Below are 269957 nucleotides of genomic sequence, written 5' to 3'. Positions count from 1 at the left end.
TAGCTTTAACTAAAGCCAAATACAAACTACTTGCCCAAATGTGTCATGAGCTAACTGTAAGTTTATCCATCCATCAGAGGGACAGTCTGACTAACCCCTCCCACTACTCCCCCTCGGAAAATAACACGGTGATCAATGCATACAAAATGACTAGTCATATAAATCAGTTAATCTGCATCTTAGATAAGGGAGAAATGTTTAACCATTTACATATGTACATGCCACACTACAACATAAACACACACACACACACACACTCGCACAGATATGTGTGGCACGCCATCAGAAACTTATAGCAACAAGGGCATTTAGGCAACTTATATCTAAACCATAAATAAAATAAACAAAATATGGGCATAAATCAATGGGTCTACATCGTTACACACTAATACATATGTATGTATGCACGTGTATATGTATGTTGGGCCAATAGAAATTTCCATAAACATTTTTATCTATGCGAGTTCCAATCTATATTTCACTGGGTCATGCATTAACTAATTAGTAGCAGTCAAATAAGAATAGACAATGGGAAAATGGCAGCAGGATAACTTTATTTGACTAGATTATGAGATTTAGTAGTTTCTTAATAAAGAATTCTTTGACTAAGCAACATATTTTTATCAGGAATATTCTATTTATATCTATTATATAAATAGAAGATATAACGAAAACTGACTGTAAAGAATCTTGAGAGACATTGCCAATTATAAAACGATTTATCCTTAAATTTTTATTAAAATTCTTACATTTATATCTGTTTTCTTCCTACTTTGAATATTACTTTTTAAATATTTAAACAATTTCTTGCCTTCTGTAGCAATTGTTTGAATACTTTTAAAAAACTATTCTTTGTTGTCTAAGTATCAGTTAAGTAGTATATATAAACAATATCTTTTTAGTTTTTCTTTAAATGTTGTGGATATTTTAATAAGAATACTTTAGTATTGAAAGTTGAGGGACTTAATAGTCATTGATTCAGCTAAAACGTTTTATAATTGCAAGTCTTTCATTATGGTAATGAAATAACTATTATTTTTTAGGGTACTTCCATTTAATTATATTTGTTATTTTAATAAGAATATGAATCAATCGACATGACAAGTACAACTAATTGAATTTGAATTAATTGCAATACTCATCAGTGTAATCGGAGACATAAATCAATGGGTTAATTTCCTGGAACATGTGTATTTCGAGCCGATACAACAAATATTGGCTCATGCATTAACTAATTAGTGGGCAACTTGGATCCTGATATCCAGGGGCAATAGGGACCACAATGCATGACCAATACTCTCAACTCCCAACTCAAATAAGAAATTTCGATACCACAAACATACACAATACACATTTATTCATTGTCCTCTGTTACTCTGGTCTCTATTTCTGTTTCGTTTGCTCCTTCTGCTCTGAAGGTCTGCCTGTGGGAGGTTTATCTGATTGGATGGCTGGGCCCCACAATGGAGAAGCAAGGACATGGACACGGGACACGCACAAACAGAAACAGAAACAGAGAAACAAACGGACAAACAAACACTTCTTTAGATGATTAGCCTTGATATGGACATGGGTAGAAACATTTCCTTTTACCAAGTTCGACCAATTTCGATATACTGTAATTTTTTCTTCTTTTCTTTCCTCTGTCAATTTAAATGAATTTTAATATAGGTTAGCCTGCCATTCCCCATTCGCCATGGATTGCAATTCAATTTAGATGGGGACAAACATTATAATCTGCCCATTTCCATTAGGTTTATTTATCATTTTGGCCAAAGCTCATCAATGCATTTGGTCAGTGATTCGCAGGCAGTGGCAGTAGCAGAGGACGAGGTAAAGCCATCTGCTAAATGTAATTGCTTCTCTTTATTCATTAATTTTACAATGGCAGCTACAATTTCAATTAAATTTCAGTTATCACACACAAAACACACACACACACATACACACCGACAGCCATGTATACAAGTTTGACCAAGTTGTGCGATGGTTCAAGTGTGATAACTAAATATAATGGCAACAACAACTCTGCTCTAATTAGAATTATTCTAATGAAATTAAATTGCACAAATTGTCAGTGTATGTGTGTGTGTGTATGTGTATGTCCAAATTAATTATAGAAATTACCACAAGCCCAGAGATATATGCAGTTTCAATATGCTATACCGGCCACAATATGTGTGCATATATGTCATAATTTGTTTTAGATTTACGCAATCAACTGATTAACTAAATGAGCTTTTGGTGGTGGGGCCAACCATCGGCATTGGCATTGGACGGCAAACGGGCAGAGGGCAAAAACATTTTCATTTCTCAGCTAATTTGATTAAATTAAACATGCAGATGCAACTGCTGCAACTGCAACTGCAACTGAAACTGGGCAAATGGGCAGTAATGTCACAGCATGTCCATAACCGACTCCAAACATGGAGCATAGCCCTGACTCTTTGGGCTTTCTAGACTCCCAGTGCTTTGGGCCTGGCCATATCAAATGTGCTTAATGGCAACGGCCCATGTCAATTCGTGGCATATTAAATAGGAAAATTGGCATTGGCAATTGCAACAGATATTAGTTACGTTGAGAAGACTCAGACTTAAAGGCTCCTGCTCCATAGACCATAACTGGAGAGCTTTAAATGAGATACAGTGGATCGAATGGAAATTATCAACCAATACCAAAACCTATTTCCAAACGAAGATCTTCTAATTTATGGCAAACTTTTCTAGAAAAACCCTCCACAACTGTAAACCAAATTGAATTTATGACACTATTTTAACCATATACAATCGCATTAACTTAGCATGATAAGTGCTTGGCCTTGATAAGAAAATAATAAGTTCTATTTTTAACCCACAGCCCCGACAAATATTCTGTATTTTTCACCCTTTTAAAATAGATGTCTGTATCAGCATGAAATGATCTCATTGGGCTAGACTTAATTATCTCTTATTTTCAGTAGAGATGATGATGATTCACTTTTAAGTAGAAACTCGCTTAGTAGGTGTCATTTTCTCCCCGATGAAGCAATACTGAAAGGTAGTTCAGTAAAACGAGTGAAAGTGGAAAGGATTATGGATTAACGAATAATTTTGTTACACTAATTTGAAATATAATTAATATATATATAATATTTTAATTTCTAAAACAGATAAAAACTAAATAAACACAAAACATTCTGAAATGTTTCTTAGAGTTGTCGTTTTGTGAGGAAAAATTTAAGCAAAAGTGTCTTGGGAAATATTTTTTTCAAGTTCTCAAACAATTTTAATTCCTCTTCTATTTAAGGTGTCTATTCTGCATTCCCCCTTCAATTCCTATGGTTGCCCACTGTAAGAAGTTGGCGCTATCTGGTAGTGCGATCAATTTGTCGCTTGATTGTGTGCGTCTCTTTGCATGGCACATGCAACAGAAAGAAGAGTTTGCCTTTTATGCAGCATTAAGGCGCATCGTAGCAATGCAGCAGCAGCTGAAGAGGTTAAACTGGACTTTGGCTTAGTAGAAGTTGTTGACAACAACAAAAGCAACAACAAAGCATTTGGCCATATTTGTGAATATGTTTGTTTGTTACTTTAACAAAAATACATGCAACAACAACGCAATGCAAATGGCCTTATGGCCCGGTCATGGCAAATATGACAAAGGCACATAAATTCGGTAGCCCCCGTTCAAGATGAGATGCCTTTTGGGCCCACAAAACACACAAAATGTTGCCCGTCTGTCTGGGCGGTGAAAAGTTGTGTCGTCATCGCCAGCAGCAGCAGCAGAAAAAAAGTGTCAAATTTCACGCAACATGATGCGCTAAATGTTGCCAGCAACTGGGCTCCAAGAGTCCCTACAAACTACCAGATCTTAGGGACTCGGAGTTTAAGCAACTTCAACTGAGATTGCCACAGTTGCATGTTTATTGCAAATATTATGAAATGTTGATACCTGCGATTTTTGTTTGCTTGTTGCTGTTGCTCCTACTCAAGCTGCTGCTGCTGCTGTTTCTGCTAGCAGAATTTATTGATGTTGCACGATAAATGCGCCTGGGGCATGTCCATGGTAGTGTTCTCTCTTGCACTGCATCCATAAGAGGCATAAATTTCAGTTTCTTGGAATAAAGCCAAAACGAATTATTGTTTTCGACATCATTTTTGGTGTAATTACCCCCCCCGGTCAGGTGATAAGCAGGCAACACTTTTAGCCTCAGCCACGATTAGGCGATGGCTAAACAATAACTGGAATACATTTTCATCATTGCCATTATCCATTAGGATATCCAGTCACTACTTTAACAACTACAACAACAACAAGATTATCGATTGCATTTGACAGGCGATAAGTGGTCCGATCTGGTCACGGATCCCGCTGCTGTGAAATGCATGGGAAACAATGGCAACACATAGATATTTTCCCCTTCCCCTTTGCCGTTTCTTGTTGTTTTGGACAACATTAACCTGTTAACCCAAACTGACGGCAACAGTCGCCAACAGTCCAGTATAGTTAAGTCCGCTCTCCAAGTCCCCAAAGCAACTTGGAATCGGACTTGGACTCTTTCAGGTCCCGGTGTCGCCTACTTTTGGGACCCCAAACCTGACTTAACTTGGCTTTGCTTGGTCCGATGCAGTCCATGAATAATGCGCGCCCACAGCTCAATAAATTTTCACTCTTTTCGCCACAGCCCCAGAGATAACAACAACAAAAATTCACACATCTTGGGTCTGTGCCTCTCTCTCTCTCTATCTCTCTCTTGGGTTGGAACTCAACGCCACAGCAGGGAGGGAGCAATGTTTGGGATGATTCATTTGGTCGGTTTGGAGCAGAAATGCTCACAAACGAAAAAAAACCATTTAAAGGAATTCTCCCGAGTTAGAAGAAACCAGACGACACGACGATCTTGAAAAAGAACCAGGAAAGGACCCGGGCGACAAGCCATTGCAGACTGCTTGGGGTCTGGCTGGGACCGCATACATCCTCCTGCCTCCTTTCTCCTCCGTCTTCTGCTGCTGCCATCCCTGTTTTGGCCATGGCAGTGCAGTTGCATTGCGCGAATTCATTTCCTTCTTCGCATGATTTTGCGCTGGGCTCTCTGTGTGCGCCCACAATTGTCGAGAGATTAGAGATGCTGTAATTCCATGGTCTGCCATGCCGATTGGCTTGGCTCTGTCTCTGTCTCTGTAGTACAAAAAAAAGGCAGCCACCACGACGACAACGACAACGACGATGACGATGATGATGATGCGGTTGATTTGGGCTTATCACGTTCACTGGAGACTGCCAGACGCTAAAAATGTTTACACGGCAACACAAGTAACAACGATCAGATACAAAACACTCGAAAGAACTGTGAGTCCCCGCATATTTCCGTCTGTATCTATATAGTATATATTACTTGAAAATTTGAAATTATAAACCTATGACTAACTGTCATATTGCATTGATAATATTAACTATAAACTATTACTAGTCACTAGGAAGTCAAGTGCCTCCGTGGCGCAATCGGTTAGCGCGTTCGGCTGTTAACCGAAAGGTTGGTGGTTCGAGTCCACCCGGGGGCGGTATGTAATTTTTTTTTTTTTAAATATTTTCCATTATATATATTTTGAAATTTATTTCAATTACCGCATAAACTTTTTGTTTAGCCCATGGTTCAACATCTGTTCACTCGGCTTGCTTGTGGCTTGTGGTGTCTGTGTGTCTAACAATGGCCACCACTAGTATCCCACCTCTCCTCTTCGAAACCTGGCTGGCTGGCTGGCTTGTTGGTTAATCTTAAGCCTTAGTTACTTAGTTAGGGGGATACCAACTGGGGGATCGTCATATCCCTCAGCGAGAGCAGTGCATGCATAAGCACAGGGCCGTAGTTGGGGCAAAATAAATATTTGGCAAGTTCTCTGGTTAATAATATTCGAGGCAAACTCTATGAAAGATTTGACAGAAGGAGAGAGTTTGGTCAGTGTTTAAGAAGTTTTAATAAATATATAGATTTTGATTCTTTGGCTAACTTGTTTTATTTTTAGAGAATTCCCTCCTCTTTGCAACAGAATTCCCGACTACGCCCTCTCTGCAAGAGGAAATATTTGTGCAATTTGATTTCGCAGAATTGCGAATTCGTTGGAATGAATTCCCGACCTTTGCAGCTCTCCCACTTCCCCTCTCCGTATCTCACCCTTTCTCTCTCTGCCCTGCCATAGACTTATGCGCATTATGATTATGATGATACCCATGGATTGCCCGCTGTTGGTTGGTTGGTTGGCTGTTCGCCTTGTTGTTTTCGCCTTGTTTGCTGGTTTGTTAGTCGCTGACTGCGATTATTGTTGGAAATTCTATGCATTTGGCAGTCGGCAAACGAGTCATGATCGTAGCGGCAAAAAGGGAAAACTGTAGAAAATTCTATGGAAAACTGTTTATTTCTCTTTTCTCTATCTGTGGCTCTCTTTTCTCTTCCCTAACTCCCTATGCCTTTAGTTTGAGTCTTTGCGAATAGATCAACATGCTTAGATATTGTTTGCAATCATTACCAGGCCATGCGATGATTGCGACCACGACTGGAGAGGATTGGATTTTGATTGGTTAGACGGTTGGTTGGTTGGTTGGTTGCTTAGTTGGTTGTAGACAATTTGTAAACCCATTAGTAGGCCGGTTTAATTAAAATGCTATTCCAGCCAAAAAAAAAAGGCAGAGACGAAATAATAACATTTAAAATTACATTATGACAAATAAATTGTTGGTGCAGTGGACAGCAGTTACATAGGTACATGGAGTGGAGTCATATTTACACCCTCGTAAAACACTGGCAAAATACAACACGAGAGACAAGAGGCCAAAAAGCGAATGTAATTTAAATGCAGCTATGGAACACTCCAAGGTCTGTCTCAACTTCATCCTACGAAAAACCGGTGACAATTTTTGTTGTTTTTTTTTTTTTTTATTGGGTTCCATTCTGTGGTCGAAATGCAAACCCAATACAGGGGAACACGCCCCTGTGTGTGCGAGAAATGAAATGGAAAACGTGGAAAAAAAACTCTAAAGACACACGCACACACATACACACACATAACGAACTGACCAAAAGCTACAAGGTCTGGGCCCTGGGCAAGCTGCTAGGAAAATGAGACGCTTATCTAAATCTTCATAGTTGGCTAAACGCGGCCTTTTGCGCCTCCGCTGCGCTACCTTTGGGTTCTCCTTTGCGTTATAGTTTTTTTTTCTTCTGTGTTTTTTGTTCGCATTTTGTTGTTGTTTTCATTTTGTTGTTGTTGCTGTTGTTGGACGTTTTTAATTGCAGCCGAAACGTGAGCGAAATGTAACCAAAAAATGCAATTGTGTTGGCCAGTAGAGTTTTTTTGTAGTAGTCGTTTTTTTGGTCATTCCTTTTTGGCTAGTTAATCGCGCGCATTCGTTACAGCATTCCTTTGGGTAGTATTTGGTCTGACCTGCTCCCCCATCCCCTTCCCATCCTCGACAGTCTGTCTGTCTGTCTATCTGTCTTCCTGGTGCACATGTCATCAAAACGTGTAATTATGCCACTTTAGAGTCATTTACAATGCGCCTACGTCTAATAAGGGCTGCACTCTTCTGGCAACATTTCTTTACTTCTGCAACATGTTGCAGAGTCCCAACTCCTGCATAATTGTCGCCTTACGTGCAACTTGTACATTTTCAGCACCCAAAATGCTGTCATTCAGCAGTCTCTTGGATTACAAAGGCAATGGCAATGGCAATAGCAACAGCAACATGACAATTAACTGGGCGAGTGAACCCTGGCGACATGCAAGCCACTCAAAGAAGTAGAAAAATCTGCCAACCTGCCTGAATAATGACAATGCCTTCAATTAGACCAGTTATAGGCCATAAAACCTATGAGTGTGTGTGTGTGTGAGTGTGCTTTTTTATAGCCTGCCTGCGTTTGTATCTGTCTCACGCGATAGAAGATCATTCTCATACAGAATTTCCAGCTGAGAATACCTTTTTTTTATAGTTTTGCCAAGGGAAACGCACTTGGCGAATTTCAACTGCCAAATCCCAAACCCAACTCCAATTACACAGTTGAATGATTCAAAATAGACCAAATTGAAACAAATTACATATTGTTGGGAAAAAAAACGCAACATAAATCCATAATAAAGTGGGAATCCTAAGCCAGTCAACAACCCAGGGCGTCTTAAGAATGATGATACACTCCCACGCCCTTGCTTTGCTTTTTACACCCTTTCGCACTGACTTCTTCTAGTCCTGTGTCCGAAGGAGTGTCCAGGCGAGTGTCCAGCTTTGCAGTTTAGCGATAAACAAACATAAAAGTAAACGTCATTCTCATCGCTTCACACAGTTCAATTCTTATTTATTTCACAGCACCAAAACAGATATGCTGATTACACAGAGAGAAATAGTCGAGGCAATCAGAGATAATCAATGCATCGAAAGATGGCTTACATTACTCAGCTTACATAAATATATTTTTCAACACAAAAATCTTAATTAGATGCGACCCTAACTTAAAATATTCTTCAATGATCCATATAAATAGTTGATAAGAGCTAGATAATAAATTTATTAAATAAGACAATGGATTATATTCTACGATGATGAAGTCAAATGCCTTATTAAACTTCGGCAATGACGTTGCTTTTAAATTGAAATGAATTGAGATAGGTAAACTAAACATTTCTGAGGAATTAAACCATATGCATTGCTCTTACTAAGCATAATGAAAAGAAGGTTAAAGTTAAAGGACTTTAGTAAGTCATTATCTTCGAGTTTTTAGTTTAAATGGTTTACTCTATCAGATAAATAAAGTACCTGAACGGTGAGTTGGCACTTTAATTTAACTCAAGTTTATTTATTTGATTTTCTAGATGAGTCTAAGTAATGACAAGAATGATCATAACAAGCAGATAACAGAGAAGCCAAAGGCCAATCTGTTTTACATAGAAATCAGTATCAATTCGTCTAGAGATGTTGATCAAACACCTTACTGGGACTTTGAAAAACAATTTCTTAACCCATTTGCAGAAAGCAAAACTCGATAAACTCGTTCGAATTTCCAGAAGAGACCGCCAAATGTTGAAATACATTTTATACTACGTTTAACAGACTTTTTACAGCATGATAACAGATAGATATATATCTGCAAGATATCTAACAGAGTTTGCCCCCTTTTTTCGTATTTTGTGATGTTATCTGGTGCCAGACCGGACAAGGGTTATTTAGCAATGACGTCGCATTTAAATTTATTCACTAAGATAGCAAATGTTGATGCGCCGCCCTGATCTTGATTTACTTATAAAAGATAAAAATTTTGGGATAGAACAAAAAAATGATATTTAAACACCTCTCCAGGTGACATTGGATCTCAGTATTTAGAATACGTCGGGCCATGCCAGACTAAATATTTAATCCTGGCAACAATATCCTAGTAGATAGACTTGAAAATGTTTGACAAAGTATTTCAAAGATCTGATTGTCTATTAAATAGGCGTAATCGTTATGTTTTTCTAGTCACTTTGTTGAGTAAGTATTAAACAAAACAGAGATACATACTAACTAGGTGAGTAATGTTTTTTTTTTTTAATTCCTTTTCTAGTTGATTTGATAGCAATAACCCATGGCATCTCTATTGGTTGGTTCTCGCCAACTTTACGTAAATTACAATCACCTGACTCTCCAGTTAATTTTGAATTAACTTTAAACGAAATCTCTTGGGTGGGATCATTGGTGGCTCTCGGTTCGGGTATAACTAATATCATATTTGGTCTCCTACTGGATCGCTTGGGTAACAGAGTGTGTCTACTGCTCTTGGCATTCCCAAATTTGGTAATTATTCTATGAAATATCACGCGTAATATGGTTGGGCTCTAATAAAAATAAACCCCCCCGTCTGATTTCAGTGTGGCTGGCTACTGATCTACTACGCCCAAAGTGTAGAATTTCTATATGCCGCACGACTGTTGACTGGCTTTACCAGCGGAGGCATGTACATTGTAAATCCCATTTTTATCAGTGAAATTTCAAATGCCAAGTGAGTAAATTGTATGATTTAAAATAAATTATATGTGTACATCATAATTTAAAGATGCCCTAAAACCATTTGCCCGATTAGCTTTAACAAAATTATTTTATTCCACCTAGAAGGAGTCTTCTTTATTGAGTGATATTTTACTATTCAATTTAATTCAAGGATTCGCGGCTCTCTGTCTTCTATGTTGATGCTATTTATGAATGCTGGAATTTTAATCGGTTATATACTAAGCACACACATTCCATATCACATAATGCCATGGATTGCCATTATTTGTCCTGCAAGTTACTTCCTCTCCATGGTCTTTTTTGTAAGGGAATCTCCCATGTTTCTGATACGTAAGGGCAAATTGAAAGAGGCTGAGGAATCATATCGCTACTACAACAACATCAGAGATAATAACAAAAGCAGCAGTGATATGGTGGAATTTGAGACAATGCGCATTGCTCTCACCAAGAGTAATGAAAAGGAAGAAGCAGTGACATGGAAGGACTTTGGTGAGTTGTTGCCAATGAGTTTTTAGTTTGAATTGGATTGAGTAAAAAGTATTTTTGCTTTCCAGTCACTCCTGCTGCCCTTAAGGCCTATGCCCTAGCCACGGCTTTAGTGATAACTAATCAATTTAGTTGCATTTTCCCATTGATTAACTTTATGTCGACCATATTTGCACAATCGGGTAGCAAAATGAATCCCGATACGTGTACAATTATAGTTGGTGCCGTCCAATTGCTGGGGACGTATGGCACGACCCTGCTCTGTGATATTTGTGGACGCAAGCTACTTCTGTTGGTGTCCACAGCGGGTGTGGCCATTAGTTTGACGGCTTTTGGCCTATTCACACATTTCGCCCAGATCTATGATCTAAGCGAATGGAGCTGGCTGCCATTGGTATTCATGTCATCGTACATATTCCTGGGTAATATAGGTCTAATAGGTTGTTTCGTTGTGTGTCTGGTGGAACTATTCCCGTACAAGGTGAGTTAACATCATTACAGCAGAATCCTTTGATAAAAATCTCTCTTTACTCTTTTATAGATACGTTCCAAAGCCACATCGGCTTTTATAGTGTCCTGCAGTTTGAATGGTACCTTTTTGCTATGGGTATTTCCACTTTGCATGGAATATTGGGGCATAGACGTTACCATGTGGTCAATTGCTGGTATATCCGGATGTGGTTTCTGTTTCCTTTTTGTTTTTCTCAAAGAAACAAAGGGCAAATCCATGCTAGATGATTAGATTAAGTCATAAGTTCATAGTTTTTTTTTCACAGTGTAAAACATTCAGTTTATAAGAAAGGCCATCCGTGTTTTTTATTTTCTCTCTATCTCTCTTCGACATTTCTGCATTCGAGCGAGCATGGCTAAATTGTATTTTATTGCCAAGGATTAGAAACCCTTTTTCTAGGCACTCGGCACAACTTTTGGTCGGTCATCCACTGATAAAGCAAAAGAAAAAAATCGAACCGGTCAAGTAGTCAAGGGGTTAAACCCTCCATTGGAAAGCAATTTATTTACACGTGGCCAAAGGCTTTCAAAAGGATTTCAGCTAAAGCATTTCATTCTTGATTTGATGCGATTTTTTACGGCAGCTAGTTAAATCAATTTTTTTGTCACCCAAAAAATGTGTAGTGAGAGGAAAGAGAATCCGGGTTTATGACTAAACCGATAGCTTAGTTTAAGCTCTAATTAAGTTGACAAGGAGAGAGGAAATAAAGAGGGTGTCGGTAGTGTAGCTATATTTATCAAACGACCTGCAGGCGTAAAATCGACCAATTGGCTAAAGTTATTGCCAGCAATTAAAACCACATTTAGATGCAAATCGTTATGGCAAATAATTTAAAAAATACACACAAAAAGCATTGCGGTTTTTATTTCGCATAGAAAATTTCATATGAATTTATTGTCATGGCATTAATTTAAGAGTTTCACCCAATTATCACACACAGCCATAGGGAAAAGCGGAAAGCGGATCAATTGCCCAAAAGATCAATTGCCAATTGACAAACGATCGTGTGGATGCATTGAGGCATTAAATCTCTTAACAAATCAAAGCCGAAAACCAAAAAGAAACAAAAAACTACTGAGCCAATTGAAGCGCACAATAAGATAAATACAAATGCCCACCATAATCCGCTACAAGAAAATAGAGAATGGGAAAATGAGAATGGAACTGGAAATGAAAATGAAAATTGAGGAAGCAAGGGCCGGGCAGTCGGACAGACAGACAGATAGACAATGGGGTGAGAGTAAAACTATATAGAATTAGGGTTGGCTTTACGTTTGCCTTTGGACTTAGTGTAATTCAATTTATTGATATCCCCTAACGAATTCCCACATTTTGAGTGTGTGTCTGTGCCTCTTCGTTGCACCTTGCACTTTTACTTTTTACTCTTATGGGTTGTGTTTTGTTTTTTTTTTTTTTTTTTGGCGGTTTTTGAGAGCAAGCTGGGGCACGCGCTGCATTTTTATTGCTTCATGTTATTGCCACAGGAAACTGATGAAAACAGGTGCAATTTCTGAGCAAAAATAATTGAAATGCCAGCCAAGAAGCCGACCGACAACAACAAGATGTTTTCACACATTGTAATATCTGTGAATAATATGAATATTATTATTATTATGTATTATTTTTCATAATAATAATAATACAATTTTTTATTGTAGGGAATCGAGTTACATAGACTTGAGAGAGAGTTGCGAGTTGCCGCTGATTGGCCAACAGGCGGAGCCAAAAAGCAAGTTGTGCGCATAAATTATGGCATTAAGCCTAGTGTCTGGGGATTGGTGCAACAGCATCAGTTGCTGCAACATCAGCAGCATCCCAACAAGTCGGGCCAGCCAGCCCCATCAGAGTTCAAGCCGGTTTTCGTTTGGCTAACTATCAAGCAGTTCAAATTAGTTGAAGTTGGCCAATCCTCTGGCTGACATGTTTATTACTCAAATGCTTAGAAGACATAAATCCAAAACCAAAAATCGCTCGTCAATACAAATTCAATTAAAATTGACATTTTTCAATGAACTTATGTGTTCATGCATACATAGTAGTAAATGTGCTAGCTATCTCTCTATGCAAATTTTCTCGAGCCCCCTGCATGACAATCATCGAGGTCCATCAACACAGGCGACAGACAGACCAAACTCAGGATATATTTATGGGCAAATGCATTTTCCTTCTGCTGCTAAGAGAAATTTATTATATATTATAATGTAACAAATGGCACGTCGAGTGCCATCGACCGCCTTGGTTGCACCATTGTACATTCAAACCTCTAAGTACATACATACGTGAGGCCCAGTCGAAGTTGCCACAGTGCATTCAACTCTGATCTGCATCGACATCGGCGATAACGAAAAAGCAATTTGTTAAATGCGAGTGTAGCCAGCGAAAGGAAATCCCACCAAAGTATGTGAAAATAATAACAGCCAGCCAAAAAAACCAAACAAAAACTCAAAAATAAGCGCGATTATGATATGAGACTTTAAATGAAAAACTCTCTACGATTCTTTTATACACTATCAACCCCATGCCAAAACATTTCAGGATCTATTTTCAGTTATTTATACAGACTTAGTTTGAATCATTATTTAGTTATTTGCTTAGCAAACATTGTCTTACCAAAATAGTTAAAAGACCAATTGGAAAAGCGTTTAAAAGTCTTTTTTATAGACAATCAAACGGTTTTCCTTGGAGCCTGTTGTTAGCCACTCTTACTTAACAAATATAAATGGTAATATCTTAAAAAATTCAATTAAAATCTGATTAAAACTTAAGAAGCTCGCATAAAACATTCAGCAAACAATGATGAGAAATGAGATTTTAGGGATTGAATTTTTGTTGCATTTTTCAGAATTTAAATCATTTTGTTTTAGAAACATTAAAAATTCAGATATTTTTATAAATTTAGCTATAGATATGTGAGAAATTGATCTTATTGACTAATTAATTTAATGAATTTCAAATTGAAACTCTATTTAATCATCTTACAATTAGTACAGTGAAAACCAAAACTATTTCATTTCATAGATAAACATTAGCTAAAGTCTATTTGGAGCAATTAAAGTCAGAGAAAATCCAAGAAAATATTAAGCAATCTATACTAAATGCCGAACCAAAATCAAGAGCATATTTTAATTAAAATATAAATGCAAGCGAGAGACGTTTTGAAAATCAATAAACTTTATGATAGAGTATTGAAACTGAGTGAAGAATTCTACAAGCAAATTACATTTAAGTAGCCTAAAGCAGATTGATTAATTTTATGAGCGATCAGCCGTTAAGTTCAGCGCACACAAAATATTCGATATTAATCTGGCATCGTAGGCATTAAGCATAACTACGCCCCGTGCGTCCAGGAGAACAGTCACAACAACAACAACAACCAAAACCGTGCCCAAAACCGTGTAGTACTTATTACCCGAAAGGTAAATACTCATTAGTGAAATTTCTTATCACCGAAGTTTAATGCCAACGGCCACACCAACATAACTTCCCATTGAATCGTTGGACTTGCTTGATCTTGATGCAATTATTAATTGCTGGATATCCGGAAGCAAGTTCATACAACCCACCAAAAAATAAAAACAAAAAAAAAAGGGATCGAAACTGATCAGCCGCCTGCGATTAGGGAGTCAAATGTATAGCCCCTTGCCATTGCCCCCTCCAACGTATTGATCTGCGCGCGTTCGAGCTGGTCTGGAGACCACACAACCAGGCCAATTGCCAATTGCATTCATCAACGTGACAGCTAGTCGTCCGTTGTCGGATCTCGCTCTTCTGGCTTGTAAATTGACAGCGGCTGCTGCTCAATTTGAATGCAAACCACAAAATTGGATAATTTCCCAGTGACAATCGAACAGCGATTGTATAGACTCTCCGCCTAACCCCTTGATATATACACACATGTATGTACATGTATGCAAAGAGTTAAAAGTTTCCCAGGAGCACACCGAGCACTTGTTGACCCCACATAGTGGCCCTGGATCCCTTCTTCTTAAAAGCAAAAACAAAACAAAGAAAAAACAATGCATTTACGATATGCAAAATAAATTTCACTTCCGAATCCTTTGGCTCTCTCTCACACTGCTGCGGTTGTTGTGTGTGTTTTGTGTTCATGGTCTTGTTTTACATATGTCCGCATCACAGACCAAGACAAAAAGAGACCAAGAAGATGTCGGACGGTCACCCACCATCTCCGTTGTTCAGTCAGCCCTTGGGGACTGGCCACAATGGACCAAATGATCCGGCTCTAAAAGGCAAAACGTGGTCACTCGTAAATCGCTTCGATTGCTTCAACAGAAAACCATTTGAATTGATTGCATTATGGAGAGCCAAGGCGATCGCCAGAGTCTTTCTGGCAGACGAAGAGACACAGCGGTGGCTGGTGGGCGGTGAGGGACCACCGAAATGTTGCAATTAATTTTTGCACAATGCTCTTTGTGTGGATTATGGCATCCTTTACTCTCTTAATTGCCCCATCGAAATATAAGCAAAAAGGGTAGCCAAACAGTAGCCGAGAAAAGTAAACACTCAGTAAAAGACAAAAGTCCACAAGGACCCTCTTAGTCTTTTTTTATTTTTTTGTTGTATCTCTTTCCTTTGCCTTTGATTTGCATATATTTTGGTTTTAATTAGTTAACAAGCTGCTTTCGTTTGTTGCGATTGCATGTTTGAACCACGACGCATATCGTAGATACCCAAATCCCAGATACGAAAAGTCGATCTCTACCGCTAGGCTGTGGTTGTGGTTGCTGCTGCTGCCATGCCCATTGCATGCACGGGCCACTGAATCTAGAGGATGTCGAGGATGAGGACGAGGCCAGAGCAACAAAATCAAACACGATTTTTAGCAGTTTTCAATTCCCGGAAATCTTGTACGATATGTAGCACCAAAACAACCATTCCAAAAGACTGGTGTGTGTGTGTGTATGATACGATTTCAGAGTGTTTGTGTCTCTCTCTCTCTCTTTCTCTGTCTTTCTCTCTGGCTTTTAGTATCGTGCAAATGTTTCATTATTTAACTGATTTCAAAGAGAGTTAGCCAACAGCTGGCTGGGCTGCTGGTTAGTCTCTGACTGAAATTGTGGCATGGACAAAACATGAAGACAACTTCAACTGCCAACAAAATACCAACAAAAATTCCAAGATGTTGTCATCAATTAAGCTGCAAGTGGCAGAAAGAGAGAGAGAAAGAGAGAGAGGGCGAAATACTTACTGTTCACACCTGAGAACTTTATTAGTGCAAAATGCGTAAATTATGGCCATACCAGAGTCTAGAGTAAGCAAGAAAAAATGGCGCTGCTGTTAAAGAGAATTCAATAAATCACTAGACCAGGCTTAGCAGAAGGACCCACAGGCGCGAAGATGGTTAAGGTGGAAATCAACAGCAGGAACAAATTCAACAGAAATATATTTGCATTTCGACTCTCCACAAAGTTGTGTCTCAGTCTTCGTCTCCATTGCATTCTGGCTACTTGCTGACAGGCAGCAACCAAGCAGGCCAAAAACGAATCAGCCAGCAACAACAAAAACTCAGAAAAAACCAAAAAAAAAAAAAAAAACGCTTAAGAAACATGAAAACTGTTGCCCACGAGTCTGCCAAGTACGCGGTAGAGCATTTGCAGACAGCCTTTTGTTTCATCTTGTTAAGGTTTGAACTTTATGCCTCAGCCCTCGCCCAGTCCCTACCCTACCCTTCTGATCTTCCTTTTCTTCTGCATCTGCCTTGGCTTGTTGTCGTTTAGTTGGCCTGGCTTATTGTTTCTGACTTGGGTCCCCCCTCGTTTTTTTTTTTTTTTTTAACTTTTTGTTGTTTCTCTCTTTTATTTTTTTTTAGTTTTAGTTTGTCTGCAATTCCAGGAACTTTTCAGGTGGCACAGCATGTTCGGGGCAGACACACTTTTGGTGGCCTCTCCGTGTCCATTGTGGTGGGGCCTTCAATTAAATTATATTTAGGCATAATTTGGCCACAGAGTCAAGAGTTAAAGTGCGTTATAGTATGGATAGATAAGATAGAACAGAAAATGGTCAATTTAAGAATCTTAAAGGGGCATAGGACACATCAAAACTTTGACCCCTTTACACGTTTTGAAGTTCTACTTTTTGTGAACAATATAGAAAGATATTTCATCTGTCCAACCAAAAAATATTATAAAAATTGAAACAGAAACAGAATAAATCAAAACATTTTCATGAGTCTATTAAAATTATAAAGGTGTTTAGCCTCTAAAAGGATATTTAGCAATGTCCAGACAAATTCGCCTATAAACTTCTTCTTATTATGCCCTTTTTGATTATGAACTAATTTGTATTATTTCAATCCCATTGAATATTTAAACGATCTAGAGAAAACTTACATTTCACCTAATATTAGGAATATTTTATCTAGCTTTTGTCCTGTAAATTGTATATTGCAATCGAATATATATTTCAAAAATGCTGCTAATGCATACAATTGTAAGAAAACTTTTTTGAAACTTAAAAAACCTTTCGTTTATTTAATTTTTAGCCCAATTAAAGAATGATCTGCAATATTTTGCTAGTTAGATACTTCATGTTACTTGTTCTACTAAGTAATGAATTAGGTCTTAAACAAAGGAGTTTGACATCTTTTGAGATCTTTGCTACTACTCAAATGGTTCAGTTTAATTGAAAGGACTACATATATGCATTTTAATAGACTGACTACCAAGACATAAGAAATATTCCTATTGCAAGAGATGAAGAGAGTTCGAAGAACGTTTTCTCACAGTTAGCTTTGTGACCAATCAAATATTATCATCTTGTTTAGAATTATTAAGACTTTCAGATCTGAATCATCTTATACAATCCATAGTGTTTAGAAAGGTAACCAACAGAAAGATAATTGCAAAAAGATATCCTTCTTTCCCAGATTTTGTCAATATTTATACACTAAATACCTTAAATGATAATCTCAACGTCGAATAGTTGAAGTTGTTGGAAAGAATAAACCATCACTTATCATCTCTTATACATATATAGTCGTTCTCCTCGACTCCATCTTGGATCACATCGACATCTTAGTGAACCTATAATGTGAATGATTTGCTTATGTTAGATATGAGTTTGGAAACAAAATGGAAAACCAAATTGATTAAAAGTATTCAAATTACATTGACTAATTGATATATTATCGTAAATTTATATCGGATGCCGTATTATATTTATGGTCAACACTCTGTTTAGTTTTGTATAATTTGTTGGCGTATTTTTGCATATTTTTTCTGTTTTTTTTTTTTCTTGCTGTTTCGACGGCTTTTCATCAAAGGAGTCACGATGATATGGCTGGCTGACAACTGTGGCGCATACAAATGACAAAACTGCGAATAAGATTTAAATGTTGTTGTTTGGCAAGACGGCGCATAATATCATTACTGTTTCTGTGTTTTTTTTTTGTTTTTTGGTTTTTTGTTTTTTTGGGCATGTTTTATTTGTCATTATATAATCAGCACAAGTCGCTACAAAAATAACAAAAAAATTAAGCAGAAACAACTAAACGGACAATATGAAAATTCTTTTAATACTTTATGGCGAGAAGTCAGACGCTGTGAGAGACAGAGAGCTGGAGAGGGAATGTACGTCGGCTTTTTTTTTTTTGTGGTCTTTGGTTGTAGTGAATCTTGGTCGCTGGTTTTATGTTTATGACAATTTACGACCACGTCGTGGTTTTTATTTTATTTATTTAATTTTTTTCTCTTTTTTTTTTTGGGCTTGCCACAAGCCAAAATAGTTAAAAACAAATGTAAAGAGAGATGCTTATCACACGCAATGTTAATTTCTAGTATTTAAAACTGTAATTAAACGCAATTTGAAACGAAAGACTTAGGCAACAAACTTGCGTCGCAGACGCAGAAAAAAAAAAAGAGGGGGGCAAGAAAGAAAAAAAGGAAGCAGGAAGCCGGCAACAGACATGAGAATATTTCTGATCATGACTCACTAACACACACACACAGACAGACACCTGAAGAGTTAGGGAGAGAGAGAGAGAGACATACCAACAGGGCTCGTGCCCAAGAGCCAAACACTTGACTTGATGTATTCATTCCTGGAAGGCAGAGAAATCACTTCTTGCCTTGATTCTGCACACAGAATTTCTAATTAGCCCAGGGCCCTAGACTTACCTCTCTCTCTATCTTGCTCCGTAGTTACTTTTTCTTTCTTCTTGTGTGTGGTTTCATTTGTTTGTGTTGTCTTTTTGGTTGATTAATATTTATATTTATGCGTTCAGTTCACATTGTCAATCCTTGTGTTGCTCCTCCTTTTGCTTTTCCTTCCTCCGGTAAGTCCTCCTTCCTCTGCTGTCCGTTGACTCTCATATATCATTAACAATTGTTCGTTTGGCGACCCTTTCGGGGTGGCCCAACTGTAGCTAGATGGCTAACTGCTACCCGTCTTAGATGCAACTAATAAATTAAACTGAAATCAACGTTGAGAATATTTGATTTCAATTTGTTATTCTTACAGCAATCGTTATTTTCTTTTTTTTTATCAATACATTGGTTGTAATTTATGAGTTTCTCCTGCATTTCTTGTAAATAGTTTTATAATTGTCTTTATTGGCTGTTAATTCATTTCATTTTTGGTTTTTCATTTTCTATTTTTATTATACTTGCTCAGTTATTAATTATTTGAATTTCGTTTTTAATGGGTTATTTTAGAATTTTCGTTTTTTTCATAATTTGCTTTAACTTTCCATATAAATTATATAGTATTCGACTAGGTAAGAAATGTGTGAAATAAATGGAAATTAAAGCGTGACAAGGCTGGCTTTCTGCTTCTTAGTAAACTCAACATTATTTATCTTTTTTTTTGTATACTTTACAGAAATTTCAATTCGTTTACAGCAGTTTTCTTTTTTATATAATTTCATTAACTATGGCCATTTCATAGTAGATCGATTTAAAAACGTATTTCGCTAAGCAAAAGTGTTCCAATAAATATATATAAATCATATTATTAATATTATCGTATGCATATATATATTATGTATGTGTGTGTGTAAATGTAAAATTGTATATAAAAATTATAGAAAAATCATAATTATTATATATGTATATAAAAAGAATCACACCAATAAACATTAAAAATAAGTGAATGCAACTAACGAAATGAAGGAGAAACAAGAAAAATTCAGAAAACAAGACATACATATATCAACTTTGGAGATACAAATATAAAATACTATTTCACAACTATAAAGATATTTATATATATATATATATATATATTTATATGTATAAATGTTCTCCATTACGATTTGTAAGTCCAAATAACACAAAAGAACCTAAAAATGGCAGAGGCCATTCTATTTTTTACTAAATAAAAGAAATAGCTAACAAATTTGTTTACTAATAACTCTCTATATCGTAACTTGTAGCCTTTTACTATTACTATTTGCTGATGAGGAGTATATATGCATATATTTTGTATGTATGTATATCAAAAATGTAAATCCGTAAATTGCTTTAGTCCTAACGATTCGAAGAACAAAACTCTTGTCTAATTAATGGAAATACAAATCGTAATTTCGAATCCATTCTGATCATCAGTGTATGTGTTGTATGTGTATGTGTGTGTGTTTGTGTGTTTCTTTGTTTTCTGTTTATAATTTTGTAACAAAACTTATGATAGATCTTAGAATTCGTTTTACATTTACATTACATAGCATTTTCATTCAATTTGTGAGCTAAGAAATTCGAGATATCAAGCACCATTGCTTCTCCCTACTTCACATCCTTTTATCATCAAAGAGATTGGAAAACAAACAAAAAAATACTGCAAATGTGAAAACGAATTCTGCACCTCTTACACTTAAACAGTGAGTTTTATAGAATTAAAAAACACTGTGAAATTACATACATATATAGAAACATGCGTACAAACATATCAAGGCATATGTAGTAATTGTTTGTTTCTTTTGTTTACTGTGTTCCTGCATTTTCTTAACATTTTTCTTTTTTGTGGGTTTTGCAATGGAAATAGCATTTGCATACATAAGATCAGCCTAATCCAAATAGTTGTTTTTTGTCTGTTTTTTTTTTTTTTCTTCTTTCTCTATTTTTATCATCACTGCCCTGAAAATTATTATTAATATTTTATATATAGTTGTTCTGTGTGAGATATAGTGCCTAAGTGTGTGTTTCCGTGTGTGTGTGTGTGTGTGTGTGTGTGTGATGTAGTGTGTGGGTTGGTTGTGAATGTTTTTTATTTAAACACTTTGCCTTTTTGAATGTTGAATTAACCACTGCAGCGTTATATCAATATTATCCTTCTCCTTGCAAGAAATACTATAACAGCAGATTTCACGATCCTGTATGCTCGATAGATTCCTATTGACAAAACAAAAACAGAGAATGCCATTAGATAGATTCATTGAGGATTAATTTCATACACTAACATTCGCTCAATTAGACCAGTTTCGTCAAGAGCTCCTGGAAGATCACGTTTATTGCCCAATACGAGCACTGGAATTCCAACTAATTGTGGCTTATCCAACAGCGAATGCAATTCATTTCGAGATGCCTCCAACTTGTCCAAATCAGCAGCATCTACCATATAACTGTTGGGCAAATTAATAAATTGATTAAATTTGATTTAATTGCGGGGGAGAGTTAAATACATACACAATTGCATTGACGCCGCGACAATAGCGTTCCCACATAGATCGGAATCGAGGTTGGCCACCAATATCCCAAACTTTAATTGTCACATTGCCTTTGGTAATTTTTCGCATATTGAAACCAACTGTGGGTATCATATCTTCAGCAAATTGGCCGGACTACAATTAGAAAAATCACAAATTAAATATAGATCTTCAATAGATACTTAATACTATTAGTTAATTGTATATTACAAATTTGATTGTTGCTGCTAGATAAAAGTATAAAGACTTCCAATAGTATAAAGACTTCACCCAACTTCACTTCAACTATCTAATTTGAAAGGCAAACACTATTTAAATCATTTTTTTTTTCAAGAAGAAATAGGCAAATGTTCAATGCAAACTATTTGCTGATAAGCTAGATGTAATGACAGATTTTAAACACAATGGCATTAAACAAGTTTCCCCAATGGTATTCACTACTAAACTATGACTAGAAATACAATGTATGTCTTTATCTAAAGACTGTTTAAGCAATTTACGATTTCTTTAAGTTTACAATCGATTCTTTATAGGAACTAACATAAAGACCCACTTAAACTTCAATATACTTCATACAGACTTTAATACACATTTAATCATATGGGCGGCATGAAGCAGGGTGAATTTCGAAGCAAAGGTAGTTAATAGAAGAGGGAGAAAGAATCGCAAATGAGTCATTATTCAGTAAATTGTTTGGTCAGTATAATCGACTTCATTTTTATGTTTCAAAATTCCTATGCGAATTAAAGTAGATCGTGACTTATCAGTGTGAGAGTGTGTGTGTGTGTGTGTTTACACAGATTTTATACGGGCGGCTTAGGATAATGATTGTAGGTGTGAGGACTGCAGCCGGAAGGCGGAAGGGGGCGGTAGTCAGCTGATAATGGCGTCATTGTTTTAGTACATGCGTAGACAATTTATTGATTAAAGCGTCGAACAATAAACAAAAGCGCTAAATATCAGTTAACATAACATTTATAATTAAGGCACAAAATAAAGGGTATTCCGATAAGAAAACAAAGGCAAATCAATATACATATGTACATAAATGTCTCAATTTCGGTTTAGTCACCGACTGTCATACACCCACCCGCCCCTCTCCCACTTGACGACTTATGTATGTGTTTTTTCGCAATTTTTGCATATGGTTTTGATATTCATTGTTTTATTGTTTTCGGTCAACGTCGGTATTCTCTCTCGCCCCCTCGCCAAAACTGTGCCCGCAAGGGTTCACGCCCACATGCGAATAATACTTACTGCAATAACATTCACGAAAGTTGTCTTGCCCGAGAATTGCAGTCCGACAAGTGTTAGCTCCATTTCCTCTTTCCAGAAGATGCTCTTGAACCAATCTAGGATTCTGTTTATAAGTGCCAGCATTTTGCACTGTTTTTTTCTAATTAATTTTTAACTATTTCTTAATTTGCAAAATATTAAACGTACAAGTTTTCACTGTTGTGTTTGCTGCTTTTTATCGAAATGTTATCGATATAATTTCAGTGTTGTAAAATTGTGGACTTAGCAGCTGCTTGTAGAGTTGCGAAACCATCGATAGATTTATCGATTATGAAAACTATCGAGTGGAAGCCATTATCGATAATTTTTCAGCGCTAAATTACACCGACCTATCGAAAACAGTGTTGCAAAATTGGTGGGCTTAGCAGCTGCTACCTGTGGTGTATATATAAGGAGAGTGGGGAGTACTTCTGCAGTTTTGTTTTGATTTTGAGCTCCCGGCAAATTATTAAAAATGGTAAGAAAACGTTTAAATAAAATGTGTTTTTAATCTATAGATGATGTTTTAATTTCCAGGCTAGGAATGCGGAAAAGGCAATGTAAGTGGTTTTATTCAGTTTTGTCGAGAAGGCATGTTAATTGAAAGCGTTTCTTTTGGCAGGACAACTTTGGCACGTTGGCGGGCGGCCAAAGAAGTGGAAACTGGTGAAAAGGAACGACGTCCCTATCTGGCCTCCGAGTGCCATGATCTGCCGCGTTGCGAGAAGTTTCGCTTGGAAATTATACGTGAAATATCCAAGAAAGTGGCACAAATTCAAAATGGTAATGTAAATGTTTTTAATTAATGGAAACCCAGATTAAAAATGAAATTTTTCGCTTGTTTCATTCGTTTAGCTGGTCTTGGGGAATTCCGTATACGTGATCTCAATGATGAGATCAACAAATTGCTGCGCGAAAAGCGGCACTGGGAAAATCAAATTTCATCCCTGGGTGGACCACATTACAGACGCTACGGGCCGAGGATGTTTGACGCCGAAGGTCGAGAAGTGCCGGGCAATCGGGGATATAAATATTTCGGTGCTGCCAAAGATTTGCCAGGAGTGAGAGAGCTCTTTGAGCAGGAACCACCGCCGCCACCACGCAAAACTCGAGCCGAACTTATGAAGGATGTGGATGCAGAATACTATGGCTACCGAGACGATGAAGATGGTGTGTTAATACCACTGGAGGAAAAGATAGAGCGGGCTGCATTCCAACGCGCAGTGCAGGAATGGCGTAATAAAATGGCACGTGATGGACGCATTGTAAATGAAGAAGATGAGGACGATGAAGAGATCTATCCACTGTCAGGGCCCGCTCGGGAAGCTGCCGAGGACGCCAAGTCTCGGGGAGGACTAGCAGATGATCCACTGGGATTACTGGCACCCAGATTCACAGCCCACGTACCCGTGCCCACGCAAAAAGATGTGCAAGAGGCTCTACTCAAGAAACGCAAACAAGAACTACTCGAGAAATATACGGGTGCCACAAAATAAGATAAATTTGTAATAATATTTGTCCATATTATTGATACACTATGCTGTTTTACTTTTAAAAAGTAGAAAAAAACTTAAAAATGGGGTCGTGGTTAGCAATGGGAGATTCATTCTCTCTACTGGGTATTAATTTAAACGCCAAATGTGCGTTAATGTAGTCTGTTAAGGATCATACTGTAAAAAGATTTATGTTAATAGCGACGACGTCCACGGCCGCCGCCTCCTCTACCAAAACCGCCGCTACGACCGTAGCCTCCATCTCCCTCAGCTGCGCGTTTTTCCTTCATAGCTTTAAAGCGTCTGGCCATGTTTACCAATTGACAATGAACTTCCTGATCGGCTTCCTCTAGAATTTTTATGAGCTCTTCGGCCATACCCCAATCCTCACGTGTAAAGAAGCTAATTGAGGTGCCCTTGCGTCCGGCTCGCCCTGTGCGGCCCACACGATGCACATACTCCTCAATGTTACGTGGGAAATCATAGTTGATTACATGTCTGCAAAAAAGATAAATGTGAAACAAGAATAACAGTGTACCCATCTCTTCTTATTACTTACGATACATCCTCAATGTCCAAACCACGAGATGCGACATCTGTGGCCACCAGAATGTGGACAACACCCGATTTAATATCTGCTATAGCCTGTTCACGATCAGATTGTTCGCGATTTCCATGGATGCATTGGGTCATGAAGCCATCCAATGTAAGATCACTTGACAGATCATCGGCTCTTGCCTTGCGACCGCAGAATATAATTATTTTATCTGTCTTGCCCATATTGTTAGCAAAAGATTTGATGGTCTGATACTTTTCCTTGTCATCCTCCAAAAATTGTACAACCTGTTTTACCGAATGCGTGGCAGCCAAATCAAGGGATCCCACACACACCTCAATGGGATTGTTCATATAACTATTGGCCAAACGCCTCACTCCAGGCGGCCAGGTGGCCGATGTCATAATTGTTTGACGATTCGGAGGAATATCCAGTAGAATCTTACGAATTTGAGGTTCAAATCCCATATCCAGCATACGATCAGCCTCATCCAATACAAGATAGGTAATGGTGCTGACATCAATGACTTTGGCTTGAACTAAATCATTAAGACGTCCTGGAGTGCATATAATTATCTCAGCACCGCGTTCTACATCTGAGATTTGCATTTTTCGACAACCGCCGCCATATACACAAACTCTGCAAGGGATTGGAAGAATGATTTTGGGAAATCTAATCTAAATTTGGCAGTTGAACTTACGCCCTCATGTTGCGGAATGAGTACTTATTGACCTCCATTTCAATTTGTAGGGCCAACTCACGCGTTGGGGCCAACACAAGGACATTTGCTCCACCTCGTTGACCCCTTGGAGTGGACTGATATTCAGTATGAATCATGCCTGGCAACAGGAATGCCAATGTCTTACCCGTGCCAGTCTGAGCGATGCCAATCATATCGCGACCCTGTAGAAGAACAGGCCAAGCTTGGGCCTGTATTGGCGAGGGTTTAAGAAATCCTTGCTTCTGTATCTCGCCCAATAAATCGGGATATTCAGCAAAACATTGTTCGAATTTCCAAACAGGATTCGGTATAGGTTCCGGAGTTTCGCCATCCTTGGCTTCAAAAAGATGCGACACGGTCGTGTTGTTATTCTCTTTACGAATTCGCTCTACTTCCAATTCCGACAAGTTAGAGACTTCGCTAGCCTCCTTATAGAAATTCTTTGTTATCGGCGGTACTTTTGCCCAGCGTTCTACTTGGGCTTTTTCCTACAACGGTAGAAAGTTACATATTCATATGTAGCGTTTTTTTTTTTTACTGTGGTTGCTGTCACTTACCGATGCTTTATTAACGGCATCCCAATCAATAACACCATTGAGATCACCGCCCTGCGGTGCCTCATTTCGTGGTGGTGGGGCTCCAAAGTCATAGTTACTACCTGAGTAACCACGACCACCTCTACTACTTCCACCTCCAAATTGTTTCCTCTGGTCATAGTCCCTATCGTCTCTGCGACCTCCTTTTTCACCACTGCCACCAAAATCACTAGCCTCACTGATTTGCTTGCGTATGTGATCTGCTGCATCGGCAACATCGCGGCTGCGCTCTCCCGAGACCTTTACCATCAAATTCTCCCTATCAACATTGACGCGAACATTAAAATCATTTTGTAGGCGCGCCACATTCGAACCGGCTCGACCTATCACACGTCCAACCATGTTGCTAGCAATGCTTATCGATTCACTGGTGTCACGATCACCATTTCTGGGATTTCGTCCAAAGTCGCGTCCACGATCATCACGAATGTACGTAGAATTTTTGTACTCACGACGTACGCTGTGCTCGTACTTTTCATTCATAGTTTTATAATCAGTAATTGGTTTCGATGAATGCTCCACATAATTTGGATGATCCCAATCTAACTCAGACATGGCTTTCAAATTAAAGAATCTTTCAACACGTGAGAAATTAATATATTCCGATGATTTCTATTTCTGCTTTGTCAGCCAAATTTACCGTTCAAATTTTGTATGTGTGTGTCTGTGTACGATATCGCGCGGTTTCAAATTGCGCGACGCAATAATTTGTTTATACTATGAATTCTTGACATTTATTCAGACTCCCCCATTGTAGCTTTGCTGCTTTAGAACTATCAACAAAAGCGCCCGAGTAGAGAATAAAAATAAAAATTGACAGTGGATAACGAATAATTTTGTTTGTTTTTTTCCTAAGCGCCAAAAATTTGAACAACACTAATGCCAGTATTTTGTCAGCATTGTGTTTACCAACACTTTAATTCAACTTTAACGGAAATATTTGAATTGAAAAGCTTTACCTATGCCGATTTATATGGAACAGAACTTAAAAAAAGACCCAAAATAATATGGATAATTATTATATACATACTTATATGCCAATTAGGAATTGAGTGTCTGCTTAATGCAAACTCTTATTAATTGTAATAGGTATATAATTATACAAGAGTTGCCAAACTTGAAATTTAAATAAAACAATCAGTTTTTTGTTTTTTTTTTTTTTGGTTATTTTTTATGATTCTTTAGTTAACACTTTTTGGGTGTATCTTATGGTTTACAAGGCTTAACAACTAATGCAATTGCATTCATTTCACGCTCTGGGCATAATATTTATTTGTTTTTGTTTTATATAAATTAACTAGAAACTAGAAGAAACACAAATACAAACTTTTGATCAGTTTTTTAAAAGTTTTTACAGATACAATAATTTGTAGTGTGTATGTGTGTGGGTGTTTGTGAATTTGTGTCAAGGAGTTTTAAGGGATTGGTACTGACTGTAGCAGTTTGATAAAACTTAAAACAGTTTTGATATTGGTTTTTTTCTATACCGTTTCTATATATGGCCAAGTTATCTTTTGTTTGTCAGAAGAGGGGTAAAAGTTCTATGTGGCAAGTTAGCAGAAATAGTTTTTTATAATTTTTTCGCAGTGCAAATTGGATTTTTCATTGTTCTAAATCAATTTTTAATTATTATTCATGTATGTATTTGTATAGCATGTGTTCGTTTTGTGTATATATAGTTAAGATTGGCTTATTGACTAAAATAGAGTTTTTAAACATAAATTAAACTAAATTTTAAATGTACGAGGTGTGTATTTTTGTTGTTGTTTCTGGTGCTGCTGTTGTTTTTTTTTTTTTTTCAACTCTTCCTTTCTTTTTTAAAATAGGGATGTTGTTGTTGTTGAAGAGGGTGGATCGTTTGGGGGGAAAGGAAAGCTCTTTAAAATACATTTACAATAGATTTTTGTCAGTAAATTTTGGAAACGGCAACCGATTTCTGAAGACATTAACCATTAATTTTGTTTATACATATTTTAGTTTTGCTTAAATTGAATTAATTATTTTCATCTGTGTAAAAATCGGCCTAAGGTTTCTCGATTTTGTTTAGCATTATTATAGCATATTATTCACAGCCAGTTGATAGAGGTGATGCAACCAGATTATTGCCTTGATTCTGGCTACCATCTGGATGCGGTGAATGCAACAGCGTTGGCGTTTGTGGCATTGCCCCGCAAGTGGGCGTGGCTGGAGCATCACATTGCAGGGGGCTACGTAGATTATGTATGGATATGCAGGATATTGATTTTGGTATTGGCGCATAAGTGGGCTCCAAATTGAGCCTTAGCTTGGCGGGCGAATTGCGTTTAAAGAGTGCCAACGGCCTAGTGGGTGATAACAGGCCATTACCACTGGAGCTGTTACTGCCTCTGCTGCTGCTAGTGCCGCTGCTCCTGCTGGCTGCTGTGATGGAAGCGGAAGCACAGGATACAGATGAGGCTGTCGATAGAACCGAACATATGCCGCTGCTGCTGCTTGAACAGGGCGAATCTAGTTCGGCGACTGAAGATGAAGCTGCTGCCGATGTACTGGGTGCCTCATCGTCAGGCGTTATGGGTGGCGAGGTGAGACGCGATGAGCAATTGCTGCCAGCGAAACTCCCCGCACCGCTATCTACATCATCAAAGTCATAGACATCCTCGTCCATGGCCTCGCTATCGGATTTTGATTTACTATGTGCTGCACGGCGGCAATGAAGCTGCTGTTGCTGCTTCTGCTCCTGTTCGGCAGCCTCTTGTTCGGGCTGTTCCAACAGTTGCTGACTAGATGATGCTGATGATGTTGCTGATGGTGCTACTTCTGATGATGGACTGGGCGTATGGGTCGAGCTGGGTGCAATTGTGGGAGCTGCTAGGACACCGCTCTTGCACAAACTCTGCTCCAGCTCCAGCAGTTGACCCATAAAGTTCAGATTGGGCGATATAATCGGTCGGGCTACTTTCACCAGCTTGTAGGCCTCCAGCAGCGAGAGCGACTTATATCGCATGACATAGGCAATGGCAATGGTGGCACTGCGCGAGATGCCTGCATGGCAATGCAACAAGACGCGGGAACCAGTTTTACGTGCATCCTCTGCAAATACAGAAAGAGAGAGAGTGAGTTAGTTTTAGTTGATAAGACACAGTTTAAAGATAAGCTTAAAAGCACAAACTATTTAAATATAAGTATATTACTACAAATTCAACTATTAAGCTTAATTATAGTAGCGGTAATAGAAGCCCACCATCTGTCCCCCTCCCAGACCAAGCAATCACAAATGAGAGAAACTTTTGCCTGGGGCTGTCAAAGCTTTGATATGTGTGCTTATCGATGAGAAGTCTCTCACCCTCACTCAGTCAGTCACTCACACAGTCAATCGCTCACTCTCTTGTTCTCATTTGCCCTCGCTCTTGCTCGACTCTTCTGGCGGCAACTGTGTGAATTTTTTCTTACGATGACTCATCATTGACAACATCATGAACAGAACGAGAGAGAGAGAGAACGATAGCCAGATTATTGACAGAACATTTTTATACCCTCGCACACACACACATACACACCCTCATACACATATACACGTGCGAACATTAACTCATAATTTACGTTGTTATTTTCGGGTAAAGATAAGGCCCCAAAAAAAAAAAAACAGCAGCAGCGCATTTTGGGGCTCAGGAAATATACATAGCAAAAAAAAAAACAAGAGATATAAAAGATAGTCGAATGTAAATTTGGCAACAACTATGAAATACTCTGCAATATGATCCACCTCTCTAACTCACCTACTGCGTATGTAAAGGTAATTGCGGGTTAGAAGAAGCCACTTTAAGGCCGTCTCTGTCCTACTTTCAGATAGACACGTCTAGGTAAGGTTAGAGCCGCTTCCTCCCCAACACCCTAAGTAGCCATAATAGACCCTTAATGTAGTTACCACTCTTCTATTAGGGCTATGGAGTACACCACCCACTCATGCCAATTAAACGCAATCTAATCAGTAAACACTCTATGGCAAAGGGAGTCGGAGGGGCGGTAATTTACGTGGTTGGCTACACCTCGCAACTTTACTGGCTGTAGTGGAGCCTTGCAATTGCTAATCAATGCCTTTTTGGTTACTCATAATGTAAACAAGACAACACTTGTCTGATTTCCAAACAGCTGATAATAACCAACACACAGGCAAACAACTCAAAAAAAAACACGAGGAGCCTCCAATTAATATTAACGTTAGTCACCAGACAACAACGGCGCCGCCAGGCTGAGTACCTTCCTTCAGAACATACTCCTATTCATCCTATTCTTCTTCCTCCCCCCCCAGGAGTCCCTCTCATAGATAGTGTTAAGCGTGTGCAATTGCATTTCCTTTTCGCATTTCAAGTGGTGGGTAATATATCAGTTTATTCCCTGATATTTGATTTGATTTATCAATGAATTGTGTTAGCCAGTTCGGCAAGGGTTAGACAACACCGCACAATTTCAAGATTAGGCACAAACTCGTCGTCAATAACTCTTTTGCACCCGTGTTTGTGTGTGTGTACCACACTCTTATCATCATTATTATCAAAAAAAACCAAAAAAAAAAACAACTTGTCGCCATGATATTGCAATTATAGACAAAGAAGTACGGAAAAACCATTTGAAAATAAATAAATATATCAAGTACAGGCCCATAATATAAATGTAGAGAGGGATACGTCAGACTTCATAAATGGATTTCTTGCCTCAGCCAACAAGTTATCAAAAAAGAAAAAAGGAGGTGGGGCCTCCTCTTTGTACTAAACACTAAACAATAAGGCTAAGTTGGCCAAAAATAAGAACTTCGATCATACAAAAGAAGAAAAAGAGAAGTAGTCAAAGCAGACAATTGGTCACCCGTCACCATCGTGATAATCACCATCGCCATCATCATCATCATCATCATCATAATAGTCCAAGTCGAATTCGTTGTCGCACGGCGCTCATAAATCCTCTTAGTTAATGACCCCGTCGCTCAGACAGTTAAAATTGCGCATAAAAACTTGCCATAAACGCGACCGGCCGCACTTAAATGACTCATATGAGAATTAGTATTGAACAGAATAGCCAAAAAGGGGGTATTTGCAAGGTGGATGAGTTGGTTGGAAAAGAGAAGTCTACAAGTCTATCAGAGAGATACTACCTCCTTTACTTCATAAAAATAATTCTTTTTAATTATCACCAAAACTTGTTCTATATTTAAGCAAAAGAGATAATACATTTCTTAAGCTAAGGGGAATTTCGGGAGAATTTTAAATAGAATTCTAATTTGTTGTTGCATCAGTTCTTTGATCTTTTTACTTTACTTTATCATCACACAAACATTTCCTGTAAGATTCATCTTTCACTCTGAGCGTGAGTAACCACCAACACCTAGGGTTAGCCATCCATAAATGGAAAATATAATTTCATAAGTTTAGCATATTTTTCAGAAATACAACTTCCAATGAAAACGGAACTCATGTAAGACAAGTAAATAGCTCATTCTCTTTCTCTCCCTGTCTCTCTCTGTCGCCTTTCTTAGAGCTAATTGTTGAATATAGTCATCATTTTGGTATTTTACATATGGGTACATAGAAAAATGCGTTGTGCATATTGTCACCGGGGATATGTTGTATTAGTAATCATCAATTACCGTGCGACATTTTATATGACTAAACTCAATTTGGGGGCGCGTTCGCCGCATACTGCTTCGATGAGTTATCCGAAAAATCGTGTCTATTTCGCCTGTAAGTTGTAGGAAAAATAAAAAGCCCCATTCCAATAGGGCTGCGTGGTCGTCGTGACTCCATTATTGGGGCGGTGATGCGTAATGCCAACTTTGGGTAGTCAACCAAAAAAACACTGAGCCCTGCCCGGCGTACAGCCAGCCAGCCAGATGATGATTAAGTGCAACAGCAGCTGCCACCATCAAAACGGTGGCGTTGCAGTGGCGTCTTCTTTTGTATGTCGAACGGTGCGTCATGGCATAGAACTGGGCCAACTGGCAGACGACTGTCTGACAGCTGGGATGCCTTCTCACTATCTCTCACTCTCTGTATGTGTATGACGATAATGATGATGATGATGACTACCTCCTTCTCGTCCCAGTCTCAGTCAGTGTCTGTGACTCTCATTTCACTTTTGCTTTGATGATGATTAAGAGCCCAAGGGTCAGGCCGCGAAAACTGGGCAAAGTAAACTCCTCAGAGTCAGAGTCTCGTTCTGTGTGAGTCATGGCCAGAATTCAGTATCAGAAACAGAAACAACCACCAACCATCAAGTTCAATTTGTTTTATGTATGTAGTAACATGATATATTCATTTTATATATATGTTTTTGTATGTTTGTTGTGGACATTGTCAAGCGCAACAAGTAGTTTCAGTTTATTTATTTTGTTTTGAAATATTTAATTACTTCTGAGATTTTCTGGGGTTAGTTACTCATCATCGAGAAGAAGGGATGGGAGTTCTATCAATTCTAAATGATAAGGCAGGTGCTAACAATAACAGGATGCCATTTGCCTGTTGAATGGCGTTAAGGAGTGCATGATTCACAAGCAGCTGATCATGTGGATGACTCTGACTCGGGCTCAGACTTTGAGATTGCAATAATTTTTCTTTTCTTTATATTTTTGTTTTGTTTTTGCGCCTCACATTTTCTCGTGCGCCCGGCACAACAGACAAAAATGTCGAATTCCTGTGCGAAGATGTGTGTGAGTGTTTCTCTTTCTTTTTTTGCATTTTATAAATAGCAAGATGACGAATATTGAAATTATGTGTATAAGTGTGTGTGCGTGTGTGTGTGTTTATGCACGGGGCCAACAAAAATGTCACCTCGAGGCCGCTGTTGCCACCGCCAAACAGCCAAACTGCCAACCAGGTTGGCTTAGTCATTCTAGGCGCAGGCCGGCAGGCACTACTCAGTCAGACGATCATGACGGCCTTATTCAGGATTGTTCGAGTAACCAACACACCAAACTACATACACATGTACTTAGTTGGTTGATATTCCTCATCATTATTTCCATTTTTCTATTTTATCTAATCAGCTGTCCCCGTCCCCGTCGTCAGTTTTATTTTTTTGTTATTTGATAAAAAATATACAACCACACACACACACACAATGATACTAGAAACACCTAAGGTAACTTGGTTGGGGCTCCGTTTCGAGTTTGCTTAGCTGTGTACTCTTCTATGTGGCCCCTATCTGCACATTTGTTAGTTTGCCAAAGAGGCCTCTGTGCTGTTAAATAGATAAGTTAAAAAAACACAGACTCATACACAAGAAAAGTAATAAGAATAAAAGTAAAAATAAAGAATAAACATTAATATGTATTAAACAGCAGGCAGAAGGCAGCAGGCAGTACAGTCTAATCAGACAAGGTGGCGTTATTTTTATGGTTTTTTAAATCGATTTTAAAAGTCATTGATAGAAAGGTCTTAAGGACTATAAATGGATATGAATTGAACGGAACTTCATCCGAAAATATGGTTATTTTTTTCAATTTGAATGGAATCATGAATAGAAATCGTGTGAGATGAGAAAAAGAGAAAACTGACTTCCTTTAGCTCGGTCTTACCAAAGTGTACTTGGATGGTATGCTTGAAACTGTTTTAACAGCCTTATTTTAAAACCTAAGAAATAGGTTTGCAGGACTACAGGGCGTATGATAATAATGAATCCAAAAGATGATCTGCTATCGTTCCTGGATCCAATAATTACGGTTCTATGGTTCTAATTTGTCCACTGCAGAAGTTCCCTATCATTGCAAAAAAAAATTTCCGGACTACGGGGCGTATGATAAAAGATTTGATTGCTTTCCATAGAGCTACTTTTACATGTATGATTCTAACTTTACTAAGATCGCCCTCTAAACTGCTAAAATTATCATCTCTGCTCAGAACTACACAAATCTTTGAAATATAAACCTCTGCTTTTCACTTGTTCTACATTTATTCTTTATAATTTGACTTGCATTGCCTGGCTATCAAGCCGCAGCGCCGTTTGAAATTATCAGAGCTAACCTCTCCGTTGATTGCTTTCTAGGCCAATTGTCGGTGGTTTGGTTAGGTGGAGGTCTGGTTTATTTTCTTTCTTCTTCTTTCATTCACGCTCACGTTTGTTAATGACAGAGCATAATGACATTAGCATTATAGGCCGAGCCAAATACATACATACATATGCGACACACACACCGATTCAAATGGCCCTCGAAACTAATGAGCCTCAGTCTATGCTTCTGCCGAGTGCCTGGCGACGTCTCGGTCAACGTTGAGCTCATTTTGGAGCTTTGCTTCACATAGCGGTTCCTCTTACCCTCCCGCCCCACCAAGCCATCAATCCTACTTATCCAGTACAAAAGTGCTGTTATAATGAATGGAAACGCAACATATACACACACACACACACAAGCAAACTTAACAATGAGATATCATAAGTTGTATGAAAGAAAAAAAATAATAATAAAAATAATAAGCATAAGCATAAGGTGACGACGGCAACTGAGAAAGAAAGAAATAATACACAACAAAAAAAAAAAACTGAAAAAACGAATGCGCAAAAGGCAACGGCAACGGCAACAGCGAGGCGAAATCATGACTCATGCACTCAATGTATACAATATAAGTGTATATATACAGATATGTATGTATGTACGTATGTACATATAAATATGTATATTTTTTCCTCTTCTTTTACTTCGTGTCTGAGTACTAATGTGTTTTGGCAGCAACAGCGACGGAAGAGAACCGGGAGCTCTTAGCGGGCGGTGTGGACTTGGTGGAGGAGGTGGGGAGAGCACCAGTTATAAAAATAATACTTGAGCATGTTTAAGCAGCAGATGAATACTTTTTTTTTGGGGGGTGGGTGGCTGGCAAAGAGAGACAGAGAGCATATGAACGATTCCTGATGCAACAACAATTGAGTGGTGGCCCGGCAGACAGAGCAGCTGTTGCACCTGACACATGCCGACGAGGCCTTGCTCAAGGATAACCGAGAGCAACAACAATGAATACGACAAACGATGACTCATGCCATGCCAGGAACAGGAAAAATTTTCCCGCTTAAAAATAGAGCATATGCCAAAAAAAAAAAAAAAAACAAAAAAAAAAACCAAACAAACACACACACACACAAGAACAAAAACACTGAGCGGGGGTGAAAATGTGCCGTACATAGCGCGGCGTATAAATCGAAAGAACGACAAACAGTTTGGTAAATGGACATGACGACCTGAAGATACCCATTAGGGGAAACTTCTTAAATAACGAAATACAACAAACTTTAAAAACCCATAGCCAAAACTTTATTATCCTGAAATCCTGAAGCTCGTGAATTTAGCAAACAAAAGGGATTGAATACGCTTTCTTTTTCCTCGCATTTTGCACTTTCTAATATACCCTTTAACATGGGCAGAGGGTATTGAAAATCGATGTGAATGGCGGAATAGTACAAGGAGCAATTACGCTCTCTCTCTCTTTTCCTCCCACACTGCTTTTGTCTCTTTCACTATTGCTTGCTCGTTTTCCCTCTTTCTCTCTGTCTAATTTTCTGTGTTCCACATTGCATTGGAAACTACAACAACAACGACAACATTTGGATGGGATAGCTGAGAATGAGTCATACCCAGTGTGTGTGTGTGTGTGCCCACACAGTGGCGGCAAAAAATATTGTACACAACTCCTAGGACAAACCCTTATCAAGAAGGACGTTTGCGGTTGTTCGTTATTTGCATGAAATTTCCATTATGCCCAGAATAACCTGGGCAGCAAAATTTGTGGGGTAAGGAGACGACTCTCTATTGTTGTCGTTGTTACGCAAAGGAGCAGCAACTACAACAACAACAAAAGTGGCTGTAGTAACAAACGATGATGACGACAACAACAACAACAGGAGGAACTTTTGCTGCTGCCGCCATGCTGTCTGCCAACGCCAACACGCAACAGCAGCAACAACGACAACAGCAACAACAACAATGTGACGACAAAGGAGAAGGCAAAACGACAACCGATTGCTCCGCCGCCATTGGGGAAATGTGTAGGAGCAAGCAGGCAGGCTGGCTAGCAGTCAGGTCAGACAGTCAGACGAAAGGCAAAAGGGAGGAGACAAAGAGGAAGAAAGGAGTGTTTTGATTTGTGGACACCGTTTCCTTGTTCCCCATACACACGTAATTAGGTCTTTGGTTGCCTTGTTGTTGTTGTTGTTATTTTTGCTACTGCTTGTCCAACGACGTAAAGTGGAAATCATTTACCAAAGTTTTTCCCTCTTTTCTCTATTTTCCTTTACCTCTACACAGTGATGGATCTATGTTATTTTAGTTAATTTGTGTTGGAAATCGAAAAACTACAAGTTTTTACTTGATTTAAGACTTCAAAAATTGCTTCTGTAGGTTGATTATTTCACTCCTCCAAAGCTCCCTCAAACTGTATTACATAATTAACTTAAGGCAAAGGCATCAGCATGTATTTATTACCCCTCCTTCTTTTAAAAATAGGAAATTTCTCTACAATTTTCATAATGAATAAGGATTGCAGCAAAAATTAACAAAAATGTAAACCCTAACAACTGACTAATCCATTTAATATATAACAAATTATAATGTATACTAGCCAAACATAGACAAAGCGCACTAGCAAATGTTAAAAAAAAAGAATACAAAATGTATTTCAGTTGTCTATCCATCTCTCACAAGGTATTAAGTCGGTCTGTGTATGCATGTTTTCCATGGCCCCCTCAGCTACATACAAACATTCATACATACATATTTTGTTTTAAAATGAAATATTTGTTCTACTTAAATCATAGACACGAAAAAGAATACAACGCAAAGAACAATAATAAAACAAATACACCACAAGCATACATACATATATTAATAATAATAATAATATTAACTACATATACAAACAAAAAATACAAAAAAAAAAGCTCGTGCACACGTGCCGTGACATTAGCCAAGTTTTTAAATAAAAATACTTGATGAACAACTCTTGCCCATAGAAAATGGAAATGGAAAAATGCGATTGACGTCAGCATTATATTCCATTCCACGGCTAAAGCTACTTATACACACACATACTCACATACATACACATAGAAGCGTACGTACATATGTATAATTTATTTAAATTTCTTTATTTTTGCTTTTGTTTTAAAAGAAATGCTGAAGGCAGCACAAAAAACTAAAACCAATAACGAATTTTCCTCTATTTTGTGATGCGAAAGAAAAACAACAAGGGGAAGTCAATAAAAGCCAGACCACATATTGCAAAAATAAAAAAGCCGTTATGCAAAAAACAAAAAGAATAAATACAGCAAACAACAACAACAATAAAAAATCGCCCAAAAGCCAGACCCACAGCCAGGCAGTGGCTTCCAATAACAAGTCACGTTTAGCAATCGGCAATCGCCAATTTTACTTTAGCTACTGATCATCTCAACGATCATGATGATGATGATGACTAAGCTTAACTTGGAAACTTCGATTAACATTTTCGCGGAAATATTCCAGATTTGAACAAGAATATTAAATAATAAACATTTCTAGAAAACTTGAAACTTATCGCAAGGCGTGCGACAATCAAGTAAAGTTCTTCTCGATTGCGATACGCAATTCCAAAATCATCTTATCTGGCGACTTATCCACATCATAATTTTTCCTCTGAATCTACTCTTGTTTACAGGGCTGCATTTGGCGGGAGGCCAAAGGGGGGGCTATTGCCCTTGTGACTGAACAACTTAGGGAATTCTTGTTAAAAATAATAATAACAATTTTGGAGATTTTGCGATTTTTTGAATACTTCTTGGCTTGGATTTCCTCTAAAAGTATGTGGAATTCATATTGAATTTCGTAATTAGTTGACTTTGATTTGATTTTTATAGATTACCAATAGACACAGATGCCAATTCAACTTAATATTAACGTATACATACATATGATCTATATATTTTTTTAAGTCGAGGTACTTACCAATAAAATCGTATGCCTGTTGGAAATATTGTTTAATATTTTGATGGGGCGTATCGCTGGCAGGTATTTGCATATACTTAAGGCCCTGCAAATGATTCTCGCTGGGACTTTGGCAGGTAACATTTAGCACACAATTGGCGCCCACACTGCTGGGATCATCCGCATCGCGGCCATTGCCCAGCAATAGATGTGGAAAAACTGGTGAGGCGGGATGTGTTTCAATGTCTGCAAAATAAAATGAAACAAAAAGCAAATAGAGTAAAATTTGTTATAGATCAATTGGGAGCACAAGGAAAGGAGATGAGATGGCTGCTAGAGATCATTAGTTTTTGAGAGTGTGTGTGTGTGTGCGTGTAAATAATGGAAAAGTTTCCTCATACAAAGTTCCATTTTTATAGATTGCTTTTTGCTTTGGGGAGGAGGCTAACAGAGAGAATTCTGTGTGCGCCCAATTCGCGACGTCATGCAACAAAAGAGCCGCAACAACAAATGATCATTCACATCCAACAAATGATCAAGATGAGGCGGCAGTGGCGTCGAACTGGCCTGGCCCGCTTCTGCTTTCTGTATCTATTGTGTATATACAAAAATTTTCTAAAACAAATTGTTTATATTGTTGTTGTTGCTATTGCTATTACTGTTTTGTTTCGTCTGCTCTTGTTGCATGAGTCATACACCAAGAGGCAGAGGCAACGGCAACGCCAGACCAACCAGGCACAGTTCAGTTTTATTGGCAGTTTTTTTTTTTTTTCTTTTCTCTTCACTGTGGGCGAAGCAGGCAGAAGGTGGTGGTGGTGGTGGTGGTCTTGGTGGTGCAAGAGGCACAAGTAAGCCATAGCGGGGGGTAGCGGTGGTGGTGGATTGCCGTTTGACGTTGCCTCAGGGCCGACGTTGTTGCCGCTGTTCGTCGACGAGTTCGTAGCACTTTCAATGAGGCGCACAATTGTAATTTGTTTTTTTTCCCTGCTTTTTTGTTGTTATTGTATGTATCTATTGGTTAGAAAAGTCGTAGAAGAAAAAGGCAAGAGGGGGGTGATCCCCAACCCCAAACCGCTCATCGATTATTTTCTTCCCCCTCCTCTACACCCTTCTCTCATCATTGCGGTTTGCGTGTTAATTGATAGCAGCAGCAGCAACTATTGGTCTATAGGACTTCCCATTGTAATTTTGTTTTCTGTGTTGTGTTTTGCTGTCGTTTCTATTTTGTTTTTTTGTGGGTCACACGGAGGAAATCACTTGCATTAGTCATCGTGCGCTCAGGGCGCCCCCTCACTCCTTCTTATTTTGTGATTGTCATGGCATTTACACCAAAAACAAACTGATAGTAGAATAAATCCAATGAGTACATAGTGCAAAAGTTTATACAATATGCAATGCATGTAAAGTAATTAAGTCACATTGCACACAATCATTATTGACCAGAGATTTCATAAATATTTGCTCAATGACTCAATGCTAATAATAATAATAATAGTAGTTTAAAAAAAAGATAACACCGCATTTTCTACACTCTCTTTAACTGCCCCTTGACATTTTTACTTACATACACATAATGACAAAATGATTTTAAAAACCATTTAGATAAAAAAGGAAATATCATCATTAAGAAAGCATTTTTCCTATGAATCTAATGCAATGATGAAATTATAATTGCAATCTAATACATATATTATGATTCATATTTAGAATTCCCAACCCATCAGGATAAAACAATAATAAAATATAGTGTAGTAAGTATTAAAGTTTTGATAATTTAAAATTTGTGGGGACTTTTTTTCTTCAAAAATTAAAAAGATTTTCAATTTATTGAAAGTTTCCCATATGTTATGAATCATAGTGATTTTCAAATTGATATTTCATTGTAGCTGGACTCATTTAATATGATGTAATCCTTAACTCTCATTATATATTCTATAGAAAAACGTTTCTTTAGTTGGGAAAGAGCATTAAACAAAGGTATGACGCTTCAATTGATACCTTTTTGGCCCTGATGCGTAAGCAAATCGCATGTGTTAGAATAAGATGAGTCTATACAGATAATTTGCAATATTCCCGTGTCTCTGATCACACGGCAATCAGGTGAGACACACCTTTGTCATCCCCCTTTCATCCACACATCTCTTAGACAAACAAACACTCAAACTAACTGTGTGTGTGTGTTTGCAAGTCCAGCTTTAAGGGGATAAATAATGAGTAATGTCTATATGAATCTGACATTGAAATTGTTCACTAAATGCTTTTTGTCGTATTTGTTTTTGTTTTTACATATAATATATTGTCGTTCACATTTCACGACATATGTAAGTACAATATATGTATTATATATATGTACATATTTCAACCTTAATTTCATAACGTGCAAAACTGTAGAAGAGTGATGCAGTTGGGCAGGGTGGTGAGGTGTGGGGAGAGAAGATGAGTGAGAGTGAGTCTGTGTTGTCTCTGTTCAATGTATTATCGCATAGCACGTGCTAAAACAACAACAAAACATTGTGTAGCAACGTTTTTATTTTCGTTTTGTTTTTGTTTCTTGTTTTGTTGTATTTACTATATAGAAAGATAGTTTTGCTACAATTTATCGCTTTGTTAACTTCATGAGACTTGTATGACCATGCCAGAGAGGCATGCGGCATGGGGCATGGGTGTAGATTCTCTAAGCCCTGTATAGGAAATGAAATGCAATCAGAGAGCACAAACAACAACTTGCGACATGCAAATATGCAAATGATAATTTAAAGTGATAGTAAAATAATGTTCCGGCATACACATGAACCAGTTCTCTATATAGACGATAATGACTAGTGAATCGACAGAAAGATATTGTATGTACGTATGTGTGTGTGTACTCACCATAGACCGCTGGGCTGGAGCAACTTCGAGTTAATGGTGGCGTTCGTCCACCAAGATTATTAACACCATTGATTCCTGTTGTCATTGCTGATGTCGTCTCATCGCATGCCAGATTTTCCCTGGATCGTTTATTGGGATAGTCCTTGTGATTTGCTGAAATGATGTGGATGATGTTTGGTTTTAATGACAAATACAAAGACATAAAAGACAGAGGACATCACAACGACAAGCTTAATAAGTGTTAGCAAGCAAATGATGTCAGAAATTTCTGTTCGAAAAAGCGCGAAAAACTTGTTGCTCCAAGTTGTAGTAGTCAAAATAAAACCGCAAAAAAACACAAAATATTTCGAATGTCGTCGTCGCTCTACGCTCTGCCACTGACACAAACTGACGTAAGACATTTATTTCGGCACTACGTTTTTTTTTTTTGTTGTTTCGCTTCTTTTTTTCTGTATTTTTTAAATATTTTTATTGTCGCTTTTTTCGATGATGATGATTAGCAGAATGCAAAAAAGTAGCAAAAAAAAAAACGTTGTGAAAATAAAGGGCAACTTTTGATTTGATAAGCTTGAAGGAGCACTCGTAAAATTCATGGGCTTTGGAGTGAAGTCACAAGAGGGTAGGGGGTAGACCCAACAGTGGCACAAATTGCCAATTTAATGTAAATTTAATCAGATTAATTGATAATAATTTTAATATAAATTAAAATCTATTTTCATCTACGTCTATGGTAATTTAGGGGGTTCAAAACGAACAGCCTTTACCATTATCAGTTTAGGCACACAAATTTTTGTCTTTTTATGTTTTGCCAAAGCTAGAAAGCTTTTTTTTCTATCTCTCTGTGTGTGAGTGGTTTTGTGTCCGTGTTATCAGTCGACCTCAAATGCCACATAAAAAAAAAAAAAAAAACAACGAAAAAAATTGCTTTTCAGTTGGGCAGGAAATATGCTGTTCCAGTAAAACAAGTTAAATTGCATGCCAATGCACTGCACAACAACAACAAAAACAAGAACAGCAAGAAAACAACCAAACCAGGCACTCTCAGGTGCGTAGGCAACATATTTCCCATAAAAAGGGGGCCCAGGGGGGCAGGCAGGCAGGTAATGGTCTATGTAACATTTAAAATTTTGTAATCTAATAAAGCTCCAAGCAGCAAAAGTCCCCCCATTCAACATTTTATTTTTATTTTTGAATGAAACCTTATCAAGAAGAAGAAGAAGTGAAAAGTCAACTTTGGTTTAAGCTCTTGATTAAGAAATATATTCTTAGATAAATAAAAAGAACTGGAATATTCAGTTAGATGACTGTGAAACATTTGCCTTGTAAACTATCAATTTCTCATGATCAGCATCAATTTTCATATTAATATTAATAGTTTGGGATTTCTTATGCTTTGGAGACAATTTATTTTTATGGTAGAAGAATATCTCAATACACACACATAGTGAAACAAAGTGTCTCGCAGATACAAATACTGAGAGATACGGAAAGACTCTCAAATACGGACACATTCCCAGCATATCTCTCTCTTTCCGTGCTCTCTCTCTCTCTCGCTAGCTCTGTAGCTTCTCAAGTTCTTGTTAGTGTTGTTGTTGTTGCTGGCGATGAATTCGTACTCGAAAGGTCGTTTCAAAGCGGGTTTTCTGTGGCGTTGCCAGGCCGCTGCAGAAACCTGCTTTGCTTTTACATTTTTTGTGTATTTTTCTGCCTTTTTTTTTTTTTGTTTAACCAGCCCAGCCAACCAGCCAGCCAGCCCAGAGCCAGTCAACGATGAAACGCTTCTTTTTTTTTTTGTATTTTTAAAGACACGCGAATTGTGAGTCACGTATGAAGTAAGTAAGTAAGAAACTGAGACTCTCATGCCCGTTTGCCGATGGGTCCCCTCTCTCGTTTCGCTCGTGTTGAAATAGAGAAGGCAGAGTGGCGGGTGGATAGGGCACCGCAGGGGCGAGATGGTGGAAGCTAGAGACAATCGCTTACGTGTGTGTTTCTCTCTGCTGCTCTCCCTACCGCCCCCTTTTGCATTCCATGAGATTAGTTTGATATGAGTTGAAGGTAATAATTAATTTTAGAGATTTGAAAATCTTTTTATCTACTTACCACCAATATGATTATTGTTGTTGTTGCTATTTTGTATTGGCATACATAGTAGAAGACACGGCGCTTCTCTTTTTATCCGCATTTTCATTTCACTTTTATGACTCACGCTGTTGCTGTCTCCGTCGCACTCACAGCAATTGCGTGTTGTTGACGTTGCCGTATTGTAGTTGTATTTGTGGTCGTGGTTGTTGTTGTTGTTATTTACACACATACACACACACACTAGTAGAGAGAGGGGGAACTAAAAATTGTTTAATTTTTTGTTTTCTTGTATGTATTCCCAATGCTCTGTTTTATGCGCTATTATCTTGTATAATTTTTAGGGGTGTAGTAGTAGTAGTAGCAGTAAGGGGGCTCTCCGTATTGGTTTTATTAGATAATCCCAGTGCTTAGTTAGGCGGTCACACACTTGTTGAGCGACCACTTCCCGTTACAATTTAGAGTTGTAGTTGTTATTCCACTTGTTGTAGCGTTTCCACTTTTTTTTTTGTATTCACTCTTTGGTTTTTTATTCACGCGCGCTTAATTTATTCAAGATGTTGTTCTATTTTCTTATTCAGTATCACGTTTTATATTATAATCCCAAATGCAGTTGTTTTTCCAAATAAATATTCCTTGATTCAGTTTCCTTATTGCTCAAATATGCAAATGCAGTTATTTGCTTCCAATTATACGGCCGAAAAATATTTTTTACGGAAGAAACTTCGACCGCACAACCTTCCAATTCGAAATTAAAAACAATAATAAACGATGAAAAAACAAAACAACAAAATAACATGTTCGCACATGACAGCAAAAACCGTATTTTGCTGAACCACTATTAGATTTCATTATTTGAGCCCGTTTGCCGATATTTATAGAGGGCGCCACAATTGAAATAGGGGGCTCAAAGTATAAATAGTATATTTAAAATACTGAATTGGCGCCAACATCAAAACAGGGGTTTTGTTTTTTTTTTTTTTTTAAATTCGGTTTAGCGATTTAAAATAAATTAAACTCTTAAATTATATTCGGAAGTGTGTCACCAAAAAAGTCTCTCTTTTTTCAACAAAAACCCATTTCTTTGCTTATTTTTTATTGCATACAAAAAAATCAGTGCTTCAACTTATTAACGCAAGGAATTGTGAAAAATACATTTAACCATTCTGCTTTTTTAATTTTACAATTTAATGGTGAATTGAAACCGATTGAAGTTTTAAATACGGCTTATTAGTGATATTTAATTAGCCAATTCGTGAGGCGTAGGTGGACACCAACCACTAAATGCCCGTTCCAATTCCGCGGCTAATTTAAGGCAGAGACGATCCTGATGAGGACCAGCTATAACCGAGAACCCAATGGGAAGACCTGTGCGAGAACTCAAGCCCATGGGCACATGAGTCACTGGCAGTCCGAGTACATTGAACAGCAATGTATAATCAATGCCCCACAATGGGAAAAAGGTCCACTTGTGTCTGGCGGCGGTCGCGTGCATGGTGGGAAACAGCAAAACACCATTCTCGCCAAGCAATCGCTGCATGCATGATGTAAAGAGACGTCAAGATTGCAATGGGATTAGTAAATATTGCATGTCGCTAATTACAACAAAACCACGACTACTACTTACTGTGAACTCTTCAATTAGCCACTTTGCTTCGCCCTGATACTGCTCCAACTTTTTAGCCGGCATAAAGGCGTTTGTGCGTCTCATGAGATCAAAGATCAAAGCATTTGTTGTGTAATTAGATTGACCCCGGAAGCTGCGAACTAGCTCCCCCAGAGTCTCACGAACTTTACCTTTGCCCTCCGTTGGCTCAGCATCAAGCAGAAAATTCATTTTACCCAGACTTGCTACTCCAGAGAGAGCAATCTCAGTGGAATTGTTTAGGCCAGATAAATCTGCTTCTTGCACGGCTAGGCCCAAGTTTTTGAGGTGATCCACAGCTTTGGCTATGGCGTCTTTAATTTCCTCATCAACAGGCTGATGCATTCGACCATTAAGACCCTCGTAACCAAAAGCATAATGTATCTCCAATTGGCTTAGCTGGACTGGCTCACGCAGACGCAATTTTCCCGCATTCTCACCGGCCATCACTTCCAGTAGATCTGGAAGATCTGTGGCGAATCTTGTAATGGGGCCAAGAACCAAATAATGCTCAAAATCCGTGTCCGTGGAATTGGGAAAGTGACCTTCGACAGTGACCACTTTGCCAGTGGGTTTGTGCCCAAAGACACCGCAAAATAGACTGGGTATACGTATAGACCCGCCTATATCAGAACCCACACCAAAGAGAGAGGCACCAGCACCATTGAGAGAGCCCTACAAGAAAGTACAAAGTTCATTGAACAAAAATTCATTTGCTAACACTCGAAACGCACTCACTTCACCGCCAGAACTTCCGCCGGAAATGTGCTCAAAGTTATATGGATTGCAGCAATGCCCATTTAATAGGGTATCCGTCTCAATGCTATAACAATATTCGGGTGTGGCGGACACTAACAAGGGTATAGCACCCGCTGCACGCAAACGTTTTACCACAACTCCATCCTTATCGGCTTTGATTGTCTTTATTGCCAAACTGCCCACAGCAAAAGACATGCCATCGAGAGCACATGATTCTTTCACTGTCATGGGCAGACCCAAGAGCGGACGATCTTGAAAGAGTTTATCCACATCTTCAGCATGAGCGATGAGCTCATCGACTTTAGCTGCATCAACGAGAGCAGCTTCAAAACGAGATTCTACCAGAGCATTTAGTTGAGGATTAACTGCCTCAATGCGCTCTATATAAGTTTTAAGCAATTCCACTGATGTTAGCTAAAAAAACAACTCTTTACCAATTGAACTCCCAAAGGGGGTTTCGATTCCGTGTGTGGACTAACCTGACGGGCACGCAGACGACTACGCAGCTCCTGGAGACTTAAGGTTAACAAGCGATTTCTTATCGCCGGCAGGCCAGAGGTGCGTGGGCGTTTGGATGATTTAAGGAAACAACCAAATGTAGCAACAAATAGCGAAATTAACTTAACGGTAATCAGAATGAGACGTAGTAAAAATTCCATTACGCATGAAAGAGCATATACAGAACAGACCCAGACAGAAGAAGCTACTGAGTAAGACTACTTGGAAGCCGATCTACCAGAACGACTATAGCCAAACAGTTGGGGATATCATAAGAGAGAAACTGTGGGCTTAATCGAGAGAGCTTTTGTGTAGAGAAAAATAAAGAGAAAGAGACAGAGGGAGAGAGAGCGAACCGAAAGTAAGCAAAACTGATTCCCGCACGCACACACACACACACACACAGAAGAGATTACCCCTTATTAAAAGGTGGGGCTGATCAATCGAGAAATGTATAGTATACATATATTTAAAACAACAACTAAAAGGAAAATAAAAAAAAACGAACTCCGAATTTTCATAACCAACCAGAAACCTTAACTAAAGACTAGCCCAAACATTGTTATCGACTCTATTTGGCTGGTGTAAACTGATGCGGCACCGGTGGCACCCAACCATTGAATGCTCCTTCCAGTTCCATGGCAATCTTAAGGCACAACTTATCCTTAAATGGGGCAGCTATCACTTGGAAACCAATGGGCAAGCCGCGACTATTCAAACCCATGGTCACGTGAGTCGCCGGCAGGCCAAGTATATTAAAGAGTAGCAGATTATCAATTCCAGGCACATTCACCAGTGAAGTATTAAAGCACAGAGCACTCGTATGGAATGTGGGCATAAAGAGGACACCGTTTTCACCCAACAGGTTCTACAAAAGGAAAAAGCATTTGAGTATGAATGTTAAACAATTCCCTCGTACTCACAATCATGTGCTCTTTAATCTGTTTCGTCTCATCGCGATATTGCTGCATATTTCCAGTGGCCATTAAAGCATTTAGACGTTGCATCAATTCCAAAAAGATGGCCTCTTTCGTGAACAATGAATGTCCAATAATGCTATTGAATTGCTCAATGACCAGCAAACGCATGGAGGGTTGACGATGCGATTGCTGGGTCACAACACTGGGCAGACCCTTTATGTCCAAAAGACCCACCAGGGCCAACTCAAAAGAGTTGCTTAGAAATTTAAGATCCAACTATAAAGAACCAACTCTATTATTTCTTCATTATTTTGTTTACAATACAAAATTTACCTCTTTGGTCTGTAGTCCTGCCTTTTCGAAGCACTTCACCGCCTTAGTAATGGACATTTTGACATCAAAATCCACAATGGGATGCGTTAGGTGGTTCAAACCCGAATACCCATATGCATAGTAGATCTAAAATCATAAAATATAATTTATTTTTACTTATAATTTAAGTTCAATCCATACCTTAATATCCTTTAATTCCAGGGGCTCCTCCATTTTCAGTTTCTCTTTATTTCCACCAGCCATAATCTCAAGCAGCAAGGGCAAATCTCGAGCGAATCTTGTTATGGGTCCTATTTGCAACAACGAATTGAAATTCTCATCATTGCTGGAGTAGGGAAAGTGTCCCTTAACCGAGGTAAGACCACCCGTCGGCTTGTGTCCAAAGACGCCACAAAACATCGAAGGCAAACGTATTGAGCCACTTATATCAGAGCCCACGCCAAAGGGAGACGCTCCACTGCCATTTAAAGCAGCCTCTCCGCCCGATGAGCCAGCTGATGTTCGATTCAAATCATAGGGATTAACACATCGTCCAAGGAGCACAGAGTTTGTCTCGAAGCTCATGCAAAACTCAGGATTAGCAGATACCAATAAGGGTATGCCACCAGCCGCTCGTAGAAGCTCAACCACATCCCCATCTTTGGGTGCCTTCATATTCGTACGTATCACACTACCCACTGTATACGATAAGCCTAAGGGAGGGGAAAAAGAAGTTATCAAAGAAGCCACAAAGTTCACTTAAATTAAGACATCAAAATACTACACTTTATCTGAGTTAATAGTATAGAAAAAGATATTACTTTGCAATAATCGCAGATCATAAAGATACGATTTGCTCTTAAAGAGATTTATAATTATGGTATCTTCAAAATTTCAAAAAGCTATAGAAGTTCGACATTATGATCAAAACGAAATATTCAAAATATTCTTTAATTTTCACGCTCTTTGACTTGATATTGATCATTCTCACATATTTATCCAAGAAAACTGAACCTGACCTAAACCCATTTTTGAAGACTTTATTTCATTGTACATCATATGTAAATAACAAACTATTTCAGAGTCTAAAATTCTTGTGTATTTCTAGCAATGACGTCAAAAAAGCAACAAACGAAATGTTTCAAATGTATTTTGAAACAAAATTCAAGTACAAATTGCAAATTTCTCTACACTTTGAAGCTTTTACATGGTCTACATTTCATGATATTAAGAATAAGAAAGACCTTTGAACTATCTATACATTTGTATAGGTTATCTATGCGATTATACCAAGTATATCTCCATATATATGTATTTACCTTTGACTGAGCATGATTCCTTAACTGTAAAAGGTATACCCAAAATGGGATAACGTGTATAGAGAGCAACTCTATCGTATTGGCTAGAAGCCTTGGCTATCAAGTCATCCGCCAATTTGGCATCCTGCAGAGCAGCATCGAAACGTTCCTCGATGACAGCATTTAGCGATGGATTAACCTCACGTACACGTGCTATATAAGCTTTAACCAAATCCACAGAACTTATCTAGAACAGAGTTGGACAGAGTGAGTGACTTGCAAATGAATATGCAAATATTGGCGAATAGATTTCAAAAACTTACCACACCTCGACGCAATTCCGTGGATAGCTCGATGACAGATTTGGTTAGCAGGGGATTTGTGATGCCCGGATAAGTGGGATTCTTACGTGGTTGCAGTAAATCCAGCAGTTTGTTCACAATTATACCAAGGCCATTTAATACGAAGGCAAATAGACGTGTGATTATCTCCATTATGACGATTGAAATGGTTCGCGGGTCAGCAAAAGGCTAAGTGAATTCAAATCAATTTGATGGAAGGTTCTTGAGTATGTGCCCGTCTCGACAAGCTTTTTTTTGTCACCTGAATACCTTCAAGTCGTAACGAAGACTATCCAAATACCAAAATGTGGAGCTGGGGGTAATGATTTCAGAAACGACAGAGTTGTCGAGCAGTGTTTAGTTGGTTTTAGAGTGCTTAGTGTTAGGGTTTAGGGCTGGAGAGACTAATTTCACAGACTTGACAAGTCATTTTTGACATTTAATATATAGATTTTTATTTATTTTTATTAATATTTAGTTATTGTTACACTTATCACTTAGATGCTATGGGAAAATCAATTGATCGATTTGTAGAAATTTCAAGATAAACGCAAACAATTTATAGACTTAAAAAAACTCAAAATCAACTCAATTAGGCAACTTGGCAAAGGCGCGAAAGATACATACATGCATGTGATTATATTATATATATATAGAAATTACTGTGTGTGTGTGTGTGTGTGTTGTGGGTGTTTAATGTCTGTGTGTGTATGTGGGTGTGTGTGAGTAAAGTACAGTACTGCTTAAAAGTAGCATTACATGGATTCACACACACTCAAACACACTTGCCGACAAAAAACTTGGCTTGCGCATAAATTGACATTTATATTAATATATTTATAAATATATTAATTGATATTTATATTTATTGATATATATTTAAATCTATTATATAGTTTATAGGTATATGTATATATATTTTATATATTCACACCAATTTGATTTTATTTGATATTGGTTTTTTTCTTTTTTTTTTCAAAGGGATTAATACTTTTTGGTTGAACATTTCAGTTACTGTTTTGTCTTGTATAACTTTAAAATTTGTTAGTTTCGAATTATTCAGTTAGTTATTGTTTTTGGAATATTGGTGTTTGTATATCCATATACATATAGACATTTATTTTAGTTTCTTTGTTTTGTTGTTAAAATCGTATATCTGATCAAACTGATTAAGGTTTTTAGGTTTTATTTTTTATTACACTTAAGACATGTTTGTTTGTTTTGGGGATATGCGTGTTAATCGGTATTCTATATACTTAAGGGTTTCTCTGCATACTAATTAGTTAGTTTAATTAGTTATACATACAAATATGTAGATTAGATATGATATTTAACATTAAAATATTTATTGTCTAAAACATTTTTCATCTGAACTCATCTTGCCTCAACTGCTGCTGGTATCATCATCATCATCCTTATTCCGTTTCTAACTAGCACACACCTTTTTGGCTACTTAAAATTAGTTTTACACACCGATTAAATTTATAATTCAATTAGTGTTGTTGATTATTTTGTTATTTTTTTTGGTTTTTAAGTTAATTCCAGGTGAATTGCTTCTTCATGGCTAGTTTGATGGGAATTTCGGTTGAGAGCGGAGCATTTTCATTGCTTTTCCTAACATAGAAAACATTTATAACTAAACTGGATTTGGGTTTGTATTTTTGGTTTGGGGGGTGGGCAAAACTCTGGAGGGGCTCTCTCGAGAGAATTGCACCGCAAGGAAAATACATTGCTCAACTAATTCCATAGCCAAGAAGTTAGTGATTCACTTGGAGCAAACTTGAAAATAGTCAGAGAATGGACTTAAGTCATGTGCAAATCTCCTTTAAGAATGCGCGTAAAGGTCTTCTTGAACTGTTGATTGGCGAGCGCATAGCAGAATGGATTCATCGGACTGTTGGCATAGCAGAGGAAATATGAGAACATATAAAGATGCTCGTTGGTGCACGGTGGATTCCGGCAAAAGCCCTCGACCAGGGCCAACACATGATACGGTGTCCAGCAAGCCACAAAGCAGCCCAATATGAATGAGATGGTGCGAAACGCTTTGCGGGCACGGTTCTCAGACTTGGACTTCTGTCGGCTGCCACCCATGACCAGGGGCAGGGTCTTTTTGCTCTTCAAATGCTTGCCAATGGAGTGGATGAAGGCCCGTTTGCTGGACCCACGATGAGAGACGCCGCTCTCTTTGGTGGACTCGCGATCACGATCTTTGCGGCTGCCCCCGGCTAGACCGCATCCGCCTCCTCCGCCGGAACTGCTCGTGGTGCCCGATGTGGATGGCATCTTATTTGTGTTACTATCGGAAGTTTCACGCTCCTCAATTCGTTCTAGGGCCTGCGTTTGCGCCTGGGTTTGGCCAGTAGCTGGCGGTGCAGCTTGTTGGACTTTCGGTGACATCGGCCGCGGCGGCATGGGGGAATACAGGATGGCATCCTTGCTGTTTGTCTCCATTGGACTGGAGGCACGACGGTGGGGACATTCGGCCGGCAACAGCTTGCCGGGCACATCTAGCAGGCATATGGCTTCAATGCAGCTCTCACGCCGCACTTTGGCAAAATCCTCGATGCCTGTGTACGAGATTAGAAGACGTTTTTCAATGGCCACCTCTTGGGTCATCTCAACGGGGGAGGAGCTCGGGGGATTCTTTCGTGCGGGTGGCGGTGGTGGCAGGGCGCTCCGCTGAGACGTGGAAGTGGGCATGGCGGGCGTGGGTGTGGATGAGGTGGTATTGGCGGTGACCGTTGCACTTGCGGTTGTTGTAATGGCCATCATGGCTGAGCTCTCATCCATGTAGCGCAACTCCGAGTTATTTGTGAGCATGTCATAGGTCATGGCTAGTTCACTGTTGCCAGAGCTGTTGCCAAAGGGACGATCCGAATAATCGGACAGGGGTGTAGGACACTGAAATGCATCGGGTGGCGGTAGAATGGTCTGCACCAGTCCCTGATGCACCTGTTCGCATGGCACTTCAATGGGAGCTAAATTCACGGGGGAAACCGGATCGTTTTGGGGCTGGAAGTCAGAGTGCCTCTCATGCTCGGCTATCTGGGAGAGAGTGGAGCAGGAGGTGCGCTTGGGTCGTTCAAGCAATATGTGCTGATGCTGGTGAGGAAGATGATGATGTTGGTGGTTCAGTTGATGGGCTATGCCCACCTCTTCCTTGCTCTGGGCACGCTGGAGACTTGTTGGATTGGCATTGCTTGGATAGTGGTGCGGCGATCGGGCACCAACGCCCATAAAGTGCATGGCTTCGATAGACTTGGAGTTGGTGGTATTCTTTTGCAAGTTACCTTTGCTGCGTGTGGCCAATAGAGCAGCCTGTGCCCCAAATACTAAACCAATGGAAGAGCGCTTTCGCAGATTTGTTAGCTTCTGTTGGTTAACAATCTGCTGTGTCTGATTCACAGAGGACTCTTCATCCGAATCGAATGCCGGACTGCTAGAACGTTCACTCTTCTCCGCCTCGGCGGCATCTCGTTTACGTGCTTCTTCGATTTTTGCCGCCGATGCACGACGTTGCTCGGGTGTCATCTTTTCTACCTCTTCCGCTGCCTGTGCCAAAGGATTGGCTTGCCCCGATCCACTCAGACGCTTAACGGCTGTCGTACAGGTTGTAGGCCCACTCTCTGTCAACTCGTTCAATCCCGCGCCGGTCAACTCCACCTTAGTCTTTAGTATTTTCTCCTCAATCACTCCAATGCCAGCCGCATGTCCAGCCATTCCAGACATGGCACCAGCACTTAAAGCCACCATTGATTGCATTTTACGTTGCTTAGCCTCACTGCGCTTTTGCATGTCGTAGGCCGTCTTATAGATACCCGCATATAGCACAAAGAGCACAATCAACGTGGTCCAGTAATAGCCAATGATCAGGGCAGTATTAAAGATGGGATCCTTGAGAAATTGGACAGCACACTGGCCTGGCAGTAAATCACGTTTACCAGTAAAATGTTCCCAGCCAAAAATAGAAATAAAGAACAGCAAAGCCGGAATAATCCATGTTATAGTCACCATATAGATAACTCTTCTCTTGGTGCGCCAGCTGCGATATTTGGCTGCTATCTTCACCGAACAATAGCGATCGATGGTGATCAGCAGAACCGTATACTGAGACACCAGACACACCGTATAGTCCACAGATAGCCAGAGATCACAGAGAACAGGACCAAGATCCCAATACCCGCGCAGCACATAGATCGTATAGAAGGGCATGGAAACCGTTCCTAAGCGGAGATGTTATTAGTTAGTCGAGTTCTAGTATAAAACTTAGTTTTCATTTCTTACCTATCAACATATCTGTTGCGGCTAGGGATGCAATAAAGTAGTTACTGGGCTGACGTATATTCCTATCCACAATGAAGGCCAACAGAACGAGTATGTTGCCACCCACGGTTAGAATGATGCAAGCCACCAGACAGATGGCGATTAAAATCGTTTGCCACAATGCAAATGGTGGCAGGACTGGTGAAAGGCTTGCCTCCGTGCTGGTTGAACTAGAACCGGATCCAGCTGAATTATTCTTTACCCCCGACGATGTTGTCTCATTAAAGTCATAATTGCGATACCATTGCAATTGATCATTTGCCGACCAGGAATTGAAGTCAATGCTCTCGCCATAGATTTTGGCTGCCTCTAGAAGTCGTTTACATTCGGCATGCTCCAAAATACGTTTAAAGATAATACTACATAGCTTCTCGCGTTCCTTGTTCAGACTCCTATAAAGAAAGAGAGAGAGAGAGATTGAAGGAATTTCGAATTGGAGTTTTAAAACGGATTCATTTAGCTTACCATTCGGTAATCCACTTGGACTTGATGCTATATATAGATTCGGTTGTATTGTCATTGTTGGTGATATCATTAAGCTCGTCCTCGGTACCTTGAAGACCTGCCTCCGCTGCCTTGTGAGCTAGTGAGCGCATTTTGCCTCCCGTTTTGCTCTATGCTTGTTAGAAATTATGCTCCCTATTCTATATGGGTCTCCTCTGCACTGCTCTTAGGTTACTTCCAGTTCCAGTTGTCTGCTTACATTGCCTCCACTTTTGACTTGTTGTCTCCGTTCAGCAACAACATCTGCATGAAAAAAAAGTAACCATGTTGTGGTCCATGAGTACCTGGGCTACTTTGCTTTTGCTTCCGCCAAGTTTAAACTAATTTTGTGGTCGTTAACAGGGCAGCCGGCAACCGGCGACTGAAGGCAGCCAATGCAATTTTCCTAGGACACTAGCTTCCGTTGTCCTTGTGCAACAGCAACTCATTATATTGTGGCATGATTTGCTTATGCCCCGTCTCTTGCTCCCTCTCTTTCTCACTGCTTGTCCTGTCCACTTGATTTTCAAGTGTTCCACTTTACTCAAATCTTTCAATGATTGTCTCTTTTTAATGCCATTTATTATTTAAAACAAAATATTCACAAGACTTGTTAACTTTTGCTTGAACTTTCTGACTTGTCTACTGTTGCATCCATTCCCCCAGCGAAACAACAACAAAGAAATACCGGAAGGCAGAAGGAAGACTAGAGAAGAGAAGACATGACAGCGAGCCAGAATGTTGGAAGTAGGCAAACTAAAAAGTGCAATGGGAAATTGAGTTTTCAAGTTTTCAAATATAATTTCAACTAAAATCGATAAGTTTGTCTTGCAGGCATTTTGGTAAGAGTACATTCCGCAACAGGAGAATTGAGTTAGTTAGTTTGGTCCTAAGATCTTGTTGTTGTTGCTCCTCCTGCTGCTCCCCTGACTTTTATGACAACGCTGATTGAATGGAAATTGAATTAGTAAAGACAATTTTAGGTTTTCGCATTTAATACGACAAAACAAAAAACTAAATATATGGTTATTTATGCCCGAAGAGAAAAGAACAAAACAAAAATTAAAGAAATAAATAAAAGGAACCCTCAAACTTGTACCTCAATCAAAAAATGCGACAACCAATTTCTATGCTAATTGAGCTCTATCAAATGTGTGATTGTTGGGCGACAAACATTTTTCTCAAATATTGAAATAGGTTGTGGTATTTAGGTGGAAACGGCTTGAGCAGAAAAGGGTCTTCAAAAGGTAAAAGTGGAACATGATGATGAGGGCCTCGCTAAGCCAAACACTTTGTCTAAGGAGAAGAGTTAAGCTTTAGAATGAATTCTAAAGAACTCAATTTGCTTAGTGCTTTGAGTCTATTTTTTCCTCTTTAAGGGTTAACTAACTCATTAGGCCATGCTTTTGTTTGGGACCTTTTAAGAGGGGTTTATCTATTTGGAGCAAAAGTTAAAATACCTCAACTAAATTTAAATAGGCCAGGCAAATTTGTATGTATATTCTTAGCCAAATTGACAAGGCTCAAGGAAATCAAATGTCAAGTCTGTCAGCCATTCAATACATATGTCTTCTTCCTTAAAGAAATAAATTTACAGAAATTTTAAACAACACTGAAAGATCAATGCTTAGTTAATAACACCAAAAGATTACTGTTAACCATAAGAAGTAATGAATAGGTAACATATTTAAATTTAAAGCTTTTAACACTAGAAGATGAATGTTAGCCATTGTCAGCAGCGACAATATTAATAAATCTAAAGACTATCTCATCCAATTTGCACCTCTGGTGAGTTAGTTCTAGTACCAGTTGACTTAAAATTAATTGGATTTAGCAAATTAATGTCGGACATATTCCAACATTCTCCATTTCCTTTTTCAACACTTGAAGTAATAATCCTGCTTAACGGGACTTAAGCCTTTTTGCTGCTCATGGCTCACCGTCAAGTTGTTAGCACATTTGTTGCCACATTTCGTCTTTGCCAAATTGACCACAAAAACAAATGAATGAAGAGGCAAACAGAGGGGATGGGGGGCAAAAAAAGCAAGCTGACATCAAAGCGTAAATCTAGGGACCAGTGAAAACTTTAAGCTGCAAAGCAGGATGACTATGGTGGAGGACTGGAGAAGTTCAGGACTGTTGCATCCTGGCATATCCTCGCTTACGCTCATACGGCGGCAACGTGTCTTTGCACCGGATGGCGTTGGGCTGGGCTTAAGGTGAATGAAGACAGTTACGAATGACACCGAACAACACTGCCATTGACAGTTGCTCAGCCCGGACGGATGGTAGATTGGTGGCAGAGTCCTCTTCCTGGCTTGCCTTTGGCTTTCTGCTGGGTTACTTTTTTCCACATTTTACTTCTTTTTTTTGTTTGCTCAGCTCAAAGTTGTTGGCATTCTTTGCGTGCGCGCTGGATTGAAATATGTAAGCAATGTGTAAGGGGGTGGGTGGCTACCCAAGAATGGGGCGGCGAATAGCTGTGGCCGTTGGCGTGGCGATGAGAGGAGGAATGGCTGAAACCGGGGAGTAGCTGGAGTAAACACGCTGTCTTAAATCAGCAATTATGTCGCGTAACTTTTGCGTGTCTCTCGCACTGCCAACGCGCACCTGGCAAATAACAACAACAACAACAACAACAGGGGGGAAAAAATTAAGTAAAAGTAAAAGTAAGAAAAGGGAAAAAAAAGGAAACAAGGAAAGGGATTAAGATTTCTTGTTGACACAAGTCCTTTGGTCCTCTTCGCCCCCTATCTTCTTTGCCACTGGTTAGATAAGATTTCAGATTTCTGGCTCCTCCTTTATTTCTTATTGTGCTTTTTTGTTGTTGTCATAATAACCTGTTTTGCTTTTTTGCCTTTTTACTGTTGCTTTTAATAAACTTATTAAATGTGTAAGCCAGCCGTTGTCCCTGTTTCCTGTTGCCTTGATGTATCCTCCATTCATCCCACCCTCGCAGCTTTCAGTCCCTTTTCTCGTTCTCATTTTGCTTTTATTTGGCAAATAATGAAAAATAATTTAATCAAGCAAACAAAAAGGGTAGGCAAAGACGATCCAATCCCTCCCACATAGATCTTATGAAATAGTCGCCGGAGACAACAGACAACGTTGTTTAAATAATACGAAAGAAATATATATATATTAACGAATGGCGAATGCCCTGGAAAAATACAAGAAAAATGCTAAAAGACAGCAGAATGAATTTCCCAATCTTTCCAAGTTAGGAGAGTTTAAAATGATAGCAAGGACAAAATCTAGTAAGACCTGCTACCTGCTTTTAATCATTAGTCTCTTAGTCTTAGTCTATCTTCCAATTTCTGGTTCTTATGGTAAGCCTTTTCTATTTCTATTTCTAATGGGTATAAAAATTCATCAAACTTTGAAGCGAAAAAAGCAAAAAATGGAATATAAAACAAAAGAAGCAGCAGCTTTTGATGCAAATTTGATTGGCACTTGCGGATAAGCAGTTTTTGTGGTTTTTGTCCAGCTGCCGCAGCATGAGGGTCGCAAGCCATTAGATCCTGCCAGGCATTCATTTTGGCCTTGTATACTACTAATTGCCTAGATGCGTCCTCCCATCCGGGGTGGCAGCACAGGACCAACATCAACATAAACTGTAAAGCCAAAGCCAAAGGCCATGCAATTTGGGTTTTAGTGGTTTTCAATCATGCGCTAATATCGAGCACTAACCCAATGAATCCTTTTGCTTTGACAACCGAAGGCTATCAGGAATGAGGAATAATAGAAGAATACCTCTACCTGTGGCACAGCGTTGGATGCTGGTTAGACCGGAGGTTAAAGCGGAGCACCACATCTACTATATACATTTATGTATGTATATATGTATATATAGAAAGTAGGTAGCAGGAGCATAGATGCCACCGGTTAGTTAGGCATGCCAGCGTCAAAAACTGTCAACGGCAGTGGCATTCTTTTGTGCCAAAGCCGCCCAGGCCGCAGATTATGAATTTGACAGCATTTCCATTTCCAGGATAAAAGCGGGAGAAAGAGAGACTGTCGGTCTTTGGTAGAGACCATTCCGTTGAGATGTGCCACTATGTGGGATGTGGCAGGATTCGAATGGGATGAAAGTGGGTGAACGCATAATGAACTTTTGCAAGTGCGCCTGGCAAGTTTTAATTACAAACGCGGCAAGGCTCTTGTTGTTGTATTTGTTGTTGCCCTCGGTTTCAGCCTCTGTTTAATTCATCAAGTTTTTTATTTCTCTGTCTCTCTCTCTCTTTCTCACTGACGTCTTTCACTCCCAAGGAACTACTTGAGACGCGCATTTTAATCAAAGTAAAATTTTAAATAAATATTAGAGACGCACACAACGTGATGAATAATTTCGTCATTCGACAATTGTCGTCTGTGTTTTTTGGTGTTTTTTTTGTTCGTTGTGGAGCATTCAGTTTGAGTTTTGGGTTACGGCTTGAAAGCAACGCAAAGTATTGCGCTCTGGGATCTTGCATCAGACTCATCCTTGTCCTTGACACGTTTGTTGCATGCCAAATGAGCAAGTCGCTCCTCTCTCTCTCTATATATATCGTTCTAACTGAGACTGTTGCGCGTTTACTTTGCATTCACGATGGAAGTTTAACGAGCGCCAATGGCAAAAATTTGCGCCTCAGGCCACTTAGCGGTGTTGCCTTTTGTGGCAAGAGCAAGCATTTACACACATGTACATTGTACATACATACACTGGAAGAAAAAGGACTGCAAGAATAAAAAAATCCAACATGTCTTGGAGAGGCCTACTAGTTGTGGCTTGGATTCGTAACCGATTTAGTTAGCATCTCTTCAGTTAATATCACCAAAATGCTCATTAGCTTTTTTGAAGTCGAAGAGTCGTCCCTTTTATTGTAACCTTCCAAATCTAAGTTTTTCTGGATTTTGACTAAACTATAACAAGCAATAGTTCAATTCTTTTACTTAACAGTCAAAAGAATTTTTAAAAAATGCGACACATTAACAGTTAAAATACATTAAATAAAACCATTTCAAATACTTTCTGAATAATTCCATGTGCTTTTACATCTACATCTAGAGAGATTTTTCTCTTGTTTAACTTTTTCTGAGTGTTCACATGCTCGTACACCTATATAAGTATGTAGATAGCCCCATTTATGGCCATGCAATCTGTTGGCTGTTGGTTTTATAGTCGCTAAAAGAAAAAGAAAAGAAAAGCCAAGTTGTACGGTTGACAGTTTCAAATGTGAATACACATAGCAATTGCTCGAAGCTTAAGCTGCAATATGGTAAGAGACTGTAAGTTTCATTTCAGAAATGTGTCCACTTGTAGTTAAGCCTAAGTAATATCAACGATTGACTAAGAGGAAGAGAGAGAAAAAGATAAAGAAAGCCTCATTTTAGATTTCTAAAGGGTATTAGATAAATGACATATTGAAAATGAACTTTTGTACACTATCCCTGACACAATACCGCTTGCAAATTGGTTGGTTTTTATGATTATGACAATGATAATTCCCATAATCGTTAGTGAGCCACTGGTGTGGCTGCTGCTGTTGGTGTCTTCTGTTTTCCTACAAAAGTGCAAAATGCGTTTGGTAACACTTGCAACAGATTGCCTCATCTACATCTATGGGCCAAGGATGTCAAAATGAGAAGGGGCCACAGAAGGCGAAGGAGAAGAAGATGAGCAAACGATTCGAGCTGAAAATTTCTTGGCACAGTTTGTCGCATTCACGTCCCTGGGCCCTTGTCATTTAGAGCTCATTTTATGCGAAAAACGAAACGGAATGTAAACAAAAGACTGAGGCAAAGGCAAACACAGAAAGCCTGAGACTGGGGCAAAAGGCAGTTGGACAACAAAAAAAGTCGCTCAACTCTGCATCCGTGTCACCATGGCGAAAAGAAAAAAAAAGAAACAAAAATGACAGAGCAAAGGCGAACTACCCCCATCACCCCCCACACTTTTCACCTCCCCTCAACCTAATGAGCTTGATGCGTTTTTGATGATGCTGTTGGTGTTGCGGCAGCCGCTGCCGACTGTTAGCCTGGTGTCCCTCTAATTGAATGCTGCCACTTGCCGTGGGCCAACGTTGCGTATGCGCAATATGTGTGCAGTCAATCGGGTTGCTTGTGCTGGTATGTAGGTTTTTATAACGCTGAAATTTGACTTTTATGAGCATTTTCAGAATACGCAATTACAGTGTCCAATTTATTAACGCCATTAATCATGCAGAGAGAGAAAGAAACGTCTTCTTGTGTCCTGTTCTCCGATGTTTCCTTTTTGCAATATCAACAACTTTAATTGTACGTCTGATGCTGTCGGCGTTCCTGTTGAATATCCCGCTGTGCTCATATTTCATGCTTATACAGGTAAATATGCTAATAGATTGGCTAGCATTTGCCTTAATTAAAATACAAGCTAACGGTATCCTGTGACAAGCAATTTCACTTTCAACAAGTTGTTCATGAATTTTTCCTATGCCATATTTGCTTTGCCTTTAAAGAGTTAACCAGATTCTTGAAAAGTTATGACTTTTGTGAAAGATTTTCTCATAGGTATGTAGGTTGATTTCGAATACTGTTTAACTTAACATTTAGTTACTGAAATTAATCAATTGATGATTACATAATATTCTTTGTTAATTTAGTAACAATTTTCGTGTTGTCGCCTGCAAAAAGTCAGTGAATTTATTGCGTGTGATATAAATTTCAAGTTTCTGCCCATAAGTCTCTAACTCTCACAACATTTATGCTACCCTTTGCTAACTCTTTTAGCAGGGGCGTAAATTGATTCAATGAGCTTAATTGTGCTGACATTTTCATGTTCAATCGATCGATTCGATTCGATAAGGATGAGATGTAGTGAGATGGGGTCCACTGGCACGCAATACAAGGCAAATCGCCACCCAGATAGCCACCCGAAACCAATATAATTTCCATCTCTCCCCCGCTCACAACTCCCCTTACAGGGAGAAAAACCTGTAAGCCTAATTTATGCCATTGCATGAAACGGGAATTGAATGTGACAACTTTATATAGATTTTAGTTTATTATAATCGCATAAAATATTTCACCGTGCTGGGGTTGGCTAAAACGAGCATTGGGACTACAGTGGCTGATACTGAGATTATGTAGTTGCTGTGGCTCATTCGGGGAATTGGCCCAGTCCAAGCAAAGCCAGGCCAAGCCGAGGCACTCTTTATGCATCTTTCATGGAGTTGTGTTAATGTGGGGCCCAGGCATAACTTTATGCAGAAGATTTATGAAGGCACAGCTACGTGGCTTAAATAAGCCATAGGAAAAAAAAAAAAATAAACTAAAGGTCAGCTTTCATTACAGTGGAACTGTTTTATATAAATTCAAGGAATATATATATGTTGAAATATTACTATTTATCAATTTCTTAGAGTTTCAGATATCACAAATTGAAATTTCTTAAAAACCTTTTAAAAAAGAGAATTCACATTTGGTAAACTATTTCAATTGCTGTGCATAGTTTTCAAAGCACTGTAGAGTGAATTTAGATTTTATTTTTGCATAAATAACTTTATAATTGGAAAGTTTAAGCCACTTATAAAAAAACACTTGGAAAGTAGGAACAAAAAGTTTTCATTTTTATTCACCTCTTTTTTTTGGGGAGAGAGACTTTTAATTAAGTGCACAGATTTCAGTTGAACCAGGATGACCTTTGGCAAGTTTTAAACATTCACCTCATTGAATGCAACTTCATCTGGTCTTTCCCACACTCAGCTTCCGACTTATAATTCATGAGGCTCATTCATTTGGCAACAGCTGTGCTCTATGGCCAGCCAGCCTTCGTTTAGACAAATGTTAATTGCCCCAGCCTGACAAGGCTTCAGTCCACGTTGCATCCACATCCTATCCTCATAAAGCTCCTTCGGGCTTTGGCTTATCCTCTTGCTGATGGTTAGCTAAATCCTTTGGTCAAAGGAAATGAATTTGTTCTCCAACCATTGAAGTCATTTTGTATTGTGCGTTTGTTTTTGTTTCTATCTGTCTGTGTGTGTGTGTGTAAGTCTTCCTTTTTGTTTACTCAACTGTCTCTGGCTAATGGTGTAACTTTTGATCAAAGAGACAAAAGTAAGTCCTCTATATGTATGTATGTATATAGAAATGCAATTGCACTAATTGCATTTTCCATGTATTCAATTACATTATTTATTTAATTTGATAGCTAAGCGACTAAAGCAATAATTGGATCTGAGTAAATACGCTAAATTATTTAGATTACAAATTGCACTTATTATTATATAAAAGGGACAGAAAGGCATTGAGAGAGAGAGAGAGAGAGAAAGGAGAGAAAGAAAAGCCAGAAAGCATATTTGACTTTAAATGAAAAGCGCGCTCAACACTTTTCCGCCATTTTGTCTATTAGTATTTATACACATATTTATATGTATGTATGTATGTACACGTCTACAGTTGTCCCTCATTCTAAGTAGTTTTTCATGCTGTTTCAGGTTTCACAATTTATTTCTCGTTTTTTTTTTTGCATCGTTTTTGTTTTTAGCCATTTTTGTTATATAAACATTTCAGTTTTTGTTTGTTTCGTTATGATGAAGCTTCAACACTTTTAGTATACGCTTCTCTTACAGTTTGTATTTCTACAAATATTTTCATTAAATTCGTTATGAAAAGATTTTCCATTATTGGAATGCTAAAAACTTTGCAATAAATATCAAAAATAATATAGTATATCAATATTAATTCGTTATTGATTGTTTCCCTTAATTAAATAGTTTCTTCTTATTCACTTTACACCAAAGTTTAGCTCTTTTGTTTGTCAAACTATAAATTAAAATGTAAACTATCTAAAATTTCAAGTGCTTTTATATTATAAGTAGGGCAAAGTAAACCCTAGGCTTAAGTATGTAAGAGTAGTACTTAAGATAACAATTTCTAACAATAAGTAAGAGCCATTCTTTTCAAATTCTCCAAATAAGATAAGACCTAAAGAACATTTGGAATACATTCTACCAGCTCTAAAGGGAAACTATTAAACATTTCTGAAACTTTTTTACTTCTAACTTTAGTTAACATCATATAAATTTCTCCTTTACTAGGCTAACTCTGTCTTACCCAATTTGGTACAAACTCTATGAGAGTATTTTCTAGTCAAATATTCAAAAAGGTATTTATAGTATGTACTATCGCACTGTTTGTTGTGTACTATAGTTAGTATATATGTACTCTTTGTGAATAATGAGTTTCTGCAGTTGTGCGGTTGCATTTTGATGACGGCGTGCCGAGGTAATATTTATTTTCGCCGGTGCCATGGAAAACCGATGGAAAAACGTTTTGGGCGGAAAAAGAAGGGGATAAGAAGAGGTTTTCTTTTTTTTTTTTAATTAAGGCAATGTAAGCGCGCTTGGCATTCGGTATCAGTTTACTTGATCAAAAATCTATAAATGTTAAAACGTTGATTAAAGCTTCACCACAAAATATTAAGCAAAAATATAAAAGATTAATGCTCATGTACGTAAATTTTCGCCAAATGGTTTAGCCTCTTCTTGAAATCACATTATGTAATTATGAATGTATCAAATTATGAAAAATGTGTCATAATGCTTCTGCTACGCCCCGAAATCCCCTCAGCCACAAAACTCTTGTTTTGCTTTATTCTGAAGCATCGAAAGCATGTTTTCTGAGCACATTTTATGGCTGTCGTGGTTGACTTAAACAGCGAATTATGTGACAACACAAAAATTTGATAAATACATTTAAGATGAAAGACAGAACATAAAAATACCCTGTTGATCACTTTATAGATCTGTATAGTTATCAAAACAAATTTTAAGTCAGATTTGAGTGACTAGTAAGTAAATAAAGCTAATTAGAATAAAAATCGTTGTTTTATCTTATTTTATCATTTCAGCAGTCATTTGGCTGGAGGAAATAAGGGAAATTAGCTCTCAAAAGAATGCAATAAGAATTCCAGCTTTAAGTTACAAGGCATATGAATATGAACAATGTAGTCCTTTTCCATAGTCCTAGATCTGCCTATCAGTTAAATAAATAAGTATAAACCGCCTCCTTCATCTGCGAAGGAGGAAGCTACTCGCTTGTAGCTGGGGCTAACTGATATGCCATTTTGGTTACTGTGATTAAAGGGTATGCAAAATGTTTTAGCCAGACAACAAAAAATATGGATACAGGACACCCAGACAACATACCCACAATGGTAAATTGAAGAGGGGCTGACAAAAAATCTCTCTCCTTTCTCCGCTGACACGTGAGTCAGTCCCAGTGCATCGTTAAAGATTTATTTAGAAATTCCAATGGGCGCCGTAAAGCCGTTGCGCATGTAATTGTCTGCATATAGTGGCGGATGTTGTGGGCCTCGGAGGCGAGCATATGGAAAGTGGGGAGGGTGGTAAACACACCTCCACCCTGATTCCCCTTATACTTTAGCATTCAGTGTTGCTTACTTTTTATGGTAATAATTTCAGTGGTGGCATTAAATCAACGGAAACGGAAATGTAAAAACGTGTTGCCAGGAAGTAATATTTTAGCTTAGACAAACGATAGAATGAAAGAGACAGGAATAGGAACAGAAAGAAGTAGACGAAAAAGAGATAGAGACAGATGGAATGAGATTGAGATAGAGGGACAACAGTGGCAGAGACAGAGTGTATATATGTGTGTGTATCTGTGTGTGTGTGATAGAGCAACATGCAACACTGTTGTCAGCACAAGAGGAGGACTACATGGCATTAATATGGTTTTACAACATGGTCAGACATAAAAATGAGAAATGGCTGACACACATGTTGCAAAAGCAAGCACAAATATACACACAGTCAGTGTGTGTGTGTGTGTGTGTGTGTGTGGATTACGACTGCAATGCACAAAGCGAGAATGGGATAAAGAGAGCGTGAATGTGAGCAATGGACAGGGCGGGAGGACCACCACGCAGGCTGGCTGACTGACAATCGCCAGTTTACCATCAACTATATAGTCGAAATTAGCGCAAAATGAATTATAAATGTTGCCCTTAATAAAGCCAAAACAAAAAAGGAAAATAACGGACATTACACCGAGCCAGATAGATAGAGTAAGAGCACCAGAGTGAAATAAAATTAAAAAAAAGTCCAGCCAAGTAAACTGTAAAAAGTTTACTGCTTGCTGCATATTTATGTACTTTTTTCTTCTTTTTGTTGCTCCTCAGCAACATCCTTCCTGCTGAAGGTCCAGCGAACATGCTATCATTACTGACCGGAGCAGACAAGTCCTTAACATGGGCGTAGCTAATAAATAATCTCCAAATGGCCATCAATTTACATCGTTATGGTTCCATAGGCACATTTTAAAGACAATATATTTTTCAAGCATATTTCAAATTAAATTTGATCAATATTCATATACAAGTACATATGATGCAGCCCGTTGTGGACTACGCCCATGGGCACTTGCAGCGAATTAAGTTGAAGCAGTGCGTAATCAGAAAAGTTTTTCCTTTTTTACAGCTGTAAATTGTGTTTATAATTTTCGAACTTATGTTTTTCTTTATCTTACATTTTAGTTATTTGTTGCCATAGCAATTGAACTATGATTTCCTACCGGTCTTCTGCTCCCTCATCAACAAAACGAAGAATTTTTATTGTAATAAAATGAAGACTTGCAAAAGAGAAATTCTAGAGAAACACTTCAAGTTGAATTTGCAACTTTCAACTGCGTTGTGCATAAGAAAATAAACTAACCATTTGAGTTATTTGTATATACTTTGTGGAAATAAAACAAATCAATACAGTTGCATAAACAGAATGTTTATTTAAATCTTAAATTTCATACAAAGATTATTAGCCTTTAGTAGAGCTGAACCAATTTTTAACCTTGAATCATTTACCTTCAATTTTTTAATTTAGCTTTGAAAATTAAGAAGTGAGAAGATAAAATTACAAAACGTTAGTGAATTACTTTCGATTAACGTTTTGGACACAAAAAACAAGCATTTACAACTAAAAGGAAATAAAATATTAAAGATGGGCTTAAACTTCCTTTTTCTTTTTTATTGTGGACATATTTATCCAAAATAATGCACAGGGCGAGATCAAAAATTGTTTACTAAAGAATTATAGACCGACTGAAATGGCTTTCACGAAGGAAAGCCGCCTTACACACAGGACTGTGTATTACTTTATACAAAATTGTATGAAATATGTTACTATATCCAGAAATTGCTCTTTTACTTTAAGCCATAAAGTTGGCTAGCTAGCTCTCCGGCTGCCTCTCTATCTCATTCCCTTCCTTCCATTGCAGTAGTAAAAGTTAGAATCCCCCATTGTAGTTGCTAATCCCTGGCAACTGCCACACAAAAACTTAAATCCCGTGTCAAATCTTTAAAGCAGATGTCTTTTTGGTTTTTGGCTGATATTGCCACTCCTTTTACTCTTGCTATTGCCGTTGCTGTTGGCAATTATCACACCATGTCGCAGTCATCGTCCTTGCACTAACAATAATAATAATAATCCCTCCCTCTGTCTACTTTGCCCTCTTTGTTGGCCACCGAAACTGAACAGCAAATACAACCAATCAGGCCAAACAAAAACAAAAATAAGCAGAATGATTCAGCCCCAGAACGCCCATTTTAATGTGGCCAAGGGAGAGAGAGAGAGAGAGACGAAGTGGAGGCACGGACATGGGACAGCGGATTCTGGGTCTGTGTTCTGTTGGGCAACAACTTCATGAATTTTCTTGTATTTTCACTGAGAAACAGCAGTAAATTGACATAAAAACCAAATTGTCCATAAAAATGTATTTCCCTTTAGCCAAAAACCAAAAGGAAGAAGATCTCCCAATAGCATTTCACTTGCTCCTTTTTTTTTCTCTTCTTCGTTTGCTTGCTTGCTTTCGCTTATCGATAAAGTTCAACGGCTGCTGGGAAATACTCACTTGCCCGCCGGAATTAGTTGCCTTTTTGCGATTGCCCTTAGCTAAAACATGGGGTATTCCCCTACAAAGTCCCTTTGCGCCCGCCTCATCTCTCTCTTCGGCTACCCATCCACAAACAACGCTTCCGTCAACAATTTAATCAGTTCGCTATCGCTTTGTTGGAGTAAATCCTTAGGAAAAGGATTTTCCCTTTACCATAGTTGTTTATTTTAACACACTTTCGGGTGGTGATGGTGCAGGGAACGAGAGGGAGCGAGAGCGGATGGGAAGAAGCCTTTTGCTTTTTCGGGTCTCCAGGCCTATTGACATAAAATAAGTTGACTTTAGTTGTGGTTGGTTGCCATTCCAATCATGCCACAGGAAATTAAAAGCCATCTGCCAATGTTTCAGTTTCCCTTATTGAGTGATAGTCTATACATTATTGCTTTTAGAATCGAAATTAGCTAATGCTTCTCCTAATTATGACTTAATATTGAAATGAAGTGACTGAAATTATTCATAATTTCCGTTAGGCTAATGGCATTAAGTACATTGCTTAATTTGTATTTGGTGTGAAGAACCGAAATATGGAAAACTGTCAAAAGCAACGAGAAAAAAACATAAGTAAAGTCAAGTAAGAAACAAATTCTGAAAGAAATTTAAGTAGTGCTGCTTTAATTTTATCTTAAACTATGAACTGTATTTAGTTAGAAACTGTCAGCCTTTAAAGCAATGCAGACATACTTTATTCACTCCTGCAATAACACGAAGAGCAGAAAGACAACAATGCGTACGAACAGGATCCCCAGCCATCAACGTACCCATGGCAACGTGATGGCGAATGCCTCACAAAAGTGTAAAGGGGGAGGCAAACTCATTAGCATGGAAAAGTGGCTGCAATTTGTGGTTTCGCTTTTTGCCTGCAATTGTTTACTTAATATGCTTCGTGTAAACAATAAAAGTAAAATTTAACTGATTGCCATTCGTTTTGGTGTTTATTATCAACTTAATAAAGAAACGAAACTGAAAATAAAATTGTTTGTCTGTCGAGTTTATTAGTGAGCTTCTCTGAATAAGTTAACAAAGAAACAGAATCAGTCATTAAGTTAACCATGACAACGAATTTACAGAATCCTCAAAACGTGAAAGGAAAAAAAAATTATGACAATTTCACGGTTTTCTTTTTGTATATAATTGTTTACTTGATACGTTTGTTGTAAGCAATAAAAGAGAAAAAGGTTGAATTTTTTCCTCCCACATTAATGATCAGATAGTAGCAATATTGCCAACAAAAAAAAACCAATAAAAAAGCAGAAACGCTGTTTTTGTTTGGCAGCGGCTTTGGCTTGCCTCGAATGGTTTTTTAATAACATTGTGAGTGAGTGACATAAAAATGGTGTCATCATGTGCAAAGTTTACTCATCTCCTCTGCTCATCATCTCATTCCAGTCGCCCCCTCTCAGGCAACACTTTTTCGCACGCGTGTAAAAGTGTTGCCTATTTTTGTGCGTTTTGTGTACTGACCATGATGATGATGATGATGGCAGAAGCTGTTCTCTTTGATGGTCAGCTACATGCACATATTGAAAATGTTTTCAATCCTTGAACTTTGCCTACAGTGGACATAGTGGCCAGCAATGATATCTCTTCCGCAAAGTGTTGACAATCTTCCTCTTGATGCTGCCACTGATGATGATGATGATGATGTTTATGATGGGGCAACAACGCCTGTTGATGACTGATATTTACATTTATAACTTTCGAAATTGACTTGGACAGATGCTGAAGATTTATTATTGGTATATGAATGTGAATTTAATAAGTTAATATTTGCTGTATATCAACTGACTTAACTGACTTTCCTGTGGCCTACCCTAACACATATGCATCCTTATATGGCACACACCTGCACCTACTCACTACGATGCGGGTTATACAAAAGCCTTTAGCTTCTGCATTCAATGTATTCATATTCATTCACCGCAGGATGTGTCTCGTCCCAACTGCAGATAAAGTAAAAGAAAAGAAAACAACAAGAAAAAAGAGAAAGGGTGGGTGAAAGAAAGAAAAAAAAAAAGCATGAAATGAAATGAAATGAGAAGCAAGCAAACAAAAGCTGCCGAAAACAAATAATCCGTTGCCTGTTTGTGTTACTGTTTTTCTTTCAGGGCGCACGTTTCACGCTTTTGCATTGCCATTGCCTGATTCTGGTTAGCTGGTTTCCTTTCCTTTTTTTTTTGGCCTGTTTACTCTCGACAGCCGCAACATGTTGAGTTGCCAAGTGATAATAACAAAAGCCTAAGAACAGCCACAGGACGAGAAGTCGGCACGTAGAGAGAGATAGTAAGAGAGAGAGATTGCAAGAACAAAATGGGTAAATGTGTGGATGAGCATGGTTGGCAGGCTGGCTTAAAAACTCATTGACACGTTCTTTTACATGTTGATGCAACACTTTTAGTTTCTATACACCATTTGCTAAGAGTCTTGGACAGATGTCAATACAATATCTAAATCCAAATAGATGGGTTGGATAATTCAAATGAATGATACTCGCACGACTGGCTTTTCGCTTTTGGCTCTGATTCTATTTGCTGTTTCTTATCCTGTTATTTCATCATGACCAAGTACCAGCAAGAACAGCAACAACAACAAGTAAGAATGGCCTTGTCGAAATCACACTTTCTCTCTCTCTCCCAGTCAGTCAGCCATTTGAAAGGGGCAACAGTGCGTATGAGCAACTCTGAATGCACATTTAATTGCATTTCAATTTGCAATTTACATGCATTTGTGCATGATTGGCATGACAGACCAATCAGCCATTTGCATTTCGGCAAAACAAATATTCAATTATAGCCTCACCATTTTGTTAACTAAGTGAATAGTTTGACTACGCGATTTGAATTCTAAAATTTGCATTTCAGGCATAAAGTTAATTAACCAAAACACAAAAAAAAAGCCATGATATTTAAAACCCATGCCTGAGCATGAAAAAATTATATTATAATGTAAATGGAAATTGCAAATATCCTTTAATAAGCCCCATCCTTATTCGAAAGTAAGGGATTTAACAAGGGGCGTGGTTGCTTTGTGTTAAAAGGCTTTAATAAGCATAAATTATAAATTAGTCTATAATCAATTTTCTTTGTTGTGACATTTTTGGTTTTCGTTTGCTTTATTATTGTCTCACTGACTGACACGCTAAATTGTTTATGACACGCAAGACGAGGAAAAGGTAAACCAAAAACTTGATTGTTGAGGTCATTCTATGGCTAAGACAGGATACATAACTAAATATATACATAGATATATACTCGTACATATGTATGTATATAAAAAATGCAACTAATCTATTTGGGCTTTAATAAAGTTTTGAAATTAGTTAAGTTTATAGCTCAAACGCCATGTGGCCGCCTCTGAGAATACACAATGCAATTTGCATAACTAGAATTACTTGGTACTTTTCCTCTCTCTCTCTCTCTCTCCCCCGCTCTCTCTGTCTCTCTGACATTTTGTGTTATTCTTTCTCTGGCCTCAGTCAATTTCAAGCTCCACTTGCTTTAGATTGAGATTCATAGTCGAGCATCATTCAGTAAAGCAAACTTTAGACAGCTTTTGCCATCATTCAGTCCATGTCAGCTACAATTGCTCGACATTCTAATTAAGTCACTGCTAATCATTAATTAGGCACACCGAATGTTTACTTTTTTCCTTCTGTTTTTAGCTTCTCTAAGTACAAACATTTAATACTTATAATGTGGTTCATTTAAGTTTGGTAATCGCACCGATTTTCTAATGCCACCAAAGCCAAAAAACAAATGCTGCTTTTAATTATGTGCCTTGTAAGGAATTAACCAAAATACACTGAAAGAAAATTACAACAATTAATAGCTACTGACAACTGTTGAAAGTAATTAATCACATCAACTACCAAAGATTCAAAAATTCTACTATATTGTTGTTTCTAATAAGTTTAAAACATAAGTTGAAGCATTAATAATTGGTTTATATATTAAAGCAGTTTTCTTTAATATTTATTAAATTTCCTTTTACTATCAGTTAGTAATTAATGTGCCAAAAAAAAAAAAAAACCAAATTTAATAGCATTTGTTTATTGTATATTGGTTAATTATTTCCATCAGTGTAGTTGGTGGCTCTCCAGGTGGCTCACATTTAGCACCTCGACGCACGCCATGGGCGCCTAAAGCCTTAAGGGCCACACCCAACAACAACAGAGAAAATAAAATAATCGACAGGGCAAAATGAGATTGTGGGAGTGTTCAAGGTTAAAATGAAATGGGAGAGAGAAAGAGAGAGATAGTGATAGCAAATGAGACACCGGACAGTAACAAACTGAAACTGGCTGACGTCCTCATAGTGGGCTATGCTGATCGACAGGATGTCTACCACAAGACACAAATGACTGACTAGGTGGTGGTCTGCGGTTAAAGCTTATTTATAAAACGACCTTCACACAAAATCAAATGCAAACTTTTTTTCCTTTTCGCTACGACACGCGTCCGCATTCTCCTGTCTCATTAAAGGTCAAAGCCGATTTGCTGGGTCTCCTTGTCTGCTTCTAGGTGTGTTAGGCTGTTGGCCATTGAGGGAATTGCGCCACGTATAAGTGTATATATGTATGTTTGTTACATTGAATTTGTATTTGTATCTGGTGTCGAATTGTTATGCCCTGCTGTGAACTCAATAAACATAATTAGCATTTTGGCACTTTACGTGGCAAAGAGCCTAATGAATGAACAAGCGAAAATATGGTGAACAGAAAACAGGAAAAGCACACAGGAAAACAAAAACAACGCAAAAAACAAGCAAGCTAGATAAATAAACCACGAAATTAGAAGTTACCATACAAAGTATTCAAATGACAACAGTGGATTAAAAATGCAAAAATAACTCAACTATTTGGCCATAAAGGTGGCTACTGATTCTCAGGTATAGGCCATATAAATAAACAGTAAACTTTACAAAGGACACGTTTTACATCACCATCAACACCGACACTAGCCAGCACACACACAGAAACACAGACGTAAGTGACACTTGTGTGTAGCCCACTCAACGCCAACACTTGGCAATTGCCATGGCAGGCAAAAAGGCTACACGCACATGTCACTCTCCCTCTATGTGTGTGTGTGTCAGAATCACACACGCCGTATACGTGATGTTGCTTGGGGTTGCCTGTCGAGCTTCCGTCTCTGTTTGACTGCGCCGCATTGTGTAATTAAATATTTTACAGGCAATCTACATTCTTGAGATAAACTCAACTTTATATGTGACCAAGAACTAACACACAACTGGGAAAAAACGTACAACAAAAAACTCTAAACAAAAAAAAAAAAAAAACTTGTTGAGCAAAACAAAATTCGAAACTGTATAGTCAGGAGATGAGGGTACAATATTTCGTTATAACGCACTTTAAATTCCCTGCCAAGACACTTTAACCTAATCGATTGATTACATTAACCATTATTTGGCTCTTACTTATTGCTATTTATATGAAAGGATATAATTGCCTGACTTGAAGAAAACATTTATTGGGCTTGTTTCTTTCTGGAAAAAGTTTCCTAATAATTTAAAAATTTTATAATATCCTTAGCAAGAGTATAAGAAGTATACACATACACATACCAAATGTTTAATGCAATAACAAGAGATACTCTTAATAACTTAAGAGAGTTGGGAATTTATGAAACGAAAATGTCATGAAAAATTCCAACTAGCAGAGAAAACTTTTCTCTTGAAATGATATATATGTTTGTACGTTTATGTGTATAAAGAAAATTGTGTTCACTAAATAGTAAGTAAGACTTTCTTTTAGTTTTTCTTCTTTGGCTTTTTGTTTTGTTATTATGTCTTGCTTTTTTTGTTGCATTTAGTTGTTGCTTCATTCAGTTAATGTAGTTTCTTTTGGCTTTTACTTTTTGTCTGAATTTAAGACTTTACAAGAAAAGGGATTGTATTTTTCATTAATATGTATTTGTTTGTAATTATTAAGTACTTTTGAGCTCTAATTTGTTTGCAATCCTTTTTCCATTGTAATATTTTTTAGACCCTTCTCCATTTTCTCTGTGCGTTTTCTTTTAATTTTTCTACTGTCCCAACAATTCTTGGTTATTTGGAATACAGACTGCGGCAATGAAAGTCCTGATTTATGGCAAGCTTTCTTTTGAATATGTTTTTCCTTGCTAAATGTTATGGCATCTATTATTTATTAAGAAAGCACATACTACAAATCATGTTAAATTTGATCACAAAGTTACACAACTCTCCATCTTGTGTGTGTCTTTTTCATTCACATTCTGCTTAATTTTACAGAAAAGGACAACAGCATAAAATACCAGATTAATGTTTGCAGCGCGCATACATACATATATAGGAACCCTGCTGGGCCTCTGTCTCCATTGCGCTTAGGTTGCAATATTTTGAAGGCTCGTCCAAAGGTCCCCACAGTACACACACACACACACATAGACATTCTCTCGTCTCTACGAGAGACTCCACTGGAGGCTCGCCTTTTGGAATTTAGATTAGTGTCATTTAACTTTTTAGAGTTACAAATGTTGCATGAAAAGATAATCGGCTTGCCCTTGCCGGGCAAACACAGAATCAGAATGGGGGGTGGGGGCAAAGGACATCGACTACATGCACGACCAAGTTGAATTTGTGGACAGGAGCTGGCACAGAGACAAAACCATTGCTCCTGTATTTGAGTTGCCACAGCATTGTAACAGAATTTGAGGCATGTTTTGGGGGTTTTGTGGCTCCGGTTTGGCTGCCTAGCCTATGTGGCATGTGGCAAGAGGCAGAAGAAATTGAGAGACAGCATACATACATATCTACATATGTTAGCAGCTCAAATTGGATTTTGTTGTTGTTGCCATGCTTGTGCGTGTGTTAAACACATGCACGCGTGTTTGTAATTGTCCTTTGAGGTTGTAATTTGTGGATTGAGACTGTCGACAGTAGGCTCTTCAGAATTCAGTGAGGATTTTACAAGCAAATAAATATATTGCCCCCTTTGCTTGATGATGATAAGCCAACTAGCCAGCCAACCAACCAACCAACCAACCATCTAGCCCATAATTGTAGGGTAAAGTGTATCCCTTTTATCTCCCCATTTTTGCTATATATACATGTATATATAGAGCGGCCAGCAAGCAGGCCATTAGAATTTTTTTTATGACATTTTAATTAACAATTAACTTGATATTTCATTTACTTGGCATTTGCCAAAGGGAAGCACAGATTTCCATTTTTTCCCACTTCTTTGTACCTTCTATTCTTAGGCGTTTGAAGGCATATTTAAATAGTTAGTTATTTCCATTTAGTTAAAAATAAAGTCTTACTAATGTTAAAGCCTTAGGAATTGTATTATCAAAAGGCAAAATGATGGCTAACTATATAAATAAAGTAAAAATAAATAGTTATTATTACATTTAAGCATTACCAGGACAATGAGAGAGGATTAACTAAAAAAATAATCTTGGACTGACAACAATTAATATACGATTGCCTTTCACGTTTCTCAACATAGATAGCAACAAAGTTCGACTCCTGGTCCTTGAATTTACATAGGGTATTTTAATGTCAGTTCCATAACTTAGTTTATTTGTAGAAATAATTAAATTTAATTAAAATTGCATTTGCATTGGAATTGCGGGGGAATGTTATTAATATGCTTAATTAATATGTTGTGCGCCTTATTGGGGAGGGCGATTTGTAACCCAAGCTCAAAGGAAAATGCGCCGCTGTTCGTGAGAAAAAACTCTACGTAAAAGCCAAAAAAAAAAAAGGATTTTTAATTGCCCGACAAAAAAAAAAGGGGCAAAAAAAGCTTAGCAACAGCTGGGGCAGACAGCAAAGGAGAAAAAAATGCATACCTAATTACATACATATAAATAAAAACTCGGCTATTTGAGTTATAACCCAAATTGACTGGTCAACTGTGCTTCTAAGAGGCTGCCAAGCAACCAAACCAGCCACGAGTTGTAGGTAAATTAGCCTTTATAAAGAAAGGTACCACAAAAATATGCATCTTCAGGTGTCTATGCTTTAGCAGCCTAACTATTCATTAGTGTGGGCGTGGCACGAATGTGTATAGGCCTTATCTGTGTGGCCCCATTAATGGCCAGGCGTGCGCAAAAATCCATCAACTTGCATTTACAAAAAAGTCAAAGGAAAACGCAAAAGAGTTACGCCTCCTTTTTATTGTAGGTGCTGCTGACAGCTTTTTGGCCAAGTCAAAGAGAATAACAACACAGACATACACGCAATATAAAGACGGGTATGTATGTATGTGTGTGTGAGCGTTTTGCGTGCTATGCATTAAAACTACATATGTATGTTTAGCGGAAACGGAAATGTGAAAGCAAGTTTTAGCAGAAAGCCATAACTCTGCATTAGCAGCAAAAGAAGCACCAGGAGCACCAACAACTTAATCGCCACTAGAGTTCAAGTTGAAATGTTCAAGAACGTGATTAGAATATTCATCTTTTCATATTACACATTTCTTTTGCTTACTCCTTTCAGAATGGTGCTTTAATCTGGTTATAAATCACAACTCTACCTATAAGGGATTTCACAATCTCGAAATTGACTTTAGTCTGGCAAGGTCATTGAAGAGTTTGGCTAATAAATAATAAACATTTTATGTTCATTTTACTACTATTATACCCTTAGCTTCTTTCATAAAAGGTTTTACCTAGCCGAAGCTCAACCAATTCTTTATTTAGTTTAACTTGAGCGGAAAAATTAACTACATCTTCTTTAAACCATTTTCTACAATTTTACGCTCAGTCATCATAATTTGTGGAAAATGTTTGAAACGTGACCTTGTGCTTTATTTGGATGGCAAGCCATGAGGTGAGACATTTGCTTAACTGATTTTGGCATTGACTCATGTTCGTTTACTGTAAATTAAATTAGCTTATCATGCTAATCGTTGTCCGTTAGATATAATTTAAATGAATTAATCAGCTATTAAAATGTTATAGATTTTTCACCCATTTGAATGTGAAAACAAGAAAATGAATTGATCATAAATTGTTGAAATAACAAAAGCTGATTAAAGTTTCATAGAGTATCGAAATGTCGCCTAGATCCATTTACCATACTCTGTGATTCGATGGTTGGAACTAAATTGACAAGCAACCCAACTGATGGATAGGAAAAAGCAAAGGGTAAAAATCTCTACCACTCTCTATTGGCCTAAAAACAAGTCGTCTCAATGCCTCACACCTCTCAATCTCAATCTTTCCTGACTGTTTTGGTAACTAATTAGTTTGGCACTAACTGGGGCGTAAACTCAGAGAGACACTCCAACTAACCCAAAGAAAAAAAAAACTCTAATTTCTATGCCACCAAAACAACAACAACAACAAAAAAGAAAAACGAAAAAAAAATCATTAAAAATATTTGCCTGAAACGCGCATCTAAGCCGCATCGTCATCCAATCAACCATCCCGGGCAAAGGAGAAAAAAAAAAGAGGCTAAGAAAAATAAACCCAATTTCTGGCATAAAAATTGTTGCTTACTTGGCAAAGATGTTTATCACACCGTCGGGTGGCTGGATAAATAAAGGAGAGAAACTGCTAATAGTATTGAAGCACATTGGTACAAATGACTGAAATGCAAACTAAGCCAAGGATTTGTTATTTTCTTTTTCAAATATCGACTCTCAAATAGATTGGAAATGCAAAATGAAAATTTGTTATCCCAAATTCAAATCAAGTCTGTTAGACATACATATCATTCTGATTGGCCAGTCGTAACAGTGAATCGTAAGTAAGTTTTTGCACCAATGTGCGGAGGAGCAACACTGCTGTTGCTGCTGCTGCTGCTGCTGTTGGTGGTTTGGCCAGGCAGTGTAAATATTTTGCCATTTTTGGGCTTTCTCTTGGATTAGTTTCATTTATTTCATCATTTGCACGACGCACTAAACGCACATGCAGCGTGGAGAGATCTCTGTTTCTAACGGCGATGTCTGCGATGTGTTGCCTGGCTAGTGGTGGGATAAAGAATTTAATCAGGCCGCTGGGGACTGTAAAGCGGCATTGCCTTTGCCGCCCGCTGCTCAAATAGTAATGTATGTAGGCGCTGCCCAAAAAACACAAATTTCCTTAAGCGTAATACTGAAAATGTGGCCCAAAAAAGAAACAAAAATGATGACGACGGCGATGATGATGAGGTTGCCCGGCAGCTCAGCCCCAGCAGAGCCAGCTCCTGGCCCTGGTCCTGGTTTTGTTGCTATTTGATTTCCTTTTGCGCTTTTCTTGTTCCGTCCTTCTCTCCCTCTGTCTCATACTTTCGCTCTACTTTTCATCGTTTTCTTTTCGTTTTTTTGTGTGTTTTTATTATACGTTACAAGTGTGTGAAGTTGTAATTTAAGTGCGGGGCGTTGACACGCCCACCAGCGGCATTTTGTGTGCATTAAACGTCGCCCTTCAGATGCCTTGAGGGTTAGCTTGAATGGGCATTGATTTTTTTTTAGTTTTTCTTTTTTTCAACATGCCTTTAAACCAAATTCTTTTCACAGAAATCATTTTGACATTTCATAGAAATTTCGTTTTGCCGGAAACGCAGAACGGGTATGTGTCAAGCAGCGGATCAATGGATATAGGGATGTCACACGAATCCACAGGCCCATTGCGATTGACTTGGAATTAAACGTGTCACAAGCAAGTTAAACTGGACACAGCTGGAAATGGTCTCCTGGACAATGATTGCAGGATAGGTATAACGAGAGAGAGAGGGACATTTGGAATCGACATGGCTAAGGATGAGAGTTGAAGAGGATTGCTTATTGCTTTTTCCACATGGGCTACAGGTGAGCAGACACTGACTCCCAAAGCCCAATGCTGGTCAGACAGTTTTGAAAACTTTTCAGTTTGTCTGGCTTAAAACATATTGAAAATTGTGTGTATATATATGTGTGTGTGTGTGTGTGATAAAGAGAATTGCCTGGGTGGTATAAATTTCTATTCCTCTTCATATTGCTTTTGGAACGAAGTAAACGAAGGGGGAGTTAAAACCGAAGGCTACAATTAGGTGAAAAATGTACATGAATTTCATAGCTAGTGAACATTTTAAAGAACACTCAAGTGGCCGAGGGTAATAAAAGTTCATTGAAATAGCCGCCAGCCACTGGCTTTTGCTCGAGAATGTAGATTTGCCAATTAAATTGAGAAATGTGTAGAATGAAAATGAATTGAAGGAGATAATTCTCACATACATACATACATACATATACAAATACATATGTGCAGCATATGTGCACTTACATCAAGTGTTTATTAAGTAAAATGTTTTTGAATTTAATATTAATCCCGATTTTGAAGGAAAAATTGTTACAGACCAAGTTAATATAAAATTATCGATTTCAGAGTATCGAAATCTTATATATAATTTCTTTTAAACCAAAAAAGAAACAAATAATGTTCATTGGTTGTTATTATCTGTATTCAAATTATGAATAGAATTTACGGTCAAGTTCATTACTGGAATTTTTTGAAATGCAGATATTCAATAGAACCGATTATTCTATAAAAACATTTTAAAACTTTTTGGAAATCAAATTATGAAGAACTATGATATTATAGACTTCTATCAATTAAGTTCATTGAAAATGTTTGTTAATTATGGAAATGATGGTCCTTGAATTCTATGCAAATGGTTTTAGTGCTGGATATTGGCTTTGCACTTTGTGAATATATTTATAAGCTGTTAGTTTATATTTTCCGTTAATAGAGGTTGATTTTCCGCTTGAGTTGTAGGAATTGGAATATAGATTGCGGCTTTAAGCTCGTTTACCTTGGTTATGCCACGGCCAGGACAACATTGATTCTCATATTCAGTCAGCTGGCCGCGTTTAGCAATTATTTTTAGCCCACTTTGCTTTGGCTTCTAAGTGTGTGTGTGTGTGTGTGTGCAAGTGTGTGTATATACATACATGCTTCCCTTATCGCAGGCCTATTCTGGGCTAAACTGTCTGCATTGTCTGCTGGAGAAAAGGGAGATTTTTGCCAATCAATATCCATACTCCAAATCGATAGAAATAAAGAACGGCGACGGTTTTTTTTTTCTTTTCAATCACATCACATACTTATCCTAAGAATGATTGATCTTATTGATAGGCCATGAGATTGATGCCACAATCTAATGGGAACTTACCCGAATAACATTCATTCGCTTGCACGATGCCAGCAACAGTTGACACTGACACAGAGACAGGACTATCGAGCCTTTGAATGCAGCACAACACGAAACTTTTGAATAACAATGTCTATATCAATGTCAACTTATCACTTGGGAGTGTTTAGTCTTTCTTTTTGTGTCGTTCTATTGAAATTTGAATACACGCTGACCGTTAGAAAACCCGCCGCTAAACACACTCACACACATCATACACCACACACCAAACACACCAAGCACACACACGCACACACACGTACATATGCACAACTGAGCGGAATTTTGAAGAAGCCCTATGGGAGTGAATGCAATCCCAAAAAAGGTTGAATCGAAACGAAAACCTTTAACGCGACTTTGCAGTCCAAAGGACGAACATGGACTGTGACGTGCCTGTGGCTGTCAGTGCTTATTATGGGCTTTTCTGCGTGAGTGTGTGTGTTTGTGGGAGCAACTGTTGGTCGTGGTATATCGTATACGATATTCCAAATGCTCGGCTCCTATAGTTGGCTCGACAATGTCGTAGAGACTTCGGCTTCATCGTTCATCTATTCAACCATTCTTCGTTCTTCTTTGACGGTTGTGCATTGTCGTCGTCGGCAGCTGTTTAACTATATTTCTTTTTTGGGTTAGTTTTTCATGCGCTTGCTTTTCAATGACAAATTGTTGCATCTGCAAGAAGCGTGCCTGCCCCTTGCCGCCAACCTCAAGACCCCTTAGCCTGTGTGTTGGTACTCTTGTGGCACGTCAGGGACTTTTGTTGTAGTTTTGAATCAATATTTCTCCATCAGCCGCACACTCACTATACCTGTCCATTTATTTTGTTTGTCAAATTGTTTAGAGTAATTTTAGCTGCTTTTCAAAGGCAAAACCAAATTCATTCAGTGTACGTGTAAAATGTTCTTAACGCAAAAACATTTTAAATTTATTGCACAACATTGAAGCTCCAAGTAAAAAAAAACACTGATAGCGAAAAGTTTAATGGGAAATGTAAATGTTACGCCATTGTATGACAAGCGACAATAAAATAGAATGAAACAAAACAATAAACCGATGGAGGAGCCGATTCCAGGCTCAAGCTCAAAGCAGGGCATCAGTATCAGGCGTTAGTCCAGGTCTGGGTCTGGGTTCCTGGTCTCAGTTTCAAAAGGTATAGGTTGTTGGCCCTATGCCTCGAATGTATTCTTTTTCCCCCTCTGCTTTTATTTGCTGTTATTTTTCTGCGGCTATGGCCATATTTTACAATAATAATAACAACAACAAACAGCAGCAGGAGCAATGACAACGCAGCAAGTAAGGACCCCACCAAACAGCTAGATACAAATACATACATAAATGGGAAGCTGAAAATGAAAGAGTCTAACAATGCGCCTGCTTTTGCTTCTGCTGCGGTGACTTCAGGGGTGGCAGGTGTGACAGGTAGAAAAAGGAGGCTCTCTTACAGTTACTGTGCTGTTACTGTTACCATTACAAGCTTGCCAGTTACGTACATGGCTAAAACGGTGAAGCCGTCGAAGTCGCGTTATGCAGTCAAAGTCACAGTCAGATATTGTATTTCATTCCGTCTCGCTCGATATGTCACGCTTCTCTATAGGTAAAGATACATATATGTATGTATATATGTATGAGTGTGGGTGTGGGTCTATGTGTGAGTGCCATAATTCAATTTCAACGCATAGCTCTATGCAACATACACACACACAAAGACAGAGATAGAGGCATTGATCTGCCTGTATAGCGTTTTATGTTTTATGCGTATGACTGAAAAGTTTAACGAGGCATAAACAAACATGGCCAAGGACCAAAAGCTATTGTCGTTTTTAGCTTCTGACAGTTATCATATAAGCGCGAAAAGAATGAATATGAATGAATAAAGGCGGCAGCAAAAGCAAAAGACCATGATATATTATCGGTGATAACGACAAAATGTATTATTATGATGACCAGAAATAGACAAACACGAACAATGTCGGGATAAGGCTACACATCAGTAAAGTGTGCAAGTAACAGAGCATTATCTAAAGTTTATCTTATCCAACTCGTTTATCTTATCCATTTAGGCATTAGGAAGAGGATTACTATAGAATACCATTCCGATTGACAAATCCTATTTTGCTATCCGTAAATCTCTGCTTGTATATAATCTGATTTTACAGATTTTAACGGAAAATGAAACAGATAAAACTATGTTCAGATAATGATAGTTCAGGATTTACGTTGACTACTTTTAATAAAAATTGACCAGCTATTTGGGATTTATCCTTATATGTAATAGAAAAAGTTTTAATAATCAAATGTATGCTGAAATGTCAATATATTACACAGGAAAATGCATACAAAATTGGCTTAAAAATGCATAAGCAAATTAGCGTTGACATTCTTATGTATGTGTGAGGATAGCAAATGGTGTGCGCAGGGCCAAATCCTTTTCTACATAAACCATATGTTTTCGCCATATGCAATTTCCAAAGCAATTAACCTCTACGCTCCGCCAGACGGAGTTAACATGCTTACCTTTACAACATGTGAGTTTCTGATGCTTGCTGCTTGGTTTATTGGTGTTGGTATTTGGATTGAGGGTGCTTATATGTATGTATTTGTGTGTGTGTGTGTGTTCGTAGATGCTGTGCCAAACCAGATTGTCGCGCTTCGAACTAACCGGGAAATTCAATCAACGAGTATTTGGCTCTATCTCCTTCCACCAACAGACCGACCCTGACCATATAAAATCAGGTATAGTATTTCTGAAAACGGTTTGAGGCTATTCTGGTGCTTTTTGTTAATTGAATTTGTTTGTTTGACACTCTCTCAACTGATTGTATGACACTAAAAACTTAACAACATTCAATACATGGTAGAGGGAGAATGAAAATTGAATTAAATATTAAGTATACGCAGCATATGCCATGAAGTTGTTAAGTTATTACCTATAATGAGGCAATTCAATGGCATGACAGGATCAACAATTACAACATTGGCCCCATTGTTTCAATTGAATTTCATTTAAAATCTCGTTAGGCTCGTTACACAAGTATCGCTGGCGTTTAATAAATATGTTAACCTACTTAAAATACAATCAGTATGGTGTGTTCCACGAAATAAATACCCAAAATTGAAACTTACACTTTAAAAACTGTATATCCCATTGAGTATTTCAAGAAAGTCTTGAATACTTACTATAAAGAAGGGTCATTACACGTTTTCTAAGACAAATTAGAGCATAATTTTACAAGGTCATTACATTCGAATTGTTGTAAGCATTTACTCAACTTCAAAATCAGTTGAAATTTTGGAGTATTTGCATGGTGGAACACATGAAAAATTTGTGTATACACACATTCAATTGAACGGCTTAAGTGAAAAATAATGGAAAAGACGCGAATTGCCTGATGGTATATACCTGCTTCTCTTTTTGAGGGAATAAAACTCAATCAGTTTGAGAGTAAATTGAAAATAAAAGACAAAGGTCTGACTTGGTCTGTTAGCTATCAATGCATGAGTTCATTCTATTTTCTCTTGGTCGTTTTTTAATTGATGTTCTTTGCACTGATTGATTTTCCACGTGTTAGCCGCTAGGTGGCTTAAATAAAGCATTTTAATTTGAAACAAGATGGCCGGAAAACTTTTTAAAATGTCCCTTGCACACTCACATACACACACACACACAAAGGTTGGTAATATAACAATTGAAATCGAATGCCAATTATGTTGGCATGCAACTAGTTGGACCTGTCAATGCAGCGCTCAGATATAATATTTCAGCTGCGTAAGCAAAAGAGAACCAAAGAGCACACACACACAGGACTTGGAAGGGGCCAGGGACAGGAGCAGCAATAGGGATAGAATACGTTGAATGGTTCGCTGGCATCAAGGCTTTTGCCAATTTTGTTATGCCACTTTCAATTTTCATCTCTTCTTCAGTTGTTTTTTTTTTTCTCGCTTTTTTGTATTCCGTGTTTTTTTTTTCCTTTGGGTTTTTTTTTTTTGTTCTACTTGTTTTGATGATGCCTGCGGCACGTACTAGCTGCCGTTCTCTGGTTATATCAGTTGGGCAACTTGTCAGGCTTGTATAAGGCAAGGATGAGAGTGTGTTGAAAGCATGCATCATCATCAAGCGGCATCGTCGGCATTTGCCATCATGTTGAAAATATAATTAAAGTTTATGACAGTTATCTTTTGGCCAACAATGAATAAATGTCACTGTGTGTGTGCGTGTCTCTTTCTGTGTGAGTGATTAATGGCAGCGGATTTAGTAAAAAGAAACAAACCGCACAAAAAATCCTACCAAAGAAGAAAAAATGAAGACAGGAAATACCAAAAGCTGACTCAAGGATACACGGCTGGTCAACTGCTTGTCCAATCGATTTCTACTTAGTTTATTATGTTTTTGGATTTATAAGGTTTTAATCTGCTTGTGCTGCTGCTGCTGCTTGCCAACGTTTCCTGCTCCTCATCATTGCAAATAAAATCAATTAGTTGATTATGAAATTTTAACGCCTCTTTTAATTATGCTTATAATCATCAATAATATTGTGAATCTGCATACCACAAAGAAATGGCCTAAATTCACATCATGCAAAAATACCAATGGAACTTGAACCCGAACACAATCCATCATCAATTCACAAGAGCATCTATTTAGAGATAGAATTTGAATGAATAGGAATAACTTTTGGAAATTGTGCGCACAAAATGCGGTTAGTGCGGGTTTTGGTTGGTCGCAAGCCAACAAAATGTTTTGCAATTTATAAATTCACTTGAAAAAAGCGAAATAATTTCAAATTAAATTTTCTATCAATGGATATTGTGATGGTAGAATTGATACATACAATAAGAATTTTAATATGAGAAGTAAAAACGTTAAACTCTTGTTCCTTTATCTATGAACCGTATAAATTAACCTTTATTGTTTTAATAGACTCATGGACTCAGAGCCCGATTGTTAAGCCACATCAACTCTTTGTTTGGCAAGTCGACTTTGTCTTGGGGCTAGACGTCTCCTTGACTTTCAGATGCAATTTTCAATTGCAGCAGCAGCAGCAGAAGCAGAAGTAGGTTGGCAAGTTTTGTTAATTAAACAATCTCTAGGAAATTAGACAAAGTCAGAGTAGTAATTAGAACTGACAGCTCATCCAGCAAACCTCAAATACACATGAATAGCAGCTGTTCGGGCAAAGATTTTCTTCGTTAATTGCCTTGCCGTTGTGTGTTGCCAAGTTACCTTGCTGTGACGGCTGCAAGTCGGATTACATGCAATGCGTGGCATGACGTGGTCTGGCATGGCGCTGCGGCAAAAGGAATTGAACACAGGTGTCTTATGGACTTGGCCTTTGTCGGCAACGGCAAAATGGCAAAGCGGTAAAGAGTCCAATGATGCATACAAATGTAGGTATACAACTTGTTGTTCTTTTTCAGTTCCCTTTGCCAGTGAGTGCTTTGCCAATAGTTGATAAAACTTTTGAGTGTAGCAAAGGAACACGCAAAAGTAAGTATACTAAACTAAGGATACAATTAGATTACCATGAAAATTCAATTAGAAAATATAAAGCTACGATAGTAACATTTTTTGGCCATGTAGTAAAGCAAGGGATAATTTTATTAAAAGCTGTTAGCATTGACTTTTAGTCAACACTGCGTATGCGCAATGTGTTTGTGTTTTCTTCTGGACTCTGTATCAGTGTATCTCTCTATATGCATGTAAATATATGCATGTGTGTGTGTGAGCTGCCATGTGTGTGTGTTTGTATATGCCTAGGAAAGTCCTTTTTAACTACAAGGAAATCCTTTTACACCATATTGAGTTTTTGTTTCTGTTGTCGTTGTCGTTGTCGTTGTCGTTGCCGTAGTCGTTGATGTTGTTGTTGTTGTTGTTATTGTTATTGTTGTAGACGCTTGTGGCGTCCTCATTATGCCAGGCGAAATGATTTAAACGCGCTGCGGTTGCAATTAAGTTTAAATATTTATGCCAACCAGCACAGTACAGCATCAGCATCAAGTATGTCAACATCAAGGAGCAAACTTTGTATCTCATTTAGAGTGAATTAATAAAAGATTGTATTGAAAGTCAAGCTGAGTGAGTGAAAAGTTTCATAAGGAAAATTAGAAAGTTGTATGTATCGTAAGCAAATTTCACTTTAAATTTTATTCAATCTCCAACTTTTCTTGCGACTAAATGTCTTTTCTTAGAATCGAATTCAATTGTATTTAAAATATTGACTTTGGCATAGTAGAAAGGTTTCACTTTAAGGTAATTGACGTTTTATTTATATTTTTTAATCAACTTTATTCAATCAATAGATTGTTCATTAACAAAACCTTTGATAAGTATTGATAAATTTCAGTTTTGCCAAAAGCCAAAAAGTAGGCTAAACAAATGGAGCAAAAGCAAAAAATGAAAAAGTGAACTGCAACTGTAAAAGCAGTCTGAAACTGAAAACCCAAACTTGTGTCCAGTAGTTTGTAGTTTCTGTGTTGTTGATTTCGGATAACTCCCATAGGTCAAAAGTGTCTGCCATACCATTCCATGCCAGTCGTCTGCAATGACCGAACACACAAAAAGATTGTTGACAACATGAGCACAAAATTCCTACAACAACTCACAGGCGTAGCCCGAAGCAGGAAACGAAAACAGGACACAGTAGACTGACCTTGGAAGGCCAATGCGACAAATAATGAAAAAAGATATCCCAATATGTTTTTTTAGTTCCACAGCGCCCCTGGTAAAGGAACTTCTTGATGATGATTTGCATAATTCGCATTTAAAAGGACTAAAAAGGACACGTGTGTGTGTGTGTGTGTTCAGTTGTGTGTGAGTGAGTGCTCTCTTGAATGCTGCTTTTGTGGCCTGTGGTTTGAAAAATGTACGTTTTTCTTTTTAGTTTTTGTTTTCTTTGTCACACGATGCGTATACGTAACAAGCACTCACAAGTGGCCCAAAACACAAAATGACAGCACGTGGACATACAAAAGATTAGTTCGGATTGTCTCATCTCGTCGATTCAATTAACACGCAACGAAACTTCAATCTGCAAACAACAAAAGCAGCAAATTGTAGTCATCACTTTTAATGGGCCATTAAATTTTATGAGTGAAATGCAAATTTTCCATTGCTCTTTGGCATAGGATCCAATTAAAAGTGTTACAAAAAAGATAAAAAAATATATTGCATTATATAGATTGAACAATAGATTTCATTATACATGCTAAGATATTTTTTTCTGTTCCGCTGTCCTTTTAAAACTTCATGTAGATTATAAAGAATTTATATAGATATTTGGAGAAGGGTATAATCATTTCGATATCAAGATTATCTGATTAAATTCTCAATTTTGCACTATGAAAAGAATCGGTCCTTTGCATTTAAATTTAAACTTTATAAAGATCCTTAAATAACTAAGACTTCCAAAGCAAAAATAATCTATATTTTATTGAGATTAAAAAATGGTCAAATTAGTATCATTTAAATCTGTTATCTATGCAGTAAGTTTAAATATCTGACAAGCAAATTGATTACGCCAGGGTATAGACGTTTCAGCACGTTCGAGCGTTAGCCGGGATTTCCATATTTTATTTCCTTTTTCATTGAACAATCTGACACATCAAAGACCTGCCGGCTGACAAAAGCACAATTCTTGTAAATATGCGTGCACGATTAAAAACAACAACAACAACAGCAACAACTAAAAAGGAAAAGGAAACTCATAAACAAAACACAGCAACGCAAAAAAAAAAATAAGAAGCGAAACATTAAAGGGGACGGCTGCGCTTTCAATTGGAAAAAAGAGGCAAGGAGCAGCAGCAGCAAAAATATAATGAGTTTTGTTCAATGTGCTCAGAGCCGGGCATGTGATTGCTGGTCATGCGACAGGGCAAAAAGCCGCAGCAACAACAGTTGACACTTTTTGTTCCTGAATGTGGTGCTGTTTGTTTTGCGGCGGGGCTTAAGGGGTGCGTGGTGCCGGGATGGGGGGGATGGTAAATGTTTGTGTGCTTAAGCAGTATCACACACAAACATATACATGCATATAGCAGGCTGCTGCCTCTGCTGAAAGTCTCATAATGTTGATGGACATTCGCTTTGATTTGCTGTTGCTTGGTGTTGTTGTTGTTGTTTTTCCTCCTGTGGTTTTCCTTTGGCCAGCTAACGACTTGCCAGTTGATGTCATACGTGCGGTCGGTTGCGAGGACAACGACATCATTCTCACCGTTATCCCTGTTTGCCTTGCTCTCTGACTCCGAGGACGATGCCTGCTTTGTCCTCCCATCCCCTTTCCTATACAGTGTCTTTGCCATTCACATTGCTTTTGGCAACGCGTTACATTTAAAATCAATTTCATGGTACACACACACACACACACACTCACACACGTGCAATATCAAGACCTTTTGTGTACGCCCCCTGCGTTATCCTCGACACTGGCGACTGAGACACAGAGACACACATGCAAATATAAACATATGCCCAGGTTTGTTTGTGAAGCTTACAAAAAGAGAAATAACAGTAAGAGAATGGAAAAAAGGAAAATCCTTTTCAGCATTTTTCATTTGAAAGTCTTACCAAAAGCTAGGCATAACCAGTAACAAATGCAACTTGCTACATAAACCATTGTACTATATAACAATTTTGCGATCTAAAAGGACCAGATTACCAGGTAGAATCATCATTCAAATGAATCATGATTAGTGGTATTTCTGAAATATTAGTCCAAATAAGAGTATTCAATATTCTTGATATTAATTGCTTTCTTTTTGCGGTCTTTTCTAAGGACGGGTGAGTGTGTGTGTGTGTGATGTTTGTGTACGTGTGCTAGACGAAGGTCATTACTGATAAGCACAGTCCAGGTACCTGTGCTAGAAAGGCCGTTAAAGTAAGCTGCTCAATAGGAATAAATGTTTGCCTATGCACAACATTTGTAGAAACTTCCTGTTTCTCTTTTTGATCTCTTGTAACGGAAGTAAAATATAAATTCAAGCTGAAATTAACTCATTTATTAAGTCAAGATACTTGTGTATGCATATATAAAAGTAAAACTTCAATTAAATCGCTGGCAATGTGAAATTTACTTTAAGTTATTATGCAATCTACCAAAACCATCTGCCCTGCGCATAATGCCAAGTGTAATAAAAGTTTTTCTCCGCCTGGCCGTGGCATGAGAAATTATTCATTCGACATTTAAGTGTCTGCCGACACGTGCAATGGTAAAAGTTTTACGCATCTTTTTGCCCTTAGATTCACACACACACACACACACACAAACTGAGAGAGAAGTATACAGTAAACCACAAAAGTAAAGTAAGAGCAACCAAAGACGCTTTCGAACGGCACCTGTCAAATGCAATGTTCACACACCTTGGATGAAAAGTTCTTCCAAAAGAAAAAGAGGCAAACACTCAACAAAATGACAAATTGCTGGCATATCATTTTCTGTTGCATATATCTTTGGTCCAATGAATCTGCATATAGAATTTTGATAGCCAAACCAATCGATATTAAGCGAAAAAAACAACATTTTTCTTTAACGTATGTTTTTTTTTCTTCTCTTTTTCGATATGAAAGTGATTTCCTGCCCAACGCCGTCAAACTCCAACAAACTGCCATGATTCGTGTCTGCCATATTCTGCCCGGGCCCCGCCTCTTCTCTTATCTCTTCTCCACTGGGACAAATTCGCCTTTTTGGTGACACAGTTCGTTGGGGAGAACTTTAGGGAGCTGCATGTCTCAAATATCTTCCGCTTCCGCAGTTTTTGATGTCTTCCTCTGTGGCGTCTGGAGTGTGCCGTTTCGGCTGAAGAAGAGCAAAAATAATAACTATGCCACCACCAAATGTTGCAAAGCAACAATGCCAAAAAAACCTTAAACGCAAATACATGGCTTTAGTTGCATGTTTGTTAGATAGTTCTCCATGCTTTTCTTACATAAATTTTCTCTCAGCCGGAGCAGCACCTAGTGCATATTTGATTCGCCTTACTTTAGTTTCTGTTTTTCGTTTTGCACACACATTTTTGTGGCCACAAAATTCAACTATGAATGCGATTTCTATGCAAATCCTAGCGGCATGGCATGTGTAGGACCGTGTCACGTACATACTTTTAGGTCCAAAAAAAAGAAAAAAAAATAAACAAGCCGGGATAACAAATTGTGTTTAAACAAGACAATATTATTGCACACTGATGACAGAGGAAGCTGTTAACATGAATAAGTCAGTGGTTTGGCTTGCTTATTTTCCATAAAACAGCTCGCTTGAATATTTAGACAATTTCGGGATCAAAGAAGTCAAATAGGTTGGGGATAGAACGCAGTTTAAAAAGTAAAACACATGAGTCTAATAACGAAATGCAGCAATAAAAAGTGATAACTAATTTCTAATTAAAGTTGAAACTTTATCACTCATACGACATGTTGTTTAAACGTATATACTTGTATTATATGTATATAAATTACAATGATTAAACAAAAACTGCGACAACCGATGGTCTTTATAGATCATTCGGTACGATTAATTTGAGAAGTTACAAATTGTAAATCGATTTGACATTCGATCCCTGTTTGACCATGGAGTCCTTGTGCAATTGATATTGCAATGTATGACGTCCCAGATGTAAGGCTTGACGCAACTTTTGTCCTATTTCGAGAGCGGCTTTCTCATTCTTACCATTGGCTGTCCATATTGAAATTTTATTGTTCTTGTTTCGTATATTGACAACAGCGCCACAAATCTCATCGGCATTATCGAATCCCTCGCCAATCAGGCATAGCAACACATCTAGCCACAAGTTATCCAACTCGTTTTTCGAACTCTTATTGACAGTAATAAGCCAGCGACCGCCTTGCTTATTGGCGGCATCTTCCCACATTGGACGTATGCCCTTCTTGAAGAGCGAATAATCGCTACCCATTTTTATTTCCGATGGCAGCTTAATGTGAGTGTATAGACTCCAGAAATTTTCAACGAATTCGACACTGGTAATTTCATTTTGCATATCTTCCCAGGATTTATTGCGATCGTTTTCCAAATACCACATGGTCCATGTATTCTGCAATGGATGTTTTCTAGGAGCTACCTCATCGACCTCTGACTCTTGCACAGTGGTTGACTCATCCTGTTGTGATGTTTCAGAGGTCACTTCAGAAGTTCCTCTTGATGTCTTTGATTTGTTGTTGGTAAAGCGCTTCATTGTCGGTTTGTTTGATGTTCCTACTGCAATGGTATTCAAGTTTTAAGATGACAAAATATATAATTGCTCTAATCCATACTTACGAGTATGTCTTGTTCTGCGTTTTGAAATATATATTCAGGTATATTTTTGATGCTTATGTATTTTTGTTAATTCTTTTAGTTTTTTTAAGAAACACACATAAATTGCTTTGTTTATTGACTTGAAACTTTCAGAACGTCAAATTGTGAAGTAAAACTCTCAGCAATTGACAGGGAAATCTCAGAAATTTGGCATCTAACTGCTATGAGAACACGAATATTGCCTCAATGAAAAATTTCTAAGAGCCATCTAAATTACTTATACGCAACGTGGTTTTGACAAAATACAAATTATAAAGCCATAACGAAACACGTATGTATGTATACCCGCTTTTTTTTTTACTTTCGAATTCTTTGGATAAAAGTCAAAAGCTTGTACATATAGCAAATTGAATCAAAATTTTGTTGGTTTTGTTTTACAAAATCTTTTGACAGTTTTGTCGTGGAATAAAAGCAAAAATGTAATCATATGGCATAGACATACCGCATATACAGACTGAGTGGGAGAGGCATAGAAGTGTTTGGATGTATATAGAGGCGCAGAGGGGATAACAAAGGAAGCAAAGCTAACATAACAACAAAACCGAACAATTGCTGTCTAAATTCATTGTGTGTCCTTTGTGCTAGAGTGAGAAAAAGAAGAAAGGATCACTTGGAGATAAATGTTTCAACTGAGCGCTTGTGCATGTGTATGTGTGTGTGTGTGTGTGTGTGTGCTGTATCGCATTTGTGTCACTGCATGTCTATGAATATGGAATCTACATTGATGCCTCTTTGCCGCATTGTCTGCTGAATATATTGCGGAAATATTGTTTTTGTATACACAAACATTTGAATACACACACTCACACAGAACTTACACACATGAAGACGATTGTTTGCAGGCAAACACTTCATTTCACATTACTTTCGTTGGTACGGAAAAGGAGGTGGCGGCGGCTATATTGTTGCCTGATGCATGATGGGCGTGCCAGTTGATACAGTTTATTATTACCATTCGACTGAATGACTTATGTAGATGACAATGATGAGCATCAATGTAGATTGTGACATGCGAGAAGATGCCACTACACAACTTAACTTGCCTCATTATCAGACAAATCAAGTTGTCACATTAAGCTGCAAGTAGTCTTGTGATTAAGCAAACTGCAATCCTTTATTAATGAGAATTTAATTTCAGAAGTAAGTGCGGTGAAGTTTATTCAAGTATCATTGATATTCAGATAATTGCCCTAACTGATAATCGAATACAATAAATCGGCATCTGTTGTAAGCAAAAGTGGCCATCAATTTGATTTGATTTGCTTACATAGAAAATATTTGTTTAAAGCTTACAAAGTTAATTATTTTCTTTTTTTAATTGCCAAAATTCACTTAAAAGGTCCTTAATGATTTTCTAAGGACCTTAGAAACCTGTGTAACTTTAATTAACTGAACCCCAGAAGTTTATGGCATTAATAGATTATGGAAGTCATTGACTAATTGAGACTATTAAACGATAAGTTTTAAGAAACGCAACGTTTAAGTGACTTGACACAAAATTTGGAACAACAATCTTCAGCCATGGAGCAAACTTTGCCATAAGATCGACAAATGTCTGTCATTGTGATACGTTGTGCCTGTTGATAAAAGTCAGTATTATCAAATCAATTGGCAAGTTAATATTTTAAATGTAGTGACCTGTGTTAAATTTTCTGAACGAGGAATGAGTTCAACATCTTCGGGATACCAGAAACCATGTCTAATTCTTGACATATCGGCCAAATGCTTTAAAGCCATCTTTTGCTTAAAAGCAACAGAAGAACATTCGGATGATTGCAGCAAATTAAACAGACTTATAAGGAGAAACACAACAGATATTGTATGCGGCATATTGCTTGGCATTTAGCATAATCCAACTGACTTGAGTTAAGTGGAAACAACTTCTTTTATGGCAAAATAATGAATCTATAGCTTCCAAAAGTGTTTTAAAATTGAAATTCCTGGTATGACGATAAGAAGACTTAAATTACAGCAAAGTAAAAACAAAACAGCAGTTCTAAATAATGAAATTTAGTTATAGGAGATTGAAAGTTATAACAATACTGAAATAAATCAAACTACAAATTTCCTTCGAAACTTGAAGCAGAAACATAAATTTATCTTTTGGAATTTACGTTTTTATTGCAGACATTAGTCATTTATCTGGTTTAGTTTATTGCACATATTTGTATGTATGTATATAGTACTTAAAAGGTACAACGATGAGAATACTTGAGACACAATTCACTACAGCATTCTTCTGCTATCTTACAACTTGCTCCAAGTGCTTTACAATTCTCCGAATACTCTACACGTTTTTGCTGATTTATGAGCAATAGATTTGAGCAATAAATAAATATGGAAAGAGACTGTTTGATGAGAATTTTAATATTACCTGTGACATATGTTTTAATGGTGGCAGAACAGCTTCCTTATTATGTTTGCCTATCGGTTGGGCAGTTTTTCGTTGCCGATATTCCGCCAATTGAGATATTTCTGGTGAACCAGGATCGGGATCATCATCAGCTAGGCCTATTAGAAACAATGTTGCAAATATAAAGAGAAATATATTGCGGTGCATTATGAAGAAATAAATATGTTAAACTAATTCATATTCACAAGCGACTTCATTTTTATAGGCAAAAACCAGAAAATAGTTTTGTATTATTTTGTTTATTTACTAGAAAGCAATTGAAATAACAGTTTCTAGCAAGTTATTAAGTGGAAAATAAACGATGGCTAAAATCGACAACTGGTGGACTTTGCCAAACACTTTGAACGGCATCGGCAGCAACCATATTACGCCAATCGGCTACTCCCTTGAATAAATTGAGAAACATATTGGTGAACAAGGAGACTTCATCAGGATTTAAAGGACGCTGTTGCTGCTGCTGGGGCGGGGAAATTAACGGAAGTCTGGCATCTGAGGCAGGCTTGGCCTCTACTTTAACTTCAGTGTGAATCTGTTAATACAATACACTTTTTATATTTTCTACAATACTTTCTGTTAGACAATAGATTTTCACATACAATAGCTCCAAGTAATAGCAATAGAATGGGCAACATTTTTCTATAAACTGAACTGTCCCCTAGAACGCAGATTGGCTTTTAAGTCTCTACAAATTGTCAACTGAAGCCCGGAGGCCTTTTAATTAATTGCCAAGTATTCCAATTTTGTTTGACATGTTCCTTTGTACAATGTATTTGCCTTAGCCATGAAGTTGGAGTACAAGGGGTTGAGTACATTTGGGTCAAGATGCGTTCGAAGGTAATTGAAATTTATCGTTGTAAATATTTAATGTCAATGCGTCCAACAGATACGACTGCCAAGATAGCTGACATTGTAAAAGGGAGCAGGGTTAGCTATCAAACAATCGTCACTGTTTGATTACTCCTCCATCTGGATGAGTCAAACTAGTTAATTGATCAAATAAGATGCGATAAGATTTTATATTTTTAATTTGAGTCTCAGTTACTTGTATGATTCTTCGAAATTGTCGTTAGCATCGTGCATTCATCATACATCAATGCTTGACATACATGGGCCTTTCCAGAATAGACTACAACAGACTTAAATGCTCATGACTCAGTAAATACTGATAAACATATGAACATCAATACGCAAACTGATGGTCGGCATAAAAATTTTTAATTATCAACGAAACAAATGAAACAGAATACTGAAAATCCCCAAAGTTGCAATTATAAAACCCAAATGCAACAAATTTTGACCTCGAAAACTGCATATGAGTATGCAACTAAACGTCTAAATTAGATAAATTCTACCCTGGTCATATGGATGTATTTGACTAATAGTATAGTTTTACATGAAAATATGGAAATATGTTCAGTGATAATTGATATAAAGATTTCATCTGTCTAGTTTAATTAATGGTGCTGCTGTTGCATATTCCTACAACTGGATATGCATTAACAAAACTCCAAGCAAACAGCAAAGAAAAAACAAATTGAACGATCAATTTACTGATGCATAGATAGTAAAGCATAAAAGCAATACCCATAGATTGAATGTTTCGCTTTGAGAAATTCATATTAATGATGTATAAATTAGAGTCATCATCAGATTAGGAAAACTTTGGTTGCCCTGCAAAATAGCATATAAGCCAATAAAATTCATGACTTATTCCATTTCCATTTAAGGTATGACAAAATTGTTAAGAAAGAGTTACTGTCCCTAATAGAATTAAAAAATTCTATATGTAGTACATTTCCAATGTAATTTCTTTGGTATTAAGGTATTAATCAATCAATTTTTTGTTCAAACATATTTTAACAATGTATTTATATTAATTTGTGACCACAGTTAATTGTATGCAAAATTTTGTTTTAATTTAAAATGTCTATGTGGTTAAACCACAGTCTCTATCTTATAAATTATAGATTGAAGTCTTCCAGTTCAGGTGACGCATTTATGGGAATAAAATAGGCATCGTTTACTACAGCACTGGTCACTTGTATAGCACTGCAATATACAAATATATATTATGAAAAAGAGAAATGTTATTAACGACGTCGTTGCAGACCTACTTACCTCTTCGCCAATTTGATGACATTGCCTGGGCTTGGCTGTTGTTGCCGGCTTGTTGACAACAATCTCATAAAAACTAGTTGCTTTCTCTTTGGTGTCGCTGGGGCTGGTATTGGTGCTGCTGCTGATTTTGTTTTCAGTAGCTAAAGTCACAATCTGCAACTCGTCTTTAGGCGAATTGTTTGGTGAATTCTGTTGCAAAGAATTTGGATTTATGTAGGGAAAGGGATATGCATTTCCTGCAGCACAAATATTATAGAATGGAATACATTTCGCAGAACAACAATCACCATCATGTTCACACTGAGAAAAGATGAAAAAAATGTATATAAAGTGCAGACAATTGATAAAGTTTTACTTACATAGTGCCAGTTGCGTTGACACAGAGATTGTGAGGGTTTTTCAGTCTGATAAGTAGGTGGAGCTGCAAGGGCAGCGCAAACATATTGATAGGTCATACATTTTCCAGAACAGCATTCCCAATGAGTTTGACACTTTTCACATGATAAGAATAAGTAAAAAATATTAATATTTAAAACCGAAATTCTTAAACTAATTAGCCTACATATCCTCCATTTTGCTGGCACGAAAGGCTTTTTCCACTTGGTGTATCCTGACGTCCATAGGCCGCAAAACTGCAAGCAAGCAGCAAAAAGCCAATTTGTCCGATCAACATCTCGATGCTTGGAAAGTAAAGCTTTGACTGAAGTCTGGTGGCACTTAACGCTAGCACTTAACACAACACAATATAGAGAGATCAAGCGACAGAGAGGTAGACAGACAGAAAGAGAGCAAGAGACTGGGAGAAAGAGTACAAGAAATAGTAAGCAAATGCGAAAACAAACCCGCATAAAGAGCACTTATGAGTGACTTCTGTGCCAAGGACTACACCCTGACCTGCCGCAAAAGCCCTTATCGTTCGCACTGTTCCACCCTGCGCCACTCTCAATGTGTTTGCCTCAGTTGTTGAGTCTGTCTGTTCATCGTGACTCTTATACTGCTTTCGATCGATCATCAGAAGCAGCCAGCTTATCTTATCAAGCAACATTTTGGGTTATAACCACAGAGACAATCGTTTCGAACATTCAGTTCAGTTTCGGTTGCCAACACGCGCGCGCTTTTTTTTTGTTCTCATCGCAATAATGCCGACATCTCGTGCCGTAGTATTGTACTGGGCTGTGATTTTGACCCTACTGACCCTATGGAAGGAACTTGGTTATAATGTTGGTGTGGCAGGAACATTACCCACTCGTCAGCGTCCACTACGATTGCCCAATGAGACTTATCCATTGAGCTATCAATTGCATATCAATAGCAGCATACATATGGGCAATTTTCTATTTAACGGAAATGCCACCATTGACATCGAGATTAGACAGTCGACAAACGAAATTGTGCTACATGCAAAGAACTTGAGTGATTTTCGGATTACAGTGCTACGTCTCAATGATGATGCTGCTGCCATCGGCGCCGGCGCCGCCGAATTTGAACATGTTGATGATCTTACGCACACGTTTGATCCGCATGGCAGTTTTCTAGTGATATATCCATATGAGAATTATCAAGCCTTTGAGGCCGGGCAACGCTATAGAGTCGAAATACTTTATACGGGTAAAATGCAAATGAAAGCTAGAGGACTATATTGGATGACTTACGAAAATGAATTGGATAATCGTACTGTGTAAGCGGCAAGTAGCAATTTAAATGATAAGACAAAGACGCAGATGAAGATAAAAACGACGACAATCAATCACTAATCAATCATAGAGCGCGCGTGTTTTAATTACATAATACAAAAGTGCATTTAAATGGTTTAGCTCTCACTTTTTTGTTGTTGCTTTGAGTTATATTGAATTACGCTTCATAAAAGAGCGAAAGCGGGAGAGTAGTAGCTGCTTATCATTTGGATGTTTATATGGCTTTATCAGGGTATACTCATCGCACACCTACCCCACGCCCACGCGATCAATATTCATTCAAGATGCATAAATAGAAAGAGCCACACATAAAATCTTCCACCTAAAAAGTCATGACTGTTGCCATAACAACAACAACAATAACAAGACAATAGAACTACTAAGCTACTGCTGACCCTTATCTCTACAGCTGGCCGATAAACATATATACATATATTGTATATATATGTATATGTATGTATTTTGTATATAATTCGTAATTATTTGTTGATAGTGTTTGCTTTCCACTCAATGAATCGCTCAAAATATGTATATATAAGTTTTTTGTTTGCTTTGTTTGTTTATTTTGATTCGCCAAAAAAAAAAAAATAATACGAAATTGAGTATAATGAACCGCAATTATTCTCAAGAAAAATGACCAGAGGGTAAAAACCGATTTAGGTTGACCGGTTGATCTGAATGTTGGGTTAGTCCACCATTAACCAGAAAATATATATTTGACGTCAATTGGGTACTCCAACACTTACACACACATATATATGTAGGTATATACATTTATAATATATTCTCATTGACAGATACGTAGCCGCTACACAATCGGAACCCACATATGCACGTATGATCTTTCCGTGCTACGATGAGCCCGCCATTAAATCGAACTTTAGCATCAGTCTAACACATAGTAGCAATTATAAGGCCATATCCAATATGCCAGTTAAAGAATTAATAAGTCACAAGTAAGTTGCTAAATGCTATTTAAAGTACACATATTTATATTGTAGAACTTTTCACTCATTTCCTTTTAGTGCTGATCTAACAACCACTTCGTTTTTTCCTACACCGCCGATGTCAACGTATTTGGTGGCTTTTGTTATATCCGATTTTGAGCACATCTCCACAAGCTATCGTGGAATAACACAAAGTGTTTACTCATCGCCCACTTTGAAAGAGAAGGGCCAATCTGCCCTCAAGAATGCTGTGTTAACAGTGTCTGCTTTGGAGGATTACTTTAGCATAAGTTATCCATTGGAGAAACTCGATCATGTTGCATTGAATAAGAATTTTGGTGCTGCCATGGAAAACTGGGGTCTCATCACATACAAAGAGGACAATTTGTTGTCACAGGAGAAGGGCGATTTGTATAAACGTGTAAAGGATAAGATAACACAAAATCATGAGATAGTCCATCAATGGTTTGGAAATCTTGTATCACCCGAATGGTGGTCCTACGCTTGGATGAATGAGGGTTTCGCTTCGTACTTTTCCTATGTGATCACGGATATGGTAAGTGCTATTCAAGCCAAATAAAAATTTAATTTTTCTATATCTTATTTTCTCTCTTGACAGCTATATCCCGAACTAAAGGTCATGGATTTTTTTGCCGACTCTGAGGCTGATCGTGCCTATAGCTACAACAGTTTTCTCGATGTTCGACCAATGACTTCCTACGTGGAGACAGAAGCAGAAATTATCAGTGCCTTCGATATTATCACATATAAGCGTGCCGCTTGCGTAATTAAAATGTTTCATCATGCATTCCATCGAAAGACCTTTGTGAGTGGCATTAGTGGTTTTCTTAGCAAATAGTAAGTATAAATGTGGGGCCTAGTGAACTGTACATTTGCAATTGATGGTCCAAAGTCTGTTTGTACCTCTTTCAGCCAATACAGTGTGTCCAATGAGCTGAATCTATTCGATTGTCTGCAAACAGCAGTACTTCAGGATGGTCAGTTTCCACACCAGTCATGGCCGCATAAAGTGCGTGAAATAATGTTATCATGGACACACAGCGAATGGATGCCAATTGTATCTGTGATACGTAATTATCAGAATAACACAATCACATTTCGTCAACGTTCGATCCATTCGAAGAGCGAACATTGGTGGATACCCCTAAATTTCGCTACTACCCAGCAGCCAAGCTTTGAGCAGACACATGCCGAATACTTTATGCCACCCCAGACGCAGCATACCATTAGCCTGGAGGACTTGAAGCTGCAGCTTAATGGGAGTGATTGGTTGATTGTTAACAAACAGCAGACAGGATTCTATCACGTGCATTATGATAATGAAAATCTGCAGGCTATTGCCCGACAATTGCAGACGGATCATACACAAATACATCCTGTAAATCGAGCCGCATTGTTTCAGGATATAACATCTTTAATAGAGCACAATGAGATTGAATCAATGAGTGTGGTTTTTGAAATGCTCAAGTATATGGAATTTGAACAGGATCTAAGGCCTTGGAAAAGTGTTTCCGATACAATACCGATTTTGCAAAAGAATTTATTTGGCACCCCCTCCTACACAATGTTTATGCAATTCGTAAGACGTTTGGTCACACCCATGTTCAAGAGCCTGTTCTTGGAGACAAACGGTGGAGAGGTTAACGAAACTCTTTCTGAGAACGGTGATCAAATAATGCAAATAGCTTGTGCAGTTGATTTGACCGAATGCCTGAATTACACCCATCGCCAGGCAATGGAATACTTTTTTAATAAGGTCCACATTGACAACTACAACATCTACGACACTATGCTCTGCTTCGGAACGAAATATTTAAATGATGATGAATTTCAACAAGCATTAAAAATGCTACAGAGTATCGAACGAGAATCTGCTTATGCCGATGATATGCTATACTCACTTCGTTGCATCCAAAGTCATAGTCATTTACTTCATTATCTGGAATTCTTAATGGGTGAAAACTCAACTCATCATGCCCTGAACGACAACGAGGCTATGATGTATCTGCCTTTTCTTTATAAATCAAATTTGGAGGGACGTTCAGTTATTTGGCAATTTATTGATCGCAACTACAAGTTGCTTTGTAGATCACCCACCTTCGTGGAACATTTCAATGAGATAGCCGAGTTTCTGCCCCAACATCAGAGACCTTACGTGAGTTAATGATATTAAATTTGAAATTTTCTTGAGACTTAAACTTTTGTAATTATTTCTTTCAGTTTGAAACATTACGGGAAAAGATCGCCACTCATTTGCGACACGAAAGTCTAAATTCTAGAGACTTCCTGATCAGCAGCAATTCTAATAATGTGGGCAAAAAGATGCGAAACAGTGAACTATTTCTGGAGAAATTTGAACAGGAGATACATAAATGGCTGTTAAATGAGATTCCACAATCGGAAGATGTATTCGCAGCGTCGCTAAGTGTTAGCAATGGTTCCAGTCGGTCGGAAGGTGTTTTACAGACAGCCAACCGTCTGGTACAAAGGGCATTGCATTCTAATATATTAATATAGCGCTCAGTGTATAATAATTACAAAATAAATTAATTTTTTTAGAAAATGCTTATGTATATCCTTAGACTTAGACAAAGTTTTTATGCTCTTACTAAGATTGTTTCTATGAATATTTATAAAAGACGAATGAAATAGGTAAATCAAGAAGAATTGATAATACGAAACAAAATTTCAAGATTCACCCTTAAATCTGAATATAACAAGAATTTTTTATAAATCTCTTATAACTCTTAGTTTAAAATAGTCAGGCTAGCTGTTGCGAATTATGCTCCAAACATGTTCATCATTTTTTATGGTTTAACTATGTATTTTGTGTCGATTCTCTGAAATTTTGGTGGAATTCTAGCAATAAGGGGAATTTTTGTTCGGTTTTGTGTCTTTGACGATAAGATACACTTGAAACAAAGCTCTATCTGATAGGGCAAATCTTTGTAAACTACGTTTTGTATACACACACATTTAAAAAAGAAAAGTCATCGTCAATGAATTATAAATTAAACGAAAATATGTATACGTAAATATGCACTCTTACTGTAGTTAGATGTTCCCAGTCATGCACTAAAGTTAGCCAAGTTAAAAGGCCGCTGTCTAGAGATAAGAAAGCTATTTAAGTCGGCAATCGAACGGTTTTATAGCACCCCAATTAGACAATCACTCATTCTCCCCTTGTTCTTACTCCTACGCAAATTCGATTACTGGTCAAACAAATTAGTAGAAAATGAGTCCAATAGTTTTTTCGATTCAATGTAGTTTATCGACGCATTGGAATTATCTTTATTGCAAACCCTGGAAAGGATTAGATATGGCGATCTCTATAAATATGCGCCGAGTATTGGCTGCGATAGCATAATACTTAAGTTAGGTGCAAAAGTAGCCAGCAATATGGCAAAGTGGCTACTAAACTCCTGTCTGCTGCTCCTATTGGGGGCAGTCAGTCTACAGGCTGGACTTATAATCCCTCATAGTGACGTTGAACAAATCGAAACGAAAGGATATAAAGTGATTACACCACGGGTAGATGATAATAGTCCGGATAACTATAGATTGCCGAATAATTCGATACCCGTGTCCTATAATGTGGAACTCTGGACAAATGTCCATGAGGGTGATAGGAACTTTAATGGCACAGTTAAGATCGACATACAGATTGTTGAAGCTTCCGTTAACATTACGTTGCACGCACGTCAGACATCAAACTTTGTAGCAACAATTATCGATAGAGATAATGCAACTGCTACGGAGATTAATCTGCAAGTTGATGATTCTGATACAACTCGAGAATTTTTGGTCCTATCAGCAGATGGTTTGACATTTGAGCCTGATACTAACTGGACCTTAACTATTAAATACACGGGTCTATTGCGCAGTGATATGGGAGGATTCTACTGGTCAAGCTATACTGATGAAAATAACACAGTGCAGTAAGTTTTCGACGTTAAGTAGACAGAGTAGTGTTTAATCTGTATTGTCTGCTTTTGCAGTTACTTGGCAACGACCCAGTTTGAAAGCACCAACGCCCGTCATGCCTTCCCTTGCTATGACGAACCCTCTAAACGTGCCACATTCGCCATAACCATTAAACATGATCCATCCTACACAGCCATCAGCAACATGCCCGTTAATGAGACTACTAGCAGCTCTGGGATTACCGCTTTTCAAACTACGCCCATAATGTCCACATATTTGGTAGCATTTATTGTCTCGGACTTTGAATCGACCGGCGGAGAACTGAATGGACTGCCCCAGCGCGTATTCTCTCGCAAGGGCAAACAAGATCAACAGGAATGGGCTCTATGGTCGGGTCTAGTTGTAGAATCAAGTCTGGCTTCATACTTTGGAGTTCCCTTTGCTTTACCAAAACTGGATCAGGCTGGAATCCCTGATTTCTCAGCCGGTGCCATGGAAAACTGGGGTCTGGCTACCTATAGGGAACAGTATATGTGGTGGACCAAAGAGGAATCAACGATCAATCTAAAGACGAATATAGCCAACATTATTGGACACGAGTACACTCACATGTGGTTTGGCGATTTGGTCTCTGTCAAATGGTGGACATACCTTTGGCAGAAGGAGGGCTTTGCCACACTGTTCTCCTATGAATCGAATGATATTGCATTCCCTGAATGGGACACATACCAGATCTTCCATGTTGCCGACTATCACAGTGCGTTAATGAATGATGCCGGCGGTAATGCGGTGCCCATGACACATTATGTTCAGACGCCCAATGAAATTTCGAATCGTTATAATACATATTCGTATGCCAAGCCAGCAAGTGTACTATATAGCTTTAAGAATGCATGGACCGATAAGGTTTTCCGCCTTGGAGTTCACAAATACCTCGATCAGCAGTGAGTTGGATGCCAAAGTGTATTAAGTATTTGTGAGAAATTAATGCGATTTTCTTTTTTAGTAAATTCACATCGTGCGATGAATGGGATTTGTTTGCTTCATTCCAAGAGGCAGCCGATGAATTGAATTTTGCCCTACCCGCATCAGTTGCCGACATCTTCTCCTCATGGTCACATCAGGCTGGTTACCCACTTCTTACTGTGGAGCGTAACTACGATAGCGGCAGTTTCACAGTGAAACAGCAACGTTATGTCGAGGATAAGGATGCAACCAATGACAAGACTTGGTACGTGCCCATCAATTATGCGACTGCATCCCAATCGGATTACCGCGATACAAGCGCCTCACACTATTTGCTTAATACGTCCCAGTTAACGATTAATGCTCAGATAGACAGCAATGACTTTTTATTGCTTAACAAACAGTCTGCTTATTATCAGCGAGTTCTTTACGATCAGCAGAACTATGATCTTATTGCTCAAGCTCTGTTGGAAACGCCATACAAGTTCCATCCAAGGAATCGCGCTCAATTGATTGCTGAAACATATCGTTTCGTTGCCACTGGACGTCTAAGTCAATCCACATTCCTACAGATAGTGGCTTATTTAAAAAATGAAGATCAGTATGCACCTTGGTCCTTTGCCAATAGCATTTTCCCAACATATGACCAATATTTGCGTGGTGACGACCAGTATGAACACTTCCGTTTGTATGTTGTGGAACTGGTTGAAGATATATTCGACAAGATTGGAGTCCACGAATCAACTGGCGAGCATTATCTAAACAAGTACCTTCGCGTTGTACTTATCAATTTGGCCTGCCAAGTGGGTACTCCGGCCTGCTATGAACAAACACATCAGAAACTTAAGGAGTTCCAGCAGCAGGGTATCGCCATTGAGCCAACAATTCGCACCCAAGTCTATTGTGGTGGTCTGCGACAGGCAGAAGATTCTACCTTTAATCAAGTTTTGTCAGATCTTTTTGCTTCCACGGTCTCCACTGATCGTTCGCTATTTATTTCATCGCTGGGTTGTTCACAAACAGCAGAGCAGATTGAGAGATTCATTAGCAGTTCCATTGATACTAGCAACAGTTTGACCAATGCCGAGCGCACTACTCTACTCAATGCCGCCTATTCAAGGGGAGAAGTCGGAATCACAGAAAGTCTGAAGTTCCTCGAATCGAACTGGGAGGCATATGCCAATGTTTATCCAGAATCAACAGGAAAACCATTGGACGCCGCATTGCGTGGTATTGCTACCTATGTAGTTAGTGAAACACAAAAAACTAGGGTAAGTATTCACAGAATATTTTCCTATTTTCCCAATTAAACTATATAACTTAACTCTCTATTAAATAGTTGGAGACTCTGGTCGAGAATGTAAAGGCCAATGGTGCAGCTTATGTCAACGATGACTTAAGCACAGAAATTACCAGCAGAATAGATGCTAATTTCGCTTGGCTAAACGAGCATCGCGATTCAGTCATCAATTGGTTGGTTTCCTACCGCACAAATGGAAGCTCTGCCCTCACCACATCCTTGACTACATTTATGGCCGCCGCATTGACTCTCCTGTTATGCAAAGTATTTTAAATTAAGATTTTAATATTGAAATTTTAAAAGTAATTTCTAAGATTATAAAAATTGCAATTTCAATAACATGTATTTGAACAAATATTATAACAAGTCACAGATGATTTCATTTCTAACTGTACTACAGATATAACGATTACGTTTTTGTGGAAAGGATTTATTTGGAAATCAGTTTTTGATATCATTTAATCAGTTTGCTTAGTTTATTGTTCTATTGTAGTCATTCCACACTTCATACTAATCAGTCTTATCATGATTCTATGGAATCAATAAAGCCTTGATAAATGGTCTCAATAATTCGAATATCATTGGCACGTCAAAGTATTTACAATACCAAAAATAGTTCACGAAAATGACCAGAAAATCATGTGATAATTGATATCATTCATATTGGTGGTTAACGTAATTATTGGAATGTTCAGGAAAGAAAACTCAATAATCTAATTACACAAACGGCAAACGAAATCTTTATCCAAATTGGGTAACAGAATAAAATAAACAGAAAATTGAAAAAAAAAAAAAATTAAGCCCGACTTGTTTATTAAAAATTCGATTGTAAATTTTGCGCCATTTGAATTTTGAATTTTATTTTTAAACAAGGCTTTGTCATTTCTCCAGGTTTTTTTGATATTGCAATTTTATGTTCACTGGTTTATACAGAATTAATCATCTTTGGGAATTTTTTGTTAACTTCATTAATTTGGTATTGAAGATTTATGTCTTTGTACTGCATTATCTTAAGATAAGCCCAGGTGCAGATGAGAACGTTTGTTTAGTTTTGTTTTTGGCTCATTCAGAAGTACCACTAACATTGTTTGCCTAATTCATCTATAATTGTAAATTTATTAAGAAATTCAAGAATGGCACTCATAGGTAAAATACTAATCCATTATACCTTCAAAATATCAAGTATACTTGCTCATATCAATTGAAGGTTTGCCTTCACTTATGTCAAAGACCCTAATTGAAATTGAAATCTATAAGAGTTTTGCGGTTGCAATCACCATTAAGATAGTTACCAAAACTAAGGAAACTAAGGATGCTCGACTAGTTTATAGCCTACAAGAGTCATAGTTAAGTCTCCCAAATACTAGTTTCACTTTTTGCTTTTGGTCGAAAATGAAGTCAAATTGCTGAAAAGAAGTTTGGGGCTTTTTTAACTATTACAAATCCCACTGAATACCGAAATTTTGCGATTTCCCCTTTTGAGTCAATGCCTTATTTAGATACAATAAATCAAAAAATCATCTGTATTTTCCTTAAAAGTTTATTAAATTGAATTCCGTTCGAGATTGTAGATTGTGCTACAAACCTTTTTTGTATTTCTTCTTTCTCTTCCAACCTAATACTGGTTTGTTTTAACAACTAGTATTAACAACTCTTTTAGTTGGGGTTTTCTCGCATTGATATATGATTATAATTAAACACGCCCAAAATTGTAATAAATTGTTTATAAATTAGCTTATAAATTAAGAGTCTCAGCAATAAAGTAAAAATTAAAGCTAATTCAAGCTCATCTAGCAACTGGCTCATAGCTTAACGGATTATATTTGCGCAATCATAATATATACAATTACATTCATTAGATTAGAAATGACCAACTTAAAAAAATCAGACATTTTATATTTAATCAAAGATCAATTTAATATACAACATACCCGACGAATTTGTTAAAGGTTTGAGTTAACGACAATCGCCATGATAGGGCTATCTACAATTGCCGCCACTTGTTTATACATATAAGATGTGTATTATCTAACTTGACTTTAACTGGCTTTTTGAAATTATCAAGTTGGCTAGAACTTTTCTATTTGAAAGACAAAGTGCACACGATCCTAAGCCACATTGTATGTAGGTGCGTACAAATGTATTTCAATGGTCAGTTGATTTACTGCATTAGAATGGTTTATGGTAGTAAAAAAACTGCCTAGTCAATTCAATGTGGGGGAAAGGGTACAGACAACGTGCAAATTGTCGAATAGATGATTAGAATAATCTTTATACCCCGTGAAAAAGATAACAGACATGGCCACTTGTCCATAGAAGGCTCGCCTATAAGTGGAAGCTCCTTAGCGTGTAACGATCAGTATTTGTCGAGTTGTCGTCGTGCCGAAAGACAACCAACATGAGTCGCGTTCACATCTATGGAGCGGCTTTGCTTCTGACCGTGCTGCTGGCAGCAACATCACAGGCAGCTGTGGTACGCACATTTCCACCATTCGAACGTCTCCTGGAGAATCCTAATGCACGTGTGGCCATAACACCACGGGCCGATGAGGATAACTACCGTCTGCCCAACGACACAATCCCGAGTCACTATGCCATCGAGTTGACAACTAATGTTCATAACAATGGCGAGACCAAATTCACTGGAATCGTTACAATCACTTTGGATGTTGTGACCGCAACCAATCAAATTGTGATACATGCTCGTCAGTTGGAGAACTTCACGGCCTCCATAGTTCGGTCAACAGGTGGAGATTCTGTCACACTTAAGCCCACATACGATAATACTGATGGGCGAGAGTTCCTCGTACTCTCATCGGACGATGAAAGCTTCAATTTACCAGCCGATTCAACCTGGTTATTGACCATCACCTATGAAGGAAATCTACGCACAGACAACGGCGGTTTCTATCTCTCGTCGTACACAGATGAAACTGGTGCTACCAAATATTTGGCTACCACACAATTTGAGAGTACCGATGCCCGTCATGCATTCCCATGCTACGATGAGCCATCAAAGCGTGCTAATTTCACCATTACAATTAAGCACGATCCTTCTTATAATGCCATTAGCAATATGCCTGTCGATGACGAGAAGACTAGTTCCGGTGTCACTGCGTTCAAGACCACTGTGAATATGCCCAGTTATTTGGTTGCTTTCATTGTTTCCGAATTCGTGTATACGGAGGGAGAACTGAATGGACTGCCCCAGCGTGTTTTCTCTCGCAAGGGCACTGAACATGAGCAAGAATTCGCTCTGACCAATGGAATGCTTGTGGAGAAACGCTTATCCGATTACTTTGGTGTGCCATTTGCTCTGCCTAAACTAGATCAGGCTGGTATTCCTGACTTTGCTGCTGGCGCCATGGAGAACTGGGGTCTGGCCACCTATCGTGAGGAATATCTATTGTACAATACTGAGAACTCGACTATTAATACTCAAACAAATATTGCCACCGTTGAGGCTCACGAGGATGCTCATATGTGGTTCGGTGATCTGGTTGCCATTGAATGGTGGAGCTACTTGTGGCTGAAGGAGGGTTTCGCAACACTCTTTGAGAATTTGGCTGTCGATTTGGTAAGATATTCAAATAATTCGTATTGCATCTTATCTTATCTCAAAAATAAATTATCTCTTGGTAGGCCTATCCAGAGTGGGACATTTTCCAAACCTTCCATGCTGGCTCTTATCAAAGTGCTTTGATCTATGATGCCAGTCCAAGTGCTCGTCCCATGACATATTTTGTTCAGAAACCCGCTGAGATTGCTCTTCTCTATGACTCTGTGTCGTATGCCAAGGCTGGATCTGTATTGGATATGTGGCGTCATGCTCTGACCAATACCGTCTTCCAACGTGGTCTCCATAACTATCTAACGTTTAAGTAAGTCTAGAAGCAACTATATATTACTTCCATAGATTACTGATTGCCTAATTTTATTTTTTAGCCAATACACTGCTGCCAATGAGTCTCATTTGTTTGATGCCATTGCCTTGGCTGCCCGTGAGGAGAACTATGCTGTCCCAGCTCTTCTTGTAGATATGCTAGCCAGCTGGACAAATCAGGGCGGTGTTCCACTTCTAACCGTGGAACGCAACTACAATGATGGTACGTTTACTATCAAACAGGAGGCTTACACTAATGATAAGGATTACCAGAGTAGCAAACTTTGGTATATACCCTTCAATTTTGCCATTCAATCGAATCCCGATTTCCGCAATACTGAGGCTACCCACTATCTGCTTAAGGAGACTGAAAAAAATATTAACGAGACAGGATTGACTGCTGCAGATTGGCTTATTTTGAACAAGCAGAGCACAGGATACTATCGTATTAACTACGACAGTGAGAACTGGCGCCTAATCACTGAAGGACTAATTGATCGCCCCCATAAAATTTCGCCACGTAACCGTGCTCAGTTGATCAGCGATCTGTACCGTTTCGCCACCAGCGGACGTGTGCCACATGCAACATTGTTGAATCTTCTTACCTACTTGCCTAAGGAAGATCAATATGCACCCTGGTCGGCTGTTAACACTGTTATCACATTGTTCAATCGTTATCTTAGCGGAGATTCAGAGTACGAGAACTTCCAATTCTTTGTGCGGGAATTGGTTAGCGAGCAGTTTGATAAGTTTGGAGTGAATGATTTAAAGGGTGAACAGCATCTGGTTAAGTACACACGCAATGTACTCATCAGCATTGCCTGCCTGGGCGGTCTGGAGAGCTGCTTAACTGATACCACAGCTAAATTGCAGGCTCTGGTCGATGATGGCACAGCCATTGAACCCAATTTGCAGTCTCAAGTCTACTGCAATGGTCTAAAGAAGGCCAGCGATGATGTTTTCGATTTTGTGTACAACAAACTGATGGATTCCAATGATCAGGCCGAACGTCGTTTGCTTATCTCTGCACTGGGCTGTGCTGGAGATGCTAACCAATTGAAGAAGTTCGTATCGAGTAGCATTGACGAAAGTAACGGCCTTCGTTCCCAAGAGCGTTACACACTCCTCAGCCCCACCTATTCCCGCGGAGAAGTTGGTCTACTGACTTCTATTGAGTTCCTTTTGGAAAACTGGGAGGAATATGGTTCTTTGAATGCTGGTTTCGGTGGTGTCAATCCACTGCACTCTGATATCGTGTCCATGTCTGCCTATGTGGTAAACGATAATCAAAAAGCAAAACTCCAGGAACTTGTAGATGCTGTTAAGGGATCCGAATATGTTTCAGACACCCTGCAAGCTAGCGTAGACGCCAATGTCAATGCTAATGCCGAATGGTTGACAGAAAACCGGGAACCACTTATGACTTGGGTCTCTAGTTATCGTGCCGGAAGCGCAGCCCTGAGCACATCCATTATTGCATTGGTCCTGTGCCTATTAACCGCTAAATTGTTGTAGATCCTAAGTCTATTCATAGGTTAGCCATAAAAATAACAAATATTCAAATAAAATTTTTATAATATCCTCAACAATACACAGCTATATTGTTAATTCTTATTTGCCAAAGTAAAATTTACAGTACTCGAACATTTTATGACTTCAAGATGACTTGCTAATATGGACACATTTCCAGATCTATGTAGGTGTAAATAATGTTCCAACACTAATTTAGAGAGCTGTTGCTCTTTCTCTTTCTATTAAATTTTAAGCATTTGGAGGCAACAAAAGTCAAAGCAATTGGTGTCATAAAAAAAAACTTCAAAAACACGCTCATGTCGTTTGTAAGTTGTTGATTATAAGGCACTTAACCACCAATCAGAGATTGGCTAATCAATGAATGACTGTTTACCGCTATATTTATTACTAAATGAATTCAAGAATTTAATTTGCTGTTGTTAAGCGTGAAAAATTACAATAGAAGTTGAAATCTATTCGGATTAAGAAAGGCGAAAAGAAAGAATATTTAAATCTGCACTTTTTTTTTAAATTTTTGGCAACTCGGTTTATAGAAAAGAAACAGAGATAATGCTGCTTGAATAAAGTATATAGATATATAATAAAAAATAAAAGAAATTTTGGTTAATAAATAAATAAGATAAATGTTATCTAATAAATGCAAAAGCAAAAAGACGTACAAAATTTAAATTTTCAAATTGTTTGTTATAATATATCGACATTATTAGTCAAGTTTCGGATAATTGTTAATGTAATTTGCCAGTGGTTTATAAATTTGTTTGCATTTCAACTCTAAAAAGTCAATTAAGTTGTCAAACCATTATTTATATTGACTTGAAGAATTATCAAAAATGTAACCAAAGAATAATAAAGCGATGTGTAGTAATATTTTTATTCCAAGTAATTAACTAAACATTATATATTTTAATTTCCAATCCCAAATCAAACATGGATAAAATTAATATGAGGTACTTATATGTAAGAGAAAATCGCAATATTGCTTGTTTTTGTGTTATTATTTTGTGCTTTTTTTTTTTTTTTTTGCAGGCCACAATTTATGATTGATAAGATTGCATACGACTAGGGGGGATCATAAAACGCTGCTATATCCCTATACAAACCGAGCGTATGGGTATATTATATCATTCAATGGTAAATTTGACGACCATTTCCATGGATTGGTAGCCGATGTCAGAATGAGTAAATCACCGCCGCCGCCATCAAGAGTGACTCTTATCACTGGCGATTGTTGTCGTAATCGCTGCTTAATCTATAGTCCAAGCGCACTTTATCTTGACTGAAATAAAAAACTTTAAGGCTGCTGATAAATCCGCCAATGGTTTATATACCACTAACCATTTGCCAGTTGAGTTTAGTTGTCAAATTGCGCCCTGAGTGGCGCTTCAAAACGTTTCCGATTGTAGAGTCTAGCCGCAGTCTGTATTCGGTTAAGTTGATTTGAGTGTTTGTGTGTGTGTTTAATAAAGTGAGTGCCTCTCAGTTATATAAGACTCTTCAGTCTTCAGTCTCTGGTGAAATTCGATCGAGTATTGAATGATAATTGTATCTTGCAGCAGTTAGTATTTGGCCATGTTCTCTCTACGTTTGGTTGTCCTTTTGGCAACCTGCCTAATAGCAGCAACATATGCCACCGAGCTGGAGGATTATAGGCTAAAGGATCACATCAATCCTGTACATTATAACATTTCCCTGCGACCCTATCTATTGGATAGTGATACTACTAAGCAGTTTACATTCGATGGAGAAGTTTGGATTGAAGTTGTCCCCACAGTGGCCACTTCGGAAGTCCATTTGCATTCGAAAAATTTAACATATTCTCTTGTGGAATATTGGGCAAAGCCAGCAGATGGTTCGACAGTTGCACCCACTAAACTTAGCTTTAATGCAGCGAATACAACAAATGATGATACAAGTATTGTGAATCTGACCACATCCGCCCAGTTGACTGCCAATCAAGCATACATTTTACATTTTGTCTACACCGGTCTAATGGAGGACGATATGCATGGCTTCTATCGCAGTTCCTATGTGAATGATAACAATGAGACGAAGTACGTTTTACAAAAAGAAACGAATAACTAGGACTATGAGTCATTGATAATTGTTTTTTATGTTTTCTAGATGGATCGGTTCTACACAATTTCAGACAAATCATGCTCGTCGTGCTTTTCCCAGTTTTGATGAGCCGCAATTTAAGGCAACTTTCAATGTGACACTGAAACGTCATTACACTTATAATACGGCTAGTAACACTAGATTGATAGGTTCCTATCCCGATACAGAGGCGTAAGTTTTAAAATTTATTTGGGCCCCTTTTGTTTTTTTTTTTTTTCTTGTTTTTGAGATTGAATAATGCTTCTGTTTTGTCTTTATCGTGCAGTGGTTACTACTTGGATGTGTACGCTACCACACCACATATGTCAACCTATTTGTTGGCCTTCCTTGTTTCGGAGTTTAGTTCTCGTCATGACAGCAACTTTAGTGTCCTGTCGCGTCCAGAATACTATGCCCAGACACAATATAGCTTTAATGTGGGTCGTGAAATTTTGGCTGAAATTGGTAAATTCTTGAACTGGAACTATTATGAGCTTGGTAACACAAAGATGGCCATGGCTGCCATACCTGATTTCTCTGCCGGAGCCATGGAGAACTGGGGCCTACTCACATATAGAGAGCGCAGCCTTCTGGTAGACAATAATGTGACAACCTTATCCTCTATTCAGGCCATTGCCGCAGTTGTGGCTCACGAACAGGCCCACATGTGGTTCGGTGATCTGGTCACGTGCAAATGGTGGAGTTACACCTGGCTTAATGAGGGTTTCGCTCGGTACTTCCAATACTTTGGTACTGCTTTTGTTGAAGATCAATGGGAATTGGAAAAACAGTTTGTTGTGGATCAAATTCAAGCTGTGATGGCCATGGATTCGACAAACGCCACTAACCCGATGACCGATAATAATACATATACACCAGCCCATCTTAGCCGCATGTTCAATAGCATTTCCTACAATAAGGGAGCCACTTTCATTCGTATGATTGAACACACAATGGGTACAGAATCTTTCCAAAAATCTCTGCAAGAGTATCTCCAAAAATAGTAAGTAAACATTAGGTTTCACTAAGGCTGGCATAAAAAGTAAGCATTATCGATCTCCACACAGCCATCATCAATCATCTATACCAGAATATTTGCTACAGGCATGGCAGGCCAATTGGGCGGCGTCAAGATTTAATGCCAGTTCGGAAAACATTTTTAATAGCTTTACCACTCAGGTGGGCTATCCGTTGATCAATGCTGAATTGGCTTCTGATGGTCGCAGTGTATCTTTCACACAAAAACGTTTCCTGCTTAAGGACAATGATGGTGCCAATGCCAGTCTTGTCTACACAGTTCCTATCAGTTATGCCACTAATTTGGAAAACAATTTCTTGAATACCACGCCCAAGTTCATTTTAAATCCTGGAGTCGTACACACGGAAACATTCACTTCTGCCTTGGATTGGTTTATTGCCAATGTTCAGCAGACTAGTTATTATCGTGTCAACTATACAGAAGCCAACTGGCATGCAATTCATCATGCACTAACAGCTGCCAACTGGAGCAATATTCATGAAATAAATCGCGCTCAGATAGTCGACGATCTGCTTAACCTGGCACGTTCTGGACAGATAACCTATAACCTAACTCTGGACGTACTCGAATATCTGGAGACAGAGACAAACTACATTCCCTGGACATCGGCATTCAATGGTTTCAACTTCTTGTCCATTCGTCTGGGCACAGATATTGCCAATTTCAACAACTATATTCAACAGTTGACTTACAAGGCCTACAGTCAGTTGGGCTTCGAAGAATCCTCAACGGATAGTGCTCTAAATATTTATCTACGTACCAAGGTGTTAGCCTGGAATTGCCGGTACGGTAATTCTGATTGTGTGAGACAAGCCAAGAGCTACTTTAACTCTCTGTCAACTGTCCCCAAGAACTTACGTTCTGTCGTCTACTGTGTGGGTTTGCGTGAGGGTGGCAGTGCTGAATTTGAAGCATTGTATCAAAAATTCAAGATCGCAACTGTCGCTACCGAGGAAACTTTGCTGCAGACATCTTTCGGTTGTGTGAAAAACCAAACATTGATCGAGCGAGTCTTTAACTTGGTACTTTCTCCCGAGATCCGTAGCCAAGACAAATCTGCAGTGTTGAGCACGCTCTACACAGAGAATAATGAGAATGTCGACCCAGTTTTTGCACTGGTCACCAGCAAATATGAAGAGCTAGCAGAGGCGTAAGTTGTTTCTATCCAATCTCAATATTTTCCTATAATAATCGTATTGTTTTTATTTTTTTAGAATGGGTGGGTACTCAGCAGTGGCTACTGTAATCTCTAATATTGCTGCGCGATTCACTGAGGAGACTCAATACGCGGATCTCCAGAAATTCAATACCGCGAATGCAAGTAAATTCGGTTCATCTAACTCCACCTTATATGCCGCTGAAGCTACAGCTCTCGAGAACCTAGAATGGGCCAAAGAGAAATTGGGTGTCTTCCGTTCGTATCTGTCTCAGCGTAACGGTAGTGCCATGACAAGTGCCTTCAGTGCCCTTACCCTAGTTTTTGTGACATTGACCGCTTTGTTGCTGCGCTAGACACAAGAGCCAAGAGCTAAGAGCCAAGAGCACTTGACCAACTAATAAAAGTATTTGTACTCCTATCGCGAACCATGGTCCGCAATTAATAAAACGTGACAAATTTTTTCGATTAGATGTTTTTTTTTTTTTTTGTAATTATATTGCTTTGTTTATGGGAATCAACGGCTAAGACGTCCGATCTTCGGGGGACCAATAACAACATAAATTATTAAAATTTACAACTAAATTAACACAATTTCTATTACGATGACTCAATTGATAATCTTCGCAGGGGATTTCTTTTATATTAAACACCTGCAGCAATATAATTTATAGCATATGACAATGAATATACGAGATTTGATAAACTTAAATACTAATATTTTTTATTTGCTATCAATTAAAAAAAATCACCTCACAATTAGTTCATACTAAAAACAAAGGCGACAATTATCATTTACAGATACGTTTAAAATTTAAGATACACGTTTCATAGCAACAGCCAACCTTTTAGGACATAAACAAGTTATATAAAAAAGTCCGCAGTTTCGCCAGAGAAAATTGCGAGACATTGAATTCTAAACAAAATGAAATAAGTACATACGTATGTCGTCTCGCCGACCTTGGTATACCATTCATGTAGTCAAAAAATATTTAAAATTTCGAAAAACAAATTTATGTCTAGACTAGAAAATTCTTTTCACAAGCCTCGTAGCATCCATTGGGTTTAATGTTATATTTAAGTCGCCAAAATTTATATAGCAGGCAGAAGGTAGCTTGTCCGACCTCATAGAGTAATTACATATATTTATTCTTGATCTGAATCGACAGCCGAGTCGATCTACCCAGCCCAATCGTCTGTTCCTACGTCTGTCCGTCCGTCAGTCCGTCCATATGAACACCTACATAGATCTCGGAGACTTTGAAAGCTAGAGCTATCAAATGTTACCCATCTCCCGTATCTTGAAAAAACTCGATTATCTCGCATAATTTTTATTCTTATATAATCTAATTTCGCATACTTCAGTTTGATATTAATATAAAGTACTAAAAAAAAATAGCCATGTTTTGCTATTTGGAAGCTAAATTCATTTGGTTGTTCATTGGGTTATCATTATGCTTGTAATCTAATCTGTGTTCCAAACCAAATCTATTGACGGGGAACTTTTTGGTTTTGTATATTTTGCCATTAACATGTTTTTGCTATATAGCGGCATTTCAGTACCGTGGTTTCTGTCGACATGAAAAGCAGCAGCCGATCACAAGTGTGGCTAAGGCCTATATTTTTGTTGCTTTTAATAGGCATCTCTGCGAGTGCCGATTACCGGTTAGATCGCAGTGTAGAGCCAACGTTCTACAATCTAACACTTAGTCTGCTAAATGATGCTGATAAGCCAACTGCTTATGTAGGTGACGTCAATATAACGCTAAAGGTTGTCGATACAACAAGTGAGATTCGAGAAATAACCCTAAATGCAGATACTCTAGAAATCGTACTATGCGAGCTCTTTAATGAGTCGGGAGACTTGTTGGAGACGCCAACAGACTTTCAAGCAAATTCAGAGACACAACAATTAAGGGTTCCACTGACAAAGTTCCTAGAGCCCAACAAAAACTATACATTGCATTTTAAATTCAATGGACAAATAAGAACTGATATGGCTGGCATATTTTCCGCAAGTTATGTGGATGCAGAAAATGGAACAATGAAATGGATCGGCATTACACAAATGCAACGTTTAAACGCCCGTTTGGTTTTCCCCTGTTTTGACGAGCCTTCATTCAAAGCCAAATTCCAATTGCATATTGGCAGACCAGAAGCTTATCATACCATTAGCAACACCAAATTGCTTAACAGCACAAATGAGAGGTGTGTGAACCCAAAAACAAGGAGCGAAAATTAAAAATGAAATCAGATTTAATTTAAAATATTTTCAGTAACAATTATTTAATGGATCATTTTGAGGTGACACCTAAAATGTCTACCTATCTCTTGGCTTTTATTGTGTCCGAGTATACGGCTCGCGGCAACAAAAGCGAATTCACTGTAATATCACGACCGGAGTACTACAATAAGACCCAGTTTAGCTACGAAGTCGGTTCTAAGGTTTTGCCCGCCTTTAATGAACTGTTTCAGCAAACTTATCAAGAATTAGGCAACGAGATTCTACAGTATGCTAGTTCACCGCGCTTTCCGTACAATGGCATGGAAAATTGGGGTCTCATAATTTACAGGTTACTGAACATTTAATAAAACTGTAATATTATAATTAGTTTTGAGTTTTCGTTTATTAGCGATGATGTGCTAGTGCAAGAACCAGGCTATACAGATGGCTGGTCAAATAAGGAATTAACCATTCGTATAATAGCCCACGAGACATCTCATATGTGGTTTGGCGATAGTGTTACATTTTCTTGGTGGAGCTACTTTTGGTTAAATGAAGCCTTCGCCCGCTACTATGAATATTTCATGGCTCACTTGGTAAGAATGCAACTCTCAATGAAATCATTTCCTGATATTAAACTTTCGTTATTTTAGCTGTATCCAGAATATCAATTGGATCAACAATTTGTTGTGCGACAACTACAACTTATTTTTGCCAAGGATGCAGTAAATAGTACTCAACCCATGACTAGTCTGATGGAAAGTGTCCAAACACCAGCACAAATTGGCAACAAATTTAGTAGCATTGCCTATGCTAAAGGAGCAAGTATTGTGCGAATGTGGCGCAATGCCATGGGCCATGACAATTTCGATGCCGCCATCAGAGACTACCTCAAGCTGCAGTAAGTTAATCAAACGTTTTGAATCATTTTATTCTAACACACTTTCCCTTTTCAGCCACTTGAGCAATACTGAACCTCAGAATTTGTTTTACCATCTCAAAGAATACTGGCCAGTCAAATCAGAACTCGTCAATTTGGATCAGTTCTTATACGATTTTACTGAGCAAGTGGGCTTCCCAATGATTGTTGTAAATGCTAGTTCTGAGAACAAACGCATCAGGGTAGAGCAAAATCGGTTTTTACTTAATCCTGGTGATGGCAGCGATCCCAATATCCGATACACTATTCCCATTACCTACACCACTAATCTGGCACCTGATTTTCAGAATCTAACTCCTATCGCTTACTTTAGCAAAGTCGTTGATGTATATGATATATGGTTTGAAGAAGCCATTGATTGGATCGTCTTTAACTTGAAGCAATCCAACTACTATCGAGTTTTCTACGATGCACCGCTCCTGAACAGCCTTCAGTTGGCATTGGATAAGTCAGACCACAGCGGTATCGCGGTAGAGAATCGAGCTCAGATTGTGGATGATCTTTTTAATTTCGCCCTTGTTGGATATATTGACTATGAAGAGGTGTTTCAGTTTATTGAATATTTGAGCCAAGAGGTCGATTATATACCCTGGTATTCAACATACCAATCTCTTCAATTGGTGGCAAATCGTTTGACACCAGATCAATTGCCCAACTTTGCCAAATATCTGAGTGACATAACCTCAGCTGTGTTTGCCAAATTGGGAGTCACTGGAAAGAACTATGACTCTGTCCTCGATGTTTACAATCGGCAGAAGCAAGTATCATGGCTTTGCAAATATCAGATCAAATCTTGTCGAGATCAGGTACTACATGAGTTCCTGAACAATTTCCACAAACCAAATCCCGATTATCGTGAGACCTTTTACTGTGCAGCAGCCAGAACTGAAGGTTATATTAATATTTTGGAGTTATATAAAGAGGAAACTTATCCCAGTGAACAAGATCTGCTTTGGCGTGCTGCCAGCTGTACTCGTAACTACACTGGACACTATCAGAGCGAGATTCTGAGCAATAGTAGGACTTTAGATCAGAAGAAAACAGCTCTATCCCAACTGTATCAACAAAATCCGGACCTAGTTACTCCCATTTTCATTATGATAAGCGAAAATATTACACAGTTAAATGAGGCGTAAGTAAGAATTTAGATATTATCGAAGATCAATTTCAAAGATCCTTTTTATTTTCAAGCCTTGGTAGCTGGTCGGAAACCGCGCAAGTAATAAGCAATTTGGCGGATTACTTCACCACCCGCGAACAACATCAATTGCTGTCCGATTTCTATGACGAGAATCACCTGCTCTTTGGCACTTCGGCGGAGACCCTAATCACAGCTTTAAACTCGGTTGAAAGCAACTTGCAGTGGGCCCAGCAGCGTTTGGGTCGCCTCGTGAACTTCCTCAGCCTGCGGAACGGCGGTGCTGCTACCCAAACGAAGGCTTTGTCAGCGCTAATGGTGTTGCTAGCTCTGAATTTGATTTGTATTTGGTCATAAGTGTACGTAACCTATTCGTGAATTGAAGAAAAAAATGATACATCAGCAAACTCTGCGGGATAAATGCCTTTTTCGTGTACACAATTACTAGGCAAAATGGTTTAGTCAACTCTAGCTTTATTAGGCCATAATTCATTTAGATGAACAGCCATTAGGGCGACATCCATTGACTGCACAGGGCATCACTTGACCCATGTTGGTCGTTCTATAAAAGCCGCAATGAGCGGCATTGGTCGTTTTCTCTTTGACGGAACGGACTTGACTACGGACCAGAATGCTGCGCCATTTGCTACGTCACGAGAACAACAAACTGTTTGTGCTGATTCTATTGTACTGTGTCCTGGTTAGTCTCCTAAAGCTGTGCATGGCGCAGGCGGACAACTCATTGGCGCCCAATGACAATGGTAGGAAAGGTAAATAAATTGGTAATGTAAGTTCAGAACACTCTGCGGTTCCTCCTTACAGATATTACGCATTTGGGCGACGATTGTCAAGTGACCCCGGTTATCCACGTACTTCAGTATCCTGGTTGTGTGCCAAAGCCAATACCATCGTTTGCCTGTGTTGGTCGCTGTGCCAGCTACATACAGGTGAAGCAAGGCCAATGCCCAAGTCAATATCGTTTCAAAGACAATTACATATCACCCACAGGTTTCGGGGAGTAAAATTTGGCAAATGGAGCGGTCGTGCATGTGCTGTCAGGAGTCAGGTGAACGCGAGGCAGCTGTTTCCCTATTCTGTCCTAAGGTGAAGCCAGGCGAGCGTAAATTTAAGAAGGTACTCACCAAGGCCCCATTGGAGTGCATGTGTCGTCCTTGCACATCCATCGAGGAATCGGGAATCATACCCCAAGAGATTGCTGGCTATTCGGATGAGGGTCCACTTAACAATCATTTTCGACGCATTGCCCTGCAATAGGAAAACCAATTATAGTTTACACATTTATAAACATTCGCTTACATTAAAATTAAATAAATTTCTCGCACTTTAACTTTAGCTTTTACATATTTTTGTTTGGATTTGCGCTTTTTTTACACATTTACGCGCCGTTACAATGGACAAAAGAACTTGATGACAAGTCGATTGTTGCAATTGATATCAAGAAGTGTTGGTTATTACGTACATTAACTATTCTATATTTTCCAGAAAAACTAACTTTGGCTTAACTGGTGCTGTTGTATAATGCATATAAGCAACACGAATCAACGTTTTATTTAAAATTAAAAATCAAACTGCCGCCACTACACACTAGCCATCCCGCTCTTACACACAGCCAGTTGAGCTGCATACGGTCACATTGTTCAAAGTTAACATGAACTCAAAATTGAGTAAATCTGTTAATTAACAGAACTACACTGAAAAAAGAATTTCGAAAAAGATTAGATTTTCCATAGAGAAAAACAATAGAATATAATTTATTGTTTAATAAAACAAAGGTATCTTTGTTCAAAAAATTTTATAAACATATAAGAAAATAATAAATGAAAAAATTCAAAATAGACAACAGTGAGTTAACAGAGAGCCGCGGATAACTTAAAATTAACAGTGTGGCCATATAACAGACCAGAGGGCCGGGACTAACTTTGACCGCGCTGAAGTTTGTATACCCTTGCAACTTTTTTGGTAGCTCTTTCCTTACCTATAGTCAAAGTGAAAAAACGTTTTCTAAAAAGGCTAAAGTTTGCGAAATAACGCAGAATCAGAATATATATACTTTGTATGGTCGGAGATGCTTCGTTCTTTGCGTTGCACACTACTCACCCAAATAAATATACTCTTTTTGCAAGGGTATGAAAATGTGTCTCGCAACGAAAACAAAAGTATCTGCTAGTAACAACAAAAGTATCTCTGCAAATATCAACAAAATTCAGTCGTCTTTTTCGCTCCAAAGTGGTTTAACGGTTCAACGGGGGCGGACGTTCGCTTATAATTCGCCGATATTTTATTAAATTCAATATTAATGTTCAATGAAAACGGCGTTCGATACGGCGTATTGTGTGTGTTTTGTTTTGTTTTCGATGCCTATATGTATCTGAAAAACTGTGAAAATGCATCATCGCGGTTCATGAGAATTTGACATTTAATTTTTTATCATTGCTGTTGTTATTGGTTTGAATGGTTGGTTAGTGGCTAGTGGCTGCTGCAACAACAACAACAAAAGCAGAAAGTATTGGTGGCACTGCAGCGGCAATTCCGATTCTAGTTGCAGGCGTGAGTGGTGTGTATGTATGTATGTATGTGTGTGGGTATAAATTCGCTTGGCACACCCACCCAAAAAAAAAAAAAAAACGTTAAGCCAAAGTAGTCCAAAAAGTAAAACCCACCCCACACCACTTCCCCATTCCTCTTTTGCAAAGTGAGTGTTTGTGTGTGTGTGTGTGTGTGTGTGTGTTGGGCAGGAGCCGGTTTCGCAGTGCCAGGTTAATTGACAAAGCAAATACATTCTCAAATCGCTTCGGAGAGCAGAGATCCTTCGTCATGGCCAGCACCGTCTCAGTCACAGCGTCAGCAGCTAAAACATTGCTCCGACCTTACTAAATTCTAAATTTAGCCAAGGACCAGCAGCAGCAACAACACAAACCAAAGTGATACACAAACCAAAAACACACGCACAAAAGGAAAGAGTGAGACAGAGAGGAAGCGACAGATAGAGGAAAAAGTAGAATTCATACACGCCAAAATGAAAATCAGGAGTAGGATGGTCATGTTCCAGAATCCATTGGGTTGTTTGCTCACCCTTAGCTACTGCTGTACCTGCCTTTTGCTGTTGTTGCTGCCACAAGTTATCAGCAGTGTCCATGCACACAATTGCCAGCATCAACATCCCAAGGCCCACGAGGTAAGACATAATTGGGATTTGTGTAACCCACAGGGTTGGCCAGTGTTGGCCCACGGGGTTTCCCCTACATCCACACATACATACATACATGTATCTACTTACATTTCTTCATATTTTGAAATCCATGTTGATTAGTTTTGTTGATATATTATTTATATTAATTAATAACCTGGGGCAACAACCTAAAAGGTTTCTTTTTTTTATATTATTAAAAATTATAATAGCATATACTGTATACCATTTACCACACTGAACTTTTATGTGTTTATGGATACAATATAACATCCCTATTAATTAGGACAAAACTCAATGGAAATAAGATGTAATCCTGAAAAGTGGAATTGACATTGCCTTTTGTGATAAACAGATAACGATATTATCAAGGCTGCTATTGTTTCCGAAATGTATTTAAAATTGAACTACACAATTTATTTAAAACACAGTCGACCTAATAGATTAATAGCTACTAAATCGATCCGAAACTGCCTAAAAATCTGCATTTTATCTAAATTTGTTTAATGAAGATATTATTATTGGTCCCTTTATCGTTGAAAAAAAGGATAAAAATGAGTATAAGAAAAAAAAGATAAATTCATTCCAATCTAAAGATGTGAATAAGTTTTTTGATAACCCCTTCAATAAGTAGATTTATGTATGACGTTCTCCATTTGTAGTGAATGTGCTCCTGGAATTTTACATAATTTAGTTGTAACCAGGCAACCCGCCTACAATAATATTGTTCAGATGAATTGCCGCTTGCTTTTTACCCCCCCTCCCCCTTTACACCAGAAGAGAGAGTTTTGCGTAAGCTCCTAATTGGTGTCCTTCGTTAAATTGAATCCTCTTTCCAAGAAAATTTTGCCATTGCAATTAGTTGGGCGTTCGGCGTAAAGTTTTTTCATAAAGCCATAAATACATTTACATATACATATAGCTTATGGTTTTGCTGTTTTCTTTTTTGTGTTTATGGTTCTCACGAATTCTTGCATTTGGCGGGATTGGCAACCGCAACTTATTGACTAATTCCAGCCAACATCCAACTTGTTAATCATATGCGCATTTTTAGACTCAGACCCAATGCATGCAATTGTTGGTTGGTTGGTTTATTCAATGGCTGCATTGGTGGTTAACTGTGGCACCTCCAGCTATGGCACCTGCACTGGCATTTAGATCTAGTTTAATGTCATATATTGTCCGCCAACTTGTTGCTGCGGCGGCCAAGTTACTGTTCTGGTTCTGTTTCTATTCCCTCTCTTTTGAAAAGGCAACGGCATTTTAATTGGCGCGTCGCCATTAAAACAAAATACATACAATAAAAATTAAAAAAAAGGTCGCCTTCAATTGCGCAAAAGTGGAATATTTACATAATTTACATGATTTCCCCGTACTGTAATTCCCTGCCTCTTGTCCTCTTGCTTCATCACGTGGGCCAAGTAAAAGTGAACTGAAAGCGAGATAACGAAATTAATTCGCTCACTGTCAGTAACTAACGATGCTGTTGAGGTCACTCGGTACTCTCAGTACTCCAGTATGCAATTAATTTAATTATTTGTAACTTAAACTGCTTTAAATGCAAACAGAGACCGGCTATGGACCCAGATACCTCCACTTCATCACTTCCTCCTCTGCCATCTCATCCCTTGCATCGTTTCCTGTCATAAAGCGTGATTGTATTTTACATACTCATCTCATATAGTATATGTATGTATATGCATTTATTGGGGTTTCCAATGCGGGTACAGTCCACTGACCGGATCCCCACCTCACCCAATCAAGCCACTGAGAGCACTCATTTCTAATTAGACTGAATATAAATTGAAGAAAGGCAGGCAACACGACGACGACGACAACAGAAAATTGAATCATTTGTCACGTTTCTGTATGCGTGCAATTGAATGGGAATTACAGAAAAAAAAATGGAAAAAACCGAATATGGAACAAGGAATAAGCGAATGCAGGATGCCCTTGGATTTATGACAGAAATTGAGTGGAAGTACTTAATTAAAATTCAATATTCTTTCAACTCAAGTCTTTCCTCCACACTTCTATTTAAATTTATTGTCTGCTTGATGAGGCTGATCATTCCGTCTAGACATGACAAGTACTTATTGTTCGATTTTGAGATTATAAGAGATAGATTGCAATCAGCTACAATTATGTGCACTTAGTTTAATTTTCAAATGATTCTATGCCATAGCAGTCCTTTGAGTCAAGCAAAATATTCTTCTCATTAATAATAATCTTATATATATTTAATGTTTTCTAAAATTATAGAAAATGAAGCAATTATAGTGATTTGAGTTTGTTCAAGGCCAAAATAAGAGTGTGAAATAGTTTAAGCATTTGAATTTAAACATTAGATTTGTTTTTCTATTCACTGCAAGGCAATTTGATTGATTATGCCCATTTAAAATTCAGTAAATTTTTCAAATTGTCTATTTTTGGTTTAAGTCTATTTTTTTTTTCTATCAACAATAAGTAAATAATATATTATATCGATTGTGCTTAGAAAAACTTTTCAATATGGCGGCGGATAAGCTTCAAAAGTATCAACTTGGGTTAACTTCTTGAAAATTTTGTAGCAACATTTCTTGCATCTCAATTTTTGTTGTTGTTGTTTTTTCTATTACCTTACATATGTATTGTATACGTATGTATGTCCATGTTGTGTAGATTATTTCTTTGAAAATAAGCATTAAAGAAACAAAGTTGGCCGGGCAAAGCAGCGATACAAAATAAAAACGATGAAAAAACTTCTTTTTGTAAGCGCTTTGAAAATGGTCTCTTATTCCCTAACCAATTGACTGTTGTTTGGTCTATTGTCATAGGTAAAACATATCAGAAAGGAAAAAAAAATAAATATATTGCCATAAGAAAGTTTAAATACTCTAGAGAGCCGCATGAATACATACAAATCTTTGTTTATTTGGAATCGTCTTCAGCGAGTTCTCATAATTAACGAATTATCGAAAAAATGTTTTAATGAAATCATTATTTGATTATTAAAAATTTTCACTCAGAGGGTGTTCATTTTTAAATGCATATAGTAACGCAGATGTCGATTTAAAATGAATAAGTAGGCCTACAATAAAAGTACTTAGAAAAACTCTGGGTTTTAACTTGGTTAAACACCTGAAATGAAACTTTAAAGTGTTCCTAGGTAATAAAGGTTCTCGACGTTTCGTCGAGTTATGCCAGTTATGGAATGAATCAACTTCTATACTAAAATCGTATTTTCAAATCAATTATGTTTTCTGAAAGAGTATATATTATGGACTTGAACATGGGAGCATTTGTCCACTAGAAAGTGAGAGATTAGAGTACAATCATAACTTTAGCAATTGCTTTTTGCGTCTTACAAACAGAGAGAGAGAGAGAGAGACAGATAGAGTGAGATGCATACATAGAGACAGAAAAAGAGCTCTATAGAAAATAATCAGACGAAAAATAAACAGGGTAATAAAAATCTTAATTTTATCTCTCTCAACAAGGCAAAGTGGAAACACGTTTAAAGTAGTTATCGAGTAGTTAGTCACTGCCATTTAATGAAGCAGGCGGAAAAATTGCGAATCGATAAATTGAATTTTATCCATTTTGTAATTCTCCTTGCATAAGCCTTTTTTAACAATCGAGAAGCCACAAATACGAATTCAATTTTCTGAAATCCAATTCTATTTTCTCTTTATGTATTGCCAATCATCATCAGCATAATCCTCATCATCATCCAGTTAATCAAATATTGTGTGCCAACAAAATGTAATTATCCATTTGCTGTCACCAACAAAAGCCCCCCCGCGCCCCTCAATTCAATTTAGGCCAGTTGTGTTCGTTCTAGGAAGAAATGGCAAATGATGAAATGGTTTTTTTGTCTTGTTGTTGTTTTTAATCTTTCAATTAAGTAACACTCAACCTCATGGCATCGACATGGACACATTTTGCGGTCAAACTATGTGAGGTAATAATAAAATGAAAGAGAAACACAGTAAACTTTTGCCGAGTGAGAGTGCGAAAGAGAGTTAAGCTTAAATTAATGTTGCGCAGCATGCAAAATAGCCTCTAGCAAGGCACTAGGCCAGTGACGGACTACAACAGGTTAGGGGCCCAACGGCGAGACACAGAGAGAGAGAGACAAGTACAGTTTAGATAAATGATACATGAGTGTTGAGGTTATTTAGAAATGTAAATATGTATATACTTCCTCTTGTTATCAATTATACGATGCCCACGTGTTTGGTCAGTCCGACCCTGAGTAGTTCCCCACTCCCCCGACTTCATGAAGTACATATAAACAACAATGTAAAGCAACCACAAAGTGCGATCAAGCGGCAAGCCAAATAAACGAAAGTGAAAGCACAAACACTCACCTGAAAGCTTTTCAGATGCTTCAATCGATCTTGAGCGAGCATTGAACGCAGGTGACAAACAGAAAAAAGCACGTTTAGCGGTAGCAGCCCCCCTAAAACACTTGCGGAAGAAGCAGACGAAGAAGAAATGCTGTCAGCGGCCATGTGAATGTGTCTATATTGGCTTACTGAACGATTGACAGATTGAAACTTCAAATAATTACTCAACGTAACCAACTTGTCGATCGGCCACACAACCAACAAACCAAAATTAGCATGCAGTGGGGCAACAACTTGGCAAACAACTCTTTTGATATCAGGGGAGGAGCATTCAGGGGCTCCCACTCCCAATCTTATATCAAGCCGGGCGCATGCGTGTTGCCTTTTTGGACTTGGCTGAAAAAAAAAAAAAACCAAAAAAAGTAAAGTAAATACGATAGGGTAATCGAGTAGACTTTGAGTCAGCCAACTGTGGCAAGCGCCACATTTCTCTTTCCTTTTGTTAGTTTTTGCTGTTTTTTTTTTTTTTTTTTGTAGACCCAAACGTGATTCGCATATCCAAAAACTGGACACGCTCCAATGTGGCCCAGAAAAGCAAAACAATAAATAATCAGTTCCCATTTCTATGTTAGTTAGTTAGTATTCACAACCAGTTGAGCATTACATCTTATCTCTAAAGATTGAATAAGCATTAGAAAGTGTTACAATTCAAAACTAAAAACCAAAAAAAAAAAAATCCACAATTCATACATTCATTAATATTTTTGTCTGTTTCTCCAGCCATTAAAATGATGCCAAATTATGTATAAAAGTTGTTCTATATAATCCAAAACAATGTTAACTCTAAGCGTTTGAATTGGTTTGGGCCTTATTGAACGTTGACCTTTGTATAAATGAATGAATAAATGGTTTTCTGTATTCTATTAAGACTTGCAATCCTTTTCCTTGTCATTTTTTGAGTCACTAAGGCAATTCATGACTTACTCACTTCGACCAAAGGATTTTTAAAAAAATCTGTCATACGGCATGAATTTGTGTAGAATGTAGTTTTGACTAATGAAATTTTTGGTGCTCAAAAAATACCATTCATAGCCAGTTTGATGTGAGGTCTGTCATCGGCATATCTATAGATGTTTTACCTCTTTTGCCATTTTTGCCTGATTTTCATCTTTTTTTTGTTTTTGGTTTGCTAGAGGTTGCATGAGATTGCCATGGATACCGCAAAACAGGCTGTCATACTGATACTTTGTGGCCATTGCATTGAGCTCTTCGTTCCTCTGTTAATGAGTACAAACAACACCATATGAATGTATGGATGAAGTAAACGCATCGCTCCGAATGGTTGCATATTGTGCATCAGGTGTATGTACTTTGTTGTTCGTGTTCATGTTCATCTTTCACCTGCCAAACGATTTTTCAGATGATTTGTAATTTGTGCGGTTTTTTCAAATGATTTTTCAACAACCAAACCCCCCATTGTAACCACGTGTGTCAAAGCTAGTGATAGAAGGGGAGAGAGAGAGGTGTACGAGGTATTGTGTTTGAAGATCAAGCTAAAAGATGTTGAGGGTCGTCACGTTTAATGTCGACTTTAAAGGAGTAGATATCAGTTTTTGTTATCTTTACTTAATGATTGCTCGATGACAGTTAAAAATTAGGGGCGTACTCTTAAAAATTAAAGGCGGAATGGAGATAGACTAGAGGAGTATGATTAGACAATAACTGACTATTAATGTTAAACCTACAAACAAAATTATTTATTTACTTTAATGAGAAAGGCAGAATTGTTGCATATTCTAGATCATTAGTATAAAATATATACTTGTTGAATGTATCTATTTATTAAACTAGATTAGCAACAAAACCAAAAAATGTATATTTAATTGAGTTTATATTGTTTGATTAATTACCAGTGTACTTAATTGACGAAGCATATTATAATTAAAGGTAATTTAGTTCTGAATAATATTTTGATATAAAACTTATGTTGCCTAAAACTGCTAGATACTAAAATTAAATACTCAAAATGTTGTCCTTAAGTTAAATTAATGGGTAATATTTTCTCTTGAATACTATCTCAATATTCTCAATTTTTGGAAAGAAGGACAGCTCAATGTTATATCTTATAATTCAATTTTATATAACCAAAAGTTTGTGAGTATTATCAAATAGTTTAGAGTATTTAACAGATAATCACCTTTATAACTAGTTAAGGCATAGTTCTCTTTTCAGATCTTTGCCTTTATCCCCTGTTTGTCTTTAACTTTACAATTAAGCCTCTGGCAGGTATTCCGTTCTTTGTTCTGCAGTTGGTAAGCAAATAGTTAAATATAGATAGATAGATTGCTCATACGTACTGTATGTATGGATGTTGGTTGCTGGTTGGCAAATACAAGTGCCAACGTACTTAGGAAAACAATTAAGATTTCATGCAACAACAATAACAATAATAACAACAACAACGTATTGTAGAAACAAGCTTTTGTGTGAGCAGGTGTCTAAGATATTCTATTTGTACGCCTTCGCAGAAATCTCAGAGAATCATAAGCACAAGCAATTTCCAATTGAAGAAACCGTCAACCACTTTGCCATTTCTTGTGTAAATTAGCATTATTATTTATATGTTGAATCATTGTAGCAATTTAATTGCTCTTGATGTTTATTCCCTTTTACTTGATGTCTGGGCTTTTATTCAATTTTGTTATTCTAGATAAGCTGCCAGCAACTTGAGCATGTTTTCTTCAGTATCACTTTCGCTTCGTTTCGTTTCAGTCTTTTTTTCACATTTTTATTTCTCTTCTTCCCTAAGAGCTTATTTATTCTGTCTATCTTCCTAATGTCTCACTCCAAAAATTGCATTCTCGTCCAGATGAAGCAGACACAGACAGAGACATAATTCAATGTACTTAGAGAAACATATGTATGTACATATGTATGTATGCTTAAAGCATATGCAACCAAGTGTATCTTTAAGATACTGGTGACATAAATTCATGTCATGCACAGTGTGTGTGTGTGTGTGCGTTTGTGTGTTTGGCATATTGTTTTTCATCTGCTGCTTGTCAACTGATTATCATCATAATAATAATATAAAAACAAAAATATATTTTTTAATGCTAGGGCATGCATATTCAACGATGACATCTAATTTATTCCCAATAATTGGCACACATTGCACAATGGTTGAAATAAAGACCGAAACAGAAACACATAGTGAAAACAAAAGCAAAAAGACAGACAAAATATAAAAAACCCAAAATGAAACTAGACAGTCAATCTTGTTTTTGCCAATATCGTTGTTTCTATACCCTTCAAATCATATAGTCGCATGATTTCCATAATACTTGACAATATTTTGACAAATATCGAAGCATATCTGATCATAATTAACATAACTTTGGAAGCAAAATAGGTAACCCACATAAAAAACTTGATTTTCAAAGAGATTTATGTACATATAAGATATAGAGTCTTGACCTTGAAAAAATTATTATTATATCTTTAAAGTATCAATATAAATCTCAAAAAAAAAAAAAACGAAATAACATTTTTAAAACGATCTAAATTCTTAAAAAGAAACCAAAAAGACTAAGAACTTGTTGGACTACTTAGACTGAAATATTTAAGAAATTTTTGTAATAGATTGTTTGGTTTTGGTGTATATGAACTAAGTGATCTAGTTTAAATACAATAAAAATTTCTAATACATATATTAAAGAACCACACAAATGTTTGTTTTAAGTTGATATACTTTTCTTTACTAAAGAGCAACAAGAAACAAAATTAAGTAAACCCCACAACAAAACAAGAAAAGTAACAAAAAAAAAAAACAAATCATTGACATTTGATGTCCCAATCGTTCGACATTTTGGCGGGCCATTTAAAATTAATTTCCCAGCAATTTGCAAAAGCCAATTACTGTTCCTTTTGTTAGTTAGTTGGTGTGGCCTTTGTATCATGTCGTCATTTAATAGTTAACAACATTTTCGCTTTCGTTTGGTGAATAATTTCTCTCTCTCTGTCTCTCGTCTTCGTCTTTATAGGTCGTTCATGGTGTGCGCATTCAACTGGCTGATGTAAATGATGATGATGATCATCATGGTGATCATGGTGAAGCTGCTGGATTTGGACGAAATGGAGACGCATCGGTGCATAGCGTTCGCCGGCGCAGTATTATTGCCGAGCAGCCACTGCGCATTCTTCTTGTCTACGATGACTCCGTTTACAGGTGAATCAAACTATGAAAATTGCCTCTAATCACACTTTAATGGCACTCAGCCAAGCAAATAGAAAGAAAAAAAAAAAGGGAAAAAAAACAGCAAAAGAAACAGAAACAGTTTAAAATCACCCAACTTGGCCGAATGTCAAGTTAAAGCCAGTCCTCTCTTCTCCCCCCGACCCCAAGCGTTAACTGTTAGCTCCGGCCATGCACTGTTAGTGCGTGGTTTGGCCAGGTAACGCGACGCAACGCCGTTGAGTAACACTTGAAACCGAAATTGGTTTTCTTGTGGCTACGTATGTAGCTTTTGTGGGCCAGAAGGGGGCACCTTACCAATTTGTTTGAAATTAACGCAGCTCGCTGACACATCGAGGTGTCTTTAAGGTTAAAGCAATGATTGCCAAATCGACTCTGATTTGGCTCTGATTTAAAGTTTTAAATTGTGGCAGTTAACAGTTAACTTGGCCAGCGTCCGATTCAACGTCATCGATTCGCAATGCCAGCCACACAAGGTTAGCAGGAAAACTTATACACAATTAAAGTTACAAATAAGTATATACATTAGAGCGGACATATGCCTATTATATACACACATAGTTACAGTTTATTATACGAGTCTCTTAAAAGGCAACTTTATGCTTATCTTTTGTAATGAGAAACGTTAAATTTTAACAAATTGTTATTACAAATGGCTTCATAAAAGCTTTTTGTAAAAACTATCAAGTATACGTACGATTGCCCAGATGGTACCCAAGGGAACATTTCAGTTCATAATATTTGAATTTGAATGAAACTAGAATTTACACCAAATTATACATATTTCTGTTATACATATTTATATTTTGGTCCACCCTAATGTCTATAAATTATGTTTTTTTTTTTTTCAATTAAGAGGGTTAGCCTATTCATGGCAGCAATTTTGTTGCCAAGTCAAAATTATATACACATACATTTAATGGCTCTTATTATTTTTTAAATGTTTAGTTTTTCGGGTTTCTTTACTATTTTTTTTTTTTTTTTTTTTTTTTTTTGTAGTTAACTGCAATTTTGAAGCAATTTATCAAAGAAAACTATTACAAAGAGAGTTAATTGAAAAGGAAATGTTAAAATTGAAATAAAAACTCCTAAAATTATAAGCCAAACAAAAGGTAGGACTTAGTTAATATAAATGCAACAATTATTGTTTGAAATTTAGTATGAACAAATTTCAGACATAAAATAATTATTGTTATTTGCAAACTAGTTGACTTAATCTTGACTTTTCTGTCTTGATTAGTTAATCCTAGATTTCTTTCTAGATAACCTAGGGTCTAATAAATGTGTTTTTTTTTTGGACAAAAGCAAACTTAATAAAAAATTGTGTTCTAAAGATAGAAAATAGAATATTGTTTGCATTTTATTTATAGAAAAGTATAACGTATTATTGCTAATTTTTTAGATCCATCCAAATTGAATGGTAATGGAAATAGGTTGTCTAAATATTTTTGGGTAAAATCCAAACATAAATATCTTAACTTTTAATAAGTACCTATACTCAAACTATGAGACAAAAAAGCAATAAGCTTATTTCATTTGAGTTTAGAGATCATTTGACCATAAAGCTTGGTTTGCTTATCTTATTCATTACCTTTTTAATTACCTGGCCATAAATATTAAAGGTATACCAGCCCAATGTCCACCCACCCACGAAGAAAAGTTTATGTCAAAGAAAATGTAGTTTCAGCCAACTTGTTATTCAAATCTCTGTTTCTGAAAGTTGTCAAAGCACCTCACCTGAGGCTGATGTTGATGCTGCTGCTGGTTTTTGCTTTCCAAGAATATTGCCAAGGCAACATTTAAAGAAAACCGCATAATAATATACTAACATATAATAAATTTTCTCTCTTATTTCTAGGCTTGAAGAGGAGAAATTCAATTTAATAAACGTAAGTATTATAAGCCTTTTGAAAGGACATACCCGCCCTTTCTCTCTCTCTCGCTCTCACACTCTCTTATTATAAATGTGTTGATTGATTTTCTAGGACACAGTTTTACCGGAGGCGGTGCAGTTCTGGGAACAAGCACTGATGGTGCGTGAGACCAAGGGCGTTATACGTCTAAATCGGTAAACCAAACTAAACTAGTTTTAAAAATTTAATTTAATGAATCAATTTCTAATTGCCCCTTGCGACAGGAAATGTAACAGCACACAGGTGTATGTGAAAAATGGTCATACCCATTGCATTGACCAATGCAAGGCCACGACCATGTGCGGGGAGGTGCAGGTACCCAATGAGCATTTGGATGTGTGTCGTGTGTGCAATGCCACCGGCCAGAATTGTCGCATCGATAGCAATACCCAACCAGGCGATGGTATCGAGAATGCCGATTTCGTTTTCTATGTGTCGGCCAGGCAAACGCAACGTTGCTTCAAAGGATTGACTGTAGCATATGCGGCCCATTGTCAGCAGGAGGCTATACTTGATCGTCCCATTGCGGGACATGCCAATCTCTGTCCGGATAGCATTAGTACCAAGCCCCAAGAGCTGCAGACACTTATATCCACCGTCAAGCATGAGATTCTACATGCCCTTGGCTTCTCTGTCAGTCTATATGCCTTTTTCCGAGATGATGAAGGAAATCCGCGCACTCCCCGTAAACCGGACACTGGAAAACCGTATCTAAATGAAAAGTGAGTTAACTACATGTGGGGTTTATTATGATCTTTACTTAGTATGTGGTTTAGATTGCAGATTCATCAATGGAGTAATGAGACAATACGCAAGGTGGTACGTCAAAATTGGTCCGTACGTGGAGGCCATGTAAATAAAGTGATTGATATGTTGGTCACACCACGAGTCGTGGCCGAGGTACGTTCCCATTTCAAATGTGATAAGCTAGAGGGCGCCGAGTTGGAGGATCAGGGTGGCGAGGGCACAGCATTGACCCATTGGGAGAAGCGCATACTCGAGAACGAGGCCATGACGGGCACACATACGCAATCGCCAGTTTTTTCCCGCATCACGCTTGCCCTAATGGAGGATTCGGGCTGGTATCGAGCCAATTATTCCATGGCCACCCCATTGACCTGGGGCAAGGATTTGGGTTGTGCATTTGCCATGCGTAGCTGCAAGGACTGGATCCAAATGAATCATGCCAGGTTAGTTTGTATTTATAAATAAACAAGATATTTACTGAATTGATTCATATTTGTTCTTCTGCGTATGTAGAGGGCGCAACATACATCCATTCTGCTCGAAAGTAAAACAGGACCCACTGCAAACTGAATGCACCGATGATCGTAATTCTGTAGCTCTGTGTAATCTAATCCGACATGAATATGAGCTGCCCAAAGCCTATCAGAATTTTGACAGTCTCCATAATGTAAAAGATGGCGAGGAGGGCTTCTATGGTGGCTCTGTCTCTCTAGCCGATCACTGTCCCTACATACAGGAGTTCACGTGGCGCAGTAAAAATATCATTGTGCGCGGTTCGCATTGTCGATTCATAGAAAATAATCCCAGTAAGCTAGACGAAAAGCATTCAAGTGCATTTAATACTTACACAAAATTGCGATTCTTTTGCAGAACCGGAGAAAAACTTTGCCCTGGAGAGCTATGGTGAGGGATCCAAATGCTTCGATCACAGTGAAAATATGTGGGAAGAGCGTTCATGTCATCAGACCCGCGAATGGCAGCATTGGGGTAGTGGTTGTTATAAATACAATTGCTATGACGGTCGTTTGCACATTTTGGTGGGCAATTATAGTTACAAATGCTCATTTCCTGGACAGAAACTCTCCATACGCATAGCAGCCAATGGATGGCTTCACAAGGGGGCCATTATGTGCCCCTCCTGTCACGAGCTCTGCGGTGCGGAATTCGCTGCCGAGGGCAAACAATGCCGTCCCGGCGAAGAACCCGATCCGCTTAATAAATATCCGCGCGACAATCTTTCTTGCGGTGCAAATGCAAACAGTAGACATTATTCTGTGGCCATAATTAGTGCTTCATTATTTGTTGCACTTCTGCTAGCTGCTGGTTTCTTTAATTCCAACTAGCTGCAGTTTCAACTAAATGTGTTTTAGTAAAATTTGTACATTATAAATTCTAGATTTTAAGAAGAGAGCTCAACTTGTCTATGTTTAAGATATTCGTCTATAAGATTAATTAATACTTCCCAATTATAATTATATACATATTTATATTGTGTCCATCCTGATATGTGATCTTTGCTAAGTACGCGTGTAAGATGTAAAATGAAAGAATGTGCGTAGGATTTATCCTGTTATCGAATCTGCTGATCTGTACATTCCAAAGTCTATTTAAGTTTTTCAATTTCGATTTTAATCGTGAAACATTTTCTTTACCGTTGTTATTTGTTATTTATTATTGTTTTCCTGTTCTTTTCCAAATTATTTGCTCATTTTCTTGTGATTTCAATTAATTAATTTAAGATTATTTTTTTCGAGCTGCCTAAAAAGCATTTAGGATTCATCCTCAAACTGTAAACTTTTTTCTACCAGCTTAAATTAGCATCTTAAGAGCAAGAATTGTGAATAAAGAAAAAAATCAATTTATCTATAATAAAATCCTATATATACAAATATATATTTTAGAAACTAAGTTGTAACTACATTTCACCAACCAAATTGTCGAGCAGGTACTCATTTTCTTCTTCCATAGCAATTACTGATGGATTAATACTTTTCTCTTGTTTCGACGTATTCGTTCGAACTGCTGCCTTTCTGGCTGGTGTTTTAATACGTTTGGAGCTGTTGAGTATAGATAAAACGAAATTGATTCATGATAGGAAATTAAAAGGAACTTACGCTTCAGTCAGATCATCTATTAAAGGCAAACGTGTAGAGCGAATCACACGCCTTGATTCCTCTTCAGCCAGCTCTTTGGGATGCTTTTTACGCTTATGCATTCGGCAATTCGAACCATTGGCAAATTCTGCGCCGCAGAAATTGCATTTATACGGCCGTATACCCGTATGCAGGATAAGATGTGACTTAAGCGTTTTTGTACGCTTAAAAGTTGCACCGCAAACCTCACATTTGCATTTTCTCTCATCCGAATGCACTTGACGGTGTGTGTAAAGAGTTCGACGGGTTTTCAATGTCATCCCACAAATGTCACAATCATAGCCCTCGGTATGAGAGTCTGAATGAACCTGCCAAGAGAGAGAATCCAGAATTAATTATGCAAGTAATACTTTAATTTTGCCAAACTTACTCGTAATCTGGCTTTGTTCTTAAACCGCCGATGGCAAACATCACATTCAAATGGGCAATCATCCGTGTGCACCAGCTTATGGTCCTTGAGACTGGCCAGAGTCTTGACCGCTTTACCGCAAATACCACAAGTGTAGGGAGTTAGCTTATTATGGGTGCCGGCAATATGCCGATTAAGAGCACCAGTTGTAGTGAATACTTTAGAACACATTGGGCAGGTATTGTCCTTCATCTCTTTAATAGGCTTATGGGTACGATAATGGACAAGAAGTTGATTGACTGTTGAAAATGTAATATCACATTGTTGGCACTGACAATTGTCCAAATCTTTGGGATGGATGCCATGCAATTTGGCCAGGTGACGTTTATAGGGAGTAGCTTTTCTATAGACATTGGAACAAAGTATACATTCCAATTCTGAATTGTCTTTAGCTTCTGCCTCCATCCTTTGTTCTAGTATGCGAAAACTAATGTCCGGTTCAAGTTTTACTGCATCATCCTCAACAGATGTTTCATCGTCGAATGGGTCGTCATCGAATTCAGATATAACTTCAGTGGTTATATTATGGTCAACCCTCTCATAATCTTGCTCCTGATCTTTTGCTTCTTCGTCATGTGCTTGGCTTTCTTCTTCGTAAAGCTCCTGATCTTCCGCTCCTTCGTCTTGGTCTTGTAGTAACTCCATTTCGCCTTGCTCCTGCTCCTGGTGCTTCTCATCCACCTGGTGCCTATTCTGTTCCTCTTCGAGTACCTCCTGTTCTTCAATTATTAATAAACTGTCCACTATTGCCGTATCCAAGTCTTTTGTTGCAGTCTCTGTGTCTGGATTGTGTGAACCATTCGGAAAGGATATTGAGTGCACCCAATTCCCAAACTGTTTGCGTATATCATCACTTTCCAAATTGTTGTCAATCTGGAGGTGTTCATACATTCGCTGCACCCGATGAACTTGTTCCGAGAAGCTGATTAAGTATTCCAACAGACTATGGCACTCTCGGCACAAGTACTGACCCAATTCATCGTTTATTTTAATCTAAAATGCACATTGCTATTAAAGAAACTATTTTCATAGGATCATTTTGAATTATCTTACATCTACCCAAAAGTATTTGCCAATTGCCATTACTAGGTTCCTTGTCTGTATGGTAAATACATCCAAATTGTCGGGATAATCGCAACCACAAAGCCGACACCATTGATGCCAATTGCTCCTCATTTTGATCTTTCCTTTGGGCATGGCCTTCAGGTCCATTGAATTAAAATTGTATCAATTAATAACAAAAATAAACAAATTGATTTCAGTTGATGCGGCAGGACTGCCAACTCTTTTTAACTTTGAACAGCTGTTACCCAACAGTTCAGCTCTATTTAAAGAATCTGCTACTCGAAATTCAAAAACTATCCAAAAATTTGTTTTTATTCAAAAGTGAATCCAATTTAAAATTCGAAAAGCATTAAAAAATGTTGTTCTATGAATTTACTTTATTTAGAGTAACAACCAAATTGGAATACAATCATAACTTTGAAATTTGTAAAATCGTAAAATTGTATGTATGTATGTATAATTATTAAAACAGTTTTGCTGTAAAACATATTAAAAACTAACAAATAATAAAAATGCATCAAGAGAATCCTTTGGAGTCCTTACACTGATGAGGAGATTCATGGATAAAATTTATACAAATGTAGAAATGATACTGGTAACGAAAAGGGGTTCTGAAATACTCGTTTTAGAATAGTAAAATTTGAGATCTATTGAGTTCTTTAGGCAATTTGGAAAGTAACAAAAGTACTTTTACTTATTTTTTGCTTTTGCCAGTACTACTTATTTTTAGTACTAATGTTTTCTATTTGATAATTAGCGGAAAATTGCTTCTCAAGAAGCATCTTTGGGGATTTTTTGTGTCCTGAAAGATGGTTTATAGACTTATATCGATTACTTTCAATTTGATAAGTTATACTTACATAACCCTTAACTCTTCCAGTGTGGGCACACTCAAACGAGCGGATAAGCCCTCACCCTCTTCCAGAGCCACCTCTTTTGGGTGTTTCTTCAGCTTGTGGGAACGACAATTTGCATTGCAGGCGAAAGTTTTGCCACAATACTGACAAACATATGGTCTCAGTCCAGTGTGGCTTAAAAGATGAGTCTTTAGCGTCTTGGAGCGCTTGAAGAGGGCACCACAAACCTCACACTTTAGTTTGCGCTCTTCGTTGTGCACCACTTTGTGCATGTTCCATGTGCGACGAGTTTGCAGCCTTTTACCACAAATATCGCACTCAAAGTGTGGCTCCTCATGGATCTGATGGTGAATTTTCAGACGTGCCTTGTTCTTAAAGCCTGCCTGACACACATCGCATTGAAATGGGCGATCCTCCGTGTGCACGAGTTTATGTTCATTCAGAGCTGTAATAGTCTTTAGTTGCTTACCACAACTGTCGCAAATAAAAGGCTTGGCATTATCATGAATGCCCTCCTTGTGAAGTTTAAGGGCCGCTGCAGAGGAGAGAACCTTGTGGCAGATATCGCAGGCAATCTTCCTGTCTATCTTGTTGGGCGGCTTACGGTCTAGCCTATGGCAAAGCTGTTCCAAATGCTTTTCATATGAACCGCGATTGCGGTAGGATTTGCCACAGTTACGGCATTCCATTAGACATCGTTTTGTAGACATTTTTCCTTGGTCTTTATCCAATTCCATCTGCACCATTTCTTTGTCATCCTTTTCATGGTCGTCATCCTTATCAACTGATGAAAATGATTCTAAATACTTTGGTTTATCTTCTATTTCTGATTTAATGTCATCTTTCCCGGGAGAATACTCATCAGACCGATTCAAAGTTGTGGGGCCAGCCAATAGTACATCTTCAAATTCTTCAATCTGACTATGAGCTCGGCTGTCCTCATCCATGTCTTTGCCGATTTGCCTATCACCTAAATCGATAAATTCCTGTTTGGTTTCATCCAATTGCGAGGTGGGCTTTTCATCCTCTTGGTTTTCGATCAAGGACAATCCAGGCATTGGCTTGATTATGTGAGTCCAGTCATCTGCACCGAGACCATATTGCTGCCGCAAAGCAGTTACATCCAATGGCTTGCCCGGCTCAGTTTCATTGCGTCGCAATATCTCGAATATTGCCTGAACCTTGGTCACGTGCTCAGAGAAGTCAATCAATTCGCTTATTAAAGTGTAGCACTCGGTGCACAATACACTGCTCAAATCATCCTCCAACCGCATCTGCTTGTCAGAGAATAGAGGGACATCATCATCAAGAGCTTCAAAAGCGGTCGCATGGAAACTTACATGGACTTCAAAGTATCGCCGGATGGCCATTACCAAGACATTGTCCCACTGGCCCCATTTGTCCGCATTTGTATAGACCTTCACATTGCCACCCACATCGTCCTTGGCACAGAGGCGACACCAATTTAGCCAGTGGCTGTAGCTCATCAGTCCAATACCCCGTCTCGGTCTCAGTCAAAACAAAAAATTCGTCAGTCCAGTTAAAAATTAATTTGTTTACTTTTTTTGATCCAGTGTGACCATGCTAATGTAAGTGTCAATTTGTGGACTTATAGGTGTGCTAAAAGGCGGGAAAATTTGAATAATTTCATAATTTTCAAGTTTTCAGTTGCATTTCATTAAACTAATGTGTTAATTTCCAATTTTCCAATTCATTATCTATCTTATAAGTATTTATTTAATTAATCTATACATATTTAAGCAGTTGCCATGAACGCTTCGTCATCTGATTTAGTCCATTTTAATTCTATTTTCGTTTTAGGCATTTCACGTGTTCTGTGAAAAACAAAAGCAGAATGAGTTCCTGTTTAATTACTAACTGTTACTAACTACTTACATTGCACGTAATTCTTCTAATGTAGGCACTGGTATACGTGAGGATTCCGCATCATTATCCTGCTCCACTTCCTCAGCATGTTGTTTCAGTTTGTGCGCCCGACAATTGGTATTGCTGGCAAAGGCCTTGCCACAATACTTACAAACATAAGGCCGTAAGCCGGCGTGGCTAAGTAAATGGACTTTCAGCGCGGTAGAATTCTTACAACCGGTGCCACATACCTCACACTTGAAGCGGCGTTCATCCGAATGGACGTACTTGTGTTTATTAAGAATGGCACGTGTTTGCAATTTCTTACCGCAAATATTACATTGGAAGCTTGGCTCTCCATGCGTCTGACTATGTACCTGAGTAATGACGGGAAACCATTAGGTAGATGTCTTTTTGGACTATTTACTACTACTTACCCGTAGGCGGGCCTTGTTCTTGAAGCCAGCATTGCATATGGGGCAAACACATGGTCGGTCTTCGGTGTGAACTAACTTATGTTCATTGAGAGCTGTAAATGTTTTCAGCTGTTTGCCACAGCAGTCGCAAATGTAGCATCTGGACTGATTGCTATGAATCCGATACTTGTGGCTCCATAACGCCGAAACTGTACCGAGAGTCAATTGGCAAATTTGGCAGGTTCTATGGGCAATGTCATTTTTATCGATTGTCGATGCAGTCTTTTTTTGAACTCTTTTGGAAATAGGCAAGTCCATTTCATTGATTTTATTTTTTGGCATTCTTGTCAGAACTTCGACAGTCTTGGGACGACCACGTTTCCTCTTTGGCGGTGGTTCTTTGGGTTGTTCCTCTTGATAATCAGCTGAAAACTGTTTCTCCTCTTCGAGATCTTCATCCGCGACTGTGTTAAAGTTATCCTCTATTTCACTATCGTCGATACTGTATTCTTCGGGAGGCTCAGCTTTGAATCGTGTCACCGCCAAACCGTACTGCCGCCGTAATTCTGCCACATCCAGCTGATCGTTAGCTTCCGTGTGACGCAATAGCTCGAATATTGCTTGAACCTTGTTGATATTCTCGGCGAAACTTAATAACTGGCTAATTAATGTGTAGCAATCATGGCACAGTACACTACCAAGCTCAGGCTCCTCCAGAGTCATCTAGAGAAGAACTTCCATCTGTGTGGATTACTGACCAAGTGTGCAAATCTCCACATTTATACTGACCTCCACATCAAAACATTTGCTAATCATCCGCACAAACTCTCCATGGGTCGGGTCATCACTTAGTTTCACCTCACCCTCATCACTGGCGCACAGGCGACACCAAGTTAGCCATTGTGGCTCTAAATATCGTTCATCCATATTATTTTGCATTTGCATTTGCACCGCTCAGCCGTCATTTGTACAGTGTGACCCGCCCATTTGTAAACGAAAATAGCTAAAAACAAAGCCATTGTAGGAAAATCACGTGATAGCATCATTTGCTATTGTCGTGACTTTAATTCTAGATGACATACTCCCCTGCTGAAAAACTTAAAGAATATACATATATAGTGTACCATTAGAAGTACTTTACATTCTAATCAAAAATAATCTATTCTAGAAAAAGACATCAGACATCGTATTACAAATACAAATTAAACATTTTATTATGCTTATACTTAAAGAATTTATCTACCATTAGTAATCACTGTTCTGGGAATATGGTTTGGATAAATATTATGAAGATAATAAAAATCAAGAAGTTAAACTGTTTTTTCTATAATATTTTTTAAATTGTCTTTTCTTAGTCACGACATTCGACGCCTAACAACTCATCGTGACTTGTGATCACACGTCACTTCTGAACGCGACCATTTTTTTTTAATGCTAAATTTTAAGAATTTTTAAATGAACAAATTTTGCAGTTTCCCCGAGTTGTCCTAAATAGCCAAATGTGGCTATCATGGCTTGAAAATGGCTTAAAGACCGGCAAAGTAACGGAAATTTAAATACAGTATTAGTTTTAATAAACGTCACTTCTCCATATAATAGTCATAATATAAATGTTTTTAAAAGAAACTTAACTACAATTTGCACCCCTGTCCAAGGCAGAAGCTTCTAAAAGAACTTGCATTATTTTGTCCTTGGTAAACTCGGATGTTTCATTGGTTAATTGCCGCAATCGATCGGCGACAAAATCACCAAATACTTGCGATGAGTCCTTATGATTCTTAACCGCAGCAGTTACAGCTTTGCTAATCAAATCATTTACCTCTGCCATTTGGACTGTTTCTATTTCAGTTGTTTCCTCGTCAAATTGACTATCATCGAAATTATGTTCGTCCACCTGATGATGCTCCATATCATGATCCGATTTGATAGAATTTTGATTGGAATATTCGACCTGCTCGGTCTCATACAAAGCAATATTTTCAATGATTTCTTCGTAATCAATGGGATTACTAGATTCGCGTTTCTCCCGTTTCACTTGAAGTGACTTAGTGTCCCGCTTAACTGACACAGGCTTCATAATCTTAGGCCGCGGCTTGCTTTTACTCGCTGGCATTTCATAGGCAATCTGGTCATCTTCCAAGTATTCCACATCGGTCTAATGGCAATACAAATTATAAGACATAACTTTTGACAGGTGTATCTATGTATATTTGCTCACCATTTCAGCCAGTTTATGTTCCTGGCTAACTGTTTGGGCACTTGTAGAATTATTTGAAAACCATTTCATATGCTTCTTGGTCAATGCGTGCGCCCGCAAATCGCAAATTTTTGTATTTACTCCACATTTGCAGAGGCGGCAATGCGCTCTGTAGGAATCCTCGGGATTTCGCCTTAGCCATGGCCGGAATTCGGGCATCTGGAGCCATACATCGCGAAGTTTTTGCTTGTACCGTTTCATATTTTAATATTTCTAATTAAAATGTTTTATAATTTTTATTTTAGCTAATAGCTATTATTTTTTAGCGATAACAATAACAGCTTGATGTACAGTAGTGCCAAATATAAACAACAGTATCGATACATCGAGTTTTTTCACTTAAAACATCAAAAATATCGAATGGGCCCACTATCGATAGTTTGCCAGCTCTAAAACGCGTGAGTAAACCGCTAGCGTTTTAAAAACGCGTGAGTAAACCGCTAGCGTTTTAAAAACGCGTGAGTAAACCGCTCGAACATTTGAGTAAACGCGCGAACATGTTCGAGTTCGTGAGTAATATTCGAACATGTTGTATGTGGTTCGATGTGGTTGCAGCGAGAGAGGGCAAAAATTTACGGCGAGAGGGCAAGAATTTACGGCGAGAGCAAGAATTTACGGCGAGAGCGAGAGGGCAAAAATTTACGGCGAGAGGGCAAGAATTTACGGCGAGAGAGAAAGAAATTACGGCGAGAGAAAGTTGTGTTTACGTTCGCCGCACGTGGTGGTAAAAGTGTGAAAATGAAAGCCGCGAAAACTAAAAACGAACCCAGGGAAAATGATGAATTAAAGTCATCACCGAATAAAAAACCAGCAATAGCAAAAGGCAAGATAAACAAAAAGAAGGCGCAGTCGAAGAAAGCCGCAGTTAAGGCAGATGCCAAAGCTATCAAGGAAACTACACCAAAACAATTGACGGTGGCCGACCTGGCCAAAATAGAGAAAAAGAAGGCCAAAAAACAGGCACAGAAATTGAAAAAACAGAATCAGAAATTAGCGGAGTCAACAGGAAAAAAGATGAGGCCACCGCGGTGAAAGCGAAGCCAGAGGAGAAGGAAGAGGAGGCAGCTGCCGAGGGATCTAGAACAACCCAGCAAGGGCAAGCAAAAGTCTAAGACTGGCAAGAAGGGAAATAACAAGGATCCAGGTTTGTCGGCATTTGCTATAATTCAAAAAACCTGCAATTAAAATTATCCTTGTAATTTTCCAACAGGTGCCGGCAAAAGGGAAAGAGATCCAGACGCAGAAGCTGCCACAGTTTTTGTAGGCAATTTACCTATAAATACAAAACGCGTGCAAATAATTCGACTATTCGAGCCCTACGGCACAGTAAATTCCATACGTCTGCGCACAGCGGGAGGCAAGTTATTGTTTAAACACAAGCAACGCAAATCTGCTGGATCCCTCAATGCATACGTAGTTCTCCAAAGTGCCGAGGTGGCCCAGAAAGCATTGACCCTCAATGGCACTGAATTTAAAGAGAATCATTTACGTGTTACCCTGGCAACCCAAACGGGAGCCGGTGACGGAGACAAAGCGGCCAGCGACGCAGATGCCAAGCGTTGCGTTTTTGTGGGCAATTTGAAATACTGTAAGAGATAATATAGAAATAATCAGTATATCCTGATTCAAATATCCATTTTATTTCCAGCGGCCACTGAAAAGAAGTTACATGATGTTTTCTCGAGTTGTGGAGAAATTGAATCCATACGCTGCTTACAAGATGGAACCAAGGGCTGTCAGGGCGTGGCATATGTTAACTTTAAGAATGCTGATGCAGTGGGTCTAGCCCTGGAGTTAAATCAAACTCTAATCGACGATAGACCCATCAACGTGGAGCGCTATTCAGTTAAGAAATTGGGAGCAAAACAGCAACGGGATGCAGCTGCCGCATCAGCGCCCCCAGTCAAGAAATCCAAAGCCAAACAAAACGCACTCGGTGCCAAGAAGCGGCTGGATAAAAAACAGACCCAAGAAAATGGCAAGGGATCACAAACTGGTGGTAAAAAGAAGTCCGAATATCGTGGAGTCAAAGTCGAAGGCAGTGGTGGCATTAAGAAGTCCAAGGCCAAACCGAAAAAGAAAAGCAATAATCAGTTGCAGGCGCTGGCTAAAAAGATTGCCCCTAAGCCTAAGACATAATTGATGTAGCATTAACTAGTCTCACCACCGAAAGGAAATTCGCTTCCAAACCCCAAGAAATGTACAAGTTGAATTTTAGAGAACTGCTTTGATCGAGAAATTTATCATTTGATGATCCTTATAAGATTATTAGATTTTACTAAAGCAATATAAATAAAACGTCTTAACTAACTGTTGGAACATTCATCATTTTGTAATTTAATTTTTTATTTATTTAATTTTTAATTTAATTCGTTAAAAATAATTTTTTAACTTAATTTAAAAGATTCCCCCTATTTCCATTAAAGTACTGTGCCGTCTCACAACACTGAACTTACTGTCAGTTGTTTCTAGGTCTCTCTCTCTCTCTCACAACGTTTCGACAAATTCCGAGTAAGAGCGAGTTTTATTTTTGTTTTTTCTAATATTTTTCGATTATATCAAAATCCGAGGTAAGTAAAACTGTACTGGGAAGGATCAATCGCTTTTGCAATCAACGTATTCCCAGCATGAATATCTGTAAAAATCTGAAGTTCCTGCGTTTGATGCGTATCTGTGGGCGCAATATGAGCGATTTGTCGCATCCTCCGAACATAGCACCGGCTCCACAAGCTGGTCGGCGGTCCTTTATACTAGAGCAACTCAAGGATCGTGAGCTGATTCGTGTCCATGGAACAGAAGTCGTCCCATTTCTGCAGGGTCTGATCACAAACGATGTAACCCGTTTGCAGCATCCGGAGGGCCCTTCCTCTATATATGGTCTGTTCCTGAATAAGGGTGGTCGCGTGCTGTATGACACCATTATCTATCGTACCAATAATCCGGACACCTATTTACTGGAATGTGACCGAGATGCCTCTTCCGAATTCCGGCGTAATTTACGAATGTTTCGTGTACGCAAACAGATCGACATCGATTCCGTGGATGATGAATACTCGCCATGGGTGATTTTCACTGAAAATGAAGGCTATAACGAACTACTACATGCTACACACAATCTACCCGAGCTGTTTGTGGCTTCCGATCCGCGTCTGCCGAGTTTGGGCACCCGTGTTCTGGCGCCCACCGACATGGAATGGGCCAAGCTGGTAAAGGGTTTCTGGCAAAACAATGAAGTTGTCGCCACTCCGGCAACAGCTAATAAGAATTATCAATTATTGCGTTACAAGCTGGGAGTAGGCGAAGGTGTCCAGGAGTTGCCACCTGGCAAGTGCTTCCCGCTAGAGGCCAATGCTGATTTCCTAAATGGGGTTAGCTTCAATAAGGGATGCTACATCGGTCAGGAGCTGACAGCCCGCATTCACCATTCCGGGGTAATACGGAAGCGATACATGCCCATACGCTTAACAGCACCAATAGGCTCCAATCATACGGTGCAATCCGTTGCCGGGGCAAATCTGGGACGTGTCTTTGGTCATGCACAGAATCGGGGTGTTGCCCTGTTGCGCATCGAGCAGGTTCTTAATGGCCAGCAGGAGCTGACTGTAGATGGCGATCGTTGCTTTGCTGAGCGTCCAGAGTGGTGGCCCAGCGATGTGCCTAGCAAGCGACGTGTGGCGTCCTCAGAGTAGATCAATTTAGTCTTTTATAATTGTTAATGTAGCCACATAAATATTGTTACATTTTTTAGGTAGTAAAGACCCCCAGATATACTCTGTACCATCCCCTATTGTGTGATTCTCTCCTCTTGCAGCCATGGATCAACAGTCCAGTACTAGTCAAAAAGAATCTCTGCCCGGCGAGGAGGAGGACTCCTTGCTGTTGCCTCTGGACACAGAGGCTGCCGAAATAGCTCGCCTACAACCGAACTCGACCAATTCTCAACCAGACAATCAGACAGCAGAAGAAGATGACGAACGCATTGCAAAGATTCAGTTTCGTTGCTATGCCTGTGATATGAGGGAGATGGTCCACTATTATGGACGCGAACCGCCTTTTGCCCTGGGCATTGAATTTCGCGAAGATACCTATGTAATGCGTGATCCCTTCCAGGCTCCACCACCACGTTGGCAATCGAAACCAGAGTTTTTCATCTCATTGGGAGTCCACTGTTGCATTTGCTCTCAAGTGGTTTGCAAAGATCCAGCCTGTAGTTACTATTACACCCAAACCTATTGCCTACCATGCGGTAGCAAGGAGCTCAAATCATGGCCACCAGAGGCCCAGATGCGATTACGAAAACAACTGGAAGCCGCCAATAAAAAGAGGGAGAAGCCACAATAGAGGAACAGTGACAAGAGATGAACAGAAAAACTGTATAAAATCTTACTATTAATTTAAGTGTTTATACATTCTTTAAAATTGTAAATAAATACATTGTTAATATGTTATTCGTATTAAATCCATTTGGATTTGAAGAAAAATTCTACATCCAGTCGGATTAGAAACCGTTTGATTTTGGATTATTATCTTTCATAATTTAACAATCTAGCAAACATAGTGCCTAAAATTGCATCATCATGATGTACATACCTATGTATAACTTAGATTATTACATATAATGGACTTTGATCTACAAGTTGTGCGAAGAACCCAGATCCCCAATTGTACCTTACACCTAATGTTTGAAACTAGTTGTTGCCGGTTGCGGTTAATCAAACAAAACACAGGTTTTCATTTTAGGGCTAGGCCAAAGACTACTGAGGTCATATTTAAGCAATTAACATTATTTATTTGCATTTATAAACCACTACATCTATGTGAAAGAGAGAGAGAGCGCGTGAGTACAAGCTTGGAGCCAAATTTGGAATAAGAGAAATAACATTACGACACAGGATTTACTTATTGGCTAAAATTTCAAATTTCATGCCATGCTCATGCTTCTCCAGCTCGCTAATTAGGCTAGTTTTAGAGAAGGCAGCTGCTGGTGGTAAAACGCCACCAGTCCCGGGCATCTTGTCGCTCTCTCGCAGAATGGTCAAAGCAGTGCATAGAAGAGCCACACAAGTAGCTCCATAGCCAGGATTTGGACCTGTGACACGAACCGATAATGTCTTGTTGGGCGGTTCGATGTATTGATCTGTTGACTCTGCCAAACGGTCTGATTTTGGCCAGCCATTGGCTTTGATAGTCATTTTGAAAAAGCTGTTCTCCATGGCCGCCTCACTGGGTCCCGATTTGGAGGCCAATCCGGCTGAAAAGAAGCCGGGATACTGAAGAAGGAGACGTCGTCCTACTTGATATTTAGACATCAATGCAAAAATGATTGCAAAGAATGCAACAGAAATGGCAACCAGCCACGAGGGGAAACAAATATAGGCATGCATCTGGACTGGACGTTTTTTGTCGTGATCGTAAAGGAAGCGTTGCGATCTCATTACCACCGAACGATCCGAGCCCGGGAAAGGTAGGCAAACCTTGCCAACCTCTGTGGAACGGAACATCAATGGGCGATGCTTTAAAACGGGATAGAATTTGGAATTAGAAAGCTGCGTGAACAGGCGCTTTCGTATGGCATGCAATTCATCTGCATGGGCCAGACCAAAGACGGCACTTTCCCAAGTGCCATAATTCAGACCTGCGTTGCCAACGTCTGCTGGAGCTCCATCCTTCATGCCGCTCTCGATAAATGTTTCCACCGAATTGACAACACCATCAAAATTTTTCTCTACAAAGATTACACCCAAATCGGCCGGTATGGAATCAAAACCACAAGCACTAACTATATAAACGCCACGCTCCTTCGCCTGCTCATTGTACTTCAGTTGCATTGTTTCCATATATTGCGGTTCGCCACTGACATCCACATGGTGTGTTCCAGCATCAATGCAGGCGCTGACCACTCTCTCGCCGTAGAAACGATACGGTCCCGCTGTGTTAACCACAATGCGGCAGCGTTTGGCCATTTCCACTAGTGATGATTCATTGAACACGTCCGCTATGATAATGGGAATCTGAGACAAATCCTTTTTGGCCTTTGCACCCATTTCTTTAAGCACCTGCTGCAGTTTCTCACGATTCCGGCCGGCAATGCCCCAACGGAGGCCACTAAGAACGGATACCGCTTCATATACCGTATACTTTCCGGTAAAACCACTAGCTCCAAATATTATGACATCTAATCGATCTGCTGATGTTGCCGCCATTTCTAAACACCAAGGTCAATATAAATACACGCTAAAAACTCCTTATCAAAAAATGTTCGGTTGCTGCTTCCTAAGATTAATATATGTACATATAAAATAAAAATTATTTTTTCGTTGCGCGCTAAATCAAAATGAGACCTACCTTTCCGACTGCCGACAAGCTAATGAGTAATAAATTGATAAACTGTATTAACTAACAATGTATTTAGCCATACAAATTTATAGATAAATGTACACATACACCTCAGCCAACTGAGATTTTTTAAAACCCAAACAAAACGAAATATTTGGCCAGTGTTGCAAAAAACAAAATCATACTTTAACAAATCTTCTATAATCATATTTTGTATATATAATCTATTTATGACACTGCACGGTTTACTGGTTTTTTCTAGGGTTTTAATAAGTAATTGTTAATTAAGAATAATATATTCCAGGTCATTTGTTTGTTTTGGTGCCTTTATTAAGGTGCATATTATAGTGCTTTAAAGTAGAAGGTGCGATTACAATGTTTTTTAAGACCTAAGATTGTTTCGGCATTTCTCCAAAATGTCTTTTCGTATTATTATATAGTCTGGATGAAGCTTTAAGACTTGCAAACAGACATTGATTGCTTTAGCATATTGCTTTATCTTCATATGATTAAAAGCCAGCTTATATCCGATATACGGTTTCGAGCGGCCTCCACAATTCCAAGCTTTGTCATAGTGTTTCGTGGCCACACTATAGGACTGCAACTTCTCGGCTATTTGGCCAGCCAGTTCATGAGCTTTTGTAGATGATTTATTATATTCCAAAACTCGATCCACAAACGATTGAGCCACATCCAATTTATTTGAATTAATGTAAATGTCGGCCAAGAGCAGCCAAGATCGCTCTAAATATTCAGCCTCCTCAAAATTCCAACAGAGCCGAGCTATCCGTTTTAGTTGATTTTTTGCTCGTTGAGTTTGCTTCAATTGCACTAAAGCAGATGCCATAGCTAAAATGATACCCACTCTTATCTGATTGTCCATTTTTTGACTTAGTTCTGTGAGGTCTAGCAATGCTGACTCAACCTGAAACTTTTGTTTTGAAGCCATTTGCAAAAAATTCCATAAAACACGATGATTTATAATCTCATTCTCTATGCTTCCAGATTGCGGCCTTAAATCCTTAAGTAAACGCTCTGCTGTTCGCAAAGCAATCGCTCGAGATTCAATAAAGTCCCCACTATCACCCACATCTAGCAGGTCATTTCCATTTGGGATGTCTCCATCCGGATTAATGCATATTTCTATCATGTTAAATATCGCCTGTTGCCCCCACTCATGATCCCTGCGTGCCACATTAAAGTAACGGAGCGCCGCATTTGCATTACCATTGTACCACTCATACAATCCTTTGCAGTAGTTGAGTCCAGACGACGTCTGAGCACTTACACATGCTTGTTCAGCACGTTGGAGGAATGGCTCAGTTTCCGACAAAGTACCAGAGCGTCGCATAACTTCAACAAGCCGAGCTAAAGCTGTCCAATAACAAGGCTGCGAAATCAGCAACTGTGAAAAGTGATATGCTGCGTTTTCGAATTCCATCTGCAAATAAAAATTAGCATTGTGCAATAAAATTTGTCCTTGCAGTTAAACATTTATTGAGATTATGTGTGTACCTTACGAAATGATAAATCTGCCATCATTACGGAAGCCGACTCATTGTTACTGTCAATCTGCAGGATCTTTAAACAAGTGTCCCTGCACAAATCCATTTCCATGGAATTCATTTGAAGACGAGCAAGCGAAACAAGAATTTCAACATCATTTGGCGTATATTTTACGCATTCCTTGAAATGTTGAAGAGCCTGTTCGTTGTCTCGTCTCTGAATAGATTGTTGCGCCATCAGCAGACATATTCTGTGTAAAGAAATTAAGACCAAACAACATGACCGCAATTCAGTTAGACTGATGAGCTCATTTAATAGATATACAGATGGTGCTATTTTAATAAATATTGTAACAATGCTATCTTAAATGTTAGGCCACGTCCCCTCTTTTCATTTGCCTAACAATTTCAGCCAGAGCCTGAGGATGAACGCCAGCCTCCAGGAGCTTCATGCAAATGTCCAATGCCTCGTCGCTTAAGCCAGTATTTAGCAACTTGGAAATCCCACGAACTGTTTCCTGAACCAAGGTTGCTTGCCCGGCATTTACTGTTTCATCCTTAATTTCGTTGGCCGAATTTCCATTTTCCTTTTTGCCAACATCTGAATTAATTTTTGAGCTAGACATTTTGAATGTTTTTTGCCACACAAAGTTGTTTTTGTTTATAACAAAACACTAGAGATGATGACCGATATCAAAAGTAGCAGTTTGAAATAATGTTAATCGATAAAAAGTGTGAATGGACTAAAACAACTGTTTCACATCTCTAGCATAATTGACAGTCGCCCAATTATTGATGAAATATATGGAATAATTGACTGTAAAAGTAACTTTACTGTATCTAAAAGTAAATACACATTGCTATGGCGGACGATTTGCAGAACTACAAATTGCAGCTGCAGCAGGTAAGTGGAGATGCATACACGCACATGCATATCTAAGTTTCTATTTGGTTGCAGGTAGAAGCTGCCTTACAAACAGATCCAGACAATGAAGAGCTGTTAAAATTGAAAATTGATTTGGACGAGGTCATTAAGCTAACGCGCGATTTGATCAAAGCACAGTTGGAAGAGCAACGAAAATCCTCTTATGTGGAGCCATCGTCATCTAAAACAGCCACTTCAAATTACTATGACGACATCGAAGCTGCCCTTTTGGAGGCCGAGAAACTGGTGTCGTCCGTCAAAACATGGAAAATTGGTGAGAAATGCCAAGCCAAATGGACCGAAGATGGTCAATACTATGATGCCACCATTGAGGGCATAACAGCCGAAGGAGAAGTCAGTGTAATATTCGATGCATATCAAAATCGTTCCACAACGAATTTGAAAGAGTTACGCGAACGGACAACGCGCAACGAAGTCTTTCCCTCCAACAAGTAAGAAACCCACATTAACAATCGCAATAAAAATGACACATGTATAATCATTCTTATCTTATTTTCAGACGACATAGGCCGAATCAAAAAGAATATTTGAAAAAGCGAAAACAGAAAAAACAACAACGATTCAAAGATTTGGAAGAAGAGCGAGAGTCGGATAAAAACAAATGGCTTAACTTTACTACGAAGAATCAAAAAAAACCTGGCATGAAAGTAAAAAGTATATTTGCATCGCCGGACAATGTAAGTGGTAGAGTAGGTATTGGCACATGCGGAACATCCGGAAAAGGTATGACTGATTTCACAGTTGGTGAAAAATATCGCAAGGGTCTTTAACGTAATTTAAGAAGCAACAAAAACAAAATGCAATCTAATGCATATTGTTCTAAATTTAGTTACATATTCTAAAAACAAAACAAATTTAATAAATGTAATCTGTCAAGTCAGCGATTATAGTAGCTCTCAATTTTTATAATACAGCTACGTAATATATTTTAGATGCTATGTATTTGTACTCTTTTGTACTCACTTTGATAGAATCTTATATTGTTCATAAAGACTCTCCGATTGATCAGTTGAACATAGTTTTTGAACGCGATACTGATTATCCCGAGCTTGCTGCAAAGTTTGTAATGATTTCACTATATTGCCCGACTTTTCATATACACGTGCCAACAGCAGCAACTTTTTAGTTTGCAGCTGCAGCTCTCCGACATCATCAGCGCTAGAATAAACAGTTTTGTATGACTTATCAGATGCTATGTCTCACTCTCAAGTGTAATTCTTACGTTTTGAGTGCCTTAACATCTTCTTCCAGAATATCAACAGCATTCTGAAATTGTTTAAGCTTTAAAAATAATTCGGCAAGGTCTAGTTTCAAGCCCGAGTAGTCTGGATTTTTAATGACATCATGATAATATTTAAGTGCTTTAGCATACTGATGACTCTTTACATAGGCTCTGCCCAGTTTGCTAGCTAGCAGTGGGTTTAAAGGATCCATTTGTAATGCTTTTCTATAGGCCTCAACAGCTAAGTCCGCCTCTGTAAGAAATTACAAAGTTTAGTAATCTAAAATTGTTAACCCTAGAATATTATCCACAATGTTCAAGCTATAAAATTGTTTCTTTTTTCAACCAAACGACGTCATATTATCTGTGTATCGAAAATAATATATTTAAATACATTAAAGAATTACCCTGGATTGACATATAAGCCTCCCCCAGCATCAAATAACTTTTAGGCTCTGGTCGTGTTTCAACCAGCTCTTTGAAACAATTAGAAAAGGCTGTTCTATCCTTTTGATGATGCAAGTATATATTTGCCAAATTTGTGCGTGCCTGCGAAATATAAATTTAAACATTCATTTTATACAAAGTCCTACACCCAAAGATGTCAGAGAGATTTCTTCATACTTGTATGTAGTAAGATTGATCGGGCCCTATTGTATATAGCAATTGAATAGCCTTTACAATGTTACTGCTGTCCAGCATAATTTGAGCTTGAGCAATAACCAAACGTCCTTCGTCCGAAGTACCACTGAATTCTTCAATTGCTGACTGCAGCAGTCGTTCACTTTCATACAATGATTGAGAGTCCCCCATTTGTCGCAAAGTGTAAATGAGTTCCAAATACAAAGTGATTTTATCACAACTAGTAAATAGATATGGAGTCTGTGCTGAGGCTGTCCCATCACGAACATCATGGGGCGGAGCAGTCACTTGTGTTGTTGTAGCTCCAGCCAGTTGCATGGCCACCAAAAAACTCTGATGAGCTTCTGTCAACTGCTCTTGATGACGCTGAATAATACCCATCAATAGATGATACATCGGTCGATCTCGCACGGTGAAATTATGCGACAAAGCCAACTCTAGATACTCCATGGCCTTGCCAAATTGTTTTTGCTCTAGCAGGATTTGAGCCAAGAGCAGATGAGCCTCAGTGAAAGTTTCATCTATGTTGTTTAAAATGTGTTGCAATCGTCCAATTGCTTTAGTGGATTCTCCGCAAAGGAATTCAACCTTAGCCCGAGTAAATATTGCCTATTAAGAGGAGAAAAGTATAATTACATAAATTATAAAGCTATAAAGATAATTAATTGTATTACTCCTTGATGTCCAGGGCAAGTTTGCAAAATAATATCCAGGATATTCTGGCAATGTTTAAGCGTTATTGGCATCGATTCCTGGCCAAATTGATAATCACCATTGGTGTTATGTATTTTCAGTTGAATCTGCACCGGACAGTGCCGCAGAAGCTCTGTGGATAGCTCAAGCATGAAGTCCGGATCCAAACGGCATATGTAATCCACTCCAAAAGGGATTGTTTCCAATTTGGCAATATTTCTTTCGGCAGCCTCAGTTAACAACTTGACGGATGATTGCATTTCCTTTTGTTCGGCATCGGCTAACAAGGCGGACATATACAAAAGTTGAGGCTCCCGCTTGCCCCCATTTAGCTCCATAAGAAAAGCCAGCTGTTGTCGGGTCTGTTGTCTACTTTCATCGTCACCAACTCGTCTCAATTTGCAAAGCGTTAGACCACACAGGGCCTCAAAATTATTGCTATCCACATTACATGCGGAGCGCAATGAAATTTCTGCCTCGTTAATGTTTCCCACCATCAATTGCAGATTTCCCAGCTCGGTGAGAAAGTCCACGTTATTGGGATTAAGTTGATTAGTTTTATCCATGCAACGCAAGGTGATTTGCAGTATTTCTGGATTTCTGGAGCATATGCGCGAGAATAGTTGACAGATTTGTAATAGCAATGTGTGATTTCCAGGTTCGATGCGCTCTGCAGCGGATATTAATTGCTGCAGTACAGCTGCAGCTGCCTTGAGATTACTCTCCCGCACAATAAGCAGCATAGCTTTAACCCGAAGAGCAGTTACATTTGAAGGTTCCATGTTTATTACCCGCATGGAGGTTTCCAGCGCATGATCCCAGTCGAGAGCAGCCAATTGAGTTTCCATTTTCTCAATCAATGGGATGTTTAATTCGGGAAATCTTACACTTAGTTTATTGATCACCAAAATGGCTGCATCGAATTGCCTTCTACTTTGGTAAAATCGAACTAGAGCCAATGCGGCATCAATACTTTTCCCATCGCTGCGAGCAATGCATTCTTCGAGTGTAGCTTGTAGATTTCCATTAGCACGCTGTCCCTGCTCCTGGCTGGTGGTGATGTCACACCAAATTTTCAAGACTAGTGCCGCATCAAATTTACCATCCATTTTCATGCATCTATCAACGTATTCACTTGCTGTGTTAGTCTCGTCATTCAAAAACAGGAACACGGCGGCATAGTAGTATGAAGAAGCACTAATCGACCTTTGGCTATCGTCAATGCGGCGTTCCAGCCCATGTAAGGCATCCTGGTCGACAAGACGGCAATGTTTGTGGGCGAAGACCAGCGTCATTGTGGCAGCCAAACCCAGATCATAGTCATTCTTTAAAGGATTCAACTCTCGAATGCTCTCCTGCAGCCGCAAACCCAAGGCAAGAGCCACGCCATTAAATAATCGAAACTCTGATTGCATGGGGAACTTGGCCAATCCATCCAATGCAATTTTTTGCATTGAATGATAAAAACGCAATCTCCCATAATGGAGAACTAGGCTTCGATAATCGTTACTGTCCATATTGTCCTTTTTATTATTATTAGATTTAAACAAATACAACGAGATTTATCGTATCAAATATTTCGCGTACTGCGGTTCGTATTTATCAATATAGTGTTGCACAAATTGGCATTTGATTACAAGGAATAGACCGTTACGAAGTGCATAGACCAATGCCACCTGGAATGGAATAGGTTTAAATATTTGCTTAGAACGTATTACATTAACTATTTCACAAACACAAATCAATAAGCCGCAGATCCTTTTATCTGGCAATAACACAAAAATGGTAACTAAAGTAACAAACAGGTACAACAAACACAAACTGACACACACACACACACACACACATGTGTGTGTAGAAACATGCAGGTGAATATTTTTTAGGGACGAACCAACCTTGGCCAATGCTTTGCCGATGCCTTGTCCACCCAGTTCTTGCGGAACGTTTGTATGCCAAAATATCATAGTTCCATCTTTAACTGAATATCTTAGCTCCGCCCTTATGCCATCGATTTCAATATAAAAAAATCTCTTATCCTGTATGATAGGGAATTGCTTTCTAGCCATATATCTGGTCTGTGCATAAATAACGTTGGGAGTCTTTAAAATGTCTTGATTGTTCAAAAACGAATTTGGACAACTGCGGAGGATGGGCTGCTGATTCCGACAGAGTAACCGCTGTCTGGCAAGCAATAAGACAGAACGTCTCATGCCGCCCCTAGAGAAAGTTCTGCATATCGATTGCATAACCAAAATTTTGAATTTATATGAAGGACCTAAAACTAAATTAATGAAAAACAATAAACAAAATTTTACTTGTCACTTTGACAACACGTACACATACAAAACAAAAACACAATACAGTCAACAACAAGTGTTTGGAACTAGTTCGATTATTATTATTAGTTTTATTTAGCTGTTCGTTATTTGCTAGTTAATGTTTAAAATTTTAAATCGAACTATTTAACTAACTATTTCTTTTAATTTATTTAATTTATTGGCAAACAATAGTTTATTTGTAAAAGTCACTATTGCCATCAATAATACTGGCAATAGAAGCTGAATCTATCAAAGTTCAATTTTAAAATAAGGGTTTTATACGTTAATTATAATCTGCAAATAGACTATATATATTTGAGATAGTTGAAAAGAAAAATAACATTTCTCTAAGTTATTGTTTATAACAATCTAATTTTTGTAAGTAGTTAATACAATTTTTGAGATTACTGGATATTGTGAAATTTGCAGTACGAATGTAAATCAAAAAATTTGCCTTGTCATATTAGCAAAACAAAATCTGATCAAATAGTCATTCAAAACTAATTTTTTTTAACTTCTGGCATACATACACTATAGTTAGACATATGGATATATCATTTTGTTATTGTAGCAAACTAAAAAGATAAGCTTCTTTAAATTGACCAAATTAAAGCACATTGAATTGGTCTATTGTACTTTAATACCCCTAATCTGTTTGTGTGTTTGTGTGTGTGAGTCGGCAGTTACTTACACATAAATTTCAAACTTTGTGTGCAAATATTCGTCGCCCGTAAATCGGATCATTTAGTTAACTTTCTGTCATCAAATGTTTCGGTTTACGCGTCCTACGTGATTTATATACATATACAACAGGTACTTTTGTGTTTCCTTCAATGAATATGGAATATACTAATACACAATTTAATAAAAAAAAAAAAAAAAAAGAAAGTTGCCAATTTACATATGTACATATGTAGGTCAAAGTTTTAAATTAGGACGAAGCTTTATTGTGCAGGCAATTAATCTATCGTAAAGTTAAGCCTATTCTACAAGTATATAACAGTGTTAACCCAATCGACTTGAATTTTTAATCTAAATATTTTAAGGATATCTACTTAAGCGGACTAAAATTGAGTTTAAAATAAAATTCAATCATATTGTTCAGCTTTCAAATATGCAGAGAAAAAATAAAAACACGTAAAAGAAAGTGATCCCAAAGAAAAGGATTGAAGTTGTTAAAACGAATAATGAAAGAATTTGTATAGGGTTTAAACTTGTTAACCATAATTGTATATTAAAATAAATCGAAGTTGGATATTTATAGCCCCTTGGTTTTTAAATTGATTTCATGGTTTTTCAAAGCTTCTGGAATTATATTGTATAGTTAGATTTTAAATTTTTATTGCACATTGATAACTTGTCTCTAAATACAGCTATATTAATTAGGAATATTGTTAGTTTTTTTCGATTTGATTATTATGGGTTTAGATTAATAGGTTTGTGTTGTATCCTTAAAACTATCCATACTCTCATTGTGCGTCTTCTTATTTCCGAATATTCGGACAAACACATCGCCCCACATTCGACGCGTAACCGGATCCAAGATAATGAAATATATAAATATAACGAATCCTTGTAGAGTGGCTGTAAGGCAAAAAAGGTATGAGAATACAATTCCAGCTCTCATGGCCGATAGCAGGCCAAAACACCAAGTAAATCCCAAAAGGAAAAACAATAAGATCGAAAGACGAATTTGCGATATTAATATTGGCTTCTCTGTATGTCGAATCGGTGTGGCTGGTCCACGTAAAATGTTGTATATAATTAGACAGAAGATAACAAAATTAGCAATAATAATCGCAGTTATAGGAAGAATAATGCCAAAATACAAGGCATATCCGGATGGATAACAAATGCCGCCCTTGCTAAAGGAATCACGATCCAATATAACGACTAGGAGCACTGGAATAAGTGGCAGACCCCAACAAATGGCAGCGGATTTCAATAGGAAACGTTTTGGTCGAGATTGCCCAAAGACCTGGACATATCGCTTAAACTGCAAGTACGCGATAAGCATCATCCAAAAGAATTGCACCAGCACGGAGTAGTGTAGGAATGCCCCAATGGCCACACAACTGGGCACTATTTCATTGATTATTAAATGCAGGGACAACTCCTCGGTGTTCACAAAGCAGAGTATTATCATCTGCAAGGCAATGGCCGCTGACAATTGTAGTAATACCTTCGACGATGCCTTTTGGCGCCAGTTATGAAAGGCGGCAGCTGTGATGAATATGCCACAAATGCCCATTAGTGACAACGAGCAACCTGTTACTGTGATAATATCCAAGGCCTGCTCATGTATCTCTTTGATATTCACTTCAATGTTGTCATCCACACTGAAATTATAGCCCACCAGATATGCAAACGGTGTCAAATGGGTCAATTGACAGATTACAACATCATCGTTCGATCCAGAAATTGTGATGCCATCGGAAGCCCAACCTTTATAGTTCCAATAATTGCAAAATTCCGCCGAATCATTGAGGGGTGTATTGCTAAATCTCCGTAACACAAGTGGCAAATCTTCTGGTAAATCGGTATTACCAGGTATGGATATGGATACAATACGTCCCGGAACCATTTGTGAATTTCCATCAAGTTCCTTAAACAGTTTGTCATTGGAGTAGATTTTGATAACCACAATTGGATTGGGTGAGGCATAAGTATTATTTGTGGCAGCGTGAAATATATTCAATCGATTCAACAAATTCGATGGTACATATGTTCCAAGCTGTAGATTTGGTTCATTGATGAAATCCTCAAGTGTGTGATCAGCTTGCAAAAATTGATAATATTCGTTCTTAAATGCTCCAGTTAGGATCTGTGAATCGACACTTGAATTAATATTTCGAAATAGAGCTACTCCTGAAATATTGGCAACCGATGGATCGATGCGAAAGTATAAAAGATTTTGTGAAACTTTCACTGAAACTCCAATATCATCATAATCGTAAACTTCAAAAAATGCATTAATTTTCTCATTTGAATCGTCATCTGAGAGGGTTTCGTTTACAGCTGGCATCGATGAGAATGTATCCATGGCATTTTCAAATGCCTCCAATAATTTATTAGTTGAATTCAGTTTGGCTGACATTTTGATAATTTCCTCTTTCACATCAATCAGATAATTATATATGGCCATAAAGTCGCGTGTTGCATTTTTCCAAATGGCTGTTTTCTTCAATAGTTCCTCTTGAATGGCATTTTTGGGTATAAAATTCAAATCCACTAGACTTTTCACCGAAGCCTGCATAATATTCGATGTGAAATGTATATCGGCCGCAACAAGATCCTTTTTGTTTTCCTCAATAATTGTTCTTGCCCTTTGCACAATCTTTTCTGGTGAAACTTTAACTAATTTCGAAGTTTCCAAAGTGTATAAACTTTGGGTTATCTTGGTGCTCTCTTGTTGGCATTCAATATCTTTTATTTGGGCCCAAGAAGCTCCATGTATAAAATCACCTTGACATAATCTGGTAAATGGCAATCCACTCTCCTGAAGACATAATTGCTGGGTGGTAGCTGCCTGTCCTCTAACTGCTTGCATCCATAGATTTTTCGATTCGTCATCGACTGCCGTGGGGAAACAGTATTCAGTACTTCGAACGATAGCCGTTGAACCACTGTGCTCGAAAATTAGTTTTTTAAGTAAATTCAACACTTTCATTCGCACCGAAGTGTCGTGTCTGACACGATTATCGTCCTCTGAACTGTTATCCTCCTCACTGCTCTCTTCTTCACTATTATCTATGGCTGAATTTTTCATCGATGCTGTCACATGGACCCAGGAAACAATCGTGGAGTTGAGAATTTGCTCAACATTCATCAGACGAGCATTATGGACAATAAGATCGCTTAAATCTCCTGTAACTAGTTTACGCAAATGTTGCCTTAGATTCTTGGCAATTCTCTTGGCATTTTTGTCAATATCGGTACAGAGATTTTTGCCATTATCTATGCAGGATACTTGCATGCGTGCCGCAAAAGCGTGTCCTCGTTTTTCTTTACTTGCCACTATACGCGGAGAGGTTACCATTTGAAAGTTAAATACCGTATGCGCCTCACACCAATACTCCCCGGGACCATCTCCTATTAGTTTCACTTTAAATATCGTCTTGGCAACATCATCATTTTTCCAAACCAAATCAATTTTAGTGGGTCTCAGAAGCTCATAGTCGGCATTGGTGAAACATTTAATGCCAAATTCCTTGTCGTCCTCAAGATGCCAAATATAATTGAGATTGTATATCACTAGCATTAGATCCTCGTGATCGCCGTCAATTTTCAATATCATTTTCACTTCATTTATTGGTATGGAAGTCTTTGATAAAATTGGATGACGTTGTGAATCCAAAGCTACCTCTACCCTTTGCTTTTTATTCATTAAAACGAGATATTTATCTTTTGATTGATCCACAAAACTATCAATTTCAAAGTATTTCTCTTTATCATCCTTTGGTATTGATTTTGAGAGTAGAAATGCAATGCTATTGCGTTTTTCATAATATTCAACGATCGGTACATTCGAATACTTTGTGGATGGTGACTTTTCGATCAGATTAACGCCATAGCATTCATTGGGTCTATAGCTCAAAGCTCCAAATCCTTCTGGGCAACCTTGGTTATCCAAAATGGGCTCTTTGTATACACAAACCATGTGCATGGGTCTTTCGCAGTGACTCATTTCCAAAATAAACTCATTGTCAGATTTTTGCCTTCTTCTCTTGCTGCTTCTGCTCGAGTTTGTGTATCTTAGAGATAAGCAATTTCTATTAGATATAAAATCTTCCACATTCATATTCTCGTCAACAACTTGTTGCCACTGTTTTCCCGGCAAACGTATAGTAAATGGCATTGTGGCATTTTCTCGTCGTATTGGCAACCAATATTCTCTTATATTTATCTTGGTTAGATACTCCATCAAATTTGTGGACTCCTCCAATGCAATTGTATCTGAGCCATAGCAGAAAGATTCATCAAATGGTTGTGCTTTCTCTGAAATTTTTATGCAAAGGGGATTTTTCTCATCCATTGGCACTTCCAAGAGATCTTCGGGGCAATAACTATTCCGTAATTTCTGGATGGCACAATCAACAGAAGCTGGCACCCATTCACCAGTATCAGTATTGCATTCACGAACAAAGAGTTTCCCATTTTCTTTCCAGCACAGAACATCCTCTGAGGTTGTATAACGAACTCCCTTGTACTTCCAATAGGCTATACCGAATTCCGTTTCCGTTATGCTATCATCACATTTTTGTATCTGTTGAAGAATAATTCAACTTTTTAATTAATTGTGCGTCAGCTCAACTCGTAGATTAGATAAGAATACCTTTGATTTTGTTGATACACTTTGTGCATAAAGAAGAATTATGCAGAAGATTTTACAAGAAACCGAAAGCATCCGTTTCATCATTTCATTTGCGATCATAGAGAAGACTGAGCCAAATTTCTGTCGTTTTCCCCCATTATCAACCAATGTGTAGTCAGAGATACACATCGTTTTATTGTTTATCTTCATTTAGACTATTGCAATTGTTTTATCTTTGTTATCAGCATGTACCATGTTTGTGTGTATGTGGATATACATACATATGTACATATATACCTTTCTATACGTAGGTTCTCAGAGCAAACAAATTTATTTTTCGCCAAGTTCACCAAGTAAATAGGTGCAGACAACTCTAATCTTTAAAATTTCAAATCTTATTATTAGTCTATTTTTCCTTTTTCTTTTTAAAGAGACTGTATTTACCGATTACACTGTTCGAAAAGCTTTCCATGCTTCATATTTAATTTAATCGTAATAGTTATAATAGTTTGTAAATACATGGTTTAAAATTAATTTTAGAGATAGATATATAGCTATGCTATGAGACAATTAAGATTTGGTTATTTTTGCACTATTTTCCATTTTTCAACACTTAATGTGGGGATTCCCCTCTACATAATAACGAATTATTAACAAGCAGAAAGTCAAGAGTCATAAGCAATTTTTGATGTTTTTTGTAATCGAATGTTTAAAAGCAAAGTTTTGAAAAAATGTTACTGATTAACGTTTATTATTTTATATTATTATTAATTAAAATGCTTTCTTATCTTATAATTTTCACAGACAAATGGCAACGACAAAAATCCATCGGCTTGGCATATTGTTGCTAACATTATGCCTGACTTCTGCGAAAGTAAGATCAACAAACAAACTCTTAAATAATATTGAGACAATTGTTCAAAATAATCGATTCTTTTCAGGGATCTGTCAAAAGGAGTATAGATCTGTCTGCTTCTCATGTGCTAATACCCGATATTCGTTTGCCAACCGATGTTATACCATTAGACTATGAGCTTTATATTGAACCCAATTTGGAAGAATATACATTTACTGGAATTGTTAAAATAAATTTATCTTGGATAAAAGATGCTAGAAAAATTTCACTTCATGCTCATTTTGACTTAACCATTGATGATCGAAAGATTAAGTTGCAGAAAATTATAAAAAATAATGGGTAACAATTTATTAAAACTACCGTGTACATGGGTCTAACTTTTAATTGATTTAGTGATAATCCAACATTATTTGAAAATATAACAATTCTGAGGGGAGACCGATTGCCAAGGAAAACTGTTTATGTTCTGTATCTAAAGGAGACAGTGAAGCAAGGAACTGAAGGCCTATTGGAAATACCCTTTGAAGGCGGCATTTGGGAGAGTGCCGAAGGTTTGTTCCGAGGATCCTATACTAATTCGGCAACCAAAGAAACAGAGGAATATTTAACTACTTATATGAGACCGAATAATGCGCGTCGAGTATTTCCATGTTTTGATGAACCAGGAGTTAAGGTAAGCAATTGTCATAGAAGTTCTGTTTTGTGCTTGACTTGTGCCCTTTTATAGGTCCCTTTTAAGGTCTCAATTGCTCGACCTAAGGAATATACAGTGCTTTTTAATACACCGTTGGAAAAGACTTCAGAGCAGTAAGTAAAGAAGTAAAACAAAAAGGAAATCCATGGCTTTAATGTTTTGCTATAGCTCTACTTTAAAGGATTATGTGACTGATCACTTTGAGAGAACTCCAGCAATGTCTACTTTCACATTTGGTTTTATAATTTCAAAGCTTACGAAATATAAAGACGCAGTCATTAATGAGAATTCGCCTTCCGCTCCTAAAATTCAAATTTGGAGTAACCAAATTGATAAATCAGAGTTGAAGGTGAGAATCGATGCACGTAAAAAATTAATCTCATGACTTAATTAATTTTATGTATTTTAGGAAATACACGCTAGACTTTTCACCGTCTATAATACTATTCAAGACTACTTAAATGTATCGGTTCCTTTAAAGAAAATCGATGTGGTTGCTGTTCCTGGGCTAACAACAGTACGCCCGGCTGACAATTGGGGCTTATTGGTTCTGAAGTAAACTACCATCCTTAGCATATAGTTTTTCCAGAATAATATATTGACTCACACTATTACAGAGAAAGCGAACTACTAAAGAAAAGTTACTTTAGCTTTGCCCAGGAGTTGATATACCAATGGATTGGATCCTGGGTCACGCCCTATTGGTGGAGTGATGCTCATGTGAACAAGGCTTTAGCTAGCTTCTTGGCATCTGAAATAGCCATACAGGTGAGATGTCATGACTTAAGTTGGTAATTTCGTATTTTTTAGTAAAGGTCATATTTTTAGATAGACGGTGGCATGGAATTTAATGGAAAATATCCAATGACATTACTTTATTCGTTATATTATGAACTAAGCAAACGATATCCTCATTCACGCATAACAGGCATGAAACAGGAAACAGTTTCCTTCAAGACAGAGCTAGTTATAAGAATGTTAAATTTCACATTGGGCAAATCAACCTTTCATAATGGTGTACGAAATTTTATTGCCGATCATCACTATAAGACATTTATCGGTGATGACCTCTGGAATATGTTAACCAAACAGGCACTGAGTGACAAAACGCTTGATGGCCAATATAGCATAACAGATATTGCAAGTTCTTGGATTACAAAGGATCGCCTGCCTGTGGTCAATGTCCAAAGAAATTATGAAACTCGATCGGCCATGTTGCAGCAAAAAGTATATCTCAGGGAGAGGCCACACGATGTGCCAGAGCAAGACAAAATGCTTTGGTGGATACCCATTACACTGAATCGTCAAGACACACTTAATTTTTCGGAATGCAAGCCTTATGTTTGGATAAATAAAACTAGACAAATAAACATATCAAATTTACCAGAAAGTAATCAATTTATAATTATAAATCATGAAGAAATCGGACCATTTCCTGTTAACTATGACGAACGCAACTGGAATATGTTATCGAATTTCCTACAAACTGAATCTGGACGTACATTAATACCAACTCTGACCAGGTAAGCCAATTATATAATCAATATAACTCTTACAATTGAACTTCTAATATATTTCCATTTTCATTAAGGGCTAAATTGTTACACGATGCTTGGAATCTTGCCTATGCAGGCGATCTAAGCTTTGCCACCGCCTTTAATATGACTCTCTTTATGAAATTTGAACGTAATCATATTGTTTGGAATCCAGTTTTTACCTTTATTGACCATATAGGGCGACATATTGATATGTCAGCAGTCCACAAAAAGTTTGAGGTAAACTAAGAGAGTTAAAACTTATCAACTAAAAGGTTACTTTTCCAATAAAATTCTTTTTCAGGCATATGTGACAACATTGCTGGCACCTTTATATGAGGAATTGGGACCAGAAAATACTCCTGAGGAGTATTGGAGAACTGATCTTCGTTCATTGGCGAAAACGTTTTTGTGTCGCGCCGGTTATCGGCCATGTATTGAAGAGGCTCAAAAGGCCTACAAAGTTTGGCAAGAAAGTTCCGATCCAGATCATGAAAATCCGTTTGTATTCCAATATCTTGACTTACGACATTTAAGTGATTTTCCATTTATTTTCAGAGTACCAAATCAATACATTTGCCCAGTTTTTAAATGGGGCTCAATTGAGGAATGGGAATTTGGCTTACAGCGTGTCATTCAGTTTCCCAAATCGAGAGTACAGAGTGAAAGAACTTATTTGTTAAAGACCCTGGCGGGTTGTCCATCGCAGCCGGAAAAGATAAATCGCCTACTCGACTTGACAATTCTGCAGCAAAATATTAACTTTACAGAAAATGATATATTTCTAATTTTCAGCATGCTAACTGGTGGGTCCAGTGGCTATACAACTCTATTCAATTTCCTCTCCGAACATTGGGTGGCTATTCGGGAAAGGTATGACTATCCCTTAAATTATCTTTTAATCACATTAATCACACTTTGTTTTTCAGATTTGCAAATAAAACAAATTTGTGGGACAGTTTGATTAGCTCAGCCACAGGTGTGTTCTCAACTCAAAAAGGATACGATATGGTGAAGAAACTTTATGAAGAACATCCAGGAGAGTTTGGAAGTGCACAGCATATTATAGAAAAATCTCTTCGCAACATTAAAGAGGAGGCTCAATGGAGTGATCAAAATCTTCCAGTTATTGAAAAATGGCTAGATAATTACCTATCCCAAAATAATGAAAAGAATCAAAAGTTTTTAGAAAATTAATTTTAAAAAATATTGTCTGCTTGTGAATCGGAATGAATTGTGAATTAAATTGTTTGCCATATTTAATATACATATTTATATAGAGGTATGATCCTTGTTATATACTGGACCAATTAGATTGTTAAATTTTGAATGCATTTTTGGTGTTTATTGAATTGGAATCGTTGATATAATCAAAACTGCTAAGTTTAATATGTTTAGGTGAGCAAGAATTTTATCAAGATTTATGGTTATGTCAAGTTGAGTTTTCTATTAAATTCAAAGTCAAAGTCCAAGAGAATCTCTTTAGTATTCATCACCTTCGCCAAGTTCAGTAGTTGAATCAATGCCAACCTCCTCGTAATCCTTCTCGAGCGCAGCTAAATCCTCACGAGCTTCCGAAAATTCACCTTCCTCCATACCCTCACCCACATACCAATGGACAAAGGCACGCTTGGCGTACATCAGATCGAATTTGTGATCCAGACGAGCCCAGGCCTCGGCAATAGCCGTGGTGTTGGACAACATGCATACCGCACGTTGAACCTTGGCCAAATCTCCACCGGGCACCACAGTTGGTGGCTGATAGTTGATTCCCACCTTGAATCCAGTTGGACACCAGTCAACGAACTGAATGGAGCGCTTTGTCTTAATGGTAGCAATGGCTGCATTGACATCTTTGGGCACAACATCACCACGATAAAGCATACAGCAAGCCATATACTTGCCATGTCGGGGGTCACACTTAACCATTTGATTGGCCGGTTCGAAGCAAGCGTTTGTTATTTCAGCGACAGTTAATTGCTCGTGATAGGCTTTTTCAGCGGAAATTACTGGAGCATAAGTTGCCAGAGGGAAATGAATGCGTGGGTAGGGCACCAAATTGGTTTGGAACTCAGTTAAGTCAACGTTCAAAGCTCCGTCGAAGCGCAACGATGCCGTTATTGAGGAAACGATTTGCCCAATTAAGCGATTGAGATTGGTGTAGGTGGGTCGCTCGATGTCTAAGTTTCGGCGGCAGATGTCGTAGATCGCCTCATTGTCAACCATGAAGGCACAGTCCGAGTGCTCCAAGGTTGTGTGGGTGGTTAGAATAGAATTGTACGGCTCCACAACAGCAGTTGAAACCTTTTTGGGTGACCAAAAAAATTATGGTTTATTTCTAGCACTAATGTAATGTGTTTTACGACCTACTTGAGGAGCGGGATAAATGGAAAACTCCAGCTTGGATTTCTTGCCATAATCAACAGACAAACGCTCCATCAGCAGCGATGTAAATCCAGAACCAGTACCTCCGCCAAATGAATGGAACACCAAGAATCCTTGGAGTCCAGTACATTGATCGGCTAACTTACGTATGCGGTCAAGGACCAAGTCAACGATTTCCTTGCCAATGGTATAGTGACCACGGGCATAATTGTTTGCAGCATCCTCCTTGCCGGTAATCAATTGCTCAGGGTGAAACAGTTGACGGTACGTTCCAGTACGAACTTCATCTACTACAGTGGGCTCCAAGTCCACGAAGACTGCACGGGGAACATGTTTTCCGGCTCCAGTTTCGCTGAAGAAGGTGTTGAAGGAATCATCGCCCCCCGCCGACTGTCTTATCGGATGGCATATGACCATCAGGCTGAATTCCATGTTCTAGGCAATACAACTCCCAGCAGGCATTGCCAATTTGGACACCAGCTTGGCCAATATGCACAGAGATACATTCACGCTGAGAAAAATCCAAGTCAAATAAAGTTAGCAAAGGAAAATCTCAACAATCGCTATAGCTTTTTAATTGACTATCACATTAACTAAGTAAATCCGACTTGAAAGGGATTAAAATAAACTAGGATATTCACTTCACTCTGTTTTTCTTCACTCACCATTTTTAAGGATAATATTTAAACAAAATTGCACTTTAACACAAATAGTATACCGATCCGAGCGTTTGTCCGTAATGAAACAGAGCTGGGAATCAACTAACCACGACTTCGCCATCTGCGCTCTTTTTATATGCTCCCCCCCAATTGTCAATGGGCTCAGTCGACGTTACACATGATTGTGTTTACTTATATGGAATATGATGAAAATTGGATATACCATTTATTTATGTTATCCCATTAGAACATACATATGAACATGTGTATATCAAAGTTTGAGTCTCAAATAGACCCTATATATATGTACGTGAAATGGAAACATGACACACGAATGAGATATATGTACATAAGTAGTTAAAGTTTCTCATTGTTTCAAACCTAACCAATCGAATTTTAAGTTTCCCTTTAAAATGTACTTTAACTTCGCTCTAACCTACATACATAGTTTGCAATATTTATTTATTTTTGCAAATTCTTCAAAAACTATTTTATATCCTTGGTTGTACCTCACCCACAATGTAGGCACCTTACATTAAATTCAGGAAAAATAAGAAGTCCTTAATAGAAAAAAGAAACACAAAGTTAAATTTTTAATAGTTTGGTTTTTATTACTAATATTTTATATGAATCAGAATAAATTTCATATTAACAGTATACACTTAGACAATCATATTTATAGTTAACCTATGTATTCAAAAATATTTCGATAATTCTTTCCATTTAATTTAATTAAAAGTATCATCAGCAAATGCGTAACAAAATAAAGAAGATATTTTGGAGTTATGATAGAAGTACGTACCGGGTTTTTCTTTATGTCCCTGAGACATTAGTCGACCGCACGATCTATATGGCTGATACTTATCCAAACGATATTAACTTCAAATGAATTTCAAAATCACTTTAGATATGGAGAAATAATCCCAATTAGGTATAATTCAAACTTATAAATTTTTAAAACCTTGCTGGATACGTCTCTTTGCAGAGAGGTATTCCATGAAATTTGATACTTATCAAAAATCCATCATCACAACAACATGATGAACAACACGTTTCAAGATATCTTAGGATCGCCGCAGGTGTTGGTCGCAACTGAAAAAGTGGGACAACAACTATGTGAATCACGTTCAAATAAACATTGAGCAATTGCAGTTTTTATTCTCAATATAAAAACAAAAACCCACCTTTTAGTGAATTTAGGAACCATGCACGTTATTAATATAACAATCCAGCGCATTTTTCCAAACAGCTCTGAAATATGAACAAAAAAAGTATCAGTTTCATCTTGTCAAAACCCGTAGCTGTGATCCACTGCATAAAGATTCTATCATAAGCTCCATAACACATCTTCTGCTAACTGAAGGATGTAATAATTTCTTAATGAAAAAATGGAAAGAATTAAATCGATTTACAGCAATAAAGTGCAAATGCAGGAATTGTCTCTTATTCTAAACAATAAATAACAATAAATTACAGACTTTTTATCCACGCAGTTGTCGTGTCATCATCCATGACATCGTCGTCTTGCAACAACTGAACTGGGGGTGTGCCACTAGCGCTCCATTGTGGCGAGATTGCGTCAACATCTAGCGAAGAAATGCGTCCTGATGTAATGTGCAGGCACAGCTCAGTGCTGTCATTTGGTGCAGAAGACAAACAGCCCTTAAAGTAGCTGTGATCGTCGTTGATGCCACAGATATCATTATCCGTATCTTCCTCTGCACTTGGAGATTCTTTATCCACAAACTGGAAGCAGTTTTCATTTAAAATCTCGTTCCATGTGTTGTCGTAGGCTGAAGTTGGTTGATAATCTGTGAAAAATGCATCGCAAAAATTACTCCACGATGATGATGGGCTCTCTATTTGCTGTTGGACTACACTACCGTTGTTGTTGTTGTTGTTGACACTCTCTTCCTTCTGTGGGTGGGCAGAGTCTGGTTCAAAGGTGCTGCTACCGCTGCTGGAATAATGTGAAAAGGATCCAAGGGATCCCACTGGCGAAACGCAACGAAAAGATGATATCGGTGTCTTTTGGTTTCCCAATGTAATTTTTAAGAGTTGGTTCTCCTTTTGAAGCTTACGACACATTTTGGATTGTTTCTTTAAAGCCTTAAACAACGATTTGTTGGTGATGCGCGTCTCTTCAAGTTCCTTTTCAACAGCCTCAAGGTAAGCTTTCTTTTTTCGGCGATTCTCTCGTGCAAGCAAGGCGTTTCTATTGTAGACATTGGGGTCCGGCCTTCTGGTTGGAAGTCGAGCAACTCCACTTTTGCGATTCCCCTTTGAAGTTTCCTTGGGCAATTCGACATCACTGTTGGAATTACGCATTCGCATTCCAATTGATATTTCACAGGCATTGTCATTCTCACTGTCCGAGCTGCTGCTTAAATCAATATTGCTTTGCTTCAGCAATTTCTTGATATCCTCCATTTTGTGAAATTTTTTGTACGGTTTGTGTTTGTTGAATTTGCAAGCAGGTAAAATGGTTGCTATTATGTACTCTTTTTTCTATAGATCCTTTTACTTTACCTTTTTAGAAGTATAAGATGCTACAGCTATTTTAAAACAAATTAATTTAATTTTCCTCAAACTTGTGACCTAAACGTTTAGATGAAAAGAATGACGCACCACCATGAGCGGATATGGTTTTGATATCGATAAAGTCGTGAACCAGCCAATTTATGTTCGATATATGTAGTAACGAATAGTGACTTAATAAATAAATCGACTATATTTCCAAGTAATAATACTTTATAAAAATTGTTAAATTAGACACATTTTTGACAACCATACATACATACATATATTTCCCAAGTATTTCATTTTTATTATTTTATGGCAAACTTCAAACTATTATTTGTGGAAATATAGTCGATTTATTTATTACTCGCTATCTTGACTATATATTGTATATGTATATGTATGTATGTATATTGTAAAATTAGACATACTTTTGATTCCATTTTTATCATTTCCACTGGTTTTACTTTAACAATATTTTGCAAATGGTAATGTATTGATGCGAAACACGAATGCTGCTACAGGATGATGATGACAGTGGAAATGTTTCGTTTTCGCCCATGTGTACTGGCATTCGAATGATAACTGACATTGCAACCGTGCGAGCGGCACGAATGGCGCTGCTGCCACTTATCGATAAACAATTGCTCGTTTTTGCTGAATCGCTTGGAATGAATATTCTGTCAGTTCTTGAGAATCAAAATTGAAGAAAGCAATCTTAGTGTTTTGTAAATGTATAAATAAAATATATTGAGATGGTTTCTATGCAATTTGTATTGCAACCTTTACCGGGCTCTGACGAGCAGTTCATTGAAAGGTAATACATAGTAAAATAATGAAAGTACATATAGATTCGGTCATATGCACATGTGTACATATATATGTATGTAAGCACATTTATACATACATATGTATGTATGTATGTACGTATCTATGTACAAGAAAGAAGAGAGACACTTGCATACGGTACCATAGAATGTGCAAAATTTAAGACATATTTGAAGGAAAGTTTCTGACCACTTTATATTAGATGGCGTTGACTTTACCTTTTCATTTGTTTTATTGTGTTAGTTACACAGATAAGCCATGCATAAAGCAATAGTTTTTAATTACCTACAAACACAAGCATATATCAAATATACATACATACATAGTATGTATGACTGCATGTATGTATCTGTCGAATATATGGTCATACACATATGCATATATGTACATCTATACATACCTAGCTATTAATGTCTATATGTACAAATATATTATTAACAATTGGTTAATCATGCATATGTATGTATGGCATTTCCGTAATCCTTACACATTAAGAGAATGTTGTACATATGTACGTACATGCATATACATACATGTGTATGTACATATGTATATAAACCGAAACGTGTGTTTGCATGCACATGGATATAAGCGGCGGACATTTGCGAATGTCGGTGTTTGTACATACATATGTATGTATGCATGCAAGAATGTTCATGATGTACGAATGTTAATTCGTTTGAAGTTTGTTTTCCCCTACATTATTTCATTTTTCATTTTAAATAATGCAACTTGTAACTACTTTTTTTCTAGAATAAGAGAAGTATCGGAAAAAGTAAACCGATTTGGTTATGGAACTCATCGAATTTTCGAGCAACTTAAAATCCCTGTGAGAGAAGTGGTCATTGGACCTAACCATATTGGTGTACTTCTTGAAGATGGCAAGGCATTTCGTGTGTCGTTTTCCATTAATACAGAGAAACTTGATTTGACTAAATCCGACAATAAGTGGTATGTTATAAAATTTGTCCTTGTAGTACATAGTTAATTGTATACTGTCTTTTAAAGTGCTACAACGGGTGGAGCTGGAACTAGCCAAGCACCAAAGGCCCCTTCGTCATCCACTCGACCAATGGCTCGGTCTAGAGCACGACTTCTGCGTGCAACCGGAAGATCCAGCTCAAGTGGCCAGGGTTCAGGATCACGAAGCACCGGTGTCATAATTGGTGGCAGTACTTCGAATCGGCCGTTGGTTACAGTGCCAGCAACATATGTGCCGGAGGAGCTCATATCCCAAGCAGAAGTAGTTCTGCAAGGCAAGAGTAGAAATCTTATAATTAGGGAACTACAAGTGAGTACAAGATGTACGTACATACACAAAAGATGAATCCTAATAGATTGGTTTATATTCTATAGCGCACCAATTTAGATGTAAACTTAGCTGTCAACAATTTGCTATCTCGCGATGATGAAGAAGCTGAGGACACTGAAGAGGGTGGTGACAACTATGTGCCTGAAGATCTAATTTCATTATTGGATAATGGTTTTACTGGTGATAATAACAGCGTTATTATCGATCCATCAGACGGTCTTTTTTCAGAAGAAATATTCAGCAATTATTCAAGCATTCGGAAGTAAGTTTTAGAAGAAATTAATTTCGAGATTAACTCTTTTTTTTGTTTACGCTGTTTATAAGTAAATTGTTTTCAAATCTTGTTAGATTACCTGTTGGTCATGTTAAATTTAATATTTCGAATATTTCTAGTTTGCTGTTTGACCGCATTCGAAGTGAACGAAATAATGCTAATTCTAACAACGCAGATAATAACCAATCGAACCGCAATTCGACATCATCAACTGGCGTTCTTGCTGGTAGCAGTACTTTGTCAGCACAAATATCATCTGTCAATGCGGACCGAGAGGCATTTAGTCGTTGGCGGGATCGCCAGTATTATGGACCACGTCGCTGGATAAGTAAAGATGATTATACCTGGGAGAAAGATGCTGGTAATGCTATTTAAATTTTGCGTGATTTGTTTTTATGATGACGACAATCATAATTTTGTTTTTAGACGCGAAAAAGAAAGAACCATCCTCAATGTTATCTCCCATTTGGATATCGGAGGAGCTGCAGCCATGGCCTGATAAGGGCTCCATTAGATTTAAAACAATTGGAGCTCTGTATTCTGAATTTATCGCACTCTCGGAAAACGGAGAATTGCATCAATGGCGTTGGTCAGAACCCGAACCCTATAAATCAGAAGTGAGTATTTTTACCAAAATGTGTGTAACAACATTTGCACTAACATTGCTGTGTCAACTATTTCAGGTTGACAACGTTTATCATCCAAAAACCGTGGCGTTAAACATTAATGAAGGAGTTCAGTTGATATCCGCCAATTTTATTCGATGTTCCGTTGTGACTGAAACGAATCGCGTTGCTACTTGGATGGATGAACAACTGGGATATCTGGGAGCGAAATTGGAACATTCCGTATGTGCTTTCAATGAATTCATCATGGACCCAATTTCAACGATTCACGTATGTTCGTTGTACACTGCGGTGAGGACGGAGAACAATAACATATATTGGTGGGGCGTTTTGCCATTTGATCAACGTCGATATTTGTGGGATAAGTTCCGGACAAAGACGAAAAAGCCATTCAAAGTAGTCGCTGCCGATATAAATGTGGGAACACAAGTGATAATGAAAAAGTGTCCCATTTACCAAACCGGATCGATTGGTTTCACATGCAACAATGGTGTACCCAAGGTTGGTCAGCTATTAAACTCCGTGTGGGATTTCACTGACATGTGTCGAATGAAAATTCTAAATATTGGCACAAGTTCGGTGGTAGACAAAGGACAAGCGTCTGGCAGTATTACGAATAACCATGGCACCCTGGCCGATAAAGACATTGCTAAGGCTACAGTTGTGCAGAGCACCAGCAGCGGTAAGAGTACGCAATTGAGCTCAACCAATAGCAAGGAATCTACTGATCGTATTGACATGCCGCCACCTCCATCGCCAGCATCAAGTACATGCAGTGATACGGGCAGTGTTACATCCCATAAGCGCACCAAACGAATGACAACTAAAGAAGAGAACAATAGTACCCAAGAGGGCAGGAAGGACGAAGATTTGTGGCAACTAAAAGATGTTGTCTTTGTCGAAGACAAAGTTGGGCCAATTGGCAAAGTTCTCAAGGTTGATGGTGATTTTGTGGCTGTGCGGTTTCCAGCATTAACTGGAACTTGTAACCCCAATCCTGGGCCCAAAGAGGAGGGTAAAGAAGATGACTGGCAACAGTGTCGCTTGCTCCGACGCGAAGATGTGCAAATCTTTAGAACAGCTACTTCGACACGGGGACCAGATTGGCTGCAGAAACAGCCCAAGAAAATCAATATTGGCTCTGATGCAACTGGCGCCCAGCTGTTAACTGTAGCTGTAGATATGCGTGGCATTCACGTTATAAAGAAAGTACTGGGCAAGGTTCATTATAGCCTTTATAACCTTTATAATAGCAAGCAAGAGCAAAACTGCCAATTTCCCACGGACTGTGCCTCATTTATAGGCGCATCGCCCTCCAACATTTTAATGACATGCAACAACGACTGCAGTGGAAACAATAGCACAATCGTGCTAAGAGATGGCAACGGAGCTCTTTATCCAATGGCCAAAGACTGTATTGGATCTATCAAAGATCCCCAATGGTTTGATTTACCTCCAGTGAAATCGGTGACCATGGCCACCATTTCATTGCCGCCATCAGTTTCCTGTGTCAATCTTAAGTCAAAAGTCTGCATGACAGCCCTGCTTTTTGATACACAAAAACTTATGCCTCACATTTTGCGTTGTGATGTGAAGAATAGCTTTGCTGCTCTCACACGACTCGAGAAGGAAGATCGCCATGACACAGTGTCGGTTGTAGAGGAGCGTTGTGACGGAGGTCGCAACATATTCCATGCCTGTGTTATCATGTGTGCCCCAACGTCGAACAAAGAATTGAATCAAACTGAATCCTCTGCTGGTGGCACTAGCACTGAAAAGAAAACGCTTCCAGTTGGCATTTCGGCAACACGTTCTGCTGGGGCCACTTCAACGACAGCATCATCGTATGCCGGTGGCAGCGCTTTCGGAGGCGGCGCTGGTGGAAGCAATGATAGTTCCAGCTTTGCTGCAGTTTCTGCTGGTATAAGTTCTTCGGCTGCTGCATCAGCAGCTGCCCCACCATCAGTCTCATTGAACAGAGACAATCGCATGAGTCTGCGCGACATGATGCATCGCCTTATCAATTCGGAGCAATCTGAGCAAAGTGGTGGCAGTAATCAACCACCACCAGCAGCAACTAACGACGATCATGCATATATTCCATGGCCTGTGGATGCGCCATCAGCCAGCAATCTAAGCACTACCGAACAGAATGTCCGACAGAATGTGACGGATAGCATTGAGGATGATATTAACAAGATAATTCCCTCAACATCCCAAGGGACCATGTTATCCAATATTAAATTGGGAACACCGAATTACACATTTGACCTATTGCAACGACGCGAGCATGCGATTCTTATACTGCAGCAAATGTGCGCTAGCCCAGCTCTAAGACCTTACCTCTCGCAAATGCTTAGCGCCAAAGACGCGCAGGGGCAAACGGCATTCATGTTGGCCGTTTCGTGTCGCGCATATGAGGCCGGAATCATACTATTAAATACAATTCTTATGCTGGCCGAACAAGACGCGCAGCTTAAAGACGCTATGATATTCCCTAGTGGATCGCCAGCTGATCAGTCTCCACTCCATGTGATATGCTACAATGACACATGCTCATTCACCTGGACCGGTGCCGATCATATAAATCAAAATATTTTTGAATGTAAAACATGTGGCCTAACTGGATCCCTCTGCTGTTGCACGGAATGCGCTCGCGTGTGCCACAAGGGACATGACTGTAAGCTGAAACGCACAGCACCCACAGCCTATTGTGATTGCTGGGAGAAATGTAAATGTAAGGCCCTTATCGCTGGAAACCTCACCAAGCGCTTTGCTCTACTTTGCAAACTCGTATCAAGCACCGATTTGGTAACAAAATTCAATTCGAAGGGCGAATCCATACTGTTATTCCTCATCCAAACCGTGGGAAGACAAATAGTCGAACAACGTCAATACCGCTTCAGTGTTCGAGTTCGAAACGTGAGCAATGCAGCGTCTAGCACAAATGGCACCAATGCGACAATATCGAATCGGAAATCATCCTCCATTGACATGGACAACGACATGCCAGATCATGATCTCGAGCCACCAAAGTTTGCAAGAAAAGCTCTCGAGCGTCTCTTAATTGACTGGAGTGCCGTACGCTCTATGATCATGAGCGGCGCTGAGAGAACAGAACCAGGAACAAATGTACAAAATCCACCAGCTGGTAATGTTTCTGATAGCTCCAATCCGGAGAGTTTTAATACCTTCATTCAAACGCAGCATGGTTCCACATTGCTCGATAAATTCACCCATAACCTGATTGTTAAGTGTACGGGTGATCATTTGGATACATTGCTTCTTACATTAGTGAGAGAACTGCAGAATGGCGGTGTAGCCAATCGTTGCAAAGAAGCTGAGGAAGTAGCACGACGTTTTGTCCGTTCCGTAGCCCGAGTGTTTGTCATATTTAATTTGGAGAAACAACCCAACCCGGAAAAACGCAAAACCCACACGTCATGCAACAAATATGTACAGAGTTGTGTAAAAGTATTCCAAACTCTCCATAAAATTTCCATCGAAGAGTTGTGTGAGGTGTCGGAAGCTTTGATTGCCCCAGTCCGACTCGGTGTGGTGCGGCCAACGGCGCCATTCGCCATGTCGTCATCCAATTTAGATGTAAGTAAATAAATTATATATATTTGGTATTTTCTTAATTACTGAAAGTACATTTTTCTTCTAGAACTCTGATGAATTATTCAGTGTCGAGCCATTAGCGCCTTCCAATGTGGAGCCCTCATCTGATCAGATAGTGGGCCACGAGGCTAGCAATGATCAAAGCTCTAGCTTTAACATTCAGCAAAACTATGAAGTTGTTGCCATGGATGGTAAGTTTTCAAGAGACAAGATAAAAAACTTTTTTTTTCAAATTATTATTTTGTAGGCTTAAGAGATGCATCAGAATCCGAGGAAGTCACAAATAGGGAAACCAATTCTCATAGTCAAGATGACGATATGATTGAGAACCAACGCAACGAAGATGGTCTTCAGGATGATGAAAGCGATAATGATTTTACTTTTAACGATGCCGAAACTGAATCAGATTCAGATGACAACCAAAGTAACCAGGATGCACAACGCAGCGTTCAGACAGGAGCAACTGTTGGCTCAGAAACAGGTGAGAATTACCCATTGCCCAGAATTTTGGTGAGAAATTAAATATTATATGTATTTTGTTTTAAGACATAGGCGTTTTATTTTTGGAAGACGAATCCGGAGATTCATCGGCTCAAGAGGAAGACGGCTCCGAAGATGGTGAATCTGATGATCATTCGGATGAGATTAGTTTTATTGATCAACAACTGGAAAGGCGCAGTTCCAATTCCACCACACGTAGTGATTTGGCCCCACAAACAATGCAATGGGCCATCAGAAGCCGGGACACTGCTCGCTCCTCGGTACGCGTGCCAACAGGTTCGAATTTGGTTTTCATTGATCCAATGGCGTTGCGTCGCTCGACCGTGCCTGCCACAACGGCGGTAACAACACCATCTGCCGAACCACAGACTATGGCCACCACTGCAAGCAATTTGGCAAGGGCATTTGGTATTACCATTCGACAAATATCAGAGCTGTTAAGCATTCTGTCCTATAATATAGCTAATGACATCGAAACTTCATTAAAAATACAAAATGAGGAAGCAATTGCAGTTCAAGTAAGTGCGACTAAATGAGAAATACGTTTCGTTTAACAAGTATAAATCATTAAAATGAATGAATTACATTTTGTATTTTCTAGATATTTGTCGAAAGACGTTTGCGCGCCACTTGGGACTGGATGTTTACTGTAATGGATGGCACCGAGGCACAGTTGAAGTTTGGTGCTTATTTGACTAACTATACGGATCCCACCCACCCATTGCATCCGCTTAATCTTAGTGCTCAAGCTTCTACTAGCCAAACACCTGCGACATCTTCGGCTTCTGTGGGCGTTAATGTAATGGGTAAGAATTGTTGCCTGCATTTCTTAACTAGATAACTTATTATCTCACTTTGGTAGGCTCCAATTCGCGTCGCGACTTCTTTACGTATTGCCTATCTCTTATGCGATCGCACACATCGGAGCATAGGGACGCACTTCCAGTACTGGACATAACAGCACTTCGCCATATAGCTTATGTTCTGGATGCATTTGTCTATTATATGAGGAATGATACAGGGTTCTATGACAAGACCGAAACTATATCGGGTCGTGTAAACAATTTATCGCCAATGGCCGAGAATGAGGATACCGACGATGAGCTCTCCAATATAGAAGAGTCGTCCACAGCCGATGGGCAACTATCTGCCAGCGCGATGTCGTCCAGCAGCTTTAGTTCACGCAGACATGCTTTCTTTACCAGATCTGAGTCAACTCTAAGTTTGGGTTGCTCTGCTCCGGATGGATTTGATATGCCCCTTGACATGGCAATGCCACTTGCCGATAAACCACATTTGCTGCAGCCCACATCAAAGCGTCAGGAACTGTTTGCTAATCTTCCCTTACTTACTAGCATAACTGGTGATAGCAACAGTACCAACAGCAACAATCAGTCAACTCAGAATACCATTAACCATCCTCCAACACGGCTTGGATTCTCCAATTTCTTGAGAGCTGATGCTATGGACAGTGAGCCTAGTACCAGTCAACAGGCATCGGAACGAATGGCAGTGGAATCTTTAAAAGCAGAGTCTTTCAGTAAACCTACCGAAGCAAACACTTCATATAAAACAGATAGAGATAGCTCTGCGGATTCCAATATTTATGTACAACTAAAAAAGAAACAGTGCTTGGATGATTCAAAATCCCAAAAAGGTAATATTAAATTTTTTGTTAAAATGAGTATATGTTAGCAGCTATATATTCTTTTCTTATATTTTAGGCAATCTCAGCACCAAATTCGAGAAAGTTGAACCCATGGATACGGAAGATACAGAACAATCGACTAGTGGAGCGAGCACCAGTAGAGCAGCTGATGTGATAATGGCCACACGACCAGAAGTGATAATTGCACCAAATAAAGGTCTATCCCGAATCGGAATGGGTGATGCTGATTCTGCATTTGCATTAACATCGCCATCGCCAGTTCGTAGCGTTATTGTGAGGGCCGGAGCATCTGGTTTGAAATCGGAAGATTCAGAGTGTAAATCGACATCGAATTCAGCTATGATTACTGACGAAATCCGCTGTGAGAGCAGTCGACCAAAGACTTCCACATCGCAGCCAGTTTTGTTTCCATCACGTGGTTCCTTGTTCTTTACAAGCAATTTCAATGAAATACCATCGTGGAATTTCTTATTAAGCCGCTGGAAACTAGCTCTAGATCTCTTTGGGCGTGTCTTCATGGACGATGTTGGAATGGAACATGGTTCTGTACTACCAGAGCTTCGTGGTTTTCCCGTTAAGGAAATCCGTTTCCGCAGACATATGGAAAAACTGCGCAATGGACAGCAACGTGATCTTGTATTGTGTAAACTTGAGCGCAATCGTGAGAATTTGATTATTCAAACATTTAAAGAACTGAATACCCAATTTGGTAACCAAAGTCGTCGGGCCCAACCTCCCATTACTTTCAATAGAGTTAAAGTTACGTTCAAAGATGAGCCCGGAGAGGGCTCTGGTGTGGCTCGTAGCTTTTACACTTCCATTGCAGAGGCCTTATTGGCTAGCGCAAAAATGCCAAACTTAGAATCTGTTCAAGTGGGAACCAATCATAGTAAATACGGTGTGCCATTCTCAAGCATATTACGTAGCAGAACCGTATCTGGATCAAGTCGAGACCCTCCCACTATGCAAAGACGCGGTACCGGAAGCAAAATCCTATGGCGTACGGCTCGTGAGCGAAAAGCTCTCAATTTCGATGCCAGACCGTACATCCCTTCAGCATCCACTGGTAATAATAACAGTATTAACATGTCACATAAACAGTAATTGATGCTTTACTCGATTATTTTAGATAATTCCGGAGCGGCGGAGGGGGCAAATGACCATTTGTCAGTCCATTTGCAACAACTCGGAGAGCGTCTTTATCCAAAGGTAAGTTAACTTAAATAAAATAAACTCAGTTTAACTAAAAACCTCCATCATTTAGATCCACTCAATAAACCAAACCCATGCGCCTAAAATAACTGGAATGCTTCTGGAGATACCAACACCTCAACTGTTATCTGTGTTGTCATCAGATGAAACGTTGCGTCAAAAAGTTAATGAAGCTATTGAAATAATCAATTTTAAGCAAAAGTCGGAATCGTCGCAAGGCCAGCCGAAAAAATCCGTGGTCTTGGTGGAGCCGGTCGAAGATGACAATGAACCGCTGTTTTACTCTCCTGGTAAACGCGGCTTTTATACACCACGTCAGGGTTTTGCGTCATTTGAACGAATTAACGCATTTAGAAATATTGGAAGGTAAGCTAAAATAAAAACCAAAACTGAAATGTCAATATATATATTTTGTCAATTTATTTTCCTGTAGACTCATTGGGCTCTGCCTTCTTCAAAACGAACTACTGCCGCTTTTCCTACAGAGGCATGTTCTTAAATATATACTTGGTCGTAAAATAAAGTTCCACGACTTGGCCTTCTTCGATCCAGTTCTCTACGAATCATTTAGACAAATAATACAAAACGCCCAAACGAAAGAAGGTGAAGAAAATATAAATCGAATGGATATGTGTTTTGTGTAAGTAAACGTTATAGCAAAGTTTAAAGAATGAATTTAATTTACTTAAAACTTTATATTTTATTTTCAGTATTGATCTAATGAAGGAAGAAGGTTGTGGTAATCGAGAGTTAATCCCTGGAGGACGAGATGTAGGCGTTACATCAAGTAATATATTTGAGTACATAAGACGTTATACAGAGTATAGGCTGATCAAATCACAAGAAAAGGCCCTTGAGGTAAAATATACATAGATAGATAGATTTATCTATGATTTTATTAATCTAATTACATCACCAAATTCTTCTTTCAGGCATTAAAAGATGGAGTTTTCGATGTTCTCCCCGATAATTGTATGAACAGTTTAACAGCTGAGGACCTGCGACTTTTATTAAATGGCGTTGGCGATATAAATGTTTCAACATTAATTTCGTATACAACATTTAATGATGAATCTAGTGAGGGTCCAGATAAACTCTTGAAGTTTAAAAGGTGGTTTTGGAGTATAATTGAAAAAATGAATACATTGGAGCGCCAAGACTTGGTAAGTCATTTTGGTTTTTTTTTTTTTTGGTAATATTTGTTTTGATTAAATTATTAAAAATTCATTTCAAAGGTATATTTCTGGACTGGTTCACCTGCTTTGCCAGCGTCTGAGGAGGGATTCCAACCATTACCATCTGTAACTATACGCCCTGCGGATGACTCCCATCTTCCAACTGCAAATACTTGTATATCTCGGCTGTACATCCCCTTATACTCCAGCAAATCCATTTTACGTAGTAAAATGCTAATGGCCATTAAATCCAAAAATTTTGGATTTGTTTAAGAAGGAAGATTATCAAAGAGAAAAAGGAACACCATCATTTGGTCTAATATTTTTTGAACGTTAACTTTTTATTTTTTTTGTAGCCTGATTAAATTAATTAATTTTGGCCCCTCGTTAATAAGTTTATCCCAGCCACATCCATTCCCGATTTTGGAATTTATCTTTTATGTTGATTACGATTTTTTTTAATTTACAATCTTCAGTGTGCGTAATCATCACTCTCGAAAATCAAATATGAAGGCCACTGTAGTCTGATTTGCGTAAAATACGTTGAAAATATTAAGTGACAACACTAAGCAAATGTAATAAAAAAAAGGAACAGTCAAGTAGGCATTAGTAAGCTTCTGTTTAAAATATTACATTTTAAATGGTGTATGTATACTATAACACATTATATACACATGTATATTTACTATTGAAATAATAAATATAATTTTGAAGAAATTCAAATAAATATTAAAATATGAACGAGCCATTGGAAAAGTGGCACTTTTATAACAAATAGAGAACTAGAACTTAAGCGGACCTTAGATTTCAAGTCTAGAATTCAAATTTATAATTTATGGCACATTTGTGTTTTGGGTGTGGTTCGAAAAGGGATCGGGTTTGAGCTTAAGATTTTTCTTAATAAAGAAGACGAATTTTAAAAGTCTTTGTTATTAATACATTAAATGCAGTAAAATATGATACAATTTTTTTTTTTTAATTCCTTATATGACTATCGTATTTTTCTTATCTTTTGTAATTGTTTAAGCTAATATGCTCTGAATAAGCAGTCCTAGGTAGATGAGTTGTCTAAAAGAGGATCCGGGTTCTTAGTTACCAGTGCTTGTAAAATATATGTAGTTAGGTTGATAATTTACAACAATATCCTATACTTATAATAATAATAATAATGATGCTCCGAATAAATAAATTTTCATATTCAGGCAAACTAGGAGCAAAAGAATCAGCATTAGTACATAGTACGAGCTGTCAATCCTGGGAAGAAATTATGTGTAATTATTAATTTTAAATATGCAAAACATATTTCCGCCCAACCTGCAAATTATCGATATTTGATCATCGAAAGCACCGCTGTCAAGCGATAACTGTAAACATGCGCATATACATATTTGCTATGCTCGCTGGTTAAAGAAGAAAATAATAAATTGCATACATACCCATACCCGAGGATTGGTGAAACCAAGGAGCAGCAACAAATGGAAGCAGAAGAAAACGTCCCAACGGACACTGAACTATTATTAGTTACGGCTAATGTGGGAAGCTTATTTGAAGATGTAAGTTAAAAACTAATAATGTTACTTACATATGTAAGTATATACAAATGTATCTACATATGTATGTACATGCCTATGTGCATATGTATGTATGTATTGTATGTTTGGCTGCTTAAATGGATATATGTATAATTTAAACTAAACACACAACTTTTGTATTTTTTATACTTAACAGCCAGAAAGACTTCTAACAATATGGCTGGAAGAATTTTTTGCCAAAATATCGCAAGTCCATCCAAAATTTATAGCCTTGCATCTGCAAGAAGTGGGCGGAAAAACCTACGAGAAATCAATGGAATGTGTGCAGGAATTTATAAGGCGTCTTTGCGATGCCAATGTTATGACTGATTACATTCATGTCCGTATCTATATGGACGAGGACTTTCAGTCACCGGAGCATTTTACCGTGAGTAAATATGAGTATAGGCCTTTTAAATTAATTTCTAGTAAATTTAATATAATTTTTTGTTGCTTTTAGGCACTGGGTAATGTTTATTTCGCTCACCGCGATATAGAAAATATTAGAATTTGGAATTTTCTAACTCACGTCTGGGAAGAAAAATTAAATCAAACTAATGATAAACATATCTATTCTGGGAATATTGAAACTATTCCAACCAAGGAGAAATCCAAATTTCCCCAGCATTTTTTCCCGGAAGTAAGTATGTCATTAACAAGTGAAAACTTTACTTAATCTTAATTTTACCGATTTTTAGTGTAAATGGTCTCGAAAAGGATTTATGCGAACACGGTGGGAAATCAATAACACCGTCTTTGATTTGGTGAATATTCATCTATTTCACGATGCTTCCAATTTGGCGGCTTGTGAAGATTTCCCTTCTGTGTACTGTAAAACAAGGAGAAGAGCCTTAGTCCACACAATTGAACGGTAATTGTGAATGGATCTATAAACCAACTATCTACTAATCTAAGTAATAATCTGAAATGTATTTTATGTAGTTTCCACTTGGATGACAAAAATGGAACAGTCCCATTTTTCCTATTTGGTGATTTTAATTTTCGTTGTGACACTGAAGGGGTTGTAAAGGTAAGTTTTATCTATCTATAGGTACATAAATGATTAATAAATTTTGATTATTTGCACAGGAGTTAACTCAAAACTTAACCGCACATCGCGTCCAAAGTATGAAGAGTGATAATAATAAAATTCATTATCGTAATACCATTGGCAATAATGTACTTACTGTTGGTAAAAAAGAATTTAGTCATGCCGATCATCAGCTAAAGTTTAAGGAAGATTGGGTAAATGCTTCATTTAGATACATACAAATCTAACAATAATTGCATTACAATTTCCTTTGTAGTTAAAAAATTTCGATAGAGAATTGGAGCCACTTAAAGAGATTCTAGTCGAGTATCCAATAAGCTTTGTTCCGTCTTATCCATTTGAAGAAGATCCCGAAATGCCTACCGATTATATGTCTACACGCTGCCCAGCGTGGTGCGATCGTATTCTAATGAGTCCACAGGTCTCGGAAATTATACAAAATGACGATTGGGATTATAACATGATTGGAGAATCTATTTGCATGGGCGATCATAAGGTAAGAGCCATATTGTTAACGTAGTCGACTGAAAAAGGTAGTGTAACATTCAAATGTAACAATTCTAAGAATTTGGCAAATTTCGTGTAGATATTTTGAATTCTCTTACACAGGAGTAAGAGGTATAACTTGACCAAGAAGGTTTGTGGATGTCCTTTTTTGGCATTTTAGAAAAGGAAATAGCAGCACTAATTACTAACTGTTGCCAAAATGTTTTGCTCCTGCTTTTCTAATACATTTATATTATCTCTTTTCCTTCTTTTTCCTGTCATGTAGCCTATTTACTTAACTGTCCGTCTAAAACCAAACAAAGGTACTTATAGATCTTGTGATTGCAACTATACATGTTCATGTGCAAATAACAACAACAACTCAGCATCAGCTGTACCCATAGCTAAGTGTAAATATTGTCCCTATTCCAATACAATTTATAAGGATGTCGTGAACGAATGCAAAATTTTGGCTGACACTGCACATAAATCTAGTGTGAAGATACAACATAATTCATTAAAAATTAGACAAGATGAAGATGCCCAAGGAGGCAACTCATCAAGACATCCGGCTGTTAGTATTAATGTAATTGATTCAGACAATATCTGTGTGTGTATGTGCGCGCATCTATCTAGCAGCAATCCTCTTAGCGACGAATCTAACGGAGAAACAATCAAGACTGAGCCAATAGAGGGAACTATTTGCCCGCTGTGTTGTAATATGATAAAACAGCAGCCAGTCACTCATCGCTATAGACTACTATCTAAGCGAGTAGTGCTATCAGAAGATATAATTGTTAATCGAATTGATACACAGCATCTTAGTACATACTATGAGCATGCGCATGATGATCCATACACGCCAGATTCTGATTCACATTCGCCGTATCCAGAGGTACCCAGTACATCTACAACAACGTCGAGTAATAGTCGCAGTCCATTTGAACATCGATTGCCTCGAGATGATTCGGGGATTGATGAATGCCATGAAAAGTACACTCCTACCAAAGCAGAAATCGTATTGACGAACAATCCAGCCTCAGAAAAACAATCTCGGGGAGCTGTAACTCCCGGGCAACTGAAGTCACGCTTGGAAGACTTGCAACGATTATCCATACACAATCAAGACGAGAACGATCCAGTTATGGGGAAGGGTGATGTTGATCAAGTTGAAGCTATTTGCACACCAAACGCTGTTCCAACCCGTCCAAGACGCAACTCGAGCGTTTTTCCTATGTGTTGTAACATTCACTAATTGATGTTCTTTTGTTGTGTTTTATATACATATATATATTATTTTGATACACTTATATATTTATCCTCATTTATTTCTATCCTTTTCTATGTTGTATAACTTTAAGAGAAGTTCAGTCAGTCATTTCTATTCTTTTACTGATTTATTTATTTTAATGTACAAAACTGAAGGAATCTTGATAACGATTTAAAGATTAAGTATCATTAAGAATCTACGTGAACGTTCAGAACTATATATATTATACATTATATATGATTGCACTAGCATTAAATAACATATGCCAGTTATTCCAAAATGAAGAAATTATTTTGTTTTTTAAATCTACATATGTATGTAGCTATTCCTCTCATTTGCATACCAACTCTGAATATCCCTTTAAATATTTATTTTTATTCTGTATATTATACGTATAATATTTTTTATACACATTTCTTTTCTCTATCTCACTCTATCTCTATATTGTATATGATGGAAATAAATTTTTTTTGGTTCATCAATCGTTTTTTTTTTTCTTTTTACTGTTTTGTATAATTTCTTCAGCTTCTTTTTTTAATACAACTTTTTGCTATTATATAATAATGTGTGTGTGTAGTATGTGAATTGTGTGTTTGAAACTAGACTTTCTTTTGTTGTTGTAGGCCCCGGGAGTCTGAAAAGCTGTTGCGTTATACCCGAGCCGTTAAAGGTTCTAGTGGATCAAACCCTGGTGGATGAGTGCCTTTGGATGGAACAGTCAAATGTCGATGAATCTACCAAATCGCCACATCTTATTCCCAAGTCGCACTATGTTTTGGTGAAACCGGTTATTGAGAAGTTAACCCAAAACATTCGGGAAGGCGAAATTGGATCGGCGGAACATGAAAATCCTGACTGCAAAGGCAGTCTTGAAACTGACAATGCAGTGCTGCTTAAAGAGACGACCGTTTAGACGGAGTCGCCAATAGAAATAATGCCGATCGTCCAACCAAATATAGATTTATTTAATGTACCTTTTTGCCCTGCCCCAATCCATTATCCTTTGTTGTAAAATAGGTGTTGTGTGTTAATTGCGTATAATATACATACATAAATATACAAACGTGCGTACGTACTTAAAGATGAAATTACCGCCCGCTTTATTCTGAATTATTGCAACAAATTACATCGACATTTGAAAGTATTTGAGAAGTTTAGATCAAATTTCGACGTAAGAAGTACGTACAATTATATATTGGAATTTATTTGTTAAAGCATCCACTAAAAGACGAATTATAAGCCATGAATTTAGAACTTGCTTTCCACACACATAACAAATCATTCCTATGAAACTATTCGATGAGTTTTTTGGCCTTAAAGTACCTACGAAGATAAAGGACTTGCCAGGTGGCCAAACCAAGTAAGCAGCACATACTGAAAATGCTAAAGAACAGGACACGGCTGTTGGTTTTTTCTGTGGAGAGCAGAGAAAATGTTTTCATTTAATTTATATTTCATTTATTTACAAGTTCTTACCATTTGTATCCCGCATCTCTTCTTCTCGTTTGCGCATCATCACAAAATCTCTCACAATAGAGTCTGAAAGATCTTCCAAGCGTTTCAGATCAACTTCGAGTGGTTTGAGCTTGGAGGCCTCACCAATCTAGTGAATATTTTGCTCTTGTTATGAATTAAAGAAATCACTATGATTTATATTATTGACTTACGCCTTCGTAGTTCTTAGTTTCCACTCCTTTTTTGGTAGTGAGAGCGACTTGTTGCGCGATGCCTCGTTGATCTGTTTAAACAAATGGTCGTTAATTCTACCTAAGATGCACGCTGGCAAGAATATTTTTACATACGTGGAGGCACTTTTGAAATGAAGCAAATCTCATACGAGTCATATACTTCAGACATAAAGCTGAACTTTGCCTTAGTTATTTGCTCCTTCTTGGACAGAATGTGTCCTTTAGTATCGCGAACCTATCATTAGGGGTAGCATTCAGAAATTTTAATCCAAACTTAAAAGCAAAAGGCTGGCTCTACTTACAATAAAGTCAATGACTTGGCCGGGCACATCGGAGACCTCGTAATCACCCATTACCATTTGATTGGCCTGTATGTCTTCTTTGAGGCACTTTTGTGTATTTGGTGGCAAATGAAACATGACACTTTGGCCCGGCCAAATGCAACCAAAAATTGCAAGAGTAACGAGTATTGCCTTCATCATTTCGTTTTAAATACAGTACAAATAATGTTTGCAATTACAGATGAGGTGGCTTTCTGCTTTATCGATATATAAAAAGACACGCAAGCCTATCGTAATCGGCATTATCGGAGCACAGTAATCGATATTATCGGCGCAATCCTATCGAAATCGATATTATCTAAGAAAAACTATCGCAATTGATATTATCGGAGCAAACCTATCGTAATCTATATTATCGGAGAAAAACTATCGTAATCGACATTGCCCGAAATACGGGCAAAAAACCACTAAAATCTTCCCTGCTTTTACCAACACTAGATGCGTTAAATATTGCATTTATGTATGTGTATGTGTATGTGCGTGCGTTTGTGTGTGTATGGTTCTTTAAGTCAAAAATACCTACCAGACATTATTAAAACTTTTGTACAACAAATTATACCTGCCTTGTGTTTATTTATTGTTTGTTTTTTTAAAGAGGTAATTGTAATCAAATCGCCGGTTTGAGTGTGTGCCAATTAAATTGGGTAATATCTTATTTCCAGCCAGCAGAGTACGCTGAATTTGCAGCAAATGTCAGGCGTGGATCAGGTAATATTGCAATTGTGTATATGTATGTACATACCTACATACATTTGAATATATATTGTATGTAAGTATGTATGATAATTTCGATTCAAAGAAGCTTCACAGGAAGACTCTGAAAGCAGGCAATTATGTTGTATGGAGACAATGTAATGTATGTTTGCTTGTATGTATGTATTTTGTATGTACATACATATATCTTCTGTCAACGCTTGTGTAATTAAATATATACATGTACCTGTATATTAGGATTTGTTGTGATGCCACAGTCGGTGAATTAATCAATGCGGTTTTTTATTTCAGATGAAAATATCAGGAAATACAGGTACAGGTTATTTCGGCCCACTGATTTGCCGCATTATTGTATCGGCAAACTGACTACAATAAACCACCATCAGTGATTCTTTTCCACTTGTAATATATTGTGTGGTTGTTTTTAAAACTATCTTCCAATTTTCTTCTAAATAGCTAAATCTGTTGAGGAGCGCAATATACCATGGAGCCAACAAGTTGATGAGGCATCTTATGAAAATCTCCCTTCTCCAAATAATGATGAAAGCTACGGTAGGATGAATTTGTTTGATGCTTTTGTTCAACTGGTAGAAAATAACTTTTAATAAATTTTCGGTTATTGTTTTCTTTTTTCCCTATTTTCTTGTTGTTGCATAAAGCTAATCAAAGCTCAATGCAACAATTCCAATATCCGCCATTCAATCTAAAGGAAAATCACAATTCGTCATGGAATAACATGAGCAAAGGACGCAAGCAAGCTTCTAACTATGGTATGTGTGTGTATTTTTACAGCGGTTATCAATGGCAATCCCTTTGATGTTTTGGGTTTCAAAATATACATTTTTATAGTTTTCTCAGCTTTAAGGAAGATTAGGCAAACTATGCCATATTCAATTTGTAAGACTCAAAACTGCACAGTTTGCCCTTGGCCTGTCATTGATTAATTTCCCCCTAGGACTAGGACTTTTTTGTTATGGGACTAACAATAGAAAAGTCAGTAAATGCCAAATTATCCTTATAATTTCGACAGAAAACAAAAGACTAGTGAACTTGGAAAGTTAAGATTATATCAAGCTGGACTTACATTGATAGTAATGGTTAATCATTCATTACGATTGGCAAAGTTACTGCATACCAAAATCTGTCAACGAAAATAAGTTTAGACCAAGTTTTCCCATCATTTTACTTAAATTCACCTTAGCTTTTAGAATATCTTCGGACCAATCTTCCTTGCCAATACTTTGTATTGCATTAACTAGAACTTTTTGGAGTGTGTCAACTTGTTTCTTGTAAATATATATGATCTCGTGAGTGGTTGCAATTGGCTGATTGGCACACCAGCATTCCTTATTGGTAACCAAACTGAGAGAACCATATAAAATGCCGGCCTCTTTGGCTAGTATTGCCTCAGGGCAGAGAGTCATGCTAAGCAGATCAGCTCCCCATTTACGATACATGTTGTTCTCAGCGACTGTTGAGTACCGAGGTCCCTCGAGTGTTAGAACTGTGCCCTGCGAGTGTGTGGTAAGCTGGAGCTCTTTGGCTGCTGTCACTAAATGTTGCCGAGTCCGGTCGCAGAATGCAGGATACATTGGTACATGGCATACACCGAACGGACTGCCAACAGCCCCGTCATAAAATGTCTGGGCTCTTCTAGTCGTATTATCTATTACATCATGTGGCACAACAATGCTTCCTGGTTGAATATTTTCACGTAACGAACTAACCGTGTGAGTGACTAGAAGATGAGTGCAACCCAATTTACGCATGGCCCAGATATTAGCTCTATAGTTCACATTAGAAGGCATTATGTCATGTAGGCGACCATTTCGCGATAGAAGAGCACACTTGACACCTTCTATCTGACCTTCAATTATAACATCTGATGGTTTTCCAAATGGGGTGCACACAGCGTATTCCATTCGATCCGTAAGCACAATTGGTGTGTCGAGGCCAGCTTCACCAATAATTCCTATCTTGATCGGCACAGTTTCCTCTTCACTCTTTACTGACATTTCTCCTTCCATTGTTGAAACTAAATTTTGTCCAAGTTTTCCGAAAAAAAATTTATATATTTGACGTTTTCTTTCTGTATATGTCTAGATTAAGTCCCCATACTATGATTTTATCTTCCATGATGGTGGGATATATGTATGTATAATGATCCAGGATAGAGTAAAGAGCAATATACAAAATATTTTCAGATTGTGAATGTTTAATTTGAGGGCTTTGATCGTTGTTTGCCTTTAGTCGGGTTAATTTAAGGCTATTAAAAACGATGAATTAGATTCATAGACTTATATTGTACATTTCATTGATCGATTACAGATTCAAATAAAAAACATGGAAATCCTGGTGCCTACAACAATTCCAAACGTGATGAGTACCAATTAAATGCGTGGAGTTCTCGAAGACTTGTTGAAAAAAGTGCTACAACCACAAATAGGGTATGTAGATTAAAGATTCTTTTTCAAAAACTTTTTTATATTTCTTTACATTTTTTGGCTTTTACTTATATCACTTATCTTTATATCATGCAGTCAAATCGAAATGACGATAGCCACTCGTCTACTAAAATGGAACAGAATACAAATGAATCTGTGGATGAAACAAAAATGCAAGCAGTCACGTCAGCACCCAAAAAGACAACTTGGGCTTCAATTGCATCTCAGCCAGCAAAGTTAGCTTCAAGGGTGAGTATTTTTATATGAACTAATCTAATAAAATTAATGAATTAATGCAAATTTCTATATGTATTGGTATATAGACAACATCGACCGCATCTAGCCATAAGAAGAAAGGTCCAGGAATGCCACCACCACCCATGGTACCTGGAAAGCACAATTTAGATGTTAATGTATGGGATTCGCCAAATAATAATCCCCCGCCAGTACCGTCTCCGCCCTCTCCAATCGATTTGGCAAGTTCAGATGTTCATTCGGATTTCTCTATAGGAGCGCAGAGCAGTGGCGAACCTTCACTGGGGGCACGTACCGATAAGGATAGGGTGCACAATAAACCGCAAGAATACTTCCCTAAAGATGACAACAAGGCCTTGATCAATAACAGCAACTATGGCCGAGCAAAGACATCGCCAAATGGTCACGCGCGTAAAAATTGGGGTCCACAGAACCCGGTACATCACAATACAGCAATACGGCAACCGAATGCAATCGGAGCTCCGGGTTTACCAAATCGACGACCCGAAAGCGCCATGCCTCAAGCTCGCTATAACGATCGCAGGCCTAATTACCCGAATGTCCGTAATGATTTTGAGAATGGCCCTAAATATGAACATCGTGATGAGAATAATTCACGCAACGTAACAGAAACAGCGCCTAAAGTGGAAGAATTGACTGTGGATCCGCAACTTCTGCTGGAAGAACTAAAAGATAAGAACAATTACAATCCCACAGAAATTGATTTGGACAAGGCCACAGCTGCACGGTAAGAAGCAACAACTTTTAAATTTATTAGATTAGATAAAGATGATATAATTTCAGATTTTTTGTCATCAAATCGTATTCGGAAGATGATATTCATCGGAGTATAAAATATGAGATTTGGTGTTCAACTGATCATGGTAATAAACGATTGGACGATGCTTTTAAGGATCGCCACAAAGAGGGCGGAAATATACTGCTCTTCTTCTCGGTAAACGGATCGGGCCACTTTTGCGGCATGGCACAAATGATGACTGCAGTAGATTATAATTCCACATCAAGCGTTTGGTCGCAAGACAAGTGGAAAGGCAAATTTAAAGTGAAATGGATATATGTCAAAGATGTGCCTAACGGAAAACTCCGCCATATTCGACTTGAAAACAATGACAATAAGTCGGTCACAAATTCGAGAGACACACAAGAAGTGCCTAATGCAAAGGGCATAGAAGTGTTGCAAATACTACACTCCTATAAGCATTCTACGTCCATTTTTGACGATTTTTCGCATTACGAGAAGAAACAAGAGGAGGAAGTTTCCTCAAAGCGACCACCAATCCATATGCCACCCGAGGGCATTAGCTCTTCCCAAGCGCCGATGAGTCGTAGTTTTAACCGCCAAAACGACGACAGAGAAAGGGAGCGCGAACCACGCGACAATCGTGGAAATAGTAGTAGCATCGGACAAAAACATTTTGTTGGTGGCGGTGGAAGCGGTTTTCGCAATAGGAACAACGCCGGTAGCGGAGGTTTTCACAGCAATTACAGCGAATATCGTCGGGGCTTTGATGGGCAGCGAAATATGAGCAACGATTACCAGACAAAAGACAGAGAAAACGCAGAATATGATAGAGAGAATGAGTTTGGAACACGTCATGGCCCCAATAATCGAAGGGACGATCATCTGCATAACCACACAAACAAGACAAGAATTAACAATCGCGAACGTGATTTCAGTACTGATCAAATTAAAAGTGATGTACGCTTTCGGACTGGACTATGCACATCTAGGGATTTGCCAAAAGTAAGCCAAGTGGGACTACAATAACATTAAATGATATGGCCTAAATATGTTTTCGTTTTTGCTTATTTCAGAATAACGAAAAGGATAGAATGCGAAGCAATGACTATTAATAAAGCGACTGAGCTGCAAATAGAATTAATCAATTGAATTACGTTAAATGGACAACTCTAAAATTCCTTTAGACTGCTTTTAAATGGCATGCTAAGGGTGTTAAATTCAAGTTTTAGATTTTTAAAAAAATACAAATTGTGTGTACAAGCAGTAAGAACGATTAATCCGAAACATAGAATTAAGCTGAAAATTAAACCAACAAGTGGTAATTAGAATTAAGTATTAAAATACGATAACATTTTTACGTAATTATTTATTACTATATTTATATATATATAAATCGATTGACGCTTTCATTGAACAGTTCATAAAACAAAACAAACAAACAAACACAACACAAAATTAATGGATCGATTTATCCACCATGTATAATCAAGGGGTTTGCTTCAGTCATTCCTTGTAGCTGCACTGTAACAATTATAAAAGTTATTTGAATCCATATAAAGTATAAACGACTTATATGTATGTATAATATCATTAAAGTAACCATTTCATCATATACTCATTGATTATGTCTCTAATGCCTAAAGTCCCCCTTTAATAATACATATAAACGTTAATTCAAAATGCCGAAACACAAATCACAAATAAAATTTGTTTCCAAGCAAATAACAACAAATAAATAATAAGAAGGTACATGAAAAATAAATACAAATTCTTCTACTCAAATCTAGTAGTAGCCAGTCATCCCAGACTCCATAGATTTATTCATCGACTCCAAAAGAGTTCAGAGATTTATTTTTTCGTCACATATGTATATATTTTATGAACTGTTTTCTCTATAGTTTTGAACTGTGTTTTGATTATTCTATAAATGGGATTATGTGGATACTTTACTAATGATTCAACTTAACTGCTGTGTAAAGGTCAAAAGATTTATGTAATTCCTGTGTGACTTTTCTCGGTTGACACAAATGATTAAGCAGACTATGACAACGAAAAGTTTGCCCTGATAGACATATATGTATATGTCTGTACTTTTAGCGTAAAATCCCCAAGTTATGGATAAGACTTTACATCAGAGTTATAATTTCTTTAAATTGTATGTGAATGGAATGGTTTTGTTATAACCAAAGTATTGAGCTCGACTGAGATTATCTTTACAGTAAGAATTGTAAGAATAATTCGTTACTTATTTTTTGTTATATATTTTTTTATGTTTACTTTGAGTAATGCTAAGACCATTTTCGGATCAAATTGAACAATGATGAAAGATCTGTACAAACATATACATATAAATGTGTTCACTATGCCTATACACACGTATGTATGTATATGTATATCGCGAATTGATAATTTCTTACTAATTATAAATGCTGGGGAATACATTCATTCCCCCACATGTATAGTGATCTGTGAGTGTGTGTGTGAGTGTGCGTGTATGTGAATGATTTTTTAACAAAATAACAACAAAATCCTCACATTTGGAGAGCAGCTTCAGCTCTATGAATGTATAAGTACGTTTGTATGTATGAATCATCACAGCATTCGCATTACTACTACTAACCTGACTAACGATTAGTTCATTCCGGTCTGTCTCGGTGTTGAGGTGACGTTTATTTTATTTCTCCGCGACAAATCCCCGCTCGATTTCTAATTCCAAAATGGACGAGGAGCAAATGTGGAAAGGCTTCTTTAACAAATTGCATGAATTGAAAATGAATCCTCCTACAGAGCACGAGCAACAGTAAGTGTCTAGCAATCACTCTAGTGTCCACCAAATATGGATGTACATATGTATGTACATAAATTTACATTAGTATATGCTCTCTGGTGTCTTCCATTTTAAACAATCTGAGGAGCAGGCAAATATATGGGAGAGGTAAACTGTAAGCGCGATAGACACACTCATTGCTCGGTTATGGTTTGTTTTGTTTGGCCGTTTCTAATGATTACTGTAATTGTAGGTGTAGAAAATCATCGTCACAGTGCCGCTAAAAGTTATTCATACATATCGATACACGCAACTCTGATTTAACGGTCAATAAGTGTTTAAACGAATAACATGTACTTTAAATTCAACACCAAGATCAGGCAATCTGATTAAGAGAGGCATAAAGACAAGGAGTTAGGCTTTTCCCTTTACGCGAACTGTTATTTTGTGACCACAAGATGACTGTATATGATAATTGTTTGCTATATTTATACCGCAACAAAAAAAGATTCTATTTTTGGAATGTAATTTTTTATATTACAAGATTGAAGTCGAAAGCCAGTTTTCATTGTGGAGGCGTCAGTGCAATTATTTATCATCTTTTTTGTTTTTGTTCGGTGAATCAATTTAATGCTTCTCCCACCTAAATATGCCGGTATGGTTATGAAACTATTTCCATACGGCTTAAGTTATCATCTCAAAAGATAACAAACACTCTCCAGCAAGACATTTCATATGGTAGATATTAACCACACATAAAGTATACCTATGTATATTTATTTGATTGGCCATCTTTAGATATATATATAAGATATTCGGAAGAAAATCAAAAAATTACATTTTAATGGCATGATAAAAATGGTAAACTATTCCCTACCAAAAAATGTGTTTTCCAATCAACAAATTTACTACCTGAGCAACTTTTTGGGATACCAACATGGTACCCAAGGGAAATAGGGAGTCATCACACGTTCCGTTTTCTTGCTGATTTCTCATTACGAAGGCGACAAAGTGTTTACTTTATTAACCCCTTTTAAAATATTTTACAGAATTATGCCATTGCCTGTTCTCATGTTTTATGATATTTGAAATGTCGTGCAAAAGATTTGGGGGTGAAAATATTGATGATGATTCATTCAATACACGTTTGTCAAAATTAATTTACATTAACCCTTGTTTTTTATCTTCACATAAAATGAAGCACAAATATATCAATTAAAAATTTATATTAGATTTAAATTTATTAGGCCTACAAATAATAATATTTTGCAATCTAGCAATGATTTTCTGGAGGCAAAATAGAGAAAGTTCAAATGATAAATTTAACGGTAACTTTTCTCCATTTATATTCTTAAAGTTTTCTGCTATTAAACGCATTCTATTTCAAAAGAAGCAATTTGTAAGTTTTACTTACATGTAAGCCAAAGGTGGGCATGCATATTAATTTTATTGAAGTACTAGGTAATTTAAAAAGTATCCAAGTCAGCGGTGTAAATACCTATATATGTATATGTATATAGGTATATACTTTTTGTTTGGGTTCAAATATGGGGGTTACCACAGAGCGCATTCACGAAGAATCACGATCACGGCATAGGTATATAGAAACTTACATATACATACATGCATGCATTTACTGCCTAGTTAGACATGGAAGTGGATTCAAGAGGGGTTCCAATATACCACGTGAGGAACAGCAAAATAAAGGGAAAATTTTGGGTTTGATCTCTTAAATTTTGATGGAATTGCCGATTTTAGGTACCCCAGGACTTCTCTGATCCTTGACAGTTAACTTTTAAACACTCTAAAACCAGCGTCAAAGTTTCCCATAAACGATTCTATTGAATCGTTGTGAACTATATGAAAAATACGAAAATATTATTAAAGTAAATAACTAAATATTCGTTGGACGGAAAGAGATAAGTTTTCAAGCACCCCTTTTCGTTACAGAGGCCCAAGTTCTGGTAGTTCGTGCGTACAGATACAGACACTTGTATTGAAGTCATGAAGCGTGAAGTCGAGAGGGACTGTAAACCAAACTTTGGGTCAATCTCTGTGAGGCCCCAAACAAACTGAAAACTTCTACCATGAGCCCAGTTGGTTTTCTGTTGCTCTTGCAAAAGCATTCAATGTGTTGTTAAAAGTGCTCATCATTTTTGGTTTCTATGACACCAGAACCATAACGATAGGCAGAATCGATTAATTCCATCAAAGAGATGTCTTGAACTATAAAAGAAAACTATATCAAACAAATAGATAAACTAATTACAAATGAAATTTAAAGAGCGAGTCAAACAGTTTAGAAACCAGTGTACACAGACAATTTCCATTTGTGGTGGAAAAAGGTAAAGTAATCAACGTTTTCGTTTCGTTTTTCGGGGGGGGCTTGTTTTTCATAAGCGGAAGTACGCCATGGCTAATTTTGTGGATGCAAACAGGTTTTTCCTGTTCGAGTCTTTGAATAGGTACATGCCGTTGCTCTTATTGGGAAAGTTATGTTTATTCTTCAAGATGCGTAAATTTTTATGGTTTTAAAACCAATCTAATGGCCAACTTCAAGTTTTTCAGATATACTAGTTGTCAAATTTAAAGTTTAATTTGGATATTCATCATATACTTACGCATTTACATTCATTTATTGTTTCCTAGTTATTCCAATTTAGTTAAATATTCTTTAGATCTATTCTACTATCGTAACGTTAGATTAAAATGTTTGTTAATAACTTTAAAAATTGAAGTAATTTTTGTTTATTTTTGTAAATGTGTGAATACATACATATATTTACCTTTATTTTGAAATTGAGTAAACAAAGATCAATTAAAACAACAGATAAAAACCTCCAAAGAAAACTACGTACATATATTATTATGCTGTTAAAATTAGTTACTATTCGTAAAGAAAACTTTAAATTTACAGTTTTTGGCAAATTGAAATTGTAAAATTTTGTGGCATTTGTTTGGGGCTTGCAAGAGCTTTGTTTACTTCATCTAAATTCAATGCTTTTTGGCCAGAATGCAGGAAGCATTTTTAGCTAAGGCATCTGCGATTTTTCCCCTTTTTTTTTGTTGTTGTTGGAAAAAACTAATTTGAATTCCGAGTGATATTCAAATTTAAATGCTAAATTGCAAAAAATAAACTGAGACAAAATAGAGACTGAGAGCCAAACAAAAACTAAACCAAAACAAAAATGGCAAGAGAAAAATGTTCTTCTCTCTATTTAGAGAATTTGCAACTTGTTCTATTTAGATTTCTATTAAACAGGCACAAGTTAGTTTAAGAGAGACCCAAAATGATTGATTGATTGATTTGGTCTTTTTTTTCTTCCAAGCAATCAATCATATTTAATTGAAAAATCAAAAACCAATTGAATTAATGCAATAATAATTCAAACATTTTACAGACTTCAAGATGGAGACGATGGATTTTTTTGAAAAGTTTGGAATGCTCTTGCGACAGAAATCTCAATTGGAAGAACCAGTACTAAAAACCTCATTAGCTCCATTCAAAGATGAGGAAGAGGATGAGAATGTGGGTGTGGAACAAAATGATGATGATGATGATGATCGCGATGTTCAGCATGAGGAATTGGAGTCGAGTACCGACAGCGGACTGGGAGCAACTCCAATCAAAGATGTGGATGCTTTTGCAGTGGAAAATGTTGAGGAATCGACATCCCCGGAGGATATTAAAGATGCCTTCCTTAATAAGGGAATCGGAATGAATGTAAGTGAAGGCTTTTATTAACATTTGTTTACAAAGAAATTTATTCGGCATTAAAAAATCAAAATTACTGTATTGTCCTCCACTTATCGTTTATTGGCTAAAGTTGTCTTCTATAGAAAAGAATCTTATGTTGATAAAAAGTACTTCTCATTGTGTTTGGCCTTCTCAGCCTTGGCCTTCTTTATCTTTGTTTGCAATTGGCAACTAGTAAGTAAGAGTAGATGGATACCAGAACTACAATACACAATTTATGATAATATAGGAATATTAACATTAGGATGGACATTTAGTTGACTAAAATATCAGCATATACTCCATATGAAATTTCTTATTGTAAAATACCACAAAAATGTTAGTTAACTGAATATGACTATATTGTTGACTCTATAGACGGCTTTTGAAAGGTCAAACGAGTTGTAAAATCAACATCTAAATGTTTATAATATATAAATGAAACATTGACTTTGTTGATAATCTATGGAAATTCAATAAAATATTTAAGTACTTTGAAATTTTCCGTGTTACTTAACAGACTTGAGGCGCAAAAATGACCGCTCAAAAGATTGTTCATGAATTTAAACAAATGAACTCATGCCACTGAACCGAGATATGTATAAATAATAAACATAGCCGATTTTACGAGTCTATATATCTATATGTTTGGATATGTATCTGAATATGTTAGTACCTTCAGTACAAACATTTTTTTTCATCTGCGTTCCCTACAAAAGCATTCGGTTTTTGTTTTTTTTTTTGCCGAGAAACCCTAATGTACTTTAGAAAATGAAATTTTCATTAACAATTTGAGCTTTTTTTGTTGGTTTTTGTTGGTCGCTATAAATAAATTCTTTTCTCTAAACATTGCTCTATACGTTCTTTGGCGCATTTGCTCTCAGCATCCTATGAGGTGGATGATACACTCGTTCGTAGAAATGAAATCGAATTGAGCTCTCATACGCATTTAAATGGGCTCACGGTCAACGTCAAGATATTTTGGATATCGCGAATAATTGAGTGCTCCTCGAGATTGTCGTCAATGTCGGTGAATGCACGTAAAATGCATAGATTTCTTATCTCAGCATATCCAACTAACTAAATCGAGTGAAAATGATTTAGTTAATGTGCCAAAAATTTATATAGATACCACAAAATTCCACAGTGAAAACGAGTTAAAAAACAAAAAAAAAAAAAAGATTCGATTGATATCAAATTTGCAAGAAATCGCTTAAAAATGAGTTATTTATCATTGCCCCGGCTTCTCAATAGTTTTAATTCCCGCAAATCAAATGAAAATAATCCAAATTATAGAAGTTTAAATCGCACAGCAGGTCATGAGAAACGACCAGTGCGAAAAGTGCCATCAACATTGTCTCTAAATGAGACATCAGAGCGGCGAAAACGTATTCTAAATCGAAATGGCAGCATATCAATCCAGCATTTTCGTGGCGTGCATAAGCATTTACTTGAATCTCATGCGAAGGCTGTTTGTCACTCGATGACCGTAAGTAGTTGAACACCTTTTTGGCATCGCGACGTCCAACACAATTGTATATACACTCGAAAAATGATTTAGCTACATATATGTGGATGTTTCATTCACAAAGCTTTTAAAATGACAAGTGAGAGAATATATACATCAAAGACGAATGAAATATGATTTCAAAAACAAATCGGATGAGTCTACCAAAAACGTCACACGCGTCGGAGACATTAAACATAATTTCAGGTGACAAAACTATTCGTCTGTTCCGGACTGTTCTTTAGCGATTTCCGCTTTCACTATATAATTTATCTATTCAGGGCCGGATTTAGAGAACAATTTTTGTTACAAAGCGCTAAACAACAGGAAAAGTAGTGCTTTGACATCTTTGGTTATAGTATTCAGATCCAGACAATTCAAGAACCTAACTGACCTGAGGTAATAGAAAGCTTAAACACCAAGAGTCATCCAAATAGTTATTAAATAAAATGTTATGAGAGTAAATGAAAGAGACATACGTCAATTCGATTTAATACCCTCTGTTAAAGTATATAAAAATCACAAAACTTTCTAGTTTACTAGATTACAATTATACTATTTATTTTCAATTGTATATTTGTATATGTATGTTGTATTATTGATTTCAATGATTTAATCATTTTTACTAACATATGACGTCCACAATTATAGTGCATATTTGAAGAATTTATTTTCTAAGAAACTGTAAGGAAAATATAATATTTAAGTGGACAAAGTTTAAGATAAATATAACTCCCCCTATATTTGATCTCCAGTTGTGATATCTGCTCCTTTTAAACTGATAAGAAACTCACTCACTTCCATAAATGTTCCCCCTTCTTGGGTACTCGTATATTTCTGCATTCCGCTGTCCCCTTTATGACACTTTATACTATTGGGAAGATTATGATTAAAAATTATTATCAATTATTTGCACTTTTACTGATAATTTGGTTCCCTCTAATATAAGCATTGCATGCAAGTCGTTTGTTTAGACCGAGAATATTAATCAATAAAGTGGGGACAGCCGACATGGTTGGTAATTTCTTAAGCTCTGAATTGGCTATAAAATGATTATAATTTTTAAATTTCCCTTCATTTTGTTTAATCCTTAGGTTGAGGACTTGTATGAGGAGATATTATTTGAAATTTACAATAATATCGGCTGTGAAACGAACAATATGAGCACAAAGAGTCTCATAGAGTTTACACAGGAGGCCTTCAAAATACCAAACACAACTCATTTGGAGATATCCAAGGTTGCAATGGAGAAAGAGCCCCCAAATGTAAGACTTAATGTTGAGATTATAAAAGCAGAGAATTTGATGTCAAAGGATTCGAATGGCTTATCTGATCCGTTTGTAACCCTATATCTCGAGTCGAATAACTCGCATCGTTATAACTCATCTGTAAAAACTGCCACATTAAATCCAATATGGGAAGAGCATTTTTCATTGTAAGTAGATGTGGAGAGGAATCTCGAAAATATTGAATATTTTTCTAATAAAAATTGCTATTGAAATATAACAGACCAATTGCTGAAAGTCCACGTGAAGAGGTTCTAGTTATTGAAGTATGGTAAGTATTCAAAAAGATCCAACGTGATGGTAAAACTGATAGCTATTTCTTTTTTTCTCTTAGGGATTTTGACGCTGCTGAGACAGTCAAGGAGAAAGTCAACAAAATCTTGGATGTCAAAGGTGTCAAGGGTCTTAGTAAGCTGATGAAAGAAATTGCAGTCACAGCCTCCTCGGGAAAACATGACAACGAATTAATTGGCAGGGCAGCCATAACACTTAAGGTAGTTAATACAATTCCATTTAGAGATAAGTAAGCTAAACCTTTTTCTTTTTTAGTCCATTCCAGTTTCGGGACTTACTGTTTGGTATAATCTGGAAAAGGGCAGTAAAACACGTAGTCGGGGTTCCATTCTCCTGAATCTTGCTCTCAGCGCTGAGAAGAATAAAAATGTCGCTGTGCAGGAGCACAAACATCTATTGCAATTGTTACTCATGCATGAACTGGATACTTCCCAAGTGGCCAATTACTGGTGGAGTGGCAAGTTCAGCGCAAATGCCGAGGCAATCAGAAGCCAGCATGCCGTCCAGAGTGGATTATCTGCCTTTGATTGTGCTCTCAGTCAATGGCATGCCTATAGTACGATCCATGAGACTCATAAACTTAATTTTGCACTCTTCAATTCTATACTCGATGTCTTGGTTCCGGTCATTAAGTGTCTACAGAATGATTCGGAAGACATCAAGACCTTCTGGGAGGGCGCCAAACGCCTATTGCCATCATGTTTCTCGGTGCTCAGAAAACTGCGATCCAAGAACACTAGTGATAAGAATATAATAAGAGCTCTTAACGAAGTGCTGGATATTGTGGGAAAGATTAAGAATTTTGATGTTCCCGAGAGTGTAGATCTGTTCCCCATATCGGTTTACGGTTGGATAAATCGAAATGATGCCGACGTGGAATACGATATTGATACGGTTATTGGTGATGCCATCAAGACAGGCACCGAGGAATGGTTGGAGCATATTATAGACGGCAGTCGACATACAAAGGAAAATGAAACCGATGAGGATAAACTGCAATATCTTATCAAAATTATACAAATGGTTCGTTCAGATCTGCAGCGTGCTATGGAATATTTTGATAAACTTTTCTACCAGTGAGTGGCATTTTAGAAATCGTATTATATTTAATTACTAAAATTTGTTTGTTTTTTAGCAAAATCCAATTAAATTATTCCGCCGTTCTCTTTCTGTACTATGACACAAAACTAACTGACATCTGTAAATCGATTATTAAGGACGTTTGTAATAATATTAAACGTTTGGATGTACCGGATGATCAGTTCGAATACCTACCAAATATTGAGAATGCCAATATGGGGACCACTTTATTTGAAGCTTATTTGGTACTAAAACGATACGTGCAACTAGGTAATGATTAAATTTAATTCAAGGGTTAAAAGATCAAACAAATTTTAAACAAAATGTTCTTAACAGGTAAATCTCTCTGTCCCAACGATACACAACAAATGGAAGAGTTTTATCATTGGTTCGAAAGAGGTGTGACACATTGGCTAGATATTTCCATAATTAAGGCCCTTAATCGCATACAAAAGGCCATTGATTTGGATCAGTTGAAAGCCGTCGATGAGACTGTAAAATATAGTTCATCTGCTGTGGATACTTTGGCCATTTTCTATCAGATCAAAATATTTTGGCAACAATTGGATTGGCTAGAAGTGGAGGGCTCCTACACATTTGTAGCGAAAATTGTTAATGTAAGTAATAAAAATAAGATTAGATGAAAGGATCATTCCAAACTTGTTTCTCGTAGGACATTTGCCGCTGCTGCGTTTTCTATGCTCAACGAATGTCACGTAGAGTGGAAAACATATCAAATATCGGCGATAAAAGCGAAATGTTCAGTAAGTAATTAGAATTTTAAATGTTTTCCAAAATTAAACTGTTTTCTCTTTGCTTTTATAGCCCTATCGGAGGAATGGTGCTTAGCTATTAATAATATGGACTATATACGCCAAAGCCTTCCTTCATTTATTAAGGTAATGTATATGTTATACCAATCCTAAAGATAATATATATACTTACTTGTACATTTGATATAGGAACTTGGAACTGATGATGTTATACGAAAATTGGGAGAATATCGCACAAATTTGGAGGCTGAACGTTGTGCTTCCACCATTAAGGCTGTTATAGACAATGCTTTGGATACAGAACGTAATCAAATTGTCGAACTTATTGAAAATGTGGCCCATAAAATGGCACCACCAATAAAACGTTTCCTGGCCGAAGGCGCCGAGGTGATCCACAAAGATTCCAATTCCATGGATCGACTGATGATGTACTTGGAGGGTTCTCTGACCACACTTTACGACACGCTGAACGAGGTTAACTTCAATAGGATATTAGATGGCATATGGAACGAATTATCCATTATAATGTATGATCTAATACAGTCGAATCTCGATGTAAGTTGCAACTCTGCTTTGATGTCAAAAGGTCGTATGAGTAATTTTTTTAACCTCTTTAGAAACGCCGACCACCTGCATTTTTCCAAAATCTAAGACAAACCCTACAAACTATGATATCGTGTTTCAAAATGGGTAATGTCATCACCTCCGATGTGCAGATATTGACGGCCATTGAAACCACATTAGATCTGCATGCCCTTGAAACTTCCGATCTAATTCATCAGTATTATATCGAGCGTTTTGGTTATCAAAAGGAGCAAAGCGATTCCTCTTATGGCCAACTCACAATAACGGCACAACTTACAGAATCTGGTTTAATGGTTGGTAATTGAAAACTTTCTATTGTTTTTCAAATAAAAATTAATTATTTTCACCACTATGGTTTTAGCTCAACATATTAAATGCTCGTAATTTATTGCCAATGGACACAAATGGATCGGTCGATTCGTTTGTTAAAGCCACTTTTATGCCCACGAGTCGCTTTAATGGAGTGACAGCAATTAAAACTTCCGTTCAGAGCAAAACGTGTTTTCCTCTATTCGATGAAAACTTTACAATGTAAGTGAATTTGTACCGATATTCAACTTATTCCTATATCCTGTATCTCCTTTCTTTTTTAGAAACTTGACTCCGGAACAGAAAACAGCTCAAGATAGCCTTATTTTATTCAGTATAAAGGACAAAGATTTATTCGGAATGTCAAGTCAATATTTAGCAGAATGTTATATAACCTTTGCGGATCTCATGGCTTTCGAAGGGGAGCAAATTCTATTGAATTTATCTAGGCCAGAGTATACAGGTAAATATAAAAGTACATACATATAGATATCTATTTTAATTTGATTTCATTATAGGTTCCGAAACTCTGAAAGCATTGGAGTACAGACAAGGTGATAAACAAGCTAAAGATTTCTTGAAAAAACTAAAGAACAAATCATATTCCTAGTCTTGGACGAATAATCTAAGAATAACGAAATATTATCTAAGCCACGGGGCGGATCTAGGAATGTTAAATAAGGGAAATGGTTCCCTAATGTATGTATAAGCAATATGCAGTTGAAAAATTCTTATTTCCTGAGAACTTTTGAAATGTTCTATAGCTTTTTAAAAATGAATTTCTCTTGCAAACTTTAAGGCGCAAATATCCCAGAACTCCTGGATCCGCCTTTACTTAAACTAAAAAATATATATTTTTATATTAACCACGCATAATTAAAATAAAAATAAATCTTTTTAGTTAATCTAAGATTCCAAATATGAATTCAAAACTAAGACGAAAAATATATTTATTTTTGAATTAGACTGTAAATTCAACGGAATTTTTATTTGGTAAAAGAACTCAGAGTCCTCGTCTTATCCTTCGTTTCACTAACATATGTGAGCTTGGGATCCGATTCCAATTGCCCATCCATTTTAAGATGGATTTACTAAGAACATTTAAAGAAAACTTTTGGGTTTGTATCTTTATAATTTTAACTACATACTTTTAATTCTTAAACATAAACAGAAAAAATAAATAATTCAAAATAGAACAGATTAGCATAAATTCAGTAATAAATTAATACTTTCTTAAATTTGATAACAAGAACTATTTATGTACATCTTCGGCTTGCTGATGTCTCATGAATCCATATAATAGATTGATTTTTGGTATTAGATAGTTAGAAACACTTGCAACAAGTTGGTTGGCTTAGTTTACAAATGTTTTCTCTCAAAGCCTTCAATTGAGTTCATTATGAATTCGTAAGCGTCATCTATTTGCTGTTGTAGTTTATCTAAAATTGGAAAATGAATTGGAAATTTGAATTATGATTTCATAAATTTTCGTTATAGGGTGGTAAGGGTATTGTATTTACCTTTTTCTGTCTCACCATGCTTGCTTTCCATTCCTTCCATATCCTCCATAGACATATCATCCTTGAACATATTTTTCAGTTTTGGCAAAAACAAAAGCAAACAAATCACGCCGATGAATTTGACAATCTTTTTGAAAATCAATAATTTTAACATTATTTTTCCCAAAGTGAAGAGATTTATTTTCGATTTCAGTTTCTCTAAGAACCATGAGTCATGTGATTGATATGGAATTGGCGGAGCAGGCTTATAGAATGGTGGTGGAGGGCCATAAACAGGTTGTGGCTGCTGTGGTGGTGGCCCGTAAACGGGAGCAGGTGCCGTCGGCGGTGGCAGGTAGTTATTATTCGGCGGAGGATTGTATTGGTAGCCGCCTCCGTTATCTTGAATAAAATAAGAAATTCCAACAAAAGATTTTAGAAACTATTTTAGAAACTTTTAACTAACTAGCTGGTGTGGCCATTCATTATAGAACTTTTATTCTTTTCACTAAGTAAATGTCACAGTTAGGATAAAGTGGAGTTTTCTCCACTTTGCATTGTTTTTGTCACTTTATTTTTTGCTGAAACGACTATTCAGATATCCTTTAGATACACATAAAGATAAGTTTAAAAAAAACTTAGTTAACAGTTGATACATCACGAAATCCATAACATCCTTTATTTTGTTTTATTTTACACACCGAAATCTGTTGAATGTGAGTTTTGTAACGCATTTACGTAGGTGTCCTGCGAAAAGGACGCTTCCGAAGAGCACAGAGCTATTTGTACAGCACACACGAAAACTGGTAATAAAATCTTCCGCATTTTTCCGATATCCGTAGGGTTTTGTGGTGCGTATTCGCCTACTACCGACAGTTGAATAAAGAGCTTAAGCGCCAGAAGGTTGATTATAAACTTCCAACTCTTTTCTTTATTGAGTGCAAGTGCGTTGTGCAAGTATGCATAAGTATTTGTGACAATTTTACTTTTCCCTCAAAGTTAGCCACTGCGGATTGACATTTGTATTCATTTAGTTTGGTATTCAGGGGAGGGAGTCCAGCTCAGCGCACGTGCTTCGAGCTTTAGCCACTCTTTACTTACTCAACGGAGAACAGCACATTTATTTAGCAAAACTTTCACGAATCGACTAACAGATATTATATTTAATCCACCGATTGATTTAACTCTAGAACAATACACACACATATTTTTGCCCGAATTGCAAATATTCGTCAACACTTTCTAAAACTCCAACATATTGCTTAGCTTATGTAAACATTAATTGTAAAACAGTAAAGAAGATTATCTTTTTAGATCCAGATTGATCAGTTTTTTTGTTTATTAAACAAACTACCTTCAATAATAACTCACTTAAATCATTTATAGTCCGCTTCCTTATCAAGGTGTCTACTTTATTTCAAACGCACTGTATAAAACATTTAAGCTCTAACTATTAATTAATTAGTTGGTAAAAAAGTTGACACAAAAGTACTTACATTTTCACATACATATGTATATGTGTATGTACATATGTGCATACGTAAGGCTACTGTTAATTGTTGCCGTTGTCTTGAATGACAATACGCATTTTGAATTTATAAGTAGAAGTTTTAGGGCAAACTTTTACTTGCATTTAAAATTTGTACGTGTAAAAGTGTAAATTTTCATTTTCATACATACTTATGTAAATATGTGAACGATTTGTACATAGGCATATGAAAACCTTGTGTCAGTTAAACTTTTATGCCACAATACCGTTATGATTCTTTGTTTTCATAAACAAACGTTTATTATAAAACCAAAAGGGTTCGGGATTTGACTGGTTTTTGCAGTTTGCTTCAGGTTTACAAAAATTAGTTTATTCTCAAAAGCGATTTTTGCTTTATGATTCGAACTCGGTATGTACAAATTCATTAAATTTTATTTACCAACTTATGCAAAAATTAATTTTTATTCTGAAGAAAAATTCAGTCAAGAATTTCAAATTCAAAAAATGCAATTGATGTGCAATAATAATATTAAAAACATGCGCTAAAATGCTTCAAATATTCAAACCTCCCCACGAATAGACGATGTTCAAAAGTTATCGGTTATCGAATGTTGGAGAATGCAACCGGCATCACCTGTCGGAGCCAGCTGTTTTTGTTGAAGAAGCGTTTTTAATAAACAAATAAAATAAATATTTAAAGAACCATGAGCTGAGAAAGGTTTTGCATCAATTAATTTTTATTTACTCCAGTGGGTTTTCATATTAAAGTTGTGACGACCCTATAATGTCTTGAAGCAGGGGTCTAATCATATTTACCTTTACCCAGGTGTTGAAAACTAAGAAAAATGGTAATAATACTACTTAAAATAACATATTAAACCATACTAATTTGTTTTTTATAACATTTTAGCAACATTTGTCCATGTACTTTCTGGGCATAAGTGCCTTCGCTACTGTTTTATATATTTTACTTCAAAGCCCATCCTGGGAACCTGATGAAGGCTCACTGACTACATCTCATCAAATGTAAGATACATATATGAATTTGTAAAACAACTGGTTGAATATTAGTGCTAATAATTAATCGTTTTCTTTATTCCCGAACATAATAGGCATAAAGGAAAGAGCCCTCTTCATATTGTAGTGGTCTCGTGCGGTCAACGAGTGCAGGAAACTCTAGTTATGATCAAATCGGCTCTTCTATTTAATACATATGAAGAATATCTTAAGTTTGTTATATTTACTGAGAATAGTGTTACGGATGAATTCCGGGAGAAACTGACAGACTGGAAGGATCTGCTACCTTATGCATTCGATTTTGAGCTATTGCAATTGAAATTTCCCAATCAAAATGAAGTTGAATGGAAAAATCTATTTAAACCCTGTGCTGCTCAACGTCTTTTTTTGCCGGTAAAATAGTTTTTAGCCAATTTTAAGATTTTTAATGAATCAGCTCTTATCCATATTTTACAGTCCTTGCTAACAAATGTGGATTCCTTGCTATATGTCGACACGGATGTTCTGTTTTTGTCACCAATCTCTGATTTATGGACATTTTTCAAGAAATTCAATGAAACTCAAATGGCTGCCCTGACTCCGGAGCATGAGAGTGAGAATATTGGCTGGTATAATCGTTTTGCACGTCATCCATTTTATGGTAAACTGGGTGTAAATTCCGGGGTAATGCTGATGAATCTCACACGCATGCGTGAATTTAATTGGGAAAAGCAAATCCTGCCTATCCACAAAGAATATAAATTACGTATTACGTGGGGGGATCAGGATATCATTAATATACTTTTTTACTACCATCCTGATAAGCTTTATGTGATGCCTTGCGAATATAACTACCGACCAGATCACTGCATGTACATGAGTGTGTGCAGCACTTCTCGCTTCGGTATTAAGTTAATACATGGTAACAGAGGATATTTTCACTTTGATAAGCAACCGCTTTTCAAAATCGTTTATGAGATTATTGAAAGCTATCCGCTTGGGTCAAATCCGTATACAAACTTTCTCTTACCCCTACGCAGAGCACTTAATCAACAATCAGTAAACGATTCCAGTTGTGGAAAGATCTCCAGTGACGTTTTAAAAATATCAAGCACTCTATTTGACGATTTATCTGAAGCTTTGTATAAAGATGATCGTTGAGAAATAATGTACTTACATGATTATGTAACATAAGCAGACGAATCAAATTTTTATGTACTATAACTCACTTAAATTTAGGTCGAATTAGATTGTAATTAAAACCGTTCATATTCAGGCCATTGAAGATTTTAAACTTTACACAACTTTTCTAGCTCTCTAGAACTCTTACACAACTATTTAACTCTAACACAATATACCAAAAACATACCAATTAGATATTTCCCATCCACATTCATTCAATAGTAGGAAATACATACATATATAAATAACATTCCAATTTGCCTGATTCTACTAAATGTACAAAACAAAATTAATCAAACTAAAACAACTTACATACATATATCCATTTAGTATTAAAACACTAAACAAATCTGGCTAGATTTATATGGCAAACTAATGCTGATAAGAAATCTATATCCTTAAGGTATAGAAATACGAGGATCAATTATTATCGATTATACAAATTTGTTTTAAACTTTTAATAAAACTTGTACATATAAGTATTTACAATGCTTTTAACTATGTCGTTTTACTATGATACTTGAGGAGTGGCTACAATCTTTGCTTTATATTGTAACTAGGAATACGGATATCCTTTATTACGTAAATTCAGTCAGGATTTAATATCCCGTCCCTAGTTTTGACTTCTGGCGCTTTCATATTCAAACTCTTTTCAAATAACCACACTTGTGTTAATAGCGCTTCTTCTTCTTTCTTCTTTTTTTGTGTTTCTTTTTAAATCGTAAATAAAAAGCATTCTATATACCATAGATACATTATATTAAATTATTCATAATACGTACACTTGTAATTCTTGTTGGATGAGACAAAACAAAATTTTGTTTAACAGTTATTAGTCTATCTTTCTATGTTTGTCTTTTCAAGGCATAGGAGAAAGTTCCTGTGTAGTCTGCCCTGTTGTAGTGCTTGCGGGAGTAGGAGTAGCAGTTGACTCCATCTGATTTCTGCTGCTGCTGCTGCTTGAGGCAACAACTTCATTGGATGTGTTACTTCGAGGTGAAGATGTCGGCTGATCTGAACTGGTGGCTTCAGATGTTTCTTTGGCAGTACCACCAGTCGCTTCGTCTGTATTTCCTGTTGTTCCCTGCTCTTCGTCCTCCGAAAACTCTACGCTGGATAATGAGGAGCTTGTCTGCACCATAAACGATTGGGGATGATATTGATTTATTATTTTCGTTGAAAAATAAACTAAATATGTAAGATTACTCACCGTGTCCAAGTCGACGCGTGCCTTATAGCCCAATAACTTTAGTTTGCGCTCCTCCCGCATACGGGTAAGTCGCATCAGAAGGGAATAATGTTGTTCGACACGATGCAAACAAGTTTTACATATGGTTTTTGGCAATGGATCGGTTGGAGAAATCTGCATAAACATTAATAATAAATTCAATGTGTATACATTTATCATATGTGTATTTATTGTGTATGTATACATTGTGCATGCATGTAAATGCAAAAGTATAGAGACAGCTACATAAATGTCAATGTATTAGACACTGTGCGGGGTGTTGGACATAATGGCATAATTGTTAATACTTACAGTTATTGGTAGATAGCCGTTGATTTTCTCAACTAGACATAACCGCTGACCCTGATCACCGTAAATATGTATGACTGTCCTATGCATTTCGGAGCATAGACGACACAGAAACCCAGAAATGCAAGCCTTCTCAATGCTTCCCATGACAACAATTGTTAAAATATCCTACTAAACTAAATTCTTTGCCAACTGAGGTCTATGTGTGGTCGAACTTATTTTTAATTATGTGATTAAATTTGACAATCACTTATTGCACTCCAATTGAATTCTTCGAAACTGTTTTATTTATTAACGTTCACATACACAGATGTTTGCCTCTGCATCGGCAGGGTTGAATATTCGATATTACCGATTTCGTCAGGGGTATGTTGACCCTTCGATTTCTTGTTGTAAACAAATTGCAAAGTATTTTTCGTTTATCTATAACTAACGAATACTTTATCAATGAAAAGTACACAGATCTGTTTAAGAGATATCTGAAAACCTTAATTCAAAACAAAGTCTACTTTTTCGTTTTACCAAAGAATTGGAAAATTTACACAAAATTTCTTAAGAGATCATTTTAAATTTTTATCTTAGGTTACTTTCTTTTGGGGTTTGAAGTTGTTAATTGCCTTATTTAAAGATAATAAATATATTAAGCTATAAATATTTTCAACAAATTTCATGAATACCTTTACTCTAAATGTATTCTGTTTGGTATTTTATGGATTTAAAAGTGCGGTCACATCGGTTTGTTTTGCTAAGCAGTGTCAAAGGATAAAATATATATTTACAAGATTGTAAATTGAAGACACCTTTAAGATGGCCGAGATTTCAGAACCACTGACCCTGGCAAGAGGTAAGGACAATACACATTACACCTTCACCAGAAAATTGTGAAAACACAACGGAATCAATATTGTTTCTTCAGATGTAAAAAGATCGATAGAATTATTAGAAAAACTGCAAGCCAGTGGAGATTTTCCAACAACAAAACTATCTGCCTTGCAAAAGGTGTTGAATTCTGAATTCCTTACATCTGTTCGTGAAGTCTACGAGCACGTCTATGAAACAGTGGATATTCAAGGATCGCAAGATGTTCGTGCATCTGCGACAGCCAAGGCGACGGTGGCAGCATTTGCAGCAAGTGAGGGTCATGCTCATCCACGGGTTGTCGAGCTGCCAAAAACAGAGGAAGGTATGTGATTTGCTTCCAAAGATGACTTCTGCATTGCCACACCCCTAAATTTATGAAATAAATTTGTTTACAGGTTTAGGATTCAACGTTATGGGAGGCAAGGAGCAGAATTCTCCCATTTATATTTCCCGTATTATACCAGGTGGAGTTGCTGACAGACATGGAGGCTTAAAGAGAGGCGATCAATTGCTTTCAGTTAATGGTGTGGTAAGTGCTTTGTCGAAAATCTTTTAAAGACTATGTGATAATAAAGCCTTTTTACAGTCTGTTGAAGGAGAAAACCATGAGAAAGCTGTGGAACTATTAAAGCAGGCAATTGGATCAGTTAAACTCGTTGTCCGCTACACTCCCAAGGTTCTGGAAGAAATGGAAATGCGTTTTGATAAACAGCGCAACACACGACGACGCCAATAAATTGCCAAGCTGAAATTTACGGCTCCTTAATTGAATCTAGAAAATGAACAAAATAGTTAGTCACCAGAGATCCTGGTGCTGTTTGAAGTTGCAAAAAAAGGACTCTCACAACAAGCATACATAAACAATTTATGGGGAGCATTAGCCCTAATTACTTATTATTTTTAAAATCTATTTTAAATTGTTCACCTAAATTACTTATAAAATAAACTAGTTGAGTTTATTTCATGCATGTTAAATGAGTTAAGACACATTGTTGTGTTCTAACTCTTTTTTATGGGAATTCATATTGTGTAGTTTGCTTGTGGAGTTAGCAAGCTAGAAGTAATGTCTTCGGCTGGAAACTGGAGATTCAATATTGATTTGTCTACAATTTAAATGCTCTGTCTTAATAGATAGATCTTAAGCAGTAAATTATCTCAGCGATAAGGTTTCGATCTTTCAATCCAATCTGCTAAATGGTGCCGAATCTCTATTTTTATTTTTACAAAATTATAATACAGCCCATTTTTGTATACTTTCTTTATTGATTAATGTGGTACTCATATATATATATATATATATATAAAAAATTTAGTTTTCACTTTTCTTAAGCCTACGTTTACTCATTCAACCATTTTAGGTGCATTATTTTTTTGGTTTGTTCACTTGATTTTTTATGTTAAGTTGAATCAACTAAGGTTTAGGAATGTTTTCATATTGAATTCTGATTCAATTTGGTAATAAATCTTGAGTTATATTTGTAATGGTTGGTTTTTATTAACATTGTAATGATTCTTATGAAAAAGAATTTTAATTTATGGCAAATTAGACATTTTAATAATTTGATAAAAAAGTAGTTTAACAAAAAAAACCGATCCAAACTGTTGTGTGCTTTTTTGGGGGTATTTTTGCGGTCGTGGAAAGTATTAAGAAAATAGCTGCACCCAACAAGTTTAGTTAGCACAAAAATGATGTACTAATTATAGATCATTTTCTGTTTAGGATTAGACATTTGACATATCTCTGAACTAAACATTAACACTTCAATAAACATTTTTGCAAAATATATACATATATGCAAAGATTACATAAAATTATAAATTCATGTGTTGAATATACATATAAAAAAAAAAAAAAAACTCTCGATGTGATGTTTTTTGATTATTTTGTAACTCGAAAAAGCTATTTTTAGTATTTATACTTAAACTCCATACGTAGCAAATATTGAACGTTAACCTGAGCAATATCATATACTATATACTCATTGTATAATAAAGATGATTTCAATTTTTCATCAGTCACTGGTCTTCCCAATGGTATTTCAACGCCATCATCCCGCATTTGAGATTCTTTTGGATCCGGCATGGTGCGACCATGGCCATAGCAACTGTGCTTGTCCTTGGGCAATTTAGTGACATATTCTGCTGCATTGCATTCCATCATATTTCCCAATGCAACTTCAGATAGAAGCATCAGGCCAGTGGAGTTTTGTTGACTTGTGCAACAGTAATTGGCTGATTTGGATACCATATCAGCAAAATAAATACCTTTGCCAAACATATAACCAGTTGGTGGAGCTTCTGGTGGAGCGATTTTCAAACCGTGTGACAGTATACCAACAAAATTGGTCAGACGAGAGCCGTGCCACAATAATTTACGGTTATGCAATTTCTTGAATGGCTTGTAGCGGCGGGACTCTCCTTGACGAGCCACCTTAAAGACATCCACGATTTCGAGTTCATAGGAACTATGAGTAGAAGCATGTGTATTTTGCACATACTTTTTAATTGTAGCAAATTCTTCGCTACTCTTATCTAGTGTATTCAATTGGGTCTTGAGTTGCTCATAATGTTTGTCTAATGGATTGATATCCTCACCAGAATCTTCAGTCTTTATCAAATTGTAGGCTACCTCGATTTCAGCCAATGAGTCAAGCATTTGCCTCAAGTTTTCAACTTGCTCAATTGTATCAATTAATGGAGGTGCATGAACTCCAAAATTGTGTGGAATTAATGTATAGAATCGATTTGTTGTATCAATAAGTTTGGCATTCGTTGGATTCGAGTTAATCAGATCATAAATTTCGGTAACCACTTTATAGGCAGATTCAATTTGTTTCAAACTCAGCTTGCCTAAGGGCATTTTTTCCATGTCAATATGGAATTCCATCATTGTTCGTTTCATATTATCCACATCGAAAATCAGCTTTATTAGATTTTGAACTGACATATCTAGCTTAGATGGAATACTCTGATTCTTGGCCGCATCAGCCAAGTCATTGGCCTCATCATATTGAATGTCAATAGGATACATACGACCAGGTACTTTAACGAAATTATGACGATCATCAAAATCATTTCCTGTTTTGTCAGCATATACACTTTTAAAATTTTCAATGGCTTCCAAAAGATTACCAAAGTCTTCCACTTTATTTTTTCCAATAGTCGTACCAATACGTCCCCAAGCACGGAATACCCAGTACCTATAAATATTTGATCGATTAAAATTTTATTTTATATAGGAATTCCAATTGCTTACTTGTTTTTTTTGTCGGCTTCCAGGAGCTGTACTTTATAGTATGAATTCTTGTTTTTCTGAATATCTGTTAAACCCAAAACAACATTAAATTTGTCCTTTCCCTTGACATACACATGTGCGATGTCCTCGAGGCCACTCTCTGGATCAACAGCAAGTCCATCCTTTACTTTCAGTGTTACTGACTTTGGCACTGATTTAGTATAGATACTCTTTGACTTTGAGCTCTTTGCTTCTTCTTGTGGTATGCGAGCTGAGGGATCAGTACCCCAATCGCAAAGAGTCATGCTGCTGATATAATTAACGGCACCAGCGCCATCCGATTCAACAGAATCCAAATATTCAATTGGCACAACATGAATACCAAGTTCCTTAGCCTTTTGCATACGAGATGTCATTTTCTCAACCTCTTTTTGTGTCGATATTATCGCGATCGTATCCTCTGTAATTTTTGTGTCGAGTTTGCCACCCAGTTTGGCAATACGCTTCTTTAGATCCTGCTCATGTTCTTTCATGGCAATATGTGCAAACTTGATATTGTATAAAGCCGGACGCTCACGTTTTATTTTCGGACTGCAGATGAAAAATGGAAATAACTAAAATGTTGTACTTATGCATAGGACATTAACTCAGTACATACCCATCCAATTCATCAGGATTCTTTTTAATGGCGACATCTTTGGCTATGGTCGCAGCACTTGGTGGAATGTAGTGAATTATTCGGGCCGATGGCTTGCCCTTGTAATTATCAAGGAAAGGATATTGAGCCTTAAGAGTTTTTGGCACTTTGCAAGAAGTTTTCTTTGGCGATGTCACCAAATTGGCGCATTTGGTCCACTCTGATAGATTTCCGTTGCACAGATAGCCAGACTTGTTAAACATGAACTGACTGCTATGACACTCGGAGCAAGGTTCAAGGGCTCCAAAAGCAAGCAAATCTGCAGCTTGATCATATAGCCTCTCTGAATCGCCTACTATGGGCTGAAGACCATTTGTGCTCAATAAATTTTCAATATCTGGCTTCTTCATTTCAGCCTTTAGTTGATCACGGTATTTGAAAAATATTTCATTTTGTTTTTTTAGCTTTATCATTTTCTCTGCTTCCTCGGCTTGAACCTCTGGTTCGATTTTTGGCTTTTTAACCACTGGTGAATCCTCAGATTTAATTGCCCTGAAATGAGTTTAATTCCGGTTATCCTCATTATAGAAAAACGGCAAATCTGTTAAAGGCAATTTACTTACGGCAAAGCATTTTGCACCTCCTTTTTATCTTCAGCCTTTAAACTCTTAAAACCAGGAAGATTTTCGCCAGTATCGAACCAACCAAGTTCCGAACGCATTTGAGCAAAGCATTCCACGTGATGCCACAAGGCTTGACCTCCATATTTCATTCCAACTTCCGTGTCATATACAGTTTTTCGTATACGAACTTGATCTTTGGTTATTTTCTGCTCACACCCACGGCATGCAGCCCGACCGGACTTGGCATATTCAATGCCAAAATCTTTAAGTGCCCCACTTTCGGCCTTCGAACGCTTCTTGCCGGATTTGGCTTCGACGACAACGCCGACAGTATCTGGAAATGAAGGATGTTTGTATTATGTTTAAATGAACGATTGGTATAGATAAGATATCAATGGACATATTATTTACATACCAATTAGTTTTGTAATTTCATTTTGATCATCAAAGCGCAAGTTCTCAAAGTTTTTAATGTCGCCAGCAGAGCTTGGACGTTGTTTTTTAAAGAAACAATTCACATGGAACCAATTGGGTACTTTGCCATCATACACCGGAGACTTAAAGAGATCGAAGAAGAATCAATAGCAATTAGATGCTCTCACTAAAGTGAATACTATTAAATACACACATACATACATATGTACATAAACATGTACATATGTATGTATGCGAATTCGATTTGGTGCAATGGAATCCCACAGATAAGTGGTGCCAGGGCCCCTCTATGTACAAATGTATGTAGAATTTTAAAATAGGGAATTTACCTGAACCATCACAGCGAGTCGAAGAGTGTCTTTGGCAATTGAATTTTTGCATCCTTTACACGAGGCACGGCCTGACTTGGCATATTCTGCCATATATGGTAGTTCAATTTCCATCGTATTGATATCAATCGAGACTTTAGACAACAATAATTTTAAACAATACTCAACACAACATTTACTCCTGGTAAACTTTTAACAATTATTTCACAATGTTTTTTACTAGTGCGCCAAGTAAAGCCGGCCGACGCGATTTTTAATCGATATTTGCGTAGGTTTTCGATAAATTTTTAGCTTGTTTTATAATTTAGAGTAAAATGTTTGGCTACCAGGGCGGTCAAACAACGCGCCAAAAAAAAAAAAGTTTGCCAACACTGAAATATAGCTTTTGCCGATTTACGCGATTTTTATTCATAGACTATTTAAACTATTATTTTATTTACTACAAAGACAATATTTATTTATAGGTTGGAAAACTGATTAATTCAATTATTATTGAGATTTTATTGCAGACACCAGTGTTGTTTACAATAATTTGTTGACTTCTCCTGTAAATTTTTTGGCAGTGAATGGTCTAGGTTTTTTAAGGTAATCTTTAGATAGTTAGGTTTTATCTAATGGAACTTTAATTAAACTAGTAGACATGTGAGACACATGCATAAATAAATATATTTGTTATGGATTACAAACCAAAGTCCACATATTCTGACTGGTGAGTCATAAGTAATGTTCTTCTGGTTCTGATTGTTGGGTTAAAAATTCAGAAAAAACGTTTATAAATATATCCGTATATATAATACAGTGTTTTTTAATCACCCTTACAATACAAAGATTTTGTAACAATTATAATGAGGTATTATTTCACTTGGCAATTTTAACGATTGTTTTTTGTTTCAAAATAGCAGATTCAGAAAGACATGTTTAAGACTAGCTGAAACAATTATGTAATGTAGAATTTTAAAAGATGCGGATAATTATCTACTTGTCGATAAGTGTTAATTTATATAAATACAGATATATGCTGTAGTTACAGATAACATTTTGCATACACATATTTATATATACAAATGTGTAGGAATTTTTGAATGATAAAGTTTCGTAAATTTAAATTTTTAAAGAGAAAACCATGCTTAAAAACTGTTCGTAGTGTATAGTTATGACTCCATCCATATCCGTATCATGCTGTCTGAATGCAGTTGTCAAGGTCTGTAATATAAATAAAAATTAAAGAAAAGTAAATCTCAATGTTCACAATTAAAATTCTGACCAGATGTCAGACTTTCTCATTATAAATAACAATTTTTAAAGAAAATTTGAAAAAGAGTTCTATAATTTAAAAAAATGTTACATTTAAACGACGCATTATAATAATTTTGGAACGTTTTAGTGGGGGTTAAATGAGCTTTTAGTTAAGATTATACATTAATAACACGCTTAAATGATATCGACTTATTGAGTGGCACGATTTTTATCAGTCTAAAGTGATTAATGATACAAACTTAATTGTGTTTGGGATACTTACATAAAGCACAATACAGCATTGTATAAAATCATCAAATAGAATGGTTCCGTGACCGAACCGATCAAATTTTCTGAGAAGAACGCCAACAAGATTGTCTGACAGACGATATCCAAAAGAAGTCAATGCTGTTTTTAGTTCTTGTTTGTCTATGTTGCCGGAATTATCGCGATCAAATGAGCGAAAACAATTTTGCCAATCAGTCACATATTTCCACAAAGCACCAAAGTCCTGGAATGAGACAGTTCCTCTGTTTTCTCGGTCAAACATACCAATCATAAGTCTGACTGTTTCAGGATTAAATGCGGACCAGGTGCCATTGGAGAGAGCTTCCTGAAGCTCATCTGCAGAAATGTGTCCGCTTCTGTCCTTGTCCACTCTAAAATATATACATATGTATATCAGTTTAAATTGGTTTATCAAGCCAGAAATTCAATAATATGTACATAGTAGGATTATTAAAATTATAATTAGTTCCGTTGAAAGTTTGCCATGGGAAATTCAACAGGTATGAGGTTCAGTATTTTCCGTGTTGGCTGTGACATTTAGAGAAATCGAATGGGTGGGACTTGGGGCTACTGCTGTTAAATTCATATCAACAACATTGATATAAATAAATTGGCACATAACAATAGATGTATGTATAGACACGTATGTATATATATATATACATACATACATATGTATTGACATTAGTGTGTTTCTTACGCATTCTTTTGTTTTTCCAACTCCTACTCGAACAATTACTTTTGAAATTGTGTGAAAGTAATTGCCAATAGATACACATTTTTTATGACTGTTAAACTTGCCTTTGAAAGACATCCCAAAGAAACTGTTGATCGGGCATTCCTGCTGGGTGGTACGACATTCTAGTTCCCTTTTATTATATTTATTTAAGCAATTTTAATTGCAAAAGCACAAGTAAACATGCAATTTCTGACTCACTAACGATAATGATATGGGATATCGTTTCTAGTATCGATAGTTTGTCTAGTCTTAAAAGCATGCTCGATTTTTAAGAGCACACTCAGCAGAAATGTCAAATATGGAAATATGTACATGTACATACATATCAAAAAAATTGTGAAATAATAAAAATAAATGAGGGTTTTGAGGTTAATTTTGAGCAATCTGGGTAAATTTTAGTAAGATATGTAAATGTTATCGTAGATGTCATGGAGATGTGGCCCAGTTTTTTTAGAACCAGTTCACTCCATCCATTTCGATTACTGAGGGCTGTTCAGTTCATTTCCCCGTTTCGTCTTTAAAGAAAGAAAATTCTATCGGTCGGCTTTCATAAATTTATTTTCTTGAGAGCAGACTGCATTTGAAACGTAAAAATTTTAATTTGTCTAATTTAGGCGTGGTTATTTTAGAGCATATTGTAGAGAAAAACTAAATATGTCTGAGTTACAGTCATCTTTGCTGCTAAAGAAACAATTAGCAGGTAAGAAACCACACATGCATATATGTATGTATGTTGAAATGTGTACATCTCTATGGGCATATGTATATATGTATGTGTGTGTGCATATATACATTATACATACATACGTACATATGTATGTACGTATACATTTTTAAATTTTATATCATTTTATTCCGTCACATGTTCGTCTATACATCAATTTGTGAAATGTTTCGAAAAAGAAGTTTGACCAATAAAAATTTAGTTAATCCGGTTGCTAATTTAAGTCGCTTATATAGCACATAACCGGCGCCCTCTAGGGATGAATGTGCACACATACATACGTACATACATATGTACCCAGTTACATACATACATACATATGTATGTACATTTCCATGTTGCTTTGTCTTCGTTTATAAGAAAATTTTCTTTGTTTCAATAAAATTAACTGAGAATATCAATAAAACGTGTGTATTACGCATATTTCGGAACGGTAGTCATCTCTGTGATTATCTCGAATACATAGATACAATCATTATAATCAAGTATGTGCACAATTATATGTATGTATGTATGTATGTCTGTCCATGTGTGAATTTAAATCATGTAAATAAATGAAAAATCATTTATGTATGTATATGAACAAATTAAATGCACAAAAATGTAAACCGGAAGTGCATATTTGTTCTAAAGGTAGAAATGTAATGTTATGCAAAAAATTACCAACTAGACGTAGACTCAAAATTGGCTGCTTCAAAGGGTTTGTAAAGGAAGTTAAGTTTCAACTTCAATTTCTTAATATTAGCATTTTTATTTTGTGTGGTATTCAATAATTTGTCTTTTCATATAACCATCTTCTAGTTCACTTATCAAGTAATTTTACTAGCTCTCAAACCAAACAAAGGAGCTTGTGCCTACAAGGGGCATTTGTATCCTTTGTTCACGGCGACTCAACACAAACGTGCAGATATTGAAACGCTTATGCATATGTACATATGTATATTGTATACCAATCTGTTTTCGAAAGTTATGTAACAAAAATTAGTTAACTATTAATATTACAATAACTTTTAAAGGTTTGAATATTGTAAAATTCACATCCGTTTCTTATCTAACAAAGTGATTTTATATTGCATTGATTGTTTTAAAGGAGTGTAAACTGAAATGTAATTTGTATAGAATTAATGTATCTGGACTATAAATGTTTGCATTTTGTCCCGAGAGATCTACAGAAACACATGGTTGTCTGGCAACAAGATTTCTTGGCTAGGAAAATAGACTAGCATGCAATATGTCTAGCAGCATTATTAAGAAAGTTCATTTACATTTGATCGAAATAATTACCTTTACATTTTTTTTTTATCATTTTTTATTACAGAATTGAACAAGAACCCAGTGGAAGGATTTTCAGCTGGATTAATTGATGAAAATGACATATTCCGTTGGGAAGTTCTCATAATAGGGCCACCAGATACGCTTTAGTAAGTCCAGTTAGCCAATCACCTACATATTTATTTGTTTAGTTATAGTGTGTACCAAATATTGTTTTTTTCACAAATTTAAATTTATGTTGCAATAAGATTTCTAATATTTTGAATTTTTTTTTTTGCCTCACCTACAGTGAAGGAGGTTTCTTTAAGGCACATCTGCATTTCCCGAAAGAGTATCCGTTGCGTCCACCCCGAATGAAGTTCGTTACAGAGATTTGGCATCCAAATATTGAAAAGAATGGCGATGTCTGCATTTCTATTTTGCACGAGCCTGGCGATGATAAATGGGGCTACGAGAAAGCATCCGAGCGCTGGCTGCCTGTACACACAGTGGAAACAATTTTGATATCTGTGATATCAATGCTAGCCGATCCCAACGATGAGTCTCCAGCAAATGTGGATGCTGCCAAGGAATGGCGGGAGTCCTACACTGATTTTAAACGCAAAGTGGCTCGTTGTGTCCGAAAAAGTCAAGAGGAGTGCTCGTAGAAGGCGGATTTGCTCTATATTTGTATATTTATATTAAAAAATTTGATACATTAAAAGGAATAACTGAATTAATAGATATATTTAAATTAACTTTATCTCTGGGTAGCTTAATTCTTCAGTTATTCAAATCCATATAGCTTGGTATTAATTAATATTGTCATTCATGTACTATTTATTTTTGAACCATGTAGATAAGAAAGCTTTCAGGCATGGTGAATTCGCCCCGCACAATTGAATATTCGCCCGGCTATGGGTAATTCGCCGAGCCAAAATTAATATTTTCGCCTGAAAAGCTCTTTGCTCGATTATCTATTATCGACTAGATATCGTTATCGTGAACTAGAAAAAAACCATCGATGCATCGATAGCACCATCGATTTTTTTTCCAGCTCTAATCGATAGTGGTTTATCATTTATAAAAAAAACTTGACGGTGTAGATACAAAGTCGCGCGCAGCTGTGTTACTGTTACTTCGATTAAACTTGGCCAAGTTAACAATTCTGTATCGCGTGAAATGAAAATCGTTAGTAGATTACAAATGACAATTTAAATGGTGGCTATAAATTAGTAGCAGTAAATGTTAGTATTATTAACAGTTAGTTGCTAAACTCGTTTCAGAAATCGGTAAAACATTAAAATCCTTATTTGCAATAGCAGATGTATGTAAATGTTTTTGTATTAAGTGTTGTCATCTATTTAATCCTTGTTGTACTCAAATTAATAAGTACATAAGGCTGTGTTTGTTGGCCCGCAATGTCCTTTCATATATCCTTGTTTAATCATTTTCCGCCCAATGTGAACGGTTTTAATGCATATTGTAAAAAATAAGTTGACATTTAAATAGTATTTTATACTTAGATACGTACAGATGTAAGTATGTATGTAAAATTCTTGTGTGTTTACATATCCACTTTGTGTGCATGTGTGTATGTAGAGGGTGGGGTAGCTCCCAATTAACATATTTTTTGTCGAAGTGCATTTCACAAGTCCTGTTGACATTTATATTTAAATTAAATGGCTTTAAAGCAAGACAGAATTTAAATCGCAGTAAGGGCAGGGTAAGGATGTTAATGATAATCTCTTTTATACTATTTAATAATTATTTATACAATCAATGCTTACATACGAATTGTAAGACGAGTCGTTCTATAGCTTGGTAATTCAACACTCTTCCATCCATATGAATTTCAACCGCCCTTTAATATATAGTACATATGTACATTCGAGCATCCGGATATATAATTTGTATTGTAAACAATTCCATATGTATATGTACATATGTGGATTTAAGTACATATGTTTACCAGTTAGTTTTTCTATATGTATGTTTATATTTGTGTATTCAATATAGCCAGCTTTATGCCATTTTGGCTGACTGACTGACTGTTTGCCAATCAGTCATTCAACAATAAACAATTATATACACACAGTACATACATACATACATACATATACAAACAATTAGTTAAACTTTCAAAAAATTGATCGTTTTTCTGCTTAAATTTGGCAATGTAACTTAAATTTATTGAAAATGACGGCGTGTAAAATTAAAAAAAAAAACCAAAATCCTAAAAATGGCATTGTATGTAAATAGGTGTATTGTTAATAATTAATTCTTTCTTTTATACAGCTTATTGGCCAGTTTTAAAGAATGAAAATTAGATAACGTTTGGATTGCAGATTCAAACAAAGTTTGATTTAAAGTGTTGAAATAAGATGAGCGTTTAAAATCTTCTCCATATATTAATTCTAATATATGTATATGGTGTTTTTTTTAAGTAAAGTTATTAATATCTTCTCTTTAGTCTATATCCTGGATAAATGTGATGTGATGCTTTTTAGTTATTTTCTTTAAGACTGACAAATCCAATTTCGATTGATTTACCTCCGAATCAATATTTTGGTAATAGATTTCCCTTATAAAATGACCGATTGGGGACCTTAGGGGTCTCGAAATTCTAGTCCTTGACTTTTTGTAAGGGTATACAGTGTACATTATTTATTTGTTGACCATCAGAGATGATGGAAAAAACGAAATGTTCATTATCGGAAAAGATGTGTGAACCTAATATAACCTGAGCATATACATACATATGTATGTATGTATTGTTGTTTTGTTTTAAATTTAGTACAACGAGCCCCAGAGATCAATAAAATAAACAAATATATGTACATATATGTATATAGTTTACATACAGATGTACATACATATGTTTGTATGTACACGTGCTCACTTGCGAGTTGTTATTCATCTTTTGTTGTTGCCTTCAGAGTTGTTGAGGAGGTGTTGTATGAGAAGCCGAGCTCAAGAAAAGACAAGAGAAGAGAAGAGCATCGTCACAATAACAACATGCTCTATGGCTCGAGGTTATCATGTATTCATGAATGTACATATATACAGTGAACACCTACTTACATACATACATACATATATATATGTATGTACAGTAAATGCACTGTGGAATACACAGATTGAACAAGTATTGAAAATCAAAACCAATTTGCTTGTTTTTGCTTTTCTGACTTGATGTTAATATAAAGTTTGCCAATGACTTCCCAATAAGTTAACTTTCTTTTTTTTTTCTAGTTTAACTGAGCTCCATTTGGCCAGTTTCCAGTTTCCATCTATTTCAAGATTCTTAAAGATTTGAGATCTGAGTTCAGTTCAGTTTCGTATAAGTTATAATTAAAAAATTTCAGTATGACAACCTGTAACCTGTAATTACCAATACCCATTGATTAATTGCTTCAAGTTTATTAGCTTAATAAATAAAAAACAAAACCAGGTTTCCTTCATGAGTCAAACACAATGTCCGCCCTTAATGTATGCAAACATACAAACTTATATACATATTTATTACTTTGGTTTTAAAATTTTAATACATACCTGAACCGTATAGCACGAACATTGCGCATTCAATAATTTTTGTATAACAAATCTGAACTTTGTCATGTAAACAAAAAAAAAAAAAAAAATAATAGTAATCTTGGAGAGCTTCTGTTTTCTTTATTAGTTTTCTAAAACAACAGTAAACACAGACACACAGAGACGCTAAACTAACACACTAAGCTCTTTAGGAAGCTTAGTCTTAAATTAAATCCAGGGGACCCCCTCGAATGGGGGCTTATTGCCATGAGTGGAAATTTATTTACTCTTTAAGGCTTTGGCATTAAGACACATTGTTTTATTTTTAAAAGGAAAGCAACTATTTTGGGGTTTAAAAATCGATGATGATTGATTGAATGTACAAGTGTCTCATAACAAAGTGAACATATTTTGCCCCCACACAAATTATCTCTATCACAATGTTAATATGTAAATGTATTTATATGGGAGGCGGGGCAGCAGAGTGCAATACATCGTGACTATACGTATTTAAATATATGTATGTAGGCATGTAGATAACTATTTATAAACAAGAGTTTCAATATATTTTCCAAACGTATTCTTATCAATCCCCCCCATCCTAATCAAACTGCCATACTATAATCGAGTATTCAGTTTGTTACATTGTCCCATTGCAATGAGATCTCTTTTAAACGGTGCGCAGATCCCATTCACGTTTGTACTTGTAGTTCTGTTAGCTGGCGAACTTCCACTTGTGGCCAATAGTCGGGACCCCATCGAGAGAGATGGACTGCCTGGAATAGTTAGGGCAGTCTCTGAACTCACAACGGCAGTTCGAAGGCTTCTATCGAATGTGAATTCTGGAAGTAATCAATGTGAACTGACATCAACCGATGTCATATTTTCGCTTGCCAATATTATTGCCGAGGTAGTAAATGTGGGAAAAACTATTATGGAACAATCATTCCCCAGTTTGGCTGCGAACCAGCTGGAGTCAGCAAATGAGAAACTTCAAGCCATGACCCAAAAGTTTGATGTCACAGTGCAATTTTTAAATGAAAGTCTCATTAATCATACTGAAGATTTAGATCGATGGACGGCCAAGCTAAGAGATGAATTGCGCTATATCAATCAGGGACCCGTCTTTCGTACAGTCTGTGAAGTCGTTGACAATGTGATCCAAATCAGTACAATTCAATTGCATAATTGTTGTAATATAAAGATGAAATCAATCATTTCTCTCTGCCATAGTTTTCGAGCCTTGTTGGGTACAGTATTTGGTATTATGGCCGATGTATTACATCGTATACAAATGTGCGTGGAAGACAAACGATCCTATCATGAGTATCTGACGCCTTGCCTTGAATTGGCCTACGATGAAACTGTCCAAATAGTTGATGGAGCTATGCAACTAAGACGCAAATTCGCCAAACTCCTCAAACTTAAAGTCTTATATTCAAAGTGCTGTGTTTCATTGGTCTATGTGGACACAGATGTTCGAAATGGAAATTATGTCTTAGAGGAATATAACAATAAATAAAACAAAACAAACAATTCCATTTAGTTTTCGCTTATTAATATGAAAAGCTGCTTAAACTGAAATCGGTTGTCTTTTATCTACAAAGTAGAAACAGGATTTCAAATCCTTTTGCATTTGTCCATGCGGAAAGTCCTTTGGCAGACAATCAGCAATCTCCACCCGTGACTCCATTATGTCATTCTCGTTCTGCAAGTTCCGCCGTAATCTTAAAGCCGATACACGTCCTCTTTTGGTCTTGATGTCGAAATATGTCTCCAGTTCTTCCAACTTACTGAAAAGTTTCTCGAAATCCTGCTCAGCATTCAGAAGAAACTGGCAGCGGATTTGATAGCTTTTGAAGAGAAAACAATTGAATAAACGTTGAATACGAAACTCCAGTTGCCTCATAATGTACTTGGCATTTGTTTCCGCCATGGCATACACATCGTAGGCAATATTCAGTTCGTGATCGGCTGCACACTTGAATATTTGAGCCGAATAGAGTTGCAAAAAATCCATATACATTTTGCAGCATACCATATTCGGTTTCAGATTCCAATCCTGCAGTATATAACGCTGAGCATCGGCATAATATATGAATACCTTTTGTATGGCACGTAACACGTATTGTGTGTACTCCAAAGCCTCGTCCATTATTTCAGAGAACATTATGTGAAAAAATTCCATTTCAGCAAAGTAATTAGTAAGTAATATCTTAATCTCAGTCGGTTGGGCCATCGGAACTTGTCGCAGCTTAAGCAAAAGGGCATAGCTTGAGTTTTTTGTCACCTCATAGAATGTTTCACTATCTCGGGCAAATGAGCCCGCTGTCTCGGATGCATCATGGAAAAATGTAGATAGTTCTTGCAATTTAAGGAAATGATTTTGTGTGCTCGAAATGCTGGTATCCAAACCACTAAGAAGCGTTGAGGTGGTTAGATTTTTTTGTAGATTTTCCAAAAAGTTGCGCAATTTGTTTTGCAACTCTTCTTTGCTGCTGTCCGAGGTCCGTAAACTATCATAGAATTTCATTGGGACATAATCTCCCCCTAATGGCATAGGTGGCACCTTCCAGTCGTGGCATATATCGAATCGCATTCACATTTCCCTTCAAACACTGAGCCAGCCAAATGCAGATAACTATTGTTGTCCAAGCCAATTTCATTGTATTCACTTGATCCGAAATTTCCCTGGGAACAGAAGGAAATCAATTAATAATGAGGCTAAATTACAATCTTTAATGGTTTTGTTTTGGTAAATTTAACGAAATACTTGACGTCCCCCGATGAGCAGCAATAGAAAAGTGTTGAATGAAAGATCACAGATGCGGCAAGTATATATTTAAAAGGCCAAAAAGTCTATATATAGACCAACAAAAAAATTTAGTATCTATCATCTGATATACAATTAGTGGTGGTGGTGTAATCGATGAAATCGAAAGTTGTATACTTCTCCTGATTTATTTAAACGCTTGTCTCAAAGTTTTTAATATTTAGCACTGTTTAATTCATTTCAAACGATGTGGGATGAGTTCTAAGAAAACTGTTTTACTCTTTTCGAAACAATAATTTTAATTTATATTTAGAATCTGGCAGGGAGGATTAAGACTATCTATCTTAATTCCCTTTCTATTTTTTAAAGGCTATGAAGTAAACAAGATAAAAATACTTTATTATAAGAAAATTAAGATATAAACTTAGAAAATCGGTTAAAAATTTTCAGAATTACAATGTGTTTAAACTTGGCTATATCCTTGCTTGTTTTCCTGTTTTATTTAACTAAAATTTAGATGTCTGATTAAAAAACGCGACTACTTTAATATGTTTAAACTTGGGGGGACCGGCAGTACCTAATCGGTGGTTAATCTTCTATTAAAAACATGCTGTCTCATTTCATCCGCATTATAATCTAGATTCTAGACAGCAAACAGTTTTGACAGTTCGCTCATTTGTTCATCAGTCTGAATCGATTCAATGTAAACTAGTCAGCCAGATTTAAAGATAACATATACACATTATAAATTCTGATGAATTCGAGAAAGAAAATGTTTTCATTATGCATTAATAAAAACTTGATCATTTAATACATTCGACTATCGTGTTAAAAAAATTGCAGAACTTAATCGTCAGTATTAAAAACAGATTATTCTAAATGTACATACTTATGTACCTACATATGTATATGCCTTTATGTCTACTCAATTTTCATGTTTATTTACTTATGCATTTGATTGTGTTTGTTCAGGTGTGGTAAACAAATATGCGGGGATGCTATGAACCAGACAATGACTGATTTGATTTGGAAGAAAAATAATCAATTCCTTGTGATTATTAGCTATTTAAAATGGAAGCTAAACTTCAATCGTCGAATTCAGATATTAAATCGGCCAATGGTTCTAGCCAAGCAGAACAGGCTAATAACGGAAGGGATATTTTAGATGGCACACAAAAAGCTTTTTATATTAGTTGTGATGTCAAAGCCAATGACGACGATATCGTGTGTGAAACAAAGAATGGTTGTGATTACCAAAGAATCGAGCAAATCGATATGGAGAAGTCATTGCACAAAACATTGGAAGCTGTTCACTTGGACACCAAGGGTAATGGCGAACCAGAATTAAATATCGAATGTGGTACAAAGCCCAAACATCCAAACGAGAAAAACGACCAAAATTCAATGACTGAAAACACAGTGCAAAGGCCATATAATTCCATTAGTGCCCGAAAGAATCGGCTTGAGGGTAACAAAGAGTCAAATCAAAATCCGAACCCTCAAAAAGGGAAACTTAACTATCCAAAACTAAAGCAACGACAGCAGAATTTTGTTAAATCCCAGTCCTTAGACTTGTACAATGAAGAAGGCTCTCTGCTGAGTACAATACACTGTATGAACTCTCGCCTGTTACCAAATATAAGTGAAAATCGTTCTACTGATAATCCAGAACAAACATTGGTAGATTCCGCAATGTCTCCACAATCGAAGAGCGTTGACCAGTTGGAAGAAGTAAATGGAGATCTGGAGACTGTGCAGAGGCCAAATTTAGCTACATCTAAGCTACAATCAATCGAAACCCGACCAATTTATCCAAATGTTCCATATAGTCCCTATGGTAGTCCATTCGGCAGTCCTCGCTCAAATCGGCGTCGACCACCGCTACGGGAATCGCGTAGAATTTCAATAGAGAGATCCGGAAGTTTCCTTCAACTAAACCAATACAAACTAATGGACCAAATAGGACAGGTAATGGCATACATAAAGTATGATTATGGTCCATGTTATTTCTGCATTTCCTTTGTTGTATAGGGCTCCTATGGCCTTGTAAAGTTGGCATATTCTGAAGAAGATTCCACACATTATGCCATGAAAATATTATCGAAGAAGCGTCTTTTACGACAAGCCGGTTTAATGAGACGTGGCCCCAAAAAAGCAACATCTCCGCTGGATCGTGTTTACAGAGAAATCGCTGTGCTAAAGAAACTAGATCATCCGAATGTTGTCAAATTGGTGGAAGTTCTAGACGACCCCATCGAGGATTCGCTCTACATGGTATTCGAGTTGGTCAAACAGGGCGAAGTGTTAAGCATTCCAACCGATAAACCATTAACCGAAGAGCGGGCCTGGAGTGTGCTCCGTGATGTTCTACTCGGATTGGAATACTGTAAGTTTGTAAACGTAAAATTTGTAATATATGGCGGAAAAAGCTTTAACAATTTCCGTATCCATATTGTTTATCCAATTTTATCTCCGTGCACACATTGAATGTGCTATATTTGTATTTCAAATTAACATATACAGAGATGGCAGACTTTATTGATTTATTTTGCGCATTGATGTGTGCAAAAATTAAAATAAAAAACATGTACATACATATATTCTAAAGACCCAGATACAAAAAGCGAAATGTTCACTGGTCTGCATTTAATTGAGTTTGAGAGTCTAAGAACGATGAATCTATTCCGGTTTAATTTAGGAGTGACATTTCTATCAATTAAGAATTTAATTTATTGATTATTAGATTAACATGGTTCACTAATAATAGTTGTCGTTTTTGTTTATAGTGCACTATCAAAAGATTATCCATGCTGACCTGAAGCCTGGAAATTTACTATTGACAGAATGTGGCCATGTCAAAATAGCTGATCTTGGTGTTTGCAATGAATTCTTAGGAGAAGATGCTACCATGACTAATGGATCAACAGCGGGAACGCCAGCATTTAGAGCCCCAGAGACTCTAGTTCTAGGCCAGGTAGGTTAAGCATGTGTTTATATCAAAGTTAAACACCTTTTCTAATAAATTTCTTCTTTTGGCTAACTAGAATGTTTATTGCGGAAGAGCTGCGGATATTTGGGCATTGGGTGCAACATTATATTCTCTAGTCTTTGGCAATGTGCCATTTCTGGCTAACTCCATACCCTTGCTGTATGAGAAAATTAAACACGACTCTGTGGTTTTTCCAACGTCGCCAAAAATAAGTGAAGATTTGAGGGATTGCATTGTCCGTATGCTTGATAAAAATGCTAGTAATAGGATTACATTGCCGCAATTAAAGGTAAGAACAACATCTTAGGGAATTTACAATCTTAATTAATGAAATTATTCTACTCTTATTGTAAGGTAAACAAATGGGTTACCAAAGATGGTGCCTACCCATTGCCAACTGAAGATGAGAACTGTTGTTTGGTTCAAGTTGATGAAGAGGACATTAATTCTGTTGTCCGTAGTATACCAAAACTAGATACTCTCATACTGATCAAGACAATGTTGAAGAACCACTCATTTGGCAATCCCTTTATGAGAGGTCTATCTGGCAAGGCACCACAGCCAGGAGGTTCAAGATTGGAGAGATTCGTTCGAGCCGGTCGATCAAATTCTGCGCCCGGTTCTTATCACATGCCGGTTGACAGGTATAAGTACGTCTGCTAATGCATTTAGTGGAAGATAATAATAATATATGTTCCCAAAAACAGGCAACCATCCATGGACAAAGTACTTCCATCCTTAACTGAGCATTGTGCAAGTCAAAATCCTGAGGACACATAAATACCAAATATTAGTTGTAAGTTTAAACTCACCATTGTAAAAAGGATGTACTTTAAAAAAAGTTATTGAGGTTATTGTGAGAACCATTAACGGATTGCCGGCCAAGCCGTCCAATTCCATTGATAATTTTCTAGTGCATTAATACTGTATATGTATATATATACAGACATACTTAATAGTAGCCACAGTTTAAGTTAATTTAATTTAAAACAAATACTTTACAATACAATGTTACGTACAAAATGGTATAATATATCTACATATGCGGTTAGTTATGATCAGGATAACTTCAATGCCAATAACACAATCATATAATCTATATTCTTCTTATTATTATTAGATTATATAGACATAGTTTAGGATTGTGTGGAATTTCGATTCGTTTTCTTTAAGAAAAATTCCAATATTTCAAAAATTTTTGCAACAATCCGAAGTACTTAAAGTAATTGAAGCATATTTAAGCTTTAATACCAATTAAAAAATTACTTAAATGCTAAAAGATTTCATTAGAAGAATTAACAAGTTATGCAAACTTTTCAGAAATACGAATCAAAATTCAAACCATACCTGATTTTTAACTAGATTAATATATATATAAGATAGACTAACTTCGGTGCACTATAGCTTATATACATACATACATATATAACAACTCCTTGGCCAATACATCAGGCTAATACAAAAAGTGCGTTGAATAGCTAATCAAGTCCAATATAATCTTACTTAAATGGGGTTCTTAATAGTGACTGAATGATTTCAGAATGCCCAAAAAGATATGTAAAGTGCAGTAGGGCGATCTTAGATTATAGTTTTGCATTAATTTAATAGACAATGTGAATTGTGGTCTTTCCCAATCTGTTAGACAGTTAGGTTAGCATGTGATTAACCACAGTGTACAATCAAAAACGCATCTGTGAAAAACGTATCACTTAATATTCAGTCAAACTTGTGTTGAAGTAGATAATTCAGTCCGCTTAAAAAAAAACCATTTACAAATATAGTAGTACAGATATCTATATTCTAGTAATCTTTTCCCCAATTTTTTTTTGTTCAGTGAATTGTTGTGAATTTTCAGAAATACGCACAAGATTGTACCTACAATGAGTGATAGCTATTTTAGCTTTTTAGCTTACCGACTGGGCCATTTAGTTAACTAATATATAGATTGTTTTGCATACCTATTTGTTATGGAAAAACAAAATACATAAATTTGCCAATTGATTATTTCAAACGAACAAAACAACCTTTGTGACCACTTTTATCTTATATCTTGGGAACATGAAACCAAAAATTTATGGGACTAAGTGTATGGTATTTGTGACATTCGTTTTGGGACCATAATTGATATTAATGCGTTGAAGGGCATAAACTTACATACAACGAATATGTTATTCGATTCAAATAACTTATATATTAATTATATTATTGAAATTAGTCATACATACAAGATATACCTAAATATAGTTAAATATTATACATAAATAACCAAATACGCGTACAGATATATGTATCATTTAGATGTGAAATGTGATTTTTTCAATTAAAAACAAAAACTTATTAGCGTTTTCAATATTACTTATATTATGAAATATATATTAAATATAGCAATATTTTTTGAAGCATTGCACAAATGTTACTATACTTCTTACGCTACATTGAATAAATACGCATTTACCAAAGTAATCATGCTGGAAACATTTACATTTGTTGTGCTGGTATATAAAAGAGGATTTAAGTTTAAGAAGTATTCTTGGCGAAGGTGATTTTATAGTAGAATTGCTGATAAACTGATAGATGTCAAATTTATTGTTGATATTTGAGATACAAACATTTGAAATTGAGTTAGTAGTAGTTATGTTTATTTGGAAACTGGTTCTTCTTTACATTTAGTTGTATACTTTAGAGCATTTTACAAATGACTATACGAAATATAATTTCTTGACACATAAACGTTGGAACTGGAATGGCTTTATTGTTTGAGGCTTTTCACTCAATAGATGTAGAGTGGTGGGCCATTGTTAAGCTTAAATTAATAGATTTATTTATAATTTAACAAAGCATTGATCGAGTCTGCCAACTACACTAAATTGTGTTTAAGGCTTTTTGTGTATGACATTTAAACTTCTGGTTAGTGTGCTTGTGGTTACGCTATCGAACCGTTTCCACATTGGAGAACATTAAAGCAAACGCTACAAACTCGAACTGGTTTGTTAACCCCAAACTTAATAATAGGCACATCGTTGTTCGAACATTTCGAGCATAAAACTCGTCCGCAATGCCGACTGCAAAGAGAGACGAATATATTAATTATGACAAGGTGAAAAGTTAATGACCCATGACAATTGCTCTTACCAATGGTGCTTTCGCATGGTAATTGTAAAACGAGTGTTACACTCTTGGCACGAGTCAGACTCCGCCCAGGGTGACTCCTGTGGCAGCTGATCCAGCAGCTTGTGGAGAAGCTGATCAGTTGCCAGTTTGAAATTGAAAATATTGATTCCTTCTCGATTCTCAGTGCCAAGGCATGCTCCGATTTTAACTAGAACTTTACACAGCGGCGCCTGCCCTCGCATAAAAGCCAAAAGTAGCGGGGTATTTCCGTCCATGTCGGGCGTATTAATTGGATATTTTGGCATACACTCGAGGAATAGCTCACAAATAGCAGCTGCATTGTTATCCTCAACAAGGCGACATAATTCATGTAGTGGATTTCGTCCTTTTTGATTGGTGGCCTCAGCGTTGACTCTCGACTCGGTAAGCAGCTCACGAACTACAGAGATCTGGCCACTGCGAACAGCAAGATGAAGTGCGTTGTTGCCTTCTGCATCGGTGGCATCATAGTCAGCATTATTCTGGATCAAAGCGGAGACAGCACAAAGATTACCACGTTCAATCGCAATGTGCAAGGGAATTTTTTGGCAAGCATCGCGCTCATTTATACGAGCGCCAGCCAAAATCAGGTTGCGAGTAATCATTTCAATTTGTGAAGAAGCTGCCAGATGCAATGGAGTCGATTGATTTGCATCATGAACACGAGAGTTCACATCTACTTGAATGGCTATTAAGAAGAGGACACTTTCGAGGTCATCTTTCATAATAGCCAAATGAAGAAAATTGCGACCACGCTGATCCATTTGCTCGGCGGCATTGGGAAGTCGGTCGAGAATGCGTTGAGCCGCTTTGTGATTTCGAATAGTTAAGGCTGTTGCAAATGGTGTGTTGCCAGTCTTGTCCCTTAGCTTTAAATCGATTCCCGGATGGCAAAGCAGTATAGTTATAATTTCTTCATGTTGGTTCTCGATTGCTATATGAACGGGTGTTTTGTTATCCACATCGAGTGCGTTTACATTGGCTCCATGATCGATGAGGGTTTGAAGCACTTTTGTAAGTCCCCATTGACAACATAGATGTAATGGCGAGGATTTTTCTCGCGCCTCGTCGCCCCCTTCGCCATTGGGGCCAGGCTGACGGGATGAATCCAGATCACATTGGCTACGAATTAAAAATATGGCAATAGATTCCTTATTTTCATCTATGGCCCGATGTAAAAGTGTTTGCTGGCAACCCTCGGGGCCTTGGCTCCAACAGTCAGTGTCAACGCCATGACGTACAAGCACTTGGGCCACATCCTCATAACCTAATTCCAAAGCAGTCCACAGAGGTGGGTCATTATTATTGTCTGGGGAGCTAAGGGCCACTCCCTTAACACAAAGGGCATTCACTACTTTGGGTAAATTGCTTGCTATAGATAACTGTAATGAGGACTCCTGTTTTCCCGTAAGTGCGTTGACATCAGCGCCTTGGTCAAGTAGAAAGATTGCGGTGTCGTTGTCCTTATTAAGTATGGACTGATGCAAGAGTGTCAAATCTTCTCCGTTTCTGGCATTAACATCCGCTCCGCCCTCAATGAGGATGGGAACCAGCTCAGTTTTGTTTAAGTCCAAGCAAAGACTTAGCGGTGAGTTGCCTTTATTATCTTTGCAGTTGAAATTCGGCATCTCCCCATCACCTTTTCCATCATCTTTATATTGAGTAAATGCTTGAATGGCCTCCACAGAGTTCTCTTCTACGGCCATATGCAAAGCCGATTTCATGTCGGCTGTACTTGTCTGCAAATTGCACGATGCGCCTTTCTGCAGCAGCTTTAAAACAAGCTTTGACAAATTATTCTTAGCTGCAATATGCAGGGCGCTTAATCCTCGCTCATTGATGTGATCTAGATTGGCAAAGTCGGCCAAAAACATAGCAGCCTCTTCGAATTCTTCCCCCTTTAAAGCAAGAACCTGCAGCAGGCTGTTTCCTGTTCCAGGTTTCACCGCGTTTGGATCTGCACCCATTTCCAGAAGTTTAGCCGACAAGTTTTTCTCCTTGTTTACATTTTGCAGCGACAAACTTAACTCCAGAGCCGTTTTTTCATCCGAAGTGCACAAATTGATGTCGATTCCAGAAGTTTCAAGCAAGAGTTTAACCATTTCATAATTTTGTTTTTTAATCGCAATATGCAAGGGTGTATCGCCTTGCAAGTTTTGGATATTAACATTGGGTTTACGCTCTAAAATTCGTTTGCCAATGTCGATCATACTGAGAAACGTATCATGATTGGACTGAGTCTCCACAAAATTACACACAATATGCAATGCAGTGTCTGCCGAAGGTCTAAACAAAGATATTTATGGAATTAATGTACATTTTTCTGTTTTTTTTTTTTTATCAGAAATAATCAATTACCTAGATGAAAGGTTCAGAAGGCAATCATGATCCAATAGAAAGTTTGCAGCAAATTCATCACCCTTCTTAATGGCATCGATTAGCAGTGTAGAACCCTGTAAAATAAGAAAATGAAATTCCCCTGATTCATATTTTATATTTGAATTCAAATTTTACTCACATCTGCGTCATAGGCATTCAGATTAGCGCTTCCGTTCTTGACGAGTGTCTGGGCAATCTGCAAATTCTTTGCAGCCAAAGCCATTTGCAGTGGCAATTGTCCATGCTCAGAGAGACTATTCACCAGCTCTGGTAGCTGAAAGATATTAAAATTTAAACCATTTATGAATAATGATATGCCACTTCTATACATTATTCTTGTTTTAAGATACTTGTTTTCGTATGGTGATTACTTTAAAATGTAGGCGTATGTACGTACATGAACTGGTAGGTAATAACAATAGAATTATAAATTCACATACATTTAGAATGACCAACCCCAAGCGTTGGATAATGATTTTTAATTTTGTATTATTTTAAGTATTAATAATACCTGGATTCTTTTTTTCTTTCTCTTTTCTTTTTGCTTGGAGAGCTGTCTGTATCGATATCTAAACAAATACAAATTCCTACAAAACTTTCTGCTATTTGTAGATGAACTTAAAACTGAATCTTTTAGATATCTATCTATAAAGTTTTCTAAAAAGTAAATCTGTAAACTACTCTTACTTTAATTTAACTACATACCTACATATATTAAATTTTAACAAAAATTTAAAAGCCAGCGATACATATGAATCATTTGCTCAGCAAAAGAAAAATATGTAATTTTTGGAGTGTCTCATAAATGATATTGCAACTATATAAAGTAATTATTAGCATATTGCAAAACTTTCTTAGTCATATTTATTTGGTTAAATTGAATACTTTAAAGAAAAGAGGAGCGCCTGGCAACTCTGTGCGCAACATTTAGTCTGTGTATCTGACTGTGTGTGTCCATATGTTTTCACTCTGTCTCTGTTGTGATTCTGTTGTTGTACTAGAGGGTAGGGGGCAGTCACCACTTTCTGTCCAGTGCTTGTCTGTGTCAGTTCCTCTTGGTAGTTCCAAGCGAACACTTGTTCTGTTCGTTGTCGTGCTCTCATCAGGTCAGTGCCAGTTTTCGTGTGCGTGTGGTAAATTTGTTATAATTGATCCGTTTTTACGTTGCTTGAAAAATATTACCTACACACATTGTGTATCTCTCTGTTTCTGTTGTTGTTTATTTGAACAATTTGCGAACAAGAGTACTTAGCTTGTGTTTTTATTTAATATGCACAGTGGGTGAAAGACGCACATAGGAGAATAAGAAGAATGATTGTAGATACATATGTACATACCAAACATAAATATAAAAGATATCTCTGTATATACATATGTGCATGTGTCTTTGTCAGTGTTGCTTTCGCCATCATCACCGGCAAATGACCTCCTTAAATCTTTTGAATTATACACAAAACATGCATTTTAAGAATAGTTATACACAGATATATACACACACATATATATATAATCTAAATTTAATTAAACTAATTACCTAAAATGCGTGACTCTTTCAGTGTTCAGACGACAACTCTATGGACTTTATGTGACATGCTTGACAAATAAAATATTGTGGTCTATAATGAAAACAAGCAGCACTCTAGCAGGTAGCCATAGCTACCTGTTGTATGGATTTGTTTCTGTTGCTTTAACAGTCCTGATAGGTGGGTATTTAGTGCACAGTGCAGCCAACTGCATTCAACATCCTTGAATATGTATACAAACACAATTTACTTGATTTACAAATGGGTGTAGACTAACTGATAAGAGCATTGCAAATGACTACAGCATATTAAGTCGATAAGAATACATATATTTTTCATATTTCATTATGTATGTATGTACTAATGTGTGTAAGTCCAACATATATCAAGTACATAGTCTCCTATCAGCTCAGTTCACAGCTTCCGCTCTTGAAAAAAATATTCAACATATTAAGAAATACAAGTTGGAGCAGTTGGCGGACAACATCAATTTAACAATCATTGAATTAAACAATAGTTGAAAATATCTTAAATTTGGACTTGATTGTTTGTTAGTGATTTAAATGAATGTATAATTTAATCAGTGGTTAAATTTTAGGCACAGAATGCACAGCTTCGGATGTACTACAATGCTACAAATGCTCCGTGACTGTTGAAAGGTATGTGATTGATAACAGAACTATTGTGACGCCGCTGTGTTCCAAATTCGAGGAATCACCTCAATACATGGTGCAGTGTCCATACTCCACAATGTGCTTGAAAACCATATCAGCTTTGCATTTACAAAATGGACAGAAACAGGAAACCGTCACCCGTGGCTGTGCCCAACAAAAGAACACAACTCAGGTTTGAATCCTTCCACAATTAGGTAACGTTTGAAAATAATGAAATTAAATTTACAGATTTTTCGCAATAAACAATGGGAGCAGGAACATTCAGTACAGGAAGTGTACCAGGAAGGTTGCACAGAGATCAAGACGAACAATTTGGCGGGATCGACAAAAACGCATTGCTATTGTAGGGGAGAATTGTGTAATTCAACAGATCTGCTTAATGTGAACAACTGGTTACTAATTCTCTTGACTGTCACAAGCATATTGCAATATTTTGTTGCTACTTAAACCTGCCGGCTGCATTTAGATCAATATGTTTAGTATTTATATCGATTACCTTATGTATACTCAATTTTCAGTTATAAATTCAATGCATTGCATAGCTCCTTGTGATAAATAAATAAAATATGTGAGATGATCGTTGACATGTTGAATACCGTCTTTTCTTCTATGATATATATTACTAACCTAGCAGGCTTATTTAATTCATCAACGTCGATAAATGCTAATAAAAAAATGATTTGGAAATGTCCACTTACCGCTCCATCGTTTTCGACAAGGCACAGAAACACAACATCCTCGCGTAGAAGTCTCACAGCTGCATGCAATGGATATTTCGTTTTACTTTTTAGCATTTTAAAAAGCAATGGTCCAGACATATGCTCAAAGTCTTGGGGTGTTAGATCGTCCCAGTGAGTTGATATAATCCCGGAGCAATACTCAAGCAGTGTGGCGGCGCGCACTTCTTCGGCAACGCAATAGAAACGGACACAGGATCGAACTCCTACTGATGCCACCAATGCTCGTTCGCACAAGCCCAGGAGAGCAGGCAAACTGAAACGGTAGGCTACTTTCAGCAGTCCCAGCGCCAAGCGATCATGATGCAAATCAACTATGTCGGTGTAAATCCAACGCAAAAGGGCCAACACAATATCCTCCTCTAAATCACTCCAATCAAGCTCTTCCTCGTTAGCCAATATCTCCCGCCATTCCTCCGAACGTGCATGAAGTACAAACTTATGAGCTGGTATAACTTTTGTACTTGTCCTAACATTGACATCGGAGTAGGTGGTACGTCCATATAAAGAGGCGACTGTTAGAGCAAGACGGGACACAAAACTGCTTGAGTCAACATCCGCTGATGACACTGCTGCCAATTCATTGTATTTGCGCTCCACATCTGCATAGCTACGTTGTAGTTTGGTATATTCCTCTTTTAAAAGAGACAAATGCTTTTCTAGTTTTTGTACAGAAGCAGCGTCATTGCAACCTAAAAGTGTCACAAATAAAAATATTAATAAACAATGGTAAAAAACTAAAATTAGTTATGTGTAAAAAACTAAAGACCTATTGCCATTATCAATATATACAATTCATTTGGATAAGTCGAAGTACATTGCATTAAGTCTTCTATTTATGAATTTTACACCTACGAATACGCACTGTTCTGTATGTATGCATGTACATTTGTATGTGGACATATTTTTAAATTGTTCCATAAATTATACATATACATACATACACATAATAATATATGTGTATGTATAAGTCATAACACAATTATCAATCCTCATATACGCCCATTTCCAGGCTAGTCAGGTTAGCGGTAAATGCTGCAACATACCCATAATTACTTCTGGATGATTTTCCACAATGTCTGAATGTTGTTTATTAATGAATTAAATAGTAAAATTCCAAATAAAAAATAAACTTTCGCAGTTGCATTAGTGCAATGCACGGCTTTTTTTGTCGCAGTTAATAGAAAAACAGCTGTTGAGCCAGCACTCAGTGTGACCGCAATCTACAAAAAGTATAATACCATCTTTTTTCGTAAGCCGTTGAAAAATACTATAGCCAGTAAGTTTTAAAACATGATAAAATATATTCCTAATTGTTTTCAACAATAAACAAAACGGTTTGCAATATCAATGAAATTTTTACTGTAAGACATTTTCTGTTTTGTCGTGTCAATTCCAATTGATAACATATTTGTATGTATGTACATACACATAAGTCACTTTAGAAAGCCCATGTATATAAGGCGATTTCTGAATTCTTTATGCACCATTTGATATAACACATCCAGAAATTATGCCTAGACGCAGTGTAGAAACGCAAAATTTACGACTCTCCTTTATTTAATTACTAATGCAGTTAACAGTTTGTTATCCATATGGTTGACTTGCATTCATATTTTTTTACTTAAGCTTGGCGAAAAGGCTGTGAGCGACACAGTGATCTAATTCGGCAACATAGTCGAACAGTTCCTCAACGCACGTTTCGGTGGTCTTCGAGCGGCCGTTGACACGATCATTGCATTCCTGGTATTTGTTGTACAGGGACTCAATGTGTCCTTTTGTTTGACATGACTCCTATTTAGTAAAAAAAATATTTTAGGTAAGTTCATGATGATGTTGACATGATTTTTGTTCTTACCCGAAGAGCGGTTTGGGGGTCAACTAACTCCTCTTCCTCATCCTCGGCCTTGACCACGGGCATCGAAAACCAGCTTCTGAAGGACATTTTCGTAGCTGTAACGTACGGAATCTGTTAGTAGTTAGCATAGATTGAATGAACAAAAAAAAAGTAAGGACAAGACAAGTGGGGTTCTTTGGAAACTTAGGCTGCTGAGAAAAAATGACAACAAAATGCAGGCAAATCGATTGAAAATGATGACAACTATCGTGGAAAACCAGCGCTAAGCTGAACAAGAATGTAAAATATAAATGACACCTTAAATTCCTGTCAAAATAAATAAATTATAACCTTTACTTTGTAAAACTTGAGACTAGCTGTGATGCAACCACAATGGCTGTTGTTTTATCGATAATTCGATAGTTAGCCATGGTTGGCCAACTGTTTAAGTATTTAGCACCGGTTCCGAACAAGAATATGGCTTTATATTTTCAACAACAAAAACGATTTTTAAGTAAATTGTGCACTAAAAGTAGTATATATCATTTGAAATTAAGGTAAACAATTTTTTTTATTACTTGGTAATTTGAAGTTTAATTTATATATTGTGAACTAGTTTAAAGGTTACTGCGAAACGGAACCAATGAGGACTACCGAGCCAAGAATTTGTATGATAACGCCTTTCAAATAATTTTCGATAAATTCTTTGCATATGTATGTTGATATATCGATAAGTACGAGGCCTCGTTTTTTTCTGTGTATTTTTTACTCGGCTGCTCTGCGTTTATTTAATTCATTTTAATAATATTGTGCTGGATCTGGACTTTGGTAATTTGTGTGGCGATGCACAGTAAAGCATTTTGAATACTACAGCCCCCACGAAAGAACAATTTTGGTAGGGTAACTTTCGGTAGAGCAGGAAACGGTCAAGTTAGCTGTTCCGCCAACCGACCCCCCTCCCACCCTCACCTAGCTTTATTTGACAGACACGAACACGGTGTGGTGCGGAGTGGTGCGGTGGCCGATACAGAGACAAGACCGTGTCTTCTTATTTCGCATCAAAGCTGGCGCCCAATTCGGTATCAGCTGCGGCTGTTTGAGGAAGATACTTTTGTTTTGGTACGTAGTATCCCGCCTTTTCGTTTTCCAAGGCCGTTTATATATAATGTTTGGTTTTTACAGTAAGAAAAAGATAGAGGTAGAGCTACCCTTAACGTGGCTATGTCTAGAGAAGTTGGCGAAAGCAGCAACGGATTCTCACGTTTATCGGCAGATGCAAGATCCTTAAGTAACGGCAGTGTCTCCTTGATGCATATGCAGGGGGCCCAGACCCAGGGCAATCGCGACAGCAACAATGCCTCCAATATCGCCAAGACTCATCGGAACTTTAAACTCATCGCCGATCCTCAGTTGGTTAAATGTAATGGTAAACTGTATCGCTATGATGGGATTGTTCCGGGTGATCCTACCTATCCCACCATAACGCCTCGGGATCCGCGAAATCCTCTGATACGGATTCGTGCTAGGGCAGTAGAGCCGTTAATGTTGCTACTGCCGCGGTAAGTACTTAAAGTCTTTAGTTTCTTCAGCAACTTAATCTAAACATTTTTAATAGATTTCTCATCGATGCGGACTATGTGGGCCAACCGCCTGCAATTGAAGTAACTGTGATTAATCTCAATGACAACATCGATAAGCAGTTCCTCTCCAGCATGCTGGACAAGTGTGGAACGTCCGATGAAATCCACATCTATCATCATCCAACCACCAACAAGCATTTGGGCATTGCCCGCATTGTCTTTGAGAGTACCAAGGGGGCGAGACAGTTTGTCGAGAAGTACAATCAAAAGTCCGTGATGGGAAAGGTATGATTCCTTAATCAACAATAGAAAGAAAATAATATTTAGTTATTTTGGTTCCTGCAGATTTTGAACGTATTTTGTGATCCTTTTGGTGCGATCTTAAAACAAACCATTGAGAACATAACGAATCCCGTTCCGGTCAAGCCAACACCGATTCCGACGCCACCTATTGCTCAACATCCAGTGCCAGCTATAATGACAGGTCATGAATACAGTACAGAGAAGGATGGCATGGAGCACATGATGGGTCCTGGTGGATTTAGCTCATTTCACAAGAGTGCAGACAGGAACGAACGTGATAGGGACAGAAATTGGGAAAGGGAACGCGATCGGTATGTGAAAGACCGGGATCGAGACCGAAGTCGACATTCCTCGGAAAGAAATTATGAACGTGATCGTGGAATTCGTGATAAATATACATCGTCGTCTGCTTCGTCAACCCAACGCCACGACCGTCATTATTATCGTCGGCGTTCAAGGGATAAAAGTCCAGAGAGCATTCGCGACCGGGATAGGGATCGATTTTACACGTCACGGGACAGGGATCGCGAGCGTGATGGTAGACCACGAGACTTTCCCCGCTCCCGGGAAAGAGAAAGCAGTTTCCGTGAGCGTAATAGGTCGCGCGACCGATCCCGAGATCGTGGGCCACGGGACAGGCGGGATCATCATCGGCAGAGTCCATCGAAGGAACGAGATTACCGAGAACGAGACCGGGATCGTGATCGGGATCGATCTGCAGAAACGGATCGGAAAGATAGACTAAGTGTTAAATATAACAAACGCTACTCCAGTCATGAATATAGTGAAACCTCATCCGAAATTGGAGCTGGCGGCACCTCTCATAACTCTAAAAATCATCAATATTATGCTGGAATTTCGGCCACAGGCTATGGATATAATAATTATAGCTACACCATGACTGAAAATGTTCAGGCCTGGTCCTCACATCGAAGTTGGACTGCCCCCCAACCCGATGCGCAACCTCAGCCACCGCCACCGCCACCACCGCCGAATGATGATGAGGAAAATTGGGATGATCCTGTACCACCGCCGCCAACTAAATTTAATGTAAAGGCAAGTTCTCCCACAACAGAAGTGTCGCCGGAAAAGGAGCCAAAGACTAATTGCGTTTCAGATACGGAAAATGTCGATTTGGATACACGGATTGCCCTAATATTCAAAGGCAGGACATTTGGAAATGCACCGCCATTCCTTCAAATGGACAGCAGCGACTCGGAAACGGACAAGGACAAAGAGAAAGATAAAGACAAATCGGATGACGCCGCCAATACAAAGGCAGCTGTATCTGAGCCACAATCCGATTCAAATAATTCCGAAAACCATAAAAAGAAGCAACGGCAACATCGTAAGGAACATGGCGCCAGTGATATATCAAGTGATGATGATATTTTGGTTAGGAAAGAGGCGGCATCATCAAAAGTCGAAGCGGATCAAAATTGCGATGATAATATGTCTCTGTCTAGTCTCTCCTCCCATGAAGATTCGGCAAATTCAACAGATCAGGCAATAAAAAAGGCAGCTGCAGCTGCATCGTCATCCGCATCCGCATCAATGACATCCTACATTTATCCTACACATCCTCAGACATCGGATCCAAATCAATATTACTACCCACAACATTCTGCATACGGTCATTATCCCCCCGTTATACCAGGCCGATATTTCTCGAATCCAGCTTACCTGCCCGGTGTGGTATCAGGAGCTCCATTTAATTTGGATTTGGATACGTATGCTCAGACATATGGCGGCTACCCGGAAACAACGAACGCCCTGTCAGGTCAAAGTGACGAGATGAGGCAGAATGTGAAAAAAGTCATTAACTACATTGTCGAGGAGCTAAAACAGATACTCAAGCGGGATGTAAATAAGAGAATGATTGAGATGACAGCGTTTAAGAACTTTGAAGCCTGGTGGGATGAGCAGACTGTGAAAGCGCGCTCCAAGCCCTTGGTTGAATCAATAGGTGAACAGACCAATTCACAGGACAAAAATACAAATGCGGCCAATGTCAACTCAAATCCAAGTGGAAACCAAGAGAAGGCACCCGATATCAATCATTTCATAAATACGCCAAGGGATATTCCTGATTTTCAGACTTTTGGAATCGGCATAAGGGCGGCCATGCCTAAGCTACCATCATTTCGGCGAGTTCGTAAACATCCCAGTCCTATTCCTAGTCAACGAAGAGCCTCCTTGGATCGCGATTTGAGTGACCAAGAGGAGATGGTACAGCGTTCCGATTCGGAGGACAAGGATGATTCACATTTGGGTGACACCACGACGACTACCTCGCACACTCAGAATCTAAAAGAACGTATTTTGGATTCGGAACGCAGGGATAAGCATCCGAAGCGGCGAGGCAGTGCATCCAGTTTCTTTTCATCGTCCTCCTCATCGTCGTCCAGCGATGGAGACGCAGGCGGGGTCGAAAACGATGCGAGCAGTGATGATAGCTTTGAAGATGATGGCCTACAGATGAGAAATGTTAATCAAAGGGACAGACTTATGAGAAAACGTAGGCGAGACTTGAAACCAGTAGCAGAGGGCGACAATATGCCTTCATCAATCTATTCGGATTCGGAGGATGAAAAGAAACCAGGACATCAGAACACGGATGCTCCCAAGCGAGGGCGTACGAAAAAAATGGACATTTACTCTGATACGGATGAGGAGGACAGCGAACGCCAACATCATCATAAGCAAAAGGTAACAGTTGCAACAACCAAAATGGTATCATCTATACCATCCGACTTGGAGGATATTAGCAAAGACAGTAGTTTTGGCAACTATGACGACGATGCCACCGAACGTATCGATGAGAAATTTGCAACTGGTCTGAAGTCAGGCGATAAAACCGATGAAGAATTTCGCAGATCACCCACACCCATCCCGCCGCCCGACTACAACGAAGAGGAAGCCCTTCCGAAGCATACCAATGACACTGACGATGATCAGGTTAAGTCTAAGCAAAAATCACATTTTGAATACGATCGCATCTACAGCGATTCGGAAGAAGAGCGCGAGTACCAGGAGAAAAGACGACGCAACACCGAGTACATGGCCCAGATTGAGCGAGAGTTTATGGAAGAACAGCAGAGAAGCAAACAGAACTTTGCTTCTGAAATAAGCAAATCTGAACTTAAACTGGATATCACAACAAAGATCTTGAGCAGCGGTTTGCCTGAAACGCCGGACATATCGAAACCACCGCCAACTCCGGGTGGAAAGATATTAATGGAAGACATGTTGCTCTACAGCAAGAGCATTGAACAGACATCTATCACAAAGGAGAGTGGAGTAATTAAGACAGAAATTGATATAGTTGCAGTCAAATTAGAGACGGAGACCACAACTGCACCAGTGGAACACAAGCCTAGTCTAGCTAATGGTGGTACCCCCTCTGATTTATCATCGCTTCCACATGATGATGATCGGAATATTGAAAAGGGCAAACAATCTCCAGCCTCCTCGGATGGCGGATCCAGTCAAGCATCGCAGGCCAGTCAAGTGGCACTGGAACACTGCTATTCTCTACCACCACAAGCTCAATCTGGAGCTGCTGCACTTGCGGTAGCATCTAAAGTTAAAACTCCGCCAGACGGTGATCTAACTGGTGGCAAACCGGGCCCTGGACGACCACGCAAAGATTCCGGACGAGTTAGCCTGAAGCAGAAGAAAAAAGAATCGGCACCACGTCAGCCCAATGCCAAGATGAAGATGCAATCCAATAACGATTCGTTGGCCGAACTGGCTCGCCAAACGGCTAACTTTGTACCCTACGAGATGTACAATCCGCGTGACCAAAACGAGGAAATGGTTATTCTGTATACTTTCCTAACAAAGGGAATTGACTCTGAGGATATCAAGTATATCAAGATGAGCTACATGGATCATTTGCAAAAAGAGCCGTATGCGTAAGTACATATTTTTCAATGTTTCCACCTAAAATAATTATTATCTCGTATGTTTCCAGCATGTTTTTGAATAACACCCATTGGGTGGATCATTGCACAACGGATCGAGCATTTTGGCCACCGCCACCGAAAAAACGCAGGAAGGATGATGAATTGATGCGACATAAAACGGGTTGTGCTCGCACGGAGGGCTACTATAAGTTAGACGTGCGGGAGAAGGCCAAACACAAGTACCATCATACCAAGGCCAATGCCGATGATGTCCAAAATGAAGATCGATGCGATGAGCCAACTGCGCTAACAAATCATCATCACAATAAGCTTATATCAAAAATGCAAGGCATTTCGCGTGAGGCGCGCTCAAATCAGCGACGCCTGCTCACAGCTTTTGGCTCAATGGGCGAGTCTGAGCTGCTTAAATTTAATCAACTCAAATTCCGAAAGAAACAACTGAAATTTGCCAAATCAGCTATCCACGATTGGGGATTATTTGCTATGGAGCCCATAGCAGCCGATGAGATGGTCATTGAATACGTTGGACAAATGATACGACCAGTTGTGGCCGATTTAAGAGAGACCAAGTATGAAGCGATTGGAATTGGCAGCTCGTATCTATTCCGCATTGATATGGAAACGATTATCGATGCCACGAAATGTGGAAATCTCGCACGATTCATAAACCACAGTTGTAATGTGAGTATAAAGATGGTTAAAAATGCTATTTTCGATTACCAAATCATTTTTGTTTCTAGCCCAATTGTTATGCCAAAGTCATTACCATAGAGTCGGAAAAGAAAATCGTAATATATTCAAAGCAGCCCATCGGTGTGAATGAGGAAATTACATATGATTACAAGTTCCCACTGGAGGACGAGAAGATCCCATGCCTGTGTGGCGCCCAAGGATGCCGGGGTACGCTCAACTAAATTCCTGAATCCCTAGCGATTTAAATATCTCTACAAATGAGTTCCATTTGAACCTTGCTATTATATTCTAACTACTATAAATATTTGTCAGTTTTTGTGTAATATTCAATGAAAATTACGATTATGTGGAACAATATTTTGCTATTAATTTGGCATGTATATATACATATAAATACCTTAATCTTTCCGTCTCCAATAATATTAAAGAACTTAGATAAGTTTACAGAATTTAATATAGTTTAATCTGCCTTACCGCGCAGCAATAACGACGAGGAATTTAATATAATTTTAGTTTCACGTGAAGAAGAATTAGTCCTAAGTTATCAGTGTTCGTAGTGTTTAGGTTTTAGTTTGCGAACAAACTAATTAAATAAACGAACCATAACTGACTTGACTTGAGTTCATTAACTACAGATACACACATATATATTTTAAAATATATATGTATTTCTATATTAAGATTATTACTTAGATATGCATTGTAAATATGAATGTGCATACATACATACATAAAATAATAAATAACAAATGTGTATATGTATTATTAATTTAGCAGTCACAAAAGCTCCCATTCTGTTTTCTAACGTAATCTGGACATATTAATTAAATGCATTTACAAATTTAAACTAAAGTTTTATTAAAATTGGAAGTCTTACGGGGGACCAATAAGAAGCTATACTAAATTTTTTCTTTCCCAAACAATATCCGCAATTTTTCCATTATAATTCCAATTATTGTGTGGACATTCGCTTGTGCATAAATTATGGGAGAATTCGACTGACTTATTTATACCATTATACATTAATCGTTTATTTTTTCTTTAATTGCTAACTGGGCTTCACCGTGACTTGCATATCCAATTGCGCTTGAGCAATGTCCTCCAGTGCGGATTGAATTTTCTCTAGGAGTAGCTCGCCCTTTTGTACCACTTGTTCTAGTTCCTCTGCAGTTTCCTGATTTTCAACCTCCAGCCTCTTAAGGCTAGAGTTTTGCAGTTCTATGGAACTATCTTCGTTTGGTAGCGATTCAATCAGTGTATCAATATCCTTGGCACATCGGGCGATAAGTTGTGCAAACAGCTGGGCATAGTCCTCTTGTGGCTGGTTTTGATTCGGTGTTTGAGAGCCGGTCCTGTCGAAATTGGCAAACTTGCTGGGATATGACGTTTGTTGGATGACACCAATGGCATTGCAAAAATGCTCGGCTTGCTGAAAAATGGACATTATTAATTGTAGCATAACTACAACAAATTACCAATTTCAAATTTACTTGGTTGACGGTATCCTGCAATTGTGTGAGTCTGTCTGCCATTATTCCTTTCTTCGCTTTCTGACACTATGACGTAAACAATAGCTGATATAGTCCAGTATTAGTCTGCTACCCGATTTGCGACGACTTTGGTTTGATTTGAGCCTTATTTTTGCAAATATGGAAAAGTTTTTCGCGAGTTCCAGAGATTGTTTTTGTTCTGATTCAAGTTGATTTATCCAGCTACAAATAGAAATGGATAGAATAAAATCAATTCGTGGTTTAGATAATTTGTTTCTCACTTCGCTGGCTTCCAACGGCCCACTGTATTTGCTGGCGATTAATAGCCAAATTGATTGAATATTAATATTTGTAGTTAACTATTTTATAATTTTTATTTTATTATTTTTAGCGATGACAATAACAATGGCGCTTGATGTACAGAATGTTAAACTCGTGTTAGCGACGGTCCTCTGTTAACCCTCTGTTAAGTTTTTCGCGCGTTTACTCAAAATGTTCGAGCGGTTTACTCACGCGTTTTAAATCGCGTGAGTAAACGCTAGCGTTTTTAGAAAAATAATTCATTGTACAACACTAAGCCACTATTTGTGCAAGTTCTTTAGCAACACTGTTTCAGCCACTATTTTACGAATAGGGTGACCAAAATCAGTTGCATAAAATACTGTTACAATTCAAAAGACTTAATTTGTAATAAGGTCAAGTCGAAAATCATTAAATTATAAAATAATAATAAATTTATGTTTTATAAATACATAACTAAATTGGTTTTCTAATTATTTCTTCCTTTTCCTTACACACAAGTTCCTAACTTCTCCATCTATATTAGATTATATGATTGATTAATATGTATATATGTATGTATTGTATATGACCCAATCCACAGCTGGCAGTAGGACAAACAGAGTTCAAGTGGTCTTCCCAAAACATAAAACACGATTTATGTGAGAAAACAACAACTAAAGTTACTTTTTGCTTAGTAGCTTAGTTTGCCATTGGCACTTCATTACTCAATTTTGTTAAACTTAATGAAGTAAATTGATGATGCTCTCAGTAAAATTTTTTCATTGCTGAGAAAAATTGTTTCAAAAAATTTAATATTCAAAATTTTAAAACTAAAGGGACATCATTTTATTTAAATAAAAAATGTTATACAACATGAGAGTTAACAAAAAATATACAAATATTATATGTCAAAATTTTTAAATGTTGCATTGAAAGGAATTTCGTTTATGCTTATAATTTTTTTATATTCTTAGATAAACGCATTTCGACTTATTGTTAGTATAAAGCTAATTATTGCTATACTTTCCTTAAATTATGTACAAAAAAATGTGTAAGAGTATTGCGTAACAAAATACTTACGAATTTTCGTGAAATAATTTCTTGTAATTGTCAAACCAACTCAACTGACTGAGTTTAATTCCTCTTCCTATACATGATTTGGTGATTTTTAGTAAGCTTATCTACAATAGTTGTGCTTTAGACCAACTTACTCCTATAAATGTTTTAAATACACACCGAAAAAATGTTTTATCTTAAATTAAATAAAGATGTCAATCAAATACAAATATCAAGTATACGCAGAGGGTTCAAATATCTTTTTGTTACCAAATAAATTTCGTAACTTTAACTTTGAAATTCTATTATTTAAAAATACAAAATAAACTGACATTTGCCTAGAAATTAGATGCATTATATAAATATTTTCTAAACAAAAAATGTTTTTTTTTTTTAAATTTAAGTGTATATTTTTGGAGTACATTTCTTTATGTGCATTGTACGATCACCGATTTTCTCGTTGTCACGTATGTGTTGTGCATATATGTTTGATTGTAGTGCTACCAACGCCTTTTTGCGACATCCCATTGTGTCGTTTGTGTTCCGAACCATGACCAGACTCAATGTGTCGGTCTACTTGTCCAATCTGTCTGAAAACTCCCATGAAGTTCAAGCGAAGAAGTTGCCACAGTAGCCGCAGATACATACCCGTGGAATGGAGGTAAGACTCTGTTGATGTTGTTGCTCATCAGTTGCGTGCGAAATTTCTCCAAAACCAGTTTTGTACAGCTCAAAGAGCCAAAAAAAAAAGTCAATGGTAGAAATGAAAACCGTTGGCTTGTTTCCGATTTTACTTCAGTATACGCTTGCTATCGGGGGACAGCGCACGAAGTTTGTTTGTGGTCAAGAAAGAGTGACATCGTCGTCATCCATTGTTGTGTTTAGTTTACTCCATAAACATTAAATGGAAGACGAGTGAAAGGCCTTCCTATCGGTGCCCACTAGTATTAGCGTGCGACCCACTTTCGATTTAAGAACTACCAACAAACAAAAACCAACAAAGCTGCCAAAGTGAAATATACAAATTTATCCCCAAGTATATATGTAAATTAACGTCCACCCACAAATTATTATATTTTTTTTGCCCCCCTTGGTCGCTTAAAGAACTTTCTATCAAAAACAACAATTTGGTTACACAATTCAAAAACCAAGTGACTATTGTGTGTGAGTGTGTCTCTCTTTGGGCCCAAAGGTGCAAAATTTTGTGAGTAATCGGGCTGAGACATCTGCCACTCGATAGTAAAAATACTTTCTTTATACGAATCGTCCGAATTCTGAATATTGGTGAAAGTAAAACAAACGACAGCGCTCTCTGCATGATGGCCAATACACAAGAGTTAATGAACTTAATTATGAAATATTTTAAATGCAACTCATTAAAAATCAAAAGAAGAGATAGTATATATAATCCTTTTAAAACGAAAAAAAAAAAAAACACAAACGAAATCCAATTTTCACTTTTGCTTTCATACTATGCGGGATTGGTATGGCATATGTAATTTGAATAAAAATTCACTGCTTTTTATTCAGAACTACATATACGACTAATGTATACCTGTTCCTGCTTAATTCTCTTAATTAGCATGTACCGCCTAAAGATGTAGTGTTAATTTTTCGTGAGCAGGCAGTTAGCAAAATAAAATGGTATGACTAGGACAAAAAAGTTAAGTCTAAGGTTTTGTTACAAAATCATGTATGGGCCTTAAGCAAGTGTTTCTAACTCTACAAATGGTTTTAGTTATATATTCTTAAGCCTTAACACAAGTTCTTATCTAGAATCTAAAGATGATGAGATAACTTACATTTATAGGCTCGAAGCCCAAAAGAGACATCTGTCAGTTACTCACATTTTTGTATTTTTCACCTAGAAGTAACGGGTTTTAAAGATGTCTCTTTGTTTGTCTCAGCCCAGTTTCAAGTTTTTTTTTTTTGGCTTCAGTTTGTAAATTTGGCTAGATGGTCTGATCACGCAAAGTGTCTGCTTGTATCGGTTTATGTACAGACATATATAAGTATGTAGGTCGGTGTGTGCAAAAACACCAAAAAAATTTCTTAATGCGAGAATTCCGGTTTCCAGTTTTTCTGCTTAATGTTGACCAAAAACAGGATCCCAACATTGAAAACAAAAACAAGATTTTCGGGGTGTATTTTTGCTCTCTGAAAAGTGAAGGGGCAGTCGTCGATGGCACTTCCGACTGATTCGCAATTGGAGCTAAATAATTTATGTATATGCCCTTTTTTTTGGTTCGTTGTGGTTTTACATTTCACACACACACAAAAAAGTTCCAGAAATACACAAATTTAAGTATTTCCTTATGTTTAAACCAAAAATAAAATGAAATGAAATAAATGTGAAAATTTTATTGATCAGTGAGACGTGCTGGGTTCATATTAGTTTCTTTGCTCGGTCAAATTGTTTAACAGACATGGTCATGGCTGAAATGATTTAGCTGTGGATCGTCGATCATTAAAATTGTACATATACATATATGTATGCATGATCGATGATCGATCTTTTATGATTTCTGCATGATTTTAAAGCTTTGACTAATTCTTCGTTGTGATTGAGTCCACAGTTAAAATTGATAAATACAAATAAAGTCGATGTATTTAATATTGCGGTATGCAATATAATTATGTCTTTTTTATTATATTAACAGTGACTTTCACTATAATTACTCGATAATAATAATGAAGAAACAACACATATGTAGATACATATGTACATGCATACATAAAAATGCAAGCATTTGTGTATAGATTTGTAAACATTAGCAGATCTTTTGTTTGGTCTTCATGAAAACAAATGGTAATTAATCATAAAATTTGAGATATATATTTTGCATACCAAATAATTGCATAATCAAATTGTTTTATATGCCTAGTAGCATTTGGGCAATTGAATGCGCAATATGGTATGTATATCATAACTAAAATGGCCATCGATTTCCTATTCAGGAAAAAAAGCAAACACAAAACCGTCCAACAAAGCAATGAAGTGGTAGATAATCCTAATTAAAATTCTATAGGGCTCTTCAACGGTCAAATGTTTGTGCCAAAACTTGATGGTTTTAAAATACTTTAGACGGTTTTATTATGTAGTTACTATTTATATACCCTGTATTCGGAAATTTAAAGGAGAGTAGTTTAGAGTTATCAAAACATTGAAAGGAATTTATCGCGTTCAGAACTTTATACTTCCATTTGATGAAAATCCCAAGATGACTCTATGACCATAATTTATTTGATTAGGCGGGCATCTCCATCTTTAATAGAAAATGATACATAAGACTCCTTTGGAGGACTTTATCGAAAGATTCTCTAGAGAAACGTTTTGGATATAGATTAAATTCGAAAGATGTAATTGATTCTTGTCAGTTAAGAAACTTAAGAATCTTCATTATATGCACTCAAATATTGATAAGGTTTTTTTTTTTATGAAATCGCAGGTAATGAACTTGCCAGGGACTACACAAACTGTCGGCAATGAGGGGCTAAGACTGAAAACATTTATCATCCTGCTGAGCTTGATTGCGTTCTCTGCGCACTCATGTGAGGCCCACGGCAGGCTCATTGAACCGCCCAGCAGGGCATCTGCTTGGCGTTATGGATTTCAAACACCACCAGACTATAACGATCATGAGCTTTATTGCGGTGGCTTCACCCGACAATGGAAACGAAATGGCGGAAAGTGTGGAGAATGCGGAGATCCATGGGATATGCCCCAGCCACGACCCCATGAGAATGGCGGTCAGTGGGGTCAGGGTGTGGTTGTACGCAGCTATTTGCCAGGATCGGAGTTTACAATTCGTGTAGAGCTAACTGCCAGTCATATGGGGTAAGCAATCAATTTACAAGATATGACCTGAAATTTTAATAATATTCTCTTTTTCTTTTGTCAGATATTTTGAATTTCGTTTGTGCCCCAAGCCGAACGCCAAGCAGTCTTGTTTGGATGAAAATGTCCTGCATATCCTTGGAGGCTCACCCGCCCAGCCTACTCCTACAGATCTAGACACTCGTTTCTATCCACGAAATGGCAGTCGCATCTATGATATCAAGGCTCGCCTGCCAAGTAAGTATAATGACTTGATAGTTAGTGATATATATCAAAGACTTTGTTTATTTTCAGAAATGACTTGTGACCAATGTGTGCTTCAATGGCGCTATGTGGCCGGCAACAACTGGGGAATGTGCGACGATGGTAATGGTGCTGTTGGCTGTGGTCCACAGGAGGAGTTCCGCTCCTGTTCGGATATTGCCTTAACAACCGATGCTCGTATTCCTATGCGTCCAGTTCGACCAACATACTTCTCCACAGCACGACCATCTGTGAAGACATCCACAACCGAGGAGAACTCTGAGGAGATTTCCTCCAACGAGATGAACTATTCGCTTGTTATAGGACTGATAATTGTCTTATTGATACTGCTTTTCGGCTTGACGGGTTGGTATCTCTATAGATACCAGAACTCGAAACTCAAGAAATGGCAGAATGTGCTTAGCAAAAAGTTTTGCCAGAAAAAGAAGATCGATTCACCGTTTGTGGGCTCAACCCAGAGGACAATTCCCAGTCTATTTATCTCTGCGAATGGTTTGCAAAAAGCCGAAAATAATTGTGGTCCAACAATAGCACCTCCTGTCCCACCACCACGAACCAAACGTAACTCAAAAGTAAAGGAATTGTCAGCTGACGAATCAAGTGTGGCTTAAGATATATCTATTAGTTAGTTACCTCAGAGAAGAAATAACTCTTTAGTACTGCCTTTAAATACCAATATAAGTGTATAATGTAACTTTAAAGCTCCCATCCTGTGACGTTGGGCTACAGGACATTCTGAAAGATCTTAACTGACTGAAGTACTTTCACATCCTTAGATCCTCCTTCTGCTATCAAGTCTATAACTATCTATTTAAGACTTTATAAACTGACTAAAGATCTATACACACATTTAGATTAAATCCTTCTCTAACGAGTATTCCCTTGCATTTCTTTAAATATAAGTACTCCAAACTGCCGCATTGTCCTCTTTTAGTATCCTTAGGTTATAAGCAGTAAACATTTAAACTAAAACCACTTAACCTTAATGTATACCTCTCTGTATGTGACTGAGTCCTCCTGACTTACGCAAGAACATCGACAAGCATTAGGGTCTCTCCTGTGCACTCTCCGTGGCACTCATAACGAACACCATAAAATAAAATCATGCTCATACACACGTGTTCATTACCATGAAAACATACATCGGTTCATACATATATACAAACAAACATATATACCTATATACAAATTAATTGTAAGCTTTTGTGATACAAATACATAAACAATTTTCAATGTTCAATAAAGGTTTCGTTATTCATTTCTACATATTTATATTACTGCAATTGAATTTGTTTGGGTAAGTACTAAATGCGCAATGCTGCAACCTTTGATCCTTTGGCAACATCAAAGAGTTGTAAGTTTAATAATTGGATTTAAATATATAATCGACATCAATTTAATATTTGTATTTAAAAGATATAATTTTGAGGCAAACTTTATAAAAAAAAAATATTTTTCAAAAGGTTCAAAGGGCCTAAATAAATTCTAAGAAAATTTCAAAATTTGGATAAATCTTAATTAAAACTTTGACTAAAGTCTCTTCTAATGTGCATGTGTGTTAGTGGAGAACAAGTTTGAAAGTCTAACTAATATGAATTTCATTGAATCTTTGTTTAAATTTTATATAATACACACAAAACTAATTAGAGTTGGTTTGAATCCAAGAAAGTCGTTTGCTGAATAACTTAAATTATTAAACTATAAAAGAAATATTTTTTAAGTATGCGAAATCACTTTTCTTTTCTTGTTTTAATCAACATTTTTTAAATACTTTTTCACAAGAGTTTGTGGCAAATTATATTACAATTATTTTTGCCGGGGTGTGGTATGAATTTTGTTTGTCAAATTAGTGTTAGGAGTACTTTGTAGTATTCAAATTGTATTAAACAAATGAATGCGGACCATAATTAATCGTAATTTTGGGCCGTGTAAATTCCACGAGCACTTTTGAGGGGGATTCGAATATACATATGGATGTAAGTGCTTACTGGGAATCGGTCGAATATGCTAAAATATTCTAAGAGACAAGTTCAATCAACGACTTATTTATTTGCATTTTGTAGTTCATTAACATTGAAAGCAAACGGTTTTGAAGTTCAATAACACTAAAAAGCATGAATCTAGCTGTAATTTGCAGTAAATGCAAGTGCAATGACTAAGCCATTTGAATGTAATTTGGAAGGAAATAGGAAATGTGATTTTTGACTGAGATACGCTTAGATGAGGCTTGAATCTGGCTTGAAAATTTCCATGGCATGGATATCAGTTTTCCGAAAAGAAACTTTTCCGCCACCATGATATTACATACAAGCTTACATCAGGCCATTAAGTAGGCTGTGCAATCGTGGTGCACGGTAAAATGAACCGCCTGTTTATACAATTCAGTGCTTTTAATTACTCCAGAGTGGTCAAAGTATTTACCATTTATTTATTTTGGAATTTGTAATAGGCTCGCACAGCTCTTGCATATATAAGAGCGGAATATAAAAGGAGCTGCCGTGTAAATTGTAGGCTTAATTGCTATTGGATTCGCAATTCGGTGACACCTTCTTCTTGGATTATTATCGTGCAGAAAAACTGAAAACAAAACAAAAAAACAATTTTTGCGGCTTTTGTTATCGTGTGAAGTGTTTAAAGGAAATAAAGTGCTCAAAGTGAAATAAGTGAATTTAATATGTCTAACGATATGGATCTGAAAAAGAATAAGAAATACTCCAGATCCCGTCCCGATACAGACGGTGATGATATTGTGATTTCGGGAATGGCTGGAAAGTTTCCAAATTGCCGTAATATATCGGAATACCAACACAATCTATACAACAAGGTTAGCTAAAGACCTCAGAATAAAAAATGTGTTTAATTGAAAGACTAAAATTGACTATAAATCAAAAATGTTAAAGGATAAGGAACAATGGATATCAAATTTTTGAAAGGATTTCAGAAAATTGTGTTGTGTTTGTGTGAAATTTGTGTTGTGTCCTTTTTGGGAAGGATAAATTCATTTTGAAAACATAATTTTGTTCTTTTAGATTGACATGGTTGATGACGACGAACGTCGTTGGCGTCACTTTAATCCGGAAATACCAAAACGTTCTGGAAAAATCCATGATCTTGAGAAATTCGATGCCACGTTCTTTGGTGTGCATTTCAAGCAGGCTCATACAATGGATCCTCAGACGCGTATCCTTATTGAGACCGCTTATGAGGCAGTGATCGATGCTGGCATAAATCCGAAAACTTTGCGTGGAACCAAGACGGGAGTTTATGTTGGTTCCTGCATCTCGGAATCGGAAAAGACTTGGTTCTACGAGAAGGTTTCATCAGGTGGTTTCGGCATCACTGGCTGCAGCCGGGCCATGATGGCAAATCGTATTTCGTATAGCTTGGGTTTGGAAGGACCTTCGTTTCTACTGGATACAGCCTGTTCCAGTTCCATGTATGCTCTGGACAATGCTTTCAGTGCCATTCGTAATGGAGAGATTGATGCTGCCATTATTGGTGGCTCCAATTTGCTCCTTCATCCGTTTGTGACCCTTCAGTTTGCCAGGTAATGTAACTCCTTTGAAAGTCTCCTAAGATAGTTAAACGATATACATGTTGTAGGCTTGGTGTTTTGGCTCCCGATGGCTTCTGTCGTCCTTTCGATAAAGACGCCAGTGGTTATACCCGTTCCGAGACAATCAATTGTCTGTTCCTTCAGCGAAAACGTGATGCCAAGCGTGTTTATGCAAGTGTAGTTTATTCGAAAACCAATTGTGATGGATATAAGCCAGAGGGTATCACCTATCCATCGGGAAAAGTGCAGGAAAAGCTCCTCGATCAATTCTACAAGGAGATAGATCTCAAGCCAAAGGATTTGGGCTACTTGGAGGCACACAGCACCGGAACTGTAGTCGGTGATCCTGAGGAGTGCAAGGCCATCGATAATGTCATCTGCAGCCAAAGGACTGAACCTTTGCTGGTGGGCTCGGTTAAGTCGAATGTTGGTCACTCGGAGGCGGCGTCGGGCATTTGCTCATTGGTCAAAGCTTGCTTCGCCTTCGAAACTGGTTTGATTCCACCCAATATAAACTTCACCGAAGTGAAACCCATTATAGCTCCCCTAGCGGAGGGCCGATTGATTGTTGTCAAGGATGTGACACCATTGCCGAAACCCTATATTGGCATTAATTCATTTGGATTTGGTGGTGCCAATGCCCATGCCATTTTGCAAGCTTATCCAAAGTCGAAGACTAACTTTGGCCTACCCGAAGATGATGTGCCTCGTATTCTAACATGGGCAGGCAGAACAGAGAATGCCGTGAATGAGATATTCAATGCTGTTGAGAAGAAGCCATTGGACTCGGAGTTTATTGCCTTGCTTCAGAGCATCCAGGAAGAGGATGTCTCGGGCATGGTGTTCCGTGGTTATGCGGTATTTGCCAAGCAAGGAGCAGAGCCAACCAAGTCGCTGGTCAGAGATGTTCAACATTACACTGGCCTGAAGCGACCCATTGTCTGGGTGTATAGCGGCATGGGATCGCAATGGACAGAAATGGGTGCTTCCCTTATGATCATACCACGTTTCAGGCAGTCAATTGAAGTTTGCCATCAGACCCTGTTGTCGAAAGGCCTAGATCTTATTCACATTCTGACATCCAATGACCCGGCAATATATCAAAATATATTGCACTCCTTTGTTGGCATTGCTGCCGTTCAAATCGGTTTGACTGATGTCTTGCGATCACTTGGCCTGGAACCGGATTATATTATTGGACACTCGGTTGGAGAATTGGGCTGTGCCTATGCCGATGGCGGTTTCACGCCTCAACAGATGATCCTCGCCGCCTATTACCGTGGACGAGTGAGTCTCGACGTGGAGAAGATCAAAGGATCCATGGCAGCAGTTGGCGTTGGCTACAAGACAATTATCAAAATGCTGCCCGAAACTATTGAAGTGGCTTGTCACAATGGCCCCGACTCGTGCACGATATCTGGTCCAATTGATGATGTGGCTCAATTTGTGGCCGAATTAAAGGCAAAGGGAATCTTTGCCAAGGAAGTGCCCTGTTCCAATATCGCCTATCATTCGCGATACATTGCCCATATGGGTCCACCCCTGTTGCAATACATGAAAGAAACGGTGCCAAATCCAAAACCAAGAACTGAAAAATGGTTGAGCACAAGTGTGCCTAAGAGCGATTGGGAGCAACCTGAGCGGCAAATGTGCTCGGCGGAATACCATACGAATAATTTGCTAAATAGCGTTCTCTTCGAAGAAACATTTGCGCTATTACCGAAGAATGCATTGACCATTGAGATTGCACCACACGGTCTATTGGGTGCCATCCTAAAGCGATCGATGGCCAATGGTATACACATTCCATTGACCAATCGTGGCAACAAAAATAATGCTCTCTTCTTTATGTCGGCATTGGGCAAGTAAGTAGTCAAATCGAATCATTGTACCTTGCAGGAGGTCCTTGCTAATAGACGTTTTATTCTTTTAGATTATTCCAGAATGGTTTAATGGTGCCAGTGGCAAAATTGTATCCCAAAGTCAATTTCCCTGTATCTCGATCGACGCCAAGCATAAGTTCGCTTATTCGCTGGGATCATAGCGAGGATTGGTTTGTGACCAAGTACGAGAATATGAAGACCAAATCGAGCGGAGAGCGTGTCTTCTCGGTTAATTTATCCAGTGACAATGAGGAATTCATGGGTGGTCATGTGATAGATGGCAAAATTTTAGTGCCAGCCACTTGTTACCTGCAATACGTTTGGGAGACTTTATCCCTTATGTACCATGGACCAAGTTATATGGATGTCCCGGTGGAATTTGAGGATGTACGCTTCCTAAGGGCAACCACTATGCCGCAAAACGGAGAAGTCGAATTGAATGTCATGATCCAATATGGCACTGGACACTTTGAGGTGAGAATGCAGAAATTCTGCTGCCTTCGAGCTTTTTATTGACATCCATTTTGCATTTTCTCAGATTACGGAAGCTGGCACCCTCGTGGTTACAGGAATCATAAGAGAAATAGAGAATCCCACTATACCTGAAGTTTATCACTTCCAAAAGGAATCTGATTTCGGTATGGTATCGAAAAAAGACTTTTACAAGGAACTAAAACTCCGTGGATATCATTACAATGGCGCATTTCGTGCTGTGCACAAGGCACGTTCGGATGGTTTGTATGGTCAAGTGGAGTGGAATTACAATTGGGTCACCTTCATTGATGCCATGCTGCAGATTCATATCTTGGGCACAGATTCACGTACTCTTTTGTTGCCCACAAAAATACGAAAACTGCGTATCAATGGAGTGCATCATTTTGATTTGATGACCAAAATGGATCCAGAGAACAGAATATTCGATGTCTATGTGGATCACAAGTACGATCGTGTGATTGCCGGTGGCATTGAGCTAATTGGTCTTCACGCCAGTCCTGTACAAAGACGCCGACCACCTGGCATCCCAGTATTGGAACAATATGAATTCCTGCCCTATATGCCAACGCCCAAGATGTCAATTGCCAATGCGGCGAGAGTTTGTGTCCAATTGGCATTGGAAAATGTGCCCACATTGAAAATGAAACTTGTGGAGGTTGATACGGATGATAGGGCGACGGTGCTAACCGATTTCCTTGATGCCATTGAGGATTTGCCTGTCATCACAGGAGATTATATGTTCCTGACTAACAAAAAGTTGGAAGATATCCCAAACATTCACATTGAGAACGGAAAACTGTCCACACAGTCGAATTGTCATTTTGTTGTAGTCGGTGGATTTGAAGGCGAAACCACATCAGACTTGATCGACACTGCTCAAAAGGTTCTAGTGGACAATGGTTATCTCTTGATTAAAGAAAAGACCGTGACGAATATTGCCAACCTTAAGCTGCCGGAACAATTCCGCTTGATCACTGTGATGCCTATCGACAATGAGAATGAAGAGGTATTCCTTTTGCTGCAGAAGGTATCAAAGAAATTGCAACTCCAACCAACAGTAATACGAGTATCAGACACCGATAAAAACTTCGAATGGATTGCTCAGGTGCAAAGTGCCATTAGTACAAAGACTCCAGTGGTTCTCTATTCGTTTAATGAGAAACTAAATGGCCTTGTCGGCCTGGTTAATTGTTTGCGCAAAGAACCCGATGGCAATTTGGTAACATGTTTCTTCATTGATGATAAATCTGCTCCCGAATTCGATTTGTCGGCTCCGTTCTACTCGACGCAGCTATCACTTGGATTGGCAATTAATATTTATCGTAAAGTAAGTACATACATTGTATTTCTGTGAATTTGTTTGACCAAAACTTTTACCCAAGGGATCCTGGGGCAGTCTAAGGCACTTGCAACTGCCTGTGATAGACGAAGAAAAGCCAAGACTAGATCACATCTATGGCAATGTTATTCAACGTGGCGATTTGTCGTCTCTACGTTGGTTTGAGGGTCCTTTGGATCCACAGAACTGCATGATCAAAATAGCATACTCATCGCTAAACTTCCGGGATGTTATGCTTGCCACTGGTCGTCTGGCAGTGGAATTGTATGGCTCCAGTCGAATCGATCAGAGTTGTGTCTTGGGCTTTGAATACTCCGGCATTAATACCGTCACTGGACGTAGGATTATGAGCATGGTGGTCAAGGGTGGTGTTGCTTCCTATGTGGAAAAGCCATCGAAACTAATTTGGGACATCCCCGATCATTGGTCACTGAAGGAAGCCGCCTCTGTGCCCGTTGTGTACATAACCGTCTACTATGCCTTCTTCATGGCAACCGACATTAGGAAGGGCAAGAGCATCCTTATACATGCCGGCACTGGAGGCATTGGATTGGCAGCCATTCGAGTGGCCTTGGCTTACAATTTGGAAGTCTTTACCACCTGCAGTACTCCTCAAAAGAAGCAATTCCTAGTGGATATGTTCCCCCAACTTAAAGGTAATTAGGAATATCACATGATATTATTTTTAACTTTGATATTCTTGTTTAAATTTTAGAGTCCCATATTGGTAACTCACGTGACACAACATTCGAAAGGATGATTCAGCGTGAAACCGATGGAAAAGGTGTAGATTTTGTATTGAACTCCTTGTCGGAGGACAAGCTTCAGGCTTCGGTGCGTTGTTTGGCTCAATCTGGACACTTTTTGGAAATCGGAAAATTCGATATGGCTAACGACAGTAAACTGGGCATGGGATGCTTCTTGAAGGAAATCACCTTCCATGCTGTGCTAGCTGATAATCTACTTGTTGCACCCGATGAGGATATTTGGGTAATGCCAAAACTCTTTAGCCCCTTACAAATCTGTTGAATAAGTTAATCTCTATTTTCAGCATTTGAAAAAACTGATAGACACGGATATTGCTAATGGTATTATTCAGCCGCTGCCAGTGACAGTTTTTCCGGCACATGAAATCGAACAGGCCTTTAGGCATTTGATTGGTGGCAAACATATTGGCAAAGTAGTTATTCAAGTGCGCGATAGACCCGAAGATCCGGCCACCATGCCAGTGCGTGTCATGAGCCAAATTTACTTTAAGCCCCAGCTGACATATGTCATTCCTGGTGGACTGGGTGGATTTGGATTGGAATTGGCCGATTGGATGGCTCTGCGTGGAGCAAAGAAATTGGTACTCAGCTCCAGTCGTGGCATCACAAAGGACTACCAATCCTATCGCATTGCGTATGTATAGAGTTTATGTCCAGCAATGTTATTACTGGGATTAATGTGTTTTGTTTATCATTAGACTCTGGAAGACATATGGCTGCGAAGTAGTTGTGAATACTGCGGATATATCAACAATTGATGGTTGTCGCAATCTTTTGGAGGAAGCGGCTAAGCTTGGTCCCGTTGGTGGAATTTTCAATTTGGCCGTGGCTTTGAGGGACGGTATTTTCGCAAATCAAACCATTGAACAATTCGTGGAGAGCTTTTCTCCCAAGGCTGTGGCCACCAAGAATTTGGATGAGCTATCACGCATTTGCTGTCCCCAATTGGAATACTTTGTGGTCTTCTCCAGTGTATCGTGCGGACGAGGTAATGCTGGCCAGACCAACTATGGCATGTCTAATTCTGTCATGGAACGCATCATTGAGGGTCGCCATCGCGATGGATTGCCTGGAAAAGCCATTCAATGGGGTGCAGTTGGTGAGGTGGGATTGGTAGCCGACATGGCCGAGGATAAAATCGATATGGAAATCGGTGGTACTCTGCAGCAAAGGATTTCGTCGTGTCTTCAGGAACTGGACCATCTGTTAACTGCCGAAGCTCCGATTGTATCCAGTATGGTTGTAGCCGAGAAACGTTCGGGACGTTCTGGAAATGAAAGTATTATTGATGCGGTAATGAATATCATGGGAATACGCGACTTGAAATCCGTCTCATTGGGCACCACTCTGTCAGAGATGGGTATGGACTCCCTGATGGCTGTGGAGATCAAGCAGACATTGGAACGTGACTTTGAGTTGGTATTAACGCCACAAGATTTGCGGGCACTTACATTCCAAAAACTGCAAGAATATGTCGATGCCAGAGAGAAGGAGAATACAGATGGTGTGAAAATGATATTCGCATCGGACAGTAAACTCCTTGGCATGGATTTGCTTCTACGTAACTTGGGTGATGAATCTCGTTGCGATCAAGTTGTTCTTCCATTGGACACATCGGCAGCTTCTTCAAAACAGAGTGTTCCACCGAATATAATAATACCCGGACTAGAGGGCACAGCTGGACAGGCATGGTATCAGATTGGTTCCAAATTGCAGAGCAGAGCCGTGGTCCTGCAATTGCATCAGTTTGCCAAACTGGAAACTGTGCTTGAGATTGCCCAGCAAGCTTTTGAAGTAAGTAACCTGCAAGTAAATCAGCTCTGTGTAATTAATTTATATTTTTATAATTACTTAGAATGTAAAGCCGATTCTCAAACCGACTGAACCCTTCTATATCGTTGGATACTCATATGGATCTTTTGTGGCTCTGCAACTTGCCGCTCTGCTGGAGAATGCCGGTTTCCGTGGACACATTCTATTGATAGATGGAGCTCCGCATTTCCTCAAGCGACTCACCAATCTTCATTTGGGTGAAAACTGCACCGATAATGATCTTTACGATCTGCTCTTTTCTAGCATTATCAATCAGATATTCCCCGAGGAAACGAAGGAATCCGCCGCAATAATGTTCCATAAAATCGATAATCTCAAAGAGAAAATGGACTTGTTCATGACGTTTGTGGACAAACAGAATATCTATAGCAAGGAATATTCTGAGACAATTGTAGATGCCATGTTCCGAAGAGTTAAGATGGTTCTTAACTTTGATTTGGATAGCCTTAAGGACTTGAAATCTCCCATTACTCTGATACGTCCTGCGGAAGTCTCTCTACAGGATATTGAAGAGGATTATTGTGTCTCCCAATTGACGTCTGGCAAAGTGTCCCTTAAGGTTATTGAGGGAAATCACACAACAATGCTAGACAATCCAGTTCTAGTTCAGTTGATTAACGGTTTCGATCCCACACTCTTGGACGACAAGAACTTTGAGGAATACATTCGTGATGATAAACCAGTTGCTGTGGTCTAAACTATCCAGTCACTATTTACTTATAACTGCATTTAGTATTAGAGAATATTGTTATCCATAATCTGAAAACCATTATCCAACTTATATATACTTATATTATTCAATAAATTTTGATTTCTTCTTTTCTAAATCCAAATAATGGAAATTTGTTTTGGGTGGGCTTAACTCTGTATTACCTTTAATTTAGTTCTTTGCCCCTTTTGCAATTTTACTTTATTTATTAATTAAAATATTCTCAAGTATAAAAGGTATAAAAAAGAACAAAAGAAGAACCCAAAATATGGCCGAAAAATCATTTTAAGTTTTATTTTTGTTAGAAAATAGAAAACTTGAGGAGATTGTTGTTATAAACTGCTAAACAATTCGCTAAATGGCGCGACTTTTGAACCCACCCTCTTTGGGTACGCCAAACATCAACATAATCGCAAGTAAATTGTAAATTGTATTGAAAATGAACCCCTAGATTAATTTCGCACCGCTATGTAGAGCCGTAGCCGTAGAAAAAGCGCTCGAAAAGCTTAACAAGATCAAGGCTAGATTGCTTGTAATGTTTGATGAGGCTGCGGTTGGGGCTGCGACGGAGGCTGGACGGGTGCCGCCAGCATCAGCAACAGCAGCGGCAGCAGCGCCGCCGACTGTTTGGCGTTCGCACAATTTTAAATTTCAAACAGTAGTTTCGTTTCAACCGCACACACGTCAGGTGGACATATCGGTAACTGTCGACTCTGTCGCTTTTTTATTCTCAGCTCGAGCTGGCAGATGGAAGTGGGCAATAATTTATAAATCGCATTGCTTTCATGGGCTCACAGTACACCCGAAAATACAAAAAAACCAACTAAATAGGAAGCAAATAATTAACTTCCCTGTGTCTATGTGCGAACCGAAATGTGAAAAGTGTTGAATTTGAAGCATAATATGACTAGAGACTCTCTTTGTTTATCTCTCTCTCTCTATCTCTGCCTCTCCCTCTCCCTCTTTGTTGCTCTGTATATAAACCGCAAAATTAGTCACTTAAACTTTTCGGATTAATTGTGCATTCATACATGCATGTGTACCTTAAACTATAGTTTTAAGCTGCGACTTTTGATTTGTGATATCAAATAGTACTCAGTAGTAGTCGATTCGTGCTGCTGCGTATTCGTGTCTGAGTTGCAAATGGAATTAATAATTCCTGAAACATTTGTCATACTTGAAAATATATTTTGATAATAAATTCTATTTATCTATGCATATAAGTGGATACATGTGCCATACGCATAAATAAATGTGTCTACATTTGTATCTACAAATTATGTACAATCTACGACTATATTCTTTTTACAGAATTGTTTCTAAACAAGCTAACCCAAAAGGTGCTACTCCCCACGACGTTTTGACCTCAAGTTTCAATCGTATTAAAGAAGCACAACAAATATAATTACACTAGCCGACACAAACAACCATAAAAAGTCAGTGGAAATTAATCGTCAATGTGATTTAATAATAAAAGAAAAAAAAAAAAAAAAAAACAAATTAAAAAAGAAAAAATGTATGTGATTAGACTTTTAATGAGTATCAGTCTTATTGCCGCGATGGCAGACGTTGCTACCCTAACCAATGAGGCTGAGCTGGGAATATTATCCAGGTAATAAATAAAACAATATCTTACAAATTATGATTAAGTAAACTGGGTTACAACAACACAAAGAGTCAATGGGCGGTCATCCTGACTTCAAATTAGTCAACTTGGCGTATGAGTAATATTTTACTTGCATTCAAATTCTTTTGTTAGTGTTGCTTAACAAACTTTCGAGACTTTGAAATTTGTTAACTAGTGTCATTTAATAATCGTTCTAGCCTATACTAATAAAAGGTTATTGCTTAATAATTAGTGCTTACTTTTTGCAATGTGTCAAAGGTTCAATCGTAGTTCTCAGAACACGAGCAATGCGGATGAGTCAAATGGTTTTGAAAAAGATGATGTCGGTTGGACAAATATTAATGAAGAAGTTGATGTGGTCACTCCCATGGTTCTATTGCACCTTCAAAAGCTAGGAATTGAGCATTTACAACTACCTGACATGAAGGAGAGTATTTCAGTTGTATGTATGCATACATTAAGATGTTGTGCTGCTTATGATTTATTCTCCTCTCCCCTCTCAATCAGAAGCCTTTATTCATTACCTATGAGGCTGGACTCTATTTGACCAATGGCATTGTGTACAACCTTTCGGGTATTAAGCGACACGGCGATGCATTCATGACCTACGAGGGTAAATCGTTCTTAAGCCGCTTTTATTTAAAGATAAATAAACTTCAGGTGAGTGCACAAATATTGTTAATAATTACATGCATTAATATTTCCGTAAATTTTTATGAATTAATTATAACAAATTGAGGCAAAGTAGGAGAAAATGAAATGCTTTAATTGTTGGAAAATTTATTCAAGTTTGGCTAGAGGTCAACTAAACGTGTTCTAGTAATTCCTTCAACCAACTAAAGGGCAACATTTGGGCTAGTCAGCCGGTTATCTGTCAACGGGAAAAATATGTTGGCAAATTGTTGAGTCTTTTGTAAAAAGTTTTTTATACACTGTTTTAATTGAGGTGCAACATGTGTATTCATATCAACTGAATGATGAATGAATTTAGAATTTAGGTACAATAAAACATACACAACGAATTATTAAGTCAACTAATTGTTTAAAACTATTTTAAATTTGAACATTTTGTTATTTTTCACAGTTTGAATACAACTTTTTACTCAAATTAATGGCAATTGAAGGATATGGAAAGGTAATTGGTTCACTAGACGATACAATCGTATATGCTGAATTGGCGGTCAATGTAATTACATCACAATTGCATCTTTATGATTTTCGCATAATTGAATTTAGGTAAATGTCTGCTTTAATATTTCTTATTCTTAATAATACTAACTCTTCATTTCTCCAGCAACATTCATGTTCAACTGGATCAAGCGCGCCTAATTAGACAACTAACTGGAATAATCTTAAGTCCAATAACCAATTTGTTCAAGGATCGCATTACGACCTCAATAGCTGATGGTCTCAAGGAGCAAATGCAATCTGTGATGGATGATTTCAACAATGAAGATCCTTTGGAATTGCGAAAGTTTACAAAGAAATTGTTATCGGGAATTGCAGGACCTATGCCAACTGATGTTGAGTAATGTCATAGAAAAGTATTTATGAAGAGATTTAACTACTCTCATCTTAAGTGAGTGTATGCAATTAGTTTATGTCACAAAACCCAACCAAGTATATTATAAATTAAACAAAATATAGTGAATAGAACTTGTATAATTGTTTTTTTTCTTTCATAGATTTCATAAAGAGATTAGATAACTTGTTTTTAAAATAAAGTCACTTTAAATGGAAAGTACCAACTACTTGTGAGAAATTAATTCATTGATCCATTATGATCAATCCATATCAGAAAAGTGTAGATAATGTTTTAAGTGTTAGGTCGTATTCTTAAAAGATGTAGGAGTTTTAAATGGTAAAAAAATTTTAGTTATAATTTATTAAAATCGGCTACAATTGGTCCCAAACATGTAATGTGAGAAATAACAATACTTTGAAGTAAAATTGAATACAAAATCAAGACCAAAACTAGTTAGAATAGATTGTCTTTAGCAACCACTTGATTTGCCATAGAAATTCAAGTTGAATCTAAGTTACATAATACTCAATAATTAGAATTGTCGATGCACTGTGCCTTTATAGTTAGAAATATGTCAAAATACTTTTGGGAAAACATAAATATGCATGTATGTGTGTGCTTATAACTACATTTGTATGTATATTTGTTTTGTATAAGATTCGAATGACAATTATTCTCAGAACTCTCAGACCGTGCTTTTCCTTAAAATTTTCTAACATATTTCTATATATATTTATATATGTGAATCTGTTGTACGAGTACGTACACTAGGGTACATACGTGCGAGAATATCGCTGCCAAAAACAAAAAAAAGAGCGGGTAAGTTGCAGAGAGGATGAGAATAAGCTCCGAGCATTCGCCAGATGCCATGCCGCTAGTCAACGGGAAGATTCTGTGCGTGGCTGACGTGTGCTAGGAGCCACGGGAACTGAGTGGTTGCAAGAATACATAAATATATACCCAAAATACATACGTACATACATATATGTATTAAGATACACGTGCATATATATATGTACATTAAAAAGAACAACTTATTTATACAGCACAGTCGCTAAATTTAGAAGCATATTATTTTGAAACGTTTTTGTGTTGTGCTTTTTTTTTTTTTTTTTATCATCGAGTGCGAAATGGAATCGGTGCATGTAGCGCCATCTGTCCCTATTCCAATCGATGCCATATGCCAATTTGCTGGAGAGGAACGTCACAGTTCGGAATCGGATGACACAGAAAATATTCCATACCATGCCCGTGAGAATGCACGGCCCTTTACCTATGGCAATCTTCCGCAAGGCTTCACTACCAGTGATTTGAATCATGTTCCAACTAGCGAGGAAATTGTGGAAATTCCGAAAGCGAAGCGTACACAAAATGCCTACCCACCCAGTCCATCTTCTACACGGAGGAATAATCGACCAAGCATTTCGCCATCACGTCCAGTATTACGGAAGACCCCCTCAAGGCAAGAGTTCGAGGAAATGCTGATGGAACGCAAGGAGCAATCTCTACGCGAACAAAACAATATAGCCACAAAGTTGGCCCAGAATGCAGCTATTCAAAAAGATTTGGACGAGTTGCACGAACGCCTCAATAAAACGATTCTTTCTCCCGATAATAGGAAAGCAGATGCTGTGGATAGCGGCAAACAGGTGGTTAAACATGTGGAATCCATTGATCTTCCCGACGAAGGGCAGTTGTGTGTAGCCCCAGTGAATCCGCACTTTGAGCCAGCCCTTATTGTGGTGGACAGGAAACGGCCAGAGACTCCAACTTTTCCAGTGATGCAACGCCATGCGAATTCCGATCGTTGTGTCAGTCCTTATCTGTCTCCCAGACTTGCCATTGCCGATGAGCCTCATGTAGTGCGAGAAACCATACGAGAAAAGCCTCGCGCCGAACCGAAAAATCATACGCAGGAGGTGGAGCCTCACTTGGTGAAATTTGCAAAAGATTCATCCGAATACTGGTACAAACCGCATATGACACGAGAAGAAGCTGTACTCTTGCTGCGCAATGCAACGCCCGGGACATTTCTTATACGAGACTCGACAACATATCGAGATGCCTACGGCTTAGTTTTGCGGGTGGCAAAGCCTCCACCTGGAGTCGGTGTCGGTGCATCTGGAGATGAACTGGTGCGACATTTCCTTTTGGAGCCAACAACACGCGGTGTACGCCTTAAGGGATGTGCCAACGAACCCATCTTTTCATCGCTTTCCGCTTTTGTCTACCAGCACTCGATCAATCAACTGGCTCTGCCCTGCACCCTTATTATACCAGACCAGGAGCTGCTGCTATCGTCTCGTGATGAGGAGTTGATTTCCAAGCAAAAACAGGTGCTCCAACAGGGGGCCGCATGCAATGTGTTATACCTGTTCCAGTCGGACATGGAATCCCTTACCGGTGACGAAGCTGTACGTAAGGCGGTGTTCGAAATGAATTCCGGAGACCAACGACCCATTCCCATAGAAGTACACTTCAAGATATCCCAACAGGGCATCACCTTAACCGACAATACGCGTAAGAAATTCTTTCGCCGACATTATGCAGCCCAGAATATATCCCACTTTGGCATGGATCCCAATAATCGTTTTTGGAGTGTCGCTGCCAACGATGAAGGGCTACAGCGATCGGTCAACAAGTCTATATTTGCATTTGTAGCACGTCCTTTGTGCGGCTCTAAGGACAATCAGTGTCACATCTTTTGTGATTTGGCCTCATCCCAACCAGCATCAGCAATTGTTTCCTTTGCCCACAAAGTTCTTCCATTGAATAAATCCAGCTGTAAAATGCTTTAAAATTAAGAAATTCATATTTGTTTTCTAACTGTGCATGAAAGAGATTGTTTTTCTAACATTTTATGTCTGTTTATCAAAATGTTTTATGATTCAAATACATTTTAAAACCACAAAATAGATTTTATCTCTGCAGTCCTCGGTAGATGAGTTGTCTAAGTGACCCAGTTATTTGGGCAACTGAACAACGAGGACCCGGGTTCGAATCCCAGGCTAGTGTATGGATGTAGTTTTCGTCTAATTGTAAGCCGAAGGCCTTTAGCTGCCAGTGCTTGTAAAATATAGTTAGGTTGATAGTTTACAACTATATCCTATACTTATAACAATAACAAAATATTTTATCTCTTATATGAACATATGGAATAGTTGAAGAATGTCTAATATGTTGTTTTTATTTCTTATTTTTATTGTGTGTATATATGTATGCACGTACATACATATGTATGTGTGTATTTGTGTATTGTATTGTATTTCCACTATATCTTATATTATGGCATATTTTTCATAAATTTGAAAGTTTTACTTGTATAGATCAGCTCAAAAATTTTTAACACAATTTTTAAAATTTTTTTAATTTTTTTATATTTTCTCCTTTTT

At 37.6% G+C, this 269957-nt stretch overlaps 52 protein-coding genes, 1 long non-coding RNA gene, 1 other non-coding gene and 1 pseudogene across 75 annotated transcripts; 27 read left to right on the top strand and 28 right to left on the bottom strand.

The window, feature by feature from the left end:
* Positions 1 to 5467: 5467 nt before the first annotated feature.
* On the top strand, positions 5468 to 5541 carry TRNAN-GUU (transfer RNA asparagine (anticodon GUU)). The gene has a single exon. It is a non-coding gene; the product is annotated as a tRNA-Asn (tRNA).
* Positions 5542 to 9204: 3663 nt separating this feature from the next.
* LOC137585088 (facilitated trehalose transporter Tret1-like) lies at positions 9205 to 11237 on the top strand. Its single transcript, XM_068300740.1, has 6 exons — positions 9205 to 9493; positions 9567 to 9796; positions 9871 to 10001; positions 10161 to 10498; positions 10564 to 10976; positions 11037 to 11237. Exons 1-6 carry the CDS (start codon positions 9415 to 9417, stop codon positions 11235 to 11237), a joined length of 1392 nt encoding a protein of 463 aa, XP_068156841.1. The 5' UTR covers positions 9205 to 9414.
* A 9181-nt stretch (positions 11238 to 20418) lies between these two features.
* On the bottom strand, positions 20419 to 23135 carry Arl8 (ADP-ribosylation factor-like protein 8). Its single transcript, XM_068299558.1, has 4 exons — positions 22918 to 23135; positions 21641 to 21795; positions 21415 to 21576; positions 20419 to 21346 (listed from the first exon to the last, which is right to left on the bottom strand). Exons 1-4 carry the CDS (start codon positions 23038 to 23040, stop codon positions 21226 to 21228), a joined length of 561 nt encoding a protein of 186 aa, XP_068155659.1. The 5' UTR covers positions 23041 to 23135; the 3' UTR covers positions 20419 to 21225.
* Positions 23136 to 23305: 170 nt separating this feature from the next.
* LOC137584892 (pre-mRNA-splicing factor ISY1 homolog) lies at positions 23306 to 24468 on the top strand. The gene is made up of 4 exons (XM_068300484.1): positions 23306 to 23413; positions 23473 to 23495; positions 23558 to 23718; positions 23791 to 24468. The coding sequence occupies exons 1-4, from the start codon at positions 23411 to 23413 to the stop codon at positions 24429 to 24431; spliced, it is 828 nt and encodes a 275-aa protein (XP_068156585.1). The 5' UTR covers positions 23306 to 23410; the 3' UTR covers positions 24432 to 24468.
* LOC137584891 (probable ATP-dependent RNA helicase DDX43) lies at positions 24413 to 27109 on the bottom strand. The gene is made up of 4 exons (XM_068300483.1): positions 26263 to 27109; positions 25685 to 26193; positions 24988 to 25623; positions 24413 to 24926 (listed from the first exon to the last, which is right to left on the bottom strand). Exons 1-4 carry the CDS (start codon positions 26854 to 26856, stop codon positions 24623 to 24625), a joined length of 2043 nt encoding a protein of 680 aa, XP_068156584.1. The 5' UTR covers positions 26857 to 27109; the 3' UTR covers positions 24413 to 24622.
* A 785-nt stretch (positions 27110 to 27894) lies between these two features.
* Positions 27895 to 43926, bottom strand: puc (puckered). Of its 2 annotated transcripts, XM_068300631.1 has the most exons (4): positions 43187 to 43924; positions 41087 to 41239; positions 38237 to 38461; positions 27895 to 29370 (listed from the first exon to the last, which is right to left on the bottom strand). In XM_068300631.1, the coding sequence occupies exons 1-4, from the start codon at positions 43395 to 43397 to the stop codon at positions 28364 to 28366; spliced, it is 1596 nt and encodes a 531-aa protein (XP_068156732.1). In that variant the 5' UTR covers positions 43398 to 43924; the 3' UTR covers positions 27895 to 28363. The 2 variants fall into 2 exon arrangements, with proteins under 2 accessions (XP_068156732.1, XP_068156733.1); XM_068300632.1 differs by lacking the exon at positions 41087 to 41239 and having other exon boundaries at positions 43187 to 43926.
* A 391-nt stretch (positions 43927 to 44317) lies between these two features.
* On the bottom strand, positions 44318 to 46268 carry LOC137584727 (fatty-acid amide hydrolase 2-A). Its single transcript, XM_068300266.1, has 4 exons — positions 46049 to 46268; positions 45549 to 45983; positions 44793 to 45485; positions 44318 to 44699 (listed from the first exon to the last, which is right to left on the bottom strand). Exons 1-4 carry the CDS (start codon positions 46226 to 46228, stop codon positions 44406 to 44408), a joined length of 1602 nt encoding a protein of 533 aa, XP_068156367.1. The 5' UTR covers positions 46229 to 46268; the 3' UTR covers positions 44318 to 44405.
* A 238-nt stretch (positions 46269 to 46506) lies between these two features.
* LOC137584625 (fatty-acid amide hydrolase 2-B) lies at positions 46507 to 49246 on the bottom strand. The gene is made up of 6 exons (XM_068300116.1): positions 48921 to 49246; positions 48619 to 48844; positions 47501 to 48012; positions 47321 to 47446; positions 46991 to 47263; positions 46507 to 46935 (listed from the first exon to the last, which is right to left on the bottom strand). The coding sequence occupies exons 1-6, from the start codon at positions 49089 to 49091 to the stop codon at positions 46639 to 46641; spliced, it is 1605 nt and encodes a 534-aa protein (XP_068156217.1). The 5' UTR covers positions 49092 to 49246; the 3' UTR covers positions 46507 to 46638.
* Positions 49247 to 49451: 205 nt separating this feature from the next.
* Positions 49452 to 79174, bottom strand: mAChR-B (muscarinic acetylcholine receptor). Of its 2 annotated transcripts, XM_068300159.1 has the most exons (5): positions 78795 to 79174; positions 53730 to 54011; positions 53226 to 53656; positions 52232 to 53164; positions 49452 to 51508 (listed from the first exon to the last, which is right to left on the bottom strand). In XM_068300159.1, exons 2-5 carry the CDS (start codon positions 53858 to 53860, stop codon positions 50742 to 50744), a joined length of 2262 nt encoding a protein of 753 aa, XP_068156260.1. In that variant the 5' UTR covers positions 53861 to 54011; positions 78795 to 79174; the 3' UTR covers positions 49452 to 50741. The 2 variants fall into 2 exon arrangements, with proteins under 2 accessions (XP_068156260.1, XP_068156259.1); XM_068300158.1 differs by having other exon boundaries at positions 49452 to 53164; positions 78795 to 79170.
* A 10035-nt stretch (positions 79175 to 89209) lies between these two features.
* Positions 89210 to 90210, bottom strand: LOC137584931 (eukaryotic translation initiation factor 4E1-like). The gene is made up of 2 exons (XM_068300533.1): positions 90071 to 90210; positions 89210 to 90010 (listed from the first exon to the last, which is right to left on the bottom strand). Exon 2 carries the CDS (start codon positions 89985 to 89987, stop codon positions 89322 to 89324), a length of 666 nt encoding a protein of 221 aa, XP_068156634.1. The 5' UTR covers positions 89988 to 90010; positions 90071 to 90210; the 3' UTR covers positions 89210 to 89321.
* Positions 90211 to 95746: 5536 nt separating this feature from the next.
* On the top strand, positions 95747 to 99865 carry LOC137584303 (aminopeptidase N). The gene is made up of 6 exons (XM_068299636.1): positions 95747 to 96318; positions 97132 to 97290; positions 97360 to 97837; positions 97901 to 98139; positions 98215 to 99457; positions 99523 to 99865. The coding sequence occupies exons 1-6, from the start codon at positions 95780 to 95782 to the stop codon at positions 99817 to 99819; spliced, it is 2955 nt and encodes a 984-aa protein (XP_068155737.1). The 5' UTR covers positions 95747 to 95779; the 3' UTR covers positions 99820 to 99865.
* Positions 99866 to 100677: 812 nt separating this feature from the next.
* LOC137585242 (aminopeptidase N) lies at positions 100678 to 103858 on the top strand. Its single transcript, XM_068300943.1, has 4 exons — positions 100678 to 101240; positions 101301 to 102170; positions 102233 to 103463; positions 103532 to 103858. Exons 1-4 carry the CDS (start codon positions 100702 to 100704, stop codon positions 103763 to 103765), a joined length of 2874 nt encoding a protein of 957 aa, XP_068157044.1. The 5' UTR covers positions 100678 to 100701; the 3' UTR covers positions 103766 to 103858.
* A 1985-nt stretch (positions 103859 to 105843) lies between these two features.
* Positions 105844 to 108966, top strand: LOC137584651 (aminopeptidase N). The gene is made up of 3 exons (XM_068300161.1): positions 105844 to 107069; positions 107135 to 107373; positions 107438 to 108966. The coding sequence occupies exons 1-3, from the start codon at positions 105891 to 105893 to the stop codon at positions 108888 to 108890; spliced, it is 2871 nt and encodes a 956-aa protein (XP_068156262.1). The 5' UTR covers positions 105844 to 105890; the 3' UTR covers positions 108891 to 108966.
* A 1259-nt stretch (positions 108967 to 110225) lies between these two features.
* LOC137584838 (membrane alanyl aminopeptidase) lies at positions 110226 to 113668 on the top strand. Of its 2 annotated transcripts, none has more exons than XM_068300411.1 (6): positions 110226 to 110373; positions 110462 to 110959; positions 111030 to 111194; positions 111289 to 112005; positions 112070 to 113191; positions 113256 to 113668. In XM_068300411.1, the coding sequence occupies exons 2-6, from the start codon at positions 110478 to 110480 to the stop codon at positions 113551 to 113553; spliced, it is 2784 nt and encodes a 927-aa protein (XP_068156512.1). In that variant the 5' UTR covers positions 110226 to 110373; positions 110462 to 110477; the 3' UTR covers positions 113554 to 113668. The 2 variants fall into 2 exon arrangements, with proteins under 2 accessions (XP_068156512.1, XP_068156513.1); XM_068300412.1 differs by having other exon boundaries at positions 110286 to 110373; positions 110465 to 110959.
* A 1107-nt stretch (positions 113669 to 114775) lies between these two features.
* LOC137585534 (membrane alanyl aminopeptidase) lies at positions 114776 to 117906 on the top strand. The gene is made up of 6 exons (XM_068301336.1): positions 114776 to 115405; positions 115474 to 115770; positions 115831 to 116017; positions 116075 to 116322; positions 116378 to 117493; positions 117553 to 117906. The coding sequence occupies exons 1-6, from the start codon at positions 114777 to 114779 to the stop codon at positions 117854 to 117856; spliced, it is 2781 nt and encodes a 926-aa protein (XP_068157437.1). The 5' UTR covers position 114776; the 3' UTR covers positions 117857 to 117906.
* A 124-nt stretch (positions 117907 to 118030) lies between these two features.
* Burs (Bursicon) lies at positions 118031 to 118774 on the top strand. The gene is made up of 3 exons (XM_068301350.1): positions 118031 to 118260; positions 118322 to 118446; positions 118508 to 118774. The coding sequence occupies exons 1-3, from the start codon at positions 118131 to 118133 to the stop codon at positions 118772 to 118774; spliced, it is 522 nt and encodes a 173-aa protein (XP_068157451.1). The 5' UTR covers positions 118031 to 118130.
* Positions 118775 to 119733: 959 nt separating this feature from the next.
* Positions 119734 to 133861, top strand: Invadolysin (leishmanolysin-like peptidase, invadolysin). Of its 2 annotated transcripts, XM_068301338.1 has the most exons (9): positions 119815 to 119851; positions 120323 to 120695; positions 129082 to 129266; positions 131152 to 131182; positions 131279 to 131361; positions 131431 to 131928; positions 131983 to 132396; positions 132467 to 132759; positions 132824 to 133861. In XM_068301338.1, exons 2-9 carry the CDS (start codon positions 120537 to 120539, stop codon positions 133294 to 133296), a joined length of 2136 nt encoding a protein of 711 aa, XP_068157439.1. In that variant the 5' UTR covers positions 119815 to 119851; positions 120323 to 120536; the 3' UTR covers positions 133297 to 133861. The 2 variants fall into 2 exon arrangements, with proteins under 2 accessions (XP_068157438.1, XP_068157439.1); XM_068301337.1 differs by having other exon boundaries at positions 119734 to 120695.
* Positions 133812 to 135765, bottom strand: LOC137585536 (zinc finger protein weckle). 2 transcript variants are annotated; one of them, XM_068301339.1, is made up of 4 exons: positions 135569 to 135765; positions 134477 to 135508; positions 134068 to 134414; positions 133812 to 134010 (listed from the first exon to the last, which is right to left on the bottom strand). In XM_068301339.1, the coding sequence occupies exons 1-4, from the start codon at positions 135725 to 135727 to the stop codon at positions 133869 to 133871; spliced, it is 1680 nt and encodes a 559-aa protein (XP_068157440.1). In that variant the 5' UTR covers positions 135728 to 135765; the 3' UTR covers positions 133812 to 133868. The 2 variants fall into 2 exon arrangements, with proteins under 2 accessions (XP_068157440.1, XP_068157441.1); XM_068301340.1 differs by having other exon boundaries at positions 133812 to 133987.
* Positions 135766 to 136061: 296 nt separating this feature from the next.
* Positions 136062 to 138018, bottom strand: LOC137585537 (zinc finger protein weckle). The gene is made up of 3 exons (XM_068301341.1): positions 137778 to 138018; positions 136441 to 137711; positions 136062 to 136382 (listed from the first exon to the last, which is right to left on the bottom strand). Exons 1-3 carry the CDS (start codon positions 137922 to 137924, stop codon positions 136352 to 136354), a joined length of 1449 nt encoding a protein of 482 aa, XP_068157442.1. The 5' UTR covers positions 137925 to 138018; the 3' UTR covers positions 136062 to 136351.
* wek (weckle) lies at positions 137973 to 139697 on the bottom strand. The gene is made up of 4 exons (XM_068301343.1): positions 139509 to 139697; positions 138741 to 139442; positions 138334 to 138680; positions 137973 to 138272 (listed from the first exon to the last, which is right to left on the bottom strand). Exons 1-4 carry the CDS (start codon positions 139662 to 139664, stop codon positions 138194 to 138196), a joined length of 1284 nt encoding a protein of 427 aa, XP_068157444.1. The 5' UTR covers positions 139665 to 139697; the 3' UTR covers positions 137973 to 138193.
* A 211-nt stretch (positions 139698 to 139908) lies between these two features.
* Positions 139909 to 141266, bottom strand: LOC137585543 (uncharacterized). The gene is made up of 2 exons (XM_068301346.1): positions 140938 to 141266; positions 139909 to 140874 (listed from the first exon to the last, which is right to left on the bottom strand). Exons 1-2 carry the CDS (start codon positions 141175 to 141177, stop codon positions 140347 to 140349), a joined length of 768 nt encoding a protein of 255 aa, XP_068157447.1. The 5' UTR covers positions 141178 to 141266; the 3' UTR covers positions 139909 to 140346.
* A 383-nt stretch (positions 141267 to 141649) lies between these two features.
* On the top strand, positions 141650 to 143312 carry LOC137585930 (RNA-binding protein 34). The gene is made up of 3 exons (XM_068301963.1): positions 141650 to 142006; positions 142187 to 142564; positions 142625 to 143312. The coding sequence occupies exons 1-3, from the start codon at positions 141715 to 141717 to the stop codon at positions 143113 to 143115; spliced, it is 1161 nt and encodes a 386-aa protein (XP_068158064.1). The 5' UTR covers positions 141650 to 141714; the 3' UTR covers positions 143116 to 143312.
* Positions 143313 to 143392: 80 nt separating this feature from the next.
* On the top strand, positions 143393 to 144924 carry LOC137585542 (putative transferase CAF17 homolog, mitochondrial). Of its 2 annotated transcripts, XR_011033589.1 has the most exons (3): positions 143393 to 143546; positions 143603 to 144724; positions 144788 to 144924. XR_011033589.1 is itself a non-coding variant. In XM_068301345.1 (2 exons), the coding sequence occupies exon 2, from the start codon at positions 143604 to 143606 to the stop codon at positions 144663 to 144665; it is 1062 nt and encodes a 353-aa protein (XP_068157446.1). In that variant the 5' UTR covers positions 143393 to 143546; position 143603; the 3' UTR covers positions 144666 to 144756. The 2 variants fall into 2 exon arrangements, 1 of the variants encoding a protein (XP_068157446.1); XM_068301345.1 differs by lacking the exon at positions 144788 to 144924 and having other exon boundaries at positions 143603 to 144756.
* On the top strand, positions 143453 to 145435 carry LOC137585545 (cysteine-rich DPF motif domain-containing protein 1). Its single transcript, XM_068301348.1, has 2 exons — positions 143453 to 143487; positions 144788 to 145435. Exon 2 carries the CDS (start codon positions 144790 to 144792, stop codon positions 145315 to 145317), a length of 528 nt encoding a protein of 175 aa, XP_068157449.1. The 5' UTR covers positions 143453 to 143487; positions 144788 to 144789; the 3' UTR covers positions 145318 to 145435.
* A 304-nt stretch (positions 145436 to 145739) lies between these two features.
* Positions 145740 to 147470, bottom strand: LOC137585540 (saccharopine dehydrogenase-like oxidoreductase pseudogene; annotated as a pseudogene).
* Positions 147471 to 147617: 147 nt separating this feature from the next.
* Positions 147618 to 153837, bottom strand: LOC137585531 (tetratricopeptide repeat protein 21B-like). The gene is made up of 7 exons (XM_068301332.1): positions 152302 to 153837; positions 151610 to 152236; positions 151393 to 151534; positions 150986 to 151238; positions 150727 to 150921; positions 148828 to 149068; positions 147618 to 148753 (listed from the first exon to the last, which is right to left on the bottom strand). Exons 1-7 carry the CDS (start codon positions 153835 to 153837, stop codon positions 147695 to 147697), a joined length of 4053 nt encoding a protein of 1350 aa, XP_068157433.1. The 3' UTR covers positions 147618 to 147694.
* Spf30 (Splicing factor 30) lies at positions 149563 to 150643 on the top strand. Its single transcript, XM_068301347.1, has 3 exons — positions 149563 to 149721; positions 149776 to 150194; positions 150263 to 150643. Exons 1-3 carry the CDS (start codon positions 149680 to 149682, stop codon positions 150531 to 150533), a joined length of 732 nt encoding a protein of 243 aa, XP_068157448.1. The 5' UTR covers positions 149563 to 149679; the 3' UTR covers positions 150534 to 150643.
* LOC137585546 (protein NATD1) lies at positions 153827 to 154680 on the bottom strand. The gene is made up of 2 exons (XM_068301349.1): positions 154216 to 154680; positions 153827 to 153996 (listed from the first exon to the last, which is right to left on the bottom strand). Exons 1-2 carry the CDS (start codon positions 154564 to 154566, stop codon positions 153883 to 153885), a joined length of 465 nt encoding a protein of 154 aa, XP_068157450.1. The 5' UTR covers positions 154567 to 154680; the 3' UTR covers positions 153827 to 153882.
* A 459-nt stretch (positions 154681 to 155139) lies between these two features.
* On the top strand, positions 155140 to 164371 carry LOC137585533 (aminopeptidase N). The gene is made up of 13 exons (XM_068301335.1): positions 155140 to 155451; positions 160757 to 160826; positions 160894 to 161147; positions 161202 to 161481; positions 161536 to 161615; positions 161671 to 161851; positions 161912 to 162057; positions 162120 to 162270; positions 162331 to 163025; positions 163094 to 163277; positions 163342 to 163538; positions 163596 to 163910; positions 163967 to 164371. The coding sequence occupies exons 2-13, from the start codon at positions 160761 to 160763 to the stop codon at positions 164232 to 164234; spliced, it is 2817 nt and encodes a 938-aa protein (XP_068157436.1). The 5' UTR covers positions 155140 to 155451; positions 160757 to 160760; the 3' UTR covers positions 164235 to 164371.
* On the bottom strand, positions 155908 to 160095 carry LOC137585532 (uncharacterized). Its single transcript, XM_068301334.1, has 2 exons — positions 159974 to 160095; positions 155908 to 159904 (listed from the first exon to the last, which is right to left on the bottom strand). The coding sequence occupies exons 1-2, from the start codon at positions 160070 to 160072 to the stop codon at positions 156068 to 156070; spliced, it is 3936 nt and encodes a 1311-aa protein (XP_068157435.1). The 5' UTR covers positions 160073 to 160095; the 3' UTR covers positions 155908 to 156067.
* Positions 164231 to 166175, bottom strand: alphaTub85E (alpha-Tubulin at 85E). Its single transcript, XM_068301342.1, is given in 4 exon segments — positions 164231 to 165341; positions 165408 to 165806; positions 165808 to 165933; positions 166088 to 166175. Coding segments are annotated over 4 exon segments (1350 nt in total). The 5' UTR covers positions 166091 to 166175; the 3' UTR covers positions 164231 to 164519.
* Positions 166176 to 166666: 491 nt separating this feature from the next.
* LOC137584599 (uncharacterized) lies at positions 166667 to 168720 on the bottom strand. Of its 3 annotated transcripts, XM_068300076.1 has the most exons (4): positions 168611 to 168720; positions 167965 to 168505; positions 167560 to 167892; positions 166667 to 167332 (listed from the first exon to the last, which is right to left on the bottom strand). In XM_068300076.1, exons 2-4 carry the CDS (start codon positions 168413 to 168415, stop codon positions 167136 to 167138), a joined length of 981 nt encoding a protein of 326 aa, XP_068156177.1. In that variant the 5' UTR covers positions 168416 to 168505; positions 168611 to 168720; the 3' UTR covers positions 166667 to 167135. The 3 variants fall into 3 exon arrangements, with proteins under 3 accessions (XP_068156177.1, XP_068156176.1, XP_068156178.1); XM_068300075.1 differs by having other exon boundaries at positions 167965 to 168701; XM_068300077.1 differs by having other exon boundaries at positions 166667 to 167457; positions 167965 to 168699.
* A 528-nt stretch (positions 168721 to 169248) lies between these two features.
* On the top strand, positions 169249 to 180560 carry hyd (E3 ubiquitin-protein ligase hyd). 2 transcript variants are annotated; one of them, XM_068301679.1, is made up of 19 exons: positions 169249 to 169418; positions 170183 to 170380; positions 170438 to 170720; positions 170786 to 171003; positions 171135 to 171376; positions 171442 to 171632; positions 171699 to 175244; positions 175309 to 175453; positions 175510 to 175743; positions 175815 to 176281; positions 176365 to 176569; positions 176626 to 177420; positions 177488 to 178498; positions 178562 to 178641; positions 178697 to 179010; positions 179078 to 179284; positions 179355 to 179502; positions 179577 to 179807; positions 179880 to 180560. In XM_068301679.1, the coding sequence occupies exons 1-19, from the start codon at positions 169357 to 169359 to the stop codon at positions 180090 to 180092; spliced, it is 8790 nt and encodes a 2929-aa protein (XP_068157780.1). In that variant the 5' UTR covers positions 169249 to 169356; the 3' UTR covers positions 180093 to 180560. The 2 variants fall into 2 exon arrangements, with proteins under 2 accessions (XP_068157780.1, XP_068157779.1); XM_068301678.1 differs by having other exon boundaries at positions 169250 to 169418; positions 175809 to 176281.
* A 621-nt stretch (positions 180561 to 181181) lies between these two features.
* Positions 181182 to 185285, top strand: 5PtaseI (inositol polyphosphate-5-phosphatase A). 3 transcript variants are annotated; one of them, XM_068301692.1, is made up of 9 exons: positions 181182 to 181372; positions 181548 to 181778; positions 181851 to 182030; positions 182089 to 182261; positions 182333 to 182420; positions 182480 to 182635; positions 182698 to 182937; positions 183214 to 183250; positions 184821 to 185285. In XM_068301692.1, exons 1-9 carry the CDS (start codon positions 181295 to 181297, stop codon positions 185108 to 185110), a joined length of 1473 nt encoding a protein of 490 aa, XP_068157793.1. In that variant the 5' UTR covers positions 181182 to 181294; the 3' UTR covers positions 185111 to 185285. The 3 variants fall into 3 exon arrangements, with proteins under 3 accessions (XP_068157793.1, XP_068157794.1, XP_068157792.1); XM_068301693.1 differs by lacking the exon at positions 183214 to 183250 and having other exon boundaries at positions 184821 to 184970; XM_068301691.1 differs by lacking the exon at positions 184821 to 185285 and having other exon boundaries at positions 183214 to 184611.
* On the bottom strand, positions 185271 to 186438 carry bai (Transmembrane emp24 domain-containing protein bai). Its single transcript, XM_068301697.1, has 5 exons — positions 186188 to 186438; positions 186000 to 186120; positions 185865 to 185935; positions 185674 to 185800; positions 185271 to 185611 (listed from the first exon to the last, which is right to left on the bottom strand). The coding sequence occupies exons 1-5, from the start codon at positions 186365 to 186367 to the stop codon at positions 185490 to 185492; spliced, it is 621 nt and encodes a 206-aa protein (XP_068157798.1). The 5' UTR covers positions 186368 to 186438; the 3' UTR covers positions 185271 to 185489.
* Positions 186375 to 189038, bottom strand: LOC137585765 (purine nucleoside phosphorylase). 2 transcript variants are annotated; one of them, XM_068301696.1, is made up of 3 exons: positions 188137 to 189038; positions 188025 to 188081; positions 186375 to 186505 (listed from the first exon to the last, which is right to left on the bottom strand). In XM_068301696.1, exons 1-2 carry the CDS (start codon positions 188965 to 188967, stop codon positions 188043 to 188045), a joined length of 870 nt encoding a protein of 289 aa, XP_068157797.1. In that variant the 5' UTR covers positions 188968 to 189038; the 3' UTR covers positions 186375 to 186505; positions 188025 to 188042. The 2 variants fall into 2 exon arrangements, with proteins under 2 accessions (XP_068157797.1, XP_068157796.1); XM_068301695.1 differs by lacking the exon at positions 186375 to 186505 and adding an exon at positions 187239 to 187954 and having other exon boundaries at positions 188137 to 189037.
* On the top strand, positions 186671 to 192202 carry Ythdf (YTH domain-containing family protein). Its single transcript, XM_068301690.1, has 10 exons — positions 186671 to 186823; positions 186889 to 186934; positions 187232 to 187253; positions 187397 to 187492; positions 187600 to 187710; positions 189269 to 189387; positions 189481 to 189633; positions 189708 to 190387; positions 190444 to 191404; positions 191476 to 192202. The coding sequence occupies exons 2-10, from the start codon at positions 186917 to 186919 to the stop codon at positions 191512 to 191514; spliced, it is 2199 nt and encodes a 732-aa protein (XP_068157791.1). The 5' UTR covers positions 186671 to 186823; positions 186889 to 186916; the 3' UTR covers positions 191515 to 192202.
* Positions 191749 to 193244, bottom strand: LOC137585767 (uncharacterized). Its single transcript, XR_011033636.1, has 2 exons — positions 193023 to 193244; positions 191749 to 191923 (listed from the first exon to the last, which is right to left on the bottom strand). It is a non-coding gene; the product is annotated as an uncharacterized lncRNA (long non-coding RNA).
* On the top strand, positions 193052 to 203712 carry stac (C2 and C2B_Munc13-like domain-containing protein staccato). The gene is given in 16 exon segments (XM_068301688.1): positions 193052 to 193202; positions 196571 to 196592; positions 196594 to 196893; positions 199507 to 199847; positions 199922 to 199969; positions 200033 to 200192; positions 200248 to 201068; positions 201128 to 201342; positions 201409 to 201689; positions 201746 to 201836; positions 201898 to 201971; positions 202035 to 202400; positions 202463 to 202723; positions 202792 to 202961; positions 203024 to 203202; positions 203258 to 203712. Coding segments are annotated over 16 exon segments (3504 nt in total). The 5' UTR covers positions 193052 to 193119; the 3' UTR covers positions 203350 to 203712.
* A 353-nt stretch (positions 203713 to 204065) lies between these two features.
* Positions 204066 to 205066, bottom strand: LOC137585649 (uncharacterized). Its single transcript, XM_068301498.1, has 3 exons — positions 204940 to 205066; positions 204260 to 204640; positions 204066 to 204178 (listed from the first exon to the last, which is right to left on the bottom strand). The coding sequence occupies exons 1-3, from the start codon at positions 205061 to 205063 to the stop codon at positions 204099 to 204101; spliced, it is 585 nt and encodes a 194-aa protein (XP_068157599.1). The 5' UTR covers positions 205064 to 205066; the 3' UTR covers positions 204066 to 204098.
* Positions 205067 to 206341: 1275 nt separating this feature from the next.
* Positions 206342 to 208194, top strand: shams (glucoside xylosyltransferase 1 shams). Its single transcript, XM_068299770.1, has 4 exons — positions 206342 to 206575; positions 206638 to 206753; positions 206840 to 207137; positions 207201 to 208194. The coding sequence occupies exons 1-4, from the start codon at positions 206573 to 206575 to the stop codon at positions 207882 to 207884; spliced, it is 1101 nt and encodes a 366-aa protein (XP_068155871.1). The 5' UTR covers positions 206342 to 206572; the 3' UTR covers positions 207885 to 208194.
* A 135-nt stretch (positions 208195 to 208329) lies between these two features.
* Positions 208330 to 209773, bottom strand: LOC137584396 (integrator complex subunit 6 homolog). Its single transcript, XM_068299771.1, has 3 exons — positions 209446 to 209773; positions 209116 to 209268; positions 208330 to 209037 (listed from the first exon to the last, which is right to left on the bottom strand). Exons 1-3 carry the CDS (start codon positions 209587 to 209589, stop codon positions 208765 to 208767), a joined length of 570 nt encoding a protein of 189 aa, XP_068155872.1. The 5' UTR covers positions 209590 to 209773; the 3' UTR covers positions 208330 to 208764.
* A 380-nt stretch (positions 209774 to 210153) lies between these two features.
* veli (L27 and PDZ_signaling domain-containing protein veli) lies at positions 210154 to 211262 on the top strand. Its single transcript, XM_068300526.1, has 4 exons — positions 210154 to 210286; positions 210359 to 210625; positions 210699 to 210832; positions 210890 to 211262. Exons 1-4 carry the CDS (start codon positions 210250 to 210252, stop codon positions 211037 to 211039), a joined length of 588 nt encoding a protein of 195 aa, XP_068156627.1. The 5' UTR covers positions 210154 to 210249; the 3' UTR covers positions 211040 to 211262.
* A 492-nt stretch (positions 211263 to 211754) lies between these two features.
* Parp1 (Poly-(ADP-ribose) polymerase) lies at positions 211755 to 215813 on the bottom strand. The gene is made up of 6 exons (XM_068300557.1): positions 215563 to 215813; positions 215214 to 215355; positions 214799 to 215132; positions 214197 to 214727; positions 213560 to 214129; positions 211755 to 213503 (listed from the first exon to the last, which is right to left on the bottom strand). Exons 1-6 carry the CDS (start codon positions 215674 to 215676, stop codon positions 212210 to 212212), a joined length of 2985 nt encoding a protein of 994 aa, XP_068156658.1. The 5' UTR covers positions 215677 to 215813; the 3' UTR covers positions 211755 to 212209.
* Positions 215814 to 216343: 530 nt separating this feature from the next.
* On the bottom strand, positions 216344 to 218148 carry Alg-2 (Apoptosis-linked gene-2). Its single transcript, XM_068299400.1, has 3 exons — positions 217888 to 218148; positions 217082 to 217457; positions 216344 to 216765 (listed from the first exon to the last, which is right to left on the bottom strand). The coding sequence occupies exons 1-3, from the start codon at positions 217944 to 217946 to the stop codon at positions 216664 to 216666; spliced, it is 537 nt and encodes a 178-aa protein (XP_068155501.1). The 5' UTR covers positions 217947 to 218148; the 3' UTR covers positions 216344 to 216663.
* A 176-nt stretch (positions 218149 to 218324) lies between these two features.
* On the top strand, positions 218325 to 220542 carry LOC137584155 (ubiquitin-conjugating enzyme E2 G1). Its single transcript, XM_068299401.1, has 3 exons — positions 218325 to 218525; positions 219868 to 219970; positions 220111 to 220542. The coding sequence occupies exons 1-3, from the start codon at positions 218480 to 218482 to the stop codon at positions 220466 to 220468; spliced, it is 507 nt and encodes a 168-aa protein (XP_068155502.1). The 5' UTR covers positions 218325 to 218479; the 3' UTR covers positions 220469 to 220542.
* A 331-nt stretch (positions 220543 to 220873) lies between these two features.
* Positions 220874 to 231559, top strand: LOC137585222 (calcium/calmodulin-dependent protein kinase kinase 1). 6 transcript variants are annotated; one of them, XM_068300917.1, is made up of 7 exons: positions 220874 to 220991; positions 227080 to 228075; positions 228139 to 228493; positions 228894 to 229081; positions 229152 to 229385; positions 229451 to 229746; positions 229804 to 231559. In XM_068300917.1, exons 2-7 carry the CDS (start codon positions 227179 to 227181, stop codon positions 229874 to 229876), a joined length of 2043 nt encoding a protein of 680 aa, XP_068157018.1. In that variant the 5' UTR covers positions 220874 to 220991; positions 227080 to 227178; the 3' UTR covers positions 229877 to 231559. The 6 variants fall into 6 exon arrangements, with proteins under 6 accessions (XP_068157018.1, XP_068157015.1, XP_068157016.1 ...); XM_068300914.1 differs by having other exon boundaries at positions 220885 to 221092; XM_068300915.1 differs by having other exon boundaries at positions 220885 to 221127.
* LOC137584795 (uncharacterized) lies at positions 224871 to 226162 on the bottom strand. The gene has a single exon (XM_068300360.1). The coding sequence runs from the start codon at positions 225931 to 225933 to the stop codon at positions 224908 to 224910; it is 1026 nt and encodes a 341-aa protein (XP_068156461.1). The 5' UTR covers positions 225934 to 226162; the 3' UTR covers positions 224871 to 224907.
* A 93-nt stretch (positions 231560 to 231652) lies between the features above and the next one.
* On the bottom strand, positions 231653 to 238760 carry LOC137584702 (rabankyrin-5). Its single transcript, XM_068300225.1, has 6 exons — positions 238606 to 238760; positions 237521 to 238251; positions 234765 to 234899; positions 234605 to 234699; positions 232229 to 234532; positions 231653 to 232158 (listed from the first exon to the last, which is right to left on the bottom strand). The coding sequence occupies exons 1-6, from the start codon at positions 238607 to 238609 to the stop codon at positions 232020 to 232022; spliced, it is 3408 nt and encodes a 1135-aa protein (XP_068156326.1). The 5' UTR covers positions 238610 to 238760; the 3' UTR covers positions 231653 to 232019.
* A 340-nt stretch (positions 238761 to 239100) lies between these two features.
* On the bottom strand, positions 239101 to 239809 carry UQCR-11 (Ubiquinol-cytochrome c reductase 11 kDa subunit). Of its 3 annotated transcripts, none has more exons than XM_068300223.1 (3): positions 239754 to 239809; positions 239418 to 239512; positions 239101 to 239353 (listed from the first exon to the last, which is right to left on the bottom strand). In XM_068300223.1, the coding sequence occupies exons 2-3, from the start codon at positions 239502 to 239504 to the stop codon at positions 239180 to 239182; spliced, it is 261 nt and encodes an 86-aa protein (XP_068156324.1). In that variant the 5' UTR covers positions 239505 to 239512; positions 239754 to 239809; the 3' UTR covers positions 239101 to 239179. The 3 variants fall into 3 exon arrangements, with proteins under 3 accessions (XP_068156324.1, XP_068156323.1, XP_068156325.1); XM_068300222.1 differs by having other exon boundaries at positions 239748 to 239803; XM_068300224.1 differs by having other exon boundaries at positions 239715 to 239759.
* A 315-nt stretch (positions 239810 to 240124) lies between these two features.
* Positions 240125 to 246630, top strand: Set1 (SET domain containing 1). Its single transcript, XM_068299370.1, has 6 exons — positions 240125 to 240515; positions 240579 to 240955; positions 241012 to 241261; positions 241322 to 245196; positions 245256 to 245889; positions 245949 to 246630. Exons 2-6 carry the CDS (start codon positions 240618 to 240620, stop codon positions 246120 to 246122), a joined length of 5271 nt encoding a protein of 1756 aa, XP_068155471.1. The 5' UTR covers positions 240125 to 240515; positions 240579 to 240617; the 3' UTR covers positions 246123 to 246630.
* Positions 246631 to 246734: 104 nt separating this feature from the next.
* On the bottom strand, positions 246735 to 247813 carry MED21 (mediator complex subunit 21). The gene is made up of 3 exons (XM_068299371.1): positions 247673 to 247813; positions 247392 to 247613; positions 246735 to 247330 (listed from the first exon to the last, which is right to left on the bottom strand). Exons 2-3 carry the CDS (start codon positions 247431 to 247433, stop codon positions 246950 to 246952), a joined length of 423 nt encoding a protein of 140 aa, XP_068155472.1. The 5' UTR covers positions 247434 to 247613; positions 247673 to 247813; the 3' UTR covers positions 246735 to 246949.
* Positions 247814 to 252181: 4368 nt separating this feature from the next.
* LOC137585929 (uncharacterized) lies at positions 252182 to 253442 on the top strand. Its single transcript, XM_068301962.1, has 3 exons — positions 252182 to 252567; positions 252632 to 252804; positions 252862 to 253442. Exons 1-3 carry the CDS (start codon positions 252182 to 252184, stop codon positions 253440 to 253442), a joined length of 1140 nt encoding a protein of 379 aa, XP_068158063.1.
* A 1951-nt stretch (positions 253443 to 255393) lies between these two features.
* FASN3 (Fatty acid synthase 3) lies at positions 255394 to 263540 on the top strand. Its single transcript, XM_068300453.1, has 10 exons — positions 255394 to 255655; positions 255861 to 256378; positions 256435 to 258252; positions 258321 to 258744; positions 258809 to 260092; positions 260148 to 260760; positions 260820 to 261094; positions 261156 to 261505; positions 261570 to 262665; positions 262727 to 263540. The coding sequence occupies exons 1-10, from the start codon at positions 255506 to 255508 to the stop codon at positions 263399 to 263401; spliced, it is 7203 nt and encodes a 2400-aa protein (XP_068156554.1). The 5' UTR covers positions 255394 to 255505; the 3' UTR covers positions 263402 to 263540.
* A 540-nt stretch (positions 263541 to 264080) lies between these two features.
* LOC137585162 (uncharacterized) lies at positions 264081 to 266696 on the top strand. 3 transcript variants are annotated; one of them, XM_068300824.1, is made up of 6 exons: positions 264081 to 264113; positions 264725 to 265025; positions 265299 to 265482; positions 265551 to 265700; positions 266125 to 266276; positions 266335 to 266696. In XM_068300824.1, exons 2-6 carry the CDS (start codon positions 264928 to 264930, stop codon positions 266570 to 266572), a joined length of 822 nt encoding a protein of 273 aa, XP_068156925.1. In that variant the 5' UTR covers positions 264081 to 264113; positions 264725 to 264927; the 3' UTR covers positions 266573 to 266696. The 3 variants fall into 3 exon arrangements, with proteins under 3 accessions (XP_068156925.1, XP_068156923.1, XP_068156924.1); XM_068300822.1 differs by having other exon boundaries at positions 265548 to 265700; XM_068300823.1 differs by lacking the exon at positions 264081 to 264113 and having other exon boundaries at positions 264568 to 265025; positions 265548 to 265700.
* The last annotated feature ends 3261 nt before the right edge of the window (positions 266697 to 269957 follow it).

The sequence above is a fragment of the Drosophila tropicalis genome, unplaced genomic scaffold (assembly GCF_018151085.1).
Source record: "Drosophila tropicalis isolate 14030-0801.00 unplaced genomic scaffold, ASM1815108v1 contig_878, whole genome shotgun sequence".
NCBI classification, from domain to species: domain Eukaryota; kingdom Metazoa; phylum Arthropoda; class Insecta; order Diptera; family Drosophilidae; genus Drosophila; species Drosophila tropicalis.
The sequence above is the reverse complement of the archived record's forward strand: the minus strand, read 5'-3'. Positions and strand labels throughout refer to the sequence as shown.

Coding starts and splice junctions, on each gene's coding strand:
- LOC137585088 (XM_068300740.1), top strand. CDS start 9,415: ATGTTTGACAAAGTATTTCAAAGATCTGATTGTCTATTAAATAGGCGT. Junction 10,002..10,160: donor AGTGAAATTTCAAATGCCAA/GTGAGTAAATTG, acceptor ATTTAATTCAAG/GATTCGCGGCTCTCTGTCTT. Junction 10,977..11,036: donor TGGAACTATTCCCGTACAAG/GTGAGTTAACAT, acceptor ACTCTTTTATAG/ATACGTTCCAAAGCCACATC.
- Arl8 (XM_068299558.1), bottom strand. CDS start 23,040: ATGCTGGCACTTATAAACAGAATCCTAGATTGGTTCAAGAGCATCTTC. Junction 21,796..22,917: donor CTTTCGTGAATGTTATTGCA/GTAAGTATTATT, acceptor TTCTAATTGTAG/TCCGGCCAATTTGCTGAAGA. Junction 21,347..21,414: donor ACTGGTCTAATTGAGCGAAT/GTTAGTGTATGA, acceptor TTTTGTCAATAG/GAATCTATCGAGCATACAGG.
- LOC137584892 (XM_068300484.1), top strand. Junction 23,496..23,557: donor AGGAATGCGGAAAAGGCAAT/GTAAGTGGTTTT, acceptor TTCTTTTGGCAG/GACAACTTTGGCACGTTGGC. Junction 23,719..23,790: donor AGTGGCACAAATTCAAAATG/GTAATGTAAATG, acceptor TCATTCGTTTAG/CTGGTCTTGGGGAATTCCGT.
- LOC137584891 (XM_068300483.1), bottom strand. CDS start 26,856: ATGTCTGAGTTAGATTGGGATCATCCAAATTATGTGGAGCATTCATCG. Junction 26,194..26,262: donor ATGCCGTTAATAAAGCATCG/GTAAGTGACAGC, acceptor CTACCGTTGTAG/GAAAAAGCCCAAGTAGAACG. Junction 24,927..24,987: donor TTGGACATTGAGGATGTATC/GTAAGTAATAAG, acceptor TCTTTTTTGCAG/ACATGTAATCAACTATGATT.
- puc (XM_068300631.1), bottom strand. CDS start 43,397: ATGTGTGTAAATAACAACAACAACAACCACGACCACAAATACAACTAC. Junction 41,240..43,186: donor CAACAATAATCATATTGGTG/GTAAGTAGATAA, acceptor ACATCATTTCAG/CAAATCACAAGGACTATCCC. Junction 38,462..41,086: donor CTCCAGCCCAGCGGTCTATG/GTGAGTACACAC, acceptor TTTATTTTGCAG/ACATTGAAACACATCCCGCC.
- LOC137584727 (XM_068300266.1), bottom strand. CDS start 46,228: ATGGAATTTTTACTACGTCTCATTCTGATTACCGTTAAGTTAATTTCG. Junction 45,486..45,548: donor GCGGAAGTTCTGGCGGTGAA/GTGAGTGCGTTT, acceptor ACTTTCTTGTAG/GGCTCTCTCAATGGTGCTGG. Junction 44,700..44,792: donor GGCTAATTGAAGAGTTCACA/GTAAGTAGTAGT, acceptor TCATGCATGCAG/CGATTGCTTGGCGAGAATGG.
- LOC137584625 (XM_068300116.1), bottom strand. CDS start 49,091: ATGGAGATAATCACACGTCTATTTGCCTTCGTATTAAATGGCCTTGGT. Junction 48,013..48,618: donor GGAATCATGCTCAGTCAAAG/GTAAATACATAT, acceptor CCCCTCCCTTAG/GCTTATCGTATACAGTGGGT. Junction 47,264..47,320: donor CAGGACTACAGACCAAAGAG/GTAAATTTTGTA, acceptor GGTTCTTTATAG/TTGGATCTTAAATTTCTAAG.
- mAChR-B (XM_068300158.1), bottom strand. CDS start 53,860: ATGCGCTCACTAGCTCACAAGGCAGCGGAGGCAGGTCTTCAAGGTACC. Junction 53,657..53,729: donor TCCAAGTGGATTACCGAATG/GTAAGCTAAATG, acceptor CTTTCTTTATAG/GAGTCTGAACAAGGAACGCG. Junction 53,165..53,225: donor CGCAACAGATATGTTGATAG/GTAAGAAATGAA, acceptor ATCTCCGCTTAG/GAACGGTTTCCATGCCCTTC.
- LOC137584931 (XM_068300533.1), bottom strand. CDS start 89,987: ATGAAGCGCTTTACCAACAACAAATCAAAGACATCAAGAGGAACTTCT.
- LOC137584303 (XM_068299636.1), top strand. CDS start 95,780: ATGCCGACATCTCGTGCCGTAGTATTGTACTGGGCTGTGATTTTGACC. Junction 97,291..97,359: donor AAAGAATTAATAAGTCACAA/GTAAGTTGCTAA, acceptor ATTTCCTTTTAG/TGCTGATCTAACAACCACTT. Junction 97,838..97,900: donor CCTATGTGATCACGGATATG/GTAAGTGCTATT, acceptor CTCTCTTGACAG/CTATATCCCGAACTAAAGGT.
- LOC137585242 (XM_068300943.1), top strand. CDS start 100,702: ATGGCAAAGTGGCTACTAAACTCCTGTCTGCTGCTCCTATTGGGGGCA. Junction 101,241..101,300: donor GATGAAAATAACACAGTGCA/GTAAGTTTTCGA, acceptor CTGCTTTTGCAG/TTACTTGGCAACGACCCAGT. Junction 102,171..102,232: donor CACAAATACCTCGATCAGCA/GTGAGTTGGATG, acceptor TTTCTTTTTTAG/TAAATTCACATCGTGCGATG.
- LOC137584651 (XM_068300161.1), top strand. CDS start 105,891: ATGAGTCGCGTTCACATCTATGGAGCGGCTTTGCTTCTGACCGTGCTG. Junction 107,070..107,134: donor AGAATTTGGCTGTCGATTTG/GTAAGATATTCA, acceptor ATCTCTTGGTAG/GCCTATCCAGAGTGGGACAT. Junction 107,374..107,437: donor CATAACTATCTAACGTTTAA/GTAAGTCTAGAA, acceptor TTTATTTTTTAG/CCAATACACTGCTGCCAATG.
- LOC137584838 (XM_068300411.1), top strand. CDS start 110,478: ATGTTCTCTCTACGTTTGGTTGTCCTTTTGGCAACCTGCCTAATAGCA. Junction 111,195..111,288: donor TCCTATCCCGATACAGAGGC/GTAAGTTTTAAA, acceptor TTTATCGTGCAG/TGGTTACTACTTGGATGTGT. Junction 113,192..113,255: donor TATGAAGAGCTAGCAGAGGC/GTAAGTTGTTTC, acceptor TTATTTTTTTAG/AATGGGTGGGTACTCAGCAG.
- LOC137585534 (XM_068301336.1), top strand. CDS start 114,777: ATGAAAAGCAGCAGCCGATCACAAGTGTGGCTAAGGCCTATATTTTTG. Junction 116,018..116,074: donor AATATTTCATGGCTCACTTG/GTAAGAATGCAA, acceptor TCGTTATTTTAG/CTGTATCCAGAATATCAATT. Junction 117,494..117,552: donor ATTACACAGTTAAATGAGGC/GTAAGTAAGAAT, acceptor TTTATTTTCAAG/CCTTGGTAGCTGGTCGGAAA.
- Burs (XM_068301350.1), top strand. CDS start 118,131: ATGCTGCGCCATTTGCTACGTCACGAGAACAACAAACTGTTTGTGCTG. Junction 118,261..118,321: donor ATTGGCGCCCAATGACAATG/GTAGGAAAGGTA, acceptor TCCTCCTTACAG/ATATTACGCATTTGGGCGAC. Junction 118,447..118,507: donor GCTGTGCCAGCTACATACAG/GTGAAGCAAGGC, acceptor TATCACCCACAG/GTTTCGGGGAGTAAAATTTG.
- Invadolysin (XM_068301337.1), top strand. CDS start 120,537: ATGAAAATCAGGAGTAGGATGGTCATGTTCCAGAATCCATTGGGTTGT. Junction 131,183..131,278: donor AGAAATTCAATTTAATAAAC/GTAAGTATTATA, acceptor TTGATTTTCTAG/GACACAGTTTTACCGGAGGC. Junction 131,929..131,982: donor AAACCGTATCTAAATGAAAA/GTGAGTTAACTA, acceptor TATGTGGTTTAG/ATTGCAGATTCATCAATGGA.
- LOC137585536 (XM_068301339.1), bottom strand. CDS start 135,727: ATGGACCTGAAGGCCATGCCCAAAGGAAAGATCAAAATGAGGAGCAAT. Junction 134,415..134,476: donor AGAACAAAGCCAGATTACGA/GTAAGTTTGGCA, acceptor CTCTCTTGGCAG/GTTCATTCAGACTCTCATAC. Junction 134,011..134,067: donor ATAGATGATCTGACTGAAGC/GTAAGTTCCTTT, acceptor TATACTCAACAG/CTCCAAACGTATTAAAACAC.
- LOC137585537 (XM_068301341.1), bottom strand. CDS start 137,924: ATGAGCTACAGCCACTGGCTAAATTGGTGTCGCCTCTGTGCCAAGGAC. Junction 137,712..137,777: donor GGCGATACTTTGAAGTCCAT/GTAAGTTTCCAT, acceptor TCTGACAAGCAG/ATGCGGTTGGAGGATGATTT. Junction 136,383..136,440: donor CTGGAAGAGTTAAGGGTTAT/GTAAGTATAACT, acceptor ACCATCTTTCAG/GACACAAAAAATCCCCAAAG.
- wek (XM_068301343.1), bottom strand. CDS start 139,664: ATGCAAATGCAAAATAATATGGATGAACGATATTTAGAGCCACAATGG. Junction 139,443..139,508: donor GCAAATGTTTTGATGTGGAG/GTCAGTATAAAT, acceptor GTTCTTCTCTAG/ATGACTCTGGAGGAGCCTGA. Junction 138,273..138,333: donor TTAGAAGAATTACGTGCAAT/GTAAGTAGTTAG, acceptor TGTTTTTCACAG/AACACGTGAAATGCCTAAAA.
- LOC137585543 (XM_068301346.1), bottom strand. CDS start 141,177: ATGAAACGGTACAAGCAAAAACTTCGCGATGTATGGCTCCAGATGCCC. Junction 140,875..140,937: donor AACATAAACTGGCTGAAATG/GTGAGCAAATAT, acceptor TATTGCCATTAG/ACCGATGTGGAATACTTGGA.
- LOC137585930 (XM_068301963.1), top strand. CDS start 141,715: ATGAAAGCCGCGAAAACTAAAAACGAACCCAGGGAAAATGATGAATTA. Junction 142,007..142,186: donor AAAGATGAGGCCACCGCGGT/GAAAGCGAAGCC, acceptor ATTTTCCAACAG/GTGCCGGCAAAAGGGAAAGA. Junction 142,565..142,624: donor TGTGGGCAATTTGAAATACT/GTAAGAGATAAT, acceptor TTTTATTTCCAG/CGGCCACTGAAAAGAAGTTA.
- LOC137585542 (XM_068301345.1), top strand. CDS start 143,604: ATGAATATCTGTAAAAATCTGAAGTTCCTGCGTTTGATGCGTATCTGT.
- LOC137585545 (XM_068301348.1), top strand. CDS start 144,790: ATGGATCAACAGTCCAGTACTAGTCAAAAAGAATCTCTGCCCGGCGAG.
- Spf30 (XM_068301347.1), top strand. CDS start 149,680: ATGGCGGACGATTTGCAGAACTACAAATTGCAGCTGCAGCAG. Junction 149,722..149,775: donor ACAAATTGCAGCTGCAGCAG/GTAAGTGGAGAT, acceptor ATTTGGTTGCAG/GTAGAAGCTGCCTTACAAAC. Junction 150,195..150,262: donor GAAGTCTTTCCCTCCAACAA/GTAAGAAACCCA, acceptor TCTTATTTTCAG/ACGACATAGGCCGAATCAAA.
- LOC137585531 (XM_068301332.1), bottom strand. CDS start 153,837: ATGGACAGTAACGATTATCGAAGCCTAGTTCTCCATTATGGGAGATTG. Junction 151,535..151,609: donor ATCAATCTTACTACATACAA/GTATGAAGAAAT, acceptor TATATTTCGCAG/GCACGCACAAATTTGGCAAA. Junction 151,239..151,392: donor GGCTTATATGTCAATCCAGG/GTAATTCTTTAA, acceptor AATTTCTTACAG/AGGCGGACTTAGCTGTTGAG.
- LOC137585546 (XM_068301349.1), bottom strand. CDS start 154,566: ATGCAATCGATATGCAGAACTTTCTCTAGGGGCGGCATGAGACGTTCT. Junction 153,997..154,215: donor TCGGCAAAGCATTGGCCAAG/GTTGGTTCGTCC, acceptor ATTCCATTCCAG/GTGGCATTGGTCTATGCACT.
- LOC137585532 (XM_068301334.1), bottom strand. CDS start 160,072: ATGATCGCAAATGAAATGATGAAACGGATGCTTTCGGTTTCTTGTAAA. Junction 159,905..159,973: donor GTGTATCAACAAAATCAAAG/GTATTCTTATCT, acceptor ATTCTTCAACAG/ATACAAAAATGTGATGATAG.
- LOC137585533 (XM_068301335.1), top strand. CDS start 160,761: ATGGCAACGACAAAAATCCATCGGCTTGGCATATTGTTGCTAACATTA. Junction 163,278..163,341: donor CAGTCCACAAAAAGTTTGAG/GTAAACTAAGAG, acceptor ATTCTTTTTCAG/GCATATGTGACAACATTGCT. Junction 163,539..163,595: donor GATCCAGATCATGAAAATCC/GTTTGTATTCCA, acceptor ATTTATTTTCAG/AGTACCAAATCAATACATTT.
- LOC137584599 (XM_068300075.1), bottom strand. CDS start 168,511: ATGGAGGATATCAAGAAATTGCTGAAGCAAAGCAATATTGATTTAAGC. Junction 167,893..167,964: donor CAACAACAACAACAACAACG/GTAGTGTAGTCC, acceptor CATTTTTCACAG/ATTATCAACCAACTTCAGCC. Junction 167,333..167,559: donor GACAACTGCGTGGATAAAAA/GTCTGTAATTTA, acceptor TTCATATTTCAG/AGCTGTTTGGAAAAATGCGC.
- hyd (XM_068301678.1), top strand. CDS start 169,357: ATGGTTTCTATGCAATTTGTATTGCAACCTTTACCGGGCTCTGACGAG. Junction 175,454..175,509: donor TGAAGTTGTTGCCATGGATG/GTAAGTTTTCAA, acceptor ATTATTTTGTAG/GCTTAAGAGATGCATCAGAA. Junction 175,744..175,808: donor AACTGTTGGCTCAGAAACAG/GTGAGAATTACC, acceptor TTTTGTTTTAAG/ACATAGGCGTTTTATTTTTG.
- 5PtaseI (XM_068301691.1), top strand. CDS start 181,295: ATGGAAGCAGAAGAAAACGTCCCAACGGACACTGAACTATTATTAGTT. Junction 181,779..181,850: donor AGTCACCGGAGCATTTTACC/GTGAGTAAATAT, acceptor TGTTGCTTTTAG/GCACTGGGTAATGTTTATTT. Junction 182,421..182,479: donor ACACTGAAGGGGTTGTAAAG/GTAAGTTTTATC, acceptor TTATTTGCACAG/GAGTTAACTCAAAACTTAAC.
- bai (XM_068301697.1), bottom strand. CDS start 186,367: ATGATGAAGGCAATACTCGTTACTCTTGCAATTTTTGGTTGCATTTGG. Junction 186,121..186,187: donor GCCAAGTCATTGACTTTATT/GTAAGTAGAGCC, acceptor CCCTAATGATAG/GTTCGCGATACTAAAGGACA. Junction 185,936..185,999: donor CATTTCAAAAGTGCCTCCAC/GTATGTAAAAAT, acceptor TTGTTTAAACAG/ATCAACGAGGCATCGCGCAA.
- Ythdf (XM_068301690.1), top strand. Junction 187,711..189,268: donor CAAGCAAGCTTCTAACTATG/GTATGTGTGTGT, acceptor GATCGATTACAG/ATTCAAATAAAAAACATGGA. Junction 190,388..190,443: donor GACAAGGCCACAGCTGCACG/GTAAGAAGCAAC, acceptor ATATAATTTCAG/ATTTTTTGTCATCAAATCGT.
- LOC137585765 (XM_068301696.1), bottom strand. CDS start 188,967: ATGGAAGGAGAAATGTCAGTAAAGAGTGAAGAGGAAACTGTGCCGATC. Junction 188,082..188,136: donor AAGATATTCTAAAAGCTAAG/GTGAATTTAAGT, acceptor TTTCGTTGACAG/ATTTTGGTATGCAGTAACTT.
- LOC137585649 (XM_068301498.1), bottom strand. CDS start 205,063: ATGCGGAAGATTTTATTACCAGTTTTCGTGTGTGCTGTACAAATAGCT. Junction 204,641..204,939: donor CTCACATTCAACAGATTTCG/GTGTGTAAAATA, acceptor ATTTTATTCAAG/ATAACGGAGGCGGCTACCAA. Junction 204,179..204,259: donor GCATGGTGAGACAGAAAAAG/GTAAATACAATA, acceptor TTCCAATTTTAG/ATAAACTACAACAGCAAATA.
- shams (XM_068299770.1), top strand. Junction 206,754..206,839: donor CTGACTACATCTCATCAAAT/GTAAGATACATA, acceptor CGAACATAATAG/GCATAAAGGAAAGAGCCCTC. Junction 207,138..207,200: donor CTCAACGTCTTTTTTTGCCG/GTAAAATAGTTT, acceptor CATATTTTACAG/TCCTTGCTAACAAATGTGGA.
- LOC137584396 (XM_068299771.1), bottom strand. CDS start 209,589: ATGGGAAGCATTGAGAAGGCTTGCATTTCTGGGTTTCTGTGTCGTCTA. Junction 209,269..209,445: donor ACGGCTATCTACCAATAACT/GTAAGTATTAAC, acceptor ATGTTTATGCAG/ATTTCTCCAACCGATCCATT. Junction 209,038..209,115: donor CACGCGTCGACTTGGACACG/GTGAGTAATCTT, acceptor TTTATGGTGCAG/ACAAGCTCCTCATTATCCAG.
- veli (XM_068300526.1), top strand. CDS start 210,250: ATGGCCGAGATTTCAGAACCACTGACCCTGGCAAGAG. Junction 210,287..210,358: donor ACCACTGACCCTGGCAAGAG/GTAAGGACAATA, acceptor TTGTTTCTTCAG/ATGTAAAAAGATCGATAGAA. Junction 210,626..210,698: donor GCTGCCAAAAACAGAGGAAG/GTATGTGATTTG, acceptor ATTTGTTTACAG/GTTTAGGATTCAACGTTATG.
- Parp1 (XM_068300557.1), bottom strand. CDS start 215,676: ATGGAAATTGAACTACCATATATGGCAGAATATGCCAAGTCAGGCCGT. Junction 214,728..214,798: donor GAGGTGCAAAATGCTTTGCC/GTAAGTAAATTG, acceptor AACTCATTTCAG/GGCAATTAAATCTGAGGATT. Junction 214,130..214,196: donor AATCCTGATGAATTGGATGG/GTATGTACTGAG, acceptor TTTCATCTGCAG/TCCGAAAATAAAACGTGAGC.
- Alg-2 (XM_068299400.1), bottom strand. CDS start 217,946: ATGTCGTACCACCCAGCAGGAATGCCCGATCAACAGTTTCTTTGGGAT. Junction 217,458..217,887: donor CTTTGGGATGTCTTTCAAAG/GCAAGTTTAACA, acceptor TATATATTTTAG/AGTGGACAAGGACAGAAGCG. Junction 216,766..217,081: donor AATGCTGTATTGTGCTTTAT/GTAAGTATCCCA, acceptor TTTATATTACAG/ACCTTGACAACTGCATTCAG.
- LOC137584155 (XM_068299401.1), top strand. CDS start 218,480: ATGTCTGAGTTACAGTCATCTTTGCTGCTAAAGAAACAATTAGCAG. Junction 218,526..219,867: donor GCTAAAGAAACAATTAGCAG/GTAAGAAACCAC, acceptor TTTTTATTACAG/AATTGAACAAGAACCCAGTG. Junction 219,971..220,110: donor GGGCCACCAGATACGCTTTA/GTAAGTCCAGTT, acceptor CCTCACCTACAG/TGAAGGAGGTTTCTTTAAGG.
- LOC137584795 (XM_068300360.1), bottom strand. CDS start 225,933: ATGCGATTCGATATATGCCACGACTGGAAGGTGCCACCTATGCCATTA.
- LOC137585222 (XM_068300917.1), top strand. CDS start 227,179: ATGGAAGCTAAACTTCAATCGTCGAATTCAGATATTAAATCGGCCAAT. Junction 228,076..228,138: donor TAATGGACCAAATAGGACAG/GTAATGGCATAC, acceptor TTTGTTGTATAG/GGCTCCTATGGCCTTGTAAA. Junction 229,747..229,803: donor ATGCCGGTTGACAGGTATAA/GTACGTCTGCTA, acceptor TCCCAAAAACAG/GCAACCATCCATGGACAAAG.
- LOC137584702 (XM_068300225.1), bottom strand. Junction 234,900..237,520: donor TTGTCGAAAACGATGGAGCG/GTAAGTGGACAT, acceptor AATATCTTTCAG/CTACCAGAGCTGGTGAATAG. Junction 234,533..234,604: donor CTTCTGAACCTTTCATCTAG/GTAATTGATTAT, acceptor ATCTTTGTTTAG/ACCTTCGGCAGACACTGCAT.
- UQCR-11 (XM_068300223.1), bottom strand. CDS start 239,504: ATGTCCTTCAGAAGCTGGTTTTCGATGCCCGTGGTCAAGGCCGAGGAT. Junction 239,354..239,417: donor ACCCCCAAACCGCTCTTCGG/GTAAGAACAAAA, acceptor TTTACTAAATAG/GAGTCATGTCAAACAAAAGG.
- Set1 (XM_068299370.1), top strand. CDS start 240,618: ATGTCTAGAGAAGTTGGCGAAAGCAGCAACGGATTCTCACGTTTATCG. Junction 241,262..241,321: donor AAAAGTCCGTGATGGGAAAG/GTATGATTCCTT, acceptor TGGTTCCTGCAG/ATTTTGAACGTATTTTGTGA. Junction 245,890..245,948: donor TCATAAACCACAGTTGTAAT/GTGAGTATAAAG, acceptor TTTTGTTTCTAG/CCCAATTGTTATGCCAAAGT.
- MED21 (XM_068299371.1), bottom strand. CDS start 247,433: ATGGCAGACAGACTCACACAATTGCAGGATACCGTCAACCAA. Junction 247,331..247,391: donor TGCAGGATACCGTCAACCAA/GTAAATTTGAAA, acceptor TCCATTTTTCAG/CAAGCCGAGCATTTTTGCAA.
- LOC137585929 (XM_068301962.1), top strand. CDS start 252,182: ATGAACTTGCCAGGGACTACACAAACTGTCGGCAATGAGGGGCTAAGA. Junction 252,568..252,631: donor CTAACTGCCAGTCATATGGG/GTAAGCAATCAA, acceptor TTCTTTTGTCAG/ATATTTTGAATTTCGTTTGT. Junction 252,805..252,861: donor TATCAAGGCTCGCCTGCCAA/GTAAGTATAATG, acceptor GTTTATTTTCAG/AAATGACTTGTGACCAATGT.
- FASN3 (XM_068300453.1), top strand. CDS start 255,506: ATGTCTAACGATATGGATCTGAAAAAGAATAAGAAATACTCCAGATCC. Junction 258,253..258,320: donor TTTATGTCGGCATTGGGCAA/GTAAGTAGTCAA, acceptor TTATTCTTTTAG/ATTATTCCAGAATGGTTTAA. Junction 262,666..262,726: donor TTGCCCAGCAAGCTTTTGAA/GTAAGTAACCTG, acceptor ATAATTACTTAG/AATGTAAAGCCGATTCTCAA.
- LOC137585162 (XM_068300822.1), top strand. CDS start 264,928: ATGTATGTGATTAGACTTTTAATGAGTATCAGTCTTATTGCCGCGATG. Junction 265,483..265,547: donor TGAAGGAGAGTATTTCAGTT/GTATGTATGCAT, acceptor CCTCTCAATCAG/AAGCCTTTATTCATTACCTA. Junction 265,701..266,124: donor TAAAGATAAATAAACTTCAG/GTGAGTGCACAA, acceptor TATTTTTCACAG/TTTGAATACAACTTTTTACT.